Source organism: Heterodontus francisci, chromosome 29 (assembly GCF_036365525.1).
Source record: "Heterodontus francisci isolate sHetFra1 chromosome 29, sHetFra1.hap1, whole genome shotgun sequence".
Lineage (NCBI taxonomy): Eukaryota > Metazoa > Chordata > Chondrichthyes > Heterodontiformes > Heterodontidae > Heterodontus > Heterodontus francisci.
In genome coordinates this window covers 13,248,079-13,494,053 of record NC_090399.1, presented here as the reverse complement: position 1 = coordinate 13,494,053, position 245,975 = coordinate 13,248,079, and the positions used below count along the sequence as shown (strand labels likewise).

General features: G+C 46.9%; 3 protein-coding genes across 8 annotated transcripts; 2 read left to right on the top strand and 1 right to left on the bottom strand.

Annotated features, from left to right (window-relative positions):
• The first annotated feature begins 30,325 nt into the window (after positions 1 to 30,325).
• On the top strand, positions 30,326 to 110,592 carry LOC137346139 (suppressor APC domain-containing protein 2-like). Of its 2 annotated transcripts, XM_068009463.1 has the most exons (6): positions 30,326 to 30,967; positions 86,405 to 86,538; positions 104,898 to 105,044; positions 106,422 to 106,523; positions 108,473 to 108,583; positions 109,704 to 110,592. In XM_068009463.1, the coding sequence occupies exons 1-6, from the start codon at positions 30,556 to 30,558 to the stop codon at positions 109,830 to 109,832; spliced, it is 1,035 nt and encodes a 344-aa protein (XP_067865564.1). In that variant the 5' UTR covers positions 30,326 to 30,555; the 3' UTR covers positions 109,833 to 110,592. The 2 variants fall into 2 exon arrangements, with proteins under 2 accessions (XP_067865564.1, XP_067865565.1); XM_068009464.1 differs by lacking the exon at positions 106,422 to 106,523.
• Positions 110,593 to 117,784: 7,192 nt separating this feature from the next.
• LOC137345938 (suppressor APC domain-containing protein 2-like) lies at positions 117,785 to 134,013 on the top strand. Of its 2 annotated transcripts, none has more exons than XM_068009184.1 (5): positions 117,785 to 117,834; positions 123,789 to 123,935; positions 125,610 to 125,711; positions 127,548 to 127,670; positions 130,973 to 134,013. In XM_068009184.1, exons 2-5 carry the CDS (start codon positions 123,798 to 123,800, stop codon positions 131,099 to 131,101), a joined length of 492 nt encoding a protein of 163 aa, XP_067865285.1. In that variant the 5' UTR covers positions 117,785 to 117,834; positions 123,789 to 123,797; the 3' UTR covers positions 131,102 to 134,013. The 2 variants fall into 2 exon arrangements, with proteins under 2 accessions (XP_067865285.1, XP_067865284.1); XM_068009183.1 differs by lacking the exon at positions 117,785 to 117,834 and adding an exon at positions 117,882 to 118,236 and having other exon boundaries at positions 130,973 to 134,012.
• Positions 134,014 to 136,265: 2,252 nt separating this feature from the next.
• On the bottom strand, positions 136,266 to 220,648 carry vars1 (valyl-tRNA synthetase 1). 4 transcript variants are annotated; one of them, XM_068009458.1, is made up of 31 exons: positions 220,492 to 220,648; positions 215,754 to 216,138; positions 213,365 to 213,508; positions 211,766 to 211,910; positions 208,165 to 208,334; positions 205,331 to 205,415; positions 204,570 to 204,670; positions 199,159 to 199,283; positions 195,229 to 195,393; positions 193,994 to 194,075; positions 193,115 to 193,234; positions 185,925 to 186,033; positions 181,172 to 181,260; positions 177,423 to 177,513; positions 175,120 to 175,244; positions 174,128 to 174,231; positions 169,324 to 169,482; positions 167,232 to 167,322; positions 165,709 to 165,814; positions 164,527 to 164,597; positions 161,507 to 161,632; positions 160,606 to 160,710; positions 159,482 to 159,550; positions 157,824 to 157,902; positions 156,492 to 156,619; positions 155,894 to 156,049; positions 144,771 to 144,977; positions 143,472 to 143,583; positions 142,192 to 142,364; positions 141,087 to 141,236; positions 136,266 to 137,987 (listed from the first exon to the last, which is right to left on the bottom strand). In XM_068009458.1, exons 2-31 carry the CDS (start codon positions 216,114 to 216,116, stop codon positions 137,919 to 137,921), a joined length of 3,819 nt encoding a protein of 1,272 aa, XP_067865559.1. In that variant the 5' UTR covers positions 216,117 to 216,138; positions 220,492 to 220,648; the 3' UTR covers positions 136,266 to 137,918. The 4 variants fall into 4 exon arrangements, with proteins under 4 accessions (XP_067865559.1, XP_067865563.1, XP_067865560.1 ...); XM_068009462.1 differs by lacking the exon at positions 220,492 to 220,648 and adding an exon at positions 220,320 to 220,394; XM_068009459.1 differs by lacking the exon at positions 220,492 to 220,648 and adding an exon at positions 219,879 to 220,308.
• Positions 220,649 to 245,975: the final 25,327 nt, after the last annotated feature.

Below are 245,975 nucleotides of genomic sequence, written 5' to 3'. Positions count from 1 at the left end.
TGGGAGGAAACCGGAGCACCCGGAGGAAACCCACGCAGACACAGGGAGAACTTGCAAACTCCACACAGGCAGTACCCAGAATTGAACCCGGGTTGCTGGAGCTGTCAGGCTGCGGTGCTAACCACTGCGCCACTGTGCCGCCCAAATGAGGCCCGCCACGGACCTTGACAACGGCAGGGCCCGGCCCGATATTGTCAGCGGCGGGACCGCAATCTAAATAAATTAAAATACCTGAATTAATGACTCTCCCGTCATCTCTTGATGTCCCGCCGCGATCTTCACCCCAGCGGCCAGCACTGCCGCGCGTTCGGAGGAGAATGAGGCGGAGAATGTGGTGGAGGCAGGGTCATTGAATAATTTTGAGGCAGGGGTAGATAGATTCTTGTTAGGTAAGGGAATCAAAAATTATATAAGTTGTAAGTCTATGCAAGCCTTCCTACTTAGGAGGGAACAACTTTGATTTTTAATTGCATATAAGGTCTCAGAAATGTCATTTCCCCAGTAACTCAATGTTGTCTTTAACTCTCCCATTACCTTCAACTCAATGACTCCAAGCTCATACAATTTTTTGCCTGTTGGTTTGAGAGTTTTCTTTTTCCATCATGGTTCTGTGTCTGATAGTGCTGAAACTGCTGCTCATGTGTCCAGTTTAAAATTAGTCTTGTTTCCTTCCACAAGAATTTCTGCCATCCAGAAAGTCTCACTTTTTCCCTGGATTTCCCCGAAAAAAAGGTATTTCCACACTTTGGATATCTTGTATTTCATTAAGCTTTTTGCACTCTCGGGATTTTCTTTTAATTTAATTCAGCCCTTTTTTTTTACAGTGACACACTGACTGAAAGTGTCCCTTCTTTTTGCATGAAAAACACTCCGCTTCTCTGGCTGGGCAGTTTTCCCGCTTGTGCTTCTCTCGGCCACACCTACTACAATCGGTAGCTGCGACCTTTAGATGCTCTTCCCAGCTTCCTTGTCTTGTACTGCCATTTTCCCCTTTTGCTTTCTTAAAGAATTCAATGGAGTCTGCTACTCTTGAGATCGGACTCTCTCTGTCCCCTCAAACAGCGAATCGGTTAAACCTTCTAACCACTGCTTGTCTGCTCAACTGAATCACTTTCATGAGATCATCCCTCAACCGCAAATGATCCGAAAGGCATTGTCTAATACCCCGACTACAATCCTGTTTCTAATCAGCTCTTCCCATAAGCTGCTGCATTCGCACTCCTCCGCGAGTTTGTACAAGTCATTGATAAATGAATCAATGCTCTCCCCTTTCTGCTGGGTACACTTACCAAATTTGGCGGTGGTGTAGTGGTATTATCACTGGACTAGTAACCCAGAGACCTCGGGTATTGCTCTGGAGAATGGGTTTGAATCCCACCACAGCAGAAGGTGGAATGTGAATTTAATTAATAAATCTGGAATTAAAAGCTGGTCTATTTATGACCATGAAGCCATTGTCAATTGTTGTAAAAACCCATCTGGTTCACTAATGCCCTTTAGGGAAGGAAATCTGCTGTCCTTACCTGGTCTGGCCAACATGTGACTCCAGATCCACAGCAATGTGGTTAACTCTTACATGCCCTCTGAAATGGCGCAGCAATCCACTCAATTGTATCAAACCGCTACGAAGTCAATGAAAAAGAATGAAACCAGACGGACCACCTGGCATCGGCCTTGGCACTGGAAACGACAACGGCAAACCCAGCCCTGTCGACCCTGCAAAGTCATCCTTACTAACATCTGGGGGCTTGTGCCAATATTGGGAGAGCTGTCCCACACACTAGTCAAGCAACAGCCTGACATAGTCATACTCACGGAATCATACCTGACAATATCCCAGACACTGCCATCACCATCAGCAGGACAGACCCACCAGAGGTGGCGGCACAGTGCTATACAGTCGGGAGAGAGTTGTCCTGGGAGTCCTCAACATGGACTCCGGATCCCATGAAGTCTCATGGCATCAGATCAAACATGGACAAGAAAACCTCCTGCTGATTACCACCTACCGCCCTCCCTCAGCTGATGACTCAGTACTCCTCCATGTTGAACAGCACTTGGAGAAAGCTCTGAGGGTGGAAAGGGTGCAGAATGTACTCTGGGTGGGGGACTTCAATCTCCATCACCGAGAGTGGCTTGGTAGCACCACCGCTGGCCGAGTCCGAAAGGACAAAGCTGCTAGACTGGGTATGCGGCAGGTGGTGAGGGAACCAACAAGAGGGAAAAACATACATGACCTCGTCCTCACCAATCTGCCTGCCACAGATGCATCTGTCCATGACAGTATTGGTAGGAGTGACCACCGCACAGTCTTTGTGGAGACAAAGTCCCGCCTTCACATTGAGGATACCCTTCATCGTGTTGTGTGGCATTACCACCATGCTAAATGGGATAGATTTTGAACAGACCTAGCAATGCAAAACTGGGCATCCATGAGGCGCTATGGGCCATCAGCAGCAGCAGAATTGTGCTCAACCATAATCTGTAACCTCATGGCCCGGCATATCTCCCACATTACCATCAAGCCAGGAGACCAACCCTGGTTCAATGAAGAGTGCAGGAGAGCCTGCCAGGAGCAGCACCAGGCATGCCTCAAAATGAGGTGTCAATCTGGTGAAGCTACAACGCAAGACTATCTGCTTGCCAAACTGAATAGACAGAGCTAAGCGATCCCATAACCAACGGAACAGATGTAAGCTCTGCAGTCCTGTCACATCCAGCCATGAATGGTGGTGGGCAATTAAACAACTAACTGGAGGAGGTGGCTCCACAAATATCCCCATACTCAATGATGGGGGAGCCCAGCACATCAGTGTGAAAGGTAAGTTGGAAGCATTTGCAACAATCTTCAGCCAGAAGTGCCAAGTTGATAATCCATCTTGGCCTCCTCCTGAAATCCCCAGCATCACAGATGCCAGACTTCAGCCAATTCGATTCACTCCGCGTGATATCAAGAAATGACTGAAGGCACTGGATACTGCAAAGGCTATGGGTCCTGACAATATTCCAGCAATAGTACTGAAGACCTGTGCTCCAGAACTTGCCGCACCCCTAGCCAAGCTGTTCCAGTACAGCTACAACACTGGGATCTATCCTGCAATCTGGAAAATTGCACAGGTATGTTCTGTACACAAAAAGCAGGACAAGTCCAACCCGGCCAATTACCGCCCCATCAGCCTACTCTCAATCATCAGTAAAGCGATGGAAGGTGTCATCAACAGTGCCATCAAGCGGCACTTGCTTAGCAATAACCTGCTCACTGATGCTCAGTTTGGTTTCCGCCAGGGCCACCCAGCTCCTGACCTCATTACAGCCTTGGTTCAAACATGGACAAAAGAGCTGAATTCAAGAGGTGAGGTGAGAGTGACAGCCCTTGACATCAAGGCAGCATTTGACCAAGTATGGCATCAAGGAGCCCTAGCAAAATTGAAGTCAATGGGAATCAGGAGGAAAATTCTCCGCTGGTTGGAGTCATACCTAGCACAAAGGAAGATGGTTGTGGTTGTTGGAGGCCAATCATCTGAGCTCCAGGACATCACTGCAGGAGTTCCTCAGGGTAGTGTCCTAGGCCCAACCATCTTCAGCTGCTTCATCAATGACCTTCCTTCCATCATAAGATCAGAACTGGGGATGACTGCACAATGTTCAGCACCATTCGTGACTCCTCAGATACTGAAGCAGTCCATGTAGAGTTGCAGCAAGACCTGGATAATATCCAGGCTTGGGTTGATAACTGGCAATTAACATTCGCGCCACACAAGTGCCAGACAATGACCATCTCAAACAAGAGAGAATCTAACCATCTCCCCTTGGCATTCAATGGTATTACCATCACTGAATCTCCCAATATTAACATTATGGGGGCTATCATTGACCAGAAACTGAACTCGAGTAGCCATATAAATACCATGGCTACAAGAGCAGGTCAGAAGCTAGGAATCCTGCGGCGAGTAACTCGCCTCCTGACTCCCCAAACCCTGTCCACAATCTACAAGGCACAAATCAGGAGTGTAATGGAATACTCTCCACTTGCCTGGATGGGTGCAGCTCCAACAACACTTAAGAAGCTCGACACCATCTAGGACAAAGCAGCCCGTTTGATTGGCACCCCATCCACAAACATTCACTTCCTCTACCACCGATGCACAGTGGCAGCAGTGTGTACCATCTACAAGATGTACTGCAGCAATGCACCAAGGCTCCTTAGACAGCACCTTCCAAACACATGACCTCTACCAACTAGAAGGACAAGGGCTGCAAATGCATGGGAACACCACCACCTGCAAGTTCCCCTCCAAGTCACACACCATCCTGACTTGGAACTATATCACCGTTCCTTCACTGTCGCTGGGGCAAAACCCTAGAACTCCCTTCCTAACAGCACTGTGTGTGTACTTACCTCCCATGGACTGCTGCAGTTCAAGAAGGCAGCTCACCACCACCTTCTCAAGGGCAATTAGGGATGGGCAATAAATGTTGGCCTGGCCAGCCATGCCCACATCCCATGAATGAATAAAAAAAACTCCACAATGACATTTTTCCTTACATTAAAGTACGTCCTGAGTGCCGTAATGACTTCTTCACATGTAGCTTTCTCTTCATCTATACCTTGAGTAATGAGCATATTGTCTGCACACTCCCCTATTGCATACAACAGCATATTGACCTTCTCCTTGTCTGGCTTCTGCATGAGACCCAATGCATCACAATACCTTGCAAACCTCTGGTCCCATTTCAGCCACACCTCGGCTTGGTTCAGCCCAGCTACGTTCTAGAAGTTTTCCAGTAAAGGCAAAGATTTCTCCATCTTCTTTTCCTGCTGCCACCATATAATATTCTGATAACTATTAAGTCTTAGTACAGAATACATAAGAGTCTGAAGCTTAGAATAACAGGAGTTTACTGAACATGTCTTGCATCTAAGGTTTCCTCTACAGCTCTCTGCAAGGTTCTGTACAGATTATATTACATAATTTCCTGTGATGATACACACAGTCTATTTACATAATCGACCCAGTAACAACCCCATGTCCACTCTATTACATTATACTACAGGTATGGTTCTTAATGAATATTTTGCATCTGTTTTCACAAAAGAGAGGGACATTACAGACATTGCAATCAGGGAAGAAAGGTATTAATTATTAGATGAAATTAACATAGTGAAAGAGGAAGTATAAAGAGGGTTGTGAGTGTTTGGAATTCTCTTCCTCAAAAGGCGGTGGAAGCAGTCAGATAGTATATTTGAAGCAATTCTCACGTGCAAGGTCATATAGAGGAAGTATAGTTGCAAGTGACATTGAATTCAGTCAAAATAAATTGTCAAATTGGACCTTTTAATGATTTTAAATTTACATAGAGTACAAAGATCTTCCATAGTTGGAAGGAATTCAAATTGTTTCTTGGGATCATGGGTCAAAACAGCATCACTGGTCAGTAATTTCTTCACTTCTTCAAATGCCTTCTGACGTTCCACAGACCACTCCCAAACTATTCCATCTTTGAGCAGTTGATACAATGGGGTGAATGTATTAGCTAAATCGGGGATGAACTTTCAACTTTCAACTTTGAATAGTACACAACAATTCCTATGAATGTTCAGAGTTCTTCTTTGTTCTTGAGTCTCTTTGCTTTCAAAATCCCCCTAACCTTCTCCTGTGTTGGGTGGATACTTTCACCATCTAGTTGGTGACCCAGGTATGTTACACTTGGCACCATCAAATAACACTTGTGCTTTTTAGCTTTGATGCCATACTCTTGAAGTCAATCTCGGATTTTGTTCAACCTTACAATATACTCTTTTTCTATCTTACTGTTGATTAAAATGTCATCTAAGAAGCAGCACACACCTTTCATCCCACTTAGTAACTGATCCACGATGCTCTGGAACATTACCAGAGCAGTAGACACCCCAAATGTTAAACTTTTGTACTGGTACAAGTCTTTGTGTGTATGAATAGTGAGCAATTCCTTGCTCTTGCTAGTAAATTCTAATTGTAAATATGCATTTGATTGACCTATCTTACTGAACACCTTCCCATTTGCTAAATTAGACAGTAAATCATCACTAGTAGGCAGTAGACAAGTATCATTTTCAAACACCTTATTTACCATTTGTTTATAATCTTTACAAATCTAAATAGACCCATCTGCTTTTTGAACTGCCGCATTGGGTGCACCCATTCACTGTTCTTTACCTTCTTAATTGCTGCTGTTCTTTCTAATCTGACCAGCTCTTTATTTACTGCTTCTGACTGTGCATAAGACACTGCCTAGCTTTGCAAAATGTTGGCTGTACATTGTCCTTTATCTTGACTTCGGGCCTGTGATGCCTAATTTTATCATTTGGTCCTCCTTGCTCAAAGACCACTTTGTGCTACCTTAATACTTCATCAATGTCAGACGTACTCTTACTGATCCCTATTGTAAATAACTCAGCCCAGTTTAACCGTATTTTCTTGAGCCAAATCCTTCCCATTAGGGGGACTTTGTTCCCTCCTACTACTACCAATGGCAAGTAATAGGATGCATCATCGTATTCCACCCTAACACTAACTTCACCTCCCCTGTCAGCTTAGGAAAAGAACTGCTTTGCAGTCTGTAGCTATCTCTTCCTGCCATTTCCATGGCTGCAGTCTCATCGCAGGCTTTCTTCCACATCAGCTTATTGTCTTTATTCAAAAGATTGGCCTGGATTTTACTTATCTTTAGACCTCCAACCAACATGTCTTTAAGGTTGACTTCTAAGTTCATGCCATACTCACAGTGATGAGACAGTTTCTTTAATTTAAGAATATAATCTGCAATAGTCTCTCTTGGCAATTGCTACCTTTCGCGGAATGCAATTTTGTTCTTAATTATGCCATAATATGAGTCCAGAATCTCATTAATTTCAGAATAGTCCATAGTACTGGGGTCTCACAGGCATCTCACACTACCTCAAAATCATCTGGCCCCATCATCGTGAGGAAATAAATTACTTTATCCTCATCACCTATTTTATGAGCTTTCAGCCAAATGTGTAACCTTCGTTTGTAATTACACCAGTCCTCTTTGTTAGGCCCATTGTCCCAAAATATATTTTCAGTGTCATTTTTTTTCAATTCCATAACATGCTGATTCACTGAGTCATACCTGAACACAATGTGCACGCACACGGACTCATCTTTCAAATCATCCAAACTTCCTCAAAATCAACTTTGGGAGTTCCAAAAAGTGTGTCACAATGTTCTTCAGACCGAGCAAGCAGCCATTAGTGAACAAGTTTATTCACACCTTCCCAACAGAGGGAGCAGCAGAGAAGGCAGTATGATAAAATGCTCAGCTATGATAATAGCACTGAGGCCGAAACAGGGAGGGGGAGAGAAACTGGGAGAGAGACCTTAGACATTGATCGAAGGAGACAGAAAGAAACTGAGAGACAGACACCAGACCCAGAGAGAGAAACACAATGAGCGAGCGGATTGAGTCCCAGATAGAGAGAAACACAGAGGGAGAGAGAGAGGGACTTAAACACCAGACACATAGAGAGATAGATACCCTAAACATACACTAAGACAGAGAGAGAGTGAGAGATCCAGACCCAGAGAGACTGAGACAGAGGGAAAGACTGAAACTCCAGACACAGAGAGGCAGCCAGAGACAGAGAGGGAGATAAGCTAGAGCCCCCCACTCAGTCCAGTCTCTGCTTAATACCTTCAATCAGGCTCCAGGAGCCTTCCCCCTCACACCAAAAACAACCTTCACAGCCCCTTTAAACAAAGTCTTGGCATGAATTCAAGCCCAAGGTTAAATCTCCTTCCCCCTTCCCCACACAGCCGGTACTCATCCTCGTGGAAAGTTTACGTGCCGCTGGGTTTGGAGAATTGACAGGAACGGGCAAGTTCCGTGTTGTCGAGAATCTCTCTGGCCCTGGTTTTACCCAAACCTCATGTCTGCCGGGGTCTGTCCCTCAGGTATCAACGTCACCCAGCTAATCTTCTCCACGTACAAAACAACACCCCCTGCGTGCCCCCCACCACCATCCCCCCCCCCTCCCGCGTCCTCTTCCCCCCATCCTGGCTCCTCATCCCTCTCCCCACCAACTCCTCATGCCCCCCACCCCTCCCTGATCACAATGGGAATGAATGAGAGCAACTCCAGGTCTGTGGCCAGCTCATGAAACCACTTCCTTATTTGCAACATACTTTTCTGAGAATTGTGCCAGAACCGCAGTAATACGTAATACATGTGGTTGTATGTACTGCATAGTGAATTTCTATTACCGCATAAAGCAAACAAACCAGTCTTGTTACTTTCATAATTTAATAGTGCGGAATCTCCTGAGATTCGCCACAAGATGCTCTCTTGCACCTGCTAATATCAGCTTTCAGAAAATAGGCATGAAAATCATCGTCACTGGTGGGAAATCAGCCCAAATTCCTGAATTACATGTCCCTGCCTCTTTGCAAAACATCACGGCAGGGCCATTGGTCTGTGCTCCTCCAGGGCCCATTGAGGCGCAATGAACTTCTGTTTTTTTGGCGCAACTGCAATCGCTGGGTGTTCGCGGTGCCGTTGCGGCCCCTCAGTAGCGGCGAGTGTCTCGGAGTTCACCGCTATTGGGACCGTAAAATCCAGGCCATGGATTTTAGCAAGCCTTAGATAAGGTCCAACATGGTCATGAAAGTAAAGCCCATGGGATCAAAAAACAAAGTGGCAAGTCGGGTCCAAAATTGACTCAGAGACAGGGAAGCGAAGGGTAATGGTCAATGGGTGTTTTAGTGACTGAATGGCTGTTTCCAGTGGGGTTCCGCAGGGCTCTGTACCAAGTCCCCTGCTTTTTTGTGGTATATATCAATAATTTGGACTTGAATGCCATGATATGATTAAGAACTTGGCTGATGCTCTCGAAATTTCCTGTGCGATTGATAATGAAGAAGAAAGCTGCAGACTGCAAGAAGATAGCAATGTTCTAGTTAAGTGGGTGGAGCAGTAGCAAATGGAATTCAATCGGAGAAGTGTGAGGTGATGCATTTGGCAAGGAAATACACAATAAATGGTAGAATACTGTGCATTACAGAGGAAGTGAGGGACCTTGGAGTGCATGTCCACAGATCCCTGAAGGTGACTGGACAGGTAGACAAGGTGGGTAAGCAGTCATATGGGATACTTGCCTTTATTAGCTGAGGCATAGAATATAAGAGCTGGGAGGTTATGCTGGAAGTGTATAAAACACTAGTTAGCCCACAGTTGGAGTACATAGAACATAGAACATAGAAAAATACAGCACAGAACAGGCCCTTCGGCCCACGATGTTGTGCCGATCCTTTGTCCTCTGTCAAGGACAATTTAATCTATACCCCATCATTCTCCTTTATCCATATACCTATCTAAAAGCCGTTTGAAAGTCCCTAAAGTTTCTGACTCAACAACTTCCCCAGGCAAGGCATTCCATGCCCCGACCACTCTCTGGGTAAAGAACCTTCCCCTGACATCCCCCTTATATCTCCCACCCTTCACCTTAAATTTATGACCCCTTGTAACGCTTTGCTCCACCCGGGGAAAAAGTTTCTGACTGTCTACCCTATCTATTCCCCTGATCATCTTATAAACCTCTATCATGTCACCCCTCATCCTTCTCCGTTCTAATGAGAAGAGGCCTAGAATGTTCAGCCTTTCCTCGTAAGACTTATTCTCCATTCCAGGCAACATCCTGGTAAATCTCCTCTGCACCCTCTCCAAGGCTTCCACATCCTTCCTAAAATGAGGCGACCAGAACTGCACACAGTACTCCAAATGAGGCCTTACCAAGGTCCTGTACAGCAGTTCTAGTCACCACACTACTGGAAAGATGTGGTTGCACTAGAGAGGGTACAGTGGAGAGGATGTTACCTGGACTGGAGAATTTTAGTTGTGAGGAAAGATTGGTAGGAAGGCCCTATTCCCCTTGGCTGAGGGGTCCATAATCAGCGGGCATAGATTTAGGGTAAGAGGTCGAAGATTTAGAAGGGATTCAAGGGGAAATTTTTTCACGCAGAGGAACTCACTACCTCAAAGACTGGTAGAGGCAGAAACCTTCATAACATTTTAAAAGGTATTCAGATCTGCACTTCAGATGCCATAACCCACAAGGCTATATAATGGAATATAGGTATCATAGGCTTAATTAGGTAGAATTTAGATATAGTTAATATATTGTGCCATTTAGAATTAGAGATTGAATAAATGGTCAGTTTTCAAGACTCACTGAAATTCCCCTTTAATAGGAAGATAGGAAGATAGGAACAGGAGTAGGCCATTCAGCCCCTCAAGCCTGTCCTGCCATTCAATGAGATCATGGCTGATATGTGGCCTAACTCCATATGCCTGCTTTTTGCCCATATCCCTTAATATCTTTAAGAAGGTGGAGTTAGAAATGTCAAGGTCTTTCAAGGTCCCTGTTACAATCGAATGTGAACCAGAAACACCCTTTTAAGTTGGGAAATCCTTTTCAGCATTTCTGTTGCCAGAGACTTAGAAGATTGAAATATCCTGTGTGACATCAGTAAGAGGTAGCAATAAACTTAATTGATAGTGTTGGTTGGTGATATAGACAGATGGACTCAAAAGGTTGTTACCAGGTACCATAAAAACATAATTATAGATAATAAAATAATAAATGGAATAGTACTTACAGGAACAAGAGGTCAAGTAAACACAATTATAAACATGTTGACCAGATAAATGCTCACAACTTCAAGAGCAGGGGAATTCCAGCAATACGTTAAGTGGAGATGTTAGTTAATGGTACTATCAAATATGGATCTTAAAAGCAGGAAAAACACACACAGAAAGGTAACACCTATATGCTAAGAGGTCGGATGATACCTTAGAAACAGTATAAACATGAGGGTTTCTGGAGCAAAAATTAGAAGTGTTGAATTCCTCAACAATACTTCTCACCCTATGACTTACTTGGGGAATTTAAGGGAAAGGTTAGCTTTAAATTTTGATGGATATTCTAAGATAGTTTGCTATAGCATTAGCAGGGTTAAACTTTTGGATTCTATGTTAGAAATAAGATTATGTGTTACATCTCTTAGTAATATTTGATATTGTGATGTTAAATTCTTTAATAAATATATAAAAGTTAATAAATCGTCTCATGTAGTATTCTGTATACAACTACAAGAACCCCCTCTCTGAGTCTCTTTAAGTGGAGAGATACGTATTGAAGAGAGTTTCCCAGACCTTTATACTTATGACTTAGCCATAATTATTTTAAAAAGGCTATCCAAAAGATGGTAATATTCTCTGTTAGTTTTCTTTCTTTGAGGGAAAACTAGTTCAATTCTTTGGACCCAAATAAGAGTCTATAAGAATTTCTCTGGTTTGAACTTAATTAAGGAAGATTCATAGGGATGTACTCCTGATTTGGTTTAGTCCCTATAAGGAGTTAAAGTCAAAAATCACTCAGCTATGGATTAGGCTAGATGGCTCCTTGTTGGCCGGCATGAACACGATGATTCTTTTTGTTTGTTGGTGGTCTCCACGGGGATCATAACATGGTCAATTCAAATTTCCAAGTCTGAGATCACCAGATTTTTGTCGCGTGAGGGTATCAAGGGGATATGGGGTAAAGGTAGGTAAATGAGGTACTGATCAAACGTGATCTAATAGAATTACAACAGTGACTACATTTCCAAAAAAGTGTTTAATCGGCTTTAATGTGCTCTGGGACATTCTGAGGTCATGGAAGGCATTATATAAATTCAAGTGTTTTTTTCTACTCTACTGGTGTAACAGAATTGAGGGGCTGACTGACCTATGGCTGTTCCTATGATCCTCAGAAAATCAACGTGGAATCTTATGAGAACCCATTGATTTGAATGGAAATAAAAGTTGGAGAGATATAAAATGGGACTGCTGATTTGCTCTCACTGTGGTTTTGCTGTATTGATCAAGGCTTCATATTTGCAGACTGCCCCTGACTTTCACTTATAGACTAAGCAAAGAGAGAGCAGCTTCCACATTCACCCAAGCTAGTTTAAAAATCACATCAGATAAAGTCGCAAGCTCTTGCTTTTCATCACAAGGAATTCCACATTTCCAAGGTTCTGGAAAATAATCGGTTGGAGTAGGAAAGCGAATGATAGCAATATGGATAAGATAAAGACACTCGGGAGATCGCAATAGGGGGCGGATTCTCCCTGGTCCTGTCAGGGCGGGATTGAAGGCGGGACAGGGAGGAAATTCAAAAATATTAGCGCTGGGTCAGCGGGCTGACGTGTTCCTGCCTCCAGCCGATCTTTCCCAGAGGATGGTAATCACCGCAGAGGCTACCTACCCAGAGGCAGCAGCTAGCTAACTTGTATAATTAACTGCTCATTTGTGGTCTGCTTAGAGATGCCGCCGGATCTTCCCGGCAATGGACGGACCCCACCCCCCCCCCCACTGAGGGCCAAGCCTGGAGGGGCTTGCTGGTGGGCTGTTCTGGGGTGGCCCACTAGATCTCCAGTTCGAACACACCCACCATCACTGGAGCAGCATTGACCAGTGGGAAAACAGCAGCAGCAGAGGCCATCCTGGGAAGGGGTTACCCCTCCACAGAGGCGGCCAGGCAGCAGTGGCCAGAGTTTATATTTTAAAAATTCTAACCTCTTCAAAGGGTACCTTCAAGATGGAGGTGCCCTCGCGGTCCCCATGCTGTGGCGGCAAAGCCCACCTCTGCAGGTGGGGTTGCCATCCGCCCAAGGCTACAGGGCCTCCTGTTGGGCCTGCAGCCTCAGCAACCCGGCAGCTGTCCTCCGACCTGACTGCCTCTGGGAAGATCTCCCAGGTGGGCACCCTGACAGCCAGTCTGGGGTCGGGACCTGGAAATGGTTCCCGGCCTTCGATTATTTTTTAAAGCGCACAATATTCTGCCAGAGTGAGCAATTTGTTTTCCAAAAATATACTTTATTCATAAAAATCTGTAAAAAGATAAATACATTACCAAACAGTTCCAATTTGACATTCCAGAAAGATATCAGTTTCCTCACAACCCTTGCTATTCCATTTTATGTACAATGCACACATATATCATATGTTGGTGTATACAGCCCGAGGGGGTTTTACACAGGTTCCAGCCCCTCGGTTCACAATGGAGGGAGGATCTTACACAGTGGTCTTTCCCCAAAGAGCCTTTGCAGCAGATGCCCCAAGCTTTATTGCGTCGCTCAGCACGTAGTCCTGCACCTTGGAATGTGCCAGTCTGCAACACTCGGTTGTGGACAACTCTTTGCCCATAGTGTGCAATTGCAGATGAGCAATGCAGAAAAGCTCACTCAGCAAATGTTGTTCAGCTTTTGTCAAACAGCAAATTCTAACCACACTAACATTGTGTAATTCCCCTGTCCAAACCACTGCCAGCGTTTGCTAAATCTTCTGGATTTAGCTGAAGGACAGGAAATCAAACCTTTTCATTTTGAAGATAAAGGAACTAACTCAGATGACTACAAACTCCAGGCGAAATCGGTGCTTGACAAATATGGCTGGTAAAGTCAGCATCCATTTAACATTTATTCTCTTTCTGTCCATTTCGGGTAAGTGAATTTTTGAAAATGACACTGAGGTGACATCCAATGTGTATAGAAATGGGTCATTACTGTGTGTTTGGGGAAAGGATTTTCCACTTTCAGAACGCCTGGCATGCAATGGGGGAAATTCCACACTGACATTCCATGATTTTCTTTTTGACAATTGAAATTGGCGGTAGGAAAATGATACGCTGGGAGCTGCAGAGTTTCTTAATATGAGTTCAGAAGTGAAAATCCTCAGCCTGTATGTTTTTAAGACTAAAACACATTGAGGAATGTTAATTGTATATCAATGGTTTAATTATATGCAGGTGGAGGGTATTAATAAGGAGACACTTAGTGAGACTGCTGGAGGTTTTTTTGAGTAAGGAGCTACATGTTTGTAATCCTTTTACTCTAAAATAAATGTAACGCTGTGTACAGATTGGCTCCAGGATCATCCTTCAACAATAAGCTTTCTGGATAATAACAAGGAACTTCTAATCTGTTATTTTTTCCCAAAAACCTTGACTTGTAGAGTTCTGCTGTTGGGCCTTGCCACTTGAAGATATGTATATGGGATTTCCTGTTGATGATTCTGTTTCGGGATTACCCATCGATGATTCTGATTCGGGAATATCTATTGTTGATTCTGTTTCGGGATTACCCATTGATGATTCTGATTCGGGAATATCCATTGTTGATTCTGGTTCGGGATTACCCATTGATGATTCTGTTTCGGGATTATTTATTGATGACTCTGGGTTGGGCTCAGGCATTGAAGATAACGGGACAAGCCACCATGATGGCTCCATTGAAATAGCATCAAAGAAGATACCAGGGCACGCTATAGCTGCAGTGGTGTCACTTACTTGTGCAAAACTCTTGGCTCTTATGGGAATTGTGGCTTTCTTTGGAAGGAAGTGATGTATTGATGGAGGAGCTCGGTACTTCTTGACTTTTCTTTTACGTACCCAGAAATGATAGAATGATGCAGCAGAGAATGCAGGCCATTTGACCCATCGTACCTGTGCCAACTCTTTGAAGGAGTTATTCAATTAGTCCCACTTTTCCAGCTCTTTCCCTGTAGCCCTGATTTTTTTTTTCCTTTTGAAGTATATATCCAATTCCATTTTGTAAGTTACTACTGAATCTGTGTCCATCTGCCTTTCAGGCAGTTTGTTCCAGATCATAACAACTCACTGCGAGGAAGAATTCTCCCCAGACTGCTGCTCCATTTTTTTTGCCAATTATCTTTAATCTGTGTGCCCTTTGGTTACCAACCGTTTTGAGGTATTCAGAGTCATGTACGTGGGACTGCAGTCACATGTAGGCCAAGTCAGGTAGGGTAGGCAGGCTCCCTCCTCTAAAGATGATTGGTGAACCAGTTGAGAAATTAGAATACTTCCAAAGTTTTCAATGCTTCATTTACTAGTCCTAGCTCACAACTGCCCAAAACACATTTCAAGTAGAACCCTTATTAAGTGATGAAGCAAATTATAAGATCCCGACTTTGCCTGAACTGAGTTCAGATCATTTTGTGCAAATAGGGGCATCGAGCCTAGAGTTGCCAGGCAATACACGTTAATTTCCAGGCCACTGCTAGGAGCAAACATCAGGGAAAAATATAATCAGAGGGCATTAAATATTATGTGTTCTATTTTCCATTGTTTTGAACACTTCGAGTTTGGCGATGCTAATTGGAATGGGATCTGCCTTTAATGTAGCAAAACATCCCAAGGCACTTCAGAGCAGTGTTAGCAAACAAACTTTGACACCGAGTCTCCTAAGGAGATATTAGAACAGATAACCAAAAGCTTGGTCAAAGAGGTAGGTTTTACAATGTGTCTTAAAGGAGGAGAGAGAGAGAGAGAAAGAGAGGGAGTGACGGAGAAGTCAATAACCTCCTCCAGCCCTACTTACCCTCTGAGATTTCTGCGTGCCTCTAAATTCTGGTCTCTTGAGCATTCCCAATTTTAATCGCTCCACAAGTGGCAACTGTGCCTTCAGCAGTTTTGGGTGAGCTCAGATTTATAGACGGTGGAAGACGGGAGGCTGGCCAAGACAGCTTTGCAATAGACAAGACGAGAGGCGACAAAGGTATGGATGAGGGTTTCAGCAGCAGATAAACTGAGGCAGGGCGAATTAGGTGATGTTACGGAAAAGAGAAAGAAAGGCTTGTATTTATGTAACACTTTTCATGACCACCGGATGTCTCAAAGTGCTTTACAATCGATGAAGTTGTCAGTGAAGTTTGGTACGGAGGTGGAAGTTGGCGATCTACGTGACTCTTGTCACACTGCATTTACTCGTCATACCATCCTCATGTGTAATATAGACAATGCTGTAACTTCTGGTTTTTTATTGTGGATCTGTACAGAGATGGAAACCCCTGACAGATCACCAGCAATTCTCATTGACAGTGAAGGTCAGGCCTTTTATTACTGTCTTTGTCACAAGTTGTGCCTCTGTAACCAGAGGGTCAAACCATAGGCTGCTGTTTGAAGGTTACGTACGGGCATAGGCAATTGATGGACAAGAAAAGATCAGCAGGTCCATCAAAGCCTTTCCAGACCGCACACCATGATCACCATGATGGCCTGAGCATTATGATGAGACCAATATCCACTCCCGCTCAAGGCACACTCCCAGGGTTGAACTGGCCAAAACTATTAGAATGACCGCATTACCCCCACCCCGCCCCTACACCCAGGTCAGGCTGGAGTCAGGGCTCAGTCTTAGTGGTGGGTGGAATTCCAGCTATACTGATGATGCAGCCCAACTCCAGAAAGGCACAGCATCTGGCCTATGTTGTTTGAAACAGTAAAGATTTATACAGGAATTCAGGAGAACATAGGAACAGGAGGGAGGCCATTCAGCCCCTTGAGCCTGTTCTGCCATTCAATTCGACCCTGGCTGCTCTGTATCTCGAATGTACTTACCTGCCTTAGCTCCCTGTCCTTTAACACTCTTACCCAACAAAAACCTGTCGATCTCAGGACTCAATTTAGGGCTGAGAGAGTCTTAGATTTCTAAAATCCATTTTGTGAAGTGCACCCTAACGTCATTCCTGAACAGCTTGGCTCTAATCTTAAGGTTAGGCCTGGTTGTTTTGGACTCCCCCTCCCCAACAAGAAGACATTGTTCCTTTTTATCTATTTTTGAATCCTTGTATTATTCTAAATACTTTAGATATGATCAGAAAGGGTAAATGAATGCCTTCCAGGATTTGCTATTCTGATTTCCGTGTCATGTCTTTACTCTGTTATAATTTCTTTAGAATTCTGTTGTTTTTTATATTTAACCATAAATAAACATTCTGACCTATTTTGCCTACAAAAGCTATACTCTCTTGGGATTCGAGCACAGAAAAAAATTTGCAGGCCTATGGGGAAAAGGCAGGCTAATTGGATAGCCCTCTCAAAGAGCCAGCACAGGCATGAAGGGCCGAATGGCTCCCTCCTGTGCTGTACAATTCTCTGAGTTAAAGGAGAATGTTATCACAGAATGAGACTGTAGTTACGGCTGGTTAAGAAAAAAATTAAACCGGGGGTTATCTTGTAGTGTGCACACGTCCACAGGGCGGGTTATGCAAAAAAGCTACAGGGCAATGAGGACGATTAAATGTGATAACAATCAGTTATTGTACAAAAAAACTGCAGAGAATTCGGATGCTGGAAGTACTGATCAGATGGATCAGGATCTGAAAGGGAAAGGATAGGTTTCTATTTCAGTTGGAGAGCCTGGGTGGAATTTTCTGAGACCACCACCCCCCCCAAACTCACACAGTGGTGGGGCTTATCAGAAAATCACAGACGCATGACAATGTACCCATGATAAACCACCTATTATTTGGCACCGAGTGTCAGTAGGTTACGACCCAACTCTGCCTTGTGTTTCATAAGATCATAGAATGATACAGCACAGAATTTGGCCATTCAGCCCACGGTGCCTCTGCCGGCCCTTTAGAAATCTATCGAGACCACTTCTGCGCTCTTTCCCCATGACCATGTAATTTTTTTCCCCCCTTCAAGTAATTATCCAATTCCCTTTTGAAAATTAATATTGAATCTGCTTCCACCAACCTTTCAGGCAGTGCATTCCAGGTCACAACAAAAAAAAAAAATGACAGCGTAAGAAATAACAGATCGTGTTAAATAAAATATCGAGGCTAAGAGCGATGAGGGCACTTCACCCTCCTTTCCTGGAATCAGTGACTCTCTGCTAATGTGTCTCTTCCTTTACTGAATTCACTGACACCTACTGTGATATGTTTTCACACCTTCCATCATCATTCTGTCACATGCCAGCCTGGCGGATATCAACAACAGTAACAACTTGAGGTTTTAACATAGCAAGACGTCCGCAAGGCCCCGCACAAGAGCGATTCACAAGGAATTCTATGAGCAGTTCTGGGCACCACATGTAAGGAAAGATATACTGGCCTTGGAGAAAGTGCAATGTGCCTGGACTCCAAATGTTAAATTACGAGGAGAGTAAATTAGGGTGGCCTTCCCTGGAATTTAGAAGGTTAAGGAGTGATTTGATCCAGGTTTTCAAGATATTAAGGGGAACTGATAGGGTAGATAGGGAGAAATTATTCCTGCTAGTTGCATAGCCTAGTTCTAGGGGGGGGAAGTCTAAAAGATTAGAGCCAGACCTTTCAAGAGTGAAATTAGGAACCACGTCTTCATGTACAGGGTGGTGCAAGTTTGGAACTCTCTTCTGCAAATGGCAATTGATGCTAAATCAATTATTAATGTGAAATCTGAGATTGATAGACTGCTGTTAACCAAAGGCATTAAGGGATATGGGGGCAAAGGCGAGCAGATGGAGATAGGTCGCAGATCAGCCATATTCTCATTGACTGGCGGGCGGAACAAACTCAAGGAGCTAAGTAGCATCCTCCTGCTCCTATGCTCCGATACAAAGTTTGCCACCGAGCCACCATAAGGTGGTATGAGGTCAAGTGAGGAGCATCTTAAAGAAGGAAAAAGAGGTAGAGAGTCAGTGAGGTGTAGGGAGGGAGTTTCAGAGTTTAGGGCACAAGCAGCTGAGGACACGGCCACCAATGATGGAGCAATTAAAATGGGTCAGCGGTGAACAGTGGGCATCGCAGCCACCTACCCTCTTCTCACCTGATGTTCCCATGTAGAAGTGGATGGACTCTCCAGCAGGAGTTATGGGGATCACAATCAGGAACAGGAACCCTGACTGTCTTTCTCACCCCTGACACAGGAGAGAGTCAGAAGCCAACTGTGACTCTTTATACTGCTGCTCCAGGTGAGGTTAGCTACAAAAGCGCATAACAGAAGTCAAACTTGGTCTGTACGGCCCAATGGTACCTCCTCAGGAAAGTACATACCAATAAAGCCACTGGGGAGTAGAGAGAAAGCATTTGTAATCAAGGCTAACAAGTGATAGGAGCCAATGATTCATGGTGTCAGCTGTGGCTCACTCAGTAGCGCCCTTGTCTCTGAGTCAGCTTTGTGTGTTCAGGTACCACTCCAGAGGCTTGAGCACAAAATCTAGGCTGCCGCTTCGAGGGAATGCTACGCTGTTGGAGGTGTTATCTTTTGGACAAGACATTAAACTAAGGCCCGTCTGCCCTCTCCGGTGGATTTATAAGGAAAGGCCTGGCTCGGGTATAAAATTAAAACCCGACCCGGGCCCAACCCCGGCCCCGAGTCCTTTAATTTCTTTCAATGCCCGACCCGACCCGAACCCGACACGTGTAGTTGGGTTTGGTCGGGTAGACAGGCTTTACTGCAGAGTGCGGAGGCCAGACTGTATGTTTCCCGCCTTGACGTCCTGAATGTTCATTTGCAGGTTACTTCCCAGAGCAAGGCAGCACTGTCCACATCCAGCCCGACCCAACCCGAGCCCGAATGCTGGACCCAGAAGAGAGATCTGACCCGCCCGAACCCGACACATGTCATCAGTTCTGATTGGGTTCGGGTCGGGTAGCTCACTTTAGTATAAGATCCTGTGACATTAATTTGAAGAAGACTTCCACCCAGTTTCCTAGCCAATCTTTAGCCCTGAACCAACATCACTAAGATCTGGTTATTTGTCACATTGCTGCCTGTGGGAGCTTGCTGTGCACAAATTATCTGTTGTGTTTCCTTCATTACAACGGCAACTACTCTTCAAAAATACTTCATTGGCTGCAGGCGCTTTGGGATGTTATATAACATTGTGACATTTCCTCTCTATGTAAGTGTCAGAAGCTGCACCAGTTTCCATACAATAAACTGCACCAAGAGTTTATTTCTCAGTCCGTTTACATGTACAAGCCAACAGAGGGTGATATTTTGCTTCCTGATGAAACGAATTGTGAACCAAGACATCACTATCAGTGACAGACAGGAGGCAGTTGTTTGGATCCCTGCATCACAATTTCTCTGCACATTGACAAATTAAGCCATTTAAAAGAAGGTTGACTGACAGATAAAGTAATGTTCTGTGGACACTTCAGGAACCTACAACAATAATTTGTGAAGAATAGCTTTTAAAAGACAAGGTTCACTTTTCAGAATCCATTTTGAGACAAAATCCACCCCCCCTTCACTTTAGCATAAAGTTACATGTTTTATTTAATATTTTTGCCAAAGTTCATTTTCTATGGAAAACGCGATGTATTATGTGAAAAATATGACTATGTTTTAATTGTAATCAACAATAGTTCCTTGTCAAGTCAATAATTCATTTATCAGCTTAAATCTGGTCATTAAATATTCAAGGTGATGATAGCAAAGGCCTCACTCCTCCCTCTCTGTGTAACCTTCTCCATTACTACAAACCTCCAATATATCTCTGCTCCCCCCAACCTGGTCTCTTGCGCATCCCAGGTTTTAGTCGTTTAGGCACTGGCTGTCATGCAATCTGCTGCCGAGGCCCAAACTGTGGAATTCCCTCCCTAAACCTCTCCACCTCTCGACCTCTCTACCTCTGTCTCGTCCTTTAAGATGCTCCTTAAAACTTACTTGATTGATTAAGCTTTTGGTCACTATTCCCGATATCGCCTTGATACGTGGCTTGCTGTCAAACAAAGAACAAAGAACAGTACAGCACAGGAACAGGCCATTCAGCCCTCCAAGCCTGCGCCGATCTTGATGCCTGCCTAAACGAACACCTTCTGCACTTCCAGGGCCCATATCCCTCTATTCCCATCCTATTCATATATTTGTCAAGACGTCTCTTAAACGTCGCTATCGTATCTGCCTCCATCACCTCCCCCGGCAGCAAGTTCCAGGCCCTCACCACCCTCTGTGTAAAAAACTTGCCTCGCACATCCCCTCTAAACTTTGCCCCTCGCACCTTAAACCTATGTCCCCTAGTAACTGACTCTTCCATCCTGGGATAAAGCTTCTGACTATCCACTCTGTCCATGCCGCTCATAACTTTGTAAACCTCTATCATGTCACCCCTCCACCTCCGTCGTTCCAGTGAAAACAATCCGAGTTTTTCCAACCTCTCCTCATAGCTAATGCCCTCCAGACCAGGCAACATCCTGGTAAATCTCCTCTGTACCATCTCCAAAGCCTCCACGTCCTTCTGGTCGTGTGGCGACCAGAATTGCACGCAATATTCTAAGTGTGGCCTAACTAAAGTTCTGTACAGCTGCAACAGGACTTGCCTATTTTTATACTCGATGCCCCGACCGATGAAGGCAAGCATGCCGTATGCCTTCTTGACTACCTTATCCACCTGCGTTGCCACTTTCAGTGACCTGTGGACCTGTACGCCCAGATCTCTCTGCCTGTCAATACTCCGAAGGGTTCTGCCATTTACTGTATACCTCCCACCTGCATTAGACCTTCCAAAATGCATTACCTCACATTTGTCCGGATTAAACTCCATCTGCCATTTCTCCGCCCAAGTCTCCAACCGATCTATATCCTGCTGTATCCTCTGACAATCCTCATCCTTATCCGCAACTCCACCAACCTTTGTGTCGTCTGCAAATTTACTAATCAGAACAAATTGTGTTTCCCACAAAGTGCCTTGTGATGTATTAAGGTTCTATATAAATGCAAGTTCTTGATGATATCTCAGAACGAGAAGTATTCTGAAAATTTTCTGTCTGCTTTAACAAAAAAACAAGAAGAACACAAAGAATTAACTGAACACAAAATTGGACAAAAAATAAATTAGCCCATTTATTTCAAGGTTGGCTTGTTGCTATTGTTCAAAGACCAAGCGGACAATCACATTTCTTGAGGACAAATTGTGAACCATTGATTTTGGAATTAGTTGACGAATGAAAAAGGGGCAAATGAGTCAATCAAGCTCTGCCATTGCATTGGAAAGTCCATGCAACTAGTTTCAGAACGTACACACTAAGAGAGAGACTGGATGGTGTGAAGGATAAAACACTCGCCATTCCCCCTCTGGGATTGGGTGGGGAAGTGGGTCAGACACTGTCCTTTCCTCCTCTGGGACTGGGTGATGCAGTGGGTCAGACACTGTACTCTCCCCCTCTGGGACTGGGTGATGCAGTGGGTCAGACACTGTACTCTCCCACTCTGGGACTGGGTGGTGCAGTGGGTCAGACACTTTCCTTTCCTCCTCTGGGATTGGGTGGTGCAGTGGGTCAGACACTGTCCTTTCCTCCTCTGGGACTGGGTGATGCAGTGGGTCAGACATTGTACTCTCCCACTCTGGGACTGGGTGGGGAAGTGGGTCAGACACTTTCCTTTCCTCCTCTGGGATTGGGTGGTGCAGTGGGTCAAACACTGTCCTTTCCTCCTCCAGGACTGGGTGATGCAGTGGGTCAGACACTGTCCTTTCCTCCTCTAGGACTGGGTGATGCAGTGGGTCAGACACTGTCCTTTCCTACTCTGGGACTGGCTGGTGCAGTGGGTCAGACACTGTCTTTTCCTCCTCTGGGACTGGGTGGGACAGGGGTCAGAGACGGTCTTCTCCCCCTCTGGGACTGGATGAGACAGTGGGTCAGACACTGTCCTTTCCCCCTCTGGGAATGGGTGGGGCAGTGGGACAGACACTGTCCTTTCCCCCTCTGGGACTGGGTGGGGCAGTGGGTCAGACACTGTCTTTTCCTCCTCTGGGACTGGTGGGGCAGTGGGACAGACACTGTCCTTTCCCCCTCTGGGACTGGGTGGGGCTGTGGGTCAGACACTGTCCTTTCCCCCTCCGGGAATGGGTGGGGCAGTGGGACAGACACTGTCCTTTCCCCCTCTGGGACTGGGTGGGGCAGTGGGTCAGACACTGTCCTTTCCCCCTCTGGGACTGGGTGAGACAGTGAGTCAGGCACTTTCCTTTTCCTCTCTGGGACTGAGTGGGGCAGTGGGACAGATAATGTCCTTTCCCCCTTTGGGAGAGGGTGGGACTGTGGGTCAGACACTGTCCTTTCCCCCTCTGGGACTGGGTGGGACAGTGGGTCAGACACTGTCCTTTCCCCCCTCTGGGACTGGGTGGAGCAGTGGGTCAGACACTGTCGTTTCCCCCCTCTGGGACTGGGCGCTGCAGTGGGTCAGACTCTGTCCATTCCCCCTCCGGGACTGGGTGATGCAGTGGATCAGACACTGTCCTTTCCTCCCTCTGGGACTGGGTGGTGCAGTGGGTCAGACACTGTCCTTTCCCCCCTCTGGGACAGGGTGGGGCAGTGGGTCGGACACTGTCCTTTCCCCCTCTGGGAGTGGGTGATGCAGTGGATCAGACACTGTCCTTTCCTCCCTCTGGGACTGGGTGGTGCAGTGGGTCAGACACTGTCCTTTCCCCCTCTGGGACTGTGTGGGGCAGTGGGTCAGACACTGTCCTTTCCAACACTGGGACTTGGTGATGCAGTGGATCAGACACTGTCCTTTCCCCCCTCTGGGACTGGGTGGGGCAGTGGGTCAGACACTGTCCTTTCCTCCTCTGGGACTGGGTGGGGCAGTGGGTCAGACACAGTCTTTTCCCCCTCTGGGACTGGGTAGGGCAGTGGGTCAGACACTGTCCTTTCCCCCTCTGGGACTGGGTGGGGCAATGGGTCAGACACAGTCCTTTCCCCCCTCTGGGACTGGGCGGTGCAGTGGGTCAGACACTGTCCTTACCCCCTCTGGGACTGGGTGGGGCAATGGGTCAGACACAGTCCTTTCCCCCTCTGGGACTGGGAGGGGCAGTGGGTCAGACACTGTCCTTTCCCTCTCTGGGACTGGGTGAGCAGTTGGTCAGACACTGTCCTTTCTCCCTCTGTGACTGGGCAGGGCAGTGGGTCAGGCACTGTCCTTTCCTCCCTCAGGGACTGGGTGGTGCAGTGGTTCAGACACTGTCCTTTCCTCCCTCTGGGCCTGGGTGGTGCAGTGGGTCAGACACTGTCCTTTCCCTCCTCTGGCACTGGGTGGGGCAGTGGGTCAGACACTTTCCTTTCCTCCCTCTGGGACTGGGTGGTGCAGTGGGTCAGACACTGTCCTTTCCTCCCTCTGGGACTGGGTGGTGCAGTGGGTCAGACACTGCCCTTTCCCTCCTCTGGCACTGGGTGAGCAGTGGGTCAGACACTGTCCTTTCTCCCTCTGTGACTGGGCAGGGCAGTGGGTCAGGCACTGTCCTTTCCTCCCTCTGGGACTGGGTGGTGCAGTGGGTCAGACACTATCCTTTCCACCCTCTGGGCCTGGGTGGTGCAGTGGGTCAGACACTGTCCTTTCCCTCCTCTGGCACTGGGTGGGGCAGTGGGTCAGACACTTTCCTTTCCTCCCTCTGGGACTGGGTGGTGCAGTGGGTCAGACACTGTCCTTTCCTCCCTCTGGGACTTGGTGGTGCAGTGGGTCAGACAATGCCCTTTCCCTCTCTGGGACTGGGTGAGCAGTGGGTCAGACACTGTCCTTTCTCCCCCTGTGACTGGGCAGGGCAGTGGGTCAGACACTGTCCTTTCCTCCCTCTGGACTGGGTGGTGCAGTGGGTCAGACACTGTCCTTTCCCCCTCTGGGACTGGGTGGGGCAGTGGGTCAGACACTGTCCTTTCCCCCTCTGGGAGGGAGTTGGGCAGTGGGTCAAACATTGTCTTTTCCTCCGCTGGGACTGGTTGGGGCAGTGGGACAGATACTGTCCTTTCCCCCTCTGGGACTGGGTGGGGCAGTGGGACAGACACTGTCCTTTCCCCTTCTGGGACTGGATGGGGCAGTGGGTCAGACATTGTCTTCTCCCTCATGGGACTGGGTGAGACTGTGGGTCAGACACTGTCTTTTCCTCCTCTGGGACCGCGTGAGACAGTGGGTCAGACACTGTCCTTTCCTCCTCTGGGACTGGGTGGGGCAGTGGGACAGACACTGTCTTTTCCCCTCTGGGACTGTGTGTGGCAGTGGGTCAGACACTTTTCATCCCCCCTCTGGGACTGAGTGTACAGTGGGTCAGACTCTGTCGGTTCCCCCTCTGGGACTGGGTGGGACAGTGGTTCAGACACTGTCCTTTCTCCCTCCGGGAATGAGTGGTACAGTGGGTCAGAGACGGTCTTTTCCTCCTCTGGGACTGGGTGGGACAGTGGGTCAGACACTGTCCTTTCCCCCTCCGTGACTGGGTGGGACAGTGGGTCAGACACTGTCTTTTAACCCTCTGGGAATGGGTGGGACAGTGGGTCAGACACAGTCCTTTCCTCCCTCTGGGACTGGGTGGGGCAGTGGGTCAGACACTGTCCTTTCCCCCTCTGGGACTGGGTGGGGCAGTGGGTCAGACACTGTCCTTTCCCCCTCTGGGACTGGGTGGGGCAGGGGGTCAGACACTGTCCTTTCCCCCTCTGGGACTGGGTGGGGCAGGGGGTCAGACACTGTCCTTACCCCTCTGCAACTGGGTGGGGCAGTGGGTAAGACAATGTCCTTTCCCCCTCTGGGACTGGGTGGGCAGTGGGTCAGACACTGTTCTTTCACTCTCTGTGACTGGGTGGGGCAGTGGGTCAGACACTGTCCTTTCCCCCTCTGGGAATGGGTGATGCAGTGGATCAGACACTGTCCTTTCCCGCCTCTGGGAGTGAGTGGGGCAGTGGGTCAGACACTGTCCTTTCCCCCTCCGGAACTGGGTGGTACAGTGGGTCAGAGACGGTCTTTTCCCCCTCCGGGACAGGGTAGTACAGTAGGACAGAGACGGTCTTTTCCACCTCTGGGACTGGATGGGATAGTGGGTCAGACACTGTCCTTTCCCCCCCCCCCCCGGGACTGGGTGGGGCAGTGGGTCAGACACTGTCCATTCCCCCTCCGGGAATGGGCGGTGCAGTGGGTCAGACACTGTTCTTTCCCCCTCTGGGACTGGGTGGGGCAGTGGCTCAGACACTGTCCTTTCTCCCCTCTGGGACTGGGCGGTGCAGTGGGTCAGACACTGTCCTTTCCCCCTCTGGGACTTGGTGGTGCAGTGGGTCAGACACTGTCTTTTCCTCCACTGGGACTGGTTGGGGCAGTGGGTCAGGCACTGTCCTTTACTCCCTCTGGGCCTGGGTGGTGCAGTGGGTCAGACACTGTCCTTTCCCTCTTCTGGCACTGGGTGGGGCAGTGGGTCAGACACTGTCCGTTCCTCCCTCTGGGACTGGGTGGTGCAGTGGGTCAGACACTGTCCTTTCCTCCCTCTGGGACTGGGTGGTGCAGTGGGTCAGACACTGTCCTTTCCTCCTCTAGGACTGGGTGATGCAGTGGGTCAGACACTGTACTCTCCCACTCTGGGTCTGGGTGGGGAAGTGGGTCAGACACTTTCCTTTCCTCCTCTGGGATTGGGTGGTGCAGTGGGTCAAACACTGTCCTTTCCTCCTCCAGGACTGGGTGATGCAGTGGGTCAGACACTGTCCTTTCCTCCTCTAGGACTGGGTGATGCAGTGGGTCAGACACTGTCCTTTCCTACTCTGGGACTGGCTGGTGCATTGGGTCAGACACTGTCTTTTCCTCCTCTGGGACTGGGTGGGACAGGGGTCAGAGACGGTCTTCTCCCCCTCTGGGACTGGATGAGACAGTGGGTCAGACACTGTCCTTTCCTCCTCTGGGACTGGTGGGGCAGTGGGACAGACACTGTCCTTTCCCCCTCTGGGACTGGGTGGGGCAGTGGGTCAGACACTGTCCTTTCCCCCTCCGGGACTGGGTGAGACTGTGGGTCAGACACTGTCCTTTCCCCCTCTGGGACTGGGTGGGGCAGTGGGACAGACACTGTCTTTTCCCCTCTGGGACTGTGTGTGGCAGTGGGTCAGACACTTTTCATCCCCCTTCTGGGACTGAGTGTACAGTGGGTCAGACTCTGTCCTTTCCCCCTCTGGGACTGGGTGGGACAGTGGTTCAGACACTGTCCTTTCTCCCTCCGGGAATGGATGGTACAGTGGGTCAGAGACGGTCTTTTCCACCTCTGGGACTGGGTGGGACAGTGGGTCAGACACTGTCCTTTCCCCCTCCGGGAATGGATGGTACAGTGGGTCAGAGACGGTCTTTTCCACCTCTGGGACTGGGTGGGACAGTGGGTCAGACACTGTCCTTTCCTCCTCTGGGACTGGGTGATGCAGTGGGTCAGACACTGTACTCTCCCACTCTGGGTGTGGGTGGGGAAGTGGGTCAGACACTTTCCTTTCCTCCTCTGGGATTGGGTGGTGCAGTGGGTCAAACACTGTCCTTTCCTCCTCCAGGACTGGGTGATGCAGTGGTTCAGACACTGTCCTTTCTCCCTCCGGGAATGGATGGTACAGTGGGTCAGAGACGGTCTTTTCCACCTCTGGGACTGGGTGGGACAGTGGGTCAGACACTGTCCTTTCCTCCTCTGGGACTGGGTGATGCAGTGGGTCAGACACTGTACTCTCCCACTCTGGGTGTGGGTGGGGAAGTGGGTCAGACACTTTCCTTTCCTCCTCTGGGATTGGGTGGTGCAGTGGGTCAAACACTGTCCTTTCCTCCTCCAGGACTGGGTGATGCAGTGGGTCAGACACTGTCCTTTCCTCCTCTAGGACTGGGTGATGCAGTGGGTCAGACACTGTCCTTTCCTACTCTGGGACTGGCTGGTGCAGTGGGTCAGACACTGTCTTTTCCTCCTCTGGGACTGGGTGGGACAGGGGTCAGAGACGGTCTTCTCCCCCTCTGGGACTGGATGAGACAGTGGGTCAGACACTGTCCTTTCCTCCTCTGGGACTGGTGGGGCAGTGGGACAGACACTGTCCTTTCCCCCTCTGGGACTGGGTGGGGCAGTGGGTCAGACACTGTCCTTTCCCCCTCCGGGACTGGGTGAGACTGTGGGTCAGACACTGTCTTTTCCTCCTCTGGGACCGCGTGAGACAGTGGGTCAGACACTGTCCTTTCCCCCTCTGGGACTGGGTGGGGCAGTGGGACAGACACTGTCTTTTCCCCTCTGGGACTGTGTGTGGCAGTGGGTCAGACACTTTTCATCCCCCTTCTGGGACTGAGTGTACAGTGGGTCAGACTCTGTCCTTTCCCCCTCTGGGACTGGGTGGGACAGTGGTTCAGACACTGTCCTTTCTCCCTCCGGGAATGGATGGTACAGTGGGTCAGAGACGGTCTTTTCCACCTCTGGGACTGGGTGGGACAGTGGGTCAGACACTGTCCTTTCCCCCTCCGTGACTGGGTGGGACAGTGGGTCAGACACTGTCGGTTCCTCCCTCTGGGACTGGGTGATGCAGTGGGTCAGACACTGTCCGTTCCCCCTCTGGGACTGGGTGGGGCAGTGGGTCAGACACTGTCCTTTCCCCCTCTGGGACTGGGTGGGGCAGGGGGTCAGACACTGTCCTTACCCCTTTGCAACTGGGTGGGGCAGTGGGTAAGACAATGTCCTTTCCCCCTCTGGGACTGGGTGGGCAGTGGGTCAGACACTGTTCTTTCACTCTCTGTGACTGGGTGGGGCAGTGGGTCGGACACTGTCCTTTCCCCCTCTGGGAGTGGGTGATGCAGTGGATCAGACACTGTCCTTTCCCTCCTCTGGCACTGGGTGGGGCAGTGGGTCAGACACTGTCCTTTCCCCCTCCTGGACTGGGTGGTACAGTGGGTCAGAGACGGTCTTTTCCCCCTCCGGGACAGGGTAGTACAGTAGGACAGAGACGGTCTTTTCCACCTCTGGGACTGGGTGGGACAGTGGGTCAGACACTGTCCATTCCCCCTCCGGGACTGGGCGGTGCAGTGGGTCAGACACTGTCCTTTCCCCCTCTGGGACTGGGTGGGGCAGTGGCTCAGACACTGTCCTTTCCCCCTCTGGGACTTGGTGGTGCAGTGGGTCAGACACTGTCTTTTCCTCCACTGGGACTGGTTGTGGCAGTGGGACAGACACTGTCCTTTCCCCCCTCTGGGACTGGGTGGGACAGTGGGTCAGACACTGTCTTTTAACCCTCTGGGACTGTGAGGGACAGTGGGTCAGACACTGTCCTTTCCCCCCTCTGGGACTGTGAGGGACAGTGGGTCAGGCACTGTCCTTTCCTCCCTCTGGGACTGGGTGGGAAGTGGGTCAGACACAGTGCTTTCCTACCTCTGGGACTGGGTTGGGCAGTGGGTCAGACACTGTCCTTTCCTCCTCTGGGATGGGTGGGCAGTGGGTCAGACACTGTCCTTTCACTCTCTGTGACTGGGTGGGGCTATGGGTCGGACACTGTCCTTTCCCCCTCTGGGAGTGGGTGATGCAATGGATCAGACACTGTCCTTTCCCCCCTCTGGGAGTGAGTGGGGCAGTGGGTCAGTCAATGTCCTTTCCCTCCTCTTGCACTGGGTGGGGCAGTGAGTCAGACACTGTCCTTTCCCCCTCTGGGAGTGGGTGATGCAATGGATCAGACACTGTCCTTTCCCCCCTCTGGGACTGGGTGGTGCAGTGGGTCAGACACTGTCCTTTCCCTCTCTGGGACTGAGTGGGCGGTGGGTCAGACACTGTCCTTTCCCCCTCTGGGACTGAGTGGGCAGTGGTTCAGACGCTGTCCTTTCCCTCTCTGGGACTGAGCGGGCAGTTGGTCAGACACTGTCCTTTCCTCCCTCTGGAACTGAGTGGGCAGTGGGTCAGACACTATCCTTTCCCTCTCTGGGACTGAGTGGGCAGTGGTTCAGACACTGTCCTTTCCCCCTCTGGGACTTAGTGGGCAGTGGGTCAGACACTATCCTTTTCCTGTCTGGGACTGGATGGGGCAGTGGGTCAGACACTGTCCTTTCCTCCCTCTGGGACTGAGTGGGCAGTGAGTCAGACACTGTCCTTTCCCCCTCTGGAACTGGGTGGGGCAGTGGGTCAGACACTGTCCTTTCCCCACTCTGGGACTGGGTGGGCAGTGGGTCAGACACTGTCCTTTCCCCCTCTGGAACTGGGTGGGGCAGTGGGTCAGACACTGTCCTTTCCCCACTCTGGGACTGGGTGGGCAGTGGGTCAGACACTGTCCTTTCCCCACTGTGGGATTGGGTGGGGCAGTGGGTCAGACACTGTCCTTTCCCCCTCTGGGATTCGGCCGGGCAGTGACACGGGCTGATAGTTGGACTCAAGTACACAGGAACATTAATCTGTTATCCCGTTCCCTGTGAGTGTCTCTTTCAGTGCAATAAGTGTGCAGAAAAGTACAAATAACCTCATCTTATATGATCCGTATTTCTGCATTGTGTTTTGTATTTATGCCTTATATCTGTTTATTTTTCGACCCAGCAGTTTTGTTTACTATTCATGACTATGTCGGTTTCCCTCTCTCACAAAAATTGTGTTTAAATCTTTCCAATCTGTGTTTCCATTTCTGACCCTATCAGTATTTATGTGTTTTCCCGTCTGTATATGTTTTTTTTATACCTTTCCAACATTGGTTTTGTGTTTTCCAGCTTCTGTGCTCATTGGTGCGTCTATCTTGTCGCTGATCATCTGTCTCAGTCAGTCTGTTATCATTTTCCATTTCACTTTCAGTGTTTGTTTCTGATCGCTGAGCTCTCTCGCTGCACACACAACACTGAATGACACACACTGATCCTCTTTTCCTTGCCTCTCCGCCCAGGATCATACTCCCGAAAGGGGGAGCAGAGCGGGACTTGTTTTGCAATGTGAGCCGGGTCTGGGCTCCAGTCCGCCTGGGCTGCAGTCCGCCTGGGCTGAGCGCGGCTGCTGGCAGCAGGCAGCAGGCAGCATGAGCCGGGCAGAGCCGGCCCAGCCCCGGGAGCAGCAGCGCTGCCTGCCCCGCACTTTCCTGCTCAGCCTGCGGACCCTCTTCGACATCCTGGACCAGGAGGGTCGCGGCTCGGTGGACCTGCGGGAGATCGAGAGCCGCTGGCGGGGGGAAAGCAGCCGGGAGCCGGCCCTGCCGCCCGGGCTGATGCCTTGCCTCCGCCGAGTGGCAGCGCCCTCCGGCCGGCTCACCTTCCCCCGCCTGCTGGCCGGCATCAGGACGGCGCTGCAGCAAGAAAGCGAGAGCCAGGGTCCGGGAGCCGGGCAGGAGCAGCGACCATACGACCGCTCACCCCTGGGCAGCTCCGAGCAAAGGGACCCGGGGGCGAAGGGGACCGAAAAACCAACGACAGACAGCAGGACCTGGGGAGAAGGTGAGTGAATATCAGATCATTTAATATATTTAATAATAAAACAGTCCTGTAATAGAAAGCAGGACCTGGGGAGAAGGTGAGTGAATATCAGATCATTTAATATATTTAATAATAAAACAGTCCTGTAATAGAAAGCAGGACCTGGGGAGAAGGTGAGTGAATATCAAATCATTTAATATATTTAATAATAAAACAGTTCTGTAATAGAAAGCAGGACCTGGGGAGAAGGTGAGTGAATATCAGATCATTTAATATATTTAATAATAAAACAGTCCTGTAATAGAAAGCAGGACCTGGGGAGAAGGTGAGTGAATATCAAATCATTTAATATATTTAATAATAAAACAGTCCTGTAATAGAAAGCAGGACCTGGGGAGAAGGTGAGTGAATATCAAATCATTAAATATATTTAATAATAAAACAGTCCTGTAATAGAAAGCAGGACCTGGGGAGAAGGTGAGTGAATATCAAATCATTTAATATATTTAATAATAAAACAGTCCTGTAATAGAAAGCAGGACCTGGGGAGAAGGTGAGTGAATATCAAATCATTAAATATATTTAATAATAAAACAGTCCTGTAATAGAAAGCAGGACCTGGGGAGAAGGTGAGTGAATATCAGATCATTTAATATATTTAATAATGAAACAGTCCTGTAATAGAAAGCAGGACCTGGGGAGAAGGTGAGTGAATATCAGATCATTTAATATATTTAATAATAAAACAGTCCTGTAATAGAAAGCAGGACCTGGGGAGAAGGTGAGTGAATATCAGATCATTAAATATATTTAATAATAAAACAGTCCTGCAATAGAAAGCAGGACCTGGGGAGAAGGTGAGTGAATATCAAATCATTTAATATATTTAATAATAAAACAGTCCTGTAATAGAAAGCAGGACCTGGGGAGAAGGTGAGTGAATATCAGATCATTAAATATATTTAATAATAAAACAGTCCTGTAATAGAAAGCAGGACCTGGGGAGAAGGTGAGTGAATATCATATCATTAAATATATTTAATAATAAAACAGTCCTGTAATAGAAAGCAGGACCTGGGCAGAAGGTGAGTGAATATCAGATCATTAAATATATTTAATAATAAAACAGTCCTGTAATAGAAAGCAGGACCTGGGGAGAAGGTGAGTGAATATCAGATCATTTAATATATTTAATAATAAAACAGTCCTGTAATAGAAAGCAGGACCTGGGGAGAAGGTGAGTGAATATCAAATCATTTAATATATTTAATAATAAAACAGTCCTGTAATAGAAAGCAGGACCTGGGGAGAAGGTGAGTGAATATCAAATCATTTAATATATTTAATAATAAAACAGTCCTGTAATAGAAAGCAGGACCTGGGGAGAAGGTGAGTGAATATCAAATCATTTAATATATTTAATAATAAAACAGTCCTGTAATAGAAAGCAGGACCTGGGGAGAAGGTGAGTGAATATCAAATCATTTAATATATTTAATAATAAAACAGTCCTGTAATAGAAAGCAGGACCTGGGGAGAAGGTGAGTGAATATCAAATCATTTAATATATTTAATAATAAAACAGTCCTGTAATAGAAAGCAGGACCTGGGGAGAAGGTGAGTGAATATCAAATCATTAAATATATTTAATAATAAAACAGTCCTGTAATAGAAAGCAGGACCTGGGGAGAAGGTGAGTGAATATCAAATCATTTAATATATTTAATAATAAAACAGTCCTGTAATGGAAAGCAGGACCTGGGGAGAAGGTGAGTGAATATCAAATCATTTAATATATTTAATAATAAAACAGTCCTGTAATAGAAAGCAGGACCTAGGGAGAAGGTGAGTGAATATCAAATCATTAAATATGTTTAATAATAAAACAGTCCTGTAATAGAAAGCAGGAGCTGGGGAGAAGGTGAGTGAATATCAGATCATTTAATATATTTAATAATAAAACAGTCCTGTAATAGAAAGCAGGACCTGGGGAGAAGGTGAGTGAATATCAGATCATTTAATATATTTAATAATAAAACAGTCCTGTAATAGAAAGCAGGACCTGGGGAGAAGGTGAGTGAATATCAGATCATTTAATATATTTAATAATAAAACAGTTCTGTAATAGAAAGCAGGACCTGGGGAGAAGGTGAGTGAATATCAGATCATTTAATATATTTAATAATAAAACAGTCCTGTAATAGAAAGCAGGACCTGGGGAGAAGGTGAGTGAATATCAGATCATTTAATATATTTAATAATAAAACAGTCCTGTAATAGAAAGCAGGACCTGGGGGGAAGGTGAGTGAATATCAGATCATTTAATATATTTAATAATAAAACAGTTCTGTAATAGAAAGCAGGACCTGGGCAGAAGGTGAGTGAATATCAGATCTTTTAATATATTTAATGATAACAGTACTGTAACAGACAGCAAGAAGCACGGTGAGTGAATATTAGATCATTTAATGTATTTATTAATACAGTTCTGTAAAAGAGGGCAGGAACTTGGCACAGAGTCAGTGAATATTAGATCATTTAATATATTTAATAATAATAATAATACAGTCCTGTAAAAGAGGGCAGGAACTTGGCACAGAGTGAGTGAATATCAGATTATTAATAATATAATAGCCTGACAGTGGAGTGTGGGAACTCAGTATGAATAAGTATCAACTGTATGGATAAATATGTAAAAAGATAATTAATAAACAGTCTGGGAGCAGACGTATAGAAGGCTGGGCTTTTTCATACTTCTCCCAGCCCATCCATGATCCATTTCTCTTGTGTTCTCTCTCTTTCTCGTTCTCTCTTATCTCTCCTTTATCTCTCATTCACTTCCTCTCTCTCTATTTTTCTCCCTCTCACTTTTTCTTTCTCTCTCCCCCTCTCCATCCCTCCGCCTATCACCTCCTTCCCCTCTCTTTCTCTCTCTCTCTCACACACAATCAGGCAGGCCCTTTTCCTGGAACCCTTATCTGATATGAAATGCCATGCACCCGAATGACTTCAGTCCCTGGAGGTCCAGCTCCTGCTGTTGACTCACTAAATGTCAATCCTGTTCACCAGTGGACCAGAAGCATTGACATATATTGCTCATCTGTGCACAGGCACACAGCTCGATTTGACAGCATTAGGAATCAGTCCAATTTGAAACAGCAGCTTTTTGTTTTGCAGCGAGGGAGAGGAGGTTACATGACATGATAAGGCATTCAGTGCATTTGAACAACCCAGAGCTGGTCTGAGTCCACAGACAGTGAGTTATTCTCAGCTGGTGTGTGTGTTTGTGTGTGTGTAATAAAACAGAGAGCCAGTTGTTAAACCGAAGTGGGATGCAGGGAGAGTCACAAACCCAACCCATCAGTTGGGGAGCTGATGGTATCAGGTGCAACACTGGCTTTACACCAGATCCAATTAGAATCTGATTATCAGGCGGGCTATAAAACCAGCATTTCACTTGATCCCTGGTTAAAAAAAAAAATTCATTCATGGGATGTGGGCATCACTGGCAAGTCCAGCATTTGTTACCCATCCCTAATTGCCCTTGTGAAGCTGGTGGTGAGCTGCCTTCTTGAACCGCTGTAGTCCATGTGGTGTAGGTACACCCACAGTGCTGTTAGGGAGGGAGGGTTAATTAACCCATTTCCTCTCAGTTAAAGAACACAACTGGCAAAGATTGCAAACTGGAACAAGAGGAAAATAAATGAAAAAAAAAAATCCTCAGCACTGGATAGAACAATTGAGGTCGTGGCCCCAAAGTTCATCCCAGATGCTAATGTAGTGTGTCAGTTATTACTGAGTGCGTTCAAAGCCTTGCCTTCCCACTCACAACATTAACTCTAAAATCCTATTCTAATCTCAAACACGTAGCAAATCAAAGTGATATCAGTAGAAAGCAGGTTTCTACCAGAGTCAAAACCAGTGGTTGCCTCCTATAACAGTGGTTAGAGGTGTGGATTTTATTTTCATTTCAAGATGTGGTGTCACCGTGGAGACTGGTGTTTATTACCTATCCCTAACTGCCCTTGAGAAGGTGGGTCGTCTTCTTAAACTGCTGCAGTCTGTATGGTGTAGCTATTAATCGAGTGTTTCAGAGGGCGGATAAGAGTCAACCACAGTGGTGCTGGATGGGAATCACACATGTAGGCCAGAATGGGTAAGGATGGCACGTTTCCCTCCCTAAAAGGGCATTAGTGCACCAGTTGGGGTTTTTAATGACAGCCTGATGGTCACTGAGATTTTTGAAAGCGGAGTTCAAATTTCCCACTGTGGGATTTGAACCCACATTCTCTGGTCAAGGGGTTCAATCGTACTGGATTAGTAGTCCAGTAACATAACCACTATGCTATTAAACCCATTGAAGCAAACAGACCAAGAGGCCTTGGGTTGAGTCACCAGGCTGTGTTCAGTCAATTCAATTCATCGAGGACTTGGGTAGGAGTCCTTCCACTGAAGGTCCAACAGGGTTAGGGTTAGGGTTAGGGTTGGGTTCCTAATCCTGAACCTGATTCAGCAACCTCTGTCAGAATTTGCACATGCCTGGATGTCAAGCAATGCCCTCCATGGGTGAATAGCCCATCACTGTTTAAGCTCACACATGGAGAATGGGAAAATGGGGAGGTTCCATAGTCTGGCTAATCCTGCAGGCCCACAACCCAATTGATTCAGCATCCTCTGGGGAGAGAGTGGAACCGGAGCTGGTTTTTTGTACCCCATTCATTAACCGCTAAGTTATTTGGACAAAGTCATGAGTGGGGAACATGCTGCAAACTCCAGGCACACTCTCCTCGACGTTACTTTCGAATGTGTTTTTCTACTCTGTTCAGTAATTGAGGTCACAGTGTTAATTGATCTTTTTCCCATTTAACTTTTAATGAAGTTGATCATGAGAATGCATCTGATCCAGTCTTAACTGATTTGACCCTGACCTGAACCAACTGTGCAGCTTTGCAAATAAAGAGACCATTTTTATCAAGCAGAACGAGCCAACTTCCTGCATACGATCCAGAATGAATGTCATTCAAACATTGTTGGTGCAGAGAATAATGACGTTGAAATAATTTGCATTCATATGGTGTCTTTCATGGTTTCAAAGTACTTTTACAGCCAACAAAGTACTTTTGAGGTGTAGTCACTGTTGTAATGTTGGGAGTGCGGCAGCCAATCTGCGCACAGCAAGCTCCCACAAACAGCAATAAGATAATGACCAGATGTTTAGCGATGTTGACTGGGAGATAAATATTGGCCCAGGACACCGGGGAGAACGCCACTGCTCTTCTTCGAAATACTGACGTGGGGACCTTTACCTCCACCTAAGAGTGCAGATGGGGCTTCGATTTAACATCTTATCCAAAAGACGGCCCTTTTGACAGTGCAGCAGCCCCTCAGTGCTGCACTGGAGTGTCAGCCTAGTTTCGGGTTGCTCGGGATGGACAATATATGCAGGATTGTCAAGTGTTGCCCACATCCTAAGCACTAATAAGGTTTCTATGGACGCCACACAGGATACATTCAGGACGTACACCTGAGAGGAGTGAATAGGGGCCGATGTTCCCAGTTTTCCACTGGCCCTGGCACTGGACAGGCCATTCTGCCCTGATTCTGGTGCACCAGACTATGAACATGGTTCAGTCACATGCCCAGTGCCCCGACAGCCCCTTGCATTGGGAAGCGACACAAGAACACAAGCTGTGTAGGACTAAGAGGCAGCTTCAGGTATAGGAAGATAGGAACAGCAGGAGACCATTCAGCCCCTCAAACCTGTTCTGCCATTCAATTACATCATGCCTCACCTGTATCTTACCTCCATCTGTCACCATTGACCCCTGTGCCTAACAAAAATCTAATGAGTCTCAGATTTGAAGTTTTCAATTGACCCCACAGTATAGTAACTTTTTAGGGGAGGGAGTTCCAGGTTTCCACTATGCTCTGTGTGAAGAAGTGCTTCCAGACAACACATCTGAATGGTCTAGTCTAAGTTTAAGGTTATGCTTCCTGGTTCTGAACTCCTCCACCAGAGGAAATAGTTTATCTCTCTATCTACTCTATCAAATCCTTTAATCATCTTAAACACCTCAATTAGATCACCCCTTAATCTTCGATACTTATTGGAACACAAGTCTGGTCCATGCAACCTGTCCTCATAGTTTAACCCTTTTAGCCCCGGTATCATTCTGGTGAATCTGTGCTGCACTCCTTCCAGGGCCAATATCTCCACCCTAAGGTCTGAACCCAGTCATCTGCATGATGACCTCAGGGTTCTACTGGCTGCCCCACTTTCCCTATTCCTAACCTTTTTTGTACTGGGGAGTGAGTGTTTTCCAAAGGCAAATGTCAGGAAACTGGTCTGCTATATGACAGAGTCTACCTATCGTTGCCATTCATCTTACCAAATATCCTGACATACTATGCAAAAGCAAAACAGTGCGGATGCTGGAAATCGGAAATAAAATGCTGGAAACCACCGCCGCACAGTGGCAGCAGTGTGTACCATCTACAAGATGCACTGCAGCAACTCACCAAGTCTCCTTAGACAGCACCTTCCAAACCCATGACCTTTACCACCTAGAAGGACAAGGGAAGCTGCTGCATGGGAACACCGCCACCTGCAGGTTCCCTTCCAAGTCACACACCAGCCTGACTTGGAACTATATCGCTGTTCCTTCACTGTCGCTGGGTCAAAATCCTGGAACTCCCTTCTTAACAGCAATGTGGGTGTGCTTGCCCCGCATGGACTGCAGCAGTTCAAGAAGGCAGCTCACCACCACCTTCTCAAGGGCAATGAGGGATGGGCAATAAACGCTGGTCGTGCCAGCTATACTCATATCCCAAGAACGAATAAAATAAACACTCAGCAGGTCAGGCAGCACCTGCGGAGAGAGAAACATGGGGTTAATATTTTGGGGCAATTTGAACCTAACCTGCCATTTGGGAAACTGAGGGACTGGGTGCACCGGTGGTTTTACACCCCCACCACCCCCACCCCCCTACCCCCCAACTCCCGATTTTAGTTTCCACTGATGTCAATATTGGGTGGGGTCTAAATCTGGCATTCGACCCGATCCCATGGGATTCATACCTGGCCAGTTTAGTTAGAATGACCATGAACACATGTTGCAAGTCGATGACCATACATCAGCTGTCTGAGATGCTTCCTAGTGGGAATAAGGGGCATGGAGCAGGAAGCAGTGGAGGAGTTAGGAAAGGTGACTGAGGAAGATTAGGAAAATGAGAGGTGATCTTATTGAAACATAAATTTCTGAGAGGGCTTGACAAGGTAGATGCTGAGAGGTTGTTTTTCCTGAATGAGGAATCTAGACCGAGGGCTCAGGATAAGGGGTCAGCCATTTAGGACAGAGATGAGGAGAAATTTTTCTTTAACTGAGAGGCAACATCCCATCTCATTTTTTTTCACTGTGCGCAACCTATTCATTTAAGTGGGGAGGGCCTTTAAGTTGTTTTGCACAGCTGTGCATGGGCACTAGCTTAAAGGGGCTGATTGTGCTTGGCCTGCACAGTAACTTCCAGGTTGCTGTGTAGTCACACAGCTTAGAGGAAACATTGCTCAGAGTTATGAATCTTTGGGTATTCAAGACTGAGATAGATAGAATTTTTGGGAACTAAGGGAATCAGGGGATGTGCAACAGTGCGTGAAAGCGGAGCCGATTTAGAAGCTCAGCCATGATCTTACTGAATGGTAGAGGAGGCTCGGGGAGCCTTTTGCTCCTATTGCATTATATTCTTACAAGTGTGAGGACTCCCGATTGCACGCTTTGCAATGACTGACAGGGGCCACTCTAGTCTGGTTCCTCATTCTTTTGCTGGAACTCTATCCCAAGCTATGAAAATCTCAGGGAGGATTGAGATGGAAGAAAATTCATCCAGCAAGCCATGTGTCAGCAGCTATCTGTCATCTCTTGTGTGGGGGTAATGTGTGGGAAATACTGGATTGAATTCACAGTCTTCTAATCCAGGCCATCATTGAATGGAGTAACTGGGGTTTCTCTGCTGCATGTGCTTTTGATACCTGGCAGGGGATTACACAGGATCTGCCAGACATGACTGGAGCAGGGGGCGGTGGGGAAGAGGGATTTTCATCTGTAATCTTGCAGTGATATAAGAGGTCACATTGGGAGAGCAGGGAAGGGACGTGTACAAGAGTTTGCCCATTGGTACTTAGAATGCACAGCACGGGGGAGGCCATTCAACCCATCGTGCCAGCTCTGTGAAACAGCACAGAATAGGCCATTCAGCCCATCGTGCCAGCTCTGTGAAATAGCACAGAATAGGCTATTCAGCCCATCGTGCCAGCTCTGCGAAACAGCACAGGGGAGGCCATTCAGCCCATCATGCCAGCTCTGTGAAACAGCACTGGGGAGGCCATTCAGCCCATTGTGCCAGCTCTGTGAAACAGCACAGAATAGGCCATTCAGCCCATCGTGCCAGCTCTGTGAAATAGCACAGAATAGGCTATTCAGCCCATCGTGCCAGCTCTGTGAAACAGCACAGGGGAGGCCATTCAGCCCATCATGCCAGCTCTGTGAAACAGCACAGGGGAGGCCATTCAGCCCATCGTGTCAGCTCTGTGAAATAGCACAGAATAGGCTATTCAGCCCATCGTGCCAGCTCTGTGAAACAGCACAGGGGAGGCCATTCAGCCCATCATGCCAGCTCTGTGAAACAGCACAGAATAGGCCATTCAGCCCATCGTGCCAGCTCTGTGAAACAGCACAGGGGAGGCCATTCAGCCCATCATGCCAGCTCTGTGAAACAGCCATCCAATTATAGAAAGATTTACATTTGCACAGTACCTTTCATTACCTCAGGAAATCCCAAACCGCTTTACAGCCAATGTAAACATTTGTTGACATATAGTCTCTGTTGTAATGTAGGAAATGTGGCAGCCAATTTGTGCACAGCAAGGTCCCACAAACAGCAATGTGATAATGATCAGGTAATCTGTTTTTCTTTAGTAATGTTGGTTGAGGGATAAATAAAGGACACTGGAGAAGAACGCGCCACTACTCTTCTTCGAAATAGTGGCCACGGGATCTTTTTCATCCAGACTGAGACTTGGTTTAATGTTTCATCTGAAAGTCAGTGCACCTGACAGTGCAGCAGCCTGTCAGTACTGCACTGGTGTGTAAGCCTAAGTAATTGCTTAGGCCGCTGGAATGGCAACTCAAACCTACGACCTTCTGACTTTGAGAGTGCTACTGATTGAGTCATGGCTATGCACCTCATTCGTCCTGCTGTTACCCCACCTCTGCCTGGCTGTTTAACTGTTGTCCCTGAGGCAAGATCTGTTTTTGTCTATCTTGTCACTCCCAAAGTCATTAACCATTGCACTTAGCTGCTGAAATCCATTAAGTGAATCTTTTTGGCCAAATGAGCAGCAATTGTCGATTGGTGTTACAATCTCAGTGAGACCGTTAACACTACAAATACAAGATATGAACCCCCAGACCAATGTAAAGAATTACACAACAAGATTTCACTTTTTAAGACTTTTGTTATAACAACTAAACTAAAAGAAAGCCCTGCTAACCAAATAGTACTTCATAAGTAACTGATACCCCAAGTAACAAAGAAAGGTATTTTGTTTACCGATTAAATTACTTGAAAACCTCACACCACACTTAAACATTACACAGTCCTTTTTGATGCGAAATATTTGTGGTTGAAAGTCCCAAATTCCTCCCAGCAGCTCCCACTGGGTTGGATCTACCAGACCTTTTCAAAATCAACGTCCTCTTCGCTCACTGCTCCAAGCGCTTCTGACCTGGACGTCCATGAATAAGGCGATTCCTGGTGTTCCCGCTGGTCTTCTACTTCTCCGTAAGCTTCAGCTTTAAAAAAAAATTCAATCTTCGCAGACTTTTACTGTATCAGGCTTCCCAGAACAGGTTTCTCCTCTCTCACGCTCTTGAGGCTGCAACCGCTGGCTGTATTCCTTGCAGCCTGCTCCCTTCTCACAGCCTGTCTGCCTTCAGAAAATCTGTTAAATTTACATGGTCTCAAAATTCGATAGATTATTGCCCTCTTCCAATATGCAAAGTCCAGAAGTCTTGTTTCACAGAGCCACCTGGGCCTTCCATTGTTCCATTGTACCATTGTTCCATTGTACCTTCCATTGTACCATTGCTTGGTACATTTTCAACTTCAGAATCACTGACTCCTTGTTTTATGACACAAACATCTGGGAGGGTGAAATCCATTGTTCTTCAGGTGTTTCCCTCCAAAAAACCCATTGATCTGTCTTGTTCTTTCGCAGAGCGGGTGTGAGCTCACCTGACCTTCCGGACTCTTTTATTTATCCGTTCGGGGGATGTGGGCATCGCTGGCTAGGCCAGCATTTATTACCCATCCACAATTGCCCTTGAGAAGGTGTTGGTGAGCTACCTTCTTGAACCACTGCAGTCCATGTGGGATTGGTACACCTACAGTGCTTTTCGGAAGGAAGTTACAGGATTTTAACCCAGCGACAGTGAAGGAATGGCGATATTGTTCCAAGTCAGGATGGTAAGTAACTTGGAGGGGAACTTGCAGGTGGTGGTGTTCCCATGCATCTGCTGCCCTTGTCCTTCTAGATGGTAGCAGTCGCGACTTGGAAGGTGATGTCAAAGGAGCCTTGGTGCTTTGCTGCAGTGCATCTTGTAGATGGTATACACTGCTGCCACTGTGCGTCGGTGGTGGAGGGAGTGAATGTTTGTGATGGGGTGCCAGTCAAGCAGGCTGCCTTCCCCTGAATTGCGTCGAGCTTCTTGAGTGTTGTTGGAGCTGCACCCATCCAGGCAAGTGGAGAGTATTCCATCACACTGCTGACTTGTGCCTTGCAGATGGTGGACAGGCTTTGGGGAGACAGGAGGTGAGTTACTCGCTGTAGGATTCCTAGCTTCTGACCTGCTCTTGTAACCATAGCATTTATGTGGCTACTCCAGTTCAGTTTCTGATCTATGGTGACCTCCAGGATGTTGATAGTGGGGGAATTCAGTGATTGTAATGCCATTAAACGACAAGGGGAGATGGTTAGATTCTGTTTGTTTGAGATGGTCATTGCCTGGCACTTGTGTGGCACGAATGTTACTTGCCACTTATCATCCCAAGCCTGGATATTGCCCAGGTCTTGCTGCAAATGGAAACAGGCTGCCTAAGTATCTGAGGATGCGTGAGTGGTGCTGAACATTGTGCAATCATCAGCGAACATCCCCACTTCTGACCTTATGATGGAGAGAAGGCCATTGATGAAGCAGCTGAAGGTGGTTGGGCCTAGGACACTACCCTAGAGGAACTCCTGCAGTGATGTCCTGGGACTGAGATGATTGACCTCCAACAACTACAACCATCTCACTTTCTGCTAGGTACGACTCCAACCAGCGGAGAGTTTTCCCCCGATTCCCATCGACTCCAGTTTTGCTCGGGCTCCTTGATGCCCTACTCGGTCAAATGCTGCCTTGATGTCAAGGGCAGCCACTCTCACCTCACCTCTTGAGTTCAGCTCTTTTGTCCATGTTTGAACCAAGGCTGTAATGAGGTCAGGAGCTGAGCATCAGTGAGTCAGTCACCCCATCTTAAACTTTTAAAAACCACAATTTTTACAACATAATCATGTTACAAAGTCCAGTTTTCAAACCAACTAACATATACCGAATAATATCTTTTACTTCCAGGGTTTATCAAAGTGAAGTTCTAGGGAGTGAGACACCGTCCGAGCACTCCCAGATCAGTTAGAAAACTGTTCGCTATAGGGTAAAAGTCCTTCATGTTTCAGCTATACAAAACCCTGGTTAGACCACATCTGGAGTATTGTGGGCAGTCCTGGGCATCAACTTTAAGAAGGATACATTGGCCTTGGAGGGAGGCAGCATAGATTTACCAGAATGACACAAAAGCAAAATACTGCGGATGCTGGAAATCTGAAACAACAACAGAAAATTCTAGAGATACTCAGCAGATCAGGCAGCATCTATGGAGAGAAAAACAGAGTTAATGTTTCCGGGCTGTGTGACCTTTCATCAGAATGATAGCTGGACCCCAAGTGTAAAGTTACGAGGAGAGATTAAACAAACTAGGGCTATATTCCTTGGAATTTAGAAGGTTAAGGGGTGATTTGATCAAAGCTTTCAAGATATGAAGGGGAACTGATAGGTTAGGTTTGGCGAAACTATTTCCTCTAGTTAGGGAGTCTAGGACGAGGGAGCATAGTCTAAAGATTAACACCAGACCTTTCAGGAGTGAAATTTGGAGACACTCCTACACACAAAGGGTGGTAGAAGATTCAAACTGTCTTCCACAGACAGCAGTTGATGCTGGATCAATTGCTAATTTAAAATCTGAAATTGATAATTTTTTGTGAACTAAAGGTATTCAGGAACGTGGGGCAAAGACAGGAGTTAGATTACAGATCAGCCATGATCTCATTGAATGGTGGAACAAGCTTGAGGGGCTGAATAGCCTCCTCCAGTGCTGATGTTCCTACATGGCCCTAACAAATGGTCATAACCATGCCTCCTAATGCACAAGTGTGGAAGTTTTCCTTTCCTCCACATGAGGTGCCCTGTGGGCTCTCTCTCTGTTCCAATTTAATGCTGAATCTGTGCCAAATGGAGTCAGTTTACTATTGTGGATCTACACCCACCAGAAACTGGATTGAAACTGCTCAAACAGCTTTCATGTAAAATCTTTACTGCTAGCATGGAAAGAGGTTTTCCCAACCTCATTCTGGGCTGTGTGTTTCAACAGAATCCCAGAGTGGGGGAAAGGACAGTATTTGACCCACTGCCCCACCAAGTCCCAGAGAAGGAAAGGACAGTGTCTGTCCCACTGCCCCACCCAGTCCCAGAGAGGGAAAGGGCAGTGTTTGACACACTGCATCACCCAGTCAGAAGCTTTTTCTCATCATGGGATAAATATACCATTGAAGAGCTATCACTAGCTTTGCTAGTAGATAACTTCAGTTTGGAGGTGCTCTCATTATGTGGTCTGACTGTTATCTGCTCTGCCCATCCCAAAATAGGAATGATATTCTTTTAAGATATGGTTACTGTTGATACCTAGTATTTACTGAACAACACCTTTCCTACGTGTGGCTCTGTGCCAATAATAGTATATAGCTCTTTCTTTGCGAAACACTTTTTAAACAAGACCCATACACCTTAATATTTTAACATAGGAACACAGGACTTAACAGCAGGAGTGGGCCATTCAGCCCCTCTAGCCTGCTATGCCACTTGATAAGATCACGGCCGCTCTGATTGTGGCCTCAACTCCACTTTCCTGCCTGCCGTCCATAATCCTTGACTCCCTTGTCGATCAAAAATCTGTCTAACGCAGCCTGGAATATATTCAGTGACCCTACCTCCACTGGTCTCTGGGGAAGAGAATTTCACAGACTAACGAACGTCTGAGAGAAAAAAAAATCTATAAAATATAGTTCCTCGTAAACTCTCAGCACGTTACGGGAATGGGTGATGCAGTCCCCACAAACAACAATGGGTAGCTGATGGATCCATTGCTAACACATACTGCCTCCTGGTTCAGCTGTTACCGCTCTCAGAGAGAAGACCGAGTTAATGATCCATGGGAATGAAACAGATTAAAGGGGGCTGTCACCGTGAAGGTTTGCACGCGTTCCTTTTAACTTCACTGCTTCCTCCCCTCCACTACAACACGCATACATTTTTGCTACAGCTCTCCGAATCCTTCAATTAGATTGAAAATTCAGATCAAATCCCTAATGGTAGGGTTGGTAGGACTGTGACATGGAATCAATTATTCATAGGCACTGTCACTTTTGGCTGCCGTGTTTCCCTACATTTCTTTGGCTGTGATAAGCTTTGGTGGCTCTGAGGTAGTGAAAGACGCTGTTGAAATGCAAGTTCTTTCTTTCTCATGATGCGAGCCACCCTGATTTGCCAAGCGAAGGGTTACGTTTTCCCGCCCGGCCTGCAGCAGTTTTGCCTGCAGCCCCCGCTGACAGTCTGGTACAGAGAGGCCTCTGTGTTAAAGCAAGCCCTGGCACTCGCTCGGCTCTCAAAACTCACAGCTCCCAATGTGCAATGTTAATGCTGCTCCCGCCAGCTGAGTAATTGTCCCCTATGACAGCGGGATCTCAGCCAGCCAGTGCACAGAGCAGCACTGTGTGTGTGTGTGTGTGTGTGCACTGACACACCTGGAGCCTGTTTCACTCAAGTCTTTCACTCCCAGTGGTGATGGCACTGGACCCTCCCCACACTTGTCCATGATTCACCTCAACAGCTATTATAGGGGGCAAAAGACAAGGTTGGGATCGAAGGTTTGATGCTCACACTGTTTTATCGTGCACCCTCAGAATGGTCCTTTTCTCACTCACATCTCAAACCTCCCTCCCAGTCTTTCCCTCACTTAGTCCTTTCCCTTCCTTTCTCTCTCTCTCTTCACCTCCATTCCTCTCTCTCTGCACTCTACTTTGCTCACTCCTGCTCTTACTCTCTTTGTTACCCTCAGGGAGACAATTACTCATTTTGTCCTTGACGTAAATACTACTTTAGATGAGGCGAATAGCACAGATACATTTAAGGGACAACTAGGTAAGTACAGAGGGAGAAAGGAGTGGAAGAATATGTTGATAGGGTGAGATGAAGTATGCTGGGAGGAGGCTTGTCTGGAGCATGGACCAGTTGGGCCGAATGGCCTGTTTCTGCGCTGTACATTGCATATAATACTTGAATAGACAAACTTGCATTTATATAATACCTTTTATGACATCAGGAGGTCCCAAAGCACTTTTTAGCCAATGAAGTGTAGCCACTCTTGTTATATAGGAAACACTGCAGCCAGGCTTTGCACAGCAAGCTCCCACAGACCTGTGATAATGACCAGATAGTCAGTTTCGGTGCTGTTGGTTGAGGGATGAATAAATTGACCCCACAGCGTTCTAACTCAATGGCAAAAGGGCTATCTCCTGAGCCAGGGCTGACTTTGTTAACGGGAGGATCGCCTAAACTCCTGAGTGAAAGCTTTTCTCTTTTTTTAAGTGGGTCGCAAGGTTTGTGCGTAGCATCCTGAACAATTCTCTGAAAATCTGCTTAGCTGTTGTAACAGGCTTAGCACAGTGGAAAGATAATCCTTTCCTGTCGAGGACCATGTGTTTCATGGGCTCGAGATCCAGATATTATAGCTGGAGGATTTTGCCTGTACTGACGACTGTAATAGAAACAGGGGTAGGTCATTCAGCCCCTCCAGCCCCTGCTCTGCCATTCATTGAGACCTAACTCCAGATACCCACCATTTCCCCTTATCCCTTTGCACCTTTGGTTAACAGAAATCTATCAATCTCAGATTTAAAATTAACAATTGTCCCAGCATCAACTGCTGTTTCTGGAAGAGAATTCCAAACTTCTACCACCCTTTACGTGCAGAATTGTTTCCGAACTCCTGAAAGCTCTGGTTCTTAATTTCAGGTCCCCTAGTCCTGGACTTCCCAAACAGTAGAAATAGCTTCTCTCTATCTGCCCAACCAGTTCCCCTTAATACCTTGAAAACTTTGATCAAATCAACCTTTATTCTATACGTGCCAAACATGAATGTCCAGGAAATGCACGTAGATCTATTTTAAGCTTGAGAAATTCAGCTCAAATGTAAATTAGTATGCGTGCAATTTTTTCTTCCACCATCAGTTCACTATCTGGCAAGTTTGGGAACCCACCTCCAACCCGAGTTACATAGAATGATTGAAACATTGAAAATTTATGGCACAGAAAGAGACCATTTGGCCCATCGCTGGCTGAAAAAGAGTGATCTAGCCTCATCCCACCTTCCAGCTCTTGGTCCAGAGCCCAAGAGGTTTCAGCACTCCAAGTGCATACCCAAGTATTTTTTTAAATGCGATGAGTGTTTCTGCTTCTAACGCCCTGTCAGGCAGTGAGTTCCAGATTCCCACCACCCTCTGGGTGAAATGAAAATACTCCCCAACTCCCCTCTCCATCAATTACACTAAATCTATGCTCCCTGGGTATTGACCTCTCTGCTAAGGGAAATAGGTCCTTCATAATTTTAAATCTCCCCTCAGCCTCCTCTGTTCCGAAGAAAACAACCCCAGCCTGTCCAACCTTTCCTAAGAAATTCTCCATTCCTGGCAGCTTCCTCTGTAAATCTCTTCTGTACCCTCTCTCGTGCAATCACATTCTTCCTATACTGCGTTGACCAGAACTGAGTACTCCAGCTGTGGCCGATCTAGTTTACTGATGAACTCACACACGTAGGGTTACTGTTCGCCTGATGTGAAGGTCACACTTCTCTCCCCAACTTATAAAAGTCTGGCAAGATCTGAGGCTTCGGACCATCCCATCAAACCAGGGACCTCTACCCGATGACACCAAGCAACACCAACATTGGATGGGGTGTAAAACTAGAGTTGACCCTAATCCCGTCAGTTTCCTGACGGGCGCGTTAGGTTCCAATTGCCCCACCCCCACCCACCCCTAGCTGCTCCTCTGTGTGTCAGCAAGCTGTTTGGCCATGGTGGGCGTCACGGTGGAACACCATCCTGCCCTCCTCTGATACATGTAAACTTTGGAGTCAGAGCCATTGGCAAAGTTGAGGAGCAGGAGTGCCGGCTAATCTACTTCCTCTCTCAACCACACCCTACCACCCCCACAAACACCCCAGCTCCCTCCTACTGAGACTGGTTGTAGTTGCCCCTGTTTCCATCCCCACTGAGATCAACTAACTTATCACAGAGTAAGTGGCAAATGTGGAGGTAAGTTGCATTTATAAAGCACCTTTCACAACCTCAGGATGTTCCAAAGCTGCTTACATCCAATTTGTACATAGCAAGCTCCCACAAATAGCAATGAAATAATGGCCATCTGTTCAAGCAATAAATATCAGTCCGGCCACCTTTTTTGAAATAGTGGCTATGGGAATCTTTTACTTCAAGCTGAGAGGGGAAAACAGGGTGTCAGTTTAATATCTCATCTGAGAGACAGCACCTCTGATAGTGTGGCACTCCCTCAGTACTGCACTAGGGAATGTCAAGTCTCTAGAGTGGGACTTGAACCCACTGTTTTCTGACCCAACATTTCCAATTAAATCACAGCTGATACTGCAATAACTGCCAAGCAATCATTGAGTTGATCCCTGAGCCTCTGACCTATGATTCTCTGGCCTGGTAACACCCATGTGTGTCAAACAGAGTGCACATGAAAACATTTGTACAGAATGTGTAAGTTGTTTGTACAGCTGTGCCACCTATTGATAAAATTAACAGATGAACTACCACTGTCATCCCTTCTTTCCCCACTCCCATCCCCTGCTCCTAGCTACAACCTTTCAGATTTTTTTTATTCTTTGGTGGGATGTGAACATCACTGGCCAGGCCAGCATTTACTGCCCATCTCTAATTGCCCTTGAGAAGGTGGTGGTGAGCTGCCTTCTTGAATCACTGCTGTCCATATGGGGTAGGGGCACCCAAAGTGCTGTCAGGAAGGGAGTTCCAGGATTTTGACCCAGCAACAGTGAAGGAACGGCAATATAGTTCCAAGCCAGGATGGTGTCTGGCTTGAAAGGGAACTTGCAGGTGGTGGTGTTCCCATGCATTTGCTGCCCTTGTCCTTCTAGGTGGTGGAGGTCACAGGTTTGGAAGGTGCTGTCGAAGGAGCCTTGATGAGTTGCTGCAGTGCATCTTGTAAACAGTGCACACTGCAGCCACTTTGTGTCGGTGGTGGAGGGAGTGAATATTGAAGGTGGTGGATGGGGTACTGATCAAGTGGGCTGCTTTGTCCTGGATGCTGTTGAGCCTCTTGAGTGTTGTTGGAGCGGCACCCATCCAGGCAAGCGAACAGTATTTCATCTCATTCCTAACTTATGCCTTATAGGTTGTGAACAGGCTTTGGGGAAACAAAAGGTGAGTTACTCACTGCAGAATTCTCAGCCTCTGACCTGCTCTTGTAGCCACAGTATTTATGTGGTAGGTCCAGTTCAGTTTCTGATCAATGGTAACTCCCAGGATGTTGATTGTGGGGATTCAGCAATGGTAATGCCATTAAATGTCAAGGGGAGATGGTTGGATTTTCTCTTGTTTGTGATGGTCATTGCCAGGTGCGACTGTAACTTGCCACTTATCAGCCCAAGCCTGAATGTTGTCCAGGTCTTGCTGCATATGGACACAGGCTGCTTCAGCATCTGAGGAGTCGCGAATGGTGCTGAGCATCTTGCAATCATCAGCGAACATCCCCACTTCTGATCTTATGATGGAGGGACGGTCATTGATGAAGTAGCTGAAAATGTTTGGGCCTAGAACACTACCCTGAGGAACTCCTGCAATGTTGTCCTGGGACTGAGATGATTGACCTTCAACAACCACAACCATCTTCCTTTGTACTAGGCATGACTCCAACCAGTGGCGAGTTTACTCCCCTGATTCCCATTGACTCCAGAATTGCTAGGGCTCCTTGATGCCATACTCGGTTAAATGCTGCCTTGATGTCAAGGGCAGTCACTCTCACCTCATTTCCAGGAATGATTGCAGCCATCTCCCCAGTGCCCAGGATCAGATTCATCTGTGGTGCCTTCCATGGTCAAATAGCCCGCTGACATATAGAGCGTTAATAGCCATTTCTCCATTGTCTTTGATGGACAGCAAATTGGACGGTGGTGTGAAACCAGCATCGCACTTGATCCTGTCAGCTTTTTGATAGCGGGGGTTGGGGTGTGGGTGGGTTTCAGTTGAAATTGCCTTGCCACTCCCCACCTTGACTGGGGACGGAGCCTGAATGTGGATTTGGGGTCAGGGTGGGGTTGGGTCAGAGTGGGAATGACCAAATGCCAGGAACTTGCATACGTATCAGATCACTAATGTTTAAAAAAGCGTCCCATTCACAGGCGGGAATAGACAAGGAAATGGACTCTTAGTCACGGAGGGAGAGATTAAGACAGGTGAGTGAAGCTTTGCAGGCATATTGTAGAAGGGTTTTCAAAAGCACGAGAGAAGTGGACAGGTGGCGAGGTTTAAGGAAGAAATTCTGGGGAATGGGGCTGAGAGCACGGCCGCCAATAATGAGATGAAGGAGGATATGCAATCGGCCAGAAACCAGATGGTGTGGGGAGGAGATCATAAAGGGTCAGGCGAATAACTTGCTGATATTCACAGGCAAGGCTATTTAAAAAAAATTAATCCTCAGGATGTGGGCATCGCTGGCAAGGCAGCGTTCCCGAGAAGGTGGTGATACAACCGAGTGCGTTGCTAGGCAATTTGAGGCTTATTAAGCGCCAACCATACTGGCAGTGTTTCATTCCATTGAAAGGCATTAATGAGCCAGTTGGGTTTTTGCAAAACCTGACAACTTACTGATCCTGACTTTTTGGATTTTCAGATCTTTTTTAAAACCGAATTTAGATTCTCAAATGTTCTCATAGATGGGTTTATGAACTCACTCTGTCTGGGGTATTTATCCAGTAACATAATCCTTGTGCCACCTTACCCAGTTGGCATGTGGTGAATGGGCGAATCAGATAGGGTGCAAGAGGTCACAGTGCCCCCATCCCGGCGAGGACTCAGCACCTGCCCGGGACAGAACTGGCACAGAACAGAATGTTGTTTGTGCTGGAGTTGGCTCACTGACAGATGCGGGCACTTTGCCAATAAAACGCCTCTACTGGATCAGGGTTCCTGGAAAATGCAGATTGGAATTTAAACAAAAATGGGAAGTTTGCACGTCTTCTCTTCCCCGAATTAATTATTTATTCACAAATTGAACGCAATGCAAGAAAACACATCATTGAACACTGAATAAAAAAAAAAAAATGGGATTGGACCCCTCATTGGGGTAAATGCCTCAGTTGCTAGTTGGCTGCGAACCTGACTGCAGTAAATGTCAATACCTGGAAAATCAGGTTTTGTTTATTCTTTGCATTGGGATTTAAACCCCCACCCCCCCCCTCCCTCCTCTGCTGAAGTGTTGATTTATAGCAGACGTGCTTCAATGGTTTTGTCTGCAAGTCTGGGCAGTGAGTATCAGTTGGATATTCAGACATGAAAAGCATCGGAAACCAATCCAATCCAGGGAGGCACATTTATGCAGACTTGCCACCATTCAGGATAGTGTTGGTTATGGGGGAAAAGGACAGGGTGGAATGAGGGCTGACCCCGATTGCTTTTAAGGCATTAGTTTTGTTAAGCTCTCTCCCAACCTCCAAACCCTGAAGCAGACCCTCTTCTCCCCACTAGATTGTGCCTCTGCTTTCCTGGATAGCAGTCGGGAGGGGGATTCCTGGTGCCCTTTCACCCAGAACCCCCCACCCCCTGACTCCCCAGTTTATGGGCTTTGAGACCTGTTTGAGATCAGCTGACTCCACACGAAGCAGGAAGCTCGAATCCATGGCTTCACCCTCTCCCTATCTCTGTTACCTCCTCCAGCCCTACAACCCTTTGAGATCTCTGCATTCCTCCAATTCTGCCCCCTCGCACATTCCCGATTTTAATCACTCCAACATTGACGGCTGTGCCTTGAGCTGCCTGGGCCCTAAGCTCTGGAATTCCCTCCTTAAAACTCACCACCTCTTTATCTATCTATCTATCTATCTATCTATCTATCTATCTATCTATCTATCTATCTATCTATCTGTCTCTCTCTCTCTCTCTCTCCCCTCCTTTAAGGTGCTCCTTAAAACCTACCACTTTGAGCAAGAATTTGGTCACCAGTCCTAATATTTCAGTGTCAAATTTGATTTGAGAATCGTTCCTCTTAGCTGCCTTGGGATGTTTTACTACATGAAGGCACTGTAAGATGCAACTTGTTGTTGCTGCAATGCTAAATGCATAACTATTAGCTTCAGTATCCCTATGATAGGGAGTGGATAAATCAACCAAAGCTCCTTCATCGCCAGTCGCTATTCGGAAAGGTTGGATGTCAGGCAAGATCTTTGATGTCAGCTCCCCACCCCATGGTCGAATAGCCTTACAATACTCAGTATCTAGGCACTAACATGATGAATGTCTTTGCCCCACTGCATCTCCACCAACCCAACCATGGATCTGATCCCCAGCAGCTAAAGAAGGGGAGGGGAGAATCATTTTTCCTAAATTCTTAAAAGAAGTAGTAATTTTAGACACAATTGTAGCTCAGATATAAGATAGTCACTAATAAATCCTGTAGGGAATTCAGGAGAATCTTCTTTATAGAGAGTGGTTAAGAATGTGGAACTTGCTACTGCAAGGAATGGTTGAGGCAATATTATTCATGCATTTAAAGGGAAGTAAGATAATTACATGAGGGAGAAAGGACCAGAAGGAAATGTTGAAGGGTGAGATGAAAAAGGGTGGGAGGAGGCTCCTGTGGAGCATAAACACTGGCATAGATCTGTTGGGCCGAATGGCCTGTTTCTGCACTGTAAATGCTATATCATTCGATGTAACAGTCCTCAGTGAAGTGGTTAAGGGGGTGGGGCCTGTTGGTCTGTTCTTTTTGAGCCCTGCCAGCTTTAGTTGTGGAAATCCCTGCTTTGTACTGCAGTGCAGGTGGAATCGGTGAAGCATGGGGCCATTCGATGAGCTGCAGAGGAGATTAACCAGAGGCCACCATGTCATGTGAACACTGTGCCTCATATCAGTCATGTCCAGACAGGCAACCAAAACCAGCAGCTAATTCAACGCCAAGTTTTAAACAGCAACAACGTTGTGTCTTAATACATATGGGGGCTTATCAGGGCAACTGATTCTACCAAAACCAAAGCAAAATACTGCGGATGCTAGAAATCTAGAATGAAAATAGAACGTGCTAGAAATACTCAGAAGGTCTGGCAGCATCTGTGGAGAGAGAAGCAGAGTTTCAGGTTTCAGGTCAGTGACCCTTCATCAGAACTGGCAAAGATTAGAAATGTTATAGGTTTTGAGCAAGTGAAAGGAGGGAGGGGAGGGTAAGATGAACAAAAGGGAAGGTCTAGATAGGGGGGAAGGCAGGAGAAATTAAATGAAAGAAGGAATTATGATGCAGGACCAAGGGAGTGGTAATGGGACAAATATAGATGTGTCGAGAGGGGGTGTCAATACAATATTATGGGCAATCTCTCATCCAGCTTCTTTACCTGGAGAGTTGAGAGAATGTGGAGCTCGCTACCACAAGGAGTAGTTGAGGCAAATAGCATTGAAGGGGGAGCTGGGAGAAAGGAATAGAAGGATATGTTAATGGGGTTATATCCATCCACCACCTGGACGGTCTGAGGGCTCTCCATTTCCTCCTCGAGGGAGGCCCAACCAGACCCCCATCCACCACCACCCTCCTCCGCCTGATTGAACTTGTTCTCACATTGAACGACTTCTCCTTCAACTCCACTCATGTCCTTCAAGTAAAAGGTGTTGCTATGGGAACCCACATGGGTCCTACCTATGTCTGCATGCCTTTTTGTGGGATAAGTGGAACAGGTTTTTGTTCCAGTCCTACTCAGGCCCCTTCCCTCAGCTTTTTTTCCGGTACATTGATGACTGTATCAGTGCTGCTTCCTGCTTTCTGCCTGAACTGGGAAATTTCACTAACTGTGCTTCCAATTTCCACCTTCCCTCTCTTCACGTGGCTTATCTCTGATTCCTCCCTTTCCTTCCTCAACTTCCCTGTCTCTACTTCTGGGGATAGGCTAGCAGCCAATATCCACTATAACTCACTGACTCCCACAGGTACCCCACTTCCTGGAAGGACTCTATTCCATTCCTCCCGTTTCTCCATTTCTGTCACATCTGTTCTGACGATGCAACCTTCCATACTAGTGCTTCCAATATATCTTCATTTTTCCACAACCGAGGATTCCCCCACCGCTGTTGACAGGGCCCATAACCGTGTCCAATCTATTTCACGCATTTCTACTCTCACCCCTTCCCCTCCCAGAACCATGGTAGGGTTCCCCTTGTCCTCACCCTCCAACCCACCAGCCTCCATATGCATTTCCGCCACCTCCAGCGTGATTCCACCATAAACACATCATCCCCTCCCCTTTCAGCATTCCGAAGGAACCGCTCCCTCCACGACATCCAGGTCCACTCCTCAGTCACCCCCCCCCAACACCCCCTCCCCATGCAAGCACAAGAAATGCAACACCTGCCTTTCTACCCCTTCCCTTCCCACTGTCCAAGGCCCCAAACACTCCTTTCAGGTGAATTTACTTGTACTTCTTTCAATGTAGTATACTGTATTCACCGCTCACAATGTGGCCTCCTCTACACTGGGGAGACTGAACACAGACTGAACACCCCCGTTCAGTCCACAAGCATGACCCTGAGCTTCCAGTCGCTTGTCATTTCAATTCTCCGCCTTGCTCCCACTCTGACCTTTTCTGTCCTTGGCCTGCTACAGCGTCCCAATGAAGGTCAACACAAGCTCGAAGAACCGCATCTCATCTTTCGACTGGGCACTTTACAGCCTTCAGGACTCAACATTAAGTTCAGCAATTTTAGATTATATCCTCTGCCGCCATTTTGTTTCCTGCTCCTTTGCTGATTTTAGTTTTTTTCTCTTGCTTTTGCTATCGGACGGCAGCTGTTCATGATTCTGCAACTTACACCTCCTCTCGACACATCTTTTGTTTCTTTACTCAACCTATTACCACTCCCGTTAGCCTTGCACCATCATCCCTTTTGTCATTCAATCTCTCCTGCCTTCCACCCTATCACAGACCTTCCCTATTGTTCTTTTTCCCCCACCCTCCCACCTTTCACTTGCTTAAAACCTATTACATTTCCAACTTTTTCTCAGTTCTGATGACAGGTGACTGACCTGAAACGTTAACTCTGTTTCTCTCTCCACAGGTGCTGCCAGTCCCGCTGAGTATTTCTCGCAATTTCTGCTTTCGTTCGTGTCTTAATGTATCTTCATTTGAACCTTTACATACGCAAGTTAACGTGCTCAGTGTCAGGCGTGGCTCAGTGGGTCTTGGACCATGAGCTCTTCATGGTCACATGATCAACGATTCAAGTCACACTTCAGAGGCAGTGGTTGTACTACACACTGAGGATGTATGTTCAGTAGCTATGTTGAGGCAACTGGAGGGTTAAATATTGAGAAGAACGATGTGGTAATCAAAGGGTTAATTATTCAGAAGCTGTGATGGGGTAATTGGCGGGTTAATCGTTCGGTAGCTGCATTGTGATACTCGAAGGGTTCATCATTCAAACTGAGATGGGTGTTCAGAGGATTAATTGTTTAGTAATCATGTTCAGGTAATTGAACGGTTAATCGCTCAGTAACTGTGTTGTAGTAATTTTGCAATTATTGTTCAGTAACTTTGCTATTGTAATTGAACGGTTCAGTAATTGTATTGCGTTTAATGAACAGTTAATTGTTCAGTAAATGTGTTAGGGTAATTGAATGTTTAATCTTTCAGTAACTGTGTTGTGGTAATTGAACGGTTAATCTTTCAATAACTGTGCAAAGGTAATTGAACGGTTAATCTTTCAGTAACTGGGTTGTGATAACTGAACGGTTAATCTTTCAGTAACTGTGTTGTGGTCATTGAACGGTTAATCTTTCAGTACCTGTGTTAAGGTAATTGAATTAGGATTATGTTCACTGGAGTTCAAAAGAGTGAGGGGGGATCTCATAGAAACTCTAACACGACTTGACAGGGTAGATGCAGGAAGGATGTTCCCGATGGTGGGGGAGTCCAGAACCAGGGGTTATAGTCTAAGGATATGGGGTAAACCTTTCAGGACTGAGATGAGGAGAAATCTCTTCACCCAGAGAGTGGTGAGCCTGTGGAATTTGCTACCACAGAAAGCAGTTGAGGCCAAAACATTGTATGATTTCAGGAAGGAGTTAGATATAGCTCTTGGGTCCAAAGGGATGAAAGGGTACGGGGCGAAAGCGGAAACAGGTTACTGAGTTGCAAGATCAGCCATGATCATAATGAATGGCGGAGCAGGCTCGAAGGGCCGAATGGCGTACACCTGCTCCTATTTTCTATGTTTCTATGAACAGTTAATCGTTCGGTAACTGTGTTAAGGTAATTTAATGGTTAATCTTTATTAACTGTGTTGGGCTAATAGAACGGTTAATCTTTCAGTACCTGTGTTAAGGTAATTGAACGATTTATCTTTCAGTAACCATATTGGGGTAACTGAACGGGTAATCATTTAGTATCTGTGTTGGTGTAATTGAAAGGTTAATCTCTCAGTAACTGTGTTAAGGCATTTTTTTCATTCAAGGGATATGGGCATCGCTGACTAGGCCAGCATTTATTGCCCATCCCTTATTGCCCTTGAGAAGGTGGTGATGAGCTTCCTCCTGTAACCGCTGAGTCCATGTGGGGTATGTACACCCACAGTGCTGTGAGGAAGGAAGTTCCAGGATTTTGAGCCAGCGACAGTGAAGGAACGGCGATATAGTTCCAAGTCAGGATGGTGTGTGACTTGGAGTGGAACTGCATTGGAGAGTCAGGAGGTGAGTTACTCGCCGCAGGATTCCTAGCCTCTGACCTGCTCTTGTAGCCACGGTATTTATATGGCTACTCCAGTTCGGTTTTTGGTCAATGGTAGCCCCTAGGATGTTGACAGTGGGGGATTCAGTGATGGTAATGCCATTGAATGTCAAGGGGAGATGGTTAGATTCTCTCTTGTTGGAGATTGTCATTGCCTGGCACTTGTGTGGCACGAATGTTACTTGCCACTTATCAGCCCAAGCCTGGATATTGCCCAGGTCTTGTTGCATTTCTACATGAACTGTTTTAATATCTGAGGACTCGTGAATGGTGCTGAACATTGTGCAATCATCAGCGAACATCCCCACTCCTGACCTTAGGATTGAAGGAAGGTCATTGTTGAAGCAGCTGAAGATGGTTGGGCCTAGGACACTACCCTGAGAAACTCCTGTAGTAATATCCTGGAGCACAGATGATTGACCTCCAACAACCACAAACATAATTGAACGGTTCATCGTTCAGGAACTGTGTTGGGGTAACTGAACAGTTAATTGTTCCATTGCTGTGTTGAGGCGTTTGGACATGTTAATCACTCAGTAACTGTGTTGGCGTATTTGGAGGTTTAATCAATCAGTAACTCTGTTAGGGTCACAGATCTGAAAAGTTAACTCTATTTTTCTCTCCACAGATACTGCCTGACCTGCTGAATATTTCCAACATTTTCTGTTCCCGTTTCAGATTTCCAGCATCCGCAGTATTTTCCTTTTGTGTTGTGTGCAAGCTGTGTTGTGGTATTTGGAGAGTTCATCACTTAATCGTTGGGTGGGGAACATTTCTTTAGAATGGGACTGAATTGTATTGTTTTATTTGTTGTTGGCTATCATTAATATTATATTTTTCTCCTGAGTCCGTGCTTCTGAGGGACCAGAGGTCAAGGGTGATTTGGTGGGAGTGTCCAAGCTGTGCACAGTTTCATCTTAGCCATTGTTTGATCTCTTTCCCTGATCACAGCTGCCCTGTGCCTAATCCCTTTCCATTGATCACATCTCACATTTGCCTGTTATTTGTTATCCGTGACTTGTGAATTTTGTCAAATATTTAATGGAAGTGGACTGAATTAACCCAATTCCCAGCACATGGAAGGAACCCAAATGACAGATGGAAAAGCTTAACCCCCTCCATACGGGAACCCAGTGATGCAGAGTGCACCTCAAACAGCTGTGCACACAGCCTCCCTCTGTATGTACAGCCGCACTCTGTGTGATATATTATACACAGTTTCCCTACATATGTATAGCTCCACTCTGTGTAATATATAATACACAGCCTCCCTCTCCATGTACAGCTCCACTCTGTGTGATATATAATACACAGTCTCCCTCTCTATGTACAGCTCCACTCTGTGTGATATATAATACACAGTCTACCTCTATATGTACAGCTCCACTCTGTGTGATATATAATACACAGTCTCCCTCTCTATGTACAGCTCCACTCTGTGTGATATATAATACACAGTCTCCCTCTATATGTACAGCTCCACTCTGTGTGATATATAATACATGGTCTCCCTCGATATTTACAGCTCCACTCTGTGTGATATATAATACTGAGACTCCCTTTCTATGCACAGCTCCACTCTGTGTTAAATAATACACAGTCTCCCTCTCTATGTACAGCTCCACTCTGTGTTAAATAATACACAGTCTCCCTCTCTATGTACAGCTCCACTCTGTATTAAATAATACACAGTCTCCCTCTCTATGTACAGCTCCACTCTGTATTAAATAATACACAGTCTCCCTCTATATGCACAGCTCCACTCTGTGTGATATATTAATCACAGACTCCCTCTCTATGTACAGCCCCACTCTGTGTGATATATAATACACAGCCTCCCTCTGTATGTTCAGCTCCACTCTGTGTGATCTATAATACACGGTCTCCCTCTATATGTACAGCTCCACTCTGTGTGATATATGATACTGAGACTCCCTCTCTATTTGCAGCTCCACTCTGTGTTAAATAATACACAGTCTCCCTCTATATTGCAGCTCCACTCTGTGTCATATATAACACACAGCCTCCCTCTCTATGTAAAGCTCCACTCTGTGTGATATATAATACACAGTCTCTCTCTTGATGTACCGCTTCACTCTGTGTGATATATAATACACAGTCTCCCTCTCGATGTACTGCTTCACTCTGTGTGATATATAATACTGAGACTCCCTCTCTATGTACAGCTCCACTCTGTGTGATATATAATACACAGTCTCCCTCTCTATGTACAGCTCCACTCTGTGTGATATATAATACACAGTCTCCCTCTCTATGTACAGCTCCACTCTGTGTGATATATAATACACAGTCTCCCTCTCTATGTACATATAGAGGGAGGCTGTGTATTATATATCACACAGAGTGGAGCTGTGCATCTAGAGGGAGATTGTGTATTATATTTCACACAGAGTGGAGCTGTATATAGAGAGGGAGTCTCAGTATTATATATCACACAGAGTGGAGCACAGCCTCCCTCTATATATAGCTCCACTCTGTGTGATATATAATACTGAGACTCCCTCTCTATATACAGCTCCACTCTGTGTGATATATAATACACAGTCTCCCTCGATATGTACAGCTCCACTCTGTGTGATATATAATACACAGTCTCCCTCTATATTGCAGCTCCACTCTGTGTCATATATAACACACAGCCTCCCTCTCCATGTACAGCTCCACTCTGTGTGATATATAATACACAGTCTCTCTCTTGATGTACCGCTTCACTCTGTGTGATATATTATACACAATCTCCCTCTCGATGTACCGCTTCACTCTGTGTGATATATAATACTGAGACTCCCTCTCTATGTACAGCTCGACTCTGTGTGATATACAATACATAGCCTCCCTCTTATGTACAGCTCCACTCCGTGTGATATATAATACACAATCTCCCTCTAGATGCACAGCTCCACTCTGTGTGATATATAATACACAGCCTCCCTCTATATGCACAGCTCCACTCGGTGTGATATATAATACACAGCCTCCCTCTGTATGTACAGCTCCATTCTGTGTGATATACAATACACAGTCTCCCTCTCAATGTCCAGCTCCACTCTTTGTTAAATAATACACAGTCTCCCTCTATATTAACAGCCGCACTCTGTGTGATATATAATACACAGGCTCCCTCACTATGTACAGCTCCACTCTGTGTGATATATAATACACAACTTCCCTCTCAATGCACAGCTCCACTCTGTGCTAAATAATACACAGTCTCCCTCTATATGTACAGCCGCTCTCTGTGTGATATATTATACACAGTTTCCCTACATATGTACAGCTCCACTCTGTGCGAGATATAATACTGAGTCTCCCTCTCTATGTGCAGCCCCACTCTGTGTGATATATAATACACAGCCTCCCTCTCAGTGTACAGCTCCACTCTGTGTGATATATAATACACAACTTCCCTCTCAATGTACAGCTCCACTCTGTGATATATAATTCACAGTCTCCCTCCATATTGCAGCTCCACTCTGTGTGATATATAATACTGAGACTCCCTCTCTATTTACAGCTCCACTCTGTGTTAAATAATACACAGTCTCCCTCTATATTTACAGCGGCACTCTGTGTGATATATTATACACAGTTTCCCTACATATGTATAGCTCCACTCTGTGTGAGATATAATACACAGTCTCCCTCTCTATGTCCAGCTCCACTCTGTGTGATATATAATACACAGTCTCCCTCTCTATGTACAGCTCCACTCTGTGTGATATATAATACACAGTCTCCCTCTCTATGTCCAGCTCCACTCTGTGTGATATATAATACACAGTCTCCCTCTCTATGTACAGCTCCACTCTGTGTGATATATAATACACAGTCTCCCTCTCTATGTACAGCTCCACTCTGTGTGATATATAATACTGAGACTCACTCTCTATATAGAGCTCCACTCTGTGTGATATATAATACACAGTCTCCCTCTCTATGTACAGCTCCACTCTGTGTGATATATAATACACAGTCTCCCTCTCTATGTACAGCTCCACTCTGTGTGATATCTAATACATGGTCTCCCTCTATATGTACAGCTCCACTCTGTGTGATATATAATACTGAGACTCACTCTCTATATAGAGCTCCACTCTGTGTGATATATAATACACAGTCTCCCTCTCTATGTACAGCTCCACTCTGTGTGATATATAATACACAGTCTCCCTCTCTATGTACAGCTCCACTCTGTGTGATATCTAATAAATGGTCTCCCTCTATATGTACAGCTCCACTCTGTGTGATATATAATACTGAGACTCCCTCTCTATGTACAGCTCCACTCTGTGTGATATATAATACACAGTCTCCCTCTCTATGTACAGCTCCACTCTGTGTGATATATAATACACAGCCTCGCTCTGTAGGTACAGCACCACTCTGTGTGATATATAATACACAGCCTCCCTCACTATGCACAGCTCCACTCTGTGCTTAGTAATACACAGTCTCCCTCAATATGTACAGCTCCACTCTGTGTGATATGTAATACAGTCTCCTTCTATATGTAAAGCTCCACTCTGTGATATATATAATACACAGTCTCCCTCACTATGCACAGCTCCACTCTGTGCTAAATAATACACAGTCTCCCTCTATATGCACAGCTCCACTCGGTATGATATGTAATACACAGCCTCCCTCTCTATGCACAGCTCCACTCTGTGTGATATATAATACACAGCCTCCCTCTATATGCACAGCTTCACTCAGTGTGATATATAATACACAGCCTCCCTCTGTATGTACAGCTCCAGTCTGTGTGATATATAATACACAGTCTCCCTCTCAATGTGCAGCTCCACTCTTTGTTAAATAATACACAGACTCCCTCTATATTTACAGCCCCACTCTGTGTGATATATAATACACAGGCTCCCTCACTATGTACAGCTCCACTCTGTGTGATATATAATACACAGCCTCCCTCTGTATGCACAGCTCCACTCAGTGTGATATATAATACACAGCCTCCCTCTGTATGCACAGCTCCACTCTGTGTGATATATAATACTGAGACTCCCTCTCTATATACAGCTCCACTCTGTGTGAAATATAATACACAGTCTCCCTCTCTATGTACAGCTCCACTCTGTGTGATATATAATACACAGTCTCCCTCGATATGTACAGCTCCACTCTGTGTGATATATAATACACAGTCTCCCTCTATATTGCAGCTCCACTCTGTGTCATATATAACACACAGCCTCCCTCTCTATGTACAGCTCCACTCTGTGTGATATATAATACACAGTCTCTCTCTTGATGTACCGCTTCACTCTGTGTGATATATTATACACAATCTCCCTCTCGATGTACCGCTTCACTCTGTGTGATATATAATACTGAGACTCCCTCTCTATGTACAGCTCGACTCTGTGTGATATACAATACATAGCCTCCCTCTTATGTACAGCTCCACTCCGTGTGATATATAATACACAATCTCCCTCTAGATGCACAGCTCCACTCTGTGTGATATATAATACACAGCCTCCCTCTATATGCACAGCTCCACTCGGTGTGATATATAATACACAGCCTCCCTCTGTATGTACAGCTCCATTCTGTGTGATATACAATACACAGTCTCCCTCTCAATGTCCAGCTCCACTCTTTGTTAAATAATACACAGTCTCCCTCTATATTAACAGCCGCACTCTGTGTGATATATAATACACAGGCTCCCTCACTATGTACAGCTCCACTCTGTGTGATATATAATACACAACTTCCCTCTCAATGCACAGCTCCACTCTGTGCTAAATAATACACAGTCTCCCTCTATATGTACAGCCGCACTCTGTGTGATATATTATACACAGTTTCCCTACATATGTACAGCTCCACTCTGTGCGAGATATAATACTGAGTCTCCCTCTCTATGTGCAGCCCCACTCTGTGTGATATATAATACACAGCCTCCCTCTCTATATACAGCCCCACTCTGTGTGATATATAATACACAGCCTCCCTCTCAGTGTACAGCTCCACTCTGTGTGATATATAATACACAACTTCCCTCTCAATGTACAGCTCCACTCTGTGATATATAATTCACAGTCTCCCTCCATATTGCAGCTCCACTCTGTGTGAGATATAATACACAGTCTCCTTCTCTATGTACAGCTCCACTCTGTGTGATATATAATTCACAGTCTCCCTCTATATTGCAGCTCCACTCTGTGTGATATATAATACACAGTCTCCCTCTATATTGCAGCTCCACTCTGTGTGATATATAATACTGAGATTCCCTCTCTATTTACAGCTCCACTCTGTGTTAAATAATACACAGTCTCCCTCTATATTTACAGCGGCACTCTGTGTGATATATTATACACAGTTTCCCTACATATGTATAGCTCCACTCTGTGTGAGATATAATACACAGTCTCCCTCTCTATGTCCAGCTCCACTCTGTGTGATATATAATACACAGTCTCCCTCTCTATGTACAGCTCCACTCTGTGTGATATATAATACACAGTCTCCCTCTCTATGTCCAGCTCTACTCTGTGTGATATATAATACACAGTCTCCCTCTCTATGTACAGCTCCACTCTGTGTGATATATAATACACAGTCTCCCTCTCTATGTACAGCTCCACTCTGTGTGATATATAATACTGAGACTCACTCTCTATATAGAGCTCCACTCTGTGTGATATATAATACACAGTCTCCCTCTCTATGTACAGCTCCACTCTGTGTGATATATAATACACAGTCTCCCTCTCTATGTACAGCTCCACTCTGTGTGATATCTAATACATGGTCTCCCTCTATATGTACAGCTCCACTCTGTGTGATATATAATACTGAGACTCACTCTCTATATAGAGCTCCACTCTGTGTGATATATAATACACAGTCTCCCTCTCTATGTACAGCTCCACTCTGTGTGATATATAATACACAGTCTCCCTCTCTATGTACAGCTCCACTCTGTGTGATATCTAATACATGGTCTCCCTCTATATGTACAGCTCCACTCTGTGTGATATATAATACTGAGACTCCCTCTCTATGTACAGCTCCACTCTGTGTGATATATAATACACAGCCTCCCTCTGTATGCACAGCTCCACACTGTGTGATATATAATACACAGCCTCCCTCTCTATGAACAGCTCCACTCTGTGTGATATATAATACACAGCCTCCCTCTATATGCACAGCTCCGCACTGTGTGATATATAATACACAGCCTCCCTCTGTATGCACAGCTCCACTCTGTGTGATATATAATACACAGTCTCCCTCTGTATGCACAGCTCCACACTGTGTGATATATAATACACAGCCTCCCTCTGGATGCAACAGCTCCACTCTGTGTGATATGTAATACACAGCCTCCCTCTCTATGTCCAGCTCCACTCTGTGTGATATACAATACACAGCCTCCCTCTCTATGTCCAGCTTCACTCTGTGTGATATATAATACACAGCCTCCCTCTCTATGTCCAGCTTCACTCTGTGTGATATATAATACACAGCCTCCCTCTGTATGCACAGCTCCACTCTGTGTGATATATAATACACAGCCTCCCTCTGTATGTACAGCTCGACTCTGTGTGATATATAATACACAGCCTCCCTCTGTATGTACAGCTCCACTCTGTGTGATATATAATACACAGTCTCTCTCTTTATGGACCGCTTCACTCTGTGTGATATATAATACACAGCCTCCCTCTCTATGTCCAGCTTCACTCTGTGTGATATATAATACACAGCCTCCCTCTGTATGTACAGCTCCACTCTGTGTGATATATAATACACAGTCTCTCTCTTTATGGACCGCTTCACTCTGTGTGATATATAATACACAGCCTCCCTCTGTATGTCCAGCTTCACTCTGTGTGATATATAATACACAGCCGACCTCTGTATGTACAGCTCCACTCTGTGTGATATATAATACACAGCCTCCCTCTGTATGCACAGCTCCACTCTGTGTGATATATAATACACAGCCTCCCTCTGTATGTACAGCTCCACTCTGTGTGATATATAATACACAGTCTCTCTCTTTATGGACCGCTTCACTCTGTTTGATATCTAATACATTCTCCTTCTCTATGTACAGCTCCACTCTGTGTGATATATAATACACAGCCTAGCTCTGCATACACAGCTCCACTCTGTGTGATATATAATACACAGTCTCCCTCCATATGTACAGCTCCACTCTGTGTGGGATATAATACTGAGTCTCCCTCTCTATGTACAGCCCCACTCTGTGTGATATATAATACACAGCCTCCCTCTGTATGCAGAGCTCCACTCTGTGTGGGATATAATACTGAGTCTCCCTCTCTATGTACAGCTCCACTCTGTGTGATATATAATACACAGTCTCCCTTTCTATGTACAGCTCCACTCTGTGTGATATATAATACACAGCCGACCTCTCTATGTACAGCCCCACTCTGTGTGATATACAATACATAGCCTCCCTCTTATGTACAGCTCCACTCCGTGTGATATATAATACACAATCTCCCTCTAGATGCACAGCTCCACTCTGTGTGATATATAATACACAGCCTCCCTCTATATGCACAGCTCCACTCGGTGTGATATATAATACACAGCCTCCCTCTGTATGTACAGCTCCATTCTGTGTGATATACAATACACAGTCTCCCTCTCAATGTCCAGCTCCACTCTTTGTTAAATAATACACAGTCTCCCTCTATATTAACAGCCGCACTCTGTGTGATATATAATACACAGGCTCCCTCACTATGTACAGCTCCACTCTGTGTGATATATAATACACAACTTCCCTCTCAATGCACAGCTCCACTCTGTGCTAAATAATACACAGTCTCCCTCTATATGTACAGCCGCACTCTGTGTGATATATTATACACAGTTTCCCTACATATGTACAGCTCCACTCTGTGCGAGATATAATACTGAGTCTCCCTCTCTATGTGCAGCCCCACTCTGTGTGATATATAATACACAGCCTCCCTCTCTATATACAGCCCCACTCTGTGTGATATATAATACACAGCCTCCCTCTCAGTGTACAGCTCCACTCTGTGTGATATATAATACACAACTTCCCTCTCAATGTACAGCTCCACTCTGTGATATATAATTCACAGTCTCCCTCCATATTGCAGCTCCACTCTGTGTGAGATATAATACACAGTCTCCTTCTCTATGTACAGCTCCACTCTGTGTGATATATAATTCACAGTCTCCCTCTATATTGCAGCTCCACTCTGTGTGATATATAATACACAGTCTCCCTCTATATTGCAGCTCCACTCTGTGTGATATATAATACTGAGATTCCCTCTCTATTTACAGCTCCACTCTGTGTTAAATAATACACAGTCTCCCTCTATATTTACAGCGGCACTCTGTGTGATATATTATACACAGTTTCCCTACATATGTATAGCTCCACTCTGTGTGAGATATAATACACAGTCTCCCTCTCTATGTCCAGCTCCACTCTGTGTGATATATAATACACAGTCTCCCTCTCTATGTACAGCTCCACTCTGTGTGATATATAATACACAGTCTCCCTCTCTATGTCCAGCTCTACTCTGTGTGATATATAATACACAGTCTCCCTCTCTATGTACAGCTCCACTCTGTGTGATATATAATACACAGTCTCCCTCTCTATGTACAGCTCCACTCTGTGTGATATATAATACTGAGACTCACTCTCTATATAGAGCTCCACTCTGTGTGATATATAATACACAGTCTCCCTCTCTATGTACAGCTCCACTCTGTGTGATATATAATACACAGTCTCCCTCTCTATGTACAGCTCCACTCTGTGTGATATCTAATACATGGTCTCCCTCTATATGTACAGCTCCACTCTGTGTGATATATAATACTGAGACTCACTCTCTATATAGAGCTCCACTCTGTGTGATATATAATACACAGTCTCCCTCTCTATGTACAGCTCCACTCTGTGTGATATATAATACACAGTCTCCCTCTCTATGTACAGCTCCACTCTGTGTGATATCTAATACATGGTCTCCCTCTATATGTACAGCTCCACTCTGTGTGATATATAATACTGAGACTCCCTCTCTATGTACAGCTCCACTCTGTGTGATATATAATACACAGTCTCCCTCTCTATGTACAGCTCCACTCTGTGTGATATATAATACAGTCTCACTCTATATGTACAGCTCCACTCTGTGTGATATATAATACACAGCCTCGCTCTGTAGGTACAGCACCACTCTGTGTGATATATAATACACAGCCTCCCTCACTATGCACAGCTCCACTCTGTGCTTAGTAATACACAGTCTCCCTCAATATGTACAGCTCCACTCTGTGTGATATGTAATACACAGCCTCCCTCCCTATATACAGCTCCACTCTGTGTGATATATAATACAGTCTCCTTCTATATGTAAAGCTCCACTCTGTGATATATATAATACACAGTCTCCCTCACTATGCACAGCTCCACTCTGTGCTAAATAATACACAGTCTCCCTCTATATGCACAGCTCCACTCGGTATGATATGTAATACACAGCCTCCCTCTCTATGCACAGCTCCACTCTGTGTGATATATAATACACAGCCTCCCTCTATATGCACAGCTTCACTCAGTGTGATATATAATACACAGCCTCCCTCTGTATGTACAGCTCCAGTCTGTGTGATATATAATACACAGTCTCCCTCTCAATGTGCAGCTCCACTCTTTGTTAAATAATACACAGACTCCCTCTATATTTACAGCCCCACTCTGTGTGATATATAATACACAGGCTCCCTCACTATGTACAGCTCCACTCTGTGTGATATATAATACACAGCCTCCCTCTGTATGCACAGCTCCACTCAGTGTGATATATAATACACAGCCTCCCTCTGTATGCACAGCTCCACTCTGTGTGATATATAATACACAGCCTCCCTCTCTATGTACAGCTCCACTCTGTGTGATATATAATATACAGTCTCCCTCTGTATGCACAGCTCCACTCTGTGTGATATATAATACACAGCCTCCCTCTGCATGCACAGCTCCACTCTGTGTGATATATAATACACAGCCTCCCTCTGCATGCACAGCTCCACTCTGTGTGATATATAATACACAGCCTCCCTCTCTATGTACAGCTCCACTCTGTGTGATATATAATACACAGCCTCCCTCTGCATGCACAGCTCCACTCTGTGTGATATATAATACACAGCCTCCCTCTCTATGTACAGCTCCACTCTGTGTGATATATAATACACAGCCTCCCTCTGTATGCACAGCTCCACTCTGTGTGATATATAATACACAGTCTCCCTCGCTATGTACAGCTCCACTCTGTGTGATATATAATACACAGTCTCCCTCTCTCTGTACAGCTCCCCTCTGTGTGATATATAATACACAGCCTCCCTCTGGATGCAACAGCTCCACTCTGTGTGATATGTAATACACAGCCTCCCTCTCTATGTCCAGCTCCACTCTGTGTGATATACAATACACAGCCTCCCTCTCTATGTCCAGCTTCACTCTGTGTGATATATAATACACAGCCTCCCTCTCTATGTCCAGCTTCACTCTGTGTGATATATAATACACAGCCTCCCTCTGTATGCACAGCTCCACTCTGTGTGATATATAATACACAGCCTCCCTCTGTATGTACAGCTCGACTCTGTGTGATATATAATACACAGCCTCCCTCTGTATGTACAGCTCCACTCTGTGTGATATATAATACACAGTCTCTCTCTTTATGGACCGCTTCACTCTGTGTGATATATAATACACAGCCTCCCTCTCTATGTCCAGCTTCACTCTGTGTGATATATAATACACAGCCTCCCTCTGTATGTACAGCTCCACTCTGTGTGATATATAATACACAGTCTCTCTCTTTATGGACCGCTTCACTCTGTGTGATATATAATACACAGCCTCCCTCTGTATGTCCAGCTTCACTCTGTGTGATATATAATACACAGCCGACCTCTGTATGTACAGCTCCACTCTGTGTGATATATAATACACAGCCTCCCTCTGTATGCACAGCTCCACTCTGTGTGATATATAATACACAGCCTCCCTCTGTATGTACAGCTCCACTCTGTGTGATATATAATACACAGTCTCTCTCTTTATGGACCGCTTCACTCTGTTTGATATCTAATACATTCTCCTTCTCTATGTACAGCTCCACTCTGTGTGATATATAATACACAGCCTAGCTCTGCATACACAGCTCCACTCTGTGTGATATATAATACACAGTCTCCCTCCATATGTACAGCTCCACTCTGTGTGGGATATAATACTGAGTCTCCCTCTCTATGTACAGCCCCACTCTGTGTGATATATAATACACAGCCTCCCTCTGTATGCAGAGCTCCACTCTGTGTGGGATATAATACTGAGTCTCCCTCTCTATGTACAGCTCCACTCTGTGTGATATATAATACACAGTCTCCCTTTCTATGTACAGCTCCACTCTGTGTGATATATAATACACAGCCGACCTCTCTATGTACAGCCCCACTCTGTGTGATATATAATACACAGTCTCCCTCTGTATGTACAGCCCCACTCTGTGTGATATATAATACACAGTCTCCCTCTATATGCACAGCTCCACTCTGTGTGATATATAATACACAGCCTCCCTCTGTATGTACAGCTCCACTCTGTGTGATATATAATACACAGCCTCCCTCTGTATGTACAGCCCCACTCTGTGTGATATATAATACACAGTCTCCCTCTATATGCACAGCTCCACTCTGTGTGATATATAATACACAGCCTCCCTCTGTATGTACAGCTCCACTCTGTGTGATATATAATACACAGTCTCCCTCTCTATGTACAGCTCCACTCTGTGTGATATATAATACACAGTCTCCCTCTCTATGTACAGCTCCACTCTGTGTGATATATAATACACAGCCTCCCTCTCTATGCACAGCTCCACTCTGTGTGATATATAATACACAGCCTCCCTCTATATGCACAGCTCCAGTCTGTGTGATATATAATACACAGCCTCCCTCTCTATGTACAGCTCCACTCTGTGTGATATATAATACACAGTCTCCCTCTCTATGTACAGCTCCACTCTGTGTGATATATAATACAGTCTCACTCTATATGTACAGCTCCACTCTGTGTGATATATAATACACAGCCTCGCTCTGTAGGTACAGCACCACTCTGTGTGATATATAATACACAGCCTCCCTCACTATGCACAGCTCCACTCTGTGCTTAGTAATACACAGTCTCCCTCAATATGTACAGCTCCACTCTGTGTGATATGTAATACACAGCCTCCCTCCCTATATACAGCTCCACTCTGTGTGATATATAATACAGTCTCCTTCTATATGTAAAGCTCCACTCTGTGATATATATAATACACAGTCTCCCTCACTATGCACAGCTCCACTCTGTGCTAAATAATACACAGTCTCCCTCTATATGCACAGCTCCACTCGGTATGATATGTAATACACAGCCTCCCTCTCTATGCACAGCTCCACTCTGTGTGATATATAATACACAGCCTCCCTCTATATGCACAGCTTCACTCAGTGTGATATATAATACACAGCCTCCCTCTGTATGTACAGCTCCAGTCTGTGTGATATATAATACACAGTCTCCCTCTCAATGTGCAGCTCCACTCTTTGTTAAATAATACACAGACTCCCTCTATATTTACAGCCCCACTCTGTGTGATATATAATACACAGGCTCCCTCACTATGTACAGCTCCACTCTGTGTGATATATAATACACAGCCTCCCTCTGTATGCACAGCTCCACTCAGTGTGATATATAATACACAGCCTCCCTCTGTATGCACAGCTCCACTCTGTGTGATATATAATACTGAGACTCCCTCTCTATATACAGCTCCACTCTGTGTGAAATATAATACACAGTCTCCCTCTCTATGTACAGCTCCACTCTGTGTGATATATAATACACAGTCTCCCTCGATATGTACAGCTCCACTCTGTGTGATATATAATACACAGTCTCCCTCTATATTGCAGCTCCACTCTGTGTCATATATAACACACAGCCTCCCTCTCTATGTACAGCTCCACTCTGTGTGATATATAATACACAGTCTCTCTCTTGATGTACCGCTTCACTCTGTGTGATATATTATACACAATCTCCCTCTCGATGTACCGCTTCACTCTGTGTGATATATAATACTGAGACTCCCTCTCTATGTACAGCTCGACTCTGTGTGATATACAATACATAGCCTCCCTCTTATGTACAGCTCCACTCCGTGTGATATATAATACACAATCTCCCTCTAGATGCACAGCTCCACTCTGTGTGATATATAATACACAGCCTCCCTCTATATGCACAGCTCCACTCGGTGTGATATATAATACACAGCCTCCCTCTGTATGTACAGCTCCATTCTGTGTGATATACAATACACAGTCTCCCTCTCAATGTCCAGCTCCACTCTTTGTTAAATAATACACAGTCTCCCTCTATATTAACAGCCGCACTCTGTGTGATATATAATACACAGGCTCCCTCACTATGTACAGCTCCACTCTGTGTGATATATAATACACAACTTCCCTCTCAATGCACAGCTCCACTCTGTGCTAAATAATACACAGTCTCCCTCTATATGTACAGCCGCACTCTGTGTGATATATTATACACAGTTTCCCTACATATGTACAGCTCCACTCTGTGCGAGATATAATACTGAGTCTCCCTCTCTATGTGCAGCCCCACTCTGTGTGATATATAATACACAGCCTCCCTCTCTATATACAGCCCCACTCTGTGTGATATATAATACACAGCCTCCCTCTCAGTGTACAGCTCCACTCTGTGTGATATATAATACACAACTTCCCTCTCAATGTACAGCTCCACTCTGTGATATATAATTCACAGTCTCCCTCCATATTGCAGCTCCACTCTGTGTGAGATATAATACACAGTCTCCTTCTCTATGTACAGCTCCACTCTGTGTGATATATAATTCACAGTCTCCCTCTATATTGCAGCTCCACTCTGTGTGATATATAATACACAGTCTCCCTCTATATTGCAGCTCCACTCTGTGTGATATATAATACTGAGATTCCCTCTCTATTTACAGCTCCACTCTGTGTTAAATAATACACAGTCTCCCTCTATATTTACAGCGGCACTCTGTGTGATATATTATACACAGTTTCCCTACATATGTATAGCTCCACTCTGTGTGAGATATAATACACAGTCTCCCTCTCTATGTCCAGCTCCACTCTGTGTGATATATAATACACAGTCTCCCTCTCTATGTACAGCTCCACTCTGTGTGATATATAATACACAGTCTCCCTCTCTATGTCCAGCTCTACTCTGTGTGATATATAATACACAGTCTCCCTCTCTATGTACAGCTCCACTCTGTGTGATATATAATACACAGTCTCCCTCTCTATGTACAGCTCCACTCTGTGTGATATATAATACTGAGACTCACTCTCTATATAGAGCTCCACTCTGTGTGATATATAATACACAGTCTCCCTCTCTATGTACAGCTCCACTCTGTGTGATATATAATACACAGTCTCCCTCTCTATGTACAGCTCCACTCTGTGTGATATCTAATACATGGTCTCCCTCTATATGTACAGCTCCACTCTGTGTGATATATAATACTGAGACTCACTCTCTATATAGAGCTCCACTCTGTGTGATATATAATACACAGTCTCCCTCTCTATGTACAGCTCCACTCTGTGTGATATATAATACACAGTCTCCCTCTCTATGTACAGCTCCACTCTGTGTGATATCTAATACATGGTCTCCCTCTATATGTACAGCTCCACTCTGTGTGATATATAATACTGAGACTCCCTCTCTATGTACAGCTCCACTCTGTGTGATATATAATACACAGTCTCCCTCTCTATGTACAGCTCCACTCTGTGTGATATATAATACAGTCTCACTCTATATGTACAGCTCCACTCTGTGTGATATATAATACACAGCCTCGCTCTGTAGGTACAGCACCACTCTGTGTGATATATAATACACAGCCTCCCTCACTATGCACAGCTCCACTCTGTGCTTAGTAATACACAGTCTCCCTCAATATGTACAGCTCCACTCTGTGTGATATGTAATACACAGCCTCCCTCCCTATATACAGCTCCACTCTGTGTGATATATAATACAGTCTCCTTCTATATGTAAAGCTCCACTCTGTGATATATATAATACACAGTCTCCCTCACTATGCACAGCTCCACTCTGTGCTAAATAATACACAGTCTCCCTCTATATGCACAGCTCCACTCGGTATGATATGTAATACACAGCCTCCCTCTCTATGTACAGCCCCACTCTGTGTGATATATAATACACAGTCTCCCTCTGTATGTACAGCCCCACTCTGTGTGATATATAATACACAGTCTCCCTCTATATGCACAGCTCCACTCTGTGTGATATATAATACACAGCCTCCCTCTGTATGTACAGCTCCACTCTGTGTGATATATAATACACAGCCTCCCTCTGTATGTACAGCCCCACTCTGTGTGATATATAATACACAGTCTCCCTCTATATGCACAGCTCCACTCTGTGTGATATATAATACACAGCCTCCCTCTGTATGTACAGCTCCACTCTGTGTGATATATAATACACAGTCTCCCTCTCTATGTACAGCTCCACTCTGTGTGATATATAATACACAGTCTCCCTCTCTATGTACAGCTCCACTCTGTGTGATATATAATACACAGCCTCCCTCTCTATGCACAGCTCCACTCTGTGTGATATATAATACACAGCCTCCCTCTATATGCACAGCTCCAGTCTGTGTGATATATAATACACAGTCTCCCTCTCAATGTACAGCTCCACTCTTTGTTAAATAATACACAGTCTCCCTCTATATTTACAGCCCCACTCTGTGTGATATATAATACACAGTCTCCCTCTCTATGTACAGCTCCACTCTGTGTGATATATAATACACAGCCTCCCTCACTATGTACAGCTCCACTCTGTGTGATATATAATACACAGTCTCCCTCTGTATGTACAGCACCACTCTGTGTGATATATAATACACAGCCTCCCTCACTATGTACAGCTCCACTCTGTGTGATATATAATACACAGTCTCCCTCAGTATGTACAGCCCCACTCTGTGTGATATATAATACACAGCCTCCCTCTGTATGTACAGCTCCAGTCTGTGTGATATATAATACACAGTCTCCCTCTCAATGTACAGCTCCACTCTTTGTTAAATAATACACAGTCTCCCTCTATATTTACAGCCCCACTCTGTGTGATATATAATACACAACTTCCCTCTCAATGTACAGCTCCACTCTGTGTGATATATAATACACAGCCTCCCTCTATATGCACAGCTCCACACTGTGTGATATATAATACACAGCCTCCCTCTATATGCACAGCTCCACACTGTGTGATATATAATACACAGCCTCCCTCTATATGCACAGCTCCACACTGTGTGATATGTAATACACAGCCTCCCTCTATATGCACAGCTCCACACTGTGTGATATATAATACACAGCCTCCCTCTATATGCACAGCTCCACACTGTGTGATATATAATACACAGCCTCCCTCTATATGCACAGCTCCACACTGTGTGATATGTAATACACAGCCTCCCTCTCTATGTACAGCTCCACTCTGTGTGATATATAATACACAGCCTCCCTCTGTATGCACAGCTCCACACTGTGTGATATATAATACACAGCCTCCCTCTCTATGAACAGCTCCACTCTGTGTGATATATAATACACAGCCTCCCTCTATATGCACAGCTCCGCACTGTGTGATATATAATACACAGCCTCCCTCTGTATGCACAGCTCCACTCTGTGTGATATATAATACACAGTCTCCCTCTGTATGCACAGCTCCACACTGTGTGATATATAATACACAGCCTCCCTCTGGATGCAACAGCTCCACTCTGTGTGATATGTAATACACAGCCTCCCTCTCTATGTCCAGCTCCACTCTGTGTGATATACAATACACAGCCTCCCTCTCTATGTCCAGCTTCACTCTGTGTGATATATAATACACAGCCTCCCTCTCTATGTCCAGCTTCACTCTGTGTGATATATAATACACAGCCTCCCTCTGTATGCACAGCTCCACTCTGTGTGATATATAATACACAGCCTCCCTCTGTATGTACAGCTCGACTCTGTGTGATATATAATACACAGCCTCCCTCTGTATGTACAGCTCCACTCTGTGTGATATATAATACACAGTCTCTCTCTTTATGGACCGCTTCACTCTGTGTGATATATAATACACAGCCTCCCTCTCTATGTCCAGCTTCACTCTGTGTGATATATAATACACAGCCTCCCTCTGTATGTACAGCTCCACTCTGTGTGATATATAATACACAGTCTCTCTCTTTATGGACCGCTTCACTCTGTGTGATATATAATACACAGCCTCCCTCTGTATGTCCAGCTTCACTCTGTGTGATATATAATACACAGCCGACCTCTGTATGTACAGCTCCACTCTGTGTGATATATAATACACAGCCTCCCTCTGTATGCACAGCTCCACTCTGTGTGATATATAATACACAGCCTCCCTCTGTATGTACAGCTCCACTCTGTGTGATATATAATACACAGTCTCTCTCTTTATGGACCGCTTCACTCTGTTTGATATCTAATACATTCTCCTTCTCTATGTACAGCTCCACTCTGTGTGATATATAATACACAGCCTAGCTCTGCATACACAGCTCCACTCTGTGTGATATATAATACACAGTCTCCCTCCATATGTACAGCTCCACTCTGTGTGGGATATAATACTGAGTCTCCCTCTCTATGTACAGCCCCACTCTGTGTGATATATAATACACAGCCTCCCTCTGTATGCAGAGCTCCACTCTGTGTGGGATATAATACTGAGTCTCCCTCTCTATGTACAGCTCCACTCTGTGTGATATATAATACACAGTCTCCCTTTCTATGTACAGCTCCACTCTGTGTGATATATAATACACAGCCGACCTCTCTATGTACAGCCCCACTCTGTGTGATATACAATACATAGCCTCCCTCTTATGTACAGCTCCACTCCGTGTGATATATAATACACAATCTCCCTCTAGATGCACAGCTCCACTCTGTGTGATATATAATACACAGCCTCCCTCTATATGCACAGCTCCACTCGGTGTGATATATAATACACAGCCTCCCTCTGTATGTACAGCTCCATTCTGTGTGATATACAATACACAGTCTCCCTCTCAATGTCCAGCTCCACTCTTTGTTAAATAATACACAGTCTCCCTCTATATTAACAGCCGCACTCTGTGTGATATATAATACACAGGCTCCCTCACTATGTACAGCTCCACTCTGTGTGATATATAATACACAACTTCCCTCTCAATGCACAGCTCCACTCTGTGCTAAATAATACACAGTCTCCCTCTATATGTACAGCCGCACTCTGTGTGATATATTATACACAGTTTCCCTACATATGTACAGCTCCACTCTGTGCGAGATATAATACTGAGTCTCCCTCTCTATGTGCAGCCCCACTCTGTGTGATATATAATACACAGCCTCCCTCTCTATATACAGCCCCACTCTGTGTGATATATAATACACAGCCTCCCTCTCAGTGTACAGCTCCACTCTGTGTGATATATAATACACAACTTCCCTCTCAATGTACAGCTCCACTCTGTGATATATAATTCACAGTCTCCCTCCATATTGCAGCTCCACTCTGTGTGAGATATAATACACAGTCTCCTTCTCTATGTACAGCTCCACTCTGTGTGATATATAATTCACAGTCTCCCTCTATATTGCAGCTCCACTCTGTGTGATATATAATACACAGTCTCCCTCTATATTGCAGCTCCACTCTGTGTGATATATAATACTGAGATTCCCTCTCTATTTACAGCTCCACTCTGTGTTAAATAATACACAGTCTCCCTCTATATTTACAGCGGCACTCTGTGTGATATATTATACACAGTTTCCCTACATATGTATAGCTCCACTCTGTGTGAGATATAATACACAGTCTCCCTCTCTATGTCCAGCTCCACTCTGTGTGATATATAATACACAGTCTCCCTCTCTATGTACAGCTCCACTCTGTGTGATATATAATACACAGTCTCCCTCTCTATGTCCAGCTCTACTCTGTGTGATATATAATACACAGTCTCCCTCTCTATGTACAGCTCCACTCTGTGTGATATATAATACACAGTCTCCCTCTCTATGTACAGCTCCACTCTGTGTGATATATAATACTGAGACTCACTCTCTATATAGAGCTCCACTCTGTGTGATATATAATACACAGTCTCCCTCTCTATGTACAGCTCCACTCTGTGTGATATATAATACACAGTCTCCCTCTCTATGTACAGCTCCACTCTGTGTGATATCTAATACATGGTCTCCCTCTATATGTACAGCTCCACTCTGTGTGATATATAATACTGAGACTCACTCTCTATATAGAGCTCCACTCTGTGTGATATATAATACACAGTCTCCCTCTCTATGTACAGCTCCACTCTGTGTGATATATAATACACAGTCTCCCTCTCTATGTACAGCTCCACTCTGTGTGATATCTAATACATGGTCTCCCTCTATATGTACAGCTCCACTCTGTGTGATATATAATACTGAGACTCCCTCTCTATGTACAGCTCCACTCTGTGTGATATATAATACACAGTCTCCCTCTCTATGTACAGCTCCACTCTGTGTGATATATAATACAGTCTCACTCTATATGTACAGCTCCACTCTGTGTGATATATAATACACAGCCTCGCTCTGTAGGTACAGCACCACTCTGTGTGATATATAATACACAGCCTCCCTCACTATGCACAGCTCCACTCTGTGCTTAGTAATACACAGTCTCCCTCAATATGTACAGCTCCACTCTGTGTGATATGTAATACACAGCCTCCCTCCCTATATACAGCTCCACTCTGTGTGATATATAATACAGTCTCCTTCTATATGTAAAGCTCCACTCTGTGATATATATAATACACAGTCTCCCTCACTATGCACAGCTCCACTCTGTGCTAAATAATACACAGTCTCCCTCTATATGCACAGCTCCACTCGGTATGATATGTAATACACAGCCTCCCTCTCTATGCACAGCTCCACTCTGTGTGATATATAATACACAGCCTCCCTCTATATGCACAGCTTCACTCAGTGTGATATATAATACACAGCCTCCCTCTGTATGTACAGCTCCAGTCTGTGTGATATATAATACACAGTCTCCCTCTCAATGTGCAGCTCCACTCTTTGTTAAATAATACACAGACTCCCTCTATATTTACAGCCCCACTCTGTGTGATATATAATACACAGGCTCCCTCACTATGTACAGCTCCACTCTGTGTGATATATAATACACAGCCTCCCTCTGTATGCACAGCTCCACTCAGTGTGATATATAATACACAGCCTCCCTCTGTATGCACAGCTCCACTCTGTGTGATATATAATACACAGCCTCCCTCTCTATGTACAGCTCCACTCTGTGTGATATATAATATACAGTCTCCCTCTGTATGCACAGCTCCACTCTGTGTGATATATAATACACAGCCTCCCTCTGCATGCACAGCTCCACTCTGTGTGATATATAATACACAGCCTCCCTCTGCATGCACAGCTCCACTCTGTGTGATATATAATACACAGCCTCCCTCTCTATGTACAGCTCCACTCTGTGTGATATATAATACACAGCCTCCCTCTGCATGCACAGCTCCACTCTGTGTGATATATAATACACAGCCTCCCTCTCTATGTACAGCTCCACTCTGTGTGATATATAATACACAGCCTCCCTCTGTATGCACAGCTCCACTCTGTGTGATATATAATACACAGTCTCCCTCGCTATGTACAGCTCCACTCTGTGTGATATATAATACACAGTCTCCCTCTCTCTGTACAGCTCCCCTCTGTGTGATATATAATACACAGCCTCCCTCTGGATGCAACAGCTCCACTCTGTGTGATATGTAATACACAGCCTCCCTCTCTATGTCCAGCTCCACTCTGTGTGATATACAATACACAGCCTCCCTCTCTATGTCCAGCTTCACTCTGTGTGATATATAATACACAGCCTCCCTCTCTATGTCCAGCTTCACTCTGTGTGATATATAATACACAGCCTCCCTCTGTATGCACAGCTCCACTCTGTGTGATATATAATACACAGCCTCCCTCTGTATGTACAGCTCGACTCTGTGTGATATATAATACACAGCCTCCCTCTGTATGTACAGCTCCACTCTGTGTGATATATAATACACAGTCTCTCTCTTTATGGACCGCTTCACTCTGTGTGATATATAATACACAGCCTCCCTCTGTATGTCCAGCTTCACTCTGTGTGATATATAATACACAGCCGACCTCTGTATGTACAGCTCCACTCTGTGTGATATATAATACACAGCCTCCCTCTGTATGCACAGCTCCACTCTGTGTGATATATAATACACAGCCTCCCTCTGTATGTACAGCTCCACTCTGTGTGATATATAATACACAGTCTCTCTCTTTATGGACCGCTTCACTCTGTTTGATATCTAATACATTCTCCTTCTCTATGTACAGCTCCACTCTGTGTGATATATAATACACAGCCTAGCTCTGCATACACAGCTCCACTCTGTGTGATATATAATACACAGTCTCCCTCCATATGTACAGCTCCACTCTGTGTGGGATATAATACTGAGTCTCCCTCTCTATGTACAGCCCCACTCTGTGTGATATATAATACACAGCCTCCCTCTGTATGCAGAGCTCCACTCTGTGTGGGATATAATACTGAGTCTCCCTCTCTATGTACAGCTCCACTCTGTGTGATATATAATACACAGTCTCCCTTTCTATGTACAGCTCCACTCTGTGTGATATATAATACACAGCCGACCTCTCTATGTACAGCCCCACTCTGTGTGATATATAATACACAGTCTCCCTCTGTATGTACAGCCCCACTCTGTGTGATATATAATACACAGTCTCCCTCTATATGCACAGCTCCACTCTGTGTGATATATAATACACAGCCTCCCTCTGTATGTACAGCTCCACTCTGTGTGATATATAATACACAGCCTCCCTCTGTATGTACAGCCCCACTCTGTGTGATATATAATACACAGTCTCCCTCTATATGCACAGCTCCACTCTGTGTGATATATAATACACAGCCTCCCTCTGTATGTACAGCTCCACTCTGTGTGATATATAATACACAGTCTCCCTCTCTATGTACAGCTCCACTCTGTGTGATATATAATACACAGTCTCCCTCTCTATGTACAGCTCCACTCTGTGTGATATATAATACACAGCCTCCCTCTCTATGCACAGCTCCACTCTGTGTGATATATAATACACAGCCTCCCTCTATATGCACAGCTCCAGTCTGTGTGATATATAATACACAGCCTCCCTCTCTATGTACAGCTCCACTCTGTGTGATATATAATACACAGCCTCCCTCTGCATGCACAGCTCCACTCTGTGTGATATATAATACACAGCCTCCCTCTCTATGTACAGCTCCACTCTGTGTGATATATAATACACAGCCTCCCTCTGTATGCACAGCTCCACTCTGTGTGATATATAATACACAGTCTCCCTCGCTATGTACAGCTCCACTCTGTGTGATATATAATACACAGTCTCCCTCTCTCTGTACAGCTCCCCTCTGTGTGATATATAATACACAGCCTCCCTCTGGATGCAACAGCTCCACTCTGTGTGATATGTAATACACAGCCTCCCTCTCTATGTCCAGCTCCACTCTGTGTGATATACAATACACAGCCTCCCTCTCTATGTCCAGCTTCACTCTGTGTGATATATAATACACAGCCTCCCTCTCTATGTCCAGCTTCACTCTGTGTGATATATAATACACAGCCTCCCTCTGTATGCACAGCTCCACTCTGTGTGATATATAATACACAGCCTCCCTCTGTATGTACAGCTCGACTCTGTGTGATATATAATACACAGCCTCCCTCTGTATGTACAGCTCCACTCTGTGTGATATATAATACACAGTCTCTCTCTTTATGGACCGCTTCACTCTGTGTGATATATAATACACAGCCTCCCTCTCTATGTCCAGCTTCACTCTGTGTGATATATAATACACAGCCTCCCTCTGTATGTACAGCTCCACTCTGTGTGATATATAATACACAGTCTCTCTCTTTATGGACCGCTTCACTCTGTGTGATATATAATACACAGCCTCCCTCTGTATGTCCAGCTTCACTCTGTGTGATATATAATACACAGCCGACCTCTGTATGTACAGCTCCACTCTGTGTGATATATAATACACAGCCTCCCTCTGTATGCACAGCTCCACTCTGTGTGATATATAATACACAGCCTCCCTCTGTATGTACAGCTCCACTCTGTGTGATATATAATACACAGTCTCTCTCTTTATGGACCGCTTCACTCTGTTTGATATCTAATACATTCTCCTTCTCTATGTACAGCTCCACTCTGTGTGATATATAATACACAGCCTAGCTCTGCATACACAGCTCCACTCTGTGTGATATATAATACACAGTCTCCCTCCATATGTACAGCTCCACTCTGTGTGGGATATAATACTGAGTCTCCCTCTCTATGTACAGCCCCACTCTGTGTGATATATAATACACAGCCTCCCTCTGTATGCAGAGCTCCACTCTGTGTGGGATATAATACTGAGTCTCCCTCTCTATGTACAGCTCCACTCTGTGTGATATATAATACACAGTCTCCCTTTCTATGTACAGCTCCACTCTGTGTGATATATAATACACAGCCGACCTCTCTATGTACAGCCCCACTCTGTGTGATATATAATACACAGTCTCCCTCTGTATGTACAGCCCCACTCTGTGTGATATATAATACACAGTCTCCCTCTATATGCACAGCTCCACTCTGTGTGATATATAATACACAGCCTCCCTCTGTATGTACAGCTCCACTCTGTGTGATATATAATACACAGCCTCCCTCTGTATGTACAGCCCCACTCTGTGTGATATATAATACACAGTCTCCCTCTATATGCACAGCTCCACTCTGTGTGATATATAATACACAGCCTCCCTCTGTATGTACAGCTCCACTCTGTGTGATATATAATACACAGTCTCCCTCTCTATGTACAGCTCCACTCTGTGTGATATATAATACACAGTCTCCCTCTCTATGTACAGCTCCACTCTGTGTGATATATAATACACAGCCTCCCTCTCTATGCACAGCTCCACTCTGTGTGATATATAATACACAGCCTCCCTCTATATGCACAGCTCCAGTCTGTGTGATATATAATACACAGTCTCCCTCTCAATGTACAGCTCCACTCTTTGTTAAATAATACACAGTCTCCCTCTATATTTACAGCCCCACTCTGTGTGATATATAATACACAGTCTCCCTCTCTATGTACAGCTCCACTCTGTGTGATATATAATACACAGCCTCCCTCACTATGTACAGCTCCACTCTGTGTGATATATAATACACAGTCTCCCTCTGTATGTACAGCACCACTCTGTGTGATATATAATACACAGCCTCCCTCACTATGTACAGCTCCACTCTGTGTGATATATAATACACAGTCTCCCTCAGTATGTACAGCCCCACTCTGTGTGATATATAATACACAGCCTCCCTCTGTATGTACAGCTCCAGTCTGTGTGATATATAATACACAGTCTCCCTCTCAATGTACAGCTCCACTCTTTGTTAAATAATACACAGTCTCCCTCTATATTTACAGCCCCACTCTGTGTGATATATAATACACAACTTCCCTCTCAATGTACAGCTCCACTCTGTGTGATATATAATACACAGCCTCCCTCTATATGCACAGCTCCACACTGTGTGATATATAATACACAGCCTCCCTCTATATGCACAGCTCCACACTGTGTGATATATAATACACAGCCTCCCTCTATATGCACAGCTCCACACTGTGTGATATGTAATACACAGCCTCCCTCTATATGCACAGCTCCACACTGTGTGATATATAATACACAGCCTCCCTCTATATGCACAGCTCCACACTGTGTGATATATAATACACAGCCTCCCTCTATATGCACAGCTCCACACTGTGTGATATGTAATACACAGCCTCCCTCTCTATGTACAGCTCCACTCTGTGTGATATATAATACACAGCCTCCCTCTGTATGCACAGCTCCACACTGTGTGATATATAATACACAGCCTCCCTCTCTATGAACAGCTCCACTCTGTGTGATATATAATACACAGCCTCCCTCTATATGCACAGCTCCGCACTGTGTGATATATAATACACAGCCTCCCTCTGTATGCACAGCTCCACTCTGTGTGATATATAATACACAGTCTCCCTCTGTATGCACAGCTCCACACTGTGTGATATATAATACACAGCCTCCCTCTGGATGCAACAGCTCCACTCTGTGTGATATGTAATACACAGCCTCCCTCTCTATGTCCAGCTCCACTCTGTGTGATATACAATACACAGCCTCCCTCTCTATGTCCAGCTTCACTCTGTGTGATATATAATACACAGCCTCCCTCTCTATGTCCAGCTTCACTCTGTGTGATATATAATACACAGCCTCCCTCTGTATGCACAGCTCCACTCTGTGTGATATATAATACACAGCCTCCCTCTGTATGTACAGCTCGACTCTGTGTGATATATAATACACAGCCTCCCTCTGTATGTACAGCTCCACTCTGTGTGATATATAATACACAGTCTCTCTCTTTATGGACCGCTTCACTCTGTGTGATATATAATACACAGCCTCCCTCTCTATGTCCAGCTTCACTCTGTGTGATATATAATACACAGCCTCCCTCTGTATGTACAGCTCCACTCTGTGTGATATATAATACACAGTCTCTCTCTTTATGGACCGCTTCACTCTGTGTGATATATAATACACAGCCTCCCTCTGTATGTCCAGCTTCACTCTGTGTGATATATAATACACAGCCGACCTCTGTATGTACAGCTCCACTCTGTGTGATATATAATACACAGCCTCCCTCTGTATGCACAGCTCCACTCTGTGTGATATATAATACACAGCCTCCCTCTGTATGTACAGCTCCACTCTGTGTGATATATAATACACAGTCTCTCTCTTTATGGACCGCTTCACTCTGTTTGATATCTAATACATTCTCCTTCTCTATGTACAGCTCCACTCTGTGTGATATATAATACACAGCCTAGCTCTGCATACACAGCTCCACTCTGTGTGATATATAATACACAGTCTCCCTCCATATGTACAGCTCCACTCTGTGTGGGATATAATACTGAGTCTCCCTCTCTATGTACAGCCCCACTCTGTGTGATATATAATACACAGCCTCCCTCTGTATGCAGAGCTCCACTCTGTGTGGGATATAATACTGAGTCTCCCTCTCTATGTACAGCTCCACTCTGTGTGATATATAATACACAGTCTCCCTTTCTATGTACAGCTCCACTCTGTGTGATATATAATACACAGCCGACCTCTCTATGTACAGCCCCACTCTGTGTGATATATAATACACAGTCTCCCTCTGTATGTACAGCCCCACTCTGTGTGATATATAATACACAGTCTCCCTCTATATGCACAGCTCCACTCTGTGTGATATATAATACACAGCCTCCCTCTGTATGTACAGCTCCACTCTGTGTGATATATAATACACAGCCTCCCTCTGTATGTACAGCCCCACTCTGTGTGATATATAATACACAGTCTCCCTCTATATGCACAGCTCCACTCTGTGTGATATATAATACACAGCCTCCCTCTGTATGTACAGCTCCACTCTGTGTGATATATAATACACAGTCTCCCTCTCTATGTACAGCTCCACTCTGTGTGATATATAATACACAGTCTCCCTCTCTATGTACAGCTCCACTCTGTGTGATATATAATACACAGCCTCCCTCTCTATGCACAGCTCCACTCTGTGTGATATATAATACACAGCCTCCCTCTATATGCACAGCTCCAGTCTGTGTGATATATAATACACAGTCTCCCTCTCAATGTACAGCTCCACTCTTTGTTAAATAATACACAGTCTCCCTCTATATTTACAGCCCCACTCTGTGTGATATATAATACACAGTCTCCCTCTCTATGTACAGCTCCACTCTGTGTGATATATAATACACAGCCTCCCTCACTATGTACAGCTCCACTCTGTGTGATATATAATACACAGTCTCCCTCTGTATGTACAGCACCACTCTGTGTGATATATAATACACAGCCTCCCTCACTATGTACAGCTCCACTCTGTGTGATATATAATACACAGTCTCCCTCAGTATGTACAGCCCCACTCTGTGTGATATATAATACACAGCCTCCCTCTGTATGTACAGCTCCAGTCTGTGTGATATATAATACACAGTCTCCCTCTCAATGTACAGCTCCACTCTTTGTTAAATAATACACAGTCTCCCTCTATATTTACAGCCCCACTCTGTGTGATATATAATACACAACTTCCCTCTCAATGTACAGCTCCACTCTGTGTGATATATAATACACAGCCTCCCTCTATATGCACAGCTCCACACTGTGTGATATATAATACACAGCCTCCCTCTATATGCACAGCTCCACACTGTGTGATATATAATACACAGCCTCCCTCTATATGCACAGCTCCACACTGTGTGATATGTAATACACAGCCTCCCTCTATATGCACAGCTCCACACTGTGTGATATATAATACACAGCCTCCCTCTATATGCACAGCTCCACACTGTGTGATATATAATACACAGCCTCCCTCTATATGCACAGCTCCACACTGTGTGATATGTAATACACAGCCTCCCTCTCTATGTACAGCTCCACTCTGTGTGATATATAATACACAGCCTCCCTCTGTATGCACAGCTCCACACTGTGTGATATATAATACACAGCCTCCCTCTCTATGAACAGCTCCACTCTGTGTGATATATAATACACAGCCTCCCTCTATATGCACAGCTCCGCACTGTGTGATATATAATACACAGCCTCCCTCTGTATGCACAGCTCCACTCTGTGTGATATATAATACACAGTCTCCCTCTGTATGCACAGCTCCACACTGTGTGATATGTAATACACAGCCTCCCTCTATATGCACAGCTCCACACTGTGTGATATATAATACACAGCCTCCCTCTATATGCACAGCTCCACTCTGTGTGATATATAATACACAGTCTCCCGAGAGGAGAGCAGGGACAGGGAAATGAACAGGACTTCCCTCTTTGAATCTGGAGCAGCGATCAGCAGGCTGGCAGTCAGATTAAGGCGGTGTCTTGGTCGCACTGAGCAAGGAGTCAAACACCTAACACAGGGTGAGCTGCCTTCAGAGAGCAGTCCCTGTTGTCACAACAACTACCACGTGCATCTAAGTACCCTTTAACATAGTTGGAATGTCCCAAGGCACAGCACGAGAGTTGTGGAACACAACTTGACGTCGAGCCACATAAAGAGATATTAGGAGGTGTGACCCACAGCTTGGCCAAAGATGTGGATTTTAAAGAGCATCTTTAAAGAGGAGAGAGGGAGGCGGAGAGGCTTAGGGGAGGGAATTCCCGAACTTAGGGCCCAGGCAGCTGAGGGCATCGCCGCCAATAGTGGAGCGTTGGAACTGGGGGACGGGCATGAGGCCAGAGTTGGAGGAGGACAGTTAGCTCACTGAGTCCTTTCTTGGTGTTTGTGGGAAGCTGGTGATTTCAGTCAGTTTTTTTCTCTTTTCTCTTCCGGTTAGACCCCGAGGGGACGGGAATCAGCCGTTCCCAGAGCATCACCACCTCCATCGCCCGGGGGGCCCTGAACAGGAGCAGCCAGGGGCGCAGCGAACCCAGGCGCCACACCATAGCCAATGGCATCGATTATGATGTGGTAAGTGTGACCGAGTGAGGTCTCGAGGGGAATGTAAGAACCTCGGAACAGGAGTCGGCCATTCAGCCCCTTGAACCTGTTCCGGCATTCAATGAGATGAGGGCTGATTTGTGACCTAACCCCATATACCTGCCTTTGCCCCATATCCCTTAATACCTTTGGTCAGATTTAACATCGCGAATCGATCCAGTATCATTTGCCAATTGCGGAAGCGAGTTCCAAACTTCTCCCACCTTCTGCGTGCAGAACTGTTTCCTAATTTCACTCCTGAAAGGTCTGGCTCTAATTTCTAGACTGGCAAATCGACGACCTTTGATAACAAGAAGAGCCATTTTTAAATTTATTCAAAAACACAATGTCTTTAAGAGCCGCAGTCAGGACAGAGACACATTTCAACATTTTAAAGGTTTTTGCAAGAAAGTTGTTAATGGAATGACAGCTTCTCACAAGTACAATGTTAATAAAAGTTCAAAGAATTGAGCCATTACCATCAAACCGGGTTCGATCCAACAGGGCCAGGAACCGCGCGAGTCCTGAATGAACTGCATGCGGCTCCGGACTGCACGTTTTAATACCCCCTAGTCCGAGACTCCCCAACCAGCGGAAATAGTTTCTCTCAATCTACCCTATCTGTTCCCCTTAATATTGAAAACTTTGATCAAATCACCCCTTAACCTTCCAAATTCCAGGGAACACAACCCTAGCTTGTGTAATCTCTCCTTGTAATTTAACCTTTGGTTCTGGTATCATTCTAATAAACCAGTGTTACATTCTCTCCAAGGCCAATTTCTCCTTCCTAAGGTATGGTGCCCAGAACTGCTCACAGGGGTGGTGTAACCAGGGCTTCGTATAGTGGAAGTATGACTCCTAACCCCTTGTATCCCAGTCCTCCAGATATAAAGGCCAGCATTCCATTCGCCTCTTTGATTATTTTCTACACTTTCTGTACATGTTCATGACATTTTAATGGTCTGTGTACCTGAACCACTGCCCCCCCCCCCCACCCTCCCCCTCACCCCTCACCCCCCAATCTCATTGGACCTCCGCTGCTTCTCGCTTGTCACCATTTAGAAAGCACCCTGTACTATCCTTTTTAGGTCCACAATGGATAAGCCCTCATTTGCCTGCAACTGAAATCAATTTGCCGATTTCCAGCACTCTCTGTTTTTATTTCAGATTTCCAGCATCTGCAGTATTTTGCTTTTATGCCAATTTTACCCATTCACTTAATCTCTTTCTTATTATAAGCCTCCATCGTGGTTGCTGACAATGCCATCTATCTATATCACTGGCAAATTTTCATGTGTGACTGTGTATGGCCATCATCTAAGTCATTGATAAATACAGTTGAGGGCGCAACCCTGATCTTTGCAGGACATCGCAAATCACATCTTGCCTTCAATTCCACGGGCTTCAAATTTAACTAATGAAGTTCCCTTATGAAGGACTTCAACAAATGCCTTCTGGAATTCCATATAAATAACATCCATAGACCTTCGATGTCCTCTGCTTTAGTCACCTCTTCAGATAATTCAGTCAGAGTCATCAGGCATGACTTAACCTTTACAAATCCATACGAACGCACCCTGAACAGCTTAAAATTTTCAACGTGTTCCGACAAATTACCCTTAACTATAAATTCTAGCAATTTCCCAACCACAGATAATAGGCGAAATAATCTCCCCGTCGATTTCCCTCCCCCCTTCTCTGTTGTACTGTCCCCCATTAACCTGCTCTCCCCCCCATTACCCTACTCACCACAGTGACTGTCCTCTCCCCCCCATTACCCTACTCACCACAGTGACTGTCCACTCCCCCCATTACCCTGCTCACCACAGTGACTGTCCTCTCCCCCCCATTACCCTGCTCACAACATTGACTGTCCACTCCCCCCATTACCCTGCTCACCACAGTGACTATCCACTCCCCCCCATTACCCTACTCACCACAGTGACTATCCACTCCCCCCCATTACCCTGCTCACCACAGTGACTGTCCTCTCCCCCCCATTACCCTGCTCACCACAGTGACTGTCCACTCCCCCCCATTACCCTGCTCACCACAGTGACTGTCCACTCCCCCCCATTACCCTACTCACCACAGTGACTGTCCTCTCCCCCCCATTACACTACTCACCACAGTGACTGTCCACTCCCCCCATTACCCTGCTCACCACAGTGACTGTCCTCTCCCCCCCATTACCCTGCTCACAACATTGACTGTCCACTCCCCCCATTACCCTGCTCACCACAGTGACTGTCCTCTCCCCCCATTACCCTGCTCACCACAGGGACTGTCCACTCCCCCCATTACCCTGCTCACCACAGTGACTGTCCACTCCCCCCCATTACCCTGCTCACCACAGTGACTGTCCTCTCCCCCCATTACCCTGCTCACCACAGTGACTGTCCACTCCCCCCCATTACCCTGCTCACCACAGTGACTGTCCTCTCCCCCCATTACCCTGCTCACCACAGTGACTGTCCACTCCCCCCATTACCCTGCTCACCACAGTGACTGTCCTCTCCCCCCCATTACCCTGCTCACAACATTGACTGTCCACTCCCCCCATTACCCTGCTCACCACAGTGACTGTCCTCTCCCCCCATTACCCTGCTCACCACAGTGACTGTCCACTCCCCCCATTACCCTGCTCACCACAGTGACTGTCCACTCCCCCCCATTACCCTGCTCACCACAGTGACTGTCCTCTCCACCCAATTACCCTGCTCACCACAGTGACTGTCCACTCCCCCCCATTACCCTGCTCACCACAGTGACTATCCACTCCCCCCCATTACCCTGCTCACCACAGTGACTGTCCACTCCCCCCCATTACCCTGCTCACCACAGTGACTGTCCACTCCCCCCCCATTACCCTGCTCACAACATTGACTGTCCACTCCCCCCCCCATTACCCTGCTCACCACAGTGACTGTCCTCTCCCCCCCATTACCCTGCTCACCACAGTGAGTGTCCACTCCCCCCATTACCCTGCTCACCACAGTGACTGTCCTCTCCCCACCATTACCCTGCTCACAACATTGACTGTCCACTCCCCCCATTACCCTGCTCACCACAGTGACTGTCCACTCCCCCCCCCATTACCCGACTCACCACAGTGACTGTCCACTCCCCCCATTACCCTGCTCACCACAGTGACTGTCCACTCCCCCCCATTACCCTGCTCACCACAGTGACTGTCCTCTCCCCCCCATTACCCTGCTCATCACAGTGACTGTCCACTCCCCCCCATTACCCTGCTCACCACAGTGACTATCCACTCCCCCCCATTACCCTGCTCACCACAGTGACTGTCCACTCCCCCCCATTACCCTGCTCACCACAGTGACTGTCCACTCCCCCCCCATTACCCTGCTCACCACAGTGACTGTCCTCTCCCCCCCATTACCCTGCTCACCACAGTGACTGTCCACTCCCCCCATTACCCTGCTCACCACAGTGACTGTCCACTCCCCCCATTACCCTGCTCACCACAGTGACTGTCCACTCCCCCCATTACCCTGCTCACCACAGTGACTGTCCTCTCCCCCCCATTATCCTGCTCACCACAGTGACTGTCCTCTCCCCCCCATTACCCTGCTCACCACAGTGAATATCCACTCCCCCCATTACCCTGCTCACCACAGTGACTGTCCACTCCACACCATTACCCTGCTCACCACAGTGACTGTCCTATCCCCCCCATTACCCTGCTCACCACAGTGACTGTCCACTCCCCCCATTACCCTGCTCACCACAGTGACTGTCCACTCCCCCCCATTACCCTGCTCACCACAGTGACTGTCCACTCCCCCCATTACCCTTCCCACCACAGTGACTGTCCACTCCCCCCCATGACCCTGCTCACCACAGTGACTGTTCACTCCCCCCATTACCCTGCTCACCACAGTGACTGTCCACTCCTCCCCATTGCCCTGCTCACCACAGTGACTGTCCACTCCCCCCATTACCCTACTCACCACAGTGACTGTCCACTCCTCCCCATTACCCTGCTCACCACAGTGACTGTCCACGCCCCCCGTTACCCTGCTCACCACAGTGACTGTCCACTCCTCCCCATTACCCTGCTCACCACAGTGACTATCCACTCCCCCCCATTACCCTGCTCACCACAGTGACTGTCCACTCCTCCCCCATTACCCTGCTCACCACAGTGACTGTCCACTCCTCCCCATTACCCTGCTCACCACAGTGACTGTCCACTCCTCCCCCATTACCCTGCTCACCACAGTGACTCTCCACTCCCCCCCATTACCCTGCTCACCACAGTGACTGTCCACTCCTCCCCCATTACCCTGCTCACCACAGTGACTGTCCACTCCTCCCCATTACCCTGCTCACCACAGTGACTGTCCTCTCCCCCCCATTACCCTGCTCACAACATTGACTGTCCACTCCCCCCATTACCCTGCTCACCACAGTGACTGTCCACTCCCCCCCCATTACCCGACTCACCACAGTGACTGTCCACTCCCCCCATTACCCTGCTCACCACAGTGACTGTCCACTCCCCCCCATTACCCTGCTCACCACAGTGACTATCCACTCCCCCCCATTACCCTGCTCACCACAGTGACTGTCCACTCCCCCCCATTACCCGGCTCACCACAGTGACTGTCCACTCTCCCCCCATTACCCTGCTCACCACAGTGACTGTCCTCTCCCCCCCATTACCCTGCTCACCACAGTGACTGTCCACTCCCCCCATTACCCTGCTCACCACAGTGACTGTCCTCTCCCCCCCATTACCCTGCTCACAACATTGACTGTCCACTCCCCCCCCATTACCCTGCTCACCACAGTGACTGTCCTCTCCCCCCCCCATTACCCTGCTCACCACAGTGACTGTCCTCTCCCCCCCATTACCCTGCTCACCACAGTGACTGTCCACTCCCCCCCATTACCCTGCTCACCACAGTGACTATCCACTCCCCCCCATTACCCTGCTCACCACAGTGACTGTCCACCCCTCCCCATTGCCCTGCTCACCACAGTGACTGTCCACTCCCCCCATTACCCTACTCACCACAGTGACTGTCCACTCCTCCCCATTACCCTGCTCACCACAGTGACTGTCCACGCCCCCCATTATCCTGCTCACCACAGTGACTATCCACTCCTCCCCATTACCCTGCTCACCACAGTGACTGTCCACTCCTCCCCCATTACCCTGCTCACCACAGTGACTGTCCACTGCTCCCCCATTACCCTGCTCACCACAGTGACTGTCCACTCCTCCCCATTACCCTGCTCACCACAGTGACTGTCCACTACCCCCCATTACCCTGCTCACCACAGTGACTGTCCACTCCTCCCCCATTACCCTGCTCACCACGGTGACTGTCCACTCCTCCCCATTACCCTGCTCACCACAGTGACTGTCCACTCCTCCCCCATTACCCTGCTCACCACAGTGACTGTCCACTCCCCCCCATTACCCTGCTCACCACAGTGACTGTCCACTCCTCCCCCATTACCCTGCTCACCACAGTGACTGTCCACCCCTCCCCATTACCCTGCTCACCACAGTGACTGTCCACTCCTCCCCATTACCCTGCTCACCACGGTGACTGTCCACTCCCCCCCATTATCCTGCTCACCACAATGACTATCCACTCCTCCCCCATTACCCTGCTCACCACAGTGACTGTCCACTCCTCCCCATTACCCTGCTCACCATAATGACTGTCCCCTCCCCCCCATTACCCTGCTCACCACAGTGACTGTCCACTCCTCCCCTTTACCCTTCCCACCACAGTGACTGTCCACTCCCCCCATTACCCTGCTCACCACAGTGACTGTCCACTCCTCCCCATTACCCTGCTCACCACAGTGACTGTCCACTCCCCCCCAATATCCTGCTCACCACAGTGACTGTCCACTCCTCCCCCATTACCCTGCTCACCACAGTGACTGTCCACTCCTCCCCATTACCCTGCTCACCACAGTGACAGTCCACTCCCCCCCATGACCCTGCTCACCACAGTGACTGTCTACTCACCACATGACCCTGCTCACCACAGTGACTGTCCACTCACCCCATTACCCTGCTCACCACAGTGACTGTCCACTGCCCCCCATTACCCTTCCCACCACAGTGACTGTCCACTCCCCCCCATGACCCTGCTCACCACAGTGACTGTCCACTCACCCCATTACCCTGCTCACCACAGTGACTGTCCACTCCTCCCCCTTACCCTGCTCACCACAGTGACTGTCCACTCCCCCCATTACCCTGCTCACCACAGTGACTGTCCACTCACCCCATGACCCTGCTCACCACAGTGACTGTCCACTCACCCCATTACCCTGCTCACCACAGTGACTGTCCACTCCCCCCCATTACCCTGCTCACCACAGTGACTGTCCACTCCTCCCCAGTACCCTGCTCACCACAGTGACTGTCCACTCCTCCCCCATTACCCTGCTGACCACAGTGACTGTCCACTCCTCCCCATTACCCTGCTCACCACAGTGACTGTCCACTCCTCCCCCATTACCCTGCTCACCACAGTTACTGTCCGCTCCCCCCCCCATTACCCTGCTCACCACAGTGACTGTCCACTCCTCCCCCATTACCCTGCTCACCACAGTGACTGTCCACTCCTCCCCATTACCCTGCTCACCACAGTGACTGTCCACTCCTCCCCATTACCCTGCTCACCACAATGACTGTCCACTCCTCCCCCATTACCCTGCTCACCACAGTGACTGTCCACTCCTCCCCATTACCCTGCTCACCACAATGACTGTCCACTCCCCCCCATTACCCTGCTCACCACAGTGACTGTCCACTCCTCCCCATTACCCTTCCCACCACAGTGACTGTCCACTCCCCCCATTACCCTGCTCACCACAGTGACCGTCCACTCCTCCCCCATTACCCTGTTCACCACAGTGACTGTCCACCTGTCCCCATTACCCTGCTCACCACAGTGACTGTCCACTCACCCCATGACCCTGCTCACCACAGTGACTGTCCACTCACCCCATTACCCAGCTCACCACAGTGACTGTCCACTGCCCCCCATTACCCTTCCCACCACAGTGACTGTCCACTCCCCCCCATGACCCTGCTCACCACAGTGACTGTCCACTCACCCCATTACCCTGCTCACTACAGTGACTGTCCACTCCTCCCCCTTACCCTGCTCACCACAGTGACTGTCCACTCCCCCCCATTACCCTGCTCACCACAGTGACTGTCCACTCCCCCCTATTATCCTGCTCCCCACAGTGACTGTCCACTTCCCCCCATTACCCTGCTCACCACAGTGACTGTCCACTCCCCCCCATTACCCTGCTCACCACAGTGACTGTCCACTCTTCCCCCATTACCCTGCTCACCACAGTGACTGTCCACTCCCCCCCTTACCCTGCTCACCACAGTGACTGTCCACACCCCTTTATTATCCTGCTCCCCACAGTGACTGTCCACTCCCCCCCCTTACCCTGCTCACCACAGTGACTGTCCACACCCCTTTATTATCCTGCTCCCCACAGTGACTGTCCACTCCCCCCCATTACCCTGCTCACCACAGTGACTGTCCACTCCCCCCTATTACCCTGCTCACCACAGTGACTGTCCACTCCTCCCCATTACCCTGCTCACCACAGTGACTGTCCACTCCCCCCGATTCCCCTGCTCACCACAGTGACTGTCCACTCCCCCCCCCATTGCCCTGCTCTTTTTCCATTACCCTGCTCTCTCTCCCTGCTACTCTACTGTCTCTCCCTGCTACTCTACTGTCTCTCCCTGCAACCCTGCACTCCCTCCCTGTTACCCTACTCTCTCTCCCTGTTACCCTGCTCTCTCTCCCTGCTACTCTGCTCTCTCTCCCTGCTTCCCTGCTCTCTCCCTGTTACCCCACTCTCTCTCCCTGCTACCCTTCACTCTCTCCCTGTTACCCTGCTCTCTCCCCCTGCTTCCCTGCACTCTCTCCCTTTTACCCTGCTCTCTCTCCCTGCTTCCCTGCTCTCTCCCTGTTACCCCACTCTCTCTCGCTGCTACCCTGCACTCTCTCCCTGTTACCCCACTCTCTCTCCCTGCTACCCTGCACTCTCTCCCTGTTACCCTGCTCTCTCTCCCTGTTACCCTGCTCTCCCCCGATTATCCTGTTCTCTCTCCCTGTTACCTTGCTCTCTCCCTGTTACCTTGCTCTCCCTTTTAACCTGCTCTCCCCCACCCCCCAGTCTCCCCAGTTACTGTGTTCTCTCAGCATCCTGTTTGCTTCCTCCATCTCCTGAGCTAATCCTCTTTCTCCTCAACCAAATCCCCCCTCTCCTCCCTCCACGGAACCCTCAGACCGACATCCTCAGCCCTGCTGCTAGCGAGGGGTTACTGAAAACATTGCACACAGATATGAAACAGTCCTATTGTGTAAACTGCATTAACAACAGGACCTGCCTGACAAATCCCTCGAAGCCTCTGGAGCCCACTCCTGTGGTGTCTGTGTATGATGCCCGAGGGGAATTCTGGATGAGGCATTCCGGGATCAGGGCCATTCACTCAGTCTGCTGTTAATTAGACTGAGTCCTAATGAAGTCCTGTGGGACCAGAGGCAGATGCTCGGTGACAGCTGCAAGACAAGGACTTCCTCCCTCTCGCGACACCATCCAACAAAGCAAGGAAATGATTAGAAAAAAAAAGAGCAACAGTAATTTGTCACTGACACAAGCTGGAATTTGAGAGGTCTCAGATTTATGGAAATCATTCGGATGAACGTTGTCATGGAGATGAGAGATGAGCTCAGCCTATCAGGACCGCCCCTCCCGCGTGCCCCCTCCACACTATTAACTGTGTTCAGACTGAGGAACAGGAAGGAGGCCATTTAGTCCCTCGAAACCTTTCTACCAGTCAATTCGAACAACTCCATTTACCTGCTTTATTTCCACATCCCTTGAGACCCTGACCGAAACAAAAAACTCGATCAATCCTATTTTTAAAAGCTCCAATTGACTGCTAACCTCCACAGCCTTCAGTATAGAGAATTCTAGATCTCTACAACCCTTCCTGTGGAAAATGCTTCCCGATTTCCCTCCTAATTTTAAGGTTATGACCCCTCGTTCTTTATTCCCCCACCAGAAGAAATAGTTTCTCCGTCCTATCAAATCCCTTTTTTTTGTTCGTTCATGGGACATGAACGTCGCTGGCCAGGCCAGCATTTATTGTCCATGCTTAATTGCCCTTGAGAAGGTGGTGGTGAGCTGCCTTCTTGAACCGCTGCAGTCCATTTGGGGTAGGTACACCCACAGTGCTGTTAGGAAGGGAGTTCCAGGATTTTGATCCAGTGACAGTGAAGGGATGGCGATATAGTTTCAAGTCAGGATGTTATGTTATTTGAAGGGGAACTTGTAGGTGGTGGTGTTCCCATGTATCTGCTGCCCTTGTCCTTCTAGGTGGTAGAGGTCACGGGTTTGGAAGGTGCTGTCTAAGGAGCCTTGGTGCATTGCTGCAGTGCACCTATAAACGGTACACACTGCTGCCACTGTGCATCGGTGGTGGAGGGGGTGAATGTTTAAGCTTTTAAGATTTTAAGCAGCTCAATCTTCTATACTTAAGGGAATACAAGCCATGTTTATGCAATCTTCCTGAAAATGTAGCACTTTAACCCCGGCATCATTCTAAAATGATGAATTTGGTATGGACCATCACACAGGTCGGGTAGAGGGGTTCAGAACACAGCTGGGTCCCCAGAGAGACCAAGCTATAAAGACCAGGAAGGCTCCTAGTTCAATCTTGGGTCCCACGAACAACGATATGAAAAAATGATCAGAAAACGTTGTTTCAGTGATGCTGGTTAAAGGAGAAATATTAGTTGAGAATACCCAGGGGAATTTCCCTGATCTTCCAATCATACTGTGCGATGTTCTCATATTCCCCATTCACCTGACAGAGCAGACGGGACCAGGGTTTAATATCTCATCTGAGAGACGACACTGCCCACTGGCCAGCACTCCCTCAGTACTGTCCCTCTGAGAGTGCTGCACTCCCTCAGTACTGTCCCTCTGAGAGTGCTGCACTCCCTCAGTACTGACCTCCGACAGTGCAGCACTCCTTCAGTACTGACATCCGACAGTGCAGCACTCCCTCAGTACTGTCCCCCTGAGAGTACATCTTTCCCTCAGTCCTGCCCCTCCGATAGTGCAGCATCCCTCATTACTGCCCCTCTGATAGTGTAGCACTCCCTCACTACTGCCCCTCCAACAGTGCAGCACTCCCTCAGTACTGACTTCCGACAGTGCAGCACTCCCTCAGTACTGTCTCCCCGAAGATGCAGCAGTCCCTCAGAGCTGTCCCTCTGACAGTTCAGAGCTCCCTCAGTACTGACCCTCCTTCAGTGCAGCACTCCCTTAGTATTGACCCTCCAACAGTGCAGCACTCCCTCAGTACTGACCTCTGACAGTGCTGCACTCCCTCAGTACTGACCCTCCTTCAGTGCAGCACTCCCTTAGTATTGACCCTCCAACAGTGCAGCACTCCCTCAGTACTGACCTCTGACAGTGCTGCACTCCCTCACTACTGACCTCCGACAGTGCAGCACTCCTTCAGTACTGACATCCGACAGTGCAGCACTCCCTCAGTACTGCCATCCGACAGTGCAGCACCCCCTCAGTACTGACCTCCGACAGTGCAGCACTCCCTCAGTACTGACCTCTGACAGTGCAGCACTCCCTCAGTACTGACCTCCAACAGTGCAGCACCCCCTCAGTACTGACCTCCGACAGTGCAGCACTCCCTCAGTACTGACCTCCAACAGTGCAGCACTCCCTCAGTACTGACCTCCAACAGTGCAGCACCCCCTCACTACTGCCCTCCGACAGTGCAGCACTCCCTCAGTACTGACCTCCGACAGTACAGCACTCCTTCAGTACTGACCTCCGACAGTGCAGCACTCCCTCAGTACTGACCTCCGACAGTACAGCACTCCTTCAGTACTGACATCCGACAGTGCAGCACTCCCTCAGTACTGACCTCTGACAGTGCAGCACTCCCTCAGTACTGACTTCCGACAGTGCAGCACTCCCTCAGTACTGCCCTCCTACAGTGCAGCACCCCCTCAGTACTGACCTCTGACAGTGCAGCACTCCCTCAGTACTGACCTCCAACAGTGCAGCACCCCCTCAGTACTGACCTCCGACAGTGCAGCACTCCCTCAGTACTGACCTCCAACAGTGCAGCACCCCCTCACTACTGCCCTCCGACAGTGCAGCACCACCTCAGTACTGACCTCCGACAGTGCAGCACTCCCTCAGTACTGACCTCCGACAGTACAGCAGTCCCTCAGTACTGACCTCCGACAGTGCAGCACCCCCTCAGTACTGACCTCCGACAGTGCAGCACTCCCTCAGTACTGACCTCCGAGAGTGCAGCACCCCCTCACTACTGCCCTCCAACAGTGCAGCACCCCCTCAGTACTGACCTCCGACAGTGCAGCACTCCCTCAGTACTGACCTCTGACAGTGCAGCACTCCCTCAGTACTGACCTCCGACAGTGCAGCACTCCTTCAGTACTGACATCTGACAGTGCAGCACCCCCTCAGTACTCACCTCCGACAGTACAGCACTCCCCCAGTACTGACCTCCGACAGTGCTGCACCCCCTCACTACTGCCCTCCGACAGTGCAGCACCCCCTCAGTACTGACCTCCGACAGTGCAGCACCCCCTCAGTACTGACCTCCGACAGTACAGCACTCCCCCAGTACTGACCTCCGACAGTACAGCACTCCTTCAGTACTGACCTCCGACAGTGCAGCACTCCCTCAGTACTGACTTCCGACAGTACAGCACTCCCCCAGTACTGACCTCCGACAGTGCAGCACCCCCTCACTACTGCCCTCCGACAGTGTAGCACCCCCTCAGTACTGACCTCCGACAGTGCAGCACCCCCTCAGTACTGACCTCCGACAGTGCAGCACTCCCTCAGTACTGACCTCCGACAGTGCAGCACCCCCTCACTACTGCCCTCCGACAGTGCAGCACCCCCTCAGTACTGACCTCCGACAGTGCAGCACTCCCTCAGTACTGACCTCTGACGTGTTGGAATCACTTTCTCTCCTGTGGATGTGATCCAGCCAGGGAGCGGGACACCACTGTGGTTTCTGTAGGACTGCTCACCATGCGATCAAAGGCTGCCCAGGCCTTTGTAAGCATCATTACCCCACCTCCATGTCCCACAGGATCCTGCATCTCGGGCAAGATCCAGCCAGGGAGATGGCGGTGCAGTGGTGATGGCACTGAACTAGTAATCCAAAGGCCCAGGCTAATGCCCTGCCGACACTGGTTGAAATCCCACCATGGTGGAGTTTAAGTTCGATTAATTAATACTTCGATTAATAGTCCCAGTAATGGTGCCATGAAAATATCATCGAGTGTCATAAAAACCCATCTGGTTCACTACCTTCCTTCGGGGAAGGAAATCTGCTGTCCTTGCCTGGTCTGGCCTACATGTGACTCCAGACCCACAGTAATTAGAGATGAGCAAAAAATGCTATGAACACATTCCATAAACAAATTTTAAAAAAACACTTCCACAAAGGCGTGACCTTCCAGTTGTCAGCAGAGAACTGAATGATGCATCCAAGAGGCAGATTGAGGGAGATGGATAATGCCCTCTCTCAGCTATTACATTGACCCATGTCAGCCTCTGCTAGTGCTAATCAGGATCTAACATCAAGCCCCTGTGGCTGCTTCAAGGTGTCAGCCTTGGGGAGCACTCTCTCTCCTTTGAGTCAGTAGATCATGGGTTTAATTCCCACTCTAGAGACTTGGGCACAAAATCTAGACTGTTCAAGGTGTTGTCTTTTGAAAGAGAGGTTAATTAAAGGCCCTGTCTGTTCTCTCAGGTAGATATAAAAGATTGAAGGAAAGCATGGGAGTTCTCCCCAGTGTCCTGGTCAATACTCATCCCTCAGATAACACCTGAAAGCATATTGGATGGTAATATCTGGCTGTTTGCAAATTAGCTGCCACATTTTCTACAATACAGCAGTGACTGCACTTCAAAAAGCAGTTGATAGGCTGTTAAGTGCTTTGGGACATGATGAGGTTTTGCACTGGTGTGATGTAAGTGCAAGGGTTTAAAATTGATAAGCAGGAGATATTAGATAGGCTGTCTGTACTGAAATTGATAAGGGGCCAGTGCCAGATGAGATGCATCCAAGGATACTAAGGGAAGTGAGAGTGGAAATTGCAGAGGCACTGGCCATAATTTTTCAGCTTTCCTTAGACTCGGCGGTGGTGCCAGAGAACTGGAGAACTGCAATTGTTACACCCTTGTTCAAAAAAGGATGTAAAGATAAGCCCAGCAACTACAGGCCAGTCAGTTTAACGTCGGTGACGGGGAAGCTTCTAGAAACGATAATTTGGGTCAAAATTAAAAGCCACTTGGACAAATGCGGGTTAATTAAAGACAGTGAGCATGAATTTGTTAGGAGAAATCGTGTCTAACTAACCTGCTTGAGTTTTTTGATGAGGTAACAGAGAGGGCTGATGAGGGCAATGCTGTTGATGTGGTGTACATGGACTTCCAAAAGGTATTTGATAAAGTGCCACACAACAGACTTGTGAGCAAAGTTACAGGTCATGGAATAAAAGGGACAGTAGCAACATGGATACGGAATTAGCTGAGTGACAGGGAAGAAAGAGTAGTAGTTAACGTTTGTTTTTCGGACTGGAGGAAGGTTTGTAGTGGAGTGCCCCAGGGGTTGGTGTCAAGACCCCCTCCTCTTCCTGATATATATTAATGACCTAGACCTTGGTGTACAGGGCACAATTTCAAAATTTGCAGATGATGCAAAACTTGGAAGCATTGTGAGGAGGGTAGTGTAGAACTTCAAAAGGACGTGGATATGGAATGGACAGACAAGTGGCAGATGAAATTTAATGCAGAGAAATGTGAAGTGATTCATAGGAACATAGGAGCCCATCGAGCCTGCCCCGCCATTCATTATGATCATGGCTGATCATTCACTTCAGTGCCTTTTTCCCACACTATCCTCATATCCCTTTATGTCATTTGTATTTAGAAATCTGTCAATCTCTGCTTTAAACATTACACAGTGACTGAGCTTCCATAGCCCTCTGGGGTAGAGAATTCCAAAGATTCACAACCTTCTCCTCATCTTTGCCATAAGTGGCTTCCCCTTTATTTTGAAATTGTCCCCTCGTACGAGACTTCACAACCAGGGGAAACATCTTACCTGCATCTACCCGGTCTATTCCTATAAGTATTTTGTGGTTTAAATGAGATCATCTCTTATTCTTTGAAACTCTAGAGAATACAAGCCCAGTTTCCCCTATCTCTCTTCACAGTACAGTCTCACCATCCCAGGAACAAGTCTGGTCAACTGTTCTTGCACTCCCTAAATGGCAATAATATCTTTCCTAAGGAAAGAGGACCAAAACTGCACCCAGTTCACCAGGTGGGGTCTAACCAAGGTTCTATACAATTGAAGCAAGACTTCAGTACTCCTGTACTCAAATCCTCTTGTGATAAAGGCTAACATACCTTTAGCCTTCCTAATTGCTTGCTGCACCTGCATGTTAGCTTTCAGTGACTTATTGACAAGGAAACGTGGGTCCCTTTGTACATCTACACTTTCTAATCTCTTACCATTTAAGAAATACTCTGCACATCTGTTCCTCCTACCAAAATGGATAACCTCACATTTTTCCACATTACATTCCATCTGCCACGTTTTTGCCCACTCACTAAGTCTGTCTAAATCCCTTGAAGCTGCTTTGCATCTTCCTCACAACACACATTCCCACCTAGTTTTGTGTTATCCATGAACTTGGAAATACTACATTTGGTCCCCATATCCAAATCATTGATATATATTGTGAACAGCTGGAGCCCAAACACTGATCCCTGCGGTACCCCACTAGTCACAGCCTGCCAATGCGAGAATGACCTGTTTATTCCTAGTCTCTGCTTTCTGCCTGTTAACCAGTCCTTAACCCATGTCAGTATTACCTCCTATCCCTTGTGCTTTAATTTTGCTAACCAACCTCCTGTGGGGGACTTTGTCAAAAACCTTCTGAAAATTCAAGTATATCACGTCCACCAACTCCCCTTTATCAATTCTGTTAGTAACGTCCTCAAAAAACTCCAACAGGTTCATCAAACATGATTTTCCATTCATAAATATATGTTGGTTATGCCCAATCAGATCATTACTTTCCAAGTGTCCATTTATCACTTCCCAATGACTGATGCAAGGCTAACAGGTCTGTAATTCCTTGTTTTCTCTCTCCCTCCCTTCTCAAATAGTGGGGTGACATTTGCAACCTTCCAATCTGTAGGAACCACTCCAGAATCTATAGAATTTTGGAAGATGATCACCAATGCATCCACTATCTCCATAGCTACCTCGTTCAAAACTCTGGGATGTAGAAAATCAGGTCCTGGGGACTTATCAACCTTCAGCCCCATTAATTTCTCCAATACAACCTTCTTACCAATACAAATGTCCTGCAATTCCTCATTCTCCCTAATCCCTTGGATCTCTAATTCTGGGAGATTCCTTGTATCTTCCTCAGTGAAGACAGACACAAAGTAATCATTTAGCTTCTCTGCCATTTCTCTATCCCCCATTATAAATTCTCCTGACTCTGCCTGTAATGGACCCACATTTGTCTGAGCCAAACGTTTCCTTTTTATGTATTGTAGAAGCTTTAAGAGTCCGTTTTTATATTTTTTGCTAGCTTACATTCATATTCCATTCTCCCTTTCTTTATCAGTTTCTTTGTTCTCCTTTGCTGAATTCTAAAATCCTCCCAATCCTCAGGTTTACTACTATTTCTGGCAACTTTATAGGCCTTTTCTTTTAATCTTATACAATCCTTAACTTCCTTTGTTAGCCACTGTTGACAGCCTTTACTTTTGGGGTTTTTGTGCCTTGAAAGAATCTATAGTTGCTGTAAATTTGTGTAATATTTCTTTAAAGACTATCCATTGCCTATGTACTGATTTACTTTGTTACAAAAAACGAGGAAAGGCAATATAAGTTAAAGGGTACAATTCTAAAGGGGTACTTGGACACTGACCCTCCTATTCCATGAGCCTCAATTTTGTTAAATACTTGGGAACAAAACAACCATGGATGGATCCAAATGGAGAAGCCTCCGTCATCAAGCAATCTCCACATTCAAGGAGAACGGAGTCAGGTCCCTACAGGACAAGTGAGCACTCCACAAAACCAGTGACTTCACCCATCCCTCCAACAGCGACTTCAATGTAATATTTGCAGTCAGATCTGCGAGTCAAGATTTGGTTTAACAGACGAGACAACACCAATCTAGATGGTCACCTTATCTGTTGAAGCGACGGAGGCATCCATCATCATCGTCAAGGCTACCGCTGGGTGACGCTCCGTGCCTGGACCACACATCTGTAAAGTCGGCCCTACTTTCGACACATCAGAAAGCATTAAGGAGCGTCTTAAAGGAGAGAAACACGGAGGGAGGGTATTCCAGAGCTTATGCCTCCAGGCAGCTGAAGGCATGGCCACCAATGGCGGAGTGATTGAAATCAAGGAAGCACAAGAGGACAGAATTGGGGGAGTGCAGAGATCTTCGAGTGTTGCAGGGCTGGGAGAGGTTATAAAGATAGAGAGGGGGGCGAGGCAATGGAGGAATTTGAAAACAAGAATGAAAATTTGTAAATTGTGTCATTTATAGACAAAATATATTTGGAATCTCCAAATGCCTTCCAAAAGGTATTTGATACAGTGCTGCACAACAGACTTGTGAGCAAAGTTTCAGCTCGTGGAATAAAAGGGACAGTAGCGACATGGATACAAAATTCACTGAGGGACAGGAAGCAAAGAGTAGTGGTTTTTTCTTTTTTTTTAGAGATACAGCACTGAAACAGGCCCTTCGGCCCACCGAGTCTGTGCCGACCATTAACCACCCATTTATACTAATCCTACACTAATCCCATATTCCTACCACATCCCCACCTGTCCCTATATTCCCCTACCACCTACCTATACTAGGGGCAATTTATAATGGCCAATTTACCTATCAACCTGAAAGTCTTTTGGCTTGTGGGAGGAAACCGGAGCACCTGGAGGAAACCCACGCAGACACAGGGAAAAGTTGAAAACTCCACACAAGCAGTACCCAGAATTGAACCCAGGTCGCTGGAGCTGTGAGGCTGCGGTGCTAACCACTGCGCCACTGTTCATGGATATTGTTTCTCGGACTGGAGGAAGGTTTTTACTGGAATTCCCTAGGGGTCAGTGTTGAGACCCTTGCTCTTCCTGATATATAATAATGACCTATGTCTTGGTGTACAGAGCACAGTTTCAAGATTTGCGGATGATATAAAACTTGGAAGCATTGTGAACTGTGAGGGGGGTAGTGTTAAACTTCAAAAGGATATAGATAAGTTAATGGAATGGACAGATAAGTGGCAGATGACATTTAATGCAGAGAAGTGCGAAGTGATTCATTTTGGTCGGAAGAATACAGAGAGACAATATAAAATAAAGGGTGAAATTCTAAAAGGGGTGCAGGAGTAGATAGACCTGGGTGTATCTGTGCATAAGTCATTTAAGGTGGCAGGACAGGTTGAGAGTGTGGTTAATAAAACATACAGCATCCTAGGCTCTATCAGTAGGGGCATAGAGTACAAGAGCAAGGAGGTTATGTTGAACTAGTTCAGCCTCAGTCTGGAGTATTGCATCCAGTTCTGGGCGCCACACTTTAGGAAAGGTGAAGACATTGGAGAGAGTTCAGAAAAGGTTCACGAGAATGGTTCCAGGGATGAGGAACTTCCATTACATGGATAGATTGGAGAAGTTGGGACTGCTTTCTTTGGAGAAGAGAAGGTTAAGAGTTGATTTGATAGAGGTATCCAAAATCATGAGGGGTCTGGACACAGTAGAGAGGGAAAAACTGTTCCTATTGGGGGAAGGATCAAAGACTAAAGGTAAACGAGATTTAAGGTAATTGACAAAAGAAGCAATGGGGACATGAGGAAAAACTTTTTCACGCAGTGAGTGGTTCGGATCTGGAATGCACTGCCTGGTGGAGGCAGGTCCAATCGAGGCATCCAAGAGGGAACTGGATTATTATCTGAAAAGGAAGTCTGGGCAGGGCTGCAGGGAGAAGGCGGGAGAGTGGCACCAGGTAAACGACTCTTTCAGAGAGCCAGCACAGACACAACAGGCCGAATGGCCTCCTCCTGTGCTGTAACAGTTCTGTGATTCCGTGAACCTTACGGAGAAACTATTAACATTCTCAAAATGGGCCGGTGGAATAAACAGTCAAGCGTGTAACGTGCTGTCACATGGGGTGCTTTTCTCTTCCTTTGTCTCCTCACAGTTGAAGCAGATGAAGGAGCTGGAGCGAGAGCGCGATGCCCTTTTGCACGGGCTGGAGATGGTGGAGCGGGCACGGGACTGGTATCATCAGCAGATCCACACTGTGCACCAGAAACAGAAGCATCTCAGGCAGGGCTTTGGAAACAGGGTGAGTTCTGGGATGGCAATAGCTAGTTCCACCTGACTGCTGGGCGCAGAGAATCCCTCCCACTCCCACTTTCATGCAGTGCCCAGTTTCTTGGCTTCTCACAGTATCCGCGGAGTGGGTCTTTGGCCTAGCTGTAGCATTACTGCCCTTAAGTCATAGCCAGATAGTTCCAGAGAATGGAGACTGGAGCTCTGTCTCTGAATTCTGGGTTACTGACCAGTGCGATACTCATATCCAGTAGGCTGACACCTCTCCATCAGCCACCGCACCCCACTCCACCATCATATGGGTCATGGGAGCCAATAAAACCGCCCCAGCTTATCTAACTAACCACACTAATGCCTGATCTCAAGATGGGAAGAGTGTTCACATTGCAATCGATCAGAGCGTCATTCAGTCTGCAAATCCTTCCACTACTTTCCCACTGTCCTCCAAGGGAAGAGTGAAAACTGGTGAAGATAAAAACTCAATTTCAGTGCAGAGATTGGGGTTTGAGTTCAGTGTATCACTGGGCGGGCGAGAAATTCATTGTGGAAAAACACACACACACGCAGCTCACTACCACCTTCTCAAGGGCAATTAGGGATGGGCAATAAATGCTGGCCGAGCCAGCGTCACCCACATCCCATGAATGAATTTTTAAAAAACACAGCGGTTTCGATGCTGACACTGTGAACACCAGTGGTTTAGATACTGACACTGTGAACACTGGTCGTTTAGATGCTGACACTGTGAACACCAGTGGTTGAGATGCTGACACTGTGAACACCAGTGGTTTAGATGCTAACTGGGTGCCTGAATTTCTCAGCATGTCTGGGCCCCATTTCTCACCCAAGAAAGTTTCAACCATTTGCGGACAGCCACCTAAATTCAGGAATTATGTCAGACTGATGACCTGATGAGGTCTTATTAATAAACCAATGCTATCATATTAATGGCCTGATGATTTCATAATAATGGCATTGTGATGTCAGCCATTACGATGTCATTAACTATCTTATGATGTCAACCTGGTGATGTCACATTAATGACCACAGTAATACTGTGCCCAAGGAGATGTCTGTGTTCCTGCATCCAGCTTTGCGAAAGGTGTCAAAGGCAGCACAATCCCTCTGGGGGAAAGAGTTCAATCTAAGATATTGGAGACATCAGCAAATCAAATCCCACATACCCACCACCACCACCCCCCCTCCATTGGAACTGTCAGTGTCCCATCGCTACTTGTCACTGGGTGTTATGCAAGGGCTGGGAGCCACGACACGGATCCTAGCCCCGAGCTGTTGGGGACAAGTGGGTGGGATCGTTCCCTCTGAGTACTTTGTTGCTCCCCACCTTCCACCGATGCCTGTTTCTCACGCTGCTGTTCTCTTGTTCCAGGATTACCTCACTGACTCTCACCAGAATCGAGCCTGCCTTCTATTGGCTAAGATCCAGGAAGTGAATTGCTGCCTCAGCGACCTCATTTCCTCTTCTGGAAAGGTTCGTCTCTGTGAAGAATGGCCAACGTGGCAGCTCAAGAGGACCCAGCCTCCACCAGATTGCGCACGGCTAGGGGACAGGGGGAGAGGAGCCTCCTCCTTATTGTGCCTACAGGAAGGGAGAGAAGCCCCTCACCCACTTCACCCTCATGGCATACAGCTGGCAGCGGGGGTGGTGTAGAAGGAGGAGGAGGAGAAGAACCAGTCTTACCCTCACTGTATATATCTGGGGGAAGGAAAGATACCCTAGCTGCACCCTCTGAAATGGCAAACAAGCCACTCAGTTGTATCAAACCGCTACAAAGTTTAAGAGAAGGAATGAAACCAGACGGACCACCCAGCATCGACCTAGGCACTGGAAAAGACAACGGAAAACACACTCCTGCCAACCTTGCAAAGTCCTCCTTACTAACATCCGGGGGCTTGTGCCAAAGTTGGGAGAGCTGTCCCACCGGCAGGACAGACCCAGAAGAGGTGGTGGAAAAGTGGTATACAGACGGAAGAGAGTTGCCCTGTGAGTCCTTAATATTGACTCCAGACCCCTGAACTGGACCAGCCACATAAATACTGTGGCTAAAAAAGCAGGTCAGAGGCTGGGAATTCTGCGGTGAGTAACTCACCTCCTGTTTCCCCAATGCCTGTCCACCATCTACAAGGCACATGTCAAGAGTGCGATGGAATACTCTCCACTTGCCTGGATGGGTGCAGCTCCAACAATACTCAAGAAGCTCAACACCAACCAAGACAAAGCATCGTGCTTGATTGTCACCCCATACACAGACATTTACTCCCTCCACCACCGATGCACAGTGGCAGCAGCGTGTACCATCTACAAGATGCACTGCAGCAACTCACCAAGGCTCCTTCAACAATACCTTCCAAACCCACAATTTCTACCACCTAGAAGGATAAGGGCTGCAGGTGCATGGGAACACCACCACCTGCAAGTTCCCCTCCAAGCCACTCACCATCCTGACTTGCAACTATATCGTCATTCCTTCACTGTTGCTGGGTCAAATCCTGGAATGTCCTAACAGCACTGTGGGCATACCTACACCCCAAGGACTGCAGTGGTTCAAGAAGGCAGCTCACCACCACCTTCTCAGGGGCAATTCAGGCTGGGCAATAGATGCTGACCTAGCCAGCGACACCAACATCCCACAAGTGAATACAAAAACCCTCACTGTAAAAAGGGGGGTACTAGCATCGTGGTTATGTTACTAGGCTAGTAAATCAGTGCCTGGACTAATAATCTGGAGCCAAAAACTGAAAATGCTGGAAATACTCAGTAGGTCTGGCAGCATCTGTGGAGAGAGAAGCAGAGTTGACGTTTCAGGTCCATGTGACCTTTCATCAGGATCATCAGGTTCTGATTAAAGGTCACACAGACCGGAAACATTAACTCTGTTTTCTCTCCACAGACGCTGAGCATTTCCAGCATTTTCGGTTTTTGTTTCAGATTTCCAGCACCTGCAGCATTTTGCTTTTGCAGTGATCGGGAGAAATTAGTTCAAATCCCACCATGGAGCTTAAATTCACTCAGTTAAATAAATCTGGAGTAAAAAGCTGGAATCATTAATGGGGACCATGAAAACCATTGGATTGTCGTAAAAACCCATCTGCTTCACTAACTTCCTTTCGGGAAGGAAATCTGCTGTCCTTACCCAGTCAGGCCCACAGAAATGTGGTTGGCGTTTAATTGCCCTCTGAAATGAGCCACTCAGTTGTATGTAAGAAGCTGGCTCACCACTGCCTTCTCAGGGGGAATTAGGGCTATAAATGCTGGCCTAGCCAGCGACGCTCACATCCTGTGAATTGCCAAGATCCAGATTCCCATCAGATCACTGAGTGCTGCATTCCCAGGAATGGCCCTCCAGCAAGGCTGCGGTTTGGGTTCTGACCTTTTGCACCAGCTTCTAACCCCTGACCCCTCCCTGCTTTTGTTTGCAGTTGCCGTTCGCTCACCATCACGTCAGTGGCTTTGGCTCCCCCCTGAAAGTGATGGGGTTTCAACGGCAGCCAATCAGCTCGCTGAAAGAACAGAACCACCTATTAACCAAGGTACGTTCTACTGATGTTCAAAGGGATGCTCACCCACCCCTGGGCTTTGGGGCTGGGATCAGAGGGGAGGCTGTGAATGGCTTTGAGCTTGGACCGTCTCCTGGTAAAGGAGGTAGGACTATACAGTGGACAACAATAACTACCTCAATACCCTAACAGTGGGGCTTGAACCCTTAACCACCTGGCTAGTGTGGAACCAACTGTAAGTGAGTTGAGGCAACAACAACCTGTATTTATATAGCACCTTTAAACTAGTGAAATGGTCCAAGGCGCTTCACAGGAGTAACCATCACACAGAGTTTCATACTGAGCCACATAATGAGATATTAGAATGACTGACCAAAAACCTGGTCAAAGTGACCCCAATAATAACCCTGACACCCTCAGAAGGAAGGACACTCTGTGTGTGTCTGTTTCCTCCAACTATATGACTAACATTTTAGGTTTTAAGGAGCAGGTAAGAGGAGAGAGTGGCAGCGAGGTTTAGGGAGGTAATTACAGAGGTTAGTGCCCAGTCAACCGAAAGCGACTTATTCGAACACAGACTCTCTCGTCCCATTAGCTCTTTGCTCAGTTGCCAATCGGAAGTGCTGGGCCTCCAGTTCCAAACCAACCAGAGGGGCAGATTCTCCTGTTCCTGCAGCTTGGGGCTACTGGAATTCCATGGAACAGTGAATACATTCAGATGGGCTGCCTTTACAGATGGGCATTCCTCGCCTCCCAATTTTTCTAAGTGTGTCTCTCCAGGAGACTGGGGAATCAGCGCACGCTCCTCTTTGAAATAGTGGCCGCGGGATCTTTTCCATGCAGCTGTGAGGTTAGACGGGGGGAGGGGGGGGGGGGGGTGGCCTCGCTCTCATCCGAAAGACGGGCTCCTCCAATAGAGCAGCCCTCCTCCAGTACTGCACTGGGAGTGTCAGCCTAGATTACGGCCTCATGTCTCTAGAGTGAGGACTTCAACCCAAAACCCCTGAATCAGAGGAGAGAGTGCCAGCCAATGAGCTGACACCCTAATCGTTTTGTCTAACGATAGAAGGTGAGAAAGCTTCCTTGCAGCCAGTTGGTGCAGTTCGTACACCCAACGGCATTGATTTCAATCTCATTCATGTCTGTCCGACAGGAGCTGTCCATCAAGAGCGAGCGCATCACCCTCTTGGAGCAGGAGAAGATTTCTCTGATCAAGCGACTGATTGAGGTCCGAGAACAAGGCCACCCAGATTCCAGCTCCATTGACTCCAGCATCATCTAGCCTGCCGCTGTCCTCTCACTGCCCATTTCCTTTTTGGGGAAGGAGAGAGACTTCATTAAAGACTTCCCACTGTCCCAAACCTCTTCCAGTCAGGAACAAGTGACTGCCACCCTTGCTCCCGGTCACAAATCAGACAATGCCTCGACATTCCAGCCTCCCATGGAGCTAGAGACTGGATGAAAGTTTGCTCAATTCTATCCCCACTTGGAATGAGGGTGATGAGCAAAATATGGGACCAGGAGCAAGTACTGAATCACTGGGACTAACCCGAGCAATATTCCTCTTTTAGAGAGATCTGATGAAAAATGGACCATTGGCATTACCTCTCAACTTTGACCTTGGAAAGGTCATGTTAGGTCCAGCTTATAAGCCATAACCCTTGCTGTCTAATCAGGACTGCGATCTATTTATTCTGTATTTATATAAATTATTGTCAATGTTAAATTTATGCATGTGTCCGACCTTTTCAACACCTGACCTCTGACCCTTGGGGAGTTTCCCATCCCACAGGCATATCACAGTTTGGTCATGTCAGAGGGAGTGGGGCTGGAGACCACTTCAAACTTAGGGGAGGGTTTGGCTCCTAAAAGCTGTTCCCAAAACAAAACGGCCAATATTGAAAATTAAGTTGCTATTGTCAGCATCAGATCGGAACTAATAATACAACAACAACAAAAAATCCCGCAGTAGGGAGGGCCAGTCCTCCAGGAACTGATGATTAACCTCCAACACACTGCTGGCGAAACTGGGATGAAAAATCATAGGGGTTTCAAAAAGAATTTGTTTTCCTTTCATTTTATTTGAACTCTGAGAAATATTATTTAAAAGTTGATTTTGCATTATGAACGTGGGTTCCACGCTGGTTATTTTACTCCGAGCTTGAATAGGGAGACAGGCCGACTTGCATTTCCATAGTGTCTTTTCACAACATTCCAAAGCACTCCATACCTAATGAGGTACATTTCTTTTTGAACTGCTGCAGGAAAATGCTGCAGCCAGTTTGCATCCCAGCAGGGTCCCACAAACAGCATTGAGATAATGGCCGTCTACAGATAGTCTGCTTTTCTGTGATGTTGTCTGGGGGACAGATATTCGCAATCGACCGTGGGATTGCCCACGTCCACCAGAGATGGCAGACAGAACTCGGGTTCTATGTCTCAACGGAGAAACGGCACCTCCAACAGTGCAGCACCCCCCTCAGTACTGGCATTGAGAGTGCCAGCCTGGAATATGAGCTCAAATCTCTGCAGTGGGGATTGATCCCACTTTGTTCAGAACAGCGCGCGATGGGATTGTGTGCAAATACTTTAATCAGGGCAGCACCAGAGTATTCTTGAGCAACAACACGCATTTATACAGCGTACCTTCTTTTGTTAATAAATCAATATAAATACTGGAGTTGACGGTGAAAGGCTGTTTGAATGACAGCCAAGAAGAGTCCCAATTGGTTGATGAGGAATCTGTTCACTTTCCAATTGGACGGGGGAAAGGCGGGGCATCGCGAGGATGGTCTTCTCAGTCCAATGGCTGGAGGATGGGACAATAAGAGGCAGGAAGTCATGCGATCAAACCTTCAGGAAAACGTCCCTCAACAGTTGGCAACCCTATCCCTGCAGTGTTCACACGTCTGCGAGTCGGCGTGCAAATGCAGGGCTGGGATAAGACCGACAGCTCGATAAACAGCAAGCCGCAGGATGGAAAAGGGAACTTGTTATCCCTTTCAGTGGTGGGAGAGATTAAGTTGCTCAGTCCGAGGTCTGCAAAGTCCGTGAAGCATCACATGGCCCAATAGCCAGCAGTCTCAGCGATGGAACTGTATTCACCTTGGTATTTGATAATCAGTTCACTAACTGAGGCCCAAATTATTTTTTAATGTGTGAGGGGGCAGAGGGGGTTAGACTGTGGAAGGACTGGTTAATACAATGGGTCACATGCTGTCCTTTCCTCCTCTGGGACTGGGCGGGGCGGTGGGTCAGACACTGTCCTTTCCCCCTCTGGGATTGGGTGGGGCAGTGGGTCAGACATTGTCCTTTCCCCCTCTGGGACTGGGTGGGGCAGTGGGTCAGACACTGTCCTTTCCCCCTCTGGGATTGGGTGGGGCAGTGGGTCAGACACTGTCCTTTCCCCCTCTGGGATTGGGCGGGGCAGTGGATCAGACACTGTCTAGTCCCCCTCTGGGACTGGGCGGGGCAGTGGGTCAGACACCGCCCTTTCCCCCTCTGGGACTGTGTGGGACAGTGCGTCAGACACCATCCTTTTCCTCTCTGGGATTGGGCGCAGCAATGGGTCAGACACTGTCCTTTCCCCCTCTGGGACTGGGCGGGGCAGTGGGTCAGTCACCGCCCTTTCCCCGCTCTGGGACTGTGTGGGACAGTGCGTCAGACACCATCCTTTCCCCCTCTGGGGTGGGGCAGTGGGTCAGACACTGTCCTTTCCCCCTCTGGGACGGGGCGGGCCAGTGGGTCAGACACTGTCCTTTCCCCCTCTGGGACTGGGCGGGGCAGTGGGTCAGACACTGTCCTTTCCCCACTCTGGGATTGGGTGCGGCAGTGGGTCAGACACTGTCCTTTCCCCACTCTGGGATTGGGTGCAGCAGTGGGTCAGACACTGTCCTTTCCCCTCTGGGACTGGGCGGGTCAGTGGGTCAGACGTGATCCTTTCCACCCTCTGGGATTGGGTGGGACAGTGGGTCAGACACCACCCTTTCCCCCTCTGGGACTGTGTGGGACAGTGGGTCAGACACCGCCCTTTCCCCGCTCTGGGACTGGGCGGGGCAGTGGGTCAGACACTGCCCTGTCCCGCTCTGGGACTATGTGGGACAGTGCTTCAGACACCATCTTTTCACTCTCTGGGACTGGGTGGGGCAGTGCGTCAGACACTGTCCTTTCCCCACTCTCAGATTGGGTGGGGCAGTGGATCAGACACTGTCCTTTCCCCCTCTGGGACTGGCTGGGGCAGTGGGTCAGATGCTGTCCTTTCCCCCTCTGGTACTGGGCGGGGCAGTGGGTCAGACACTGTCCTTTCCCCCTCTGGGACTGGGCAGGGCAGTGGGTCAGATACTGTCCTTTCTGCCTCTTGGACTGGGCGGGGCAGTGGGTCAGACACTGTCCTTTCCCCCTCTGGGACTGGGCGGGGCAGTGGGTCAGACACTGTCCTTTCCCCCTCCGGGACTGGGCGGGGCAGTGGGTCAGACACTGTCCTTTCCCCCTCTGGGATTGGGTGCGGCAGTGGGTCAGACACTGTCCTTTCCCCCTTTGGGACTGGGCGGGGCAGTGGATCAGACACTGTCTTTTCCCCCTCTGGGAATGTGTGGGACAGTGCGTCAGACATCGCCCTTTCCCCCTCTGGGACTGTGTGGGACAGTGCGTCAGACACCATCCTAACCCCTCTGGGACTGGGCGGTGCAGTGGGTCAGACACTGTCCTTTCCGCCTCTGGGACTGGGCGGGGCAGTGGGTCAGACACTGTCCTTTCCCCACTCTGGGACTGGGCGGGGCAGCGGGTCAGACACTGTCCTTTCCCCCTCTGGGACTGGGCGGGGCAGTGGGTCAGACACTGTCCTTTCCCCCTCTGGGACTGGGCGGGGCAGTGGGTCAGACACCGCCCTTTCCCCGCTCTGGGACTGGGCGGGGCAGTGGGTCAGACACCGCCCTTTCCCCCTCTGGGACTGTGTGGGACAGTGCGTCAGACACCATCCTTTCACTCTCTGGGACTGGGCGGGGCAGTGGGTCAGTCACTGTCCTTTCTCCACTCTGGGATTGGGCGGTGCAGTGGGTCAGATGCTGTCCTTTGCCCCTCTGGGACTGGGCGGGGCAGTGGGTCAGATGCTGTCCTTTCCCCCTCTGGGACTGGGCGGGGCAGTGGGTCAGACACTGTCCTTTCCCCCTCTGGGACTGGGCGGGGCAGTGGGTCAGACACTGTCCTTTCCCCACTCTGGGATTGGGTGCAGCAGTGGGTCAGACACTGTCCTTTCCCTCTCTGGGACTGGGCAGGGCAATGGGTCAGACGCTGTCCTTTCCCCACTTTGGGATTTGGTGCGGCAGTGGGTCAGACACTGTTCTTGCCCTCTCTGGGACTGGGTGGGGCAGTGGGTCAGACGCTGTCCTTTCCCCACTTTGGGATTTGGTGCGGCAGTGGGTCAGACACTGTCGTTTCCCCCTCTGGGACTGGGCGGGTCAGTGGGTCAGACACTGTCCTTTCCCCCCTCTGGGACTGAGCGCGGCAGTAGGTCAGACACTGTCCTTTCCCCACTCTGGGATTGGGTGGGACAGTGGGTCAGACACCGTCCTTTCCCCCTCTGGGACTGGGTGCGGCAGTGGGTCAGACACTGTCCTTTCCCCCTCTGGCACTGGGCGGTTCAGTGGGTCAGACACTGTCCTTTCCCTCTCGGACTGGGTGGGGCAGTGGGTCAGAAATTGTCCTTTCCCCCTCTGGGACTGGGCGGGGCAGTGGGTCAGACACTGTCCTTTCTGCCTCTGGGACTGGGCGAGGCAGTGGGTCAGACACTGTCCTTTCCCCCTCTGGGACTGGGCGGGGCAGTGTTTCAGACACTGTCCTTTCCCCACTCTGGGATTGGGTGCGGCAGTGGGTCAGACACTGTCCTTTCCCTCTCTGGGACTGGGTGGGGCAATGGGTCAGACGCTGTCCTTTCTCCACTTTGGGATTTGGTGCAGCAGTGGGTCAGACACTGTCCTTTCCTCTCTGGGACTGGGCGGGGCAGTGGGTCAGACACTGTCCTTTCCCCCTCTGGGATTGGGTGCGGCAGTGGGTCAGACACTGTCCTTTTCCCCTCTGGGACTGGGCCGGGCAGTGGATCAGACACTGTCTTTTCCCCCTCTGGGACTGTGTGGGACAGTGCGTCAGACATCGCCCTTTCCCCCTCTGGGACTGTGTGGGACAGTGCGTCAGACACCATCCTATCCCCCTCTGGGACTGGGTGGTGCAGTGGGTCAGACACTGTCCTTTCCGCCTCTGGGACTGGGCGGGGCAGTGGGTCAGACACTGTCCTTTCCCCCTCTGGGACTGGGCAGGGCAGTGGGTCAGACACTGTCCTTTCCGCCTCTGGGACTGGGCGGGGCAGTGGGTCAAACACTGTCCTTTCCCCACTCTGGGACTGGGTGGTGCAATGGGTCAGACACTGTCCTTTCCGCCTCTGGGACTGGGCGGTGCAGTGGGTCAGACACTGTCCTTTCCGCCTCTGGGACTGGGCGGGGCAGTGGGTCAGACGCTGTCCTTTCCCCACTCTGGGATTGGGTGGGGCAGTGGGTCAGACACTGTTCTTTCCCTCTCTGGGACTGGGTGGGGCAGTGGGTCAGACGCTGTCCTTTCCCCACTCTGGGATTGGGTGGGGCAGTGGGTCAGACACTGCCCTTTCCCTCTCTGGGACTGGGCAGGGCAATGGGTCAGACGCTGTCCTTTCCCCACTTTGGGAATTGGTGCGGCAGTGGGTCAGACTCTGTCCTTTCCCGCCTGGGACTGGGCGGGGCAGTGGGTCAGACACCGTCCTTTCCCCCTCTGAGACTGGGTGCGGCAGTGGGTCAGACACTGTCCTTTCCCCCTCTGGGACTGGGTGGGACAGTGGGTCAGACACCGTCCTTTCCCCGTCTGGGACAGGGTGGGGCAGTGAGTCAGACACCGTCCTTTCCCCCTCTGGGACTGGGTGGGACAGTGGGTCAGACACTGTCCTTTCCCCCTCTGGGACTGGGTGGGACAGTGGGTCAGACACTGTCCTTTCCCCCTCTGGGACTGGGCGCGGGTCAGTGGGTCAGACACTGCCCTTTCCCTCACTGGGACTGGGCGGGGCAGTGGGTCAGACACCGTCCTTTCCCCCTCTGAGACTGGGTGCGGCAGTGGGTCAGACACTGTCCTTTCCCCCTCTGGGACTGGGTGGGGCAGTGGGTCAGACACTGTCCTTTCCCCCCTCTGGGACTGGGTGGGGCAGTGGGTCAGACTGCCCTTTCCCCCTCTGGGACTGGGCGGGTCAGTGGGTCAGACACTGCCCTTTCCCTCTCTAGGACTGGGCGGGGCAGTGGGTCAGACACTGTCATTTCCCCCTCTGGGACTGGGCGGGTCAGTGGGTCAGACACTGTCCTTTCCCCACTCTTGGGACTGGGTGGGACAATGGGTCAGACACCATCCTTTCCCCCTCTGAGACTGGGTGCGGCAGTGGGTCAGACACTGTCCTTTCCCCCTCTGGGACTGGGTGGGACAGTGGGTCAGACACCGTCCTTTCCCCCTCTGGGACTGGGTGGGGCAGTGAGTCAGACACCGTCCTTTCCCCCTCTGGGACTGGGCGGGTCAGTGGGTCAGACACTGCCCTTTCTCCCTCTGGGACTGGGCGGGGCAGTGGGTCAGACACTGTCCTTTCCCCCTCTGGGACTGGGCGGGGCAGTGGGTCAGACACTGTCCTTTCCCCCTCTGGGAATGGGTGCGGCAGTGGGTCAGATACTGTCCTTTTCCTCTCTGGGACTGGGCGGGGCAGTGGGTCAGACACTGTCCTTTCCCCCTCTGGGATTGGGTGCGGCAGTGGGTCAGACACTGTCCTTTCCCTGTCTGGGACTGGGCGGGGCAGTAGGTCAGACACTGCCCTTTCCCCCTCTGGGATTGGGTGCGGCAGTGGGTCAGACACTGTCCTTTCCCCCTCTGGGACTGGGCGGGGCAGTGGGTCAGACACTGTCCTTTCCCCCTCTGGGATTGGGTGCGGCAGTGGGTCAGACACTGTCCTTTTCCTCTCTGGGACTGGGCGGGGCAGTGGGTCAGACACTGTCCTTTCCCCCTCTGGGATTGGGTGCGGCAGTGGGTCAGACACTGTCCTTTCCCCCTCTGGCACTGGGCGGGGCAGTGGGTCAGACACTGTCCTTTCCCTCTCTGGGACTGGGCGTGGCAGTGGGTCAGACACTGTCCTTTCCCCACTCTGGGATTGGGTGGGGCAGTGGGTCAGACACTGTGCTTTCCATCCTCCCCAAAAATATGTCTAAAAGTCACTGCCGGACAAACTGCACCCCAGCAGGAAACAAGACTTTGGGAAACTAAGAAAAAAAAGGATGCATTTCTTTTAATAAAGTGGAGAAAATTGGAGATTTTCTCTGACTTGTTCTCTTATTCCCCCTGGTGCCTGGATGCTCATGGCACAGCAAGAAGCCAGTGAGTGGAATTTAATTGCCCATCCTGTTGGGTCGAGACAGCGTGTGCAGCAGAGATATTACAAAGGGGGGAGAGAGAGAAACACTCATTTATTTGTTTCTCGGCCTAATTATTGTATGCATCTTTTTAACTTTGGCATGTTGCATTCTTTTTCACTTAACCCCAACCACATTAAGTCTGATCATACTTTGGTTCGGGGGTTGATGGGGAGGGTCTGCGGCAGACTGAGGAGCACAGCAAGAGCCAGAAAATTAATGAAAAGAGGGAAGAAGGCGCAAAGGGAAGGGAAGCATTTGCATTTATTTAGCACCTTTCAGAGTCTCAACATGTTCCAAAGTGCTTTCTAGCCAATGAAGTAGTCTTGAAGTTTGGTCACTGTTGCAGTGTAGGAAATGTGGCAGCCAATCTGCGCACAGCAAGATCCCACAAGCAGCAGTGAGGTGCCGAACAGATCATTTGTATTTTAGTGCAGTTGGGTTGAGAGGATAATTATTCTCTCAAGACACCGGGGAGAACTGCCCTGCTCCTCTTCCAAATAACAGGCGCGGAATCCTTTCTGGCCCACCCGAGTGGGACGGCAGGCGAGAATCTCGATTTAACACCGCGTCCGAAAGACAGCACCTCCGACAGTGCAGGAGTCGAGGATGCAGAAGAAATTGGCGGTGGGAGGGGAGTGGGAAGAGATTTTTTTACAAAATAATGCTCCAAATTCGAGTCAAGAAAGAGTTAAAAGTTTGGACTGCATGACAGCCAAAAGGCTTTGCTGCAGTCAGCAAAGTTGATTGTTGAAAATGGAAAAAACATAAAAGCTGCTGTTTGGCCTCGGGCTAATCCGGAGCCTATTTTATCTCCAGTAACAGGTGGGGCAACCCCTCTGCTTTCATTCCTGCTGCAGTCCAGGAGGCAAGGCTCCTGACGAGAGGCAAGGGAGGGGGCAGCAGTAACTCTCTCCCTCGCTGTGCCTCAATCCTCTGGCATTAGTTCAAAGCTGAGAAGAGCTGGGTCCTGCTGTGGATTCTCTATCCTGCATCGGCGTGTGTGTGTGTGGAGACGGGACACGTAGTCATTCATCACTTGCACTTGCCAACATTACTGAGCACTCATCTCCTCTGACGGAGTGTCTGGCAGGGGGAAGGGGTGTGGGGGTGCCCTGAGCTTCACCCCTTTCACACACACCTTCCCCCATGTCTGTGCAACCTGGCTACACTCTCCTCATCATCCCTCTACGCAACAGTCTGGAAGCAACCAGTTTCTTCCTGTGGGTGAGTTCTTTATTCCTCTTCCCTCCCTTTTTCGCTCAGCTTCGGAGTCTGGACAGGAGAAAGTTATCTCGGTCCTCTTTATTTTTTTTTGGGAGGGTAGCTTTTGTACCTGCCCCTCCTCCCACTAACTGGGAGCTCGGTGCTCCTTCAAGGTGCTGTGCCTTCTTGCTACAGGAAACAGTTCAGTAAAGTTAAGGCTGTTTGGAAAGCCAGCTATCATCTCTGGAGATTTTATCGTTGTTGTTTAAACACATTTGTTAACTTTGTTGGAATTTGCCGCCCTCCCATAACTTCAAAGCATAGCCTGGTGATACAGAAAGAAGGACTTGCGTTTATTTAGCGCCTTTCATCACCTCAGGCCATGCCAAAGTGCTTTAAATGTAGTCATTGTTATAATGTAGGAAACGCAGCAGTCAATTTGCACACAACAACAGTTTGGTCTCTTCATTTAGGAGGGATATACTTGCACTGGAAGCAGTTTAGAGAAGGTTCACTAGGCTGATTCCTGGGATGAAGGGGTTGTCATATGATGAAAGGTTGAGCAGGTTGGGCCTGTACTCACTGGAGTTTAGAAGAATGAGAGGTGATCTTATTGAAATGTATAAGATTTTGAGGGGGCTTGACAGGGTAGATGCTGAGAGGATGTTTCCCCTTGTGGGGGAATCTAGAACTAGGGCCCACGGTTTAAAAATAAAGGGTTTCCCATTTAAGACAGAAATGAGGAGGAATTTCTTGTCTCAGAGGGTCATTAATCTTTGGAATTCTCTTCCCCAGAGAGCAGTGGAGGCTGGGTCATTGAATAGATTCTAGGCTGAGTTAAACAGATTTTTGATCTATAAGGGAGTCAAGGGTTATGGGGGCAGGTGGGAAAGTGGAGTTAAGGCAACAATCAGATCAGCCAATGATCTTATTGAATGGCGGATCAGGCATGAGGGGCTGAATGGCCTACTCCTGCTCCTATTTCTTATGATCGTACATATCTTATGTAACAGCACTGTGATAATGACCAGATCATCTGTTTTAGTAATGTTGGTTGAGGGATAAATGTCTTTGAAGGAAGTGTAGGTACAGCTGTTTGTTATCAAGTAGACTGTCTGACATAGTGAGGCTCCAATATCATTAAATTACATCAATTGTAAATCGCAGTTTATGGTGATAACAGAAATTCCCTCTTTACAGAGGACCCTGATACCGAGAATCCCTTTTCAAGAGAGACCGTAAGATTGAGATTTCCCCTCTTTAAAAATGATCTGAAATTGAGAGCAAGGGCCTGCAGTGTTAAAATTGGACGTAGGCCATTCAGGAGTGAAATCGGGAAGCACCTTTCCCGCAAAGGTAAAAATTTGGAGCTCTCTCCCGCAAAAAAACTATCAATTGAAGATTTCGAGACTGAGGTCGATTTTTGTTACGTGAAGGGCATTAAGGGATATGGAGCAAAGGCAGATAAATGGAGTTGAGATGGGGCGGCGCAGTGGTTAGCACCGCAGACTCACAGCTCCAGCGACCCGGGTTCAATTCTGGGTACTGTCTGTGTGGAGTTTGCAAGTTCTCCCTGTGTCTGCGTGGGTTTCCACCGGGTGCTCTGGTTTCCTCCCACATGCCAAAGACTTGCAGGTTGATAGTTTAATTGGCCATTAAGAATTGCCCCTAGTATAGGTAGGTGGTAGGGAAACATAGAGACAGGTGGGGATATGGTAGGAATATGGGATTAGTGTAGGATTGGTATAAATGGGTGGTTGATGGTCGGCACAGACTCGGTGGGCTGAAGGGCCTGTTTCAGTGCTGTATCTCTAAACTAAACTAAACTAAACATGCCGATCAGCCATGAATGAACGATAGAACAGGCTTGATGGGCTGAATGGCCTCTTTCTCTTCCTATATGTTCCTATGCTTCAAATTGAGGCCCACGACACCCAAGTTGTTTTGCACAGTCTCCCAAAACACTCATCTGTGTTTGTAAAAGTTAATCTCCCCAGCAATAACTACTGTCGGACCCAAATTCAACTGGGTTTCGCTTGCTTGTTCGAGAGATACAGGGGTTCTCCAGTGACTGCACTCCTTTCAATGAGATCCTTTGTAACAAACAATGTTAGTGCAAGAAAGACGTTTCAAGCACCACATCAAACAGGTGCTACAAATAGATGAGTCACGAGACCCCTGGAACTGCAGTGAGAAGAAACATTTCAAACTGTAATAAGAGACAATGCGTAGAAATATGAGTTAAAAGGGCTTTTTTTACACTGTTGTACATGGTGTAACTAAGCCTTCCACCTATCCAGTGTTTCACCCACAGTCTTATTACTCTGCCTAGAAGCATCTGTAATGTAAACTGAGCAGCATTCTTACTTCTTTCTTTTTTTCTTTTTCTTTTGGGCCTCCTTATCTCGAGAGACAATGGATACGCGCCTGGAGGTGGTCAGTGGTTTGTGAAGCAGCGCCTGGAGTGGCTATAAAGGCCAATTCTGGAGTGACAGGCTCTTCCACAGGTGCTGCAGAGAAATTTGTTTGTTGGGGCTGTTGCACAGTTGGCTCTCCCCTTGCGCCTCTGTCTTTTTTCCTGCCAACTACTAAGTCTCTTCGACTCGCCACAATTTAGCCCTGTCTTTATGGCTGCCCGCCAGCTCTGGCGAATGCTGGCAACTGACTCCCACGACTTGTGATCAATGTCACACGATTTCATGTCGCGTTTGCAGACGTCTTTATAACGGAGACATGGACGGCCGGTGGGTCTGATACCAGTGGCGAGCTCGCTGTACAATGTGTCTTTGGGGATCCTGCCATCTTCCATGCGGCTCACATGGCCAAGCCATCTCAAGCGCCGCTGACTCAGTAGTGTGTATAAGCTGGGGGTGTTGGCCGCTTCAAGGACTTCTGTGTTGGAGATATAGTCCTGCCACCTGATGCCAAGTATTCTCCGAAGGCAGCGAAGATGGAATGAATTGAGACGTCGCTCTTGGCTGGCATACGTTGTCCAGGCCTCGCTGCCGTAGAGCAAGGTACTGAGGACACAGGCCTGATACACTCGGACTTTTGTGTTCCGTGTCAGTGCGCCATTTTCCCACACTCTCTTGGCCAGTCTGGACATAGCAGTGGAAGCCTTACCCATGCGCTTGTTGATTTCTGCATCTAGAGACAGGTTACTGGTGATAGTTGAGCCTAGGTAGGTGAACTCTTGAACCACTTCCAGAGCGTGGTCGCCAATATTGATGGATGGAGCATTTCTGACATCCTGCCCCATGATGTTTGTTTTCTTGAGGCTGATGGTTAGGCCAAATTCATTGCAGGCAGACGCAAACCTGTCGATGAGACTCTGCAGGCATTCTTCAGTGTGAGATGTTAAAGCAGCATCGTCAGCAAAGAGGAGTTCTCTGATGAGGACTTTCCGTACTTTGGACTTCGCTCTTAGACGGGCAAGGTTGAACAACCTGCCCCCTGATCTTGTGTGGAGGAAAATTCCTTCTTCAGAGGATTTGAACGCATGTGAAAGCAGCAGGGAGAAGAAAATCCCAAAAAGTGTGGGTGCGAGAACACAGCCCTGTTTCACACCACTCAGGATAGGAAAGGGCTCTGATGAGGAGCCACCATGTTGAATTGTGCCTTTCATATTGTCATGGAATGAGGTGATGAAACTTAGTAGCTTTGGTGGACATCCGATCTTTTCTAGTAGTCTGAAGAGACCACGTCTGCTGACGAGGTCAAAGGCTTTGGTGAGATCAATGAAAGCAATGTAGAGGGGCATCTGTTGTTCACGGCATTTCTCCTGTATCTGACGAAGGGAGAACAGCATGTCAATAGTCGATCTCTCTGCACGAAAGCCATACTGTTATTAGGCGAAAGGACGTCTCAAAATGCTTCACAGACAAGGAAGTTTTTTTTAATGTGTATTCACTGTTGTAATGTAGGAAAAGCTGCAGCCAGCTGCACACAGCAAGCTCCCACAAACAGCAATGTGATGTTTTTTCCTATCTCTATAATCTCCTCCAGCCCCACAACCCTCTGAGATATCTGTGCTCCTCTAATTCTGACCTGTTGTGCATCCCTGATTTTAATTGCTCCACAGTTGCCTCGGCCCCAAGCTCTGGAATATCTTCCCTACACCTCTCCACCTCACTTCCCTCCTAAAAACCTACCTCTTTGACCAAGCTTTTGGTCATCTGACCTAATATCTCCTTTGGTGGCTTAATGTCATACTTTGTTTTATGAAGCTCCTGCCTTGGGACATTTTCATCATGTTAAAGGCGCTATATAAATGTAATTTGTTGTTTTTAGGGATGTTGGTTGACAGATTAAAACATTGGCCAGGGTGCTGGGGAAAACGCCCCGCTCTTCTTCAAAATAGGACACCGAAGTGGGCAGACAGGGCATCAGTTTAACGTCTCAACCAAGAGACAGCACCTCTGACAGTGCAGTGCTCCCTCTGTACTGGAAGTGGGAATGTAAGCCTGGATTATAGGCTCAAGTCTCTGGAGTGGGTATTGATCCAACGACCTTCAGAGTCGTTATCTTGCTTCGTTTACAAAAGCGCACGGTGGAATTTTGCGCTTTAATCAATGCGCCACAGTGGTAATTTTAACAGCAGCAACTTGCATTTATATAGTGCCTTCAATATAGTAAAATGTCCCAAGCTGCTTCACTGGAACATTATTGGACACATATTGACACCGAGCCCTCATAAGGAGATATTAGAACAGGTGACTGAAACTTGGCTGAAGAGGTAGGTTTTAAGAAGCCTCCTAAGGGAGTAGAGGAAGGTAGCAAGGCGAGAGGTTTAGAGAGGAAATTCCAGAGCTTGGAGCCCAGGCAGATGAAAGGATGACTGCCAACGGTGGGGCAAAAGGAGGTGTGTGTGTGATGGTTTGTAAAGGGCAATATCGAATGGTCTTGCCCAGTATACACACAGCTAAATTTCCTTGCTGTTGAATTCAATAGAAGGGGATATATTGGGCAGGGCATATAATGGACGGCTAATTCAATTTTGCCCATTTTACACCATTGCCCAAATTTAATAGTTTACTCCCTAAACTCTCCCCCATCCCACACATACAAGGGGAAGTTAAAGTTGCCTCTTAAATTCCTACAGTGGTCTTATTCTGAGTTATATTGCTGACCCACTGATGCCCTCAAAACTTAGGCAACCTGGAGTGTTATGGAATGCAATGAGTTCTTTTGGGGCAAATCTGGGGTTAGAATGGGGGCGGGGGGAAGGAATTTCTCTGTGGCACTTTACCGCAGAGTTAGCAGGGCTCTGGTGAGGCTCCTGCCATCTTCAATTGCCTTTGGCTCCTTCCTGTACTGTTATAGCAATGCAACCCGTCACACGATGTCAGAGACCCTCAGGCACCTCAGCAATGACCAGGTTCCCACAGCGCAACCACTTTATAAGCGGACATTGCGTATAGGGGGCCAATTGCGTCCGCACGTACACAAGACCCCCTTTCCCCCCCCCTCTCAATAAATGGTAGGGGACTGCAACACACTGAGTTATTTCAATCCCGTGAGACGTGATCCACGAGAGTTAATGTGTGTTCTTGTAAAGCTGGCTTGTCTTTCAGCTGAAGCGGATGAAGGAGCTGGAGCAGCAGCGCGATGCCCTGTGGCATGGGCTGGAGATGGTGGAGCGGGCACGGGACTGGTACCACCAGGAAATCCACGGCGTACACCAGAGGCTGAGACACAGCAGCAAGAGTTTGGGAGATAATGTGAGCACCGTATGGAAACGTTAGATTTGGCTTCTGTTTTTGGGAGGATGAATTACCAACTATCCAGTTAGGAGGAGAGACCTGCGATACTATGGGAATCAAGAGATATGGGGATAAAATGGCAAAGTGGAGTTGAGATAGAGGCACGATCTCCCCGACCTACAACTTCTACCACCTAGAAAGGCAAGGGCGGCACTCATGTGTGAACACCACTACCTGAAAGTTCCCCTCCAGGTCACATGCACCATCCTGCATTGGAACTCTATCACCAGTCCTTCAGTGTTGCTGGGTCCAAATCCTGGAGCTCCCTCTGCAACAGCACGTGTGTGTACCTACATTACATGGACTGCATTGCAGGGTTACAAGGGAAAAGGCGGGTGAGTGGGACTAGCTGAGTCGCTCTTGCAGGGAGCCGGCATGGACACGATGGGCTGAATGGCCTCCTTCTACGTTGTAACCATTCTAAGGCAGCTCACCACCACCTTCTCCGGCAATTATAGATGGGCAATAAATGCTGGCCTTGCCAGTGACGCCCACATCCCTTGAATGAATAAAAGAAAATGATTTTATTTAATGGCTGCGCAGGCTTGAGGGGCCGTATGGTCTTCCGCTGTTCCTATCTCTTCCGTTCTTATATAGGGACTGGAGGCTAAGAAGGAGATGGAATATATACATTAGAAGGGCTAATAGAAGTGTACAAGAACATGACAGGCTTAGATAAGTTAACTAATGGTACAAGGACTAGGGGGCACAGATTGAAGGTTTTGGGCAAGAGATGCAGGGGGAATATGAGGTAGAATTTTTTCATGCAGCGGGTGGTAATGACCTGGAACTCGCTGCCCATGAGGGTGGTGGAAGCGGAGACGATCAATGACTTCCAAAGGAAATTGGATGACCACTTGAAGGAAATAAACTTGCAGGGACACGGGGATCGAGCGGGGGACTGGGACTGACTGGATTGCACCACGGACAGGCGGCATGGACCCGATGGGCTGAATGGCCTCCTTTTGTGTCGTTATGGACTCTGTGACTTTGAAGTGAATAGGGATAGAGTGGGGGTAATTTTTCACCTAACCCACCGATCGAGAAACTGACATAACCGGGTATGACACTTGTTTTACATCCTGCCCCGTGGTCACTAAGAGAGTGGGTCGTTGTACGCAGAGGGTTGTTGGTGCACGGAATGCTTTGCCGCAGTGAGCTTTTAACGGAGAATTGGATAAATATTTGGAGTAGAGCTAGGAAACAAGTCTCTGGGGAGAGAGAGCGGGGCAGTGGGATTAGTTTTGGATTGATCGAGCAAAGAGCTGGTACAGATATGATCCACCAAAATTCCTCCTCCTGTGCAGTAAATTTCCACGGTTTTATGAGAGGGGCCCTTAGCAGCTGGGATGTTGTGATTCAGGGACTTTTAATGATCGGAAAACTCCAGGTTGATGGTGAGGAATTTGGTCTCGGGATGTGCCAGGACATAAGGCCCCATTCTCACAGATCCTACATGATCCTAAATGGTGTTTTATATGAGGATCTTGGGAAAGATTTCACCATCAGCAGTAAACGATCAACAACTACAAGAGAAGAGGAGAGAGAAATGAGAGTTAGGATATGAAAGCTAACATCTGAATATTCACACTCCTTATTTTTATCTGTAACTTTTCTCACCCCTTCTCTTAGGACACTGCTTCCAAGTCTGTCCCAAACCGTGCCTCTCTTCTTCAAGATAAGATCCAGCACATCAACTACTGCCTCTGTGATTTCATTTCCTGTGCAGAGAGGGTCAGTTTCTTGCCATTGGTTCCGTTATTCCAGCTTAAGGGAAGAAAGAAATTGCGTTTATATAGCGCCTTTCACAACCTCAGGATGTGCCAAAGTGCTTTACAGCCAATGAAGTACTTTTGAAGTGTCGACACAGTTTCAATGTAGGAAAGGCAGCAAAAAAAATTGTGCAAAATTGTAATAATGATCGTCTGTTTCAGTGATGTCGGCTAGGGCAGAATATTGGCCAGGAGACCTGGGATAACTGCTCTGCTCTTCTCCAAAATAGTACAATGGGATCTTTCACATCTGCCTGGGAAGCCAGGCAGGGCCTCAGCTAAATATCTCATCCAAAAGACATCTCCAACAGTGCTGCACTCCTTCAGCCCTTCAATGGAGTGTCAGCCTGGGTTTTGTTGCAAGTCCCTGGAATGGGACTTGAACCCACAATGTTATAATTCAGAGACAAGCCTGCTAGCCACTGAGCAATGGCTAACACTGTGTTTATTGCAGGGCGAGGATTGAGACAGGGAATATGGATTCATTCTGAGGCTCCCAGACCTCTGGAATATAGGCTTGCGCCTGGAAATTGTTGCAGTGCTGGGCTGCTACATAACTGTGCAGAGACACCAAGAGGGGAGCATTGAGCTGCCAGACATCTGTTCATGTTAATCCCCTCTGCTACGTCCAGGTGGCTTTCAGTATTAACTTGATCCAATAGTCTAATCTGTTTTTGCTGTTCAGGAAAGATTAAAAATAATGGAAGACAGTGTCATGGTTGAGAGTCACAGACATTATATTATCTGTCACCGCGCATTCACTTGCATTATTAATGAGAACACTATTTAGTGCAGTACAGAGGGAGTATTGAATTGTTGGAGGTGCTATCTTTTGGGTGAGACATTAAACCTAAGGCCCCAACTGTCCTCGCAGCTGGACCTCAAAGATCCTACAGCCCTATTACGAAGAACAGGGGAATACTCCCCGGCTAATACTTATCCCTCTAGCAACATCAATAAAACAGATTATCCGGTCATTATCTCATTGCTGTGCTCAAATTAGCTGCCACGTTTTCTACTTTTCGCTGGTGACAACACTTCAAAGTATTTCATTGGTTGTAAAGCGCTTCGGGATGTCCTGAGGGCATGAAAGGTAAATTTTCTTTACTTAATTACGTTGGGACAGTTTACAAGAAAGTAGCGGGAACCAGTTGATTCACTGTGATGCGTTTCCATGCCACCCAATGAAAAGCGACTGGGACGGGGAAGATGAGGAATATTGTTTCAAGCTGTGGTGAGGTGGTGGCGTAGTGGTATTGTCACTAGACTAGTAATGCAGAGACCCAGGCCAGTGCTCTGGGGGCATGGGTTTGAATCCCACTGCAGCAGATAGTGAAATTTGAATTCAATTAATCTGGAATTAAAAAAAAGCTAGTGGCCATGAAACCATTGTTGTTTGTTGTAAAAGCCCATCTGGTTCACTAATGTCCTTTAGGGGAGGAAATCTGCTGTCCTTACCTGGTCTGGCCTACATGGGACTCCAGATCCCCACAGCAATGTGGCTAACTCTTAAATGCCTTCTGAAATGGCCTAGCAAGCCACTCAGTGCAAAGGCAATTGGGGATAGACAATAAATTCTGGCCTAACCAGCGATGCCTACATCCCATGAACAAATCAAAAAGATTATGTCCCTCACCTTAGCCCCAAATGGGCCTCATTCTTTAATCAGTCAGTCTTGTGCTCAGTCAGTTATGAAAGTGGGAAGAACTGTTTAAATAAAACATTAAATGAATTAAAATTGTAAATTACAAACCTCTGGTTGGCTACTTGTCACCTGAAGAGTCACTGCTTGTTCCAGATACTGCTACCGCACCACCGTACTGAGCAGCTTGACGCTCAACATCTGTCAAGAGGGAAGGATAGGAGGTTCCAGCAGCAGACCGTGGACGCACTTAAACAACAAAATTATTTGCTGACCAAGGTATAAATTATCTACGGACTTTTGTCATTAATATCACAAAACAAACAACTAGCATTAGAGACGTGGACAGAGGTTATGGGTCAGTTTGGAACAGGAAGGGCCAATGGCTACTTTTCATTGATGAAGGTCAGTTTGAACAAGGTACTGTCCAGTCTGGTGTTAAATCACACAGGCTGGAATCTATTATTGAGGAAGTCTTAATAATGCACTTAGAAAAACATAGTATGATTAGAACAAGTCAACATGGTTTTACGAAAGGGAAATCCTGTTTGCACAATTTAGAGTTTTTTGAGGTTGTAACTAGTAGAGTGGATAAAGGGGAACCAGTAGATGTAGTATACTTGGATTTCCTAATGGCATTCGATATGGTGCCACACTAAAGGTTAATAACAAGATAGGGCTCATGGAGTTGGGGGTGATCAATTAGCATGGATAGAGGATTGGTTAACAGACAGGAAGCAGAGAGTTGTGATTAATGGGGCATTTTTAAGTTGGCAGGCTGTGACTAGTGGAGTGCTACAAGGATCAGTGCTGGGGCCTCAGCTACAATCGATATAAATGACTTCGATCAAGAGTCAAATAGTAATGTAACTAAGTTTGCTGGTGATACAAAACTAGGTGGGAATGCAAGCTGTGAGGAGGACACAGAGAGGTTGCAAAGAAGTATAGGCAGAGTAAGAGAATGGGCAACAAGGTGACAGATGGAGTATAATGTGGGGAAGTGTGAAGTTATTCACTTTGGTTATAAGAATAGTAAAGCAGAATATTTTTTTAAGGTGTGAAACTTGTAAATGTTGATGTTCAGAAGGCTTGTACAAGGAACACAAAAAGTTAGTGTGCAGGTGCATTGAGAAGCAAATGGCATGTTGTCATTTATTGCAAAGGGATTGGAGTACAGGAATAAATAAGTTTTGTTACAATTGTACAGGGCTTTGGTGAGATCGCACCTGGAAAACTATGTGCAATTTTGATCTCCGTACTTAAGGAAGGATATACTTGCACTGGAGGCAGTACAGTGAAGGTTCACTAGATTGGTTTCTGGGATGAGAGGATGAGTAAATTGGGTCTATGTTTTCTGGAGTTTAGAAGAATGAGAGTGATCGCATTGAAACGTTCAAGATTCTAAAGGGGCTTGACTGGCTAGATATTGAGAGGTTGTTTCCCTTGGCTGGGGAATCTAGACCAAAGGGGCACCGTTTCAGGATAAGGGGCTGATCATTTAGGACTGAGATGAGGAGAAATTTCTTCACTCAAAGAGTTGTGAATCTTTGGAATTCTCTACTCCAGAGGGTTGTGGATGCTCCGTCATTGAACATATTTAGAGCTGGGATAGACAAACTTTTGATCTCTCGGGGAATCAAAAGATATAGGGAGTGGGGAAGAAAGTGAAGTTGAGGCAGAAGATTAGCTACAATTGTATTGAATGGTGGAGCAGGCTCGACAGGCCATATGGTCTACTCCTGCTCCTATTTCTTAGGCTAGACAGACACAGGCTCATTAAGGTACCGCCGAGTTGGATGATCTTGCCAGCCATTAAGTAGCAGTTGTGCCAGCCATTAGTTCTTGACATCTCGATACATCAGAAAGTTCAAGGGCTACACAGGGACAGGAGGAGCCCATTCAGCCCCTCGAGCCTGTTCCGTCATTCAATGAGATCAAGGCTGGTTGTAACCTAACTCCATTCACCCACCTTGGTTCCGTACCTCTTAACTCTTGGCTAACAAAAATCGATCGATCTCAGATTTGAAAATTTTAATTGAGCTGGCATCTACTGCTTTTTGTGGGAGAGAGTTCCACATTTCTACCGCTCTTTGTGTGAAGAAGTGTTTCCTAAATTCTCTCCCGAATGGCCTGGCTCTGATTTTAAGGCTGTGTCACTCTGTCCTAGACTCCCACACTAGCGTAAAAAGTTCCTCTCCATCTATCCTAGCAATTCCTCTCAAAATCCTACAACTCTCCATCAAGTCTCCCCTAAACCATCTATATTCCACAGAATACAAGCCTAGTTTATGTAATCGGCACTCCATCCACTACCTTCACCATTCACTCCTTCCACCATTCACTCCCTCCACCACCGACGCACAGTGGCAGCAGTGTGTATCATCTTCAAGATGCACTACGGCAATGCACCAAGGCTCCTTCGACATCACCTTCCAAACCCGTGACCTCTACCACCTAGAAGGACAAGGGCAGCAAATGCATAGGAACACCACCACCTGCAAGTTCCCCTCCAAGTCACACACCATCCTAACTTGGAACTATATCGCCGTTCCTTCACTGTTGCTGGGTCAAAATCCTGGAACTCCCTTCCTAACAGCACTGTGGATGTACCTACCTCACATGGACTGCAGCGGTTCAAGAAGGCAGCTAAGGGATGGGCACTGGCTTCGTCAGTGATGATCACATCCCATGAACAAATAAAAAAACTCTCTTTGTAATCTAACCCTTGGAGGCCTGTTAACATTCTGGTGACTCTGTGCTGCCCTTCTTCTGAGGCCAATGTATTAAGTTCTAAAATATGATAGCCAAATGTGATCTAACAAAGGCTTTGTATAACTTTACATTCTAGCCTTCTCGTCATAAAGGCTAATTTTATCTCTTTGGACCTCCACTGTTCCTAGCTTTGCACCATTTAAATGATACTCAGATCTATCTTTTTGGATCAAAATGGATAACCTCACACTTAACCTGTTTTAAAATCCATCTGCCACCATTTCCCCTGCTCACTTAATCTATCGATGTCTCTTTGTAATTTTATGCTCCTGTCTGCGCTACTTACTGCACCATGAATCTTGGTGTCATTAGCAAAACTTGGATTACGTAATAATCCTGGGATTCATCCACAAATCTTTTGGTTCAAATGCATTCCAGGTCATAATGACACACTGCATTAAAGACAAAATTCTCCTCATCTCCTCCCTCCCCCTCTTCCCCCCCCCCAACCAGTTCTTTGGCCAATTATCTTAACTCTGTGTCCTCTGGTTATCGACACTCATGTGGCACTGGAATGCACTGCCTGAAAGGGAAGCAGATTCAATAGTAACTTTCAAAAGGGAATTGGAGATAGATTTGAGAAGGACACAAAAATGCAGGGCAATGGGGGAAAGGGACTAATTGGATAGGTCTTTCAAAGAGCTGGCACAGGCACGATGGGCCGAATGGCCCTTGTTCTGTGCTGCGTGATTCTGCATTCCACTGCTGGTACGTTGCAGGACTGCAGCTAAACCTGCCTGCTCATCTGGTTACATTGTGATATGGAAATACAAATGGACTATGATGCTGACTGGGTTTCTCTTCAACAGGAGGTGTCGAAGAAAAGCCAGTGGATCATGCAGCTGGAGCAGGAGAAGGCGGTCCTCATCAAACAGCTCCTGGACGCCCAGTTCCAAAGCCACGCTCAGTCCAGCTGGAACAACTCCATCTTTGTCTAGACGGCTCGAGGCACTGGTTAACACCAATGGGGCCAGGATTGCCCTGGTTTTTTCCAGCTCTCCATGCCTCATGCTATAAATGTCTGTCTGGCATATTATACGTTGGAAGTTTTATCACAGAATGGTTACAGCACAGGAGGACATTCGGCCCATCGTGTCCGTGCTGGCTCTCTGCATCTTCCTTTCCCCGTAGCCTTGCAAACCTTTTCTCCTCAGATAATTGTCCAATTCTCTTTTGAAAGCCACGATTGTATCTGTCTCCACCACATTCTCAGGCAGTGCAATCCAGATCCCAACCACTTGCTGCGTTAAAAAAAAAGTTTTTCCTCACGTCCCTGCTGCTTTTTTTGCCATTCACTTTAAATCGGTGTCCTCTGACTCTCAACCTGTCCGTCAATAGCAACAGTTTCTCCCTATCGATACTGTCCAGAGCCCTCATGATTTTGAACACCTCTATCAAATCTCCTTTTAATTTTTTTCTTCTTTGAGGAGACCAGTCCCAGCTGCTCCAATCTATCCACATAACTGAAGTGTATTAAGTGCAGAATAGAGAGAAAGAAAAAAAAACACAGCTGCTTCCAAACATGCGGGGTGGTGATGTAGTGCAGAGCCAGCAGAACACTTCCGAAATGGGACACGTCTCATCGATTTTGCAAGTGCCCAATCAGAAGAAATTCAGACATGGAGCCACTTAAGGAGATATTAGGATGGGTGACACAGCTTGGTCAAAGAGATAAGTTTTAAGGAGAGTCTTAAAGGAGGAAAATGAGGTAAAGAAGCAGAGAGGTTCAGGGAGGGAATTCCAGTGCTCAAAGGTCTAGGCAGCTGAAGGCACAGCTGCCAGTGGTGGAGTGAACGAACTGGGGGATTTGCTAGAAGCCAGAATTGGAGGAGTGCAGAGTTCCTGGAAGGTTGAAGGGCCTGAGGAAGTTAGGGAGGGACGAGGGCTTAGATTGTGGCAATTTCACCACAATCCCTAAGGGCAATTTCGTTACAGGCCCCACCCACTGACATCATAAACGGTGACCATGGATTATAGGAAAGGTCCCCATTCATAAAATCACAGAATTGAGCTTCATGATGTCCTGGCTGCTTCCAAGCTCTCTGTGGCTTGCAGTTGCAGAGTTTAAAGCCATAGTTAATAATGGACACGCACCCAGACATGGATTACTGAACAGATATAGTGACTTTCCAGAGATTTAGGGACATGGAGTGATTCAGGATATCCCAAATGCAGTACTGCCTCAGCTGTGCATGTATCACACTCTTCTTTAAGATGGCTGCTTTAATAAAGATCCCTGTTTTTCTATGTGGGACTGATTGTAGACTTCTTTCTTGGTGATTTGGGATGGGAGAGGGGCGTGCAACTTTAACCTAACTTGCTGGACAGGAATGCCGCAGGATCTGGTGGAACAGCGTTTAATATTATTCACTGACTTTTAATGGAAAATAAAATGTGAAACCAGCATTGCAAACCTGTTATCAGTTTCCCAACGGGTGGGTTAGATGAAAATTGCTCCTCCAATGGCTGAGGTACAAGATTGGGAAAGCAGTGCCAGGCATGTTGTTTCCAAGGGTCACGTAGCCTCACCTGCTCACGGGCCGCTGGAGTATTGTGTCCATTTCTGGGCACCCACACTTTAGGAAGGGTTTGGACTGTGGGCAAAGGAGATTTACTTCGACTGGCACCAGGATTGAGGGACCTCAGTGATGTGCAGAAACTGGCTTGTTCTCCTTAGAGCAGAGAAGGTTAAGGGGATGTTCGATGGAGGTGTTCAAAATTATGAAGGGTTTTGATAAGATTAGCTAGGGAGAGACTATTTGCAGTGGCAGGAGGGTCAGTAACTAGAGGACACAGATTAAAGGTGATCGGGAAAAGAAGCAGTGAGGTGAACATTTTTTTAATGCAGCGAGTTGTCATTATCTAGAACGCACTGCCTGAAAGGAGAGTGGAAGCAGATTCAATAGTAACTTTCAAAAGGGGATTTGATAAATATTAGAAGGGAAAGTAATTACCAGGGGATAGGGAAAGAGCAGGTGAGTGGAACTAAATGAGTGGAACCAGAGAGCTAGCACAGCAACGATGGGCCAAGCGGCATCCTCACATGCTGTGTGACGCTTTGATTCTCTCTGATTACAGCCCCCTTGCTGTTCCTGTGTCATGGTCCATGCCGATGTCAGCAGTCCACACCGGACAGTGCTTCACCTTGCAATCCGGAGGCTCTAAAACTGCCTCCTGCTCACACACACACATACACAAAAGGACAGGGGAATAGGTGAGTGCCGTTAGCCGGTGTGTGATAGTGGCCTGGACACTGGGCAGAGCTCCTCTGCCAAATAGCAACCAGTGGATATTTTACATTCAGCTGAGCAAGCAGACAGCGGGACCCTCGGTTTAACGCCTCATCCGAAAGACGGCACCTCTGACAATGCGGCACTCATTCAAAAGCTCGAACTGTACCCCAGCCAGGATCGAGTGCCGACAGGCAGGAAGCAAATGGTTAAACAAAAAGAAAATAGCAGCTGACAGTCATAGTGCAGCCAGATTTACAGTCTGTGGTTTACAGAGCAGAACGCTAGGGCACTTATCCACAAACCCCATCTGTTTCCCAAGCCTTTTATGGCTGGTCCCGCCCTCTCTCACACTCCCTCTCCAATACATTGCCTTATATAAATACTGCCCTTTTAAAGAGATTATGAAAGGATTTCTATAACTACAATTATTTTAACAAGCAAAGCAACTCAAAATGTACTTCTAACATTTAAGAGATTATTGTTTTTACATCATTCAGGCAAAACTAGGTTATCTTTATTTCCCACAGACGTTTGTCCCCAGATCTATAAAAAGGGATTTAGATATTTTTGTTAACAATGAGATAATTATAGATTATGTATTTCTGGCATGAATACATCATTGTTTGTAAAAAACACATATTGTAGTAATAATAAATACCCGTTGTGATAACAAGCAGTTGTGACTGCTTGGGATGCAAAGACTTGTTCTGGTTCATTACAGTTCCACTTCTGGTTGTCCTGGAAACGAATGCTCTTTTAGACTCCGGGAATCGTGGATGCAAATGAACACATGACCTATTCAACTAACAGCTGTTCCTTCACACGTTCACAAAAGCTCTGAAATTAGTAACTGGCCATTAGTTTGCTTACCTAGTTGAGGATGCCCACGCTTGGCAATGCAACATTGTCCTTTCCCCCTCTGGGACTGAGTGGGGCAGTGGGTCACTGTCCTTTCCCCCTCGTACTGGGTGGTGCAGTGGGTCAGACACTGTCCTTTCCCCCTCTGGTACTGGGTGGTGCAGTGGGTCAGACACTGTCCTTTCCCCCTCTGGGACTGGGTGGTGCAGTGGGTCAGACTCTGTCCTTTCCCCCCTCTGGGACTGGGTGGGGCAGACTCTGTCCTTTCCCCCCTCTGGGACTGGGCAGGGCTGTGGGTCAGACACAGTCCTTCCCCCAACCTCTGGTACTGGGTGGGCAGTGGGTCAGACACGCCAGATTTCATGCTGTCCCAATCCACCAGATGTAGGCCATTCAGCCCATTGTGCTTGTGCTGACTCTTTTATAGAGCTATCCAATCAGTCCCATTCCCCTGCTCTTCTGCACAGCTTGTTCATTTTACCCCCCCCCCCCCCCCCCTGGAGTATTTACCCCTTTTGAAAGTAACTATTGAATCTGTTTCCAGCGCGCTTCCCGGCAGTGCAAACCAGATCACGACTGGGTGTTTCAAAAATATGTTTCCACTGGTCACCTCCAGTTTTTTTTGCCAATCTCCTCAGATCGGTCTCCTGTGATTACTGACTCTTCAGCCACTGGAAACAGTTTACTCCTTATTGCCCCTATCAAAACTATTTATGTTCATGGAATGATGCTCATTAATTATTGGTATCACAAGATGCCTTGATAATTGTCCATGAGCTAAAATAACCCCTCCCCAAAAGGTCTCTGTCTGGTTAAAAATATCTGGTCAAATACTTCCCCCACTCTCGGCCCAAGGAAAAAAGAAAAAATAACTAAAAATAAAGGTAAAATGGGTGGGGGGGGGGGGGGGGGGGCGGGGTGGCTTTATTTTTAGTTATTTTTTTCTTTTAACATTTTTTACAAATTTCTTTTTAAGTTTATTTCATTTCATAGTTTGTTCAGTTTGCTTACCCACTGTTTTTTTTCATGTTTGTACTCGCTGCTGTTCAATCTTCAGTCCGTTAACACCCTATCTGTACTAATGCTTTGTCTTTCAACACACTATTAACATATTGTTTGCCTTTGCTCTATGACCTTCTGGTCAGCTATGTGGCCTTGTCCAATCTACACCTTCTCCTTTGTTATCTCTTGCCCCACCCCCACCTCACTTGCTTATAACCTGTAACTTTTCTAATATTTGTCAGTTCCCAAGAAGGGTCACTGACCCGAAACGTTAACTCTGCTTCTCTTTTCACAGATGCTGCCAGACCTGCTGAGTGGTTCCAGCATTTCTTGTTTTTATTTCAGATTTCCAGCATCCGCAGTATTTTGCTTTTACAACACTATCATCTTGTGTTTTAAGTTTACTGTTGAACTATACACAATGGACTCCCCTTCCATAATAACTAGTCATGTTTATCATTTGTGGGAGTTTGCCCTGCGCTCATGTTCTGTTACATTCGCAGTCCTTCGGCTGAGATGTTCAACCCGAGGCCCCGTCTTTCCTCGCAGTTCGACTCAAAAGATGCCATGGCCATGTCCTGACGAAGAGCGGGGCACGTCTCCCCGTCGCCCTGCTTGTATTTATCCCTCGACTAACATCACTAAAAAAAAGCAAATTTCTTGTCATTTCGCACACGGCTGCCTGTGGGATCTTGCTGTGCGCAGAGCGGCCGCACGTCTCCTACATGACAACATTTCAATAAATGCTTGGTCAATCGTAGGCACTAAAGCACTGATGCTGTGCCAAGATGTATTCTGCTTTTTTTTGGCACCAATTCCACTGACAACATTTTCAAATCCATTTACAATGGCTCGAGTGACTGAACTCAAATGCAGTCTAACTTGTGACATCAACAAGCAATTTCTAAAATTAAAATATATTAAACTACATCATCAGGGCTGGATTTCTTCACTCGGTGCTGAATTAACAACAAAAACATTGAAGACTGTAAAGAATAAGGCAACTGTCTTTAATGAAACAATAAACTTTATTTAAACACCGACACCCAACAGCTTTAAGTGAGATGGAGGACGAGAGAGGGGGAGAGAGAATGAGTATCTACTCAATTTAGGGGAAGCGGAGAGGGAACTGGGGGTGGGGGTGGGGGTGGGGGGGAAGGGATTGTAGCTGCTCGATCGACACCTGCACAGCGGGGGCAGGGTCGAGGGTCCGACTGCAATAGAAAGGTCTGAATCCCAGCAAAACGTTGCTCAGTCATGTTACATCCTGCAGCGATTCCATCGCAGACCGACACGGCACAGCGGTGCCACCAGCAAAGAATATTCCCGTCTTTTTGCTGATTTCCTCTCCCTGAGGAGCAGCGACTGAGCACAGCATGGCGATGAGCAAAGAAACCAATCGAAACACTTTAACGATAAATCTGGGCCAGGATTTCTCCCCTCTCTTCCCCTTCTTGCCCTCATATCTCAGCCAGCAAAGGCCAAAATCCTAAATTCTGAACTTAGTCACAGGCTGAATGTCAGCAGGCAAAGTTGAGAGGCTCTTTTTTTTTTGCAGCAACACATTATTTTGAAAATATCCGTGAAACCGTTTTAAACCTTATGAGGGGGAGAGAAAAAAAAACGAGGGGAAAAACCTCGGCCCATTGACCTCCTTATTCTACATTCAGGTTCAGGCTGACTGGCAACTGAAGTTCATTGAAGGAAGTCCAACAAAACTCAAAACTACCCAGCATCCCACATCCGCCACCCTATAAAGGCAACGATCTGCAAAGTGCATCGATCAAATGCAGACAATACTTTCTTAAGAGCCATTAGATCCACACATCGCCTGTTCTTGGATTGCTCATAACCATGTCACTCACACACGGGAAACTTCAACAAGGTTGAGAAGTTTCCAGTTTGGGATACGTGGGGGTGGGGGACCAAACACATTTTATTCAAACACTTCAAAACCGTTCACCGCATCTGGGGCGGCAGTGGATTCTCCAGTAAATAGTGTAAGAGTTGTTTCAATCTCTGGATTTTACTGCGGGCTCACTGCGATGACATTCCAGTCACACCTACACAAAATACGGTGGAGGATTTTCCCCACCCCAGGTCCTGAACCTGACCAAGACTTGTAGAATTAACTAGTAGCTTGAAGCTGCTGCCGAGGTTTCAATTTGCCTTCCTCACAGTCACAGATGCACCCATGTTTCTTAGCCTTTACCTGCGTCGCTGTGTTTGAGCTCCACCGCAGAGTCAGCAACTAAAATGTTAACCCAGTTCCCTGTCTTTGTTGTATGAGAGGGAATATTAACCAAAAGTTCCGGGAATCCCACAGGAGCAGGTGGAATACAAGTTTTAAATCCCTGCTGGATATTATTCTCCTTTGAGTGGAGAGTAAGTCGGGGTAAAACCAGTGCCGCATCCAATCGAGTCAGATTCCCGACCCAGTTCGGTTGAAACTGCCGTGGTGTATTTCTAGCGTTTCCAATGTTTTTCTTCCTCTCTTTTTGCTCACAGCTACATTTTTCCTGACCCACCCGCCCCCCTCTCAAAGCCCCCACATCAGAATTCAACGCATGCCCTGCGTCCACAACCTGATAGCTACATCATCTCTCGCACGGCCACAGGGAGCTCAGATGAACTCGACCGTGAGGTTCCTCCCATTAACAAGTCAGATCATCTTCTCAAAGTTCTCGATGCCTTCTTCTACCTTCTGCAATTCAGCCTGGCTTTGCTTCAACTGTGAAATAAAACAAAACAATCGTGAATGAAAAGCTGCCTGGAGATGGTGAGAATGTGGAAGAACACTGGAACAGAAGGAGGCCATTCAGCCCCTCGAGTCTGTTCCTCCATTCAGTGGGATCATGGCCGATCTGCGACCTGCTTTTGCCCCATATCCCTTAATATCTTTGGTTAATGAGAATCTATCAATCTCAGTTTTAAAATTAACAATTGATCGGGCTTCAACTGTTTGGGGAAGGGAGTTCCAAACTTCTACCACCCTTTGTGTGTCGAGAGATTTTTTCCCAACTTCACTCCCAATTTTTAGACTCTGTCTCGTCCAAGACTCACCAATCAGCAGAAATAGTTTCTCTCTATCTGTTCCCCTTAATACCTTGAAAATGTGATCAAGTCACCCTTTATCCTTCTAAATTCCAGGGAACATAACTCCCTTTTCGCAATTAAAGCACGTGAAGGAGAAAGAAATAAAAGGATATGTTGATAGAGTTAGATGAGGAAGGGTGAGAGGAGGCTCACCTGGAGCATGTGGGCCGAATGGCCTGTTTCTGATCTGTAAATACTGGGTAAAAGCCGAAGGTTTGTGACCGCAGATTTCAAGGCCTCGCGATGCAGCCGACAGCTGATTTCTGCCCCTTTCCCTGGCCTGTAGCTGAGGCTAAGGGTAGACCAAGTTGAACTAACTCTGTGCAGACGGACGATGGCAGCTCGGACATTGCGGGAAGCATGCCCGCCTCCGAGTCAGACGATCATGGGTTCAAGTCCCACTCCAGAGACCTGAGCACAAAATCTAGGCTGACACTCCCAGTGCAGTACTGAGGGAGGTGCTGCACGGTCAGAGATGCCGTCTTTCAAGCGAGATGTTAAACCCATTCTGCCCTCGCAGGTGGATGTAAATGATCCTGCGGCCGCTTGTGCGAAGAAGAGCAAGGGAATTCTCCCCAGCGTCCTGGGTCAATATTGATTCCTTAACTCTTATCTCTCTCCCAGATCATCATTATTATCACATGAATGCTGTTCGGAGCTTGCTGCATGGAGAGAGATGAGCTCAGAAATTCCTTTCAGTGCAGATAACGGGGACAAAACCTGGATGTCTGTCATTTTATTCCCATCACAGAATAATATATCACTGCAGAAGGCCACTCGGTCCATTGAGTCTCTGCTGGCTCTTTTGAAGAGCAATCCAATTAGCCCCACTCCCCCCCTCTCTTTCTCCATAACCATGCAATTTTTTCTTTTTTAAGTATTTATCCAATTTCCATTTGAAGGTTACGGTTGAATCTATTTCTACCAACCTATCAAACAGCAGATTCCAAATCCTAACCAGTCCTTGCATAAAAACAGGTTTTTCTGATGTTGCCTCTGGTTCTTATGTCCATCACCTTTAATCTGTGCCCTCTGTTTACCGACTCTTCAATCACTTGAAACAGTTTCTCTGTATTTACTCTATTAAACCCTCCAGGAGTTTGAACACCTCTATCATATCTCCTCTCAACCTTCTCTTCTCCAAGGAGAACAGCCCCAGCTTCTCCAAGCTAGCATGTAACTGAAGTCCCTCATCCCTGGAACCATTCTCATAAATCAGTGTTCACTATGGAGGAGGACGATGTAGGTGCAGAGATCAGGGAGGGGGATTGTGATATACTTGAACAAATTAGCATTGAAAGGAGGAAGTATTAGCTGTTTTAGTGGGCTTAAAAGTGAATAAATCCCCAGGCCCATATGAGATGTATCCCAGGCTGTTATGTGAGGCAAGGGAGGAGATTGCAGGGGCTCTGACACAAAGTTTCAAATCCTCTCTGGCCACAGGAGAGTTACCAGAGGACTGGAGGACAGTGAATGTGGTACCATTATTCAAGAAGGGTAGCAGGGATAAACCAGGTCAGTGAGTCTAACATCAGTGGTAGGGAAACTATTGGAAAAATTCTGAGGGACAGGATTAATTTCCACTTGGGGAGGCAGGGATTAATCAGGGATAGTCAGCATGGCTTTGTCAGGGGGAGATCGTGTCTAACTAACTTGATTGAATTTTTCGAGGAGGTGACTAGGTGACTAGATGAGGGTTAAGCAGTTGATGTAGTCTACATGGACTTCAGTAAGGCTTTTGATAAGGTCCCGCATGAGAGATTGATTAAGAAGTTAAGAGCCTGCCTGCAAGGCCCAGCAGAAAGGAGATGATGTTCTGCCTGCATGTGGGCTTTACCAAGCCAGGACAGTTAACCATAGAGAATCAGGGCCTTGCATCAAGGGAATGAAAAGCGACTGGGGAGGGAATCTCGGGCCTAAACCTTCAGGTTGGCTGGTTTCAAATCCCCCTCTCGGAGGAGCAGGGCACCTGAGAATCTTGAGTCCATGCTGACTCCCCAAATAGAGGCAACATTGTCTCCAGGATTGGAGATGGGGTCACAGTGGAGCTGAAGAGGTGGGACTGAATCTGCATTTTCAATGCTGCAGCATTTTATGTGACTTCACCATTTCAAAGCAGCACAATACTCTGTAGCCCAGGGCTAGTCCAGCACGGGGTTAAATACAGAGTGAATCACCCTCTACACTGTCCCATCAAACACTCCCAGGACAGGTACAGCACAGGGTTAAATACAGAGTAAAGCTCCCTCTACACTGTCCCCCATCAAACTCTCCCCAGGACAGGTACAGCACAGGGTTAGATACAGAGTAAAGCACCCTCTACAAAAAAGAGGGAAAAAAAATGGGTTAAATAAAGAGTAAAGCTCCCTCTACACTGTCCCATCAAACACTCCCAGGGTAGGCCCAGCGCGGGTTAATACAGAGTAAAGCTCCCTCTACACTGTCCCCCATCAAACACTCCCCAGGACAGGTACAGCACAGGGGTTAGATACAGAGTAAAGCTCCCTCTACACTGTCCCCCATCAAACACTCCCCAGGACAGGTACAGCACGGGGGTTAGATACAGAGTAAAGCTCCCTCTGCAAAAAAGAGAGAAAAAAAGAAAAAAATATATATAAAAGGGGCCTGGGGTATAAAGGCCACCTGATAAAAAAAAAAACGGGGTTAAATACAGAGTAAAGCTCCCTCTATACTGTCACATCAAACATTCCCAGGGCAGGGGCTGTCCCCTTACCTTTTCTGCATCCATCTCCTGGATTTTCTGAGGCACTTTGGTCCCATAATCAGCTTTGGACATTTTCTCCCTGAGCTTCGCGATCTGCTTCTGAACATCTCCCTGCTTGTTCCTGAGTTTTGTGACTTCCTTTTCGGCATCTATCAGCCCCTTCAAAGAAAAAACATCACAAACGATCGAAAACTGGGTGGTTGCTCCAGGTCAAGACAACAGATCATCAAGTTGAGACTTAACTTCATTTCTCTCATACCTGAAAGCATGGAGCTGGGACAATCTACTAAATGAAGCTGAAATGGGTTTCGGTAAGAAGTGGAAATTCGGTGAGTGGGGGAATTTGGTGAGAATGGGAATTTGGTGTGGAGCAGGAAGGAGGTGCTCAGAGCTAAAAGAGTGGTTTAATCTACGAACTGATAATTTGCTGATACTTTATTCAATAATTTAAGCTAGATAAATTAATTAGTTTTAAAAATAAACTAAAAGCAAATCAATGAATTAATTACATAAAAATTTATTCAATAAATAAGACATGGTTAGATAAGATGACTTGAGGGCCTTATGGCCTACTCCTATGAATTAAGCTCTGAAGAGTCAGGACCAGAGGTCTCACTCAGCACTACATACTGCACAGGTGTCAACAGCGGCATTGAGAGTGAAGCAGACGCTCAAACAACGAGGGAATAAGGAACTGCATGTAGGCAGAGCTGAAGGTATTCAATCCCCTCATTAGGGAGCAGGAAAAAGGGAGACGACTGAGGTCAAGTGGGCCGTGACCTTTGTCCCCCACTGGTCACTCCCAGAAGATGACGTGCCCCCTCTCCCTCCTTTAAGTGTCAGCCTTGGCTCAGCGGGCAGGGCTCTCGCCTCCAAGTCAGAAGGTCAATGGTTCAAATCCAGGCTTCTCTGCCAGGTGGGGGAAGATTAAAATTGCCCCTCCCTCGCCCGCAAGCAAATCATGCAGATTATCACTTCCTTCAAAATCAGAACATTTTCCTTTAAAGTTTACAATGGAGGCAGCGCTGGGGAGCGAGTGAGCGAGCGGCAGGCAGGTTGGTACAGAGATACAGGGCCTAGCCAGTGGTACCTGGCGCTGATACCCCACACCTACCTTCAGCATTAGGTGCACGGTGCAGCGGTCAGAAGCGATGGTCAAGGCACAGCCGGCCGGGCAGTCCTCGTTCACCAGGATGGTCACTGACTTGGAGGAGGACAGCGTCTGGATGTAGGAGGAGAACAGGCTCACCAGGGCAGCTGTGCTCTCGTCCGAGCACGTCAGGTAACCTGCGGACAAAGGCGAGAGAAAGCACGGAGGTCAACAAGCCAGAACCTCGGAGACGGAGAATTTAGCAGGAATGATAAAGGAAGAAGCAGCATTTTGTACGGTGTCTTTCAAAAACCTCCGGATGTCCCAATACATGATTTACAGCTAATGAAGTATTTTATGGAGTTGTACTGTGAGAAATGCGGCAGCAAATTTGTGCACAGCAAGATTCCACCACTCATAAATCCAATAAGAAATTCTGGAGAAATGTATTATTCAGTGTTGAGAATGTAAAACTTGTTAAGACAGGGAGTAGTTGCAGCAAATAGCATAGGTGCATTTAAGGGGATGAAGGAGAAAGGGATAGAAAGGGAGATGAGGGGACACAGTTTAAGAGGAGATCTCCCTTTTAGGACAGAAACAAGGAGAATTGTTTTTCTCTCAGAGGGTCGTTAGTCTGTGGAATTCCCTTCCCCAGAAAATAGTGGAGACTGGGTCATTGAATATATTCAAGGCTGAGTTAGACAGATTTTTGACAGATAAGGAAGTCGAGGGTTATGGAGGGGCAGACAGGAAAGTGGAGTTGAGGCCACAATCAGAGGGGCTTGAGGGGCTGAATGGCCTACTGCTGCTGCTAAGCCCTATGTTCCTATGTATGTTGATGGAGTTAGATGAAGGAGGATGTGAGAAACCACATGTGGAGCATTAGAATTGGCAGGGATCTGATGGGCTGAATGGCCTTTTTCTGTAAACTCTCTGCAATACTGGGGAGAACGTCCCTGCTCCTCATCAAAAGAATGCCCTGGGATCTTTTCCATCCACCCAATGTAACAGGGACATTGGTTTAATGAACCACCTGAAAGACAGCATCTTCGACAATGCAGCAGTCCCTCGGTACTGCACAGGGAATGTCAGCCTGGACCTTGTGGGATTTGAACCCACAAATCCCGACTCAGAGGCGGGAGTGCTACCCACTGAGCCAGGGCTGACACCCAGTCAGCCAGCTGGGGAACAGCAGAGTTCAAGAGAAGCTCCAGCAACAAACAAGCACACACACACACACACGTACAAGCCGCTACCTCTCTTGCACACGCCACCTTTCACTGGGAAGAAGAAAGGTAACTCACAATCTGCTTTGGTCTTGGTGAGATTATAGTCAGCGCGCAGGGAGCGGATGGCACGGATCACGGACATGACGAATTCTACATTGTGGTCCAGCTCCTCGTCCCTCCAACAGAACTGCAGGAAAAGAGGCAGAAAATCGAACACTGCAACGCTGGATAGATTCAGGAACCTCAGGCGCACTTCGGACCATCGGTTCATTACCGACTATTAACCCTCTTGTTCCTAAGCTTCCTCCCCTCTGCTGGTCAGCGAGCGGGAGCCTGTCTGTCTCTACGTCTCCTACTCTAATCAAATCTTTTCCAGCAGCATTCGAGACCACAAGTGCCAGACAATGACCATCTCCAGCAAGAGAGAATCTAAACATCTTCCCTTGATGTTCAATGCCATTACCATCACTGAATCCCCCACTATCAACACTCTGGGGGTTAACATTGACCAAAAACTGAACTGAGCCAGCCACATAAATACTGTAGCTACAAGACCAGGTCAGAGGTTAGGAATCCTGCGGCGAGTAACTCACCTCCTGACTCCCCAAAGCCTGTCCACCATCTACAAGGTACAAGTCAGGAGTGTGATGGAATACTCTCCACTTGCCTGGATGGGTGCAGCTCCAGCAACACTCAGGAAGCTCAACACCATCCAGGACAAAGCAGCCCGCTTGATTGGCACCCCGTCCACAAATATTCACTCCCTCCACCACCGACACACAGTGGCAGCAGTGTGTACCATCTACAAGATGCACTGCAGCAACTCACCAAGACTTCTTAGACAGCACCTTTCAAACCCTTGACCTCTACCACCTAGAAGGACAAGGGCAGCAAATACATGGGAACACCACCATCTGCAAGTTCCCCTCCAAGGCACACACCATTCTGACTTGGAACTATATCGCCGTTCCTTCACTGTCACTGGATAAAAATCCTGGAACTCCCTTCCTAACAGCACTGTTGGTGTCCCTACCCCACATGGACTGCAATGGTTCAAGTCGGCAGCTCACCACCACCTTCTCGAGGGCAATTTGTGATGTGCAATAAATGCTGGCATAGCCAGTGATGCCACATTCCATGAACAAATAAAAACACTAAACCTATAACTTTATATGCTCTCCCCCACCCTGCAATCTTCCTAACCTTCTATAATTTACAGCTTGATTTAATACTCATTTAAAAAACAGAGCCATGATCTGACTGTATTGTGGAACAGCCTCGAGGGGCTGAACAGCCTCCCCTTGCTCTGATGCGATTCCCCCAAACCGCTCCTACTCGTAGTCCGTCAGCAGAGTCACAGGCAGACAGACGTACCTCTTCACATTCAGGGTAAGGGGTCACAGTGATACTGGGAGGGTCCTGTGCTGATCGCCGTGGTAACCTCTGGTAGAGCTCCTCGGTTATGAAGGGCATGAACGGGCTGAGGAGGCGAAGGGCTGCGTCCAGGCAGGTGTACAGCACGTTCCGGGCGACGCGAGCTGCATTCTCATCTGTGCCCGTGAACACAGGCTTCAAGCATTCCTGAAGGCAAAAGACAGAAACATTGACACCGTGCACTTGCTTGGCCAGCACGAGTCGCAACCAAGAAGCATTTCCAGCTTCCTCCATTGCCAATAACAACTTGATTCAATTCGATCCATTAATGTAGTAAAACATCCCAAGGTGCTTCAAAGGAGCCTTATCAAACACAATTCAATAATGAGCCACATCAGGAGATATTAGCGAAGATGACCAAAAGCTTGGTCAAAGTGGCAGGTTTTAAGGAGGGTCTTAAAGTAGGAGAGAGAAAAGTAGACAGGCGGAAAGGTTAAGGAATGGAACTGCTAGCAGCTGAAGGCACGGTCACCAATGGTGGATCAACTAAAATCGGAGATGCACAAGAGGTCATATTCGGAGGAGCTCAGAGATCTGAGGGTTGTGGGGCTGGAGCAGATTACAGAGGGATTGGGGGGGATAAAGTCCATCCCAAGGCTACCTTCAGGAAACATGCGTTGGTTAGAAAATAATCAAGTCAGCCAGTGTCTGAAAGGGAGCTACAGCTTCAAGGTGTAGGGAGTCCCCTCCATCCCAATGGCACAACCAGCAAAGAGCCAACTGATTTTTATTAGACACTGATCGCCTGTGGTTATATTTCCAGCACTTTCTGTTCTTAATTCTGCCAGTTTCTAGACTTGATTTAATGAAAAAAAAAAAGTTTTCAGTGTTTCCCAGTCCTGGATCTTGTATTAGAGATAAAGGACCGCACTTCAGGAAGGATGTGAGGGCCCTCGAGAGGGTACGGAGGAGATGTACCAGAATGATTCCAGGGATGGGGGAATTTTAGCTGAAAGGTTAGGTTGGAGAAACTGGGGTTGTTCTCCTTGGAACAAAGGAGATTAAGTCACAGAGGTGTAAAAGATTCTGACAGTAAAAAGTTGTTCCCATTAGCTGATGGTACAAGGACTAGGGAACATAGATTTAAGGTTTTGGCGGGAGATGCAGGAGGAATGTGAGGAAGAACTATTTTTACGCAGTGAGTGATAATAACCTGGAACTCACTGCCTGTGAGGGTGGTGGAAGCGGAGATCATCAATGATTTCCAAAGGAAATTGGATGGGCACTTGAGGGAAATAAACTTGCAGGGCTACAGGGATAAAGTCCAGGGACTGTCACAGAGACATGGTTGAGGGAAGGGCAGGACTGGCAGCTCAATATTCCAGGGTACAGAATCTTCAGGCGTGACAGGGAAAGATGGAAAAGAGGAGGTGGCATTGCACTGTTGATCAAGGAGTCAATTACTGCAGTAAGGAGGGATGACATCTTAGAAGGTTCCTCAATTGAGGCCATATGGGTAGAACTTAAAAACAAAAAGGGGGCAATCACTTGGCTGGGTGTGTACTACAGGTCTCCGAATAGTCAGGAAGAGATAGAGCAGCAAATATGTAGGCAAATCTCAGACAGGTGTAACAATAATAGGGTAATAACAGTAGGAAATTGCAACTTCCCCAATATCAACTGGGATAGTCTTACTGCAAAAGGCTTAAAAGGGGCAGAATTCTTAAAATGCATACAGGAGGGCTTTTTGAGCCAGTACGTAGAAAGTCCTACAAGAGAAGGGGCAGTACTGGACCTAATCCTAAGGAATGAAGCCGAACAAGTGGTAGAAGTGTCAGTGGGGGAGCATTTCGGGGATAGTGACCATAACTCTGTAAGATTTAAGGTAGTTTAAAGATTTAAACATTTAAAAAGCATATGGCTGATTATCCCTAATATAATAAAAGCAAAATACTGCGGATGCTGGAAATCTGAAATAAAAACAAGAAATGCTGGAACCACTCAGCGGGTCTGGCAGCATCTGTGGAAAGAGAAGCAGAGTTAACGTTTCGGGTCAGTGACCCTTCTTCGGAACTGGCTGATTATCCCTGTCTGATGCAAAAGTAAAATGGGAAAGGTAGCCAAACCATGGCTTACAAGGGAAATTAGAGATAGCATTAGATCCAAGGAAGAGGCATAGAAATCTACGAGAAAAAAACAACAGACCTGAGGATTGGGAGCAATTTAGAATTCAGCAAAGGAGGACCAAGGGATTGATTAAGAATGGGAAAACAGAGTACGAGAGCAAGCTTGCGGGAAACATAAAAACTGACTGTAAAAGTTTCTATTGGTATGTGAACAGAAAAAGATTAGTGAAGACAAATGTAGATCCCTTACAGTCAGAAACAGAGGAATTTATTATGGGGAACAAAGAAATGGCTGACCAACTAAATGCATACTTTGGTTCTGTCTTCACAAAGGAGGACACAAATATCATACCAGAAATGTAGGGGAACACAGGGCTTAGTGAGAGAGAGGAACTGAATGAAATCAGTATTAGTAGAGAAATGGTGTTGGGGAAATTGATGGGATTAAAGGCCGATAAATCCCCAGGGCCTGATGGTATGCATCCCAGAGTACTTAAGGAAGTGGCTCTAGAAATAGTGGATGCGTTGGTGGTCATGTTCCAAGATTCTGTAGACTCTGGAACAGTTCCTACAGATTGGAGGGTAGCTAATGTAACCCCACTATTTAAAAAGGGAGGTAGAGAGAAAGCAGGGAATTATAGCCTGACGTCGGTAGTGGGGAAAATTCTAGAGTCCATTATCAAAGATTTTATAGCAGAGCACTTGGAGAACAGTGGTAGAATCAGACAGAGTCAGCATGGATTTACGATAGGGAAATCATGAATTCTTCGAGGATGTAACTAGTACAGTTGATGAGGGGGAACCAGTGGATGTGGTTTATTTGGACTTTCAGAAGGCTTTCAACAAAGTCCCACATAAGAGATTTGCTTGGAAAATTAAAATTGGGATTGGGGGTAGTGTATTGCAATGGATAGAAAATTGGTTGGCAGACAAGAAACAAAGAGTAGGGATAAATGGGTCTTTTTCCGAATGGCAGGCAGTGACTAGTGGGGTACCGCAGGATTCGGTGCTAGGACCCCAGCTATTCACAATATATCTTTTCTTTTGGGCCTCCTTATCTCGAGAGACAATGGATACGCGCCTGGAGGTGGTCAGTGGTTTGTGAAGCAGCGCCTGGAGTGGCTATAAAGGCCAATTCTGGAGTGACAGGCTCTTCCACAGGTGCTGCAGAGAAATTTGTTTGTTGGGGCTGTTGCACAGTTGGCTCTCCCCTTGCGCCTCTGTCTTTTTTCCTGCCAACTACTAAGTCTCTTCGACTCGCCACAATTTAGCCCTGTATTTATGGCTTCCCGCCAGCTCTGGCGAATGCTGGCAACTGACTCCCACGACTTGTGATCAATGTCACACGATTTCATGTCGCGTTTGCAGACGTCTTTATAACGGAGACATGGACGGCCGGTGGGTCTGATACCAGTGGCGAGCTCGCTGTACAATGTGTCTTTGGGGATCCTGCCATCTTCCATGCGGCTCACATGGCCAAGCCATCTCAAGCGCCGCTGACTCAGTAGTGTGTATAAGCTGGGGATGTTGGCCGCTTCAAGGACTTCTGTGTTGGAGATATAGTCCTGCCACCTGATGCCAAGTATTCTCCGAAGGCAGCGAAGATGGAATGAATTGAGACGTCGCTCTTGGCTGGCATACGTTGTCCAGGCCTCGCTGCCGTAGAGCAAGGTACTGAGGACACAGGCCTGATACACTCGGACTTTTGTGTTCCGTGTCAGTGCGCCATTTTCCCACACTCTCTTGGCCAGTCTGAACATAGCAGTGGAAGCCTTACCCATGCGCTTGTTGATTTCTGCATCTAGAGACAGGTTACTGGTGATAGTTGAGCCTAGGTAGGTGAACTCTTGAACCACTTCCAGAGCGTGGTCGCCAATATTGATGGATGGAGCATTTCTGACATCCTGCCCCATGATGTTCGTTTTCTTGAGGCTGATGGTTAGGCCAAATTCATTGCAGGCAGACGCAAACCTGTCGATGAGACTCTGCAGGCATTCTTCAGTGTGAGATGTTAAAGCAGCATCGTCAGCAAAGAGGAGTTCTCTGATGAGGACTTTCCGTACTTTGGACTTCGCTCTTAGACGGGCAAGGTTGAACAACCTGCCCCCTGATCTTGTGTGGAGGAAAATTCCTTCTTCAGAGGATTTGAACGCATGTGAAAGCAGCAGGGAGAAGAAAATCCCAAAAAGTGTGGGTGCGAGAACACAGCCCTGTTTCACACCACTCAGGATAGGAAAGGGCTCTGATGAGGAGCCACCATGTTGAATTGTGCCTTTCATATTGTCATGGAATGAGGTGATGATACTTAGTAGCTTTGGTGGACATCCGATCTTTTCTAGTAGTCTGAAGAGACCACGTCTGCTGACGAGGTCAAAGGCTTTGGTGAGATCAATGAAAGCAATGTAGAGGGGCATCTGTTGTTCACGGCATTTCTCCTGTATCTGACGAAGGGAGAACAGCATGTCAATAGTCGATCTCTCTGCACGAAAGCCACACTGTGCCTCAGGGTAGACGCGCTCGGCCAGCTTCTGGAGCCTGTTCAGAGCGACTCGAGCAAAGACTTTCCCCACTATGCTGAGCAGGGAGATTCCACGGTAGTTGTTGCAGTCACCGCGGTCACCTTTGTTTTTATAGAGGGTGATGATGTTGGCATCGCGCATGTCCTGGGGTACTGCTCCCTCGTCCCAGCACAGGCATAGCAGTTCATGTAGTGCTGAGAGTATAGCAGGCTTGGCACTCTTGATTATTTCAGGGGTAATGCTGTCCTTTCCAGGGGCTTTTCCGCTGGCTAGGGAATCAATGGCATCACTGAGTTCCGATTTGGTTGGCTGTATGTCCAGCTCATCCATGACTGGTAGAGGCTGGGCTGCATTGAGGGCAGTCTCAGTGACAGCATTCTCCCTGGAGTACAGTTCTAGGTAGTGCTCAACCCAGCGGTCCATCTGTTTGCATTGGTCAGTGATTATGTCCCCCGATTTAGATTTGAGGGGGGTGATCTTCTTGATGGTTGGCCCAAGAGCTCTCTTCATGCCATCATACATTCCTCTGATGTTTCCGGTGTCTGAGGCCAGCTGAATATGACTGCATAGGTGTTGCCAGTAGTCGTTTGCGCAACGCCTAGCTGTTCTTTGTGCAGTACTTCTGGCTGCTTTAAGTGCTGCGGATGTTAAATCGCTGGGGGCTTTCTTGTAGTTCAAAAGTGCAATGCGCTTAGCGGCTATGACAGGTTCCAGCTCTTCATTATGAGATTGAAACCAGTCTGCATTTCTCTTCGCACTTTTGCCGTAGGTGGTCAAAGCTGACTCATAGATGGCGTCTCTGATGTGGGCCCACTTGGTCTCAGCATCCCCTGTGGGAGTGTTTTGAAGGGCTGTTACAAGTGAATTTAGAAATTTTTGTAACAGCTGTGGGTGAGAAATTCTGCTCGTGTTGATGCGCGGGTGGCCCTTCTGCTTGGAATGATGCAACTTCTTTGGTCTGAGTCTAACCTTGCTGCACACCAGGGAGTGGTCGGTGTCGCAGTCCGCACTGTGGAAGCTGCGTGTGATTTGAACACTGTTTAAGGCGGCTCGCCTTGTGACAATGAGGTCTAGCTGGTGCCAACGACGTGATCTTGGGTGCCTCCATGAAACCTGGTGACAGGGTTTAGTGTGAAAGAACGAGTTGGTGATGCAGAGGTTATGATAGGTACACAACTCAAGCAGTCTCTGGGCTCCTGGGCTGGAAGCTCCCTAGGAAGCTCCCTTGCTGTTCAACTCTATCCATGGCCATCTGCTCCCATCCCTAACGTTTTCTCCCCCAATCTGCCCTCTTAAACTGTTTAAATTCCCCTGGCTCTTTAAATCAGTTCATCTTAGCCCTATCTAAAAGTTAACAGTTTAGTGTATGTTACCTGGGCCCACTGCCCTCCCCCAGCCACACCTGCTCTTTGTTTTCTCAATGAAATTGATCCGGATGAAACTGACGAGAACAGCTGCCGATACTTTAATCTCCGATCCTGCTGTCTTCACAGTCCAGAGTGTCTGCAGCCACGGCATGCGGTAAGTCCATTGAGGTGAAGAAGGAGCTGCGGGACCCGAGAGAAGTCCTGTGAAAAGGTGCCCCGAACACCCAAAACATCCACGAACGGCCCCCCCGGCCGCAACTTCAAAGCGCCCGCGGGAGATGGCTCGGAGAGCATCTGCAGCGCACTGTCGGCAATGCTGCATGCCTTTATTTAAACCACTGCAAAAAAAAACCCTTAGCAAATGTAATCACCTCTAAGTCTGCCAAATGATGCTTCACCTCCCGAAGGACGTGGATGAGCTTTCCGGACGTCGATGGTGGGCACTGAGGAAATGGCTTATTACCTGCACCAGATTCCACCCCCCTCCCCCCCCCTTTACCCCCCTTCCACCACCCCCCCACCCCCGTCCCCTTCCCTGCTCCACCCTCTCAGCTCACCCCCTCACAACCCCGTCCCAGCCCGCCCCCCCCTCGCACCATCTTCACCCCGCACCCCCTTCCCCTGCACCCCCCCCCCCACCCCCTCCCTCTACCCCTCCCCCTTGCATCCCCTCCTCCCACCGGCACCATCCTACACCTGTGTAGGGGCCCCAACAACCCCACTGCCTTGTGGGCGTCTCGGGAGAGACCAAGGCTAAGGGAGTAAACCCTAACAGAAAATCCGGAGCGGAACCCCGTAGGCGGTCATGTGTCACCTTTGGCATGTTTCCGGCAGTTCCTGCAGCCATACTGGTGCCAAACGTCGTGTCCTGCACTCCTTTGGACCCCACCAGAAAGGCCGAGAGGGGGGTTTTGACGACTGGGCAACTCTCAACCTCCATAAATTTGCCCAGGCATGCGCCATGGAGAGGTCACTCCATAGTTGCCTCACAGCGACTGAAACAACACGGAAGGCAGCAGTTACGGGTTATAAGTCCAGATAAATTGGCGTAGAAACTGGGCGCCACGGGTTGCCTTTGTCGGTGGGAGAGGTCATTGCACCTCACTGGACAGCTACCGCCCGCCTCAAACCGGGCAGCCCCCGGTCAATAAGGTTCTGTCCCGCCACAGTCTGCCTGCTTCAATGGGTGCTTGGAGCTCAGGGTCATTGCCCGAAAGGTGGACTGATACACCGCACCAAACAACATGAAAAAAGGAAAGAAGGTACCAGCCCTTCGCTTTGCAAGCTGGAACGTCAGAACTATGTGTCCTGGCCTGTCGGAAGACCTTACACAAATCAACGATTCTCGGAAGACCGCCATCATTAACAACGAGCTCAGTAGACTCAATGTGGACATTGCAGCACTTCAGGAGACTCGCCTCCCCGCGAGTGGCTCTCTAGCAGAGCAAGACTACACCTTCTTCTGGCAGGGCAGGGATCCTGAAGAACCAAGACAGCATGGAGTGGGCTTCGCCATCAGAAACTCCTTGCTCAGCATGATAGAGCCTCCCTCAAATGGCTCGGAACGCATACTGTCCATCCGACTGCTCACCACCTCTGGTCCAGTACACCTACTCAGCATCTATGCTCCAACACTCTGTTCCACACCTGAAGCTAAAGACCAGTTCTATGAACAACTCCATAACATCATTAGCAGCATCCCCAACACCGAACACCTATTCCTGCTGGGGGACTTTAATGCCAGGGTTGGGGCCGACCATGACTCATGGCCCTCCTGCCTTGGGCGCTATGGCGTTGGAAGGATGAATGAGAACGGGCAGAGACTGCTTCACAATATATATTAATGATTTAAATGAGGGAACTAAATGTAATATCTCCAAATTTGCAGATGACACAAACTGGGTGGGAGGGTGAGTTGTGAGGAGGATGCAGAGAGTCTTCAGGATGATTTGGACAAGTTGAGTGAGTGGGCTAATGCATGGCAGATGCAGTATAATGTGGATAAATGTGAGGTTATCCACTTTGGTAGCAAAAACAGGAAGGCAGATTATCTGAACGGCTATAAACTGGTATGTTGGCCTTCAAAGCGAGAGGATTTGAGTACAGGAGCAGGGATGTCTTGCTGCAATTTTGCAGGGCCTTGGTGAGGCCACACCTGGAATATTGTGTGCCATTTTGGTCTCCTTATCTGAGAAAGGATGTTCTTGCTATAGAGGGAGTGCAGCGAAGGTTTACCAGACTGATTCCTGGGATGGCGGGACTGATGTATGAGGAGAGATTGAGTCGGTTAGGATTATATTCGCTGGAGTTCAGAAGAGTGAGAGGGAATCTCATAGAAACCTATAAAATTCTAACAGGACTTGACAGTGTAGATGCAGGAAGGATGTTCCCGATGGTGGGGGTGTCCAGAACCAGGGGTCATAGTCTAAGGATACGGGGTAAACCTTTCAGGACTGTGATGAGGAGAAATTTCTTCACCCAGTGAGTGGTGAGCCGGTGGAATTTGCTACCACAGAAAGCAGTCGAGGCCAAAACATTGTATGTTTTCCAGAAGGAGTTAGATACAGCTCTTGGGTCTAAAGGGATCAAAGGGTATGGGGCGAAAGCAGGAACAGGTTTCTGATTTAGATGATCAGCCATGATCATAATGAATGGCGGAGCAGGCTCGAAGGGCCGAATGGCCTACTCCTGCTACTATTTTCTATGTTATGGAAAAGGACAAAGATGGACTAGAAATAAAGGTACTGAATTGGGGGAAGGCCGATTTCAATATGATAAAACAGGATCTGGCCAAAGTGGACTGGGAGCAGCTACTTGTAGGAAAGTCTACATCAGACCAGTGGGAGTCATTCAAAGAGGAAATAGTGAGAGTTCAGAGCCAGCATGTACCTGTAAAGGTGACAGGTAGGACCAACAAGTCCAGGGAACCCTGGATATCAAGGGATATAGAGGATTGGATCAGGGAAAAAAAGGAGGCTTATGGCAGATTCAGAGCGCTGAAAACAGCGGAGGCACTAGAGGAGTATAGAAAGTGTAGGGGGGTACTTAAAAAAGTAATTAGGAGAGCAAAGCGGGGACATTAAAAAACATTGGCGGGCAAGATAAAGGAAAATCCTAAGGCATTTTATAAGTATATTAAGGGTAAGAGGATAAGCAGGGAAAGAGTAGGGTCCAGTAGGGACCAACGTGGCAATCTGTGTGTGTAGCCTGAGGACGTAGGTGAGGTTTTAAATGAGTTCTTTTCATCTGTGTTAACTATGGAGAAGGACGATGCAGGTGTAGAGATCAGGGAGGGGGATTGTGATATACTTGAACATATTAGCAGTGAAAGGAAGGAAGGATTAGGTGTTTTAGCAGGCTTAAAAGTGAATAAGTCCCCAGGCCCAGATGAGATGTATCCCAGGCTGTTATGTGAGGCAAGGGAGGAGATAGCAGGGGCTCTGACACAAATTTTCAAATCCTCTCTAACCACAGGAGAGGTACCAGAGGATTGGAGGACAGCGAATGTGGTACCATTATTCAAGAAGGGTAGCAGGGATAAACCAGGTAATTACAGGCCGGTGAGTCTAACATCAGTGGTTGGGAAACTATTGGAAAAAATTCTGAGGGACAGGATTAATCTCCACTTGGAGAGGCAGGGATTAATCAGGGATAGTCAGCATGGCTTTGTTAGGGGGAGATTGTGTCGAACTAATTTGATTGAATTTTTCGAGGCAGTGACTAGATGTGTAGATGAGGGTAAAGTAGTTGGTGTAGTCTACATGGACTTCAATAAGGCTTTTGATAATGTCCCACATGGGAGATTAGTTAAGAAGGTAAGAGCACATGGGATCCAGGGCAATTTGGCAAATTGGATCTTAAATTGGCTTAGTGGCAGGAGGCAGAGGGTGTTGGTCGAGGGTTGTTTTTGCGAGTGGAAGCCTGTGACCAGTGGTGTATCACAGGGATCAGTCCTGGGATCCTTGCTGTTTGTACTGTACATTAATGATTTAGACGTGAATATCGGAGGTATGATCAGTAAGTTCGCAGATGACACGAAAAATGGTGGTGTCGTAAATAGTGAGGAGGAAAGCCTTAGATTACAGGACGATATAGATGGGATGATAAGACGGGCGGAGCAGTGGCAAATGGAATTTAATCCTGAGAAGTGTGAGGTGATGCATTTTGGGAGGACTAACAAAGTAAGGGAATATACAATGGATGGTAGGACCCTAGGAAGTACAGAGGGTCAGAGGGACATTGGTGTACATGTCCATAGATCACTGAAGGCAGCAGCACAGGTAGATAAGGTGGTTAGGAAGGCATATGGGATATTTGCCTTTATTAGCCGAGGCACAGAATATAAGAGCAGGGAGGTTATGGTGGATCTGTATAAAACACTAATTAGACCACAGCTGGAGTATTGTGTACAGTTCTGAGCACCACACTATAGGAAGGATGTGATTGCACTGGAGAGGATGCGGAGGAGATTCACCAGGATGTTGTCTGGGCTGGAGCGTTTCAGCCATGAACAGAGACTGAAAAGGCTAGGGTTGTTTTTCTTAGAGCAGAGAAGGCTGAGGGGGGACCTGATTGAGGTGTACAAAATTATGAGGGGCATAGATAGGTTAGATAGGAATAAACTTTTTCCTTTAGCAGAGGTGTCAATAACCAGGGGGCATAGATTTAAGATAAGATGCAGGAGGTTTAGAGGGGATTTGAGGAAAAATGTATTCACCCAGAGGTGGTTGGAATCTGGAACACACTGCCTGAAGAGGTGGTAGAGGCAGGAACCCTCACAACATTTAAGAAGTATTTAGATGAGCACGTGAAACGACATAGCATACAGGGCTACGGGCCAAGTGCTGGAAAATGGGATTGGAATAGATAGGTGCTTGATGGCCGCTGCAGACACGATGGGCTGAAGGGCCTGTTTCTGTGCTGTATGACTCTATGACTGGATTGTTCAACAGAGAGCCAGCATGGACTTGATAGGCCGAATGGCCTTCGGTGCCATCGTGACTTTATGATCTCTACATAAGGTTCAGAGAGAAAGCGGCAGGAGAATAGTTAGTTATTTTTAGCCGGTTACAATCTGCAAGCGATTATTGTCACGGTTACCAAGAGCTCACCAGGTAGACGTCGCAGAGCTCGTACAGCCACAAGTTGTAGATGGCGGTGGTGACGGCCGGAAAGTCGTACTGATTGAAGCCGCGATTGCAGAGTTCCACCGCATGGCTCAGGCGACTCAGCAGCCAGCGATCAATCAGACTCCCTCGCGACGAGTCCTAGAGAGAAACACAACGACATCAAATCCACAGCACAGAAATAGACCATTCGGCCCAACCGGTCCATGCCCCACACAAACCTCCCCAACTTCTCCTGCACCTCACCCTATCAACAACACCTTCCGTTCCTTCTGCCTGGAACTCACTCCCACAGAGAGTGGTCGAAGGGAACAGTTTAGATGCATTGAAGGGGAGGCTAGACAAGCATCCGAGGGAGAAAAGAAGAGGGTTGCGACGCCTCGGTTTAACACCTCATCTGAAAGACAGCGCCACCGACAGTGCAGCACTTCCTCAGTATAGCATTAGGACAGTCAGCCATGATTTCTGTGCTTACTATTGCAAGGCAGCAGCCAATTTGGCCGTTTTCAGCAATAAGGTCTGTACTTGAAACCACCCCTCCCCCATCCCCGGGCCCTCTGCCAGTCGACAGGCCCACACCCACCTGGACAGGGTCCTCTGGTTTGAAGTTTTCCCCCAGGCCGCGGATGGCGAACTTCGTGGCGTTCCACAGTTTGTTGCAGAAGTGGCGATAGCCGAGGATGCGGTTCACGTCCAGGTTGATGTCCCGGCCTGTTGGCATAGACAGAACACTTTCACCGGTCGCTGAATCACTGGTATAAACCACCTCACCGCCACTGGCACCATGCCTCAAAAATCTGCTCCGGTGTGACATCCCAAGGAACGTCACAGGCACCGAGCCACATAAGGTGACATTAGGGCAGGTGATTAAAAGCTTGGTCAAAGAGTTAGGTTTTTTAAGGAGCATCTTAAAAGAGGAAGTGAGGTAGAGGCACAGAGAAGTTTAGGGAGGAAATTCCAGAGCTCAAGGCTGAGGCAACTGAAGGTGCGGCCACCAAAAGTGGAGCGATTAAAATCAGGGAATCGAAAAAGACCGGGAGTGCAGATATCTCGGAGATTCAGGGCTGGAGGAGCTTACAGAGATAGGGAGGGGTGGGGCCATGGTGGGATTTGAATACAAGGATGGGAATTTTAAAATCGAGATGTTGTCAGGCCAGGAGCCAGCACCAGAGTGGTGGGTGAATGGGACATGATAAGAGTTAGGATACGGGCAGGAGAGGGTAGATCCTCCCTCTCTCCCAGCTGACTAAGCCGCTCCTACATTTCAGACGGTGTCGTAGTGGTAATGTCACTGGTGTAGTAATCCAAAGGCCCAGGCTAATGACCTGGGAACACAGGTTCCAATCCCACCATGGCATCTGGTGGAATTTAAGATGAATTAATTCATAAATTCAATTTATCAATAAAAAAAAAAATCGAACTGAAAGCTAGTTTCATAGTCTCAGCAATGGTGCCATCATCGATTGTTGTAAAAGCCCATCTGATTCACTCAGGTCCTTTAGGGAAGGAAATCTGCCATCGTTACCTGGTCTGGCCGACATGTGACTCCAGACCCACAGCAATGTGGTTGACTCTTAACTGCCCTCTGAAATGGCCTAGCAAGCCACCCAGTTGTCAAGGGCTATTAGGGATGGGTAATAAGTGCTGGCCTTGCCAGTGATGCCCACATCCTACGAAAGAATATTTTAAAAAAGCAAAGACTCAAATAGCAGCTAGGAAACAGATCGAGGCAGAGCCCGACATTAGGAAACTGGACAGGCTGTGAGCGACACTCCCAGGGGCCGTCAATGCAATGTGCTCCCTCCAGCGGACTGACGGAGGTTGTTTTTGTTGCCATCATCCTCTCTCATCTTGTGCACATGCCTGTTAACGCGTGGGGCTGTGACCCTGTGAATAATTCCACAGCCATGCTTACCTTGAGACGTGTAGGCACAAAGAGCAAACCGCAGGGCGTCTGTCCCGCACTCAGGAATCCCAACCGGATAATCGGATTTCTATCGGGGGAGAACAAAAAGATAAAAGTGGGATTCAAAGACTGGATGGGAACACAGGCGAGAAAGAAAAGGTTTGCATTTCTATAGCGCCTGCCACAAATCCAGGACGCCCCCAAAGCGCTTTCCAGCCAATGAAGCACTTTTGAAGTGCAGTCACTGTTGTAATGTAGCAACTGTGGCAGCCAATTTGCGCACAGCAAGATCCCACAAACAGCAATGCGATAATGACCAGATAAAGTGTTTTTTATGATGCTGATCGAGAGATAAACATTGGCCCAAGACACGAAAGATAACACCCCTGCTCTTCTTCAAAATAACGGCCGTGGGGATCTTTACGTCCACCTGAGAGGGCAGACGGGGCCTTGATTTAAGGTCTCATGCAAAAAGACAGCATTTGGGACAGTGAAGCACCCACTCAGTACTGCAATGGGAGCGCCAGCCCAGATTTTGTGCTCCAGGTGCTGGAACCAGATCTTGAACCCACCACTTTCTGACTCAGAGGCAAGAGTGCAACTCACTGAACCCCAGCAGAAAACAGCATATTTGTGACTTGTTAGGTGGTGAGGGATTAGTGAGGCTTAACAATGAAAGTGAAAGAATCGCAGGGGGAGATGGTGGTGTAGGACTATTAACCCAGAGGCCCCGGGTTCGAATCTCACCACAGCAGCTGGTGGAATTTAAACTGAATTCATTAATACAAATCTGGAATTGAAAGCTAGTCTCAGTAATGGCGCCCATGAAACGATCATCGATTGTCATAAAAACCCATCTGGTTCACTAATGGCCTTTAGGGAAGGAAATCTGCCATCCTTACCTGGTCTGGCCTACGTGTGACTCCAGACCTACAGCAATGTCGTTGACTCTGAACTGCCCTCTGAAATGGCAGAGCAAACCGCCCAGTTATCAAGGGCAATTAGGGATGGGCAACAAATGCTGGCCTTGCCAGTGATGCCCACATCCCACAAAAGAATAATAAAAAATAGCAGAGACTGCAGTAAGGGCACAGGGAGGTAACACTGCTCTATGCCAGCCCTAACCTGCCACATCCCAAAGTAATGTGCTTTAGGGCGGCACAGTGGCGCAGTGGTTAGCACTGCAGCCTCACAGCTCCAGGGACCCGGGTTCGATTCTGGGTACTGCCTGTGCAGAGTTTGCAAGTTCTCCCTGTGACCGCGTGGGTTTTCGCCGGGTGTTCCGGTTTCCTCCCACCGCCAAAGCCTTGCAGGTGATAGGTAAATTGGCCATTGTAAATTGCCCCTACTGTAGGTAGGTGGGAGGGAATATGGGATTATTGTAGGGTTAGTATAAATGGGTGGTTCTTGGTCGGCACAGACTCGGTGGGCCGAAGGGCCTGTTTCAGTGCTGTATCTCTTAAAAAAAAAACTCACCAGTGCACTGTTTGAGCAGAACTTCACCTCACCCTATCAGCTTATCGTTCTATTCCTTTCCCCTCTAAATGCACCGATACTAGTCGCCTCAACTACACCCTGTGGCAGCGGGTTCCACATTCTAACCACTCTCCGGGGGGGGGGGGGGTGGCAGAGAGAGACGCAATCTTGCAAAAATCCACGGCGTTTACCTGACCCGCCTTCGCTCGCTCGCTCTCGACTGGGTCCAAGTTGCTGTCCAGGAGCTGTGCGTGCAGACCCTGTGAAAACAGCAAAAGGCAAATGAGCGAGTGCGGGCGTTTTAACCACTTGTTCATATCGCAGCCACTTTGAATAAACATTGTTACGGCAACTGGTTCTCTCAAACGACACCACCAGGTCACCCGAACGGAAACCAGGATCACATCCATGTCCTTTTCCAACTCCGCACCAAATCTGTGTGTTTCAAAATTATTACTTCTCTCCTTTACTGGGGCTGGTTCCGCAGGTGTTGGCAAACCATGTGCTATGCCCAGTCTGGGTCTGTGTGTATGTGCGCGCGTGCTCAGACAGTACAGATCATCAGGTGACATTCATTCACACACATACCAACATACACATGAATGTGAATCTGTGCGTACATGTGCACGCACACCCACGTACCAGATCCCCTATGCTCTGGAGTTTAGAAAAATGAGGGGCAATCTCATTGAAACACACACAATTCGTCGAAGGTTTTACAGGATAGATGCTGAGATACTGTTCACTTAAAGGGTTGTGAATCTTTGGAATTCTCTACCCCAGAGGGTTGGGGATGCTCAGTCATTGAGTATATTCAAGACAGAGATCGATAGATTTTTCAGCACTAGGGGAATGAAGAGGTTTGGGGATAGGATGGGAAGTGGAGTTTATGTTGGTCAGTTACGATCGTATAGAATGGCGGTGCAGGTTCAAGGGACTGCACAGTCTACTCATGCTCTTACCACACAGGCAGAGACACAGAGCCAACTGCAGCAGCCCTACTTACAGAGGTCAGCTAATGCAAGACGGCCAGAAATTGGACCATAATTATTTTGAAATATATAAATACACGCCGACTGGTGGATTTCCTTTTCCACTGGTGTCAACTGGAAAGAAAACCGAGAGAGGAGAGAAACGGGTAACTAATTTATTATCCCTTGTTTTGTGCTGCCGCAAAAGAGAGAATTCAACCCTGTTTAGTTCAATGAGAATAAACTGCGAACTCTGAGCGACCTCTCCTTTTAACCCGCAGCATTGAACGCAAAGCTCCAGCAATGCTGAGAACAGACACTTCCCAAAGCCTGCAGGGTCTTACCTCAAGTGTGATACCGAAGATCACATCAAGGGGGTCGATGACATTGCCCAAAGATTTGCTCATTTTCCGGCCGTGAGTATCACGAACGATGGCGTGAAGGTAGACCTGAATTATTCAAAGAAAAAAAGCCAGGATCAATGAAAGAAACAAGCTTAGCAGAAGCACTGGGCTACGAGGGGGAAAGGAGTTACCCGCACTGTAGTCAGGGCCAGAAGCTCCTGTCAGTTTGCAATTTACTCTATTAAAATTCGCTCTGATCCCAATTCCTGGAGGCCCCTGTAAATTTATACTGGTGCCCTAGGCCACCATGCATCATTGCTCTTTAGTAAGCAGATTTTAACAAGTCCTGCATTATCTTTGAAACACTATTTTGAAGTTACTTTTATCTGTCTCTTGTTTTTTTGATTTCTTGCTTCCATTCAAGAGGATTTGTGTCAAGTGTTGGCACTGGGAAGGTTTTTGGCTGCCAATAATTTTGGGACAATGGAACCGGAGTAGGCCATTCAGCCCCTCGAGCCTGTTCCATCATTGGTATGATCTGTATCATCTGCAACCCTTGCCCAACAAAAATCTATCAATCTGAGGTCTGAAATTTGTGACTGACCCGTTCAGCCTCCAGAGTGTTTTCTGGGGAAGAGTTCTAGATCTCCGCTACCCTTTGTGTGAAGAAATGCTTCTTGCCGTCACCCTGAATGTTCTAGCGCTAATGTTAATATTATTTCCTCCCCCTTATTCTGGACTTCCCTGCGCCAGAGGAAATAATTTCTCTCTATCGGCCCCATCGATTCCTTCAACCATCTTAAATACCTCAATTAGATCACCTCTTAATCATCTACGATTCTCTGGAGAATACAGTGCAGAGTGTGCGAAGCCGTCTTTGTAATTTTAAGGCTAAATTTACCTCTTTGAAAGGCAGTTTTCCAGTCAGCTTCAAACCCAACATTACCATCCTGGCCACCCAGAAGAATAAGATGTCATGGCCTGTCTCGAGCAGTGTGCCCGGGTAGAAGGTTTTCAAATCCTCCGTCTGCAGGAAGGAAACTCCAGTCAGCATTATAGAGTCCTCGACGTCACAGAAGGTGTCATTCGGCCCATCTAACAATGCAGCTCTGCACATCTATAGAATTTACAGCACAGAAATAGGCCACTTGGCACAACAGGCCTATATGCTCCACAACAACCTCCTCCCAACACTCTGCATCGCATCCTATCAACATACCCTTCTATTTCTTTCTCCTTCGAATGCTTATCTAATTCCCCTTAAATGCCCCAGTGCTATTCGCCTCAGCCACTCCCTGTGCTCACGACTGGTAGATTCTCATCACTCTCTGGGTAAAGAAGTTTCTCTGGAATTCTGTATTGAATTTTTACATGATGATCTTCTATTCATGGCCCTTGGCTTTGCTTTGCTCCACAAGTGGAAACATCGGATTGAAGTCCTACATAATTTTTAAACACCTCTATCAGGTCGCCCCTAAGCTTTCTCTTTCCTCAAGAGTGCCAGCCTGTTCAACCTTTCCCGACAGGTGCATCCTCTCAGTTGTGGCATCAGCCTTTCAAAGACGTCAGCAGCAGCTGAAAACGCTCTTAAATTTAAAAAAACAATTGGCATCGGCTTCTTAACAAGAAAAAGACAGGATGAGGTTTAGACGAACAAGCTTATGTTGGCCTGTCTTTTCCTGCAGATGCTCACCGACTCACTCTGCATTTCCACCAATTTGTGTTTTTCTTTCAGATTTTCAGCTTGTTATTATCTCTCGACACCACCACTTGGATCATCAATTCTCCCAATATCCCACTCCACAGACATGAGCATGTAATCTAAGCGGACGCTCCCAGTACACTACTGAGGGAGTGCCGCACTGTCAGAGGTTCCGTCTTTCAGATTAGATGTCAAATTGAGGCCCTGTCTGCTCTCTCGGGTGGATGTTAAAGATCCCGTTGTACTATTTTGAATAAGAGAAGCAGGAAAGTTCTCCCTGGTGACTGGGGACAACATTTATCCCTTGACCAACATCATTTTATAGTGAACGCCAGGCCACTCCTCACTATTTGTGAGAGCTTGCTGTGCGCAAATTGGCTGTTACGCTTCCTACATTACAGCGGCACATCATAATAGTACTTGATTGGCATTAAAGTGCTTTCAGACATTTCAAGGTCATGAAGGCCACTCTAGAGAAGTATGCAAGTTATTCCTTATTGCAGTCCAGCCCTAACCGCCCCAATTCTATTACTTTCAGTTAATCAGTTCACTAACTCTGGGATGGATGTGCGGAAAAAAGACAGCTCCAGGGATAAACTAGCATGCATCCGTCACACACCAGACAGCACAATATATATTCTGTCACTTAGCTCTGGTTTATCCAGGTGAACCGAAAGGGTCTTTTTGATCCTGGATATTCCCGAGTCCTGCTCCAGCTCATTCCGTCCCAGGACCTCCACTTTCTCCCTCTTCTTCTGCACTCTCCAGGCTCTCCAAACCCAACTCCGGCATCTGCTCACCTAGAGGGTCTCCTGCCACAAATCGCAACCTCGCACAGGAACTGCAGGAGGCCATTCAGCCCCTCGGGCCTGTTCCACCATTCAATTAGATCACGGCCAATCTGTATCTCTACCCCATTTAGCCGCCTTTGCCCCATATCCTTTTTTACCCTTACCCAACAAAACCAATCGACATTGGTCTCCTAAGCTCTGACTGATCCCCAACATCTACTGCCTTTTGAGAGAAAGGCGTTCCGGATTTCCACCACCCTTTGTGTGGAGGAAGTGCTCCCTGATTTCACTCCGGAATGGTCTAGCTCTAATTTGATTTCGATTCCCTCACCAGAGGAAATTGTCCCTCCGTAGGGCACGGATTTAAAGTACTTGGTAAGAGAAGCGAAAGCGACACGAGGAAAAACTATTTCATGCAGTGAGTGGTTAAGGTCTGGAATGGGCTGCCTGAGAAGGTGGCGGAGGCAGGTTCAATTGAAGCATTCAAAAGGGAATTAGACAGTTATAATAAAAGGAAGAATGTTATGGGTAGAAAACAGGGGAATGGAACTGAGGAAATTGCTCTTCATGGGCGGCATAGTGGCGAGCACCGCAGCCTCACAGCTCCAGCGACCCGGGTTCGGTTCTGGGTGCAGCCTGTGCGGAGTTTGCAAGTTCTCCCTGTGACCGTGTGGGTTTCGGCCTGGTGCTCCGGTTTCCTCCCACCGCCAAAGACTTGCAGGTTGATAGGTAAATTGGCCATTGTAAATTGCCCCTAGTGTAGGTAGGTGGTAGGAGAATGGTGGGGATGTGGTAGAGAATATGGGATTAATGTAGGATTAGTATAAATGGCTGGTTGTTGGTCGGCACAGACTCGGTGAGCCGAAGGGCCTGTTTCAGTGCTGTATCTGTCTACGACTGTTTCAGAGCAGACATGATGGGCCGAATGGCCTCGTTCTGCACTGTAACAATTCTATGATTCTAAGATCCAACCTGTTGATTCCTTGTTTTATTTTAAACATGTCGATCAGTGCACCTCGCAATCTTCTAAACTCAAGAGAATACAAGCCAAGTTTGTGAAATCTAGTTCCTAATTTAACCCTCTGTGGCCTGGTATAATTCTGGTGAATTTACACTGGACCCCACCTCACCCACCATAACTTCCAGAAGTCAATATATCCTTGCTGAAGATGCAGAGAATTGAATTGAACACAGTTATTCCAGATGGGTCTGTTTAAGGTTCTGTACGTACTGAAGAATAAACTTCCTTCCCTTCTGCCTTCCAATACTCCTGCGGTAAAGATCACCATTGGAACTCTGCATTAGCTGTGAGTGTTTCGTACACACGGGCACTCGAATCGCTTTGTTCCTCCATAGCTCCCATAATCTGGTGTCAGTTTAGAAAATGTGCCTTCCTGTTCCAAATTTTGTTTTTTCAAACTCACTCACCTCATTCGGCCACCCGAAGATGGAGAACGGGAACAAACCAGAAGAGAACCAGGTATCCAGAACATCTTCATCTGGAAGACAAAAAGAGGCCAATAACCAGAAGACATATAACATCCATGTGAGGTAATAACCCCCCCGCACAAACCGGGCCAGCGCTTTGACCCGTGCAACATCATTGGAATTACAACAAATTTACAACCTAGAAACGGGACATTCGGCCCGACAGGTCCATGCTAGTGTTTGTGCTTCACTCCAGCCTCCTCTCAACTTCGTCTAACCCGATCTGCAGAACATTCTATTCCTTTCTCCCTCATCTAGCCTCCCCTGAAATGCATCTATGCTGTTCACCTCGATGTGATAGTGAGTTCCACATTCTCACCACTCTCCGGGTGAAGCAGTTTCTCCTGAACTTCCTCTCAGATTTATTAGCGACTATCACATGTATGAGCCACAGTTTTGGACTCTCTCCCCTCCGCCTCCCCCTGCCACAAGTGGAAACATCTTCTCTATGACTACACCATCAATGCCCCATCATAATTTTGAACAACTTATATTTATAAAGCACCTTTAACATAATAAAATGCCCCAGGGTGCTTCACATGAGCTAAACAAAATCAGACACCGAGCCACAAATTGAGACATTGGGACCGATGGCCACAAGATTTCTCAAACAGGTAGGTTTTAAACAAGTGTCTGATAGGCAGAAAGGGAATTCCAGAGCTTGGGATCCGGGCAACAGAAGGCACAGCCAATGGCGGAGCGATTAAAATCGGGAATGCTCAAGGAATCAGAATGGGAGCAGGGCAGAGTAACAGAACTGTATTGGGCGCAAAGTGTTTTGCGATGTGCAAAGACCGTAAAAGGCACTTTAAAAATACGAGTCCTTCGCACGTTGATGAACCTGCTGTATGTTTGCGGCCTCACAGCTGCCTTCGTTTTCACTCTGAGGCTGTTAAGCGTCAACATTTACAGGGATGTCACCGCATTCACTCAGTCCGGGGACAGCAATACTTTTTTTTTTCCCCTTTCCACCGGTTCTTTAATAAACAGGTCACTTTGGAGCAGATATTCAACAAGGGATCAGAGTGGAGGCCCGCAGCCCCTGACCTGAACCCAACCATCTGCTGGGAGACTGGCGGGGGTGGGGGAAGGAAATGCCAGACGCGCAGCTCACCCCCGTACCTTGTCGGAGCGAGATCTGATCCGGAGAGACGTTGAATTTCTCGGCCGCTTTCTGCCTGGCAATCTCCTCCGTACGGCCGCACACCCAGTAATTCCCGTCTGCGTCCTACGTAGAGAAAGATGGCATGCTTTAAGTTAAACTATAATATCCACCACGGCAGGAACAGAGGAACAGGAGCAGGCCATTCAACAAGTGTTTGCAGGAGAGAGTTCCAGATTTCCACTTGGTTTTGTGATTCCTGGCATCAATCCTGAATGGCCTGGCTTTAATTTTAAGGTTATGCCTAGTCATGTTCTGGACTCACCCTAACACAACCACCGAATAATTTCCCTTTAATCGACCCTACCATAAATCATAATCATAAATATCTCAACTAGATCATCCCTTAACTTCTAGTACTTGAAGTAATATAAATCTAATCCCTGCAACCGCAAATCTTAATCTTTTCTAGCCCCGTATCATTCTGATAAATCTCCCTCTAAAGTGGATCTATCCTTCCTGACGTCCGGAGTCCAGAACCGAATGCAGTTCTCTTGATGGGGTTTGTGTGGTGCCTTTAATTCAGGCGTCGCAATAGACAACTTTGAATGAAATAGGGAACTGATGATATACTGTAGAAATAAACTAGCTTGGAAACATCAGAGTAATAAATAAAACGTCAACTGAGAGACTTCCTCATCATCTGCGAATGTTACCTCAAAGGGCGCAAGTCCCCTTCATACATGACCATCACCTCGAGCAGTGAGACAGGGTCAAAGGTGACACAACAGCCCCCTTCGGGAATTTAGTTCCCTCTCTTACTTCATCCTGGTCACATTCTGATGTGGGACCTCATCTTGGCAAACTATCAAGTCAGTCTCAAGAGAGATGTCCGGGTGACAAGGTAACAAGTGCAGCCACTGTGACAGTTCCTCACCCATCCTACTCATCGACCAGTCTTGTTTCAGGGAGACCGTCCCACCCACCCCACTAGCAAACGTCACCAGGCCTTCCAAAGGAATGACACCACAACCTATAAAAGCAATAGTCGCCAGCCACGTGTTTCACCCCCTTTCACCATCAGAGGTCAATCCTTTCCAATCATTAGGACTTGCTGGTTGGAACTCTCTCCCTAAACAGGCCGAGCTAGCCGTGAATCAGAGAGACACTGTCACCTTTCAGGCAGAAGGTTCTGGCTTCAAGACTCACCCCAGAGACTGAGCACAAAATCCAGGCCAACATTGGATGCACCGAGGGAGTGCTGTGCTGTCTAAGGTGCTGTCTTTCCCATGAGATGCCAAACTGAAGCAGCATCTACCCTCTCAGTGGATGCAAAAGATCCCATGGCACAATTTCAAAATCAACATCACAGAAACAGATGATCTGCTCATTATCACATTGCTGTTTGTGGGAGCTTGCTGTGCGCAAATTGTTTCCTCCATTACAACAGTGGCTACACTACAGAAAGTACTTCATTGGCTGTAAAGCGCTTTGGGACATCCCAAAATTGTGAAAAGGTGGCGACTGTTTCCGAGGGCCTTACCTCTCCAGCTGGGATGGCGGGATCATTGACTGTTACAAAGTACGCCGGCGTACGATGGCCCCACCACAGCTGCCGGGAAATGCACCAGTCCCTGCAGAGAAGGTAGATACCGGACATCAACATCAGTGAAATAGGCAGACATGAGGCAAGGTGAAATGTAACGCAGAGTGGTGTGAAGTGATACATTTTGGTAGGAAGAATGAAGGGCGACAACATAAGGTGTTTTAAAGGTGTTGCAGGAATAGAGTGCACATACCTGGAGTGTACATACACAAATCTTTGAAGGCGGTAGGACAAGTTTAAAGGGCTGTTAAACATATGGGATCTCTGGTTTTATTCACAGAGGCACAGGGAACAAAAGCAAGTAAGTTCTGATGAACCTTTATAAAACACTGTTTCGTTCTCAACTGGAGTATAGTGTCCAATTCTGGCCACTGCACTTTAGGAAGGATGTCACGACCACGGTGAGGGTGTAGAGATTTACTAAAACGGTACCAGGGATGAAAGGCTGTTCTCCTTGCAGCAGAGAAAGTTAAGAGGAAGTTTAACAGAAGTGTCCAAAATCATGAGGGTTTTGATATAGTAAATAAGGAGAACCGTCCTCAGGAGGACTGATAACCAGCGAACACAGGTTTAAGCTGATTGGAAAAAGAACCTGGTTTGGGGGTGGGCTGGGAGGAAATGGAGATGGGGCGAAAATGTTTTATGCAACAAGTTATCGTGATCCGGAATGCATTTCCTGAGAGGGGAGTGGAAGCAGATTCAATAGTAACTTCCAAAAGGGAAATGAATACGTGAAGAGGAAAATTTGCAAGGCAGGGGGAATAGCCCTTCCTGAGAGCTGGCACAGGCTCGATAGGCCAAATGGTCTCCATCTGTGCTGCAAGATTCTATGAAGCATTTCCCCCCCATACCCTCCAGATATAGACTAGTTGATGTCTCTTCAAATGAACCCAGAGCCTCCCTGGTTTGCGCAGCTTTGCACTACCATTAAATGGCACGGTTATTTATTTTTATTTATTTTATTTAGAGATACAGCACTGAAACAGGCCCTTCGGCCCACCGAGTCTCTGCTGACCAACAACCACCCATTTATACTAATCCTACATTAACCCCATATTCCCTACCACATCCCCACCATTCTCCTACCACCTACCTACACTAGGGGCAATTTACAATGATCAATTTACCTATCAACCTGCAAGTCTTTAGCTGTGGGAGGAAATTGGAGCACCCGGCGGAAACCCACGCAGTCACAGGGAGAACTTGCAAACTCCACACAGGCAGTACCAAGAAATGAACCTGGGTCGCTGGAGCTGTGAGGCTGTGGTGCTAACCACTGCGCCACTGTGCCGCCCAAATGTCGCTGTGCGTCAGATAGCGTACAATGCGGGAGGAAAATCAGCATCGGACTAATGTCAATATTAATATCTTGGCATGTTGTATGTGGCAGTGGCTAACATGTGGTTTACTTTATGCCATTAGTTAGCATTCTTTACCTGGAGGTTTCAGATTAATGGAATTTATGAAGAACGAAAGGGTTTGTGCAAGAATTACAGCTGGTTTGGAGACAACAGGGGTGCGTTGACTCCAAGCACCAGCCAGACTAGATGGGCCGAATGGCCTATTTCTGTGCTATATTTTCGATGTACCATGTCTACGTTTCAGCCATTATCATCCGAGTTAAAGTGAGAGGTTTATAACGGTGCAAAAATTGTCTTATCTACTGAAACGAAACGCACGTCCTGTGAAAAAGGAGTATATGAGGTGCAACATGGCCATCTATTGGCCTATTAGCATATTCCATTTAAAGATCACATGACAGTGTTCTTAGAATTGACAGGTTTAGAGCGAGTCATCTGACATTGACCATTGAGGTATTATAAATAGGCTCACTTTCCGTAATTCCTTGGGATTTCATGCTGAGATTGGAATTAAAGTTAAAGGCTGGCCTGAGGGAGATCCTACTAATAAGTAAAAATACATATAACTTTCCGTCTATATTAATAAAATGGACAAGTTGATGTATCCCTGATGTCTGAGTCCGTCTAATTTGAGTCATTATACCTGGTGGGTCCAACGCAGTACATACCTGATGTTGTCCATCCAATTAAACCAAGTCTTGAGGTGAGTCTCTGGGATGATCTTCAAATCTCCATTCCGCACCACATCAGCTGCCATTTTTGCCATTTCTTTGCAGCGCACGTACCACTGAGGTTTCAAGAGGGGTTCCACTATGTCCTTGGAACGGCTGAAAATGGAAGAGACACAGCTTTTCACCTGCTCTCCTGACGTGCCTCTACCTCAGTACCTCTCTCTCAGTCAGGTGGAGCTCGCAGGGAGAGGCTCATCCCACTTCTGACCCTTTCATTCCCATTCTCTCCCTCGTGATCACTAACTCTTTCATTGCTACTACTGCCATCCTGGTTCCAAGTTTTCTCCCCTCAAGCTGAAGCCACCCTTCCTCGTCTGAGTTGCAACTAAGAGCGAATGCGCCATCTCCTCGAACCGCGTTCCAATCTGGACTGCCCCGCCTGAAAGGACAGCGGAAGCAGATTCAACACTAACTTCCAAAAGGGGCGGAGCAGGAAAAGTGGCTCTAATTGGATAGCTCTTTCAAACAGCCAGCACAAGCATGGTGGGCTGAAGGGCCTCCTCCTATGCCGCACCATTCTTTGATCCTTTCCAAGGACCTCAAAACCGCTCACCTGCCTCCGACAATCTACGCATACTGGCGTCACCTAATCACGATGCCTCCCTTTACCTCAAGGAGTATTTCACAATAAAGACTTCATTCATTCATTCACAGGATGTGGGCGGCACTGGCAAGGCCAGCATTTATTGCCCAATCCTACTGCCTTCTCGAATACAACTGAGTGGCTTGCTCAGCCATTTCAGGGGGCAGTTAAGAGTAAACCACATTGCTGTGGGTCTGGAGTCACATGCGGGCCAGACCAGGTAATGACAGCAGATTTCCTTCCCTCAAGGACATTAGTGAACCAGAATTTTTAAAAAAACGACAATCCAGTAGTTTCATGGTCACCATTACTCAGGCTAGCTTTTTATTCCAGATTTATTGAATTTAAATTCTTCAGATGTCAAGATGGGATTTGAACGCATGTCCCCAAATCACTAGTACAGGCCACTCGATTACTCGTCCAGTAACGTAACCACTATGTGACTGCACCACAATAGTGTTAGACAGAACACAATTGTTAATTGTGAAAGCTTAAAACAAATAAATTATAGATACAAATTAAGAAGTAAGTGAAGTTTGATACATCAAATGCTGCAGATACTTTCTGGGTTGAAATAATAGTTTTCTCGTGTCCAGTGACCTTCCTGTGCCAACCATACAAGAACACAGGAAATAGGAGCAGAAATAGACCATATGGCCCATCGAGCCTGCTCCGCCATTCAATATGATCATGGCTGATCTTGGGCTTCAATTCCACTTTCCTGCCCGCTCCCCATATCCCTTGATTCCCTGCGAGACCAAAAATCTACCTACTCCAGCCTTAAATGTATTCAATGATGGAGCATCCACAACCCTCTGGGATAGAGAATTCCAAAGATTCACAACCCTTTAGGTGTAATAATTTCTCATCTCAGCCCTAAATGATTGACCCCTTATCCTGAGGCTGTGTCTCCGTGTTCTAGATTCCCCGACCAGTGGAAACAATCTCTCAGCTTCTACCCTATCCAGCCCTTTCAGAAACTTGTCTCAATTAGATCGCCTCGCATTCTTCTAAACTCAAGAGAATATCGGCCCAATTTACTCAGCCTCTCATCAGAGGACAACCCCCTCATCCCCGGGACCAATTCAGTAAATCTTCACTACACTGCCTCCAGTGCAAGTCTATCCTTTCTTAAATGTGGAGACCAAAACTGCACACAGTATTCCAGGTGCAGTCTCACCACAGCCCTGTACAATTTTCATAAAACTTCTTTACTCCAATCCTCTTGCAATAAAGGCCAACAGGCCATTTGCCTTCCTAATAGCCTGTTGCACCTACATGTTAACTTTGTGTGTTCCTTGTGATTACCCCCTGTTTCACACCTTTTAAAAAATATTCTGCTTTTCTATTTTTATGAACAAAGTGAACAACTTCACTCTTCCCTACATTATACTCCATTTGCCATTTTGTTGTCCACTCACTTGACCTGTCTATATCTCTTTGCAGCCTCTCTTTGTCCTTCCCGCAGCTTACCTTTCCACCAAGCTTTGTATCATCAGCAAACTTAGATACATTACTCTCTGTCTCTTCATCCAAGTCATTAATATAGAGTGTAAATAGCTGAGGCCCAAGCACTGATGCTTGTGGCACCCCACTATTCACTGCCTGCCAGCTTGAAAATGCCCCATTTATACTCACTCTCTATTTCCTGTCTGTTAACCAATTCTCTATCCACGCTAATATATGATCCCCAACACCATGAACCCTTATCTTGCCTATTAATCTTTTATGTGGCACCTTATCAAATGCCTTTTGAAAATCCAGGTATACTACATCTACTGGTTCCCCTTTATCTACCCTACTAGTTACATCCTCAAAAATCGTGAATAAATTTATCAAACAGGATCCCCCATTAGTAAAACCATGCTGACTTGTTCTGATCAAAAAATGCTTTTCCAAGTACAATGTTAAGACCTCTTTAATAATAGTTTCCAGCATCTTCCCAATGACTGATGTTAGGGTAACTGGCCTGTAGTTCCCTGTTTTCTCTCTACCTCCTTTCTTGAAAAGTGGTGCAACATTTTCCAACTTCCAAGCTGATGGGACCATTCCTGAATCTAAGCAATTCTGGAAAATCATGGATGCGCATTGACCATCTCTGCAGCTATCTCTTTTAGAACCCTAGGATGTAGGCCATCTGGTCCTGGGGACTTGTCAGATTTTAGTCCCTCAAGTTTCTCCAATGCTTTTTCTTGGCTGATATCAATATCCTTAATTTCCTCACTCTTTTTAGCCCCTAGGTTACTGCCTATTCCTGGTATGGAACTTTTATCTTTTATTGCGAAGACAGACAAAATATTTGTTCAATGCCTCTGCCATTTCCTCATTCCCTGTGATGAATTCTCTTGTCTCTGCCTCTAAGGGACCAACTTCTACTTTAGCTACTCTCTTACTTTTTATATACTGATAAAAGCTCTTACAATCTGTTTTTATATTTCTGGCTAGTTTGCTCATTCTATTTTTTCCCTTATAGCTTTTTGGTGGCTTTGCTGGTTTCTAAAACACTCCCAATCCTCAGACTTGCTACTATTTTTTGGAACATTGTAAGCTTCTTATTTTAGTCTAATACTCTCCTTAACTTGCTGAGTGAGCCACGGATGGGTCTTTCTTGACGAGTTTTTGTACAGAATGTACTTTAGTTGAACCCTTTGAATTGTTTCTTTCAATGTTTCCCACTGTTCCTTTACCACCATAGCTTCCAGTCTATTTACCCAATTTACCTCAGCCCCCATACCTTCGTAATTGGCTTTAAGTTTAAGATTCTTGTTTGTGATTGAAATGTGGCACTTTCAAATGTAACATGAAATTCAATGGTATTATGATCACTATTTCCCCAGTGGATTTTTTATTATGACATTGCTAATTAACACTGCTTCATTACACAATACGAGATCTACGATAGCTTTATCCGTAGTCATGTATTGGTCCAAGAAACTGTCACGAAAACATTGCACAAACTCATCTTCTAGACCACTGTTGGCAACTTGATTGTTTCAGTCTATATGCAGATGAAAATACTGCACAATTAATACATTACCTTTTTTACATGCTCCAATAATTTCCCATTTAATGTTCTGTCCAATAATATAACTACTGTTAGGGGGCCTGTAAACTACTCCAACCAGTGTTCTCTGACTCCTGCTATTCCTAATTTCCACCCAAACTGATTCAATTTCATGATCTTCTGAGGGCAGATCCCTTCTTAATAATGTCCTTATGTCATCCTTTACTATCAAATCTAGCCCTCCTCCTTTGCCATTTTGTCTGTCTCTCCGAAATATTGTGTATCCTGGAATATTCATTTTTCAACCTTAATCTCCTTGTAACCATGTCTCGGTAATGGCAATTAGATCTAGATAATTTACCTCTATGGTACAGTGGAGTAGTGCAGACACAGAGCAAATAGTCAGGGCACCTGGACGGCAAATCCACAGGCCAAAAAGGATGTGAAGTTATTGGAGAAAGTGTAGGAAGGAGTGGGAATGAGAGACTTACGTTAAGTGGATAGGTTGGAGAAGCAAGGGCTGTTCTCCTTGGCGAAGAGAAAACTAAGAGGAAATTTGATAGTGGTCTGGACAGAGTAGATAGAGAGAAACTGTTCCTATTGGCTGAAGGATTGAGAGGATTGAAAAGGCAGGGGACTAGAGGGTGGCTCTTGCAGAGAGCCAGCACAGAAACGACAGACCGAATGGCCTCCTTCATGGCACTCACTAAAATAAATCCAACAGCCTCCTTGGAGTGGGAAAAGAAAGCTTTAACCATCTGTACAGGTCACGAGATTGCTCCTTCTGGTCACTGCAGCCAGTTCACCAGCCCCGTGCAGCTGTCCTACAGCAAAGAGCTGGCGGCTGTGTCCTGGCTGATGGGCGTAGGGAGCGAGTGGGTCTCGAGTAGTTGTATGGCTGTGAGGATGGAGAACTCTTCTCCCTCAGTTTTTAAAACCCAAATCATGGCCGTCTCCTGCTCACCAAAGTCCAATTTACCATGACTTCTCTATTCATTACAGCTTCAGTTCTTCGACTTCCCAACAATTAAGAACAGACCAGATGTGAAATGTCTCTCCTCATGAGCTGGACTGACATTTGCTTTTTTAACCTAAACAAGACTGTTTCTAAACGATCCCACCCTGTGCTATAAAGGACTGGGTTGGGTCTGTACCTGCAGACTGGCACCACCATAGGATTGTCCTTCACCTCCCTGAAGAGGCCTTTCTGTTTCAAGGCTTCCAGGACCGCTTTACGAGCATCGAACCTCTTCATTCCCTGCACAGAGTGGGAACAAAAAACAAAATTAAAGGGTCACATGGTTCATGACAATCACTGGTGAGGTACATGGGCTCCCTCCACAGCGTTTGTTATTCTGCTCTGTCCCAAAGGATGATGGCAAACCCGTGCTGTACCTGCCCTGGGAGTGTCTGATGGGACAATGTAGAGGGAGATTTACTCTGTATCTAACCTGTGCTGTACCTGCCCTGGGAGTGTTTGATGGGACAGTGTAGAGGGAGATTTACTCTATATTTAACCTGTGCTGTACCTGCCCTGGGAGTGTTTGATGGGACAATGTAGAGGGAGATTTACTCTGTATCTAACCCGTGCTGTACCTGCCCTGAGAGTGTTAGATGGGACAATATAGAGGGAGATTTACTCTGTATCTAACCCGTGCTGTACCTGCCCTGGGAGTGTCTGATGGGACAATGTAGAGGGAGATTTACTCTGTATCTAACCCGTGCTGTACCTGCCCTGGGAGTGTCTGATGGGACAATGTAGAGGGAGATTTACTCTGTATCTAACCCGTGCTGTACCTGCCCTGGGAGTGTTTGATGGGACAATGCAGAGGGAGATTTACTCTGTATCTAACCCGTGCTGTACCTGCCCTGAGAGTTTTTGATGGGACAATGTAGAGGGAGATTTACTCTGTATCTAACCCGTGCTGTACCTGCCCTGGGAGTGTTTGATGGGACAGTGTAGAGGGAGATTTACTCTGTATCTAACCTATGTTGTACCTGTCCTGGGAGCCTTTCGTGCCTCCATCTATTCACCAAGGACACAGCCTAGATGTGCTAAAATGGATAACATTCTGTCTTGCAGAGCTAATATCCCTCACCTCTACGAGCAGAAATACTGTTGGGGGAAAGAGTAAAAAAAAATTACCAAGAAAGGTTCAGGAACATTGATGAGATAGCCGTTATCATCCATGATGTTTATGAACTCAAGGTTGTGTCTCAAACCCACTTCATAATCGTTCTGGTCGTGGGCTGGGGTGATCTTTACAGCACCTGAAAGAGGGCATCATTAAAAAAAGGTTTGAAAGCTGCATGGCCACAGTTCTCAGCAGTCAGCTTCAAATATCTCTGGATATCCCAGCGGGAGAGAACGCTCCACTCTTTTTGTCATTGATTCAAAGTCACCACTCCAGAGACTTGAGCGCACAATCCGGGCTGACATTCCCAGTGCAGTACTGAAGGAGTGCAGCCCTGTTTGAGGTTGTGGCTTCAGATGAGACAGTAAACCAAGGCCATACCTCCTCACCACCCCTCCTCCCACCTCAGACGGTAGCCAATATATATCCCTCAGCCAAATCAGGAAAGAGAAGGCTGAGGGATGACCAGATAGAGGTCTTTTAAATTACGAAGGGTTCGATAGGATAGATGTAGAGGAACAGGTTTCCACTTTTGAGGAGACTAAACTAGCAGCCATAATTATAACATAGTCACGAATAAATCCAATAGGGATTTCAGGAGAAACTTCTTTACCCAGAGAGTGCTAAGAATCAGGAACTCGCTACCACAGGGAGTGGTTGAGGTGAATAACATTGATGCATTTAAACTGAAGCTAGATAAAGATGTGAAAAAGGAATCCAATGGTCTGTTTCCATTACAACAACAGCTTTATTCAGATGGCACCTTTAACATAATAAAAAGTCCCAAAGCGCTTCACAGGGCCGATTGTAAAACAAAATATGACACCGAGCAACGTAAGGAGGTATCAGGGCAGATGGCCAAAAAGCTTGGTCAAAGAGGTAGGTTTTTTCAGGAACGTCTTAAAGGAAGCAAGGCAGAGAGGCGGAGAGGTTTAGGGAAGGAATTGCAGAGCTCAGGGCCCAGGCAGCTGAAGGCAATGGTGAAGCAATTAAAATTGGGGGGCTCAAGAGACCAGAATTAGAGCACAGGTATCTTGGAGGATTGTGGGGCTGAAGGAGATTACAGAGATAGGGAGGGGCAAGGGCATGGAGGGATGTGAAAACAAGGATGTGAATCTTAAAATCAGAGCGTTGCTTAGCTAGGAGCCAATATAAGTCAGCGAGCACATGAAGAATGGGTGAACAGGACTTGGGCAGCAGAGTTATGGGATGCCCTTAGGTTTACGGAGGGTAGAATGAGAGACCAGACAGGATTGCATTGGAACAGTTAAGTCGAGAGGAAACAAAGGGTTACAGCAGCAAACCAGCTGAGGCAGGGGCAGAGATGGATTCCTATTGCCTCCAGACTCTGAAAAATCTCTGCCTCAGGAGCGATTCCTGTTGCCTCTTATGTTTTGGGAGATCCTGGAAACTCAAGAAAGCTTCTATTGCTGGACTGCTATTTCAAAACCCAAGTAGACCTGTTGCTACACCTTTTGCTGAAAGACCTGTGTGAAGCCTGCTGCAGATGAAGTGCCGCGATCGCCTACCCATCACAGACTGCTCATCAACCTCGCCTGGAGAGACTTCAAGTGGCATCTGGCTATTCGACTCTGGGACACCTTACCGACTCAGAAATATCGTACCAGAACGTTACAACCCAGTTATTTTATGATTCCTAAGAAACAGTTGTAAAGAGAAAAGCCTTCTCCCCCCAGTTAACCAGTTTTGAATGTATGTGTGTGTGCATAAGGGTTAGGAAGAGAGATGAAGGTAGATATAGGCGGTCTCAGTAATGGCACGGATATGTGGTTGAAAATTCAGCTCAGGGTCAAATATGGTACCGAGGTTGTGAACAGTCTGGTTTAGTCTCAGACATTTGCCAGGGAGACGGATGAAGCCGGTGGCGAGGGAGCGGAGATTTCGGCGGTGACAGAAGACAGTGGTTTCAATCTTCCCAATATTTAATTGGAGGAAATTTTTGCTCATCCAGTAAAGCATGTCGGAGATTCCGTCTGATAATTTTGGAGACAGAGGAGGGATCGAGAGAGTGGTGGTGAGATGTCGTCAGTATACAGGTGAAAAATGATAAAATATAACATCACGAAAAAGAGATTACCTGGTCATTATCTCATTGCTGCTTGTGGAAGCTTGCTACATGCAAAGTGGCGACCTCATCTCCTACATTCCAAAAATGACTAATTTCAAAAGTATTCATTGGCTATATAATGCTTTGGGATGTCCTGGGGTCGTGAAAGGCGCTATAGAAATGCAAGTCTTTCTTTCATTCCACTGTTTAAAAAAGTGAAAATGAGTGGGACACTGGGGATCTTACCTGTTCCAAAGTTCATGTCCACAAACTCATCGAAGACAACGGCCAGTTTCCGATCACAGAAAGGATGAATGACAAACTTTCCTTTCAGATTCTACAAGGAAAAAAAAAGCAAAAAAAAAATTTGCTGCTATTTCAATTAAAATTTAAGTGAGTCGGGCCAGCAGGTTAAAATCACAAAAGGCGCCTTTCTCCCTGGAGCCACAAAGTGACTCCCCAATGTCCACTGTACACCACAGGATCTGACCATTCAATTAACTCAGTCAAAACTATGTAGGGGTCTGACAAGAGTAAATAAGAAGCTGTTTCCAATATAAGGAGGGTCAGTAACCAGAGGACACAGATTTAAAATAATTGGCAAAGCGAGTTGTTGTAATCTGTGTCACAAGAGCTTTGTTTTTCTTATTTGAAAGCTTTGAATTGTGTGTGTTTTTAAAAGACTGGGTAAAAGGATTTTCTGTGCACATTGAATGCTGAAACTTGGTGTTTTAACTGAATGCATAAACTGCAAGGCACTTATTTCCAAACAACAGTAAGGGAAATGACAAGTCACATGACTTATTAAGAGTTTTGGTTTCGCTTTTGCTGGTGTGGAAGACCATTAAGCTAGGCAGGCAGGAGGCAGAACAAGCTGGCTGGGTCCTGTTTTTTGCAGACCAGATAAAAGACCTCTCCCTGAAAAAAGTTTGCCTCTCTTGTGAAAAGAAATTCTATATTTGAGATAGTGGCTGTGGTCTGCCTGGAGATGGAAAAAAAGACCCCAGACAGAAAAAGACCCAGGAAAAGAGGAGTTGCTGCTCTCTGTGGAGAAAGACTCCTTTGCTGAGAGGAAGACCTGCATTTGTAAAGTTAGAAGATTGTTACTGCCTCCAGCCTCTGAAAAATCTCTGCCTCAGGAGCGATTCCTGTTGCCTCTTATGTTTTGGGAGATCCTGAAAGCTCAAGAAAGCTTCTATTGCTAGACTGCTATTTCAAAACCCAAGTAGACCTGTTGCTGCACCCTTTGCTAAAAGACCTGTGTAACGGCTGCTGCAGACGAAGTGCCGATGAACAGGCTGTTCATCAATCTCGCTTGGAGAGATTTCGAGTGGCATCCAGCTATTCGACTCTGGGACACCTCACCAACCTGGAAATATCCTACCAGAATGTTACAACCCAGTTATTTTATTATTCCTAAGAAACAGGTTGTAAAGAGAAAAACCTTTTTCACCCGGTTAACCGGCTTTGAATGTGTGTGTGTGTGCATGGAGGTTAGGAAGAATAAGAAGTCATAAAATCTTTTCATAGATATAGATTTATCTCATCATTGTTTAAAACTTAGTTTATTAATAAATATTTAATTTTGTTGTTGTTTAAAGAAACTTGGTTTGGCATGCTTTATTCTGGGGGATAAATAAAGTGTTTAATTTGGCTATTTTCCAGTAGGTGGGAAACTTTATATTTGATATGCTATGACCTGTCGAGCAGTGGGACTGAATTAACAGTGCATTATTCCTGCCTTGGTCGTAACATCTGGAATGCCTGACAGGCTGGTGGAAGCAGATCCAATAGTAACTTTCAAAAGGGAATTGGATCTTTGGTTGAAAAGGAAAATTTGCAAGGCTATGGGGAAAGAGCATGGAGAAGTGGGACTAACTGGGTAGCTCGTTCAAGGAACCGGCATAAGCACAACGGGCCGAATGGCCTTCTCTTGTGTTGGATGATGCTATGTAACTCTGGGTGGGGAGGGGGGAAATTCAAGCCTAGGCTTTCGGAGATGGTCAGGCCTTCAAAGGCAAACTTGCAAAAAAAAGGTTTCACAGTGGCGCAGTGGTTAGCACCGCAGCCTCACAGCTCCAGCGACCCGGGTTCAATTCTGGGTACTGCCTGTGTGGAGTTTGCAAGTTCTCCCTGTGTCTGCGTGGGTTTCCTCCGGCTGCTCCGGTTTCCTCCCACAGCCAAAAGACTTGCAGGTTGATAGGTAAATTGGCCATTATAAATTGCCCCTAGTATAGGTAGGTGGTAGGGGAATATAGGGACAGATGAGGATGTGGTAGGAATATGGGATTAGTGTAGGATTAGTATAAATGGGTGGTTAATGGTCGGCACAGACTCAGTGGGCCGAAGGGCCTGTTCCAGTGCTGTATATCTAAATCTAAATGTAATACCATGGCTAAATTCCAGTAGTTTTTGGTGGAATATACTTTTAAACATTATTTTGGTTTTCAGAAATCGCAATTACAAGAGAAATGATTTTTCCCCCCCCCCCTTCCCCCGGTTTCGAAAGGAAGTGGGAGATGGTGGTAGGAAGGCTCTGGAGGGAACTGAACACACGACCATGATAGACCAATGACATTCCATAGCAACAAGTTCTGAAGCATTTTGGGAAGTACCGAAGTCATACAGTCATTAGGGCACAGAAGGAGGCCATTCAGTCCATCGTGTCCGTGCCGGCTCTCTGTTGAGCAATCCAGTCAGTCCCATTTCCCTGCTCCATGCCCATAGCCCTGCAAAAGTTTATTTCCCTCAAGTGCCCATCCAATTTTCTTTTATTACCTCTTGCCCAAAACCTTAATACTGGATAAGGGTGAAACAGAATCCTTCTGAGGAAGAATACAAGAAATGCATACAACATGCATGAATCTTAATACACACTACCTGACACACACTGCTTTTGGTGAGGGAGCGCAGCTCAGCTTCACCAGAATGATACCAGGGCTAAAAGCATTAAATTATGAGCAAAGGTTGCATAAGCTAGAATTCTAATCCCATGAGTATAGAAGAACCAACTGAGGTGTTTAAGGTGGTTTAAGGAGTTGATGTGGTAGGTCGAAATTTCATCTGGTGTGAGACGCCAGAACAAGGGGGGGGCACAACCTTAAAAGCAGAGCTCGGCCGCTCAGGGGTGACGTCAGGAAGCACTTCTTCACACAGAGAGCAGCGGAAATCTGGAACCTCCACCCACCAAACAACTGGTGAGACCAGGGGTCAATTGAAAAATTCAAAACTGAGATTAACAGATTTTTGTTGGGGAAAGGTATTCAGGATTACAGAATCAAGGTGAGTAAATAGGTGTTATACAAAAAACACATGATCGAACTGAATGCACAGCAGGTTCGATGGGCTGAATAGACTTCCCTGCTCCTGTGTGTGTGTCGCTCACGTACAGAGACGGCTGCATTTGCTGACAACGCAACCACTAGCTGGCGCTGCAGTGGCACATGTGCAAATGCAGCCTGTGCCACTAAAATGTCGCAGTCTGCGTAATCAGGCAGCTGCCAGGATTAAAGATGGCCCTGCTCAAATAAATACACGATGGCAACCTAAACACATGGCAGCACACAATGGCCAGAGGGGAGGTAGTGAGGGGGCCTGGGAGGGGACGGAGCGAGCGTGCGGGCGGCGGGGGGAAGGAGGAGAGCGCACCCGCCACCAGCAAGGTCTTTGGCTGCACTCCCCCCGCTCCCCAGACCCCCCTCTCCCCCCCCACCCCTGCTCCCTCCCCTCCCCCCACCCCTGCTCTCTCCGGATCCCTCTCACCATCTGCCCGCGTTACGCGATGACGTCATCTGCACATGCGCCAACCAGCCCCGGCAAAGCAGAACGCATGCGCATGCACAGAGAGTAGGAACCAATTTGTGGAGATTGGCGCAGTCGGATGACGTCAGCTGCCGGCTGCGTTGTCAATAATCACTTTGTTCAAACATTTGGGCTCAGGTACATCCTGCTGGTCCGACAGCTCATCCACAGGGTCCAAGTGCCCCGGGTGTTACCTGGTATCTGGGATCCTGCGGGTGGACGGCCACAGCGGTGTCTCCCAACATGGTCTCGATACGTGTGGTCGCCACCACCACTTCCTCATCTGCAAAGACATGGAAAAGGCAATTACTGTCCGGTGCTGCGATAATTGCTCATTGTTAATCTGGTGCTAAATTGACACACACTAGCACGGGAAGAAGCAAAGACAACAACTTGTATTAATACAGCGCCTTTACTGTTGTAAATGTTCCCAAGGCTCGTCACAAATGATCAAATATTTGACACCGAGCCACATGAAGGGATATTAGGGCAGGCGAATAAACGCTTGGTCAGAGGTAGGTTTTAAAAGAGCGTCTTAAAGGAGGAGCGAGAAAGAGACAGCGAGAGAGAATTCCACAGCTTACAGCCCAGGCCGCAGAAGGCACGGACGCCAACGGTGGAGCGATTAAAATCAGGGGATGCGCAAAGAGGTCAGAGTTGACAACACAGCCAAAAATGTTTGAACTTGGACAACATTGTCATGAAGGAAAGAAACGCGAAAGGGAGGCAATGCCCTGTAACCTCGGAGTCCAAAGGACAGCGGATGACAAAAGTTGAGAAGCCCAGGAAAAAGGGTCACGTTCCAAGACAAGGTTAATGAGAGCAGTGAAGACGAGATGAAGTGGGAGATTGTTTAAAGAACCCTAGCGTGGGTTTTAAAAGCCTCCTGTTCACTAAACAGTAACTCCGGGCTTAAAGCGTGCGGATAATGGGTAACAACAGGATTGAGTTCTACCGTGTTGCATTTCTCGTGCCGTTGTGTGCCGCACTTACAGAACTGTCACACTCCTGAGATCCACGGAATCATATCGCACCGATAAGTCTTCAGGGAGGAGAGCAGGGGTGAACATTTCCAACGAAAGAGAAAAAGGCTTGAACCTTTTGTTTGAAGAAAAGGGAACTGACAAAATTTGGAATCTGGATCCAGTTAAGATTTGAAATTCACTGCCTGTAAGGGTGGTGGAAGCAGATTCAATAAGTTTGAAAAGGGAATTTGATATATACTTACATAGGGTTTTACAGCAGAGAAACAGGCCATTCGGCCCAACTAGTCTATGCCAGTGTTTATGATCCATGAGCCTCCTCCCACCCTACCTTGTCGAACCCCATCACCATATCCTTCTATTCCTTTCTCCCTGGTGTATTTGTCTAGCTTCCTCTTAAATGCATCTAAGCTATTCACCGCAACCACTCCCTCTGGTAGCAAGTTCCACATTCTCACCACACTCTGGGTAAAGACGTTTCTCCTGAATTTCTCATTGGATTTATTAGTGACTATCTTCTATTTATGGCTTCGAGTTTTGGACTCCCCACAAGTGAAAACATCTTCACTGTGACTTAAAGAAAGAAATTGCAGGGTTATGGGGCAAAAAGTAGAATAGTGGAACTAATCGGATAGCTCTGTCGAAGAGTCGGCACAGACGTGATGGGCCGAATGGTTTGCTTCTGAGCTGTATCATTCAAATGATGCCGAGCCCTTGATTCAGTACAGTCTGATCCTTCCAATGCTGAGACTCACTTCCAAACAGCACTGTGGGTGTACCTACACCCCATGGACTGCAGCAGTTCAAGAAGGCAGCTCACCACCACCTTCTCAAGGGCAATTAGGATGGGCAATAAATGCTGGCCTGGCCAGCGACGCTCATGTCCTATGAACTAATTTTTAAAAAAATTTGGTGGATGAAGCCAAGAAATTTCACCCGAGATCAGAAATCCGTATGTAGATGTAGAGCCCCAGGACCAGGCCAAGATTGGGAACCAGTGAAGTGTTGTTAGTGCTAAGAAAGTGCTTCTATTTTTTTTGTTAAATATATGTTTTTGAGGATTTGTATTTAAATTGTGGAGATGGATTGCGGAGTTTGCTGAAGATTTCATAGAAGCTGGACTTTGTTTTGTTGTTGACAGTTGAAAGGACACTGAGATGTTGTTTAAAAACAGCCTTGCTGTACGTCATGTGCTTTAAGCAATAAACGACAGAAACATTAGTGACCTGGGGAAGATGTTTACAGAGAAGTGACAGGCCAAGATTTATAGGGGTCAGGAGGGTTTACTCTTGAGATATTGTTATTGGTTTTGCTTTGGACAGTGTGTTGAGGTGTGACCTGCTTTGAAGACAGCTGGAGAAAACCAGCCAAGAGAGCACCCACCATCAGCTCAGCCTCTTCCATCTCTCTGAGAACCTCCCGAGAATCAAGTGTAAGATATCGAAAAACCGATGCTGCCAAACTGATCCTCAAACGTCGCCCGTAAAGAACTGCTCAAGAAAGATCCCAGTGACAGAATTTTCTTCAAGAATTAGCCAGTGTTTGGCCAAAGCATTTTTTATTGTCTTTTTTTTTGTAACAGACCTCTGCAGAGACAATTTCTGTACTTTTTTTTCAGTGTGTGTGTATGTGAGTGAGAGTTAGTGTCTGGGGAATTTTAAAAGGGGAACTTTCACATTTCAATCTGTGTGCTAATGCTTTGCTTCGTTACTAGAGAAGTCTTGTTTTATAATAAACTGCTAATTTTGTTGTTTATTAAAGAAACTCGGTTGGTGTATTTCATTCTAGGATAGAGTATGTGGTTGACTGGATCAGTAACTGGGTAAACGTTTTAAAAAATAGATGCTGTGACCTGTGGAGAAGTGGAACTAGAAAAGAAAGTGCACTCCTCCCACTCGGTCGTCACATTAGTGTTGGGTTTGGGAGCCAGCAGTCCCCTGCTGATATTGGGAGGAGGTGGAGCTTCTTCAACTAATACAACGCTTTCAGCCTTACTTTAAACTGCAGTTAAAGGGAACAGTAATCACAGAAGATGTAAACTGAAATTACACATGGAGCCTGTCAGTGTCTAAAAGGGCGGTCTTTCATTTAGAGCACAAAATAGTTACCAGATCCACCCAAGACATCTCCTGCCTTTTAAAGACTAGCTGTCACTTTACTAGATATAGAAACAGGCACCGAGAACAGAGAGGAACAGCACTTCTAGTCACCTAGAACTAACTAACTGGATTTGGAATCATCGTGCTTCCGCTAGCTCTTTGAAAGACACTCGTGCTTCGTCCCAACGCCTGCTTTTTGTCCTCATCACTACAAGTTCCTCATCCTCAAGTGTCTGTCCAACCTCCTTTTCAAATTGCTTATGGAATCAGCTTTCACCTTTTCAGGTCGAGCATTCCAGACCCCGACAACTCTCAATGAAAAAGATACTCCTCGTTTCCCATTTAGATCAGTGGTTCTCAAACTTGTTCGTCCAGGGACCACCTACATGTCCTACCCCACCTACTTTCACTTGCCACCACAAAAGAATACCATCAGAACTAACCAAGAAGAATGGTGCTGCTTTTGACGAGACACCAATGAGGCGCTGACTGGTTCTAAGCTGGAGAGCTTCCGTCTCATGTTGGGCCAGCTCCTCCTCTTTGTCTTCGGTTCCACAAGTGCTGAAAGTCCGATCTCGCAGCTATATGTTGTAACACTAGCTTAAATCTTGCTTACAAGACTGCATTGTTGTTGCTCGTGCTTATGGCTCCTGGTGCGCACGGGGGAGCCGGTCTGGTTGTGTGATGTCAGGTGGGTGGTGGTGATGAGGGTTCTGGCCTGTTCTCTCGTATGGTCTTGGCGTCGCGTGTCAGCGACCGCAGACCACCAGGAGAACCCTCGCAGACCATCTGCAGGACACTGAGAACCACTGCTTTAAATTTCTTGCCAATGATTTTGAATCTTGGTCCTCTGGTTATTGGCCCAGGAATAGTCTTTCTCCCTTTATCAAAATCTATCATATTGAAACCTTTATTAAATCGTCTCTTATCTTTCGCTGTCCTAATGGTCCTAACTTTTCCAACCTCCCCTCACTCCTGGTAAACCTCTTCTGAACTCTTTCTAAGGCCTTTACATCTTTCCTGCTGTCCAGAATTGTCCACAATACTCCACAGCCGAGGCCTAACCAGTGATTTATATAGTTCTGAGATGATCTCTTTGCTCTTATATTCTTTGCCTTTATTTGTAAACCCAAGTGACCCATGTGCTTTTTTAAAACCACCCTATCAACTTGTCCTGCTACCTTTAAGGATTTGTGTATCTGGACATCAAAGGGTCTCTGCTCATCTACACTTTTCAGTTTCGCCAAGATCAGTGTTGACTCCTGCGACTCCGTGGGGAAGAGGCAGCAGCATCATCAGGAAGTCTTATTTCTCCAGACCGCAAACCCGGACAAAATTAATTTTTGCCTACAAAAGTATGGATTAATAAATTACAGTCAGCATGGATCTGTTGAAGGAAAATTATGTCTGGCAACCTTGGTTGAATTCTTCAATGAGACAGCAATGAGGGTAATGCAGTTGATGTTGTGAGTATGGACTTTCGAAAGGTCTTTGATAAAGTGCAACATAACTGACTCGTGAGCAAAACCCATAAAATGAAAGGGACTGTGGGAGCCTGGACACAAAATTGGCAAAGGGACAGAAAGCAGAGAGTAGTGGTGAAGACTTGTCTTTTTTCAGACTGGAGGGAAAGGTAGACAATGGTAACAGGGCTACAGGAAAAGTGCAGAGGGACTGTGGACCAATTGCATCGCTCTTTCAAAGAGCGGGCACAGGCACGATGGGCCGAATGGTCGTCTTCTGCGCTGTCAGGTGCGACAGAATTTCATACAAGTGAGAGGGAACTGGAAGTAATTTTCTGCAGAATTAGAATTTGAATCAGCGCTCCGTGTGCCTGGGAGGCGTTCAGTTTTCACTGCACTCACCCGATCCGTCGATTTTATACGCAAAGGAGATCAGAACGCCAAACTCCACTTTGTCCTTGTAATTGGGCACGGGAAGAAGTGTTCGTCCGGTCAGCTCCTTCTTGTCCACCTGATGGAAGAAACACATCTCAGTGTAACGCTTTTCCAAGCCTTCTTCAGATCATTACACTCACAAGGCTGTGCTGAGTTGGAAACCTCAGCCATTCTGGCAGCAAAAGGCACAGCAATCGACCTCCTCCAATTCTGGCCTCTCACCCCTCCATTGTGGGAGAATCGAGAACTCAGGGTCACTGTTTAAAAATAAGGAGTCGCCCATTTAAGACGGAGATAAGGAGAAATTCTTTCTCTCTGAGGGTCGCGAGTCTGTGGAACTCTCTTCCCCGGAGAGCAGTGGAAGCAGAGTCTCTGAATATTTTTAAGGCCGAGGTAGATAAATTCTTGATAAGCAAGGGCGTGATAGGTTATCGGGGTAGGCAGGAATGTGGAACCGCGGTTACAATCAGATCATATTGAATGGCGGAGCAGGCTCGAGCGGCCTACTCCTGCTCCTAATTTGTATGTTCATTTTCTTTGTCCCACCTTTGTCAGCTGGGGCGGCACATTGGCGCAGTGGTTAGCACCACAGCCTCACAGCTCCAGTGACCTGGGTTCAATTCTGGGTACTGCCTGTGTGGAGTTTGCAAGTTCTCCCTGTGACCATGTGGGTTTCCTCCGGGTGCTCCGGTTTCCTCCCACAGCCAAAGACTTGCAGGTTGATAGGTAAATTGGCCATTGTAAATTGCCCCTAGTGTAGGTAGGTGGTAGGAGAATGGTGGGGATGTGATAGGGAATATGGGATTAACGTAGGATTAGTATAAATGGGTGGTTATTGGTCGGCACGGACTCGGTGGGCCGAAGGGCCTGTTTCAGTGCTGTATCTCTCTATGACTATGACTCTATGACCTTCAGATTTCCATTGCCCTTTGTGTGAAAAGGGTTACCATCCAGGGAGTGGCGAGTTACAAAGATAATGGAGTTCTTGACTCATCACAGCGATCAATCTCTATCCATGAGGCTGCAACAGACCCAGGCACAAAGTGAGGAAAACCCCAGTGGTGAAGAGCTTTGGGAACCACAAATCCAAAGTTGCCTTTTTCTTCCCAAGCAGGCAGCACATACACACATCATGGGAAGAATTTCATGCACGCCCCCCGCAGCGACTTCAAAGGTGGGGAAGGCATATAATCCGCGGGATGATGACGGGGGGGAACTCCACCACCTTGCCGCCTCCACCCAAATTAAGTCTGGGGTGGGAAGGGCTATGAACAGCCTTCCCGGCTCGCCACTAATTGACGCCCTTAATGCCGAATTAAGGGCCTTGACCCGCCTCCGCTGGTATTAGCCCAATGGCAGGTTGGTCTGTTGCTGCACGGGGAAGACGCCCAGCAAACCCGTGGTGGTGGGGGATGGAGGGGGGGGAGGGGGGGAGGTCCCCCATTAAAAGGCCCCCAGTGCCTGAACGAGGGACCAGGAATCGGAAAGGAGAGGCCCGCTGAGAGCCCTGCCTTCGCTGCCAACCCCCCTCCCCCATGAAAACCCTCCCGCCCTGAATTAACTGTGGCCTGGGTCCAGGGCCTCAGGTGGGTCCAGTACCGGCAGCAGCCTCCTCCTCTGCGGGGGCGCTGCTCAGTGAAAGAGCGCCATCCTCTGATTGGCCGACAGCTCTCAGAGGGCGGGATTTCTGTCGCCAGGATCCTTGATCCCGGAAAGGCCTGCCACTGTCCACTTAACTGCCTAACAGGCACTTGATCGGACGGGCCTTCCGCAGAGGTGACTTGGGGCTCTCGCCAGCGCTTTAGCCGGTGGTCGAGACCCCTGTCGCCAAGTTAAAATCCCAGGCCAGCTCTCCAATTACTCACAGTGCATCCCATAGTTCCTGTATCTCTACGACAGCACTTTCCACATCCCATTCTCCATCCCCAACACTTCAGAATTCAAAACTGAAGCTCAACCGATCACTGCACAGGATAATGGATATTGCAGGAGGCCTCAAGGTCGAAAACAGACTGGAAAGCTCTCCCCCAGAAGCTGTCAATTGATAATTTCAAAACTGAGATCAATAGATTTTGTTTTTGTTCCTCTGGGACATTAAGCGTTACGAAGCCAAGGCTAAGATACAGATAAGCAATTATCTGACTGAAGGACGGAGCAGACTCGAGGGGCTGAATGGCCTACTCCTGTTCCTATACTGCTCTCAGTCTCTCTAACTCGCAGCACTGACCAGTTGGAGAGGAAACCAGACACCTTTTTTGAAAGTTCGTGTGACAGAGAAGAGTAGTTTTGTCACCATACCAACCAGAAGGGCATGGGTTGGAGATGTGGAATTTCCTGATCAGTGCTCCAAGTGCAAGGTAGGATCACTGAGCAGGAAAATCCCAGTCCAGTATCAATGTGAAAAACATGTCCAGATGTTTTACAGGCCACGAGCAGCACAGATAAAAACAAACTGGCTAAAGGGGTAGAAGGGTGGGGAAGCAGTGGCGTAGTGGTAACGTCACTGGAATAACCCAGAAACCCAGGGTATTGCTCTGGGGACATGGGTTTGAATCCCACCATGGCAGGAGATGGGACTGGAATTCAATTAATAAATTTGGAATTAAAAGCGAGCCTAATGATGGGTGTTGTAAAAACCCATCTGGTTCATTAATGTCCTTTAGGGAAGGAAATCTGCCATCCTTACCTGGTCTGGCCTACATGTTCCTCCTGACCCACAGCAATGTGGTTGACTCTGAAATGGCCGAGCAAACCACTCAGTTGTACCTAACTGCTACAAAGTCAATAAGGAATGATACCGGACAGACCACCTGGCATCGACCTAGGCACCGGAAACGACAACGGCAAACCCAGCCCTGTCGACCCTGCAAAGTCCTCCTTACTAACATCTGGGGGCTTGTGCCAATATTAGTCCCACAGACTAGTCAAGCAACAGCCTGACATAGTCACACTCACGGTATCATACCTTACAAACAATGTCCCAGACTCTGCCATCACCATCCCCGGGTATGGCCTGTCCCACTGGCAGGTGGCAGCACAGTGGTATACCGTGGGGAGGGAGTTGCCCTGGGAGTCCTCAACATTGACTCCAGACGCCATGAAGTCTCATGGCATCAGGCCAAACGTGGGCAAGAAAACCTCCTGATTACCACCTACTGCCCTCCCTCAGCTGATGAGTCAGTACTCCTCCATGTTGAACACCACTTGGAGGAAGCACTGAGGGTGACAAGGCACAAAATGTACTCTGGGTGGGGGACTTCAACGTCCATTACCAAGAGTGGCTCCACTACTGACCGAGCTGGCTGAGTCCTAAAGGACATAGTTGCTAGACTAGGTATGCGGCAGGTGTTGAGGGAACCAACAAGAGGGAAAAACATACTTGACTTTGTCCTCACCGATCTGCCTGCCGCAGATGCATCTGTCCATGACAGTATTAGTAGGAGTGACCACCGCACAGTCCTTGTGGAGACGCAGTCCCGCCTTCACATTGAGGATACCCTCCATCATGTTGTGTGGCACTACCACCATGCTAAATGGGATAGATTTCGAACAGATCTAGCAATGCAAAACTGGGAATCCATGAGGTGCTGTGGGCCATCAGCAGCAGCAGAATTGTACTCAACCACAATCTGTAACCTCATGGCCGGGCACATCCCCACTCGACCATTACCATCAAGCCAGGAGACCAACCCTGGTTTAATGAAAAGTGCATGAGGGCATGCCAGGAGCAGCACCAGGCATACCTCAAAATGAGCTGTCAACCTGGTGAAGCTACAACACAGGACTATCTGCATGCTAAACTGCGTAAGCAGCATGAAATAGACAGAGCTAAGCGATCCCACAACCAACAGAACAGATCTAAGCTCCGCAGTCACATCCAGCCGTGAACGGTGGTGGACAATTAAACAACTAACTGGAGGAGGTGGCTCCACAAATATCCCCATCCTCAATGATGGGAGAGCCCAGCACATCAGTGCAAAAGACAATCTTCAGCCAGAAGTGCCGAGTTGATGATCCATCTCAGCCTCCTCCTGAAGTTCCCAGCATCACAGATGCCAGACTTCAGACAATTCAATTCATTCCACATGATATCAAGAAACGACTGAAGGCACTGGATATTGCGAAGGGTCTGGACCCTGACAATATTCCGGCAATAGTACTGAAGACCTGTGCTCCATAACTTGCTGCATCCCTAACCAAGCTGTTCCAGTATAGCTACAGTTGGCATCAACCCGCAATGTGGAAAATTGTCCAGGTATGTCCTGTACACAAAAAGCAGGACAAGTCCAACCCGGCCAATTACCGCCCCATCAGTCCACTCTCGATCATCAGTAAAGTGATGGAAGGCGTCATCGACAGAGCCATCAAGCGGCACTTGCTTAGCAATAACCTGCTCACTGACATACAGTTTGTGTTCCACCAGGGCCACTCAGCTCCTGACCTCATTACAGCCTTGGTTCAAAAATGGATAAAAGAGCTGAACTCCAGAGGTGAGGTGAGAGTGACTGCCCTTGACATCAAAGCAGCATTTGACCGAGTATGGCATCAAGGTGCCCCAGCAAAACTGACGTCAATGGGAATCAGGGGGAAAACTCTCCGCTGGTTGGAGTTGTACCTAGCACAAAGGAAGATGGCTGTGGTTGTTGGGAGGTCAAACATCTGAGCTCCAGGACATCACTGCAGGAGTACCTCAGGTTAGTGTCGTCAGCCCAAACATCTTCAGCTGCTTCATAAATGACCTTCCTTCAATCATAATGTCAGAAGTGGGGACGTTCGCTGATGATTGCACAATGTTCAGCACCATTCGCGACTCCTCCGATACTGAAGCAGTCCGTGTAGAAATGCAGCACAACCTGGATAGTATCCAGGCTTGGGCTGATAAGTGGCAAGTAACATTCACGCCACACACGTGCCAGACAATGACCATCTCCAACAAGAGAGAATCTAACCTTCTCCCTTTGACATTCAATGGCATTACCATCGCTGAATCTCCCACTATCAACATCCTAGGGACTACCATTGACCAGAAACTGAACTGGAGTAGCCATATAAATACAGTGGCTACAAGAGCAGGTCAGAGGCTAGGAATCCTGCAGCAAGTAACTCACCTCCTGACTCCCTAAAGCCTGTCCACCATCTACAAGGCACAAGTCAGGAGTGTGATGGAATACTCTCCACTTGCTCCACCAACACTTAGGAAGCACGGCACCATCCAGGACAAAGCAGCCTGCTTGATTGTCACCCCATCCACAAAAAACATTCATTCCCTCCACCACTGACGCATAGTGGCATCTACAAGATGCACTGCAGCAACTCACCAAGGCTCCTTAGACAGCACCTTCCAAACCTGCGATCTCTAGTACATAGAAGGACAAGGGTAGCAGCTGCATGGAACACCTCCACCTCCAAGTTCTCCTCCAAGCCACACACCATCCTGACTAGGAACTATATCGCCGTTCCTTCACTGTCACTGGGTCAAAATCCTGGAACTCCCTTCCTAAAAGCACTGTGGGTCTACCTACCCCACGTGGACTGCAGCGGTTCAAGAAGGCAGCTCACCACCGCCTTCTCAAGGGCAACTAGGGATGGGCAATAAATGCTGGCCTAGCTAACGACATCCACATCCAGGAACGAATAAAAAAAAAACATAAAACTCGGAAGTGTAGCAAACTGTGAATCTGAAATGATAAGCTTCAAGGACTCATTGACAAGATGGTGGAATGGGCAGACACACGGCAGATAAAATTCAGGGCAAATGTCAGGTGACACATTTTGGCAGGAAGAATAAGTCGAGCTAATACAAGCAAAATGGTCCAATTCTAATTGCTCCATGAGACCAGAGGCTGTTTGTAAACAAAGCTCTGAAGGTGGCAGGTCACGTTAACAAATCAGTGAATAAAGCAGATGGGATCCTGGGCTCTATAAATAGAGGCATAGTGTATAAAAGCCAGGAAATTAAAGAAAACTTTTACAAAATACTATTTCAGCCCCAGGAAAGCATTGTGTCTAAATCTGGGCACCACTCTTTAGAAAGGAGATGGAGACTTTAGAGAGGGTACAGAAGAGATTTACACGAATGGTTCTGGGGAATGAGGATAAAACTGGAAAAGCTGGGGCTGTTCTCGTTAGAGCAGAGAAGCACAAGAGGAGATTTGATCGAGGTGTTTAAAATCCTGATGGGTTCAGGTAGAGTAAATGAAGAGAAACGGTTTCCAATAGCTGAAGGCTCGATAACCAGCGGGCAGATTGAAGGTGACTGGCAAAATAACCAGAAGCAACATGAGGAAAAACCATTTGGCACCACGAGTGGAGAGAACTGGATAAATACTTGCAGGAGAAAAATTTGCAGGACTGTGGAGAAGAAAGGGTGGGGTGGGGGGAATGGAACCAACTGAACTGGTCTTCAAAAGGGCCGGCACAGACTCGATGGGCCAAATGGCCTCCTTGTGTTCTGCGCTAATCCAAACACAGACCTCAAATTTTGTTTTCAGCATTGGGGAAAGGCTGAATCGTGGATAGGGCTCCTGGGAATAGGGCTCCTGGGAAAAAACTTCCCATGTGCTGAAAAAAACGTGGGCGAAGGATCTTTTATATCAACAACAACCTGCACACAGTGCCTTTAGTGCAGTAAAATATCCCCAGCAGTCATCATCAAAGTTTAACACAGCCACACAGAGAGACATTAGGACAGGTGGTTCAAAAGCTTGTTCAAAGAGGCAGGTTTTAAAGCAGCGTCTTGAAGTCATCCACTGGAACAGGCAGACATAATCCCCAGTTTAACGTCCCATCCAAAAGGCAGCGTGGACGGCACTGTAGCACTCTAAAAGCGCTGCACCGAAGAGTCGGCCCGGATCTGGGGTTCAAGCCCTGCTGTGCGAATCGAACCCGCCACCGTTCTGACTCTGAGGCTGCCCACTGAGCTGAGGAGGTAAAGTTAATGCTTCAGGTACGACCTGTCCAATGGAAAACTTCACCCTGACATTCAGCAGCTGAACTAGTGAAAGCTGACGAACTAGTTTAGCGCTCTAGCACTGGCCGTTCGTACTGCGACCTGCCTCAGCTAAACCTGCAGGATATGCAGACGTGCGGGAATAGAGCACGGATTAGACAGAGCCCGGCCCGCGTCCAAACAGTTTAACTAAATCCCTCAGCAGTACCTCTATGTCGGAAATAGCGGAGTTGAGCGTGCAGGACCAGTTTACCAGCCGTGTGCTGCGATAGATCACTCCTTCATCGTGCAGTCTGACAAAAGCTTCCTCAACTGCGCTGGAAAGTTTCTAGGGAAGGAAAAAAAAAGGCCTTATCAATTAATCCCCCGCTCCAGACCCCGAGGATTAAATCCACCCCGCGAGAGTCACAAACATTCAACATCAGCAATACATTAAAAACTACAATGTGCCTGACAAAAGGGTACCTCACCTTTAACTACAATGGCAAGGTTAATGCAGGAGCACTTTGTGACAGGATGTCCAGGTAAAGACGTTCACTGTAAGTGCCTTGTCGGGACGTTGCAGACATCATGGCGCGGGGCAGGCTCGATAAGAAACAGGAGGAGACGACCATTCGGCCCCTCGAGCCTGCCACATCATGGCTGAATTGCTACCTCATCCATTTTTCCACCCGCTCCCCAGGGTGGAATCCCTGGATTTCCTAAGAGATCAAAAATCGACTGATCTATCTCAGTTTTGAACGTACTCAACACTGGAGCAACCACAACCCTCCGGGGTAGAGAATTCCAAAGATTCACAACCCTCCCGAGGGAAGGGATTTCTCATCTTACTCCGAAATGGTCGGCCCTTTATCCTAAGCCAGGGGGAAACAACCTCTCAGGGGCTACCCTGTCAAGCCCCTTCAGAACCGTGCATGATTGATCAGCTGATCTTTTCCTCCCCTCTCAGTTTTGATCTGAAAAACTTTCACAATGCACATTGGCTACGACCAAAGGCGGAGAGCAGTTCCCATCGCCCGACCCCGCTCAGGGCCCAGGGCCATCGCTGATGCAGCCTGGTAGAAAGTGCCTGCCCAGGTCTACTCACCTCGTCCATCGTGAAGCAGGCACGTTCCCAGTCCAGGGATGATCCCAGTTTCCGCAACTGATGGTAAATACGGTCACCTTTCCTGTAGCAGAGGAGAAAACAACAAACAAAAAACTGTGCATTTCGCACAAGGAAGAGGCTTCACAAAATAAGATGGCCTGAAAGGTTCAACATCAAATGCACATCTTGGGTATCAGGCTGTTACTGGATTTATATCAATACCCGCTATCAGCCGTGGCTCAGTGGATAGTGCACTCCCATCAGAGTTGTGGGTTCAAGTCCCACTCCACAGACTCGAGCACAAAACCGAGGCCGACACTCCCGAGTGCAGTACTGAGGGAGTGCTGCCCTCCCGACTTTCGGGGTGAGACGTTTAAACCTGCTCACGTTTAGTTCAAGGATTGCACAGCATTGTTTGGGAGAAGGCGGGGAGTTTCCCCACTGCCTGGGCCAACAATCCCCCTTCAGCCAAATGCCAGACCAACTGTGGGATCTTGCTGTGCACCGACTGGCTGCCGCACTTGTGCGTGTCAGATTGTGGCAGCCTTGGCCCACTGTGAGGAGACCTCGGGGAGGAAGAATGGACGATATCAGAGGCAGCTTTTTCCTTCCTGCCTGAGGTGGTGGAGGGAGGAGGGGGCAGAGGTGGCGGAAGGCTGAGGGGAGGGCTGCTGAGGAGGTGGGAGGGCCAAGGCCAGTGCGCCCTGAGGTGATGGAGTGCTGAGGGGGAAGTGGGTGGAGGACTGAGGGGAGGGGGAAGAGTGGGCTCCTGCAAGGTGGTGGAGGGCCACGGGCCAAGGTTGCACCCCCCACCCTGAGGTGGAGGGCCGAGGGAGGGGCCCGGTCTGAGGCAGATGTGCAGGGGAGGGTGGGGGGGGGGGGGGTGTTAGCAGTGATTGAAAAAAATGAGAAGGAAGTGAAGGAGCAGGAGCAGCATATTCCCAGTTCGGCAAAACACCGGTTTGCCGGGCCAACCCAGGGATGCGGAGGGAGATATTCCTAACACTGGGAGCTGGGCCAAGTGAAATCAGGAACAGGGAGAAGACTTCCATCCCCGTGGGAAGGAGCCATATTCGGCTCCCAGTCGACCAAACCAGTGCCACTAAGCTGCAACCAACCAAAGCAGCCAAAGGCTCTGCCATGTCACCATCAACACCGATCGGAGGAACCACAGCCGGGACTGGCAGCCGCCCCCCGCAGAGGAATTGCCGACGGAGGCTTCGATCCACACTTACTCGTTCTTCCACTTCCACACCTCCTCGATGAAGCTCTGCCGACCCAGGTCGTGCCGGGTTCTCTTGGACTGTCGCCACAGTCGCTTCTCCACCACCACCTGCGTGGCGATGCCAGCATGATCACAGCCCGGGTTCCACAGCGTCGTCTCTCCCCGCATACGGTGCCTGGTTATGAAAATACAAAAACACCGGAGAACCATAGGAATCTGATCAATGCAAAGTGGACAAGCTGCATTCGACTGGAAGACAGGGACAGAAGTCTCAGAGAACTGCGATTGATTTGGTCAGTCAGGCACGGAGTCTCAGGAACCTCCAGGTCTTACCACATGCAAGGTTGATCACACCCTGAAAAGGGCGGGGGGGAAGAAGGGGAGAGAAAGGGGGTTGGGGGAGAGAGAGGGGGAAGGGGTTATACATAGAAACACAGGAGGGGCAATTTAGCTCCTTGAGTTTGTTCTGACATTCACAGAGATTGTGACTGATTGGCGACCAAACGTTTTTGCCCCATATCCCTTAATACCCGTGCATAACAAAATCTATCAGGTTTTCATGGTGAGTGGTAACATTGAGTAAGACGATTTTACAGTGTTACACCATGTCTGAAAAGGGCAGTTGTTTCCTTGGGGGAAAAAAGGAGTTCTTTGAAGAACTAGCAGCCCTCGACGTTTCAGACAGTTTTCTCTGCCCATCGTCTGGAGAAATAAGGGGTCTCCCATCTAAGACAGAGGTGAGCAGAAATGTTTCCTCTCGGAGAGTCGAGAGTCTGTGGAACTCTCTCCCTGGAGTGCGGTGGAGGCAGGGTCATTTAAGGCAGAGGTAAATAGATTCTTGACAAATAAGGGAGCCGGGTTATGGGGAACAGGCAGGAAACTGGAGCTGAGTCCACAATCTAGATCAGCCATGATCGTACTGAATGGCGGAGCAGATTCGAGAGGCCGGAGAGCCTACTCCTGCTCCTAGTTTGTATGTTCAGTTCAAAAATAAACAACTTCTACCACTCTTTGCACGAAGATTGTTTCCTAATTTTACTCCTGAAATGTCTGGCTCTAATGTGTTGACTATGTCCCCTTAGTCCTAGACACCCCAACAGAGGAAATAGTTTCTCTCTATATGCCATACCTGATTGCCTTAATATCAAAGAACAAAGAACAGTACAGCACAGGAACAGGCCATTCGGCCCTCCAAGCCTGCGCCGATCTTGATGCCTGCCTAAACTAAAACCTTCTGCACTTCCGGGGTCCGTATCCCTCTATTCCCATCCGATTCATGTATTTGTCAAGATGCCTCTTAAACGTCTCTATGGTACCTGCTTCCACCACCTCCCCCGGCACCAAGTTCCAGGCACTCACCACCCTCTGTGTAAAGAACTTGCCTCGCACATCCCCTCTAAACTTTGCCCCTCGCACCTTAAACCTATGTCCCCTAGTAACTGACTCTTCCACCCTGGGAAAAAGCTTCTGACTATCCACTCTGTCCATGCCGCTTATAACTTTGTAAACCTCTATCATGTCGCCCCTCCACCTCCGTCGTTCCAGTGAAAACAATTCGAGTTTATCCAACCTCTCCTCACAGCTAATGCCCTCCAGACCAGGCAACATCCTGGTAAACCTCTTCTGTACCCTCTCCAAAGCCTCCAAGTCCTTCTGGTAGTGTGGCGACCAGAATTTCACGTAATATACTAAGTGTGGCCTAACTAAGGTTCTGTACAGCTGCAGCATGACTGAAAACTTGGATCAAATCACCCTTAAGCTTCTAAATTCTCGGGACTACAACCCTAGTTTGGGATATCTCTCCTCGTAGCTTAACCCTTGCAGTCCAGGTAGCAGTCCAGGTAACATTCCAGTAAATCTACACTGCATTCCCTCCAAGGCTGATATATCCTTGCTAAGGTGTGGGGCCCAGAACTGCTCACAATACTCCAGGTGTGGTCTAAACAGGGCTTTATAAAGCTGAAACATGACTTCTACCCCTTGTATCTCAGTCCTCGAGATATAAAGGCCAGCCTTCCATTAGCCTTTTCTGTACCTGTTCATGACTGTGTTTCTGGACTCCAAGTCTCTTTGGCCCTCCACTGATTCTCACATTTCACCATTTAAAAAGTTCTATCCTTTATAAGCCCAAAGTGGATGACCAACATTTGCCTACATTGAAATCCATTTGCCACAGTTTTGCCCATTCACATAATCTATTAATATCTCTTTATAATTTTGCACATCCACCTACACTGCTTACAATGCCACCTCTCTTTGTGTCATTGGCAAATTTGGATATGTGGCTTTCTACCCACCATCTAAGTCATTAATAAATATGTTGAATAGTTAAGGCACCAACACAGATCCTTGGGGAAAGACCACTAGTTGCATCTTCTCAATTAGAGTATCTGCCTATTGAGTACCTGCCCATTACCCCTACTCTCTGTCTACTGCTGCCAAGTCAAATTCCCGACCACGTCAATAATTTGCCTTCAACTCGAGCTAACAGTCCCATATGAGGGACTTTATCAAATGAGAATGACAGAGAGAGAGAGCGCGCGAGAAAGAGAGAGCGCGTACGCAACAGTGAGCACAAGAGAGAGAGAGCACAAGAGCGAGAGAGAACGCGCACGAGAGAGAGAGAGAGAGCAGAAGAGAGAGCGAGAGTAAATGGAAAAGTCCTGGGGAAATTGATGTACAGAGAGATTTGGGTGTTCAGGTCCATTGTTCCCTGAAGGTGGCAACGCAGGTCAATAGAGTGGTCAAGAAGGCATACGCCATGCTTTCCTTCATCGGACGGGGTATTGAGTACAAAAGTTGGCAGGTCATGTTACAGTTGTATAGGACTTTGGTTCGGCCACAGTTGGAATACTGCGTGCAGTTCTGGTCGCCACATTACCAAAAGAATGTGGATGCTTTGGAGAGGGTGCAGAGGAGGTTCACCAGGATGTTGCCTGGTATGGAGGGCGCTAGCTATGAAGAGAGGTTGAGTAGATTAGGATTATTTTCATTAGAAAGACGGAGGTTGAGGGGGGACCTGATTGAGGTGTACAAAATCATGAGAGGTATAGACAGGGTGGATAGCAAGAAGCCTTTTCCCCAGAGTGGGGGTTTCAATTACAAGGGGACATGAGTTCAAAGTGAGAGGGGAAAAGTTTAGGGGGGATATGCGTGGAAAGTTCTTTACGCAGAGTGTGGTGGGTGCATGGAACGCATTGCCAGCGAAGGTGGTAGACGCGGGCATGATAGCGTCTTTTAAGATGTATCTAGACAGATACATGAATGGGCAGGAAGTAAAGAGATACAGACCCTTAGAAAATAGGCGACAGGTTTAGATAGAGGATTTGGATCGGCGCAGGCTTGGAGGGCCGAAGGGCCTGTTCCTGTGCTGGAATTTTCTTTGTTCTTTGTTCTAGAACGCGAGCGAAAGAACACACACCAGAGAGAGGAGAGGGGGCGAGAGAGAGAGAGAGGGCGAGAGAGAGAGAGGGCGAGAGAGAGAGAACGCGAGAGAGAGAGCGCGCGCGATAGAGAGCGAGCGCGAGAGAGAGACAGCGCGAGAGAGAGAGAGCGCGCTGCTGGAAGCAGGAGAGAATTATTTCAGGCCTACTTTATAAACCTTCACATTTCTAAAGTCACTGCATTCAGTCTGTGGGGAGAGCCCCTCATCTGTATTTTTATCCAACATCAATACTGAAAAGATTTTTCAGGAATTGATCGGCTTGGAATTCTGTCAAAGGGTCCTACTCGAAATGCTGACCTGTCCTTTCTCTTTCAGGCACCGAGCAACCTGCAGCACTTTTCCAGAACAGCCGGTCATTCCTGGGAAGACCGAGACTGAACTGAACCAGCCGTTGCCCTGCGGTCAATCCCTGCCCAGTCGCTAACTGCGGGCAGGAGATGACGGGCCGGACAGTGCCACATCTGAGGCACAGCATCGATCACAGCGGGACATTACCAGCGGGTGAGCGAGTCCTGAATCGCGTTGGTTAGGGCGTGGCCAAGATGCAGCGATCCAGTCACGTTCGGCGGAGGGATGCAGATCATGAACATCCCCTTCGGGTTAGCTTCAGAGATATTGTGCTGCAGGATCAGAAAGAGAACGATTGGATATCAGTTCAACTCCTGAACAGCAACCATAACCTGCATTGATATAGTGCCTTTAAGATAAAAAATGTCACAAGGCACTTCCCAAGAGCAATTATCCAAACAAATACACTCGCAAACAAAAGTCCAAATAAACCATATCCACTGGCTCTCCCTCATCAACTTTACTCGTTACATCCTCGAAGAATTCTAGTAGATTTGTCAAGCATAATTTGCCTTTCGTAAATCCATGCTGCTTCTGCCCGATTCTACCACTGTTCTCCAAGTGCTCTGCTATCAAATCTTTGATAATGGACTCTAGAATTTTCCCACTACCGACGTCAGGCTGACTGCTCTATCATTCCCTGCTTTCTCTCTACCTCCCTTTTTTAAATAGTGGGGTTACATTAGCTACCCTCCAATCTGTAGGAACTGTTCCAGAGTCTATAAAATCTTGGAAGATGACCACCAATGCATCCACTATTTCTAGGGCCACTTCCTTAAGTACTCTGGGATGCATACCATCAGGCCCTGGGGATTTATCGGCCTTCAATCCCATCAATTTCCCCAACGCCATTTCTGTACGAATACTGATGTCTTTCAGTTCCTCTCTCTCACTAAGCCCTGTGTTCCCCAACATTTCTGGTATGATATTTGTGTCCTCCTTTGTGAAGACAGAATCAAAGTATGCATTTAGTTGGTCAGCCATTTCTTTATTCCCTATAATAAATTCTCCTGTTTCTGACTGTAAGGTTATCCCCTGTTTCTAACTGTAATAGTTATCGTTCTTTCCCTTTTTATCAAAAATGATTGTTTAATAATTACTCAATAAAATTACTGTTTTAACACATTATTTGGTGTTAAGTGACTCATTCCTGTTACGTCTAGAGTACGGCTCCAAACCTAATTGAGACTCCGCAGGGGATTCTTGCCCTAAAAAGGTGTTGTTGACGGTGCTGTCAAGTGGCACTTACTAAGCAATAATCTGCTCAGTGACGCTCAGTTTGGCTTCCGCCAGGGCCACTCAGCTCCTGACCACATTACAGCCTTGGTCCAAACATGGACAAAAGAGCTGAACTCAAGAGGTGAGGTGAGAGTGACTGCCCTTGACATCAAGGCAGCATTTGACCGAGTATGGCATCAAGGAACCCTAGCAAAACTGAAGTCAATGGAAATCGGGGAAAAAACTCTCTTCTGGTTGGAGTCATAACAAGCGCAAAGGAAGATGGTTGTGGTTGTTGGAGGTCAATCATCTGAGCTCCAGGACATCACTGCAGGAGTTTCTCAGGGTAGTGTCCTAGGCCCAACCATCTTCAGCTGCTTCATCAATGACCTTCCTTCAATCATAATGTCAGAAGCTGGATGTTCACTGATGATTGCACCATGTTCAGCACCATTCGTGACTCCTCAGATACGGAAGCAGTCCGTGCCGCATAAGTGGTAACATTCGCGCTACACAAGTGCCAAGCAATGACCATCTCCAAGAGAGAATCTAACCATCTCCCCTTGACGTACAATGGTATGATCATTGTTCAATCCCCCACTATCAACATCCTGGGGGTTACCATTGACCAGAAACTGAACTGGAACAGCCATATAAATGTCGTGGCTGCAAGAACAGGTCAGAGGCTAGGAATCCTACGGCGAGTAACTCACCTTCTGATTCCCCAATACCTGTCCACCATCTACAAGGCACAAGTCAGGAGTGTGATGGAATACTCTCCACTTGCCTGGATGGGTGCAGCTCCAACAACACTCAGGAAACTCAACACCATCCAGGACAAAGCAGACCGCTTGAGTGGCACCCCATCCACCGCAATAAACATTCACTCCCTCCACCAATGATGCACAGTGGCAGCAGTGTGTACCATCTACAAGATGCACTGCAGCAACTCACCAAGCCCGCGACCTCTACCAGCTAGAAGAATGAGGGCAGTGGATGCATGGGAACACCACCACCTGCAAGTTGCCCTCCAAGCCACACACCATCTTGACTTGGAACTATATCGCCGTTCCTTCACTGTCGCTGGGTCAAAATCCTGGAACTTGCTTCCTAACAGCACTGTGGGTTTACCTACAGCACTGTTAATAATCATTCCAATTATACGGTATCGTCTTTGGTTCAAGAACTGTCACAGGCTTGACCTGTAACATGATGGAAACATTATTTTGTGAACTCCACTTAAGCATGTTGAATGCTCAAAATCCTCATTCATTCCATTTCTGTGTAGTTTTCCACTGTTGGACTGCAGCGGTTCAAGAAGGCAGCTCACCAGCACCTTCTCAAGGGCAATTTGGGAAGGGCAATAAATGCTGGCCTAGCCAGCGACGCCCACATCCCAAGTAGCAAAAGAAAAATTGGGTAAATACTTGCAGGGAAAAAATTTTGCAGGGCTATGGGGAAAGAGCAGGAGTGGGACCAACCGGCTAGCAGTTTCAAAGAACCGGCACAGACACAATGGGCTGAATGAACATACGAATTAGGAGCAGAAGTAGGCCATTCGGCCCCTCAGGTCTGCTCCGCCTTTCAATAAGATAATGGCTGATCTGTTTGTGTTTCAAATTCCACACTCCCATCTACCCCGATAACGTTTGATTCCCTTGCTTGACAAGAATCTATCTACCTCCGCCGTAAAAATATTCAATGACCCCACTTCCACCACCTTCTGAGGCAGGGAGTTCCAAAGTTGCACAACCCTCTGAGAGAAACAAATTCTCCTCATCTCTGTCCTAAAAGGGCGACATCTAATTTTAAAACAGTGCCCCCTAGTTCTGGATTCACCCACAAGAGGAAACATCCTTTCCACATCCACCTTGTCAAAACCGTTCAGGATCTTATCTACTTCAATTAAATCTCCCCTCACTCTTCTAAACTCCAGTGAAAATAAGCCCAGTCTGTTCAACCTTTCTTCATAAGACAACCCGCTCATTCCAGGTATCAATCCAGTAAACCTCCTCTGAACCGCCTCCCACACATTTACATCCTTCCTTAAATAAGGAGACCAAAACTGCACACAGTATTCAAGATGTGGTCTCACCAATGCCCTGTATAACTGAAGCATAACATCCTTACTTTTATTTTAAATTCCTCTTATAATAAAGAATAGCATTCCAATCGCCTGATTACTTGCTGTACCTGCATACTAACTTTTTGAGACACTTGCACTAGAACACCTAGACCCCTCTGCACCCCGGAGTTCTGCAGTCGTTCTCTGTTTAATTAATATTCAGCTTTTTTATTCTTCCTGCCAAGTGAACAACTGCACATTTTCTCACATTATACTCGGTCTGCCTGATTTTTGCCCACTCACTCAATCTATCTATAATCGGTCTGCAACCTCCTTATGTCCTCTTTACGACATACTTTCCTACCTATCAGAAAATCAGAAAAGGACCCATTTATGTATACTTTCTGTTTTCTGCCAGCCAGCCAATCTTCTATCCATGCTAATATGTTACCCCCTACACCATGAGCTCCTACTTTGCGCAATAACCTTTTATGTGGCACCTTGTCAAATGCCTTCTGGAAATCCAAGTACAATACGTCAATGGGCTCTCCTTTATCCACAGCACATGTCACTCCTTCAAAGAACTCCAATAAATTGGTTAAACATGATTTTCCTTTCACAAAACCATGCTGACTATTCCCGATTACCTTGAGTTTTTCTAAGCGACCAGCTATAAACTCCTTAATGATCGATTCTACCACCTTCCCCACGACAGACGTCAAGCTAACTGGCCTATAGTTACCTGTTTTCTGTCTCCCCCTTCTTGAATAGAGGGGTTATATTTGCTACTTCCAGTCTGATGGAACCTTTCCGGAACAAAGTGACTCCTGACATCGCAGCGGCCCACTGATGTCATCAGAGCACTCCAAGCTGCGCACACGCGCAAACGGTCTCCTGCGCTCTGAGATTCTGCGCATGTGCAGCTTGCATCTTGCCTTGCCAGGACTAACTGCCGCATGCGCAGGAAAACGCTCTCGCCCCTCGGCCACTCACTCCAGGCCGTTTGCTCGCTCCCTCCTCTCTCCTCCCCCAACCCACCCCCCAGATCTCCAGCCACTCGCTCCCTGCTTCCCCCTCCTGCTCTCCAGCCGCTTGCTCCCCCTTTTCTCTCCCACCCCCCCTCATCCCTCCAGACGCTAGCTCTAGGTCGTGGGTTGCTTCCCTCCTCTCGGCCACTCGAAAAGTGGGCCGAGGGGGTGATGGGACGATGTAGGAGTGAGTGGCCGAGAGGAGGGAAGCGGCCCGTGGCCTAGAGCTAGCGTCTGGAGGGATGGGGGGTGGGTGATCGACTGGAGAGCGGGATTGTGGGGGGGGAAATGAGCGGCCGGACAGTGGGATGGCACTGAAACCTCACAGAATTACGGAGGGTGTGCAGCACCACCAGAGGTGCTGTCCTTCTGATGAGACTTTAAACACCGCAATGTTCTCCGAGTATCAAACACGTCCATTGTGTGCTGCCATGGATTAAGTTGTTTTTCGGTGATAAATTGAGCAGCGCCATCTTTAATCCTGACAGCTGCCTGAACGTCACAGACAGTGACATTTCAGTGAAACAGGCCGCATTTCAGCATGTCCTAGTACAGCGCCACCTAGTGGCTGCGTTGCCAGCAAACGCAGCCTTTTTTGCATCCTCTATAGTGAAGGCAGAAGCAAAGTATTTGTTCACTGCATCTGCCATTTCCTAATTATCTACTATGAGCTCCCCAATCTCACTCTCTAGAGGACCAACACTCACTTTATGTACTCTTTTCCTTTTTAAATACCTGTACAAAGTCTTGCTGTTTTTACAATTCTAACTAGCTAGAATGGCCTCCTCCTGTGCTGTGTGAGTCGATGCAAAAAGAATGACTCCTTCCCTGAGCTAATCTTCCCATGGGTTAGAGTAGCACAGGTACCACTCACACTCCAGGACTGTATGAAGGGACGAGAATTCTGCTTTGGTTGGCAGCATCAACGAGCTGGCCAGCTGTGGAGGCCGTCACAGCCAATCCTGACTTTCCCTTCAATTGATGTCTATGTATTTTCCAGTAGGAGGAGCCAGATAGAAATAAAGACTCGGCAGAGCGACCAATTTCCTCTCCGCTAACCATCCCCCACCCCCTCGCATCCCCCCCCAACTCCACAGTCTGCCACCCCCTTGCCTAGACCAGGGCCTCTGAACCAGGGACTGCTGAATGTCCCGGAGGAGGCAGCAGGGAAAGCTCACGGCCGCACCATTAGGTTCGTTCAATTCGCTACTGACTGACACAGCGGAGGGTGGGCCCCTTGTGCTTACCCCGTACTCGGGTTTGAAGAATCCTTGCTTTTCCCACCATGGGTACCAGGCTGCTTCAACGTATTGCGGGCTGTAGGAGTCTGGCATCGGGCAGGTCACATCTACAATCCAGAAAAACAGCACGTTAGGGATTGTGGCCCACAACTTTCAAACAGATTCGGGGAGGGAAGAGAGAAAAGCCTCATGTGGGGAGTACATGAACGGGGAGAGCAGACGGGTTGCCCTTAAGGCACGAGGAGGGGAAAGGGAGCAGAGGACTCCCTCAGTGACGACTGACCAGCTCACCGTGGAGAACGCCCCTGCTCTTCTTCCAAATAGCGGCCGTGGAATCTTTAACATTCGCCTAAGAGGCCAGACAGGGCCTTCAGTTAAATGTCTCATTCAAAAGCAGCACCTCTGGCAATGCAACGCCCCCTCAATACTGCACTGGGAAAAGTCAGCTTTAGATTGTGCGCTGAAGTCACTGGAGAGGGACTTGAACCCACAACCTTCTGACTCCTGGGCGAGAATGTTACTCACTGAGCTAAAGTGACAGTGAGCAAGTTATAGGAGACGTTGAATTTCAACAGTGTGTGGAACAGGGAAAAGAGAGAGAGAGAGAGAGAGAGAGACAGGATGGCACGTTGAAGAGAAATTAGAGAGTGAAATTTAGAAGCAATGATAAGCACCGTGCCTCTACCGTCCTCTCACACGACAACCAGTACAGTTTTGATGCTCCCAGCTCATAAGGGATCAGACGTTACACACCGCAGCTGCCTCACCTTTTTTCTCTCCTGGAGGAGTCGCAATGTCGTATGTAATCACTCCCAGATCCTTCTTTTCTTTCTTCTCTGCTTTGGCTTTTTTCTGCACGATGATGTGGGGGCGTGGGGGGGGAAGAAAGAATTAGGAATCCATCAGTTTCTCATCCTGTGATGCTACTAAACTGGACAAAGGATTTAAATCACACAAGCCCAGGGCTGGCTGCTGCTGATACTGATAGTGGATGTTTCCTGCACTTCATAGAATCACAGAAGGAGGCCATTCGGCCCGTCGAGTCTGTGCCGGGTCTCTACAAGAGCAGTCCAGCTAGTCCCGTTCCCCTGCCCTTTCCTGCAACTCCGATCACTTCAAGTACTTATCTCATTCCCTTTTGAAATCCGTGATGGGTATCCAGGGTCACACTGTCTGGTGGGACAGCTTTTGCGGTGAAGTGAGCACACCATCGCGGCTGCCACTCGAGTGCAGTGGGCCAAGGGAGTGCTGCACTGGTCAAAGGCTCAACCCTCAGATTGTGAACTATGGCTCCAGCACCCGCCAAAACTGCTCAGGTTGACAGTAAAAGATCCCACCGCGTTATTCGCATTGAGGTCCGGGCCAACATTCATCCCTCAATTGTCACCAAAAGGAGCTGACAAACATGCATTTCTATAGCGGCTTTCACTGCCTCAGGACATTCTAAAGCGCTTTACAGCCAATGAAACACTTTCCAAGTGTAGTCATTGTTGTAATGTAGGAAACTCTGCAGCCAACTTGCACACAGCAAGCTCCCACAAATGAGATAACAGCCAACTAATCAGTTTATTTTTTAATGATGTTGGTTGAGGGATAAACATTGGCTGGGACACCGGGGAGAACTCCCCTGCTCTGCTTCAAAATAGTTTTCCTGAGAGGGCAGACGGAGCCTGGTGTTTAACACCTCATCTGAAAAACGACTACCTGCAACATCCCCTCAAGTACCGCCCAGGGAATGTCGCTGTGGATTATGGGCTCAAGTCTCTGGAGTGGGACCCGAAGCCATAACTTTCTGACTCAGAGGCTAGAGTGCTACCCGCTTAGCTGCAGCAAGTCTTTCTTTATAGAGCAGGGAGTTTGGGGGCTGTATCTTTCCAAATATGTCTGTTTGTGAAGATTATAATCCAGGTGCAATTAAGAACACCAGGAACACCACTCGGCCCCTCGAGCCTGCTCTGGCATTCTATAAGATCATGGCTGAACTTTGACCTCAACTCCACTTTCCCACCTACTTCCCATATCCCTTAATGTGCAAAGATGTAACGATCTCAGTCTTGAATATATTCAACAACTGAGCATCCACAGCAATCTGGAGAATTCCAATGAATTGCAATTAGATCATCTCAGATCAGTAAAGCTGCTGTCTTACGAGTTAACCTTTCAGCTCGAGGGCCTTCCACAGATGCTGCCCGATGAGCTGAGTGTTTTCCCAGAATTTTCTGTCTTTATTTCAGATTCTCAGCACGCGTAGTCAGTCTTTTGCTTTTCTTTCAGCGACACCCCTCCCCCTCCCTGCCTGACTTTGTTTTCTGCAATGCCATTAACGTTTCTTTACAATAAAACAGTTGAAATGTTTCTAAAAAGCAGGAAAAAAAAGAATTTGGGAAGCTTACACTTAATTGACGACCAGGGGAATTGTTCTTGACAGTGCTGAGAGAGCACTGGGATTCATAACTGAATTATATTAACCCAACAACAACTTGTGTTTACATAGCACCTTTGACATGACTAACTGTCCCAAGATGCTTCACAGGAGTGTTATCAAACAACATTTGACGCCAAGCGCAAATTGAGATATTCGGGCAGATGGCCAAAAACCTGGTCAAACAGGTGGGTTTTAAGGAGTGCCTTAAAGGAGAAAAGAGGAGTACAGAGGCGGAGAGATTTAGGGACGGAATTCCACAGCCGGAGAATTGGAGGAATGCAGATATCTTGGAGAGTTGGAGGTGCGGCAAGCAGTGAGGATGATGTGAACCCCCTGCAACAGGGCATAGATAGGCTAGCAGAATGGGCAGACAAGTGGCAGATGGAATTTAACACTAACAAGTGCAAGGCGATGCATTTTGGCAGAAGGAATAGGGAGAGGCAATATAGATTTAATGTCACGGTTCTAAAGAGTGTGCGGGGGTAGTTGCATGTGCATCGATCTATGAAGGTGGCAGGACATAATGAGAGAGTAGCGAATAAAACATATGGAATCTTGGGCTCTATAAATAGTGTCATCGAGTACAAAAGCAGGGAGGTTGTGCTGAACCTTTGTAAAGCTCTGGTTACGCAGCAGATGGCAACGACCTGGAACTCGCTGCCCATAAGGATGGTGGAAGTGGAGACAATCAATGACTTCAAGAGGAAGTTGGATGGCCACCTGACAGAAATAGACTTGCAGGGCTACGGGGAGTGGGATCGGCTGCACAGCTCCATGGAGAGCCGGCATGGACTCGATGGGCCAAATGGCCTCCTCCTGTGCCATAAATGACTTCATGATTCTATGGTTGTGAGGCTGGAGGAGATTACAGAGATAGGGAGAGGTGAGGCCATGGAGGCATTTGAAAACAGGGATGAGAGCCTTAAATCGAGGCAGTTTTAACCGAGAGCCAATGTAGGTCAAAGAATGCAAGAGGAGTGGGTGAATGGGAGTTTGAACACGGGCAACAACAGAGCAGAGGTAGCTGACTGGGGAGCAGTCTTCCTCTGGAGAAGCCTAAACTGGCAGAAATGATCCACTAGCCTCCCCACTGACCTCCACCACCACCACCCAACACCCCCGCTCCCCCCCACAACCCCCACACTGACCGTGCCCCCCCCACCCCCCGACACTGACCTCCGGCTGCCTCTGCTGCTGCTCCTTCAGCTTGTCCCGCTTCTGCAGGAACTTTTCCATTTTCTCTTTCTTCATCGCCTCCTTCTTCAGCTGCGCCGGCGTCTTCTTCACCGGTTCCTTGGCGGGCGCGGCCGGCTCCGGACCGGCCACCTGCTCCTGTTGCCGCTGCCCTGTGTAACAGAGAGGGAAGGCACCTTGAATAGAAGGACGAGAAACAGCAGCACAGGAGCAGGAGGAGGCCATTCAGTCTCTCAACCATTCAACTCGATCATGGCCGATCCGTGGCTTAACTCCATCGATCAGCCTTGATGACGGAACAGTTTAATGCCCTCGGCTAACACAAATTTAATCAATCGCAGTTTTGAATCTTTCAGTTGACCCCAGCCTCAACAGTTTGTTTGGGGGGGGGATGTGGGGGGAGAGTTCCAGATTTCCACTAACATGTGTCTGAAGAAGTCCTTCCCGACATGTCCTAAACAGCCTAGCTCTAAGTTTAAAGATTTGCTCCCTTGTTCTGGACACTTGCCCATCAGAGGAAATAGTTTCTCTCTATCTACCCTCTTAACTCCTCTAATCCTCTTAAACACCTCCATTAGATCCCCCCCCCCTCCCTTTAATATTCAATACTCAAGCGGATTTAGCAGGATGGTTCCAGGGATGGGGGATTTTAGCTACAAGGTTAGGTTGCAGAAGTTGGGTTGTTCCCTTTGGAGCAAAGGAGCTTGATTGAGGGGAGATTTGACAGAGGTGTACAAGACTGTCTACCTTATCTAAACCTGTCATAAAGAAAAGCTGCTCCCATTAGCTGATGGGACAAGGGGACACAGATTTAAGTTACTGGGTAAGAGATACAGGGGGGAATGTGAGGAAGAACTTTTTTTACGCAGTGAGTGGTAATGACCGGGAACTCACTGCCTGTGAGGGTGGTGGAAGCGGACACTATCAATGATTTGGATGGGCACTTGATGGAAATAAACTTGCAGGACTATGGGGTTAGAAAGGGAGAATGGGACTGACTGGATTGCTCGACAGAGAGCCAGCATAGACTCAATGGGCTAAATGTCCTCCACCTGTACCGTAGTGACTATGAGTCTGAATACAAGCCACGTTTGTGCGATCAGTTCTCTCAGTTTAACCCTTTTAGCCCAGCATCGTACCAGTAATGGCTCCCACATCCACTCACGTCACTCGTTTTAAGGTCCCACATCTCAGTGTTAAGAAAAGCTGCTCCATTCTGGATACCTGAAGAATAACAATCACCTCCAATGTGTGCGCGTTATCAAAAAGGACGGCCTTGAAGAGTAAAGGACAAAACCTGCCCAGATACAGCACTGAGGTAGATTAAAAGGTCTTGGCTTCAATTCTTATGGGCAAGTGGATAAGGGATGAGGGCGAAATGGGAAAAATGCAGGGGTTGAGGGGAAATAGAGAGATAATGATGGAGCTGTTCAAAATGATGGGGGTTTTGGTAGGGTAAATAAGGAGAAACTGTTTCCAGCGGTAGGAGGGTCGGTAACTAGAGGGCACAGGTTTAAGGTAATTGGCAAAAGGATCAGCGGGCGAGAGGAGGAGCATTTTTTTTCATGCAGCGAGTTGTTGTGATCAGGAATGCACTGCACTGGCACCGGCATGATGAGCCGAATGGCTTTCTTCCGCCCCTTGCACAGTTCACTGCCAAAGAAAAGGAAACTGAAACAAGGCAAAACATGAGCGAAAAGTGAAAGCAAAACGTTTTATGTGCCCTAAAATTACAGCTGCAGCTAGCTCCATGTTACAAGATCTGAATGTTAATGCTCATTGTCCATCAAGTTAGTAAAGCAGAGTAACATGATCTCATGTACCCATGCTAACAATATCCTTGAAGGTGGGTGCCAAAGGGAAGATCACCCTCCTCACATCTCTCAAGGTTTCAAGGCATTTTACAAGGTGCACGGATTGCACTGAGCCCAGGAGGAGGCCATTTGGCCCATCGTCTCTCTGTCAGCTCTTTGCAAAAGAGCGATCCAATTAGTCCCATTTCCTCCTGCTCCTTCCCCCATAGCCTTGTTTTTTGTTTTGTTCTCTTCCTTGTGTGGACTATTGGTTTAGGATAACACAGTTTCTCCTTTAACACACATTGAGACCCAAGGCTAAATTCACATGGGCCTAAACATCCAAAAGGCTAAAATCACACCTGAACATCTTACAGCTTTTCAGAGTGCAGTCACCACTGTTGCACGGGCAGGCCCGGTTGTTACAACTCAGGATACCCGGGCAGTGAAGGATAGAACTGCAGCCTAGTCTTTATACACCAGAAAATTTTTACTTAGAGACACACAGCACATATCGTTCGCCTCCAATCCCACAACCAGTTTTCAGTCTGCTCCCAAATATATAATGTGTATTATATGCACATACTTAATAACTTTTCAGTTGGCCCAAAAAGGAGGGTCTAAGTGCCCCGTAATGCAGGGGCACCACTAAGTTATGATAACAAAAATCAAAAACTTTAAAGAAAACTTAACAATTCAAATTAAAATAACATTCCCAGTGGTGAAGCTGCACTCCAGCTCCTCACCCACTCACAGAAAGCGTCAAGTGTATCAGCGGACACCTTGTGCTCCTTCTCCAGGGGGCTGAAGAGAGCTACATGCATATGTAATATATATAATATATATATAATTGAAACAAGCACAGGTGAATTCCCCCGTAAATGCCAACCACCCGATTACAATTAAACACTCCACTAACATTGACAACCATTCGGCACCAGCGACGCCCCACAAACAACAGCGAGGTACGTGACTATGTTATCTGACTTTGGGTGGCATTGGTTGAGTGAGGAAGACACTAAGATGACTCTGTTCTTCGTCAACTGACACCATGGAATTTGTGCCAGTCACCCGATCCCACCCTGAGCAACCTTATAACATTGCCTAGAATCTCAGAGGCATCTGCAAACTTCACAGGAATGTGACAAACATCCTTTAAGTGTTCCCCTTCTGGTCCCCATACCTCAGGAAGGATGTGAGGGCCCTTGAGATTGTGCAGAGGAGATTTGCCATGATTCCAGGGATGAGGGATTTTAGCCTCAAGGTTAGGTTGGAGAAGCTGGGGTTGTGCTCCTTAAAGCAAAGGAGACTGAGATGGACAAGATTATGACAGGTTTAGATAAGGTAGATAAATAATAACTGCTCTCACTTACTGATGGCACAAGGTCTAGGGGACACAGATTTAATGTTTTGGACAATAGAGGTAGGGGGGAATGTGAGGAACTATTTATACACAGCGAGTGGTTAATGCCCTGGAGCTCACTGCCTATGAAGGTGGATGAAGTGGAGATGATCGGTGATTTCAAAAGGAAATTGGATGGGCACTTGAGGGAAATAAACTTGCAGGGATACAGCAAGGGAATGGGACTGACTGGATTGCTCTAGAGAGCCAGCATGGATTCGATGGGCTGAATGGCCTCCTTCTGTGCTGGAATGACTCTAAGACTATGACCCTTTCTGTTTCCCTTCGCTTCATGAGAAATGGTAATGGTGCCACCCATTTTAATTCTGACGTGTACCTTCAGCCCCCAGCAGCCCCTCTCACTCCTCGATATCCCTTCTCTACACACCTGTACATTTCTCGCAGGCCACAGGCACAATCTCCTCGCACAGCTTAACCTCTCCCAGTGCCTGCTTGAACTCAGGCTGGTTCACACAGGTCAGGAACCAGCGGTTCACATTGACGTAGGGCTTCCTGAAGTCGGGCTCAAAGACCTGCGGGGGCAAAAAGCAGCAGCATCAGAATAAAGAGTAGTCTAGTTGTCAAGGGCAAGACCCTTTGAGTTAACCCCCAACATACAGTTCAATATCGGAACATAGCAACAGCGAGAGGCTTTGTGACCGCTTGAGCCTGTTCCTCCGTTCAATGAGATCATGGTTGATATAAGATTGTCTATTGATTTAACTTTGTCCCATGTCGCTGAATACCTCCGATGAACAAAACGTCTATCAGTCGCACAGAAGAGCTACACAGAGCCAGGTGGTGGCCAGTGCCTGCAAGTGCATCGTGAGAGGACACAGCAAACTCAATGGGAAATGTTGATATCGGAATTTACAATGGGAACAGCGACACCAAAAATATGGAAGATACGGTTTGTGGACAGGAAGTGCACGCCCTCAGTGAGATTTTGAAATATTACAGGCTGGTCTCCCATGAGATTGAGCTTGCAATTGTCAGACATGGTTCAGTGGACAGCACTCTCACCTCTGGGTCAGATTATTGTGGGTTAAATCCCTACTGCAGGGACGCGAGCACAAAATATAGGCCAACACACCCAGTGCCGTACTGAGGGAGTGCTGCACAGTTGGAGGTGCCATCTTTTGGATGAGACGTTAAACCGAGGCCCCGACTGCCCTCTCAGGCTGTTGTAAAAGATTCCGCAGCCCTGTTTCGAAGACTAGGGGAGTTCTCCCTGGTGTCCCGGTGAATACCCATCCCTCAACCAAAACCACAAAAGTAGATTGGTTGTCAGTACACTGCTGTGTGTGGGAGCTTGCTGTGCGCAAATTAACTGCTGCGTTTCCTCCATTACAATAGTGACTACGCTTCAAAAAGTACTTCACTGGCTGTAAAGTATTTTGGGGCATCCTGAGGATGTAAACGGCACCATTAAAATGCAAGCTTTTTTCTGCCTTCCTACAGTCAGAGGATGCATTAAAATGTGGCATCTGAAGAGTGTTGGCTAAAGCACGCGAGAGAAGTAAGAATTATACTTCCAGGGCATTCAGTCCATAGGTTAGACTTCACCTGCGTGCCAGGTTTGAGACGCACGGGCATTTTAAGAAACTGCTTTAACAGTTCTCCGATGAGTTGCCTCGGACTAGTTATAACCTTCAGTGAACTGGAACGATGCCAAATTCCCACCTTGGAATGGTCCGGAATATAAAGTGGTCGGAACGGGCAAGCCACTTTCCCGTGCTTCGGGACATCAAGTCGATACCAATAACTCAAGCAAGAAGCGTGTGTGCTTATTTAATCAACCGGCTCCTGCTTCTAACAGGCAAATTCCCTCTCCGTCAAAAAACAACAGCCCACGGTGAAGCAAGCAAGCTGATCAGGAGCTCCGCCGTGGATTATGAACACAAAAAAAGTTAGTCAAGGTTTGATGGAGTTGACTACTCGGCCATGCAGTTAGAAAATGTGTGCAGGAAAGTGGTTAACTACGTACGTGCTTGTAGGGTAGCAGCAGGGAGCAGCTCACAGCGATATCCGCCAAGGTGATTCCCTCTCCCACCAGGTAGGTTCGCAGCTTCAGATGGGTATCGAGAAACTGTAGAATCTTCTTCAGGTCCAGCTGGGCTCTTTCAACAGCCTGTGGCAAAACAGAAGCAAGCAAGCGAGTGAGAGAGAAATGTCAAATCGAGTGGCCGGGGGAGTGTAAGCAGTTCAGAGGGCCTGCCGTTCCACTTCAGGTCTGCAGCTATGGAGATGTTCATCGCTCAGGTTTATTTAACTCAGCTGGGCTGATTCAGCTCGGTAAGTGGCTCCGTGAGTCGCTCTCTCACCCCTGGAATCCCCAGGTCCTGCATTCAAACCCCACTTCAGAGACTTGCGCACAGAAAAACACTGACACTCCCTGTGCAGCGGTGAGTCATTGCTGCACTGACCGAGAAGCCAGCTTTCAGATGAGATGTTAAATGGTGCCCCCGTCTACCCTTTCAAATGAAAATAAAAGATCCCGTGGTAATTGTTTCGGGTGGGGATGGGGTGGGGGGTGGGGTGGGGGGTGGATATTTCATTTCTCTCCTGAGCACTGATCAATATTAATCCCTTAACAAACATCACTAAAGCAGATTGATTGGCACCCCATCCAGCATCTTCAACATTCAATCCCTTCACCACTGACGCACAGTGTGTACCATCTACAAGATGCACCGCAGCAACTCACCGAGGTTCCTTTGACAGCACCTTCCAAACCCGTGACCTCTACCGCCTAGAAGGACAAGGGCAACAGATACATGGGAACACCATCACCTGCACGTTCCCCTCCAAGTTACACACCATCCTGACTTGGAACTGTATCGCTGTTATATTGCGGCTTTGGAAGGTGCTGTCTAAGGAGCCTTGCTGCGTTGCTGCAGTGCATCTTGTAGATGGTACACACGGCTGCCACTGTCGCTGGTGGAGGGAGTGAATGTTTGTGGATGGGGTGCCAATCAAGCAGGCCGCTTTGTCCAGGATGGAATCGAGCTTCTTGAGTGTTGTTGGAGCTGCACCTGTAAGTTAACCATCTATGATTCATGTACAAAGGCACCCAGGTCCCTCTGAATACCAATATTTCCCAGTCTCTCACCATTTAAAAAAAAAAATTTCTTTCCAAATCCCAGCTACACTGTTTGCCATTTCCCATCCTTCAAAGCAGTGGTGCAAGGGCCTGGAAAATTCAGTCCAGTGCAGGTTATCACTTGAACTTTGGGGTGATGTCAACTTTTCTGGATCTGTACACTCCTATATTCTCGTCATATTGCAAGTCATGTTAAGTCACCATCACCCGACCCCAACAGTATCTAACAGGGCTGTGCTGTACACCTAATCAGTCAATAACATACAATGACAACCTCCATTTGCATAGCACCTTTAACATACTAAAAGATCCCACGGCGCTTCACAGGAGCTGTTATCAGACAAAAGAATGACATCGAGACGCACAAAGAGATATTGGGAGAGGTGACTAAAAATCTGGTCAAAGTGGTGGGTTTTAAGAAGGGTCTTCAAAAAAAAAAAGAGAAAGAGGTGGTGAGGTTTAGGGAGGGAATTCCAGAGTTTAGAGTCGAGACAACTAAAGGCCCCGCAGCCAATGGTGGGGTGAAAGAAGAGGCCAAAGTTGGAGGTACACTTAAAAGAGTTCTCGGAGTGATGTGGGGCTGGAGGAGGTTACAGAGATAGGGAGAGGGAGGGGAAGGGGGGGTGCGAGGCCAGGGATGGATTTGAATACAAGAATGAGAATGTTAAAAAAAAAAATCGAGGCATTACTGGACCGGAAGGTATTGTAGGTCAGTGTGCAAATTGGGAGGGAGATAGGTGAATGGGAGGGAGATAGGTGAATGGGAGGGAGATAGGTGAATGGGAGGGAGATAGGTGAATGGGAGGGAGATAGGTGAATGGGAGGGAGATAGGTGAATGGGAGGGAGATAGGTGAATGGGAGGGAGATAGGTGAATGGGAGGGAGATAGGTGAATGGGAGGGAGATAGGTGAATGGGAGGGAGATAGGTGAATGGGACTTGGTGCGAGTTAGGATTACAGGCAGCAGAGTTCTGAATGAGCCTCAGTTGAGGCAGTTTATGCAATCAGTATTTTGTTTCATTTGTGGATGTGGGCATCGCTGACCAGGCCAGCATTGATTGCTCATCCCTAAGTGCCCTTGAAAGGTGGTGGTGAGCTGCCTTCTTGAACCGCTGCAGTCTTTGGAGCGTAGGGACACCCACAATGCTGGTAGAGAGGAAGTTCCAGCATTTTGACCCAGCGACAGCGAAGAAAAGGCGATATAGTTCTAAGTCAGGATGGTGTGTGAATTATGACCTTGTGAAACCCAGTTAAAAGCAGGCTGTTGTCGTACCTTTTTATTGTGCATCAGCAGGCCCAGAACCGGGAAAACCCAAGCACAGGCGGGCTGAATGACCTCGTTGTCCGCAAAGCTCAGCCACTGCTGCACCAAGGCGGCATCCTTTGTGCTGGAGCCCCTCATCCCCTCCGGAGCCAGGTAGTGAGCCACGGCTGTCGCTCCGTGGATGCACAGTTTGGAGTCGGTTTCCACCGCCGGCAATCTGGTCAACGGCAACTGGCTCTGGGTGTCTCCCCCGGCGGGCCCTCGGATCTCCACCATTTTCAGCTTTGACCTTCCGTACTCCAGAGAGACGAGAACCTTCGCATTCTGGAAGCTGTGAGGGTGAGGAGAGAGGTAGAGAATAGGCAATGCCATTCTGAGTCACTCAGGCGTCGAGCTAGAAGGGGACACAAACAGGGAATTTTTAAATTAAGATCAATCTTCCCAACACTGCAACAATTGCCTTGATAGTAACAGCTCACAGTTATATTGGGCCTTTAATCTGGTAAAAGGCCCTAAGTCAGACCAAAAGAAGCTTACACCGAGCCACATCAAATAAGATTTCGGACAGGTGAAACTGGTAGGTTTTAAGCAGCGTCTCAAAGGAGAGAGGTAAAACGGGGGAGGGAATTCCAGAGCTCCAGGAAGCTGAAGGCAGGGCAGTAAGTTGAACGAGGCCAGAACGTCCCAGGTTTGATCTGTGCAATAGTAACTGGTGACTGGTAGAGCAGCAATGCAGATGCAACAACTGACCCGAGAGTTGCTCCTTCTGCAAAGTATATATATTTGGCCCAACCAGTCCCCATCCTCCGCCTGGCTGAACTTGTTCTCACATTGAACAACTTCTGCATCAACTCCACGCACTTCCTTCAAGTAAAAGGTGTCGCTATGGGTACCCGCATGGGTCCGAGTTATGCCTGTCTTTTTGTGGGATATGTCGAGCATTCTTTGTTCCAGTCCTACTCAGGCCCCCTCCCCCAACTCTTTTTCCGGTACATTGATGACTGTATCGGTGCCGATTCCTGCTCCCGCCCCAAACTGGAAAACTTTATCAACTTTGCTTCCAATTTCCACCCTTCTCTCACCTTTACATGGTCCATCTCTGACACTTCCCTTCCCTTCCTCGACTTCTCTGTCTCCATCTCTGGGGATAGGTTGTCTACTAATATCCATTATAAGCCCACCGACCCCCACAGCTACCTCGACTACACTTCTTCACACCCTACCTGCTGTAAGGACTCCATTCCATTCTCCCAGTTTCTCCGTCTTCGACGCATCTGCTCTGATGATGCTACCTTCCATGACGGTGCTTCTGGTATGACCTCCTTTTTCCTCAACCGAGGATTCCCCCCCCACTGTTGTTGACAGGGCCCTCAACCGTGTCCGGCCCATTTCCCGTACCTCTGCCCTCAACCCTTCCCCTCCCTCCCAGAACCGTGACAGGATTCCCCTTGTCCTCACTTTCCACCCCATCAGCCTCCATATCCAAAGGATCATCCTCCGCCATTTCCGCCACCTCCAGCGTGATGTCACTACCAAACACATCTTCCCCTCCCTTCCAGTCAGCATTCCGAAGGGATCGTTCCCTCCGCGACACCCTGGTCCACTCCTCCATTACTCCCTCCACCTCGTCCCTGTCCCATGGCACCTTCCCCTGCAATCGCAGGAGGTGTAATACCTGCCCATTTACCTCCTCTCTCCTCACTATCCCAGGCCCCAAACACTCCTTTCAGGTGAAGCAGCGATTTACTTGTACTTCTTTCAATGTAGTATACTGTATTCGCTGCTCACAATGTGGTCTCCTCTACATTGGGGAGACCAAGCGCAGACTGGGGGACCGCTTTGCAGAACACCTCCGCTCAGTCCGCAAGCAGGACCCTGAGCTTCCGGTTGCTTGCCATTTCAACACTCCCCCCTGCTCTCATGCTCACATCTCTGTCCTGGGATTGCTGCAGTGTTCCAGTGAACATCAATGCAAGCTCGAGAAACAGCATCTCATCTATCGATTAGGCACACTACAGCCTGCCATCCTGAACATTGAGTTCAATAATTTCAGAGCATGACAGCCCCCCATTTTACTTTCATTTTTAGTTGTTTTTTCTTTTTTCTTCATTTTTTCTTTTTTACATCCCTTTTTTCTGCATTTATTTCATTTCATCTTAGTTTGTTCAGTTTGCTTACTCACTGTTTTTTTTAATGTTTGCACTTGCTGCTGTTCAATATTCAGTCCGTTAACACCTAATCTGTACTAATGCTTTGTCTTTCAACACACCATTAACATATTGTTTGCCTTTGTTCCATGACCTTTTGGTCAGCTATGTGGCCTGGTCCAATCTACATCTTCTCCTTTGTTATCTCTTGCCCCACCCCCACCTCACTTGCTTATAACCAGTGACATTTTTAATATTTGTCAGTTCCGAAGAAGGGTCACTGACCCGAAACGTTAACTCTGCTTCTCTTTCCACAGATGCTGCCAGACCTGCTGAGTGGTTCCAGCATTTCTTGTTTTTATTTTATATTATATATATTTGCAGCTGGACTCAAGAGGTGAGGTGAGAGTGACTGCCCTTGACATTATTTGACCGACTATGGCATCAAGGAGCCCTAGCAAAACTGGAGTCAATGCAGGGGGAAAACTCTCTGCTGGTTGGAGTCAAACCTAGCGCAAAGGAAGATGGTTGTGGTTGTTGGAGGTCAATCATCTGAGCTCCAGGACATCACTGCAGGAGTTCCACAGGGTAGTGTCCTAGGCCCAACCATCTTCAGCTGCTCTATCAATGACCTTCCTTCAATCATAAGGTCAGAAGTGGGGATGTTCGCTGATGACTGTACAATGTTCAGCACTATTTGTGACTCCTCAGGTACTGAAGCAGTCCGTGTAGAAATGCAGCAAGACCTGGACAGTATCCAGGCTTGGGCTGATAAGTGGCAAGTAACATTCATGCCACACAAGTGCCAGGCAATGGCTATCTCCAACAAGAGAGAATCTAACCATCTCCCCTTGACACTCAATGGCATTACAATCACTGAATCCCCCACTATCAACATCCTAGGGGTTACCATTGACCAGAAACTGAACTGGAATAGCCATATAAATACCGTGGCTACAAGACCAGGTCAGAGGTTAGGAATCCTGTGGCGAGTAACTCACCTCCTGACTCCCCAAAGCCTGTCCACCATCTACAAGGCACAAGTCAGGAGTGCGATGGAATATTCTCCACTTGCCTGGATGGGTGCAGCTCCAATAACACTCAAGAAGCTCGACACCATCCAGGACAAAGCAGCCCACTTGATTGGCACCCCATCCACAAACATTCACCCCCTCCACCAGTGATGCACAGTGGCAGCAGTGTGTACCATCTACAAGATGCACTGCAACAATGCACCAAGGCTCCTTAGACAGCACCTTCCAAATCCTCGACCTCTAACAACTAGAAGGACAAGGGCAGCAGATGCGTGGGAACATCACCACCTGCAAGTTCCCCTCCAAGCTACACACCATCCTGACTTGGAACTCTATCACCGTTCCTTCACTGTCACTGGATCAAAATCCTGGAACTCCCTTCCTAACAGCACTGTGGGTATACCTACCCCACGTGGACTGCAGCGGTTCAAGAAGGCAGCTCACCACCACCTGCACAGTGGCGCAGTGGTTACCACCGCAGCCTCACAGCTCCAGCGACCCAGGTTCAATTCTGGGTACTGCCTGTGTGGAGTTTGCAAGTTCTCCCTGTGTCTGCGTGGGCTTCCTCCGGGTGCTCCGGTTTCCTCCCACATGCCAAAGACTTGCAGGTTGATAGGTAAATTGGCCATTATAAATTGCCCCTAGTATAGGTAGGTGGTAGGGGAAATATAGGGACAGGGTGGGGATGTGGTAGGAATATGGAATTAGTGTAGGATTAGAACAAATGGGTGGTTGACGGTCGGCACAGACTCGGTGGGCCGAAGGGCCTGTTTCAGTGCTGTATCTCGAAACTAAATTTCTCAAGATCAATTAGGGATGGGCAGTAAATACTGGCCTAGCCAGTGACGCCACATTCCATGAATGAATTTTTAAAAATGGAGAGAGGGATCGCCTTCAGGAGAGAAAGTGAAACTGAAGAAAAAGTATGCACGTTCCTTATAAATATCACTTACGTAGAAAATAGACGGAGATCGTAAATTAAAAAAAAAAAATCTGTAATCTTGCAACCTACTGGTTTTCAAACATTCCCGCTGGATCCGTTGCTGAGCCTTTGCTGCAGTGTTGCAGCCTATTGCATCAGCTGTTCGGGTTGTCAGGGCCCACAGGAAGGGAGTGCTAAAGAGATGCACCGAGGAAAGTTGGAAACAATCGCGCGAAGTAGCCCCCCGGAATAAACCAGGAGACGACGGTGGGAGGATCGGCTGCGTGTGTCGTATGCGCGCTTCTGACCCGAATGAAAGGCGCCCTCTTGATCGCACAGAGCTTGTCTGCAGGTTCGGATGGAACGCCGCGACACGGCCCGAGGTTCGAATGGAACGCCGCGACACGGCCCCGAGGTTCGAATGGAACTCAGCCCTGTTCCAATGCAGCGCTTCCAGTCAGAACCAACTCACCGGCTCTACACTGACACCCTCGTGCTTGGAGCAGAACCAGGACCCCACGCCTGGGACTGCCCACTTTCCCCTGCCTGGAGACCCAGATCCCACAAGCATTTCAAACCATTTCCTACAATATAACAAAAAAAGTAATGATATATATTGCGAGGGGGTGGGTAATAGTACAAACCTTCTGCTAATTACAGATACAAAGACTGTAATTGCCTTCTAATTCTACCCAGGTCACAGAAAGACGTATCAACAGCTGTCTAGCATGCGCATGCGAATTTCTCTCGCAAGCAAGTGGCATCTGGTGGTGAAGAGGTGGAGGGTGTGTAAAGAAAAAGACAGCCCGCGCAACGGTTTTGATCTCTCCTTCCAGTTAATGGAAACTGAAAGCTTATCAGCAGTATACTTTTTTCCACAGACAAGCCCTTTGAATGTCTTGCCTGTTGGTTCATATTTCTGGAAATGCAATACATGTATCCAGTGAAAACAGGAAGGACACAGTTTTCGGAAACGTGCATACAACAATGTGTATTTATGCAGCGCTTTTCGTGCAATGAAACGTCCCAAGGCGCTTCACAGGTGTTATTATGAAACAAAATTTGGCATCGATCCACATAAGGCTTGGTCAAAGAGTAGGCTTTAAGGAGCGTTTTAAAGGAGGAAAGAGAGGTGTTGGGAGGGTATCCCAGAGCTCAGGGCCCAGGCAGCTGAAGACACAGCCGCCAATGGTGGAACAATTAAAATCGGAGATGTTCAAGAGGCCAGAATTAGATGAGTTCAGATATCCAGGAGGGTTGCAGGAGATTAAAGAGCTAGGGAGGGGTGAGGCTAAGGAGTGATTTGAAAACAAGGAGCAAGTGTGGCTCAGCGAACACGGGTGATGGGTGAACAGGATTTGGGGTGGATTAGGACACAGGCTGCAGAGATTTGGATGACCTCAAGTTTATGAAGGGTAGAAAGTGGGAAGTGTGTTGGAATAGTCAAGTCCGGAGATAACAAAGACTTCCAACAGCAGATGAGCTGAAGCAGGAGGAGAGACCGGCGATATTACAGATGGAACTAGGTGATCTTAGTAATGGCACAAATATGTGATTGACTGACAGTCTTGTGTTTAACCAAAGGCACACGTTGAATTTCTAACATGGTCTAATCCTTAAGTGTTGAGAGAGAATTTAAACTCATATTGCACTGTTCACGTCCTCAGGTTATCCCAAAGTACTTCACAGACAATGAATTCCTTTTGGAGACTGTCACAAGGCAATTCCAGGCGACGAAGGCCATTCAGTTCATCATGTAGAAAGACGCTAAAATTCCCTGTTGTAGTACCCAATTGTCACCAAAATGCGCACAGGGATTTCATCTCCACTACTCTATCTAGAGTCCCATTCGACATTATCATCCTTTGTGTGAAGAATTTCTGGATATCAGTCATAAATTAACTTCTAATCATTTTAAACCCCTGTCCCCTTATCCTATTTAATTAACAGTAATATTCTCAAAACTGTCTTATTTAAGATCACCCCTCAGACATTTCCTTTCTAGGCTAAGGGATTGAAATTAAAATTAAGTTAAAAGAGGGACATAGAATTTGGATTGAGGCAATTGAGTGCTGGGAATTAATGCTATTTCGTAAGAGTTTCTCCAATCGTTCCTCATAACTCAGATTCACTGAAATCGGGAATTCACCTCAAGGTTCATTTCTGCACTCGAATGTCTCATTTGTGTTCTGGTGACACTAGAAATGGACACTGTTGGAACTATTTTTAATGTTGTATTGGACAGTAAAGTTCCTCCAGTACTCATGAATAAGATATAATGAATGGGATGTGTAAATTACAATGAGGGGAAGTGATGAAGGATAGAAGATAGAGACAGAAAAATCACACCACCAAGTGGGGAAATTTTTAAAAGTTGTTTTCTAAGTTGAATTGGAATAAATCAGCTAGGTGTAATTCTAGAAAGATACATTCTAGTATAAGTCAGGAAAGTGTAAGAATAGTAAATTGATAGCTTTCTCTTGGAGATGTTTGTCTCCTTGCCTACTAACTGCATTTGACAATCTGGCTGCTACTTGACGCATCGGGAACGTACAGTGGAAGATATGCAAAGATCTCCAGACAGACACCACCCCCTTTCCCCCGATCTTTTGAAAAGATCATTTGAAATTCCAAGAATGGCTTCTATTGGATGGCACATGTGACATTGTATTCAGATCCTGGTGTGTTTGTGTGCAGAAGTGATTTGTTACATATTAAGCAACTGGCATGGGGAAATGCATGTTGAATCTGTACAGAAGAATGAGTTTCAAACATGTTCAGTTACATGACAACAGCACAACCATGAAATGGTTAATGTGGCTTAAGAGAGTGAAACAACTTTTTACATCATCAAAGCACTGAAGCATACACCATCAATAAACTGTCAGGATAGAGTTCAATACACTGGTACATGTCAAAGGGATTGAAATTAAAATTGAGTTAAAGAGGGACATAGAATTTTAATTGAGGGTTGTGGAGAAATACTACAGAGTAAGAACTATCCACAAGATGGATATGGGTCAAGGGAGAGCTAGAGAATCTTTTCAGTCCGTGCATGATCTGTTGCTTGAAATGTGTGTACATAGTCAATGTGCTAATAACTTAGAATTACTAACCCTCCTGCAGAAGGATAAGAAATAAAATTGAATGAGTGGTCAGAGGTAGCTCGTTCCCCTCAGGGCACTGACATTGTAAGGATTTTTAGGGTGTTTTGAGAGATCGGGCATTGCAAAAGTTAAATAACCTCAAGTTTTTCATTAGAGCAGCTATTCTGCAGAAACTGCAGGTGCTGTATGCATCACAATTGGCCTTGAGTATGGCAGAATTGTCCTTGTTTTTGCTTTAGAAGCTGAGAAATGAATGAACTGATATAACCTGCAAGGGAAGATACCACTATGAATATTGGATCAAAAAAATGCCCCACATTAATGTCAATTCTGTACAAAACCAAACTAGAAAAACTCAAAGACAATAAATAAATAGAGAAAGCAATTAAGGAATTAGTAAATTGTTTAAGAGACATGATTAAAAGAAAAGTAGCTCTCCCTTGATCTATATCCATATTATGGATAATTCTTACTCTGTAGTATGTCTCCCCAGCCCTCAAGTGTCTCAATCAAAAGCCTATGTCCCTCTTTAATTTAATTTTAATTTCAAGCCCTTTGACATGTACCAGAATATTTAACTCTATCCTGACAGTTTATTGATGGAACATGTGAAGTGAATTAGCCAAGCTACTTTCGGTGATTCTTTAGTGTTTGAAAAAATGGTAATATAGGATAAAATGGACCCAAGCAGTGAGCTGGGGCTGGATATTATACACAAACACAGGCAGAGACAGTGAAGTGCTGGATGCACCCGGCCAAGGTTGACCCCTGCTTGGAATGTAAACACATAAAGAAGAGTCAATATCTCTTGAGAAGCAGGATAATAGGCACCTGTCAGGAACTAGGCTTGTTGGGGTAGAAATTGGAGAGCCCAGTTTGATGACCACGGGGGCCACCTTTTGTGACCCGCCCCCTCCCATTCAGGTCGAGGTGTGAAACACGCGAGTTTGGTCTACCCACCTCATCTGAATGATTGAGCAAAGGTCCAAATGGGTCCCGCACTGCTCTCCTCTCCTAATTGCTGCTTATGGCCTCTGTGTTTTCAAGGTGGTGGGGAGTAGTGCGGGGTCATGAGTAGGCAGCATTGTTTGCAAACCGCGTGGTCTAGCCAGCCTTCTGTTCTTAAAGGCAAACTCACTATTAAAGGGAAGCCGCACTGCTGAAGTAAGGGCTGCTAGTCAATCAACTGGGAAGATAGCAGGGCGCCGAACAGCAATCAGACAAGACAGCATCCTCCCAGGTTTAGTGACGCAGCTTTGGAGGCTCTGGTGACCGAGATGGAGTCCAGGAGGGAGACAATGTTTCCCCAGGAGGGCAAGAATCCATCAAGCATTAGCTTGGAAGAATTTTGATGAGATAGGGGTGTTTTAAACTCCCTTCTAAGGTGAGAACAGACTTGGCAGCATAACACCTTGTTCTGAATTTACTTTATTGAGATAAAGGTAAGGACAAGTTTGTTAAGTTCTCGGTTAAACCATAATTGCAAACTCAGGCAGTAATTAATAGCCTAACCCGTATTGGAGACTGGACAGCAGAGCCCACAACTGTCTTTCTTGCAGCTTGTGGTCTTCAAGCTTTTGGCTCTCTCGCTGTCTCTTATAGCTTCTCTTGTTGTTGTTCAAAATTCTCTGCCACATAGTGGCAAAGTCAGGATTCAATTTATTCTGGCAGCCTTCCATTTAACCCTCCCCTCATATCCATCAGTGATCAGCCCTGTATTAAAGGATGCCATTCTTAACCAATCAAGGATCATTTTGTGATGGTTACGAACCTTCTGCATTTACACAAATATTACATAGAAGGATTCTTAATGTTAACCACCTTATCTCAATGCTTGTACTTTTTCGAGGATGCCTTATCTTACTACGAGACAAATGTATGCAGAGGCTGTCTCTGCTATCTGCTCTCAAGGTCTAACATTTTTACTGCACGTAAGCATTTAAAAGTTGACAATCTCCCAGAATCCCTCTGCCTTGACATCTTGTCTATATTGTGCCCTATGTCCTAAGTTTTCCCACTTAATCATGCTACAAAGAAGGGTTCTAATACAGCTAAGTGTTAGTTTACGATAATAAGTCATTTGTTAGTTTATAATAGCTAGATTTTAACAATTAATATGCTGGTTAGTAGCTTTTTGCAACCTAATAATCTTACAAGCCTGAAGAGGGAGTGAGAGCACATTGCCAGGGAGGTTAATGCACAGAGTCAGGCACCATGGATATGGCAACAGTGCTGGAAAAAGTACAATGAACTCACAAAGATGGTCAAGGTAAGTGAATGCAACCTCACATTGCATCTCATGCCCACTAAACCACCAGCTTCTCACACTGCTCAATGCACCACAGCTCTGTCACTCACCCAGCAGCACTCCTGGCACTCAGGACTCACGCCTAACATTCACATACTGCACCTCATCGACACACACCTTCCTATACTGGCAGCATTACACCAACCTCTAGCTGCCTCCAACAAGGGGATATTGTGATGGGGAGTGTGAAATGAATGTACCGGTGGTGAATAGCGTTGGGATGGGGAAGTTATGGAAGTGGAGCTCCTCAATTTACTCACGCACAGTTGGTCCACTCACACGAGGTCCACGATAAGTCCTCTTGCCTCCTTCTGTGCCTCCTCCTCCCACTCTGCATACAGAGATTCCCCTCTCTGCCTCCACTGTTCCACTTCACAGTCATGTTGCAGACTGGGAGGCAGTGCAACAACTGCTGCCATACTTGGGTCAGGTAATCTTCTCTCCTGCTTGACTGTATTCAGAAAATGCCAAAAAAGCACCTCCATGAAACCAGCACAGTGCTTGCACCAATTGTATCTAAGCAAAAGTTACTGAAAAACACCTCACCTGCAACTTTTGGAGAGGGGGCAGATGTGTAGAAGTAGTCACAAGTAGCGCTACATGAATCAATTTTGCACCCATTATTTCTTCTTACTAGTGAAGACATGTTTTATGTCTTCAGTACATCTGCCTTGATAAGAGAGGCCAGATGGCCTGTGAAAGTGGTACCTGTTAGATTGAATTTTGGCTGTAAGTCAATGACTCAGGAGTGGGTTTGATAGTTTCTGCCCCACACAAAAGGTATAAAAACAGGTGATTGTCTTTGTGTATATGCGTGTGCTGCTGTCAACTGACCTCTGTGTAGATCTATGTATGCCAGGTCAATTCCGTACTCTAAAGAAATGAAGAACTTGGTTGGAAAATAAAAGTATTGTGCATGTGACTACTTCTACAAATCTGCCCCAACATCAGAGGGAATATTAGAGATATTAGACACGAGATTGCAAGATGACATCTAACCGGAAGAGTCGAAGCTTTGATTATTACCTCCTCTGATGATGTTCTACAATGTTTCCTATATGTTTCAACATTCTGATAGGCTTTCTCTGCTTCCCATATCTTAACTCACACCAAATCCCATCCGCCCATCACTCCCTGTGCTCTTTGGCCTACATTGGATCCAGATCCAACAACATCTCAATTGTAAATCTCTCATTCTTATTTTCAAATGCCTCCATGGCCTCACCCCTCACTATCTCTGAATCTCCTCCAGCCCTGCAACCCTCTGAGATCTCTGCAGTCCTCCAATTGTAGCAATAATACAGTGTCCTACAATAATCAATGTAATAATCATAGAGGACTTTAATCTTCATATAGATTGGACAAGCCAAATTGGCAAAAGTGGTTTGGAGGACAAGGCCATGGAATTCATTTGAGACAGTTTGCTAGAACAATATGTCAAGGAACCAACAAGAGAACGGGCTATTTTAAATGTACTGTTGTTTAATGAGACAGGGTTAATTAATAATCTTATGGTGAAGAATTCCCTGGGGAACAATAATCATAGCATGATGGGATTTCATCTTGAGTTTGAGAGTGATGTGGTTAAATCCAAAGTTAGGGTCTTAAGTTTAAACAAAGCCACTTATGAGGGACGAGTTGCCTAATGTAGATTGTGAAATAGAGAAGCAATGGTGAGCACTTAGAGAAATAAATCACATTGCACAGTGAATATACATTCACTTCAGGCATAAAAACTTCACAGGAAAAATGGTCCAACTGCAGCTAACTAGTGAAATTAAGGATAGTGTTAGATTAAAAGAGTCTTAAAATGGTGCCAAAAAGAGGGGTAAGCCTGAGGATCAGGAGGGTTTTAGAATTCATCAAAGGATTTCCAAGAAATAAATGGGAGGAAAGAGAATATATGAGTGTCATGAAAGTGTGCTGTACTGAATGATGTTTTTTTTTAATTCTACTGGCTGGAAACCCAAATTAAATTTTAAAATGGAACAGATAAAAGGTGACTGCCAGCAGCTAAAATGGCCACCACAATTTGCATTAAAATACCCTACGTTACAATGCATCAAGGTGGAGACGTAGTGGCTGCTCAGTCCCCAGCCAAAAAATGACTTGGGAATTTTGAGTGAACTACCTGTCCTATCCCCATTAATAAGACATTAAAGGCAATCACTTGTCTGGTGGAGATGAACCACTCAAAGGCAATCACTTGAACAATGGGAACCTTGTTTTTAGAACATGACATGAACTGATTAGGTTGTAAGAGGAAATACACACTGGGTGACAGTCATGTGACAGGCCCCACCAGCTGTGCGTTTAAGTTGGTTTGTCTCTCTTTCTGCAGATCAGACCAGCAATTGGACATAGATGAGAGAAAACCCAAGTGGTGTCTCTCTCTCTCTCTCCTTCCAGCCCGAATTACAGGCTTTGAACCCTGCCTGCTGGCTGTAACCACCGAGGCCTATCATTGCTGCAGACAGAGACTCTGTGAAGAAAACCACCTGCATCGTTGTCTCTAGGAAAACCCCATATCTGCTGTCCAAATATACAAGCCAGAAACCTGAGGACCAATGAGTTCCGCTGGAAGACAACCAAGTCAACAAACGCCACAGACTGTATACCACTTTTTATTACTCCAGACTCTAATTCAACCAATCTATCCTTCTCCACTCTTTAAACTATTTGTGTGTGTGTGAGCCTTGAGAGTGTGTGGGTGTGTGTGTGTGTCTGACAGTTGTAACGTAGTTTATTATTTTACTTAAATCAGTTTAAATACAATAAAGCTAACCTCTTTCTTTGCTAAGCTCAAGAAAACATGTCTGATTGATTCTTATATGATCACAGCATGTAAATACTTAAACACTCACTGAAATGGCAAATACTTACACTTCAAAAAAATAAATAAACCTTGTTGTGGTCAAACAAGGTGAGGGACAAGAGGGGAGCCCTCCGATGCCTCCTCATCTGATTGTAATATGAGTAATCTAGCAAGAAAGATAAAAAGATTGTAAAATCTTCTACATTTATGTAAAAATGAAAAGATTAGCAGAAGTAAACATGGTTCCCTTAGAGGTAAGAGAGGGGAAAGTATAACGAAGATTAAGGAAATGACAGAAACATACAATTGATAAAACACAGAAGGAGGCCATTCAGCCCATTGAGTCCATGCCAGCCCTCTGCAAGAGCTATTTAGCTGTCTCAACCGCACAGCTTTTTTGCCATAGCCCTACAATTTTATTCCTTTCAGATGATTATCCAATTTGAAAGCCACCATTGCATCTGCCTCTGCTACACTCTCAGCAAGGGCATTCCAGATCCTAACCACTCAGTGCATAAAAAAGTTCTTCCTCATGTCACCATTGGTTCTGTTGCCAATTGCTTTAAACCACAGTGGTCTCTGGTTCTCAACCCTTCTACCAACGGGAACAGTTTCTCTCTATCTACTCATTCTAGACCACTGAAGATTTTGAGCACCTCTTTCAAATCTCCTCGCAACCTTCCCTCTCTAAGGAGAACACCCTAGCTTCTCCAATCTATCTTCGTAACTGATGTCCCTCATCCCTGGATCAATTTGCATAAGTATTTTCTGCATCTTTGCTAAAGCCTTCACATTCTTCCTAAATGTGCATATATCACCTTCTTTATCCTTAATAGTCCTTGCCTTTTATTACCTGCTTACTATTTACATGCCAGTAGAAAATTGATGGAATATTCTCCACTTGCCTGGATGAGTGCAGCTCCAACAACATCAAGAACCTCAACACTGTCCAGGACAAAGCAGCCTGATTGATTGGCACCTCATCCACCACCTTAAACATTCACTCTCTCCACCACCAATGCATAGTGGCAGCAGTGTATACCATATGCAAGATGCACTGCAGCAACTCACCACACATCCTTCGACAGCACCTTCCATACCCACAACACCTTCCACCTAGCAGGGAAAGGACAGCAAACACATGGGAACACCATCACCTGCAATTTGCCCTCCAAGTCACACCTTGTCCTGACCGGGGAATATATCGCCATTCCTTCACTGTTGCTGGATCAAAAATCTGGAACTCCCTCGCTAACAGCATCTAACATTAGCAACGGTTCAAGAAGGCAGCTCACTACTGCCTTCTCAAGGGCAATTAGGGATGGGAAACAAATGCTGGCCTGGCCAGCAAAACCCACATCCCATGAAAGAATAAAAGATAGAATTCACCTGACATGCATTATAGACCCTTTTTTCTTTCCATCATATTCTCTATTTCCCTTATCATCCAAGGAGCCCTGGCTTTGGTTCTCTGCCTTTCCCTCTTGTTGGAATCTACCTAGCCTGTACCTGAAAGATCTCTTCCTTAAATATCACCCATTATTCCATTATAGTTTTTCCTGTCAGTCTTTGGTTCTATTTTGCCCTGACTAGATCCCCTCTCATCCCCTTGAAGTTTGCCCACTTCCAATTTTAGAAGTTCTGCTTTAGATTGTTCCTTGCTCTCCTCTATTATTATAGTATTATGATACTATGATCACTCTTCCCCAAGTGCTCCACCACAGACACTTGGTCCACATCATTCTCAACAGCAGATGCAGCAAGGCCTCCTTTCTAGTTGTACCAGAAACATACTGGTCAAGGAAGTTCTCCTGAACACATTTCAGAAATTCCTCCCTCTCCTTGCCCTTTACTCTAAAATTATCCCAATCGATATTTGAGTAATTAAAGTTCCCCAATATCACCACTCTGCACATCTTCTTGCACATGTCTGTGATTTCCATGATCTCCTATCTCTCTTTCTCACTATTTGGAGGTCTCTAGAATACCCCCAGTAACGTGATGATACCTTTCTTTCTTCTCAACTCTAACCAAATGGATTCTGTCTTTGCCCCCTCAAGGACATCCCCTCTTTCCAATGCTGCAATGTCTTCCCTAATCAGTACTGCCACCTCACCTCCTCCTTTATTTCCTTCCCTATCTTTGCAGAACACTTTATATCCTTGAAGGTTAAGCATCCAATCCTCATCATTTTTAAACCACGTTTCTGTTATTGCCACTACATCATATTTGTGCTTGTAGTTCACCAATGTGATGGAATCTGTGGTTGCAAAGCTGGGTTTTTTTTTAGACCTTAACTGAGAAGGAAGCTAAAACTGAAACAGAAGTGAGAAACGAAACAGAAATGGAAACCAAACTGAAACAGAAGAAGGAAAAACAACTTCAGGTTTTTGGGGAAATTGACACTAGTTAGAACCAGATAAAAGGAGACAGAGCCCTCCTCAGAGCAGGCAGACCAGGCAGATTAGGCAGGAGTGGGGTGCTGGCAAGCAGAAGAAAGTGAAGACTGAATCCAGGGACTGTTTCTGTTACTTAAAGTAGCCGATTCACTAGACCTGGCCATACACTGCACAGGTTGTCACTGAAGGACTCGGATAAAGGGAAGACCAGTAAATCTATGGCATCAAAACTGTTGTGAACAGAGCACAGGAGGTTCGTTACAGGGTGCCTTGTGATGAAGACGGCACCCCGTGGAGAGATAACTGCTGTCGGAAGAGGAATAGCATCTTAATTCCTTGAAGAAAGGAGTTGAAAATCTACCTAAGAAACTTCAGAGTTGTGAAGAACAGTGTGACTGTAATTTGTTACCATATATGCTCGATGGACTGTCCACTGAAACCGTGAGACCCATCTATGTTGTATCTGATAGTTAAGGTGTAATTTGTAATATATATGTTGACCGTGATCAGTCTGTTGCTTCATGGGTATAGCAAATAAAGCAGATGAGCTGAGGGCATAGATGGACATGTGGCAGTATGATATCATAGCCATTACAGAAATATGGCTCAAGGAGGGACAGGAATGGCAGCTCAATGTTTCTGGTTACAGGGTTTTCAAACGCGATAGGGAGGGGGATAAGAAAGGAGGGGGAGTGGCAGTTTTGGTCAAGGAAACTATTACAGCTGTGAGGAGGGATGATATGTTGGAAGGCTCATCAAATGAGGCCATATGGATTGAACTGAGGAACAAAAAAGGAGCAATCACACTGCTGGGAGTGTACTATAGACCCACAAACAGTCAGAGGGAGATAGAAGAGCAGATATGTAGGCAAATCTCTGAGAAGTGCAAGAACAATAGGACAGTAATAGTCGGAGATTTTAATTACCCAATATTATCTGGGATAGTTTTAGTGTGAAAGGAATTGAGGGAGCAGAATTCATGAGGTGCATTCAGGAGAACTTTTTTGCCCAGGATGTTGCAAGTCCAACAAGAGAGGGCGCAGTTTTAGACTTAGTTTTAGGAAATGAAGATGGGCAGGTGCAAGGAGTGGCAGTGGGAAAGCATTTTGGTGGTAATGATCATAATTCAATCAGTTTTGACGTAACTATGGAAAAGAGCAGAGATAGAACAGGAGTAAGAGTTCTCAATTGGGGCAAGGCCAATTTTACGTAACTGAGGAGTGATTTAGTGAAAGTGGACTGGAAACAGCTACTTGAAGGTAAATCAGTGTCAGAACATTGGGAGGTATTCAAAGGGGAGATTCAAGGGGCTCAGGGTAAACATGTTCCCAAAAAGAAAAAGAGTAAGGCGGCCAAATCTAGAGCCCTATGGATGTCAAGGAGCCTACAGGGTTAGAAAAGGCAGAAAAGGAAAGCTTATGTCTGACACTGAGAACTCAATACTACAGAAAGCGAAGAGGAGTATAGAAAGTGGAAGGGTGAAATCTAAAAGGAAATTAGGAAAGCAAAGAGAGGTCATGAAAGAATATTGGCAAGCAAAATCAAGGTGAACCCAAAGATGTTTTATCAATACATTAAGAGAAAGAGGATAACTAAGGAGAGAGTAGGGCCCATAAAAGACCAAAAAGGTAACCTATGTGTAGGAGCAGAAGATATTAGTATGGTTCTTAATGAATACTTTGCGCCTGTCTTCACAAAAGAGGGGGATGATGCAGATATTGTAGTTAAGGAGGAAGAGTGTGACGTACTGGATGTGATAAACATAGGGAGAGAGGAAGTATTAATGGGATTAGCATCTGTGAAAGTTGATAAATCACCAGGGCCAGATGAAATGTATCCTAGTCTGTTAAAAGAAGCAAGAGAGCAAATAGCAGAGGGTCTGACCATCATTTTCCAGTCCTCACTGGATACAGGTGTGGTGCCAGAGGATTGGAGAATTGCTAACATTGTACTTCTGTTTAACAAGGGAGCGAAGGATAGACCGAATAATTACAGGCCAGTCAGTCTAACCTCAGTATTGGGCAAATTATTGGAATCTATTCTGAAAGACAGGATAAACTGTCACTTAGAAAGGCGCAGGTTAATCAAGGTTGGTCAGAATGGATTTGTTAAGGGAAGATCTTGTTTGACCAACTAGATTGAATTTTTTGAAGAAGCAACAAGAAAGATAGATGAGGGTAGTGAAGTTGATATGGTCTACATGGATTTTAGCAAGGCTTTTGACAAGGTCCCACATGGCAGATAGGTTAAAAAAATAAAATCCCATGGGATCCATGGAAATGCAGCAAGGTGGATAAAAATTGGCTCAATTTGAGGAAACAAAGGGTAATTGTTGACGGCTGTTTTAGCGACTGGAGGGCTGTTTCCAGTAGCGTTCCACAGGGCTCAGTACTGGGTGCCCTGCTTTTTGTGGTGCATATTAACAATTTGAAAGTAAATGTAGGGGGCATGATCAAGAAGTTTGCGAACGACACAAAGATTAGCCATGTGATAGATAACAGGGAGGATAGCTATTGGCTGCAGGAAGATATTGATGGTCTGGTCAGATAGGCAGAAGAGTGACAAATAGAATTCAACTTTAAGAAGTATGAGGTGATGCATTTGGGGAGGTCAAACAAGGCAAAGGAATAAACAATTAATGGGAAAATACTGAGAAGGGTAGAGGAAGTGGGGTACCTTGGGGTGAATATCCACAGATCCCTGAAGGTAGCAGGACAGGTCGATAAGTTGGTTAAGAAGGCATATGGAATCATTTCCTTTATTAGCCGAGGTTTAGAATACAAGAACAGGGAGGTTATGCTGGAACTGTATAACTCATTGGTTAGGCCACAACTTGAGTACTGTGTGCAGTTCTGGTCACCTCTTTACAGAAAGGATGTAATTGCACTAGAGAGGGTACAGAGGAGATTTACGAGCATGTTGACAGGACTGGAAAAATGCAGCTATAAGGAAAGATTGGATAGGCTGGGGTTGATCTCCTTGGATCAGAGAATGCTGAGGGGAGATCTGATTGAAATGTACAAAATTTTGAGGGGCCTGGATAGAGTGGAGGTGAAGGGTCTATTCACCTGAGCAGAGAGGTCAGTGACGAGGGGGCATAGTTTTAAAGTGATTGGTAGAAAAATTAGAGGGAGATGAGGAAAATCTTTTTCACCCAGAGGGTGGTGATGGTCTGGAACTCACTACCTGAAAGGGTAGTTGAGGCTCATTCATTCAAAAGGAGTCCGGATAGGCACCTCAAGTGCCGTAAACTGTAGGGCTATAGACCAAATACTGTAAGGTGAGATTAGAATAGGTGGATCATTTTCAGCTTGCACAGACATGATGGGCCAAGTGGCCTCTTTCTGTGCCTTAAATTTTCTATGATTCTATTTCTATGGTTCTATGTTTAATTTATGTTGGTTTTGGTTTGGCTGTTAAAGGGAAATTTATCAAAGTGAAATCTTATCCGTTTGGTTTGGTTTCTTAAATTGGGGTCAATCGGTGGATTCAAATCTTTTCATTTAGTCGTGGTCTTATTCATCACACTTTGTGCGTTTATATTGTTATGGCCAAGGTGGGAGGAGTGCACTGTTAATTCAGTCCCACTTCTCCACAGGTCACAGCATATCAATAAATTTTCCGGCTTACCAAAACAGCCAATTAGTTACTCTATTTTTCCCCAGAATAAAACACACCAACCAGGTTTCTTTAATCAACAACAAAAATTAACTGTTTATTATAAAACCAAGTCTTAACCAATAATGAAGAAAATCTATATATGAATTGAGATATTAAAGCTCCTTATTTTTCTTAACCTTCATGCACACGTACATGCAACCAAAAACCACTAACCAGGGGGAAAAAGTGGCTTTGGTTTATAGCTGTTTCATAGGAATGAAAGGAATTAAAAAAACTTAGACTGTTATGATCTGGAAGGAAGTTCTTCAGTTTGGTGAGGTGTCCCAAAGTCGAATAGTTGGATGCCACTCGAAGTCTTTCGAGATGAGGTCGATGAACAGTCTATGGTGGGTAGGTGTTCAAAGAACTTCAACAGTAGAAGGCTTCACATAAGGTCTTCCATCAGGTGTGCAGCAACAGGATCTTCTTAGATATTACACATTGATGCAAAGTCCTATTTTAAAGATGCAAGATTTTCCGCAAATTCAGGGTTTCTTCAAAAATGCAGGCGGCAACAATACCGCTCTGTACAAGTGTTTGCTTCTCCAGAGTGATGATTCTTTATGGAGAGATAATACATTTTTTCTGGTTCTTTTTCTCATCTCCAGGCAGGTCAACATCAAATTTCAGAATGTCTGCTTTTTGTCCAAACTCACTGGCTTTTTTAAAGTTCAAAACTGAAACCAAACCTTCCATATCCAAGTCACATGCCCAGTCATAAATTCTCTTTTGCCATAACAGAGGGTAGCCCTGAGGTCAACCCCCTGCTGGTTTCCTTGAAATTACCTGCATTCCAGTCCTTGTTTAGCAGTTCAACTTTTGTTGAACTTCCTTTCAAAACATACATCAAGCTCATGCTATTTACAGATGTCTCAATGTCCACTGAAATCCTTTTCCAGTTTTTAAAAACACAGAATACTAAATTTTAATACAAAAAAATCCACGTAACAATATGCATACATTCTAAACCTTTGTATTCCCTTCTTCCCCTTCCTTTCCCTCTGACCCCATCTCTTCTTTGAATCTTACCGTGTATTCATGATATCCTTTGACCTTCCCCTCGCTGACTCTGAATGATCTGTCCTAGCAAAGGCTTCAGATTCAACCCCTTCAGCTCTCACCTCAATGAATTTCGATCTCGGCATGACGCTCAGTACTTCTTCTGTCACCTCCGCCTTCGTGCCCACTTCTTTGGCCAGGAGTCATCCCCCCACTCAGCATCCCTTTCATCTCCAATATTCTCCCTACACCTGGAACCCTCCCTCTGGCCTCTTACCCTCCCTCAATCTTTTCATTGCGAACTGCCAGCGTGACATCGACCGTCTCAATTTCTCATGTCTAACCCTAACATCATTATCAAACCTGCTTACAAGGGCCGTGCTGTTGTTGTCTGGCAAACTAACTTCTACCTAGCAGAGGCCAAATGTCAACTCTCTGACACTTCCTTCTACCTCCCACTGGACCATGAGCCCACTAACAAACATCAAGCCATTGTTTCCAGGACTGTCACTGAACTCATCTCCTCTGGAGATCTTCCCTCCACAGCCTCATAGTTCCCAAACCCATACAGCCTGCTTCTACATCCACGAACAGGACTACCCTGGTAGACCCATTGTTTCCACCTGTTCTTGCCCTACTGATTTCTTCCTACTGATTTCTTCCTATCTCAAATCCATTTTTTGCTCCTAGTCCAGTTTCTTCCCACCAATGTCCGTGACTTTTCCATTGCCCTTTGTCAATTCAACAATTTCCAGTTTCCTGGCCCTCACCCTATCCTAGGCATTATGGACGTCCAATCTCTCTGCACTTCCATCCCCCACCAGGACGGTCTGAGGGCTCTCCACTCCTTCCTTGAACAGAGGCCCAACGAGTCCCCATCCACCACCACCTTCCTCCGCCTGGCTGAACTTGATCTCACATTGAACAACTTCTCCTTCAACACCACCCACTTCCTCCAAGTAAAAGGTGTTGCTATGGGTACTCTCAGGGGTCCTAGTTATGCCTGTCTTTTTGTGGAATATGTTGAACGTTCCTTGTTCCAGTCCTCCCTTCATCAGCTCTTCATCAGGTACATTGATGACTGTATCGATGTCACTTCCTGCTCTTACCCTGAGCTGAAAAATTTCATTGGCTTTGTTTCGAACTTCCACCTTTCTCTCACCTTCACATGGTCCACCTTCCCTTCCTTGACTTCTCTGTCTCCATTTCTGGAGATAGGCTATCAACCAATATTCACAGTAAGCCCATGGACTCCCACAGCTACCTCACACACCACTTCCTGCAAAGACTCGATTCCATTCTCCGAGTTTCTCCATATCTGTCGCATCTGTTCTGTTCGCAACATTCCACACTAGCGCTTCTGATATGTCTTCCTTTTTTCCTCAACAAAGGATTCCCCTTCCACTATGATTGACAGGCCCTTGGCCAAGTCCGATCTATTTCACACACTTCTGCTCTCACCCATTCCCCTCCCTGCCAGAACCAACCCACCCCACCCCACCAGCCTCCTTATTCAACAGATCATCCTCCACCAGATCCACCAACTCCAGCATGATTCCACTACCAACTACATCTTCCCTTCCTCTCTCCTTTCAGCATTTCAAAGGGACTGTTCCCTCCACGACACCCTGGTCCCCTCCTCAGACACAACCAACACCTCCCCTCTTTCCTACAGCTCCTTTCCATGTAAGCTCAGGAGATGCAACACCTGCCCTTTTACCTCCTCCCTTCTCACCATCCAAGGCCCCAAACACTCCTTCCAACTGAAACAGCGATTTACTTGTACTTTTTTCAAATTTACTATATTGTATTCACTGCTCACGGTGTGGTCTCCTCTACATTGGGAAACCAAAAGCAGACTGAGTGACCACTTTTTGGAACACCTCCATTCAGTTCGGAAGCGTGACCCCAAGCTTCCGGTCGCCTATCATTTCAATTAGTCATAGAGTCATTAAGTTATACAGAACAGAAACAGGTACTTTGACCCATCATGTCTGTGCCGGCCATCAAGTACCTAACTATTGTCATCCCATATTGCAGCACTTGGCCCGTAGCCTTGTATGTTATGGCGTTTCAAGTGCTCATCTAAATACTTCTTAAATGTTGTGAGGGTTCCTGCCTCTTCAGGCAGTGCGTTCCAGATTCCAACCACCCTCTGAGTGAATTTTTTTTTCTCAAATCCCCTCTAAACCTCCTGCCCCTTAACTTAAATCTTTGCCCCCTAGTTATTGACCCCTCCGCTAAGGGAAAAAGTTTCTTCCTATCCAACCTATCAATGCACCTCATAATTTTGTACACCTCAATCAGGTCCCCCCTCAGCCTTCTCTGCTCGAAGGAAAACAACCCGAGTCTTTTCAGTCTCTCTTCATAGCTGAAATGCTCCAGCCCAGGCAACATTCTGGTAAATCTCCTCTGCACCCTCTCCAGTGTAATCACATCCTTCCAATAGTGTGGTGACCAGAACTGTACACAATACTCCAGCTGTGGCCTGACTAACGTTTTATACAGCTCCATCATAACCTCCCTGCTCTTATATTCTATGCCTCAGCTAATAAAGGCAAATATCCCATATGCCTTCCTAATCACCTTATCTACCTGTGCTGCTGCCTTCAGTGATCTTTAGGACAAGTACACCAAGGTCTCTCTGACCCTCTGTGCTTCCTCGGGTCCTAATATCCATTGTATATTCCCTTGCCTTGTTAGTCCTCCCAAAATGCATTGCCTCATACTTCTCAGGATTAAATTCCAATTGCCACTGCTCTGCCCATCTTACCAGCCCATCTATATCGTCCTGTAATCTAAGGCTTTCCTCCTCACTATTTACGACACCACCAATTTTCGTGTCATCTGCGAATTTATTGATCATACCTCCTATATTCACGTCTAAATCATTAATGTACACTACAAACAGCAAGGTCCCAGCCCCGATCCCTGCGGTACACCACTGGTCACAGGCTTCCACTCGCAAAAACAACCCTCGGCCATCATCCTCTGCCTCCTGCCACTAAGCCAATTTTGGATCCAAATTGCCAAATTACCCTGGATCCCATGGGCTCTTACCTTCTTAACCAATCTCCCATGCGGGACCTTATCAATAGCCTTACTGAAGTCCATGTAGACTACATCAACTGCTTTACCCTCATCTACACATCTAGTCACTGCCTCGAAAAATTCAATCAAGTTAGGTAGACACGATCTCCCCCTGACAAAGCCATGCTGACTATCCCTGATTAATCCCTGGCTCTCCAAGTGGAGATTAATCCTGTCTCTCAGAATTTTTTCCAATAGTTTCCCTACCACTGATGTTAGTCTCAAATTCTCTACCTTGCTCCCAGTCTGACTTTTCTGTCCTTGGCCTACTGCCATGTTCCAATGAAGCTGACTGTAAGCTTGAGGAACAGCAACTCATCCTTCCTCTGGGCACTTTACAGCCTTCTGGACTCAACATGGATCATAACCTCTGTCCCCATTTTTTCCTTTTGTTGTGTTTATTTTTTGCTGCTTTGTTTTTTTCCCCTCTAGTTTCCTTATTAATCCCTTTACTTTGTGTTTGGACAGCAGTTATCCTGCCATTCGCACCTCATCCAGATGGCGTGGAAGGGGGGGGTGGGCGTTCTGTCCCCGGCAACAGTGTCAGGCGCCAACGTGATTTCTAAAGGGCTTTCAGCCTACCATTACAATTTAAATTGTTAAAAGATAAAAGGTTTTGAAAAATCAAATAATGTTTTGCCAACCCTCTCCCACCAACTCCCCAACTCCCCGCCAATGACCATTAGATTCACTACTTGCCCTCTCCTCCCCAAAAAACTAAACTTGTGCTCCCAACTTTCCCCCAACAAAGTTTAAAAAATTTAACCTTCACCCCTTCCCACCATCCCCTGGACCAATCAGGTACATTTGACCCCGCTTTCCCCCCTCCCCCTCCACCACCACTGCACAGAAATACTCACCTGGCCCCCCCTCCCCACCAGCATCCCGCATCGGATCTCCGGACGGATATCCGAAGGCACGGGAGTGCCAGACACCAGCACGAATATCACACCGGGACCAACAGTGGGAGCAGGTAAGTAATTAATTCAGTACTTTTAATACATAAGCATCTTTAAATTTTGAGCAGCCGCCGGCAATATTGGGTCAGGCCTTCCCAGCGTCGAGGCCCGTGGCGGTCCTATCCCTGATGCATTTTCCGCCGCCTTCCTCCCACAACCTCCGCATCGGGGGTGGGGGGGGGGGGTTCTGTAAAATTCGCCCCATCTTTTGTTTCATTACTTGTCCCATTACCACTCCCTTTGGCTTTGTACCATGAAACCTTTTGTCATTTAATCTCTCCTGCCCTCCACCCTATCATAGATTCCCCCTTTTTTTCTTCTTCTCCCCTTCCCCCTTTCATTTACTTAAAATATATTACATTTCTAATTTTTGCCAGTTCTGATGAAAGGTCGCAGACCTGAATCATTAACTCTGTTTTTCTCTCCACAGATGCTGCCAGACCTGCTGAGTATTTCCAGCATTTTCTGGGTTTATTTGCGATCCTTATAGTCTTTCCTATTCTGCTGCTATCTAATTTTTTTATTCTTTCATGGGATGTGGGTGACGCTGGCTAGGCCAGCATTTATTGCCCATCCCTAATTGCCCTTGAGAAGGTGGTGGTGAGCTGCCTTCTTGAACCTCTTCAGTCCATGTGGTGGAGATACACCCACAGTGCTGTTAGGAAAGGTATTTCAGGTTTTTGATCCAGCATCTTTGGAGGAATAGTGATATCGTTGCAAGTAAGAATGATGTGTGGCATGGAGGGTTACTTGCAGGTGGTGGTGTTCCCATGCATCTGCTGCCCTTGTCCTTTTAGGTGGTAGAGGTCGTAGGTTTGGAAGGTGCTGTAGAAGGAGGCTTGGCAAGTTGCTGCAGTGCACCTTGTATATGGTACACACTGCTGACACTGTGCACCAGTTGTGGAGGGGGTGAATGTTTAAGGTGATGGATGGGGTAATGATCAAGTGGGCTGCTTTGTCCTGGATGGTGTTGAGCTTCTTGAGTGTTGTTGGAGCTGCACCCATCCAGGCAGGTGAACAGTACTTCATCACACTCCTGACTTGTGCCTTGTAGATGATGGACAGGCTTTGGGGAGTCAGGAGGTGAGTTACTCACTGCAGAATTCTTGTATCCACAGTATTTATATGGCTGGCCCACTTACGCTTCTGGACAATGGTAAGCCCCCTGGATGTTGATGGTTGGGGATTCAGCGATAGTAATGCCGTTAAATGTCAAGAAGAGATGGTTAGCTGGAGATGATCATTGCCTGTCACTTGTGTGGCATGAATGGTACTATTTCTTTCTCGAATACTGTCCAACGCTCCTTATGCACCTTATTCCACTTTTCTCCTTTAAGCTGGTGCTCACCCACCCCCAACTTCAAATTTAGTTTAAACCCTCCCCAACTATACTAGTGAACCTTCCCACAAGGACATTGGTCCCAGTCCTGTTGAGGTGCAACCTGTTTCTTTTGAATAGGTGCCTCCTGCCCCAGAACAGGTCCCAATGGCTAAAGAATCTGAAGCACTCCCTCCTGCACCTTGCATCAAGCCATGCATTGATCTTCCCGATCTTCCTATTTCTACACTTGCTAGCACCTGGCACTGGGAGTAATCCAGAGACTACTACCTTCAATGTCCTACTTTTTAACTTCCTCACTAGTTCCTGAAAATCTGACGGTAGGACGTCAATACCTGCCCTTGCTATGTCGTTGGTGCTGACGTGTACCACAACTTCTGGCTCTCTCCCTTCCTTCTGTAGAATATTCTGCACCCTCTCCATGATGCACCAGGGAGGCAACACTCCATGTGGGACTCACAACGACGGTTACAGAAACGCCTGGCCGTTCCCATAACTATGGAATTTCCTTTAACAATTGCATTCCAACACATTGCTGTTCCCTGTAATATTACTTGTTCCTTAGAACTATTGTAAGACTCACAGGACTACAAGTAATATTTAAAGAAAACATGGGTTTTTATTATACTTTAAACTCGAAGATATATATACAAACAGTCACTGCAGAGCCACATCTAAACACATCTCACTCTATCGGGCTATACCCACATCTCCCAGCTCATGTGTGATGCGAGACCACTTCCTCCGGTGACCTTCACTTACAGTTCCTTTAAGGTGCTCCTTAAGTTCATCCCACAACATCTCTCTTTTTTCCAAAGATATAAACATATGTACAATAACCAATGCTGTTGCAGTTCAGACTAACGATACATGATTAAAACAAAATGTTATTTCCAAGTAAGTAAATTTAACACTCTCTAAAACATAGAGGAGGTTTGCTTATTTCTCCCAATCCTGTTATCGCACCATTGGGTGTCTGGACCTTGTACGATCTGGGCTGGTTGCATATCCTCACAGCTCTCCAGGATACCATGTGGAAAGCTTAGAATAATGATGACTGGCAACATCACCAATCACTGGCAATCCCTCTGGCTTCCGGGTACTTGCTGCAATGAACCAAAGCCTGAGGAATTACTTCTGATCATATCACCTCTTCATGTCAAGACTCCCAGCCTTTGTGTCGTCCTTTATATGGGCTGATCTAATGCACCCAACCTGGGTATTTCCTACCATCTTCAGAGCATTACTGAATTCATGTATTGTGACGATTCGTATATCTTGGCATACTGGAAGTCCTGTGACAACTGGTCCAGTTGTCTCTATAATATAAAACATTTGTGATAGCTATTCGGAGCTCCCATAGCTGCACTGTAAGGTTAGCGTTCCAACGCAGTTAAGTGGAGAACAATTGTAGGCAGTCAGCTTAGCTGTGGTGAGTCGTACCATAGATTCCCCCTTTTTTTTTTTAGGTACATATCCTTCAGTATACGGATGGGTCGAATGTTTGCACTTGCTCCAGTGTCATTTTTCTTTCTTAGCTTATGCTTGCCATTCTTCTACGGCCATATAATCCTGATGATGGTGAATGCCTCCGATTGCATAATAGCATTGACACGTTAATCCAAATTAACTATGTGAAATGTTTCCTCACTGTTCGCAAGACTGCACTCTTCATCCATGTCCTCCTGACAATCTGGCTCTCTGTAGACCTGATGTACCTGCTTGGTTTTTTGTTGTGTGTTGGCTTACCTTTTCATAACGCTGCCATCCTGTCTTGCAGACGTCTACTCTGCATGTGATCTGCCACCATTCCTGCGTGCAGTATCCGAGCTCGGCCTTCTGCGCCGCCTTGCCCAATGTCCTTGCATGCCACAAGCTTTGAATTGGTCCTGGTAGCCTGGACAACTGCGAATTGGATGAGTCAGGCCCCCTTTGCCAGAAGGCTTAACAGATTTCTGAGCCTTGGTTACCATATTAATTGTCATAGCCACCCCCAATGCTTGTAACTGTTGTCAAACGGCCATAATGGCTTCAAATTTCCTTCCATCATAGGACAGTGCATCTATGGTGTTCCCTTTCCTCTTTTCCAGCAGGTCTTTTTGAAAGGTCTCTAGTGGAATGAACACACTTTCTAGCTCTATAATCCATTCTGACAATTCGAAACCTGCAAAGTCAATAATATCGAGCTTAGTCTTGGCACCATCCAACAAACTGGTCAATGGTCATAAGCTCAAGCCTATGTACTGTACTCTGAAATTGACCTTTACCTTCAGTTTCTGCTCCAGAAATGTCCATAACTTGCTACGGTCCTTTTGATCCTCAGCTGACAATCCTGTTATATGGGTCCATTGCAGGCCCTCATTGTCCAGTGCTATCTTAATCTTGATAACTTGTTTCTCTTGTTCACTCACTTCTTGATCCGGGAAACACAGTTCCATTCATTATTGAAACTGTTTAAAATTAGATCCTATGTCCAATGCCTTCCAATCTATAACTGAATATCTGAAACCTATTGTCTTAATGACCTTGCTTTTTATAAATATAGGACTTTTTACAGGTTTTTTTCACAGGCACATTTCTTTTTTCTGGTTTGGACAGATTAGGTTTCTGCAGGCCTGTCCCTTTAAGAGCGAGACATCACTGCTGCTTTCTGTTTGCACAGCTTGCCCTTTTTTTTTAACTATGAGCTTTTTAAAAAAACTGAGAAATCTTTTTAAGAGGACTGCAACTTGTAATACCAGAAGCTGCCACAACCAGCCTTTTACTTTGTGCTGGACCTCCAGTAGCACCGCTGGGTTCTTTTCGGCTTAGGCCCCACCCATGAAGCAAAAAGACTGAGAAAACTAAAACAGTAATGGCTTCAGCTATTGCTTTTCAATTTTTTGACCCACTGCCAGATCAGTTGAAAGCTCCGATCTTCTGGCAAATTGCCTACTGTGCTCACAGAGCTTCAACACCACCTGGGGTCCTGTCTGTAGCCTAGCTCGCTGCATCGTTTTGGGGTTTCCTGCCAGCTGATCTCCAGGACCTTCAGTCATTTCAGATAAGCAACCTGCTTTTCTTTATTCTATCTTGGTGTGTTCTTCAGAAAAAAAAAATCAAACGTTGCCACAATGCAATATTTGGTGGTCTTCAGAGAAAAAAAATCAACATTGTCAATGTAGACAAGTCTCCCGGGCCTGACGGGGTATATCCAAGGATGTTATGGGAAGCAAGGGATGAAATTGCAGAGCCGCTGGCAATGATCTTTTCATCTTCTCTGTTGACGGGGGTGGTACCAGGTGATTGGAGGGTGGCAAATGTTGTGCCCCTGTTCAAGAAAGGGAATAGGAACAACCCTGGGAATTACAGGCCAGTTAGTCTTACTTCGGTGGTAGGCAAGTTGATGGAAAAGGTGCTGAGGGATAGGATTTCTGAGCATCTGGAAAGACACTGCTTGATTCGGGACAGTCAGCACGGTTTTGTGAGGGGTAGGTCTTGCCTCACAAGCCTGATTGAATTCTTTGAGCAGGTGACCAAGCAAGTGGATGAGGGTAAACCAGTGGATGTGGTGTACATGGATTTTAGTAAGGCATTTGATAAGGTCCCCCATGGTAGACTTATGGAGAAAGTCAGGAGGCATGGGATAGTGGGGAATGTGGCCAGTTGGATTAAGAATTGGCTAACTGATAGAAGGCAGAGAGTGGTCTTAGATGGTAAATACTCAGCCTGGAGCCCAGTTACCAGTGGGGTGCCACAGGGATCAGTTCTGGGTCCTCTCCTGTTTGTGATTTTTATTAACGACTTGGATGAGGAAGTCGAAGGGTGGGTCAGTAAATTTGCAGATGATACAAAGGTTGGTGGAGTTGTGGATACCGAGGAGGGCTATTGTCGTCTGCAAAGGGACTTGGATAGGTTGCAGTGCTGGGCTGAAAAGTGGCAGATGGAGTTTAACCCTGAAAAGTGTGAGGTCGTCCATTTTGGAAGGACAAACACGAATGCAAAATACTGGGTTAACGGTAGGGTTCTTGGGCATGTGGAGGAGCAGAGAGACCTTGGGGTCTATGTGCATAGATCGTTGAAAGTTGCAACTCAAGTGGATAGGGCTGTGAAGAAGGCATATGGGGTGTTAGCGTTCATTAGCAGAGGGATTGAATTTAAGAGCCGTGAGGTGATGATGCAGCTGTACAGGACCTTGGTAAGGCCTCATTTGGAGTACTGTGTGCAGTTCTGGTCGCCTCATTTTAGGAAGGATGTGGAAGCCTTGGAGAGGGTGCAGAGGAGATTTACCAGGATGTTGCCTGGAATGGAGAATAAGTCTTACGAGGAAAGGCTGAACATTCTAGGCCTCTTCTCATTAGAACGGAGAAGGATGAGGGGTGACATGATAGAGGTTTATAAGATGATCAGGGGAATAGATAGGGTAGACAGTCAGAAACTTTTTCCCCGGGTGGAGCAAAGCGTTACAAGGGGTCATAAATTTAAGGTGAAGGGTGGGAGATATAAGGGGGATGTCAGGGGAAGGTTCTTTACCCAGAGAGTGGTCGGGGCATGGAATGCCTTGCCCGGGGAAGTTGTTGAGTCAGAAACTTTAGGGACTTTCAAACGGCTTTTAGATAGGTATATGGATAAAGGAGAATGATGGGGTATAGATTAAATTGTCCTTGACAGAGGACAAAGGATCGGCACAACATCGTGGGCCGAAGGGCCTGTTCTGTGCTGTATTTTCTATGTTCTATGTTCTATGTCATCATGTAATATCACTTGTTCCTTTGATATGTGACCTATTGTAAAACTCACAGACTACAAGCAATAGCCAAAGAAAACATTTTTTTAAATTAAACTTTACACTAGAACATATCCATAATTACAAATAATTACTGCAGGATCCACATCTAAATACATCTCAATCTGTCGGGCTACGCCCACAACTCCTTGTTCATGTGTGACGCGACATCACTGCCTCCGATAACCTTCACTTACAGCTCTTTAAGGTGATCCACTCTTTAAGGCCGTGCCATACTATTCCTCCCCACCCCTCTGCAGTCCCTTGCCCATTGGTGCCATTGCCTGGACTGCACTCCATCAAGGTGTCGTTGTACCCAGCAGTCTGAAATGCTGAGTGCTGGTTTGAGAATGGCACACACCCTGAAGACTCCAGCACTTCTTGCCTCTTCCTACTCTTCCGGATGGTCACCCAACTATTAACCTGAACCCTCTCTTCCTGTGATCTGGCAATCTCCTATAACGTACGATCCAGGAAAATCTCAGCCTCCTTGATTTTCTGCAGTGACATCAGCTGCACCTTCAGCTCGGAAAACCTGAGCTCACGTTCAAGCAGCAGGAGACACTTCCGACACATGAAGTGTCCTGAAGTTCCCACATGCACAGGAATTGTAAACAACATGTCTCGGCTGCCCATCCACGATATAAAATTTAAAAAAAAAACTCTACTCCCTCTTTTAGAATCCAG

Coding starts and splice junctions, on each gene's coding strand:
- LOC137346139 (XM_068009463.1), top strand. CDS start 30,556: ATGAGCCGGGCAGAGCCGGCCCAGCCCCGGGAGCAGCAGCGCTGCCTG. Junction 30,968..86,404: donor CAGCAGGACCTGGGGAGAAG/GTGAGTGAATAT, acceptor TCTTCCGGTTAG/ACCCCGAGGGGACGGGAATC. Junction 86,539..104,897: donor ATGGCATCGATTATGATGTG/GTAAGTGTGACC, acceptor GTCTCCTCACAG/TTGAAGCAGATGAAGGAGCT.
- LOC137345938 (XM_068009183.1), top strand. CDS start 118,159: ATGTCTGTGCAACCTGGCTACACTCTCCTCATCATCCCTCTACGCAAC. Junction 118,237..123,788: donor CAACCAGTTTCTTCCTGTGG/GTGAGTTCTTTA, acceptor CTTGTCTTTCAG/CTGAAGCGGATGAAGGAGCT. Junction 125,712..127,547: donor TCATTTCCTGTGCAGAGAGG/GTCAGTTTCTTG, acceptor TGCTTGTTCCAG/ATACTGCTACCGCACCACCG.
- vars1 (XM_068009458.1), bottom strand. CDS start 216,116: ATGGCATTGCCTATTCTCTACCTCTCTCCTCACCCTCACAGCTTCCAG. Junction 205,416..208,164: donor AGCAGCAGAGGCAGCCGGAG/GTCAGTGTCGGG, acceptor ATCATCGTGCAG/AAAAAAGCCAAAGCAGAGAA. Junction 141,237..142,191: donor CCGTGCACCTAATGCTGAAG/GTAGGTGTGGGG, acceptor TTTTCTTTGAAG/GGGCTGATAGATGCCGAAAA.